Source organism: Calypte anna, chromosome 1, assembly GCF_003957555.1.
Source record: "Calypte anna isolate BGI_N300 chromosome 1, bCalAnn1_v1.p, whole genome shotgun sequence".
Classification (NCBI taxonomy): Eukaryota; Metazoa; Chordata; class Aves; order Apodiformes; family Trochilidae; genus Calypte; species Calypte anna.
The window spans coordinates 39,593,065-39,881,422 of record NC_044244.1 but is presented as its reverse complement, the minus strand read 5'-3'; the positions used below and the strand labels follow the sequence as shown (position 1 = coordinate 39,881,422).

The following is a 288,358-nucleotide window of genomic DNA, read 5'->3' as shown; positions in this document are numbered from 1 at the left end:
AAAGAGCCTTATTCAAGTTAGTAATGTTCGTTATGGTGACACGAAAATTACAGCATTTGTTTAGTGTCTTCACAGGGCTTGAAAAGGTAAAATCAAGACACTAGTTTCACTCTTTTTCTCAAGATGATGTGTAAATCAATTTACAGTGTGTCTGGATTGAAAATACTGGAGGGGGTGTTTAATTCTCAATCAATAAGATTACTTTGCTATACAGGGGATTTTTAAAATCTGAACTCCACTCACAATTGTAAGGACAACTAGGTTAATCCTGCAGACACTGATGAATATGAAACTGTTTCTATGTATGATCAGTGCAAGGTCCCACTCTAGTACAAAGGCATTTTAGAGTTCTAGACTCAACAGCAGTAGAACTTTGCAAGATACATAAGTACTGGGCAAGACCAAACATCTCATGATGTGCATGAGTAGGCTAGGCTTCCAAGCACCTATTCTGAAATTTAAAGTGGCTCTAAACAGGCTAACGAAGCATTTGAACTACTTTGGGGGGGGGAGAGAAAAAAAAAAGAAAAAGAAAAAAATAAATAAAGGAAGCCAGAAGGTTTTTGTACATTGGGAGTGTTACCTTTGTAACATCTGGGTATAGCAGGGCAAAATTCTGTGAGTTCAGGATCAGGCCATCAGCTGAAAGTGAACTACTTGAGTATGACCTCTTTATGTATCAGTTGTTAGTTCATTGCCAGATCTATTTAAATGTGTGTTTCACTGGAGAGCAAAGACCCTTTTTCTCAGCATTGTAATAGCCAGTTGTTGATCAGTATAAAAATAGGAACTACTCTTAGCCTAACTTCTTGCAAAGAATCATACAGTTTCACAAAGTTTACAATTTTATGACAGTGTCTGCAAGGGATGAGGTGCCTGTGTTGCCCTTCCCATACCAGTGAGATCATAGAATCATAGAATCATAGAATTGGCTGGGTTGGAAGGGACCTCAGAGATCATCAAGTCCAACCCTTGAACCACCGTTGCGGTTGCTAGACCATGGCACTGAGTGCCACATCCAGTCTCTTTTTAAATATCTCCAGGGACAGAGAATCCACTGCTTCCCTGGGCAGCCCATTCCAATGCCTGATCACTCTCTCCGTAAAGAAATTCTTTCTAATATCTAACCTAAACTTCCCCTGGCACAACTTAAGACCATGCCCTCTTGTCTTGTTGAACGTTGTCTGGCAAAAGAGCCCAACCCCTGCCTGGCTACAGCCTCCTTTCAGGTAGTTGTAGAGAGCGATGAGGTCTCCCCTGAGCCTCCTCTTCTTTAGGCTGAACAACCCCAGCTCCCTCAGCCTCTCCTCATAAGGTCTGTACTCAAGTCCCTTCACCAGCCTGGTTGCCCTCCTTTGGACCTGCTCCAGGACCTCAATCTCCTTCCTGAACTGGAGGGCCCAGAACTGGACACAGTACTCGAGGTGTGGCCTCACCAGCGCTGAGTACAGGGGCAGAATCACTCCCTTGGACCTGCTGGCCACGCTGTTCCTGATACAGGCCAGGATGCCATTGGCCTTCTTGGCCATCTGGGCACACTGCTGGCTCATGTTCAGCTTCCTGTCAATCCAGACTCCCAGGTCCCTTTCTGTCTGGCTGCTCTCCAACCACTCTGTCCCCAGCCTGGAGCTCCCCATGGGGTTGTTGTGGCCAAAGTGCAGGACCCGGCACTTGGCCGTGTTAAACCTCATCCCAGATGCCAACAGAAAAAGTTTAGAAATTTTTTTCAAACTGCCTTATACATCTACAATGCTGTGATGGGTCACACATTTTATATAAAGACAAATGATAAATTATAAACCATAATTAAATACATTGGTTTTCATTGATTGATACTGCTTCTGTTGTTTTCTAGGGAAGTGGAGTAAAATACATTAATACATGAATGTCAAATATAATTTTTGAAATAACATTACACAGTCACCTATAAAAATGTTAACAGCTTTATGCAATTTGCTTGGAGATTATGATAGCAAAATTCATCCTGCTTGCTGGAGGAGCATGAGAGCTCAGGGAGCCTCCCTTCCACCTAAGGGACATAAGGGACACTTAAAATTTAGCTGGAAAGTGAAGAAAGGGGAATGAGGAGCAAGCAGATCATCTGGCAGCCTTTCAGAGGGGTCTGCTTAAGCCTGGAAAATTATGTTGGGTACTAACCAAAAGAAGTCATGTTATATGTCATGTGAGTAAACACATTTTATGTTGACTCCTAGAAAGACTATCCTTGTTCACAGAATTTATGGAACTTTAGAAGTCCTCCAGAAGAAACTGTACTCTTCCTTTCTCCTCACAGTGGAGGTTCTGTTTAGAGCCTAGAGGGGGACTTTTACTCACATAAGATACTCTGCAGTCCTGGAGTAAAAGGTATGTGTTCTACAGTGAAACACAAATGTCACCTCTCTGTTGCCAAAAGTTATGTTGGTTTCTTTATGACATTGTTTGGATGAATAAGGACCAAGAGGCCAATTTTACAAACGCTTCCACTTAGATCTTTATATTCATGGGAATTGAAAGTCATAAATGCAGTTACCTATATACACAAGAATTTTTAAATCATACCCTTTTTATTCAGAAACTTATTACTTGACAGACTGACCTACCTTATAGGACTACCTAAAAAATGCACAGTACAGTATCAAGAGAAGAACAATGAGTAGCACTTTTTGTAACACTATTTTCTACATACAGAGACTTGGGACCAATCCTTGCACCAAGAACACAAGACACCCAAAAGTTCTTGCTTCTGATGCATCTAGCTACAGGTAGCACCTTGGAGTCAAGTTTGCACTTCAAACCCCCAGGAGATGTTTCTCCCTTAGCAGATACTATTTCTGATTCAGGAGAAGACTTCCAAAGCTACAAAGGGGAACAAAGCAGTTAGTTGGTTTTGGTAATGCCATATTTCTACTACACTTAAAATGGAAAATCCACATCCTTACGTATCCTTGTGTAATACAATTTCTCTTGTTCCTACAAAGAGTCCTTTAAAGATGCAGAGAAATAAGATACTGGAGAGTGATTTGTAAAGATAATCAATGGTTTTATTGCAAATTCTGTGCAATTTGAATTCCTCTTCCCAAGTGGCAAAGAAAGGCATCTGAAGATCAGAAGATCATGGGCAGCTGAACAAGAGAGGAGCAGCTGCTCAGCACAGGTTGCCCTGGGAAAGTATTTGATGTGAATGGCAATGTACCATGCAGGGACATCTTTGTACAAGCCAGTATCTACTTTCCTGCAAGAACAAATACTTTTTCTGCACACGGGAATAGTCAATGGTAATAAAACTTAGGAACACGTCAAAAGAAGAGAGAAAAGCAGAACTTGAAGCCAGATTGAGAGGCTTAAGGTTAGCTGGTCTATCCATGGTGTGTAGTTTATCCTGTATTTTCTGCATACCTCCATTCTGCAATATGTTCCTCTTTTTTAAGATCATCTCTCCATCTTAATTAAGAAGATGCTTTTGAGAACTGGAACTATTTTGTGGAAGTAACTTTTCCCTCTTCCCAAAGTCAACTTAACTAGGGAATAGAGAAAATGGCTATCAGAGAGATTGACAGCTGTAGCCAGCTTTTGTCTTTGGTAGAAAAACCTTCAGGAGAGGCAAAATTAAACAGGAAAATAATTAATTTCCTGTGAATATCAGAGGGAAGAGATACAAACAGTGAAACACCAATGTCTAAGATATACAAGGGGCTTCAACATTCATTCAAGCTGAATGAGGCAGGAGTGTCTTTTACATTGTTGTAAAAAGGGTTGAGGTGCATAGATGGGAATGAAGTTAAGATATATGAAATAACCCTTCTGCTCTACTCAGCACTAGCAAAGCCTCAGCTGGACAACTGTGTCCAGTTTTGTGTATCACACTTCAAGAAACATGTGGCTGAATTGATGAGAAAGCAGAAGACACCAGTAAAAACAATGAGAAATTTGGACAAGGCTTGATTTATAAGGATTTAGTAAAAAGCATGGAGTTACTTAGGCTATCAGGAGGGCTTAGGAGTGACATATTAACAGCCTTTGGAGATAAAAAGAGAGGAGGGGAATAACTGATTCTTCTCACCCAGAAGGAGAGAAAAGGAAGGGTTAGATGGCAATGAGGGAGACTCAGACTAGACATTACCAAAACATAGCTAAAGAAGAAGTAGGTAATGATGGTACAGATTCACTTTGGAGATGCTGGAATCACTCTTATGGGAGATCTCTATCAAAAGTTAAAGAAACAACCTCCAGTAAGGACAGGAATATTGTTGGATGCTTTCTTGGAGGAACAGGAGAGGCAAGATGACCTCTGAAGACCTTTTTGGAGCAGTATACTGTTACCACTCTGATAATAAAGCTGATGCATTGTATTAAGATTGCCCCTAATTGCATCTGTTACCAGCTCTCCTTCTTCCTCAGAGGGTTCCTCCTGTTGATACTCAGCTGTCCTTATATTTCACTTTCTCTTATTCCCAGTTACCTGATTAAAAGAGATATTACCTTACACAGAGCAACCTACTGCTTAAGTTGTTAAAGCATCATAAGCCCAAACTTTCCACTATTGCTTGACTAGAAAGAGGAGAAAAATATGATTTCCCATTACTATATTCCAGTTACCAGGATTTTTAAACTTCCATTTACCTTCATCTAGAAGGGGGAAAATAAAGAGAGAAGACACATTTTCTTTGTAGTAATTCCAAATGTAAAACACAACTTGAAAGAAGTCCAGAGTACTTCTAGCCTTTAAAGAAGTATCAAGGTTTGTCTGAACAGGTTTATCTTCTTGCTTTACTTCTTCCACATCTACAGAAAGGATTTACACACACTGACTTTTCAGAAATCCTCATAATATCAGTCAGCACAAGTACAAGATCCTTCCAAACTCTTAAGACCCAAGAGCCTAGGAGTCCTAAAGACACTCTCCTGGCTTTATCAGTGAGAGAAGGATCACATTAAAAAAGAAAAAAAAACATTAGAAGCCACGGTGTCAGTATAATAGAAGATGGGATGTTGTTCCAGGTTATAGTCATAATCTAAAAGCAGATACCCAGAAACTTCAGAGTGGAATCAAAAGACAAAAGTTACTTCTACAAAACTAGTAACCACAGTGGAACATCTTGAGAATTTTCTTGATTTCAGAAAGTGTTAGGTGCCCATATACCTTTAAAATCTGGCCTTTCCCTTAACACAGGAGCTCTTCATCCAGTACTCTCCAGTCCATTGTTTGCAATTAAATGGTTTCCTTTCAATTATCAGTTCCAAGCATGTCTCTAGTTATAACAAAATCCCTTGTTCTCTCATTGTCTTTTAAGTACTTTCCTTCTCTGCCTTTCATCCTGTCCATCCATCTCTCTCATATTTCCCCTCATTTTTACCAGCTATCTCATTGTAGCCTTCTGTCTGGATCACAGGATGAGAACCACCAAGCAGGCTGTGACTCCCAGGATAGGACAAAATTCTATGTGCAGACAACTTTTCTGACTTCAACAGAAAATTCCTGATTACATCTGCAGAAAAGATTTGAGTCTTTAGATGCAAAATGCTACCAGTATTTTGCCATTTGACATCTGACAAGCTACCAGTGGGTTACATGAGAGTGTAAATCATCAACTGGTCTTTTCCTTTCATTGCAAAAAATCCCTTCCTGTGCTGTCATACCCACAGGTAAAAGAACTTCTGAAAAATGCAGACATTCAAATGGAGAGGGGAAAAAAAATCTATTCAAATAAAAGCTTTTGGCACATTTGCAAGTCTCAGCAGCACTGAACCCATGCTGTTTATATAGAAAAAAGCTGCATCAGTAAGTGTAACATAGAACTTCAGGTAAAAGGGATCAGCAATACATTTCTCACTTGTCAGGAGCAATCATGGAGAACTGACTTAAGTTCTGACATTCATTCCCCCAAAATCACAAGCTCGACACACACACCTTACTTGAGGGCAAAAAAAGTAAAGTCGGCTGAAATTTTTACCCAGTTCCTTTTTATTCTAAATACCAGATTTAGTTTCTGTATGCTGTTTCTCACGTATCACACACTCTACAGTGCCTGGTAAAATAAATGAGCTGCTTTTGGGGGGGGAGCATGATGCTCTGTGGGGCATTTTGTATTCATTTTCACTAGAAGGTGTTAAAACAGAGTTCTTGATCACTTGACCCTTTCTCCTTTGAAAGAACAATTAATTTACTCTGTCTGAAAAGAATTTTATATCCATGTAGATCACTACATCAAGCATAATACTCTGAAAATCCAAAGCCCTAGTTTTGTCCCCATATTACAGAGCAACCTCTGCAGAAAGGTAGCTAAGCTACACATAGTCCTGGAAAAGGAAAAGCTGATCAAGAATCTGTTCCTTCTGGAAAAGGCAAGGGATGTCCAAGAATTGTACAGTGCAACCAGTGCACACTGTACTGCAGAAGGAACATCAAGTTTCTTACTCATACTCGTAGGCTCTGTGCTTGGGCTGAATTGCTGAAGCAAATCCTGCGAGTGTAACACATCCCTGGTTTACACCTGTGGTGTCAGTCCAAAGTATAATTGCTGCCTGTGAGATTTAAATCAATGCAGTGTGATTTTTAAAAGCTCTCAAACTGGGCTAATATCACAAACTTTGAAGTGAAGAGTAAAATTCAAATGAGGTGTAATAGTGCTGAGCACTTCGGAAAATCCCTGCCATGACCTTGAGGCCCAGGGAGTACACTAAGATTTGATCAGCAGATTTTCGGTGTTTCTCTTCTCTTGTTGGAAAGGGTGCTATCTTTTTTTTTTTCCCCAGAGAACCAAATCACTTTGAGACATCTCAAGTTATCCAAAAACAGAGAGTAGTCAGATTCACTACCTTTTATTTTTAAGAAAAGAAAAAAAGAAAATAATTAGGCTAGATGCATAAGAGCTGGGGCATTGTGTCAATATGTAAAACATTTAGAAAAGAAACTTGCATCCTCCAGGTGACTGAGTCACTTTGATTTAAGATGCTCTGTCCTTTTCAGGATGTGTGCATTCACACTTGAATCCCATTGAATCATTGTGACTGGGCTTCTAATCTTCTTTAAGAAAAGAATCCTATCTCTGATGAATACCCCCTGCTCTCAGATGTTTCACATTAATAAAGAATTCAAAAAGATATTGAAGTTCATCTTGAGTTCTCTCCTTGCTTTCGTCTACTTGTCTCCTTCCTCAGAAAAGGGTAGTCTATACCTTCCAGCATCACCCTCCAGAGTGTGTCCTGACCTCCTTTTCAGGCAGGAGCTAATGAGCCAACTGTTTCTAAAAAATGTTTTCTGAACAGGTTCAACTCCCAGTAGCACATGGGAAAAGTTGGGCAGCTTGATATATAAACCTGGTTGAAAGTCACAGTAATGCAAAAAAAAAGGGTCTTACACTAATTCTGAGGTTTTCCAGGATGCCAAGAAGATTTAGAAGTCTCTTTCCAACAAGTGTTATGAATTTAAATCTCTTGAATAGTTCTGAAGAGTTTTATTTAAGCTTTCTAGTAGAGGAAGATAGGAGAGAAAAAAACTATTCATGCTTCAGCCATACTGTTACGGAAGAAGTATCTGTGCCACGAGTGTCTTCACCCTACAAAACTAGTCATGTGTCAAGGGGGAATTCTTGTATTTGTCCTCATACCCTGGTAACCAGACCTGGCCAAATTTTTCTCTCTGTCATCTTCTCATGATCAGTGTGGAAAAAAACTCTAGCACCTCAGTTCCATCCTAATTGACTTAGTTGACTGATGCCACATTTTGCTCTTACATAAAGTGCCTGCAAAATATTCTTAGAATCATAGAATGGTTTGGATTAGAAGAGATCTTAAAGATTATCTTGCTCTAGGCCTAGACTAGGTTGCTCAAAGCCCCATCCCACCTGGCCTTGAACACTTTCAGGGAGGGGGCATCCACAACCTTCCCAGGCAACATATTCCAGTATCTTATTACCCTCGTGGTGAGGAATTTTTTCCTAATATCTAACTTAAATCTACCCTCTTCCAGTTTAAAACCATTACACCAAGGGTTTTGCTCCCCTGTGCTGCCATTGATTTAACCCAACACCACTTTTACCTCAAATGAAAATATTAAATTAATTTCTGTGGCAGAATGCAACAGGGCTTTGAACAGACAGTGACCCAGCAGGGAGCAAAAGGAGTATTAAAAAGAATCCTTCACCTCTCTTTGACTCTGTGCAACAGTCCCCAGCAGTACTGAGAAACATTTTCTCGGGACAGTCAAATTTTTGCTGAATAGGATGAAAAGATAAAGAAGCTGATTTCACTCAATTCAGCAGGCTTTTGCACACAGAAGCCCTGCTTAACAATTCTGCTGAACAGAGCCCTAGGGCAGAAAATATATTGAACTTCCATAGTGGAGTACTAGTAATAGCTTTTAAAAACTATTTCAATTTGTATCATTTGCAAAGCACAAATATTTAACCTGGGTTTAATTGCAGAAACTTTCTAGATATCGTATCTCATTTCTCTCTTCCTAAGCACCCCGTTTTCAGTTTTGTTGTTACTCCTGCACTTCCAGCCTCACTCTGTTTTACAAGGTTGATCCAGCCACCAGAATCCTTTTATCACTCTGCTTTTAAAAAAAGAATTGAATTTCTTTTGTACATTAGGCTGAATTTGTAAATAACACTCATTCAACAAATTTTTCTCCAAGGATCGCTCTGGGAATATATTCAGATCAATATAATCCCTGTTAATATCACTTGAAAGTAACACTGCACAACACCACAGCGAGGCTGTGGGAATATCATCTTTAAAATCAGGGGTCTGAGAAAGCCAAATAAGTGTTGAGAAACAGGATATTGTACATGCAGTTTATGCACTCATTCTCGGGAGTAGGAGATAATAATTATCTCCTGGTATTGCAGCAGCACACACATAGGTTTCTTAGAATGACAACTGTCTAAGGAGCTGTACATGCTGATGTTTAAAAGAAAAAAATATATATTTTTTAAATGATAGAAGGTCCCTGTGTTTCATGCAATTACTGGTTGTTGTGTCTTACTTAACGTATTAACTCCAGAGAATATTAAAATGTACATTCTGCATTTCAAGGCTTTTTTTTCTCTTCTTTACATAAACATACAGAAATTCTTTAAATAGTCCTCTCTGCTCTAAGCACAAGTACAACAAAAGATGTGCAAGGGCTGCAAAACACAACAGAGCACCAGAAAAAAATAGATTAAACCCCTGAGTGAATAAGTCCTTCTGTCCTGACCATCAATGTTCTGGTAAGGTATTAAAATACTCCCATCTCACTCATAAGCTCTCCTCCAGAAGCTAATAAAACAAAAGGCTTTTGAACACTTTATAAAAGTTACCAGGGCTGATAAAACAAAAGAGGGGGCATATACACTAAGTTTATTCACCTTATGCATTCTCCTTTCCCAGCTGAACCCAGACAGACTTTTAGTGTTTCTGCAGGCTTTAAATATAGTGGTGTCTCCTGCAGAAGTTATTGTCCTCCAGCCATGGCTACACGGTGTGGACAAGAAAAAACAGATTGAATTACACGCAGCCTGAAAGTTGATGCAAATCTCTGAGCTGTAATTCAGCCAAGCTGAGCAAAAAAGGCCACTGGTGTCTTGTTACTTTCTATGTATTTTCCACACTAAATTCCCAGCTTCTATGCTTTCCCTTGTTTCCCTGTTTTTTCTTGGCTAAATGTCAGCCTCCCTGTCCTTGTCCCAATTAAATACTAGGTGAGCTGAATAAGGATGCCAAGAAATTCATACTAATACATTCTCTATGTTCTGTAATCCCTGTTCTGTTTTTTATGCCTCCGCAGAAACTTTTTTTAATTTGTTTGCCATTTTGCCCATTACTGCTAGACTGGAATTTGACTTGCTTTTTTTAAATGCCCAGTGTTCTGGACTTAAATCCCCTTCTAGTCCTTTTATTTACTGAGAAAATCTTGCAAATGTATCCCAGGCACATGACAAAACCAGAATCAGAAAACGAGCAAAAGGAAGCCCAAATTTACTTTGAGAACATCTCATGATTTTTTTATTCAGTCTCATGATTAGCTAGGAACAGGCTGACTCATGACATCTGAGTGCCCTGGCTCAGCAATATTGTTTTTGCTGTCAGAATGTCTGTGGATGTCCTCTGGTCACTGTGCTCCTTCATCTCACCCATGGCTGATTTGCATTGCTGGGGAAACACATGACTAGAGAAGCTAAAGGACAGTAATGAAAAATAATCTGCATCTAAAGAACAGGACTTGGAAAGGTCTGTCCTGTAATAGCTGGCTTCTCTTCCAAAAGCTTTCCCTTCAGATTCACAGTTGTAAATCTATGCTGTAAAAAGGCATAATGAAAATAAAAGTGATCTCACTAAAAGGCCTGGCGACTTTCTGTCCTTGCTTTCTCTTTAGTGATGAATCACTTTATGACTACTTCACAGCTACCAAGTTAAACTAGGAAACAAATGCTGTTGGGATCCAAGTTTCCCCTCACTTGGTTCTACAGGACTGGAAGTGATCCTCTTGGTCCCTACTCTTCCCTTCCTTTTCTCAACTTGTGTTGATTTGGTACAAAGTGTTGGTGACACAACACTTCGTGTTAATCTTTTTTTCTTAATTACCTTGATGTTAGTCTCTGAAATACAACTCACCTTGCTGAATGCATTCCACATTCAGCTGCTTCAAAGTGGCAGGAAAATTTAAAAATGTATTTGCCAGTAACAATATTTTTGTATCTACCTGCTGTAAAACATCCTCAGTTATTGGTTCAAATGTTATCCATAGAATACCATCAGGAATGTAGCAGCAGCAACCAGAGATCTAGCTTCAGGTCTGGGCATCTGTTTTAGATTATGAAATACCATTTTTTTAAAACCTGATTCTGCAGCTCACATGAATAAATCTTGACACATGAGATTAAAATGACTGAAATCAATGAACTCCTTTATTCAGCCTTAACACGCTTCAATGAGGCTTGCCTAAGGACATGCAGGGTTTGTTCCAGTGGCCCAGGTTGTTTGAGTGGGAATTGCAAGGCTTACATCTTGCCTTTCATGCAAACAGGAGGCCTGATCCTTCTTCAGCCTAGGAGATCTTGCTTTTCATCAAAGCCAGCTTAACATCAAAAACATAAACAAAAAATAAATGAGAAAAAAATAAAGTAAAATTAGCTTTTTAGCTATGCGATAACAAGAATTATTAATAAAATTAAAACAGGAGAGAAATTCAGTGAGAAGGAGGTAAGAAGAGAAATGTTTTCATTAGCCACATGTTGAAAGGGAAAAATTTATATTTAGGCCCAGTCCTGAACTCCTTGGAAACATCACATTCTCACTGAGCTTAGGAGGAATTCAATGAGCACAAATGTGGGATGGATATCGTGACAAAATGCAGCTATAGAGAACAAAGAACTACAGCAAAAAACTGTGGCAAGGTGCTAAACAGGAGACCAAGAAAGAAACTATTAAAACTAAGTTTACCTAACTCTTGCAACATAAAAGGTTGTGATGCAGAAACTACATTTCTATTCAATTCTGTATTCAGCTCTGGGAAATCAAAGAATTCTAGAAATTAGTCCATTCTAATCAACAAATAGCTTAGAAAATATATCCCTCTTCTTTCATACCTTATACATAATCTAAAGGCAGTTCAATTTGTGAACACAGAATCATAGGTTTGGGTTGGAAGAGACCTTTAAAGGTCATATTAGTCCTATCTTCCTACAATGAGCAGAGACATCTTCAGCATCTTCTAGCAAATATGGAAAACTGGTTTTCACCTCTTTCCAAACTATAGTTCCTATATCAGAGCTGAAGAAGCCATCCAGCTTGCCCTATAGAGAGGGTATATCTAATGCTAGCCTCAAGATGGACTAAAAAAATCTTTAAAATGACTAAATATAGGTTTAGTTATAAATAACTAAAATATAGGTTCACGATCCAAGCAAACATCCTGGCAGAGCTTTGTCACTGGTAGATGACTGGGCTGTGACTCACACTACAGCACAGCCACAGGAATCTGAGCAAACCCACCCTTACCATCACACATGCACACAAAACACAGCAGCTCAGCCTGGAGTTCAAACAGAAAATAGGAAGCACAGACATTTCTAGGTATTTCTCCACTAGAATAGGTGGAAAGGTGTGGATGGGGGGATGGAGAGAACCTGCCACCATCCAGTCACCCCTCAGTGGGTGGGACAAGGAGGTATTTGGAAAAGGAGGCAGCAAGATGCCGCTGAGGGGAGTTGGTATTTGTTCTTAGGAGCTTGAAGTCACAAATCTGGCTCAAAATTCTGTTTGTTATACTTTGTGTAACAAAAATATAGCAGCCATCTAAGCCCTATTGAACTGATACAAAAATACCACCTAGATACTGATTAACATTTCAATGAAAACAATGCTGGTTGTTAATATATTTTAAGAATCATCAGTAAGGTTGAAGTCCAGTCTTCAGAAATAAGAGTTAAGGTAGAATGGAGCAAAATAGTCTAGACTATTTCTTTTATTACAAATGAAAAGTTAACAGAAAATACTAATGTGAAAGGTATAGATTTAAAAATTATTCCATCTAGAATGGTTATGCACTGCAGCATCACAGGCAAATATTTTTTAGCATCTATATAAAGATCTTTAAAATAAAGTAATCATGACAAGGTACCCTGGGACACCAAGGAAAAAATACTGTGATGAAATCTGCAGCTGAGCAAGAATAATTTGTTCTGCCATACCAGCCAGAAAAGTTAATAGAATTTACCATTTAAAATAAAATTCCTCATGTATATTGACATTATATTTATCTTTTGTCAGACAGACAATTACGCATATTGACATTATATTTACCTCTTGTAACACAAACAATTGATACACAACAAACGCATGGTACTTATATATCTATATTTGTCTACACGCACACAAATAGATGTATGTAAATACCTACACACACACACTCATACATATATGCACACACCCACATGCTTAAACACAAGGTCTACTACTAAGTTTTGCTTTATTCATTCAAATCTGGCTTCTAAAATGCACACACAATAGGACACAACTGCACGAGTTGAATCAGCTCCCCAAGGAGCAGAGGCCTGGCAAGCAGCTTCCTTAGTTCATTATAATCACTGCTTTCAATCTCTTGTTAGAGAGAAACTCTATCTCCAGGATTCTTTAGAAACCTGAGGCTGACATCTCTTCATTTAAACTGGCATCACTTCGCCGAAGTCAAAGGTATAACTGAGAGGGCAGTGTTTACAGGAAGACTGCTTCAATCCAGCAATTTTTAATATGATTTTTTCTTTTTTTTCTTAAAGCCTTGGTAAGGTTTCAGCTGCCATCAGCTCTCTGTTAACACCAACCACTTTTACACCAACAGGTTCAGTATTAATAAAACAAGCTTCTTTCTCCCCAGCGTAAAATCGCACGGACTAAAAATAAACCTGTTACAAAATATGCATTTTGTTTATATGTATTTACGCAGACCTCAGATCTGAATATATGCAGTACCAGAAGGATAAAGCCATCTGATGCAGAAGATCAGTAAAGCAATCTGTAGGCTCTACAGGGGCCAGAAAAGAAACATTTGCATGGTGGCAAACAACATTATGCAAGACATACATGTGCTTTAGCTTGTGCTGGAGAAGTAGTTGCATAAGTTGTGTATCTAGAGTGAAATGATCTTCATCCCTGCACAAAAGAACAAAGTATCATCTCTATGTATTTATTAAGATTTCAAAGCTAAGGGCTACGTCCCTCCTACTTCTGGATTTAACTGTTTTGATTTATTTTCCTTTTTTTTTTTTTTTTTTCCTTTTCTATCCTATTTTTTAAAATGTGTCTGTGAAGTTTGATTTTGAAAGCAAGTTCCCCCTTATTTTGCCTGATCAGCCTCTTGCAGCCCAGCCCAGCCCGGCCCCTCTCCCATGCTCAATGCACACATCATGATGTGTCAGCAAAGTGAACATGGCTTTTTTTTTTTCCTCCCTCCTCAACTGAGGAGGAATGTGATGGGGGAGGAAGAAGGATGGAAAAGCCTTCCTCCCTCTGCATAGAGCCTGCTGGGAAATGTAGTCCAGCTCCAGCTGCCGTGGAACAAAAGAGAAAAGGGGTGGTGTGGGGAGGGTCTGGATGCTGCGACCCTGCCCTGCGGTCCCTGTTCCCTGCGACATGCCCAGGGCACCGCGGCCAAGGGGGGGTGGCTGGGGAGGGAGAGGGGAGCCCGGAGGGGCTCGAATCACCTTGGCTTCATTGTTCTTGGGGTTCGGCCAACTTCGTAGAGAAGCGTCGGCCGCACACGGCGAACTACTGCGGGGACGCTGGCAGTGGGACAGGTAGGTGGCAATGCCACCTCTGCTCCCTGTGGCAGGGCTTGGGAAAGGGGAATTGCTGCTCCCAGCCCCAGGGCTGCCCAGCAGGAGAACTTTCGCCCTGCTTCCTGTGTGTAAAGAGGTATTCCATTTAAACAGGAGGAGGAAATACTCCCCCAGCATTTGATTTAGTTTTTGTGCCTTCAACTTCGCATCTTGTCAACACAACCACTCTTCTCAGCTTTTAACACATTCACTTAAATACTTCTAAATGAAAAATTAAGGGGGTGTTCTTTCGGCATGATTGTTGGTGTTTTCAAGCTACACCCAGTTGCATGATAACCCCTATACCACTTGTCTTCTCTGTATTTCTGTCTGTCTTTTATAGCTAGGAAAAAAAAAAAAAAAGTAATTTCTTCCTTTCAGCCTCCCGGGCAAGCAACTGTGGGGGTAGAAAATGCAAATTCTTGGATGGCCCCTGGGATTTTTTAAAATTTTTTTTTTTTTTTAAGGAAATCAGGTGCTCAGCCTCGTGCTTTTAAAGAAGCGGGGCACTGGCTCTCAACAACGCGAAAGCTTTTGCTAATGTGTAGCCAGGAGTTTTCCTAGTTAATCTTCCCCGGCGGTTGCATCCCAGGCAAGGCAACAGCCAGGATCTCTTTCTATCGCTCTCTCTTTTGCCTTGGTAATTACTTTAAGTTTCAGCTCCCCATCCCCCCCCTCCCCGTTAACCTTGGATCCATAGTTTCTGCTGATGAGTCTCTGCTCCTTCCCTCCAGTACATCAGCTGTTACTTTTCATTTCATGGCTCACTGGTGAAACTCTTGAACTCTCTTTCTCTTTACGTGTCCAACCTGTTTTCTTCCCCAGACGCTTTTGACTTTTCTCAAGGTCTCGTCTTTTATCACACTAAAGCTCCTGGGTGCGTTTGTTGTAGCGGGGAGAGGGGGGGGGGGGTTGGTTGGAAAGGGAGGAAGAGGAGGGAAAAGGACAAGCACCCTGCCCAGCCAGCCGGGGATGCCAGATCCGCCGGGAAGCAGGGAAATCGACCCCGGGAAGGGGAGGGATGCTCCAGCCTCTTCTCCTTGCCTTGCTGTGGAATGGGGGAGAGCAAGGGAGGGTATGGCCGCGGCTCGTTAGGACGGGGGCTTTGTTCTAAACTCAGGGCTGGCCAAGTGTGCCCAAGTTCAGCCGCCCTCTACGCATCGACACTGCATCCCTGGGCTTGCTCAGGACTGCTGCAACTCAAAGAAAACAAGAGAAAAGAAAGCTCCACCTCCTCCAGATCCATAGGAATAATGTTACACCACTGCCCCCCCCTCCATCCTTCGGTCTCAGCCGGAGGGGTGTGGATGGGTCGGGTAAACAGAGCCAAATCCCCGCTATTCCGCTGTCCCCATATATGAGGGTACCGCTTGGGGTGTAAAGGTGGGAGGAGGAGTGGGCTGGCTTGGATTGTTTTGGTTTTTTTCTGTTTTGGTTTAGTTTGTTGTTTGGTCGGTTTTTTGTTATTATTTATTTATTGCCGTCTTTTAAATAACCGAAGCAGCAGTCGGCAGCGAGTGCATGAAAGGACTGATCAGCAGGCACTCATCGTCACCCACGTTGCAGGTGGGGGAAGGGAGACACATCCGACTGATTTAGTGACTGGCTGGGGAAAACAGGCTTTGACTGGGGAAAGGGTCTGTTTGGGGCGGGGGGGAGGTGGGGGAGGGAGAGAGGGAAAGGGTTAAGGACGGAGCAGCTGCTGCGATGAGCAGGCAGCCCTGGAGAGGCGGCTCTGCCCTGCGATCCCTGAACAGCATCCCCTGCACAAGCATCCCCGAAGCAGCTCTGTCTCTCAGTTACTGCCTGGGGTGAACCAGGAGCCTGTGCCACCACAGAGGTCCCGCATCTCCAGTTTCCAAGAAACCAGGAGTGTTCCCACTGACTCTGTCTAGCAAACAGAGCCCTGAGAGCACGGAGCAGGCAGGGTGGGGGTATGGGTACCACCTCCCGTTCTCATCTCAGGACTGCCCCAATTTTTACAGGAACCACAAAACTTGTAGTAAAAAATGAGATTAATATTAGGAATATTCTATTTCCACCCACCCACACTCTAAAACCCACTGCAGCCATTTTAACATGTACTTAGGTACTTTTTTTTGTTGTTGCTAAGCCATACCCCTGCTCTTTCTCCTCTTTCCCAGCCATCTCGAGTGACTCAGGGTCACTTAAAAAAGTTGAAGCCACAGCCTGTTCATGGAATATAGGGACATGGCTGTGAACATGCTGCCCCCAGCCACGGGGACTTTGGTTAGGAGAAGCTGTGAACACAGAAGTGGGAAATAGTCTCCTTGTCATATTGCAGTGGGGGGACAGAGCAGGAATCCAAGGGCCATTGGACTGAAACTGAGACAGGGTCACAAATCCATAAAGAAATTAAATTCAGTGTTTCTGCCATTCACAGTTTCCTAAAAGAGAGACTCAAGGAGGCACTTCTAAATAGAAGTCCAAAGGGTCCTTGATGCTGCCTGAGACATCTCAGATGCAGACAGGAATGGGATTTAAGAAGTGCCTCTCTCCTCAGAGCTTCTTGATAATCTTAGGGTGATTCAGACTGAACAAGGGTAGATTTAGATTAGATATTAGGAAGAAGTTCTTCACTGTGAGGGTGGTGAGACACTGGAACAGGTTGCCAAGGGGTTGTTTCTAGGGAGGGGATGCCCTCTCCCTGGAAATGTTCAAGGCCAGGTGGGATGGGGCTTTGAGCAGCCTGGTCTAGTTGAAAGGTCGCTACCCATGGCAGGGGGCTGGAACAAAATGATCTTTAAGATCTCTTCTAACCTAAACCATTCTGTGATTTTGCTCTGCCTGCTGACTTCAGTAGATTTTATTCAGAGTCATCCTAGCTCTTCCAGTCCATGTTGCATTTGTAACCCAGCATTGCACCTGAAAGGCTGCAAGTTCCACTCTGGAGCTGGACCCAGAGAAATGATCTGTGGTAGCATTTCACACCAGAGGGCCAGCTCCACCACAAGAGGTGGGTGCCATGCCACAGCAACACCTGAAGGTGCCATGCTCTGCTTTCTCTTCTACTTCCATTCACACACTGCTGCTCCACACCACCACCTTGCAATACCAGCACTTAAGTGGTTAGCCAGTCCAGAGAGCTGATCCAGCCAACCACTACCCTCTCAGCAAAATAAATTGCTTTTCAAAGCAGATTTCCCCTCCACATGCACATTGTTTCTCCTTTAAAATGCTTAACATTAACACTAGCCATGGAAAGGTGGTTGTCTGGGGAGTCAACAGCTACAGGAAGAAATTACCTGTTTCATTGAAGATGGCAGTTCCCGTGCTAGCATTAAAGGAATTTCAATCCCTCTTCCTTCTTTGTTCCCTTTACCCAGATGTGTAAAGTAACACATTTCCACACACCAAGGTGCTGCTAAGTGTAATGTGTATTAACAACCTACAGTACTTCATTATACCTTATTCTAATTCTGTACCACCCTGAAGATACAGCTGTACTTCAGTGACAAAAATAAGAATTTCTGAACACACTGTTCAGTACACACAGCTACAGCATTCCAAATGGTGACAGCAAGTGCAACCTTTTAGCAGAAATAAATGATAAGAAAAACAGACTTCTCATGATTATAACTTAGAGTTAAGAAAAAAACCTAACAATCTTGAATCCACTTGTCAAGTGGGTCCAATAAAGAGTCTCTGACATTTCTAAAAGGGGCAGAAAGCCATCTCTCAACAAGTAGACCAGCCCTCTGCATGCTGTGGAAATAAGTGTGTATATGATAGATCTAATAATAGGTAGCTGTCATGGTGATGGGTACCCAGAATAACTTGTATATCCCCTCTGCCTCTCTCTGCTTTCCTCTCAATCTCCCACTTACTTAGCCTTTGTTTCCTCCCACCCCTCCACTGCCACCAAAAGCAGTGCAGGCCCAGGACCACCTTGTCTGGCACTATTTGCACAACTGGGTCCTTAAGCATACTGGCAATTTGGCAATTAGTCTAGACTACCAAAATAAATTTGGAACAGGCTGTCTCTAGCAAGGTAAATCACTCTGGCACAGTAGGCAAAGGAACTCACAGATTGCTCCACTTGATGAACACTCAGTGGATGCAAAATTGGCTGAGACCAGATCAGGCTGACCAACCTCACCTGGATGGGAGCAAGAGAAGGAACATGAGCTGTGGAAATAGGGGTGGGAAAACAAAAGAGACAAGAGTAAGGTTTCCTCTGACAATCCCAAGGAAATGTCTTCCCTGTGCAAAGACAAACTTCAGTGTAATATTTGCATTTTTCTACAAAATCACCTAACTCCTACTTCTCTCTCTCTCAGTCTTTTAAGGACATCTGTATTTTTCAGTCATAAAAGAGTCTTTGTAGTGTACTCATTTTGTGAGGCCTTTTGTTACCTCCATATAATTCTCCCAGACAATTATTATCACAGCCATTGTTACACAATCCAGTTAAAGTAGTTCTTCTGTGCCTCTCTCTCTTTCTCCTGGTACAGAATGAAATGTCTGAATGAAGAGTTACATTCCTCAAGATAATGAACTCTCCAAAAAGAAGGTAACGGAAAGTACACATTAATTAACAACACTAAATTGTGGGATGGTATTTATATCACACTGAGAGATCAAGGATGGAGAAGTTTGTTTTCTTTAGCACAGGTCATCTTATTAAAAAAATGTTTATAAATATGTAAAGGGTGAGTGTCAGGAAGATGGAGCCAGGTTCTTCTCAGTGATGTCCAAGGATAGGTACAAGGTGGAGCATAGGAGGTTCCGTGTAAACATAAGGAAGAATTTTTTCACTGTGAGGGTGACAGAGCACTGGAACAGGCTGCCTAGTGAGGTTGTGGAGTCTCCTTCTCTGAACATGCAACTCCTGCCTGCACATGTTATGGTGTGACCTACATCCAGTGATCCTGCTCTGGGAGGGGGGTTGGACTCTCATCCCAGCCCCATCATCTCTCATTCCAGTCCCTAACTTCCTGTGATTCTGTTTGAATACACGGCAACCTTTTCTCTTATTCAGCTTCTCCACAGAAAGGAGTAAATGCACACATTTCCTGTCAGTTGATGACCCCCCCCAGAGGATGCTGCATCACTGACCAGAGAAATGTGAGAAAATCTCAGTTCTTCGCCTAGAAGTACCACAACACCTTACCAAGAACATCTTTCTTTGCTTTCTGCATCACTGGCATAGACAGCAGAATTACAAAAACTTCACTGCATCTAGGTTTGAGGCATCAGTGTCCCTTGTAGTTATACTCACAGAGGTAGAAGGTGCAGCCTTCCTCTGCATTTGGATACCACTCCACACAAAGTATGCTCCAGACTGGCTCCAGGAGCAGCACAGGAGAGCCAGGTGCAGGCACAAGTCTTCTCAAACCACATTACTCACAGGTATTTACCATTTTTGCTCCACATTTCCCAGGTGTTCCAGAAAGTCAGCTGCACCACTGCTAGTGAAACACCATTGTCATCCTGCAAGAGGACCAGTTCCTCTGAGGAGCATGTGAAGGGCAGTAAGGCTCTAGTCCAAGAGAGTCTGCAGTCAATACAACTGTCAACTTCCAGAAGTTTACATCAGATCAGTGCTCACCAGCCCTGTCCACACCACAGAGAATTTTTCCATCCTGCTCTGCCAATGTAATTATACTGCTTGTGCTCCCTGGAGCAGATATAGCATCCTGCCAAGAGGAGTGGGAGCAACTGCACCACTGCTGGTATCAGCACCCCCTGGCATACAAAGCACTGTAATGGTAATATGAATAAATGCGTATTAATTTAAAAACTGAAAAACTCCAAGATCATGTCTTCAGAACTCTTAAGCTGTCATGGTTAGGCCATTTTAGGGTTTCAGTTTCAGCTGCCATGAGCTCTTAACATGAGCTCATCTCAACCTACAGGCTTTTTGAACATGGAAAACTCTACTACTGAAGGTGTTGCAGTTTGTGATACACCTTCAGGTGTTTCTTCACTTCAAGTTTGGCTTTTGTCATTACTTTCTAAGCAAGCAACTATGTTAAAATACAACTATAGCAAGAAAAGCATTTTAAAGCTTTAGTGTCTTGCATACCTAAACTCAGCACTTCTTTACACAGAAAATTTTTCAAAAATTGAGCAAACACTCATGTGCCAAAAACCTTCCTGTCCTTCCAATGACACCATTTATTCTGAACAAGGACCCTGTATCAAATTTGTATTACCATGCTATGTGACAATGATATAGTCAGAATATGGACAGAGGCCACCTTTTCCATGGTGACAAACCAGGTAACTATTTGTGGCTGCAAGTTAAAAACTGAAACTCAACCTGGCTTAAATTCTACTTGAAGCCTTGTTTGAGCAGTGGGAAGCAGATACTGTTTTTTATTATTCTAAGCAAGTTCTGTGATGTGACTGCAGCAAGGCTCTGGTTTGTTTGAATGCTTTAATTACAACCTTTCTGAGGATGATCCTGATGAGTCTAGCTGCTATAGACATCAATCTAAATATAGACAGGCTCTATGTGACTGTATGACAGATGTCAACTTGCTATTTAAGCCCTTGCAAAGAAGAAATGAGTGATCAGAGGAAAGAGGGGGACTCCAAGATCTTATCCACTCAATCATATGCAAAGTTAAGTCTCCTTGCAAAAGCTGCTAAAAATCAGTAGCATGGAGAACACCCATCTAAAGACCAGAGTGGAAGTAGGACTTTGATTGTGTCATCTGATCTTAAAAGTGTATTTGCTCCTCAGATAAAAGGAAAAGAGGGTCATGTGCAAGTCTGTCCACCTGGTCTTCACAGGGACCAGGTGACAGCAAATGCCACTTAGAAGAGGAGCTGTCTCACTCCTGTGTCATGGCATCATGAGTCAAACAGAGCAGGGATAGTGGAGATCATGCTCTGTAATATCAGGGCAGAAGGCAAAGCAGAGGAAGAATGTTTCCATTTTTACTGCTATTATCTCCAGGATACTTTGCAGTACATTGACTTATTTTTAAATTAAGTCTAAAGAGTAAATGAGCAGGAGGTTAAATACCGAAGGAAAAGTGACCCTAAGTCATAATGCAGCATGGCAGAATCTGCCAGTGATTTTTAATCTACATGCCTCTTAACCAGTCTGAATTCCCACAATCAAAATCTCTGACTAGATACAGTAAGTAAAATAGATGCTACAGCAAATAGTAAAAGCCTGTTACTGATCACCTGGAATTTTTTTCTGCCAGGAAACGCTGCCCTGAAGCAAATGTCCTCTGTAAAAGACTCTCCATCTGCAGGTCAGTTTTAGAAAGAAACACATTGCTTTGCTGTAGAGACACAAATTTTGTAGTGCCTTATATTTGTTTCACATGTATTAATCTCAAAGGGCCACTAGCCTGGGAGAATTTTCTAGAGTGATGGATCCCAAATCAGACTTGGCAAGAGGAGTAAAAGAGAGGCTGGTATGGGAAAGGCTGTATCCTCTGCAGCTCTGCCATTAGGGCTATAACCACTTATTCAAGATACTGTGGGTAACAGTAGTGACAAAATCATGGAGATGAAGCTTTAACTCCCCCTTACAAGAGACCCACATGTCTGCAGTACCCAGGGTGTGCAGCCCTGAGATGGTGCCAGCCCTGGCTCCCTCTTTCTTAGTGGGTCAAGGATGCCCAAGATCAGCAGCTGCCCACCCAGGTATCTCTACAGACAGTCTATTCTCCTGGGTTTTTTCATACAAATAATCAGATTGGTTTCACATAGTAGCCAAAAGGGTTTCCTCACATCATTGTGATTCTCCCTGATGGTGCTGAAAAAGAAAAGGACCTTCTGCTTGCTGCTTATTTCCCAGGGTACTAAGAACAGCGTGATGGCATCATGAAAGTTTTTAGTTTTACATCAAACTGGAATTCAGAGTCTGTCCCATTGTATCAGATAGCCTGATAAGCTACACACAGCCCTGACATTTGTACTGCTTAATCTTTATCATTAGCAACCGCAACGGTGGTTCAAGGGTTGGACTCGATGATCTCTGAGGTTCCTTCCAACCCAGCCAATTCTATGATTCTATGATTAACTTTTTAAATTAAGTTAGCATCCAATAAAACAGCTCCTCAATTGAAGAAATTGCCCAAGATTATTTTCACTGATGATTTCATAATTTAAACTTATTTTCCAGCACTGATATAAAGTTGTTATTTTCATCTGGATATAAAGTATTTCCATCACTTCTGTATAGTGCTATAACCTTAACAGTTTTCCTCGTATTTTAATACAAGATACCTGAGCTTTGCTCAGCTGTATGAATGCCAACACAGGAAACACTTCTCTACCTGCTTGTCTTAGCTTTATTTCAAATACTTTATTTATTGGTTTTCTTTGACATACCCTGGGTCTGCAAATTTTACAGTGGACCAACTTTGAATAGTTATTTGCCACACCTTAGATATTAATATATGCCAGTAGAAAATATAAATTCTTTTTTAATGACATTTTGCCTGGAGTACTAGATGGGAATCAACACCACCAGACTTACAGCTTACCTAAACATGGAAGTTCATTCATATTAATTTTAAAAGCAGGTTATGGAAATATAATCCCAAACAACTAAATGAAAATATCTTCAGATGGTACCAGAACAGTAAATACAATAAACTCATTCTAGTTTGCATTTGAAACAGAAAACTACACATAGTCAATTATCACATTGGGGTGATACCCACATGAGAGGGGTAATAACTTCCTATATCACTTGAATTCAATTGTTGAATACCATCTGAGCACATTAAACTATTTTTTTTTTTTTTTAGAATGACAAATAAAAAGAAAAATCAGGGAAAGATTTGCTTTGTGTTCCCTCAAATGAACACTATTCATCAACATCTCTCCAGAGAGAAAAACTCACACTGAACAAGAACAATATTTTGGGCACCAAACTAAATATTTAACTTAACCTGAAATTTTTTTGTATATTTATCTTTAAAAAAAATGCTTAACAGCATTTTTAAAATGAGACATTATTTCTAAACACAAGATGTCAACTTTAGTAGTTAAAAAGGATTCAGATTTTCCTGCTTTTTCAGCCCAAACCCCACTTTTCAGTGAGTAAAGTCCATGCTTGGAAATTTTACTACTTTTACTGCTGAGAGATTTTCTAAGAAATATCATTTTTCTATGCAAACACTTTACCTCATTTATAATCAAAGGAACACTGGCCTGAGCTGTCAGTCAAACTTAAAAGGACCATTTGTGACAATATTAAAGAGACCACATGGGAAGATTTTGTCATTCTGGTAACAAAGGCCTTGAAGCATGACTTTGCTTTAAGAATGGGTACTTGTAGGATTGAAATTGGGATACACATTCTCTCAGATGCTTTGTTTCAGGTAGAATAATTTTGGTTTCTATTTCTGTAGCCAAACAGAAATTAGAAGGTTCTCCAACAATTTTAGCTACTTGCTTGTCTGCTTTCTCAAAAGCATGTTTATAGGGCTTTCAGCAGAGAAAAGCTAAGGATGATTAAAAAGCATTGCCACCGAGCACACTGGTCATGATTCTCAAATTGCTTTCACAGTTATTTAAGTGCCTGATGCCAACTGTCAACATGAAAATTACCTAAATAGATTTATAAAGCCTCCCTCCTCAATGTATACAAACTTAACTTGCTCCACAACACCCATGCCTGTTTTCCTGCTGCACTGATTTTCAGTCAGGGCATAGGGAAGTGGCAGAAAAAAGGAGGGGCTGGAAGGGAGATGAATAAAACTGCAAAATCCCAGTATCAAACCTATATGCCTTACAGGCTGCTTTGCCCCCAGTGCTGTGCAGACCCTAGCAATAGGCAGGCTGATATGGGAATGTATCCTCTGTAGCAGCAGCCAGCAGGGAGAGAAGAATATCTCCCACAGCCTGGAGCTGACAAGACCCTTCTCAGGTGTCCATGGGTCTGGAACAGGGAATTCCTAAAGCACCAGCCATGAACAATAGTGACATCCTCCATGGGTAAAATGGGGAAGGGTCCTACCCCATCTCAGGAAGATGTGCAGCATGCCTGGGGAGTCCTCACAAAACCAAATGAGAAGGTTTGAGAGAGTAATAAATGAAATAAAACCATCAGAAGGAAAGAGAGTTCAGACAGCATCAATGAGAGGGAAGGGCCCAATAAGTCCCTGACTCATTCAGCTGCCCAAACTCCTGTCAACACCAAAAGGAGCAACTCTGGACTCCAAGGAGAAGAGTGACTCAGAACACTCTCCACTTTATGAAAACATTTTTCCTATCAGCAGTTTCACAGCCCATTTGCTTTGCCTTTTGGGGTGGGTTTTTTCCCTGTCTCTTTCATGTAATTTTTGGAGTTTTTCCTACTTCAGCTGAATGGTATGAAGAGCTGAGGTTGCATTTTTTTCTTGCTTGCAGAACAGTTTAAATTATTGCTGGGCAGGAGCCAATAAGAGCAGAGGGGTTACAACAACCAGTCAAATGAGAGAGATTCACATATTTTCCATCTCATTAAAGAAACAGCAAATCCCTGTGCTCTGGCTGTCCATTAAAGGTGCCAGAGCATCAGGCTCTCACTAGGAGCTACACAAATTAAATACAGAGCTATCTGCAAGGAAAAATCACCAACACTGACACCTTTGGCAGCATCATGGTCCTCAGAAGAGCCACAGCAATTCCACCTGGGTGCAATCCTAATTGTTCTTGCTTCTCCATCTTCCCTCTTCATTTTGGATGGGAAACTGTACTTAGTTAGACTCTGCATCTGACAGCCCAAGGAAGTTTATACAGAGGTGGCAGCACTGCCACCCTTCAATCTCCCTGTAAAGCCAAGAAATACCACAGCATCCGAGGTACTCTGCCCTTACAAGGTGGCACTCGTACTGTAATCATCTACTTAGAATTAAAGGCAACTGGCAATTAAGTCTATTCCTTGATTTTACAAACATAGAATAAGTCCAACTTCCAGTGCTGCTGCAAAACACGTGGTGAAGTTGCAGGAGAATCCTCATGACAAGTTTTCAGTCATCAAAATGAAAACTTTTCACAGCAACAGGCAAACTGTAGTGAAAGGAATGACTTCTCAGGAGGGCAACCAGGCTGGTGAAGGGACTCGAGCACAGACCCTATGAGGAGAGGCTGAGAGAGCTGGGGCTGTTCAGTCTGGAGAAGAGGAGGCTCAGGGGAGACCTCATTGCTGTCTACAACTCCCTGAAAGGAGGGTGTAACCGGGTGGACGTTGGTCTCTTTTGCCAGACGACTTTCAACAAGACAAGAGGGCATGGTCTTAAGTTGTGCCAGGGGAAATTTAGGTTAGATATTAGAAAGAATTTCTTTACGGAGAGAGTGATCAGGCATTGGAATGGGCTGCCCAGGGAAGTAGTGGATTCTCCATCCCTGGAGATATTTAAAAAGAGACTGGATGTGGCACTCAGTGCCATGGTCTAGCAACCGCAATGGTGGATCAAGGGTTGGACTTGATGATCTCTGAGGTCCCTTCCAACCCAGCCAATTCTATGATTCTATGATTCTCAGCACTGTAAGGAAATCCTGGGAGTTCTCTGGCAAAGCCAACAGCCTGGCAGACACCTCATGAGTAACAGAGGAGCAGAACCAGGCCAGGCTCCAGCCTCCATCTTTCCAGAGATCCTCCAGCTACCAAGGTGTTGTAGATAAACATCACTTAGCTGCCTTGCCTTTGCTGTCCCATCCTGCTCTCAAGTCCCCTCAGTTGTAAGGAGCTTTTTCTCAGGCACACAGACATTATTAAAATGAGAAACAATAGAGAAGACTAGAAAAGCAAATAACTTACCAGGCAACAACAACAAAAAAACCCAAAACCAAATGAACAAAAAAGCAAATAAAAAACAAAAAACAACCAACAAAAAACCCCTCAAAACCGCCAAACAACAAAAAAACCCCCAACAAACCACAACCCGAGAGTAAACAGAGAGAAGGAGGAAATCTTTTGGAGATAGAGCTGTCCAGAAGAGGACCCAGAGCTGTGACCAAAGGTGTAGGTTGCTCATAACCTCCTATTAATCCTCGTGTGCTGAAGGAAAATGAGATGTGGTTACAAAATCAGGTAATGGTGCTTTTGGTGTATAAAGTCACTTATGTGGACAATTTCACTGATGGGGGAACACAACATGATTATTCAAATACACTGAGGTGTAGAACACAGCCAAGTTCTCTTAAAACAGGATCTCAGTACTTCAATTCTTTTTTACAGTGCTTTTCTTCTGCACATCTATCATTAGTTACTTCTATTAAGTAACTGCTTAAGTACTCCAAAAGAACATATTTGTTCAAATACACCATCAAATCAGTCTCCCCTTAAGAAACCTCCAGTGAGCTTAAAAAGTCAAACACTCCTCAATCAGACACTGCCCTTTGGGAGATTTTTTTGAAAGAGGCGAACTCCAAAATGATCTAGAGGGGATGGCCCCATACCCCATACTTGCTCCCAAACCAGCAATATTGTCCACCTATTGTCCAGGCAGGGCTGCCACTGTTCCACCCTTCCTGCAAACACCTTAAAAATAGCACCCATCCATGTCCTGCTTTGCCAAACGCATTTTCCCATTCCTCTGTTGGACTCACACTTGCACCACGCTCCTAGGGAGACACAGGAGACAGACAGCTGGTAGTTATCTTTCTAGTCTTCCCCTCAAAGCCACCTTAGGTATTTGAGCAACATTGAATTTGCCAACCCAGTCACTACAAAGAACCTCATTTTTTCTCAAGGACAGCAAAGGGAAAGCCTGGCCTCAAGGCTGTGGCACAGCAGATGCCAGGGGCAGGCTGAGATGGTTTGGTTGGGCTCCTGTGGTGGCACAGGAGGTTCCTGGGAGGTGTTTTTCCATCCTGTTTCCCTCTGGCACTGCGACTCCAGCAGAGGTACAACAGGATCTGCTCCAGAAAGACTGATACTGTTGTCTGAACAGCAGGGAAGGTAGGGAGAGGCATCTTCTCCTCTTGCTCACTTGCACCCCTGCCCCTCCCATCTTGTCATCTTCTCATCCTCAGTTTTTCCTCAGCTCACAGCTCAGAGGCCCGCAAAATTATTTACATTATTTCAAACCACTCACTCTCCAATGCATCTCTACAAGGCTGCAAACCCCCTTGCTAATGCTGACTTCTTTTTGTTAACTTTCTGTGTCTGTATCTTAAATTTCTCTTTATTCACCCCTTTATTATTTCTCTTTACCTCTCATTTCTCGGTTTTGTTTTTCTTTTTCCATCATTACTGCTGTGTTCCAGGACTTATGTGCTGTTCTAAATTTGCCTACGCATAGTCTGGTTAAGCAGAATATTTTTAAGGTGCTAAAATCATTTGAGTTCATTATTAGAAATGTAGGGGAAAATAATCAGGATAAGTTTACCAGCTGCTCATACTTCTGGTCCTTCCAAATAATTTCTAGTTAAAATAAATAAATACACTTGTCAGGTTTTTTTTTACTCTAAAAAGTCTAATAGGATGCTCTGAAAGCATCCTCCTACATCAAATGAGGAGCAAATTTACATATGCAATAATTTATGGTTTTGTAATTATTATTTTTGCGCCTAAGGAGATATTTACAGGACTGATTCTGTGGGTCTGAAGCCACTACTAAGCCACAGTTATTAAGCATGCATTTTTGTGCCTGCGTGGGGAACACTTGCAAATATATGCAAATAATTGGGACAGAATGGAACTTTCTCACAGTAACATTGTCTTCACACACACAAAAAAAATAATTTTAAAAGTATTTTCAAAGCTGCCATAAAAAACTCTGTAACTTGAAGCTAAATGGAGATGGTATTCTTGACCAGATCTTTGGTCTGGCTTGGAGGGCAAGCCATGGGGCAGGGACAGCAGGGTGCCCAGGGCACTCGGTGCTGGCTGGGGGGGTGATTTGGAGAAAACCATTTCACCTGAATTCCTTAATGTGAGCAATGTGTTCCCTTTAGTGATCTACTGGTGAGAAATGCCCTGGAGGAGATGAGCATTCTTCTGATTTCTGTTAGACTTGGGTATCTCAATAAATCTTCCCCACCCCCTAGAGATGCTGCTGTAAGCCAGAAGTCCCAACCAGCCCAATACTTTCCCACAAAGACAACAGCAGAAGCCTTCAGCCTCCTACAGGATGACAATCAGATCTTATAATCTGAATTACATTTTGATCCTTAAATGTCCTGGTATAGGCCCTCCTTCTTTCCCCACAGTGGGGCACATACCCACAGCACTTCCACTACACCTCCTGGGGATAAGGCAATTTGTCCATGGGGCTCTCTGGGACTCCCCTTCACAGTCTAGGCAGTGGGGTTTCTTTGGCTTTGACTTCCCCAGGTGCAGCTTCTAGACACTAGCTGAGTACTGTATGGACACAAAAAGCACCTCATCTTTTAACCCTTTTGCTTTTGGTTCTCGTTGCTTAAATTGTACTGGGTGCTCCTGGGATAGGAACTGCCAGGACCCCAGTCCAAAAGGAGAGGCTGTTTAATTCCTATATTAAGTTCATAGTGAAATGTAATTTCTGGCCTCTCAAATTTAGAGCTTTGGACAGACTGTCCCATCTGATTACCCCTTTGTGGGACTTCTGTTTCCAGGAAAGGCACTACAAGAACATCACTTTTTTCTAAGGGAACTTTGTTTCCTCCCTGAAGGCTGGACAATAGCGAGACCAATCACAGAATGGTTTGGGTGGGAAGGGACCTTAAAGATCATTTTGTTCTAACCCCAGGCTATGGGCAGGGACACCTCCCACTAGATCGGGTTGCTCAAAACCCCATCCAACCTGGCCTTGAATATTTCCAAGGAGGGGGCATCCACAGCTCCTCTGGACACTTGTTCCAGCGTCTTACCACCCTCACAGTGAAGAATTTCTTCCTAATGTCAAATCTAAAACTACCCTCTTCCACTTTAAAGCCATTACCCTTTGTTCTGTCACTACTTGCCCTTGTACAAAGTCCCTCTCCAGCTTTCCTGTTGGCCTCCTTCAGCTACTGGAAAGCTGCTATAAGGTCTTCCCAGGGCCTTCTCTTCTCTAGGCCGAACAACCCCAGCTCTCTCAGCCTCTCTTCACAGGAGAGGTGCTTCCAGCCCTCTGATCATCTTCATGGGCACAGTGTCCTGGTGGAACAGTGTCAAACACCTTGCACGAGTCCAGGTAGATGACATCAGTTACTCTCCCCTTATCCATCAGTACTGTGACCCCTTTGTAAAAGGCTTCCAGGTTTTTCAGGCACAATTTGCCCATGGTGAAGCCACGCTGGTTGCCACCAACCACCTCCTCATTTTCTATGTGCCTTAGCAGCGCCTTCAGGAGCATCAGCTCGCTGATCTTGCTGGGCACAGAGATGAGACTGACTGGCCTGTCAATTTGGGGTCTTCTTTTTTTCCCCTTTTTGAAAATGGGGCTCATTTTTCCCCTGTTCCATTCAGTGGGAACTTCAGAGTGCCAAGACTTCTCAAATACAACAGAAAGTAGCTTTTCAACTCCATCCACCAGTCCCCTCAGGAGCTGTGGATGGATCTCATCAGGCTCACAGACTTGTGCACTTTCAAGTTCTTTAGATGGTCTTGAAACTGTTCTACAGTGGTCATATCTTCCTTCTCCCAGTCCTTGCCTTTGTCTTCTGCAACTATAGCAGTGTGGCTTGAGCCCTTGCTGGTGAAGGCTGAGGCAAAACATCACTGAACACCTCAGCCTCCTCAATATCCCATGTGGCCAGGTCTCCTGTTTCCTTCTGAAGATGGCTCACATTTTCCCTAGTTTTCCTTTTATCACTGACATACCTATAGAAGTTTTTCTTGTTACCCTTGATGACCTTGGACAGATTCAATTCCATCTGGGCTTTAGCTTTCCTAACTTGAGCTCTGTCTACTTAGGCAACTTCTTAGTACTTCTCTCTGGCTACATTTTCTTGCTTCTTTTTACATCCAAGCATGTCCAGGAATTCCTTGTTCATCCATGGAGGCCTCCTGGTATTCTTGTCTGCCTTCCTCTGTGTTAGGATACATTGCTCCTGGGTTTGGAGAAGGTGATTCTTAAATATCAACCATCTTTCTTGGGCTCCTCTCCCTCCAGAGCTTTATCTCATGGTACTCTACCAAGAAGATCCCTAAAGAAGTCAAAATTTGCTCTCCCACAGTCCAGGGTAGTGAGCTGGCTGCCCATAAACACAAGTGAAGCATTAAGTCTTCTTCTGGCAAGGCTGTGCTGACAGTTCATGGCCAGCTTTTTCATCCTGCTCTGCTGAGGCTGGGAACTATAAAAATGAAAGCTCTCAATTTTAAAAAAACATTTCTGTCTTCGAGAAGACCCAGAGTGCTTGCAGTAGGAAAATGTTTCAGGCCAGCTCCTGGTACAAAATTGCCAGCAGTGAGTTCATACATATGCTCTTTCATAGTACTGCCTTCCCTAAGCATGTTTTGGTAGTGCTTGATGAAGCACAGAGGACTTTTTAAGTGCAAGGATGATGATCACACATTATAGAAAAAAATATACTGAGCTGCTCGAGTGCCCACACACAATTTCTTTCTTGCTCGTCTCCCATCTCGAGAGCTCCACTGGCACCTGAGCTGTTGGCATGGGAGTAACTTCCCCTCTTTCTGCACAAAGTTTCTGCACCCATGGAGTGGTGACCTGTTGCTCTGAAAACCCAAATGCATGGAGCCAGGCTCAGGCAAAAAGCAGGAGGTTAAATGGAAGGGGATGCAAAAAGACAGGCACCTTCCCCAGAAATACCAGGGGATGCAGTCAGAAGCCTGTGCCCCTTGAATGGGGAGGGAAGATGGGGTGGAAGATGTGCTGACCAAGGGTGCTGTCTTCAGCATTTCTGCCACTGAGAGGAGCCCAGGGACCAAAACTCAACAATGAAGGGAGAGAGGAGGGAGTAGAAGATTGTACAGGTGGCCAGCAAAGTCATTGCAGGCAGCAGCACCTGTCAGCCTCCCACCTCATCTCAAACCTTGATTTAGCACAGGGGTTATTCTGCCTCTGTAGGAAATTATTTAACATCTCCTACCCTTATTTTGGAGAGGAATCACCTGAGGCCACAATGAAGAAGCCTTTGCAGACCTTTCACTCAGCACGTCGCACTGTCTTTTCCTTCAATATCAGCCCATTTTTAATAAGGTCTGCAGTGCCAATCCTGTAGTCTCTGCATAGTAAAAGCATGGTAAAAATACTCACTGATCCCTCTAGGATCAGGCTGCAAAACTAATACTTTCAGGTGCTTTTCCAAGTAGAATAGAAAAGCCAAACCTTTGAAGCCATATGGGATCCCTTATTGACCCAAATACATGACACGGATGAACAAACAATGCCATTCATTTAGATTTTGCACGGTACACGTAAATGCAATTGTAACTGGCTAGGTTTCTGAAATATCACCTTAATAGCTCTGAAAAAGTCAGCTTTTTTTCTTTCCTGATTTTTTCTCCCAGTTCATTATGGCCCAAATACTGCCAAGACTTAAGCAAGTGCATTATTTTAATTTGTTATTCGTGCATTATTTTAATTCATTTGACCTCAATGAGACTATTCATGTATGTAAAGTTATGCACAAGCTTAAATCTTTGCAGAATCAGGATTTGTGGGCTTAATCTAAATCCTCCTGAAGAGTTCAGTTGGGTTTGGAACAGGCCTTTTTCCCTGCCTGCAAAAGAGCTGCCTTTCTAGCATATCATACCATGCCTGGAAGGGGGGCTTGTCTGGGGACTCAGCTAACCCAGGGTCAGTGCCTTTTGTGGACCTTGCAGGAGGCACTTGGGGAACAAACTTGCATTGCAGAAAGTGGATAAGCAACACTTGGAGCTAAAAGAGAACAGAGATGTACCAGCTGAGGTCTGTCAGCACTGAGCTGCTCTGGCCCCTTTCACTCCCATCCAGCTCTCAACAATCATCCCCCTTTTTTCCCCCCCATAGCAGACCTGAAGCCAGCCCAGGTCTCTCTATGTGCTCCACTACAGATGTACCTGGGGGGTCTTGCAGCAAAACAAGCACAGTGCCACTTTTCCTTCTGGGGAGATTGGGCATGTGAAGCCATGAATGAGTGCTGTGTCCAGTTCTGGGCCCCGCAGTTTAGGAAGGATATCGAGGTCCTGGAGCAGGTCCAAAGGAGGGCAGCTAGGCTGGTAAAAGGACTCCAGCACAGATCCTATGAGGAGAGGCTGAGGGAGCTGGGGCTGTTCAGCCTGAAGAAGAGGAGGCTCAAGGGAGACCTCATCACTCTCTACAACTCCCTGAAAGGAGGCTGGAGCCAAGTGGGGGTTGTTCTCTTTTCCCAGGCAACTCTCAGCAAGACAAGAGGACATGGTCTCAAGTTGTGCCAGGGCAGTTTAGGTTGGATATTAGAAAGAATTTCTTTATGGAGAGGGTGATCAGACATTGGAATGGGCTGCCCAGGGAAGTAGTGGATTCTCCATCCCTGGAGATATTTAAAAAGAGACTGGATGTGGCACTCAGTGCCATGGTCTGGTAACCGCGGTGGTAGTGGATCAAGGGTTGGACTCGATGATCTCTGAGGTCCCTTCCAACCCAGTCAATTCTATGATTCTATGACTGCAACAGGCAGAAAGCAGAGGCAGGTGGGGAGCAGAAGCCAGGAGTCAAGTAGCATATCACAGTCTTTAGCTTAGGATCAGCATACTTGAGGAACACCCGAGTTATTCCTTTAGTCAGGTATTTCAGACAGGCCAGGCACATACACATACGTGTATATATATATACATATATATAAGAGACAGATGAAAGTCTTGTGCTTAGGTGCTTTGATTGTTCTCTAAAATCTGTAACTGCAGGTAAAATTTGTGAAATGTGAATTCAGAACCAGCATCAGCTACAGAGTCCAGACACTTCTGGGTTTCATTCTCCTACCAGTCGAGTCTACTTTGGTGAGGGATTAGAGAAACCTCCCTTGCACACCACCTCGTGGCATTACAGTCACAGTAGTAAAGTTGCAGCTGTAGTTACCAACCACCCTTGTCTCCCTCGGGCACCCTCGTGGTGGTGAATCTCCTGCCTTTGGATCAGAATGATGCCCTGACTTAATGTCATGAAGACTCTGCCAACAGGATCCACTCCTAGTCTATTAAATATCCATCCTTCCTGCCTTCATAAGCCACATGCCAACCACTACCAAAATGTGGAAGGAAGTGAAGTTTCCAGCAGTAGCTCAGAGATTAAGAGGTACAGTGGATCTCAGAAAGAGCCCCAGCACATCCTTGTGGGCTACAGCAGCACTGAGTGTGCCTTTTGCTCTCATGGCAACTTATCAGCTTTTGATGGCTGATGTCCTCCAAGAATGAGGAATTCCAGGCAATGGACAGTCCTTATGTTTGGAGAGCCCTGTTGCCAGGGCAATATCACATAGGCACAATATGGGATCCATACGTGAATTTCTCAGGAACTCAAGAGCCACAGGACAGGCACCCTGCCAGCACTACCCCCACAACTATGGCACAGAGCCCCAATCCACTGTGAGCTGAAATACATGTCAAGAAACAGCACTGTATCAACAAGCATGGCCCAATTCAAAGGCACGGACAAACAAAGAAGGGCTTCCAAAGTGACACTCTTTCGAGTTACATAGGAAAATGTTCCTTAACCTGCAAAAGCCACTATGGATTCAGGGAGAAATCTAACAAAAAAAGGTGTGCTTAGTCAGTAAAGCATTTAAGACATGACTTGAAGGCTTTGGAAGTCAATGCAAGAACTCCAGTTTAGTTTAGCACATTTGGATCAGGCCCTAGACAGCACAGAGAAAGACCCTTTTAGAGTATAAATTTCATAGGGGAGATTTCCCCTTAAAATATTTAGGAGGATATTCACATCTCTTCAGCAGCTCCTTATGTTTCCCATAAGGCATCCTGACTTCCACCAGCAGTGAAGGCAATAAAGACACAGTGTGGTTTCTATAAAACCTTATGTTTTCAAGTACTCAAATCTTCACAAAACTCCTGCCTTTTACAGTCAAATATTACAGTCATGGCCCTTAGCCCACAGATGAGTTTTCTGTTGTTCTGTTTTATTTTTTTTTTAAAGAAACATCCTGCGTGTGAAATACTAAAGCATGAACTAATCCTTTTTTTTTTTTTCCCTTGAAAAAAATTGTGATGACTTTTCTCTCCCTTTTGCTTTGGCAAAAATACAGTCCTGAAAATTATGGCATTCCCTAGATCACAAAAGATACAAAAATGCTGTTTTGAAGCAAAGAAACTTACAGAATTTTTCTTTTTATTAATTAAAACATGAAAAAAAAGCCAGCCTTCTAGAAAAGAAATGCAGACAGAAGCATGCACAGCTGGCTTATGAAAGCTCATGCATTTATATTAAGATACTTCAGTAACATTAAGCACTTTGCACAAATCTAAATTTTGATTGTGAGTTCTTCAAAAGGGTCTATTGTCCACAAAATAAACTGTTGCCCTATAATAAGGTCCTTATTGCTGCTGGATCACTTAGGCCAAGCCATCTTTAAAGGGTCTCTACTGTATAATCCCATTAGTTAAAGACTTGACATCTCATTTCTTTAAGTGTCTTTACGCTTTAACTCCTTTTAAGGATTTTGAAAAATGCATCTCCTTATTAAAAGAGCCAATTTCAAATGAGCAGTTACATTGAAAACAGGAGGGAATGTAGCCTGCTGACTCTGTTAGTATTATTTGTTTTATGTGGTGGTGGCAAAGGGAAGGAAAGATTATCCAGCTAGAGACTCTTCTACTCCAGACAACAGGGGAAACTCTACTTTTGACCCAAAACCCTCTCTTGCACTTGTGCTCTTCAGAAGAAACAAGCAACAAAACAACATGAAGGAAATTCAAAGAAACTGCTAAGTCTTTACACAGAGGATGGATCCAACTGCTTGCTCCTGAGACACAAACCCCCCCTCTCCCTTCCTTCATGTAGCTTCACACTTTAAGTCAACTCCCTCTGCAGTCACATTCAAGTTCGTGTAATATGGCAAATTCCAAACGTATAAAGATCACCAGTAGGATCCTCACACTGGATGGATATAGTTCACAAGGGAGAGGATAAAAGGAAGGGAGAGAACTAAAAAAAAAAAAATTGAAAAAAAAAATCTAATGTGCATTCTTGTTCTTTACTTCCTCATTACTGAAAGGTTGGACTCCCTTTCCATCATGTGCTTGAGTTTTGATATTGGCAAGGGACAAATTTACAAGCATCTTGGTGATTTAGGAGCCAAAATCCTACTAGCTTTTGATTAGCTCAGGGTTCCTAGGGATCATTGTGGAAACTGGAATTAGGCCCTTAATTTAGGCTGAAATTTATTTTTTTGTTAAAAATTCTGGAAAAGGTGTGAGGGTAATGGAGTCTCATAATACCTGTGTGCACTGAAGCTGGATTTTAATAACAGGATTGTATTTGTGGCTTAATCCACAATAGATGTACTATGAAGATATTTTAGAAGCTGTGTGATTAGTCTCAGCCACTGAAGTAATGAACAGTTTAATCTTTTGTCTTCTCCTCCAAAAGAGTACACAGCAGGAAAAAAAAATATTCTACTGGGCTTGTCTGCTTTGCTGCATTTCCTTTTCAGCATTGACTGCTCATCTCTACCCACATTCAAATACCCAATACACACATTTACTTCATCAGCTCTCTTGATGATCTTCATGCTTCCCTGCAACATAACCTTCTCATCTCTCTGGGTGTTTGAACAGGATCACCACACGTGTCCACACACACGTGTTGGGTCAGGGGAAATATAAAATCAGGTGCTCAGTCTTACAATACTGCAACAATCAGCAGACTCTCCTGATGCACGGACTACAAAACTGATGCTTATTCACTGTTTCTCTGAGAAAAAAAAATTAAAATTAAAAACAAAACAAAAAAAATCCCAAACCTGTTTAATTCTGTAACAGCCACATAGATCAAAGCCATACCGCATGACTATCCCCAACTTGATCAATGCACTGAGGGTTGGTTAGAGCATCCCTAGAGCTCACCACAGACTTCCACTTTCTGTACAAACTTTAATCTCTTGCATATTGGTGGCAGAGGGAGGCTCATAACACATTCATCAAAAGGTGTAGCTTTGGAAGTTAAACATATGAGTACTTTCCTTGGAGGAACATATGCAATTTTTTTGCACAGGGCTTCAGTATTTCACTTGAATAGGTGGAGGCAGAACAATACTGGGAATATTTTAGTTACCCTCTGCAGGGCAGGAAAGTTATTGTGTAAATACAACAGGAGTGCTCATAGCCAGCTTTATGCGCAGTTATACCATGTTTTTCCAAACCCCTATTTTCTGTCAGCAACCCTAGGTTGCCTAGACCACTGTCCTTGTAATAAACAAGTACCTCCAGTGTGGATTCTGTAGCATCTCCTGAAAAGTTTATGGTGCTACCTCTGATAGCAGCAGATGACAAGGTAAAAAAGCATCATCTTAAAGTAAGCATTAAACTAAGGCCTCATAATGCAAATGCTCATGATTTTTTATTCATTGACAAAGAGCACAGGGGAGAGAGTATTTCAGGCTAATATGAAATATTTTTGGTTGATTGTTGGGTTTTGCTTTGGTTTTTTTCAGGAAAGTAGAAAAACTGCATATGGTGATCAAATGAAAGCTGCTGTCCAAACTCCATGGTTTTCAACTTTTAGAACTACATGTAAGTGTCAAAACATTTAGAATATGTCAAAACAAAAACATTTGGGTTTTAAATTTTTTTCTTTTTTTTTAGGATAAAAAAATTTAAGTGAATTAAGCACTAATCTACAGAGCATTTTGAGGAAACAGGATTTACATCTCCTAGCAAGTACAAGGTGCCAGCAGGAGTGGTTACTGTGCTGTCCCTGGCACAGCTGGGGTGACAGCACTCCCAGTGCTCAGCACATCCTCACAGACTTTGTTCAGTCAGGATTTTCCTGGAGTCACTTAATTTCTGGCAGTGTTTTTTCCAGATCAGTCATAACCTTCGGTGTCCTCTGCTATGCACCATTACAGAGTGGTTTGGTTTTTATCTTTTTTTTTTTTTGCTGGAACCCAGATTTTTCTTCTGCTCAGGAGGGTCATTTCACTTCACTTTTCCTGCTCGATAGAATTCAGCTCCCTCCATCGTTCCTCTCAGCTACAGACCTGTCAGAACCGAACCTCCTGCAGCATGGACACAACCTCTGCGAACATCTTGGCAAGATGAAGCTGAGCTTAGAGAGAGGTGGAGAACAGTGCACAGTGACCACTAGATGGCTTTCTCTGGCAACCCTAGCCTGGCACTACAGGAATTTTTTTCCACCTTTCTATTTTTTCCCCCACTACAGGATTTCAGCCTTAATATGGAATAAAAACAGGAACAAAATTAGTGTAACTACTCTCTCTCTCTAGAAAACCTCATCCTGAAGTTTCAAAGCACCTTTCTTTGCTGTCTTTCTTCAGTGAGCCTCATGCAAGTGAAAGCTTTCCAGGTGTTTCAGAAAAAAAATCTTCCAGTCAGTCCAGAAATACTTTTGCACTCTCCTTTTAGTCAGTCAGCTGGTACAGTGACAACCTGGATGTTAAGATGGGCCATACTGCATTGGCACTGAATATCTCCTCTCCTAAATCCCTCACCCAGCTCTACCTCCCCTTCACATGACCAGCCTGTAAAATTAGACTAGACAAATTGCAGACTATGGCTATGATTATCAGATCTCTGTAAAAGAATAGGAACAATTTTAGTCTATTTTAAAAAATCAGGTATTTTTGTCAGGAAAAACACTGCAGGAAAGGCAAAGACAACAACCTCATCTTCCTAGAGCAAGAGGTGGCAACCACCCTTCATACTGCAGCTGGCTCTGCTGCACCCTCACAGCTCTTCCCAGCAGTCAAAACATTTGCCAGTGTCATGATCACCTTTTGCCTTGATTAATACCACTTCATTTACTCTGATGTCTGTTCTCATTTCCTCCTGGCTCAGGCAAACTGCAGTTGTCAGAGTTATGATCCCCTCAGGTCCACGACAGAAGTTGGGGGAAAACAGATGTCTCCTCTACATGGCAATGATGGACAGATACATGTTTATTAAAAAAAAAAGGATAAATATACACTTTAAGAAAAGTTACAGCAGTAGGACAGTCCTGCAGACAGAAACAAGTTTGGAGAGAAAAAGGACTGCTGGATTGTTAATATCATGCCTATTCAACATGCTACTTAGGCTGTAAAGACAAGGCAGATCAAACAAATAGTAATTTTTTAAGAATAGAAGAAACAGTATCTGCAAAATAGGCAGAAAGATCAAAACCTCCTGAGGTGACCCACATAACTCAGGTGAGCCAAACTTTCTCCTGGGGTCAGAAGGAACAGCTGGACCTGTATAATCTCTACTGTCTAGAGGGAAACACTTTTGGCTTCATACCTGGGCTATTAAAATGTATATTACAATAGCAGGAGGGTGACTCAAAATGGAGATGAAATGAGAGAAATAAGAAAATTGCATGCCACTTTGTTTCTTTGCATCAGTCTTATCACAAGGGATGATGAGCTTTTACAAGACTGATTCCTGCTGCTTCTACTCCTACTTTCCATCTCCTGATGCTCCATCCTTATGCCTAATTTCAGTTGTTTCAGCAGAGATATGCCAGTTTCTGCCTGCCAAGATTTGGCTCAGTAGAATTATTGCCTGAGAAGACAGAGTAAGTGGAAGTTTAGGCTGTGCTGGTATCAAATAAATGAACAACAACTTGGGTAACTTCTAGACAATAAATCCCCCCCATAAGACACCATTCATCCAACTAATCTCAGTGCACCAAGAACCAGAGTATCTGAAGGCACCAGCAGATATCATATATACCCTCCCCCCCTTCCTTTGAACCTTAACCTTGCAAGTTCTTCCATTGAGAAATTAGCTGAACTCAGACATGGGGGTGGAACAGCTTATAGGCCCTGTCATGAAACTATGAAAAGTCACTGCAGAGGCATCATGGTAAGTCTTATGAAGAAAAAAGACAAGAAGTAACAGACAAAGGTATCTTCATAAGACTATAGCTTTATGTCCTTTTCTGACAGTGACAATAGTTTAAGTTGCCCCAGTCCCTATTTATGTCCTTGTGCCTTTTCTTGAGTAGTAGGGGGTAGGTACATTCAAACTCTGAAACAAACCAAGAGCCCAGGTTTTTGGCAGGTTATTTTCAACCTGGATCAGTTCCTCAGTCAGGGCACTTTACAGCAGATTTTTTTTTGCTGGCAAAACTGAAAGCAGAATGTAGAGGCAGAAAGGAGATGATTACATGCAGGGGGAAAGCAGTGTTTGGTAAATTGCTCTTAAGATCTCTTTTAATAAATGTATTAATTTGTAAAGGAGACATGGGGTAGAAAATGTACTTAGAAATAGTGTTGGGTTTGTTTTGTTGGTTTTTTTTCAAAGCTGCTTAAAAGAGCATCTATCCAATGCACATTCACTATTGGTAGGTAAAGGCACAATAGCATTCGAATGACAGAAATGATAAAAAGGTCCATCACAAACAAACAAGACTAAAAAGGTTATCCCAGTATTTGTTAGGAGGTGATCAGCATGCTTCCTCTGTGGAGGGCCACTTGTTGTATCTATTTCACACGATGTATTCCTTTAATGCCAAAAGATGGAAGCAGGGAAATCTTGGGTCTCTAACAGCATATTTAATGTTTACTGCTGACTGTTCTGATTTCTCAGAAAGCTTTCTCTGGCTTGTACTTCCTAGCATTCCTCAGTGCCTCTTGTTCTCTCTCACAGCCGCTGAGCAGACTGAAGTAGGTACCCGAGCTTCATCCAGCCCTTCGAATTGCTGGCGTCTGCTCTGTAATGTGCAGCTTTTCAATATGATAATAAGCAATTAGCCAGGCATTTATGAACATGGAGAATGGAAGATTTGTACACAGGGCAAGATTTTATGCTGAACACACCAATAGATGCTACGTAGTTACTATGAGAGATAATAACAGGCCAGGTACCTCAACTTTCAAATGTTCCAAACAGCAGCAAAAAAGGGAGAGGACTCTGAGTTAAGTAAATTATCAGCACTGTTTGATTGCCCAGAAGTTAACAGGAAGCACAATGTTGTTTATTCACCTCTCCAGATTTATATAAACATCAACAATCTTAGATTAAATTCCCTTCACGTCTCCAAAAGCTTAAGCATAAAAGCTCCGTTATCTATTGTAAAAACTACAGAGAACATACTCTAAAAAAGAAAGCCAAAGACATCACTCTATTAGATATTCCCATCCAAACAAAGAGTTCTTTCATCAGAGCTAAACAGTGCCAGCCAACACTGCTTCATGATGTTTTCCAGTGGGAAATAACTTCTCTCCCTTTACAAAGGAAATGAAGTTATTTCTTGTACATGTACTCATGCACTGCAACCAAACAGTAACCTGATGGGTCCAGAAAGATGAACTCCTTCAGAGAACTTCAGAGATGAGCAGCCTGTCTCCTAGGGACTTCAGCAGGGGTCCCAAGGGCAGAGGAACATTTTCACACAGCCCTGGCCTCAGTGATCAGCTCTACTGAGAGCATCACAAGGAGCAGAATAATTCCTTACAGCACAGAAGCTGCCATGGGCTTTCCAGGATGCAAACTCACTTGTTCTCAATATACAATGACTCTTTATACTGCAGTACCTTGCTGAGCATAGGCATCCCTCCAGAAAAACATTATTTTGCCCCCAAAATAACATTTGCAAGTCTGTGCCATCTTCAGTATTCTACTGCACTTGCAAGATGAGGAAGCTAAAACTAGATAGAGAATTCAAACCATGGAGAGATGGTAACACCACCCTGCTCCTACTCACCCTTCTCCCTTATTAGGGCCACAAGACCTCTGTTTTCTCTCTCTACAACATCATATTGGATGCTGAAGTTCACACTTTTTGTATCACCTGTAAACCCTTTCCAGAGTTTGTCCCATGGGGGAGTAGGGGATATCCTCATCCCTCAGTCTCACACATTGAGCCTTTGCCTTTAGATGACGACACAGCTCATTTCAGTGAGCTCTTGCTACACAGCAGCCCAGAGGAAAATGAATTGCTCTCTGGACTGGTTACTGTTGTTCCAGACTTTTTTGCTACATGGAAGTTTTACCAGGAAGGATTTTATACTTTCTTCTGGTCATTAGTGAAAAGGAGCAATGAAGTTGGACTGACTGGATAACACTAAGCCTAATAAAAGTAAAGCGAAGGGAAGTAATAATCAAATTTGTTGTCAAATCAAGGTCAATGTGAGATCTGTTTGATGGGTTTGGCATGAAGTTTGTTTTACTAGCAATAACTATATTTGTATCCATAGAATTGTACTCTGCATAAATTGAAAGGCTAATTTCAGCAATTTTTCTGGAAATCAGTTTATTTAACCAGCCTGTAATTTTATGTATTGGGTGCAGATTTCAAGATGTTGGTAGCAGGGAAGAGAGGTGCAAAGGCAGCCTCTGTGAGAATTGGCCAGGAACTGCTCCATGCTGCTTCCAGCCAGCTCCATAACCAACCCACCACAGGACACAGCTGAGACTTCCAGCCAAGCTGGTGGGACCTTTGTGAAGACAGACATAAAAAAGAGCACAAAACGAACAGAGAAAGAGGAGGAAGGAAGAAAAAGTGGGAAACAAAGAACATTGAGGTCAGAGGAGAAGGATGTGCTCTGTGGTATTCCCAAAGGGACTGCAGCCCACAGAAGACTCATGTGGAGCAAAGAGTGAAGAGGAAAGAGAAGCAGCCTCCTCACTGCCACTCCCTCCACATCCCTTGTGCCACACATCTCCTCACTGAATGGGCCAAGTGTGACCTCCCGCAATAACAAGGGCAGAAGACAGAGTTTGGAGTGAAAATGAGGCTGAGGAAGAGGGAGGAAAGGTGTTTTCACCAAGGGGTTCAATGTTCATTGTGGTGGTGTTTTGCTTTATTTTGCTCCACATTACCTGAATCAGTAATGAAAGATGTATTAATTGGCAATAAATTCAGTTAATTTCTCCACAGTCTTTTTTGCCTTCAACGGGAACTGGTAAGCATTATCCCTGTCACTACTTTGACCCATAAACTTTGTTGCTCTCGTTCCTCTTTTCTTTCCCCAGCCTACTAAAGCATCAGGGAAGCAAGGGAGCAGCTGGGTGGGATTTTGGTTGCTGGTCAGAGCTTACCTGCTGTAACCACAGCTTACATGCTGTGGTTTGTTTCTTTTTTCTTTTAATTAACACACTGTGCTTACTTTTCCTTTGGGGCTCAACATGCATTGGAAACTCCTCAGCTGAGATGTCCTGGGCAAAAGGTATTTCCACCAGAACAACATATCCACAGCATGAAAACTGCTGGGGCAGTTTTACTTCCCAGGTGCTTATGCCAGCACTCCTTACTACAGCAGAAAGCCAAGCATCTTCTCTTACACCTGAAGCCACAAAGCCTAAAAACCACCTAAAAAAAAATAATCTAAAAACCACCAAGGAAAGACCCTTTAGATCCACTTTAGGTGGACTTAGGAACTGACACAAGGCTCCAGTCCTGCTTGTTCACAAGGTTGCTCACCAACAACCACAGAGAAAGCAGTAGGAGGTTAATTTTCATAATACTGAATAATATATGTATATATACACATAGGCAGACTGAACAGAAGAACTAGTGATATTTTTTCTAGTGATAACATGCAGTGTTCATGTTCCTAGTGAAAAAGTTGTCCCAAGAGCTTATGAAATCCTCCATTATCATCATCTTTGCCAGAAAAAAATGTATATTAATGCACCAAATTTCAAATTAAGAAGGAAAACATGCTTAAGTGGATCTAGGATGCCAGATCCAGGTGTCAAATAACACCAAGGCCATTGTGTAAGGTTTAAATGCTACTCCAGTAAACACAAAACCTCCAGTCACAGAATTTCAATTAGGAACCGATTATTATTGATTTATTAAGAGATGTCAGTGTACAACAAAACAGAACAACCAGCAAGAGGAAGTCCTGAGACAGCAGCTCTGAGCATGTCAGCAAGCAGGAAAGCACCCTCAAGTCCTAGACAGTGGTACCTACAAGAATATTACTGTATAATTGAATTGTAGCAAATCCAGGAAAAATAAACAATTGTTCTGCAATAGAGAAGCAGCAGAGACACTGGGTAAGAGGCTGATGCTCTAAATTTACAGAATGAGAGTGTGGGGTCTGGTGCATCATCATCTACCAGCCAGCCCAGTGGGTGAAAGAAGAGGGGAGCAGCTGCTGGACATGGTCAGGTTGGAGGCAGAGCTGCTGACAGGGGGCAGAGACTCCTCTAGTTGCTGAAACACTATGAAAAGCAATGAGAATATTTTGTAACTGTGATTAAGTGCAAATGCTTCATTTCTTATTTTGGAAACAAAGCTGTTCTCATTTCTCCCAACTGAGGTTGTTATTGTGAGTTATTGTGTATTTCTAATGAAGATGCCAACACGAAAAAAACCTTTCCTTTTAAGAGACTTTTGTACAGTTGTTTTATTTCAGAGATTTTGACATTGCTGTGGAACATGATGAAGCTGCTCTCCAAAGGTACTTGTTGCAATGTGCTCTTTGATGGCCAGCCTATTTCTTGTCTTTAGGTCATATCACAGCATTGACTTTAAACTAGACTCAACTGAGTCAAAAATTGATGCTAAGATATGGTTTGTGAGCTGCTATCTTATCCAATGTTTTCTCAGATAGTCAGTGTGCTACAGTCTATAAAATCTCTTTCCAGGGATTTGTTATTAACTAATAAATTGACAACAAGGTAAATTAAATACAAAATCCTGCTCAGTTTCCTTCAGGGTGGCTCTACAAGGGCTCATTTGTCCACACAGTTCATGCCTTACATCTTTTCTACCATGGTATTTCCTCACTTACCTCTTCTCCAATGTGGGACCAAAACTGAGCCAGTCACTAGTACCTCTGAACCCCTCCCAGCCAGAGCAATGTTTGTTAATTGGGTGCCACATCTGGGACCATGAGCATGAATCCAATAAAAGGCTGTGACACACTGAGAGGGCAAAATGTGGCTTCTTGGTTAAAAAAAAAAAAGCAAAAAACAAGAAGAAAAACCCACATCAAAAAAACAAAAAAACCTAAAAAACCTCCCCCAAATAACCCTTAAAGGCAAAGAATGGTTTTCATCACCCATAAGAATTTACTTCATTATGAAATTTTACTTGAGATACAATTAGAACATTTTGGTGGCATTTTATCTCCTGTCACTCTGACCTGGCCTGTCGAGTTGGGGTTTCATACTTTTGGCATGGTATGAACATATCATTCCACATGATTTAATTTAAGAATTTGTAGCATAATCACAGTATTTAAAGAGTCACTGTGAGAAGAACATTTCCCGAGTATGTATGCATGGCATATTTTAAGTTCCATAAACAATTATCAGGGAGGGCACCTTACTTTACTGCAAGGTCACGTAGGACCTTCATGATCTCTATCACTGGCCAATACCATGACAGTGCCTTTAAGGTCCAAATGGGCTTTTACACCCTCCTCCAAGGTCCAATCCTACACGTCTTAGTTACTTTTGACAACAGAGTTAGTTTCAAGTTAACATGTGCATGGCCACCTTGGGGTGGGTACTTGCCCCTTTGCCCTCTGCATAGCTCTACCTTCACCCTTTTAAATTACAAGAACCAGCAAAAAAATTATTTTAAATATATAGCAGATTTAGTTCCATAGTTTCTCAATCATCTCTGACTCTTGTAATGGCAAAACAAGTCTATGCATAAAGAGTGTGAGTATCTTAACTCACTACAGAGAGCTTCAAGTGAAGTACAGAAATAGCTCATGAATGCAGCCCAGGTGTCTTGTGTGCCAGTAGGAAGAGGGAAGTAGAGATGGCTTAATAAGTCACCTCTGTGGGCTCCAAGGAGCAATCACAATCAGCCTGTTTTCAATAATGTCCTGAATTGACAGGGGAGTTATAGGATGAGGATTGACATACAAAAATGCTTTATGCAACTGGCTTTTTTCTCTCCAGAAAACGGAATGCTCCGGGGTGTGAAAAGAGTCATTAAGGCCCACTGGATGTTTAAGAAGAGAAAATTCTAGCTTTCTACTCTGTGCATCAATGTAACTGCACTGCCTTTCTTTCAATGGAGGAATTTCTGCTCAAGCTGTTAAATCCTTCTCTGATCTGCCAGCCAGGGAGGAGGGTTCAGAGCTCCTTTGTCTCCAGCAGTTTAACTTAATTCCACTGATGTCTCACAGTTTATCAACTACCACCTCTGATCCGATCACCTGGATGAGCGATCAGAGCAGAGTCATCTAATTTATACCAAGAGCAGGAACAAAGCAGAAGGTAGATGCTTGCTGAGTCCTTACTAGACAGAAGCTATTTTGCTAGTGCAAAGTACAGTTTCACAGTAACTGGGTCACCTGGGTTCAAGCTTGGACTCTAAATTTGGGGGGTTTTATTTTTATTTTTTTTAACAATAATCTACGAGTATTACAAGAACTTGGCAGCAGTTACTGATGCACAAGAGCATCAGCTAGGATTAGTAACCATGGTTATCAGTCAAGTTTCCAGATCCCAGCACTCAAAGGGAGACCTGGAAGTTAAAGAACAAGCTCTCACATTGTCATAGGCTCTACTTAAATAGCTGACAAGCCACCCCCAGATTTAACCTGGTACAGGCTATTAGTGGGTTCCTCATTAATAACTAGGGAAGATCACATCTGTGGCTCATGAAGGCTCCAGGAGTGTCTGAGAAGAGAAAAAGGACTCCTGAGAAGACCAAAGCAACAATCTGACACGGTTTGTGGCTACAATACTTAATAGACCTTATTGCTGCTGAGAGACCTACTGGGTATATGGGATATATAATGGATAATATAAGCAGGGTGGGATTTTTTAGTGAGGAAAGTTGCATCCAGCTCAGTAGAACCTCACTGCAAAACACCTGCATGCAGTTTACCTTTCCTCTGTCTAGAAGACTTCTACACTTCTTTTATATCAGTGAGAAGAAAGGCATCTGAACTGGCCACATCCTATTACAGCAGCACCTCTGCAATCCAGAACCCTCCTCATCTCCACTCCTGCCTGACCTCTCCTGTTTTGCTTTGGGCTCAACAAGGCTGAATTCAAGTAAGGACGTAGTGAATCTGGGGAATCTGTGAGCTGGAAAGTCCTTCTGCACTGGTGTTAATGAGAAATATGAGTTCACCTCACAGGATTTATTCAGGAAGCAAGGCCTGGCAAGAACAGCAGAAATATGTTCCAACTCTTTATCAGCCTTCATGGAAAGAAATACTCTTGTTTTTTTTATTTTCTTGGGCAAAAGTGTTTTAACTAAAAACTAATAACAACTTGCAAAATCTGCTTCCACACCTCAGCATCCAGAAATTTCCAGTCTAGTTTAGTGGAAAGCTTTAATCAGAAAAGCAAGCACATATCATAGAAACATAAAAAGGGGAATCTGGAACTATGAAAATTTTAGACCAGTTTTCTACCTGCTCACAGGGATCAGGCAGGAGGTGGAAAAGGCCTGAAAAGAGGAGTTTGGGACAGTCTGAAAATGTCAAACAGCATTCATACATTGGGACACTTCTCCAACACTGAAGCTCATTCTTGTCACTTGACTCGTGAGAACTGCCAACCAATATTTGTTTGCATTTTGCTATAGAGCTTTGCAAAAGCTGAAGATTGTTTTCTCTACTGTTCTTTCCAGGTCAGCAGAAAAAATCCAAATCTGAGCCTTAAAACCTGTGCTATTAAAAAAGTTGGTAGTAAAAATTACATTTATGTCTATTTACTGATTCTTCAATTGTGTATCAGGAAGCTTGGGAAAATTCCAAGTATAACGAAGGGAAAAATATGCTGTGGGAACACTGCATTTTTCTTGCATCAGTAGGTCCTTCTCCAGTCCTAGAAGGAGAGTTTTTATCATCAAACCCAATCTATAAAACAATTGGCCAGACAGCCTTGACAGCCAGAGGTGCAAATACAGAAATACACATACAATGGCAAGTCAAGCACACGTGCCAATTCAGCCAATGTTCTGTGTACAGAAAACATCACCCAAGTTTCAATCCATCAGTCATTTTCAGCTCTGGGAGTGGAATTAGTTGGGTATCACACCCAGGCTAGGACATGGCACTGGCTGAAAGAAGAAAGGACCAGCAGAGGTGGCAAGCTGGGCACTACAGTCAAGGCTTAGAGTGGGGTTCATGGGGATCCCTCCTCAGCTAAATTGTGTCACTTATTACTTTCTATGTCCCAGAAAGCATGTTATTTTTCCCCTTCAGCCATCCCATATTCGGACAGGCCACTTCTACTTTGACATTTAAAAAGATAAACAATGAGCTCCCTTGCAAGCCCCAATTTCCACTAACTCTGTCCTAGTGTAACTCTTATTATGACTTCTGCCATTCTTATTGCAATAATCCTTGCCCTAAACTGGACTGAAATTGCTCATTTGTTGCAGGAAGCCAGGAACACACCACCCTGCAGCAGCTCTCAGTTACTGCCAGCCACAAAGCCCCCACCAGCTACAGCCCATCTCCTGCTATCAGGAGGCACAGATAAGCTCGCAGATCACATTTTTCACACTCTGTAGTGTCCCTGTGCAGCTGGCCTTGCCCAGCCACAACTCCACAAGGAAACAGAAGTTAACATATATTCTGGTAATCCTCCCTCCCTACTCCTATTCTCTATCAAATAATTGCTACCCTACTCTACAGGTCAAACACAGTGTTTAAGGCTTTAACATCAAGGGCGGGGTTTGCATTTGCTCCACTAGGGAACAGGAGTTCACCTTTGAGATTCCACTCCAACAACCCGCTTGATTTGCCAGTAGAAATGACTTTTACTGCCAGCTGTAACACCTCAGCAGTAGTTGCTAACATGCCTTCCCCTCCCCCCCCCAGCCCCCTATTTCAATGCTGTGCACATTTGCCCTTGTGTGTGTCAGTGATGTGTTTTGGAAGAGCAAAATGAAACTTGAATTCAAGAGATTGCTGCTTCTCCCACACACACACACACACACACACACACACACACTCTGTCCCTCTCCCCCCTTCCCTTTCTGATGTTCCAAGAGTTGCTTGCACTAATCACCATTGAGATCTGTTAGTTTATACAACCGTATTTTAAGATTCATGCTTTTGGAGGTCATTTGACTCATTTATACATCCACAGGGATGGCCTGATTTGCTCAGCTCAGCTTCACAGCTTTCACTTACAGCAGGGCTGCGTAATCGGCTTTGATGAGCTCATGAAAAGAGACAAAGCAAAAATTGTACAACCTTACAGATAGAGATAGAGAGATACAGAGAGAGAAGTTTCTGTTGGAATTAATCAGAAAGAGCCGACTGCTGCCTGCAGTTCCTGCCTTGGCTTTATTATGATTTAATGTCCCAAAGATTTATTTTATTTTATTTTCCCCCCTCCTCTCTTCCAGGCCACTGCCACCTTATGGCCACAGGAAGCTGTTTCAGTGGAAGAAATACATGTACTGCTGCACCTTAATATTTAGGAAGCTGACAGCATACTAAACAGTAGGGTTTTCTCCAAAGCACTCAAACCCCTCACTCTCAATCGTCTTGATAAAAATATTTTTATTGTATTGAAAATGGGGGCTTAAAAAAACCTTTAGAAGAGGCCAACATGGACAGTAAAGTGTGTGGTTCTGTGATAATCACACCACCATTAGCAGTCAAGAAGATATGGTTAGGCTAGCAAGGCTAAGAAAGTAGATAGCTTAAAGAATTATTTTCTACACATTTTCAGTCAAAGAAAGAATAAGCAAGGAACACAGAAATTGAAAGAGAACATTTTCTTATTTTGAGAGTGTCACAGTTTAACGCTGGGCTGGCAATTAATTGAATGACAGATGCTCTCTATTAATCCCCCTCCCTGATAAAGAAAGGAGAAAGAATAAGGGAGAGAGACTTATGGGCTGGAAACTAAACTGCACAGCTAATGAAACAGTCATGATAAAAACAGGAAAAACTAGTATATACAGATATATACAAAAGCAATACCACATTCCTCCCTCTTTCCCCCCAGTAAAGCTCACATCCCCACTGAGGCTGCAGGGCAGCCCTGGGGAAGCCCAGGCTGGACTCCTGGAGTCAGCAGCACTTGGGAGCTGGAGGCAAGAACACACAGATTCAGGCTGGCAGGGATTGGGACCACAGGAAGACAAACAGACTGAATCCTCCCAGGATGGCAAAGAAGGAAGGAAGGAAGGGTGTTTGACCTTCATGATCTCTCAAATCTATACCCAGTACAAGATGCATGGGATGGAATGCTCTGTCTGATTAATTTTGGTCACCTGTCTTTCCACCCCTCCCTAAAATTGGGTTGCAGTTTTACTTTACTCCTTCTCTCTTTCTGGACCACAAAACATTCCTTAGAACTGAGCAGTGGCTCTGGTTCTGTGTACCATTCTATAGCTGTAACTATGAGCTTTATCAGTCCTAGAAGCAGATGCTGACTGAGAAACTTACTGTTAATTTCAGCAAGTGAAGCTACTTAGAAACAAACACTTGGCTGAAAGCAGCATTACAATACAGAATATTAGTTCTATCCTGTCCCAAACCAGGACAGAGAAGCATAGTCACATGTTATATTTTAAAGGAAAGTGAATCCAGTGGTAGGCAGGAACAACTTGACATCAAGAATTGAGAGTATACCTGTAGCTACAATTAAGTGCCACCTCTGAAATAAATAAATAAAATACTCATTTGTGTCTCTCAGATGGCTATAGAGCTCCCATTACTATATCAACAGAGGGCCCTGCAGTTTTCACATGTTCATCCACTGCACACCTCAATGATGTGAGCTGCTGTCATTATTCCTCATTTTACAAAGAGGGAACTGAGGTTCAAAGGCAAAATCCTGTTCAGAGTTGCCAGGGGTAAGCCAGTCAGCTAAATAAATGACACATTGCTTTTCCCAGTCACTTTTTATCCTGAATTATAGAGACTCGGGGACCTGACACTGGGAGCAGGGCAGAGAGCCGATAAAGTTTCACAAAGATCCACCCTTTGCAAAACCAGCCTGACAATCACACCTGGTGGAGGAGCTTCTCAGGAGGTTCAATTCACTGCTGCATGGATAAAATAATTTTGATTAGAGCTCATTTTGTTTTGGGGATTCCTCTGGCAGTTCTGAAAACTGTGGAGGGAGGTGATGGGAAAACCACATCAGGTCTTCCTCCAGAGAGGATGACTTTGCAGAGGTGGACTGAAATCTAATTCAGGCAAAGCTGGCTGAATCTGAACTAGCAAAGGCTGATGAGGTAGAATGTCACTGTCTGGGTGAGATCTACTAAAAACAGAATTCCCACCTCAACAGACAGTATCACCCTGACCCAGTAGATGCTGGGTTAACACCAAGCAAGTTTAAGGTAACAACAAGTTAAAGGTAATTTTTTGTACACAATTTTCATTTTCCACTACTTTGTAGATCCTAATTTTATATAGTGCCAGGAAATGGGAACAGAATTGCTGTGCTATTAGTGAAATTAAAGGCAGAAAGGATCACATCCTCAGACCTCTAGAGTAGCCTGGGGGCTGTAAATGCGCATGCGGTTTGCAGAACCATCAAGGGTTTGGGGTGTCTATTAATCCTGACAGTTTCACACATACAATTAGAAGTCAACAAACAAAAATAGAAACACTTTGCATTTGCAGGGAGCTACTAATTGGCCGTATGGATATGGTTGGCTTGTCAGCATAGAGTAGGCAAATGGATTGTGTGGCTTTGTGTCTACCATTTTAACACAGATTTCTCAAGTGTGTGCTTACCAACATCTGTTTATCACCCATTAATCCTTAAGAAAAAAAATCAGCTAATATCATATTTGTAAGAGTCCTACACTACATGACCACCGATTATCCTCGTCAGCAAGACTTGCTTTTCCACAAGGAGCAGAAGTTGAGGCTAGTTCTTATTCTGGCCAACACTGTAACTCTCCTGGTACCTCCACAGATAAAGAATCAATCATCTTTGGCATGAGTAAGAAGGAAGATTCAAACATAGTTCTTGATTGACAACAAAATTATGAAGTCTGTCTGCTTCCATTCTCAACAAAAAACAGGATGGCAACTGTAAGGTCCCCAGCTCAGCACACACTAACTTCCCAATGAAAGTTTTTAGGTGAAAATCTCCTTTCTTTGTTGATTTTCTCTGCTGAATGATACAACCCACTAGAGGACCCAATAGTTTCTACTTGGGCATTTACAGGATTAAGTAAATTTTTGATAACTTGGGACTTTTGGGACTAAGTTGTTGCACAAACCTAGGTTTACACAGCCAAAAAAATCAATAGGGTCTCCAATTGAATTTGATGAACTCCCTTCATTGAAAGCTGATTCTCTACTCTAACTACTACATTATCAATGCAGCATAGTAAGGAATCCAACCCATCACACACTCATAACCCACTCAGAGCAGTTCTACACACAGCTTTTGTGTATAGATACCTGTCTGGGGCTATAATTTCTTTCAAAAGGCATTATCACACTGGCAAACACACCACTCTAAGACAAGGGGAGTTAGAGCAGAATTGGGTTAACTTTAACCAACATATTTTTTTATTCTTTTACTTTCCTCTGCAGGAATAAACAGTAGCTATAAGAAACACATCCACTAGTTCACCCATATCAACCACAAAAGCTCCACAAGCAACCCTGCAATGGGAATTACCTGCTTAGTCACTTGACGGCCATAAAAAGAGGTCTGCTCCTGGATGCAGCTAATGCAGCAGAAGATCTCACACATTACACCCTTAGTCAGAAATACACTTCCCTCACCTGCTAATGGAGTTGACTTTATAACTGCTTCCTAATTTGCTTCAGGCAAGCTCCCCTGGATCAGCCTAAGCAGCTTAACCTGGTCTGAGTTATCAGCCTGATTTTGCCTGAAGCACAAGGGACAGCTGAGTGCAGCCATGGTACCTGCCCAACCCTGACAGAGCTCCTACTGAAGGTGTTTTGGCTGATGCCTCAGCACATTCCCCAGGCCATTCAGAGAAGCAGCAGTCTTGCTTCATGGCCAGACAGCCCCTCTTAAACCCACTGCTACAAAAGTCCTGCTACACACGTAAGTTTTTGTACAAGTCCAGCTGTGTGTGTTGTGCACAGGATCACTGCATCCACCACCATCCAGCACCAGTAACTTTGAACATTACTGATGGTGGAGTGAACCTTTGAAACAAAACCACCAAGCTGCTATTTTCCTGCCATCTGAATGGCTCATCTCAGACAAATGTTGAAAGAAGCCTTTATCCCCACCACAGGAAGTACATTCTTGTGAGTACATCTGTATCCTAAAGAAAATCTGACACAGACGATTTCCAACAATGGTTTATAATCTCACAACCAAAAAGTCCTAAGAAGCTTCTGAATGAAAAAAAACACATTAAATTACAAGGCATCTTCCATTTACCATACTACTTACTGGACTGATGCAAGCTTCACATAGCCTTTCCTCCTGCCTGTACCACTGATTGCACTGGGATTCTTCTTTACTATCCAAGCACTGACCAAACTCAAAACCCTTAGAGAAGGGATAGTCCACAGGATTTTATTGCGTTAACTTTTTGCCTGTTCTGTTGTATTATTGTGTTGTGGTCATTGCATTTGTTTTTCTGTTAGAAACTCTCATCCTGGTCATTTTAATTTAATTATGCATCTGATATTTAATTCTATCAATGATATAAATGTTTTTGAATCTCTGTTAAAAAAGAAGCAAAAAGACTTCTGATGGTATTTTCCAAGCATATATGAGCTCTGGTGGTTTTGTATAGCCTCTAAGCTCTTGCTGCCCTTGCCTGACTGTGATGCTGACACAGTCCCTGCTGTCATGGTATTGGCTTGACTTTCTTTCCCCTACACAGGCTCCACAGAAAACAGAGTGACAGCTGTAGCTTTTACTTATAAACATGGTCACAATGTAAGGGCTGAGCAGCAGTATCACCTTCCTTTTCTAATCACAAACCAGTAGCTGGAAGTGCCGATGCAGAACTACATCATACATGGAAACCTTGGGTTTAGGTTTCTATTCTGAACTAGAAGTAACCTTTCCAGTGTCCTGCAAGAGTCCCATGAGTGTAATACCTCTGGTCATTCTCCCTCGGTCCCCATGAATTATTATTTTTTTCCTATGACAGATAAATTGGAAAGGTTTCGGGAAAAAAAAAAAAACCTGCTCCTGCCTCAAGGAAGTCTTTCACTTTAGGGCCACTGCAGAGGTGGAGAGTCAAACCCCCATTTATTGTGAAAAGAGTTAATGCCACTGGTTTAAAACAGAGAAGTTTCTTCTTGAATTTTGATAGAAAGTGTGGGATTCCAAAACCAGCCCTGATCTCAGCATATTGTCTTCCTTGCCTTGGGTGGCTGCATGTGAGCTGGTCCTAGTCCCCATCTCTTACATGGACCCCATGAAAAACACCACAGCTTATACATATGTACAAAAGCATATATATGCATACACATATACACAAGTATATAGATGTTTACCTACACATATAGATGGCATGTCTAACTTAATATAGGGACATTGGTCTGGAAATGTGCTGCCTACACATCAGACCCACAACTTGGAGATCAGAAAAAGCCTGTAATCAAGCAGAAAGGGAATGGCAGAGCTCACCAGGGCTGGGCAAACAACCTAATGAGTTCCCCTTTCCCCCTGAGCTGGCAGACCTGGCTCAAGGTAAGCCCAAGGCACGATGCCCCAACCTATAAGCACAGGAGGCTGGGGTGAGGTCAATATGCTACTTAGTGACAGGATGAATAGCTCAGTTCCTTTGACTCTTGAAATCAAGACAAATAATGTTGAGTCTCTAAGGAAGAAAAAGAAATGAACAGTGAGGAGATTTTACCCGATTTTCCCAGAATATATAATTATACTGTCCCCAGATGGTACCTGTCTTTAAATAACAGGAGGCATGGCATGTTGTCAGAAACCTGCTCTTCAGAGCATTCGCAACCATCAGAGGACCAAAAGTTCAGTTGATGAAGACCAGAGCACTACAAAAGCCTCGGTGACTGCATGTGAGACTTCTCCATCCCCTTCACTCTTTGCTGTACCACCACATCGTGTTCCTGGAGGGGAAGGTTGGAGGGAGACTGAGGAGCCGGAGCACAGTAACTGCTAGCCAGATAGAAGGATTTTGACCTGGTAAAAAGGGCCTTCAAATGTGTACCTTGGGACCAAAGCAGCTTCTCACTCTCTGATGTACAAAGACAGAAGAGAGCTGTGTGCATTCTGGGGAGGGGTCCTCCAAAGCCCAGAGGAGATCCTTGTGATGCAAGGTAATCTAGGTGATGGGAGTATCATTCAATGACACTGAAAGATTCATCAGCTTCAGATTTCTCAGCTCTGAATAAGCTTGAGGCTGGGACTGCTTTACTGCTGAGTGCATGTACAGGACGTTATGACTTGAAAATGGGCACTTCAGTGCCCACAGGACAGAGAGATTTCCTTTAACCCTTTGCAGTTGGCAGTTACATGTTTTAAATTGTCCACATAGTGTAAGTCTGTGTTCATGACTTATTAAAAACTCCTTCTCACATATTTTGCCACCAGTGCTCGAAGTCTGTAATTACCCGATTTCGTTGTTTCTTCTCTCTCTCCATCTGCAATGGCAGTGGAAGCAAGAGTGGATCAATTGCAGCTGGCTTTAAGGGAACTGGAAATACACAGCTATGCCAGTTGCCCTCTGTGGTAGCCAGATAACCTGGGAACTTTGAAAGACACAGGAGATATGAATGATCTAAACATTGTGTCATTATTTGCCCTTAATTACATATTGCTTCCTACCATCTGTTTGGCATGCAGCACCTGTTGTTTTAACATTGCTGGAATAAAGGTCTTTTAGCTGCTAGGATGCCATTGATTGGCTCTAATTACAGTTATTAGCAAGGACCAGGACTTGACCCAGGCTATATGGCATGGCTGTGCAGAGATACACATTTGGACTAATGGTGTCTGCAATACTCCTAATATTTTTCCAGGATATATCCTTTTTCATTTGCATCACAAAGACTATAAAGTACTTCTACATGACATCTCTAAATCCTTTATAATGCGTCGTGTCAAACAGCCCATTTAGTAGCAACTCTGTGGTATAAAGTAGCACAATACTCTGAAGTTGCTATGCTGAATTGTGTCAAAAGATCTGCTTTTTTAATTCCCCCATAATCTTAGGGATTGAAATAGCACATTGTAGCAGCTCAGAAGTTGTTCCAGTGTGGCACATCAAATGTTACTGCAGCACTATTTTGACGGTGAGTCATCATGCAAGACAATGAATTGAGACAAATATTGATGTGCCACAAAGTTTTCTTTTTTTTTTTTTTTTCCTCTCTCCTTTTTTCTCAAACCACCGTGGCCGTGGTGGAGAAAGGAATAAAGTGAGTGGGAGCAAAGTACAAAGTATGGTTCAGAAGCAGCTGACCTGCCATTAACAAAACTGAAAAAAATTACAGGAGCATTAAAGCTGTGCCTTGCAGCATAAAGAGGAAGAGGAATTCCCACTGAGACGCCCTCTCCTCTCATCCTCTTCTGCCAAATCCTTGTGCTTACACAGCATCAGCTCCAGCATGGGGGAGTAAGCTGAAAGTAACAGAGCAGCTTTAATGCTGGAGTTTCTCAGCCAAGAGAGACCTTTGACGTTGCTTTGGAGTATCCTCTGCTCCTCACCTGTAAGAGAGTTGGCTGAAGAGGTGGGACAGGTTTCTGATGAAGGGCTGAATTGGGGTGCAGGAGCTCTTGGCTTAGCTCCCAGTTCTCTCACTGAAACTAGGCTGTTCCAAGCTGGTGTTTGGACTGGAAGCAGGCTTCCACCTGGAAACTAGAAAAAAAAACCAGTCAAACAAAAGAGCAAAAACATAGCACTCCACTCAAGAGACTGGGAGGACAATGAATTGTGTGCAGTGTATCTACCCCATCACCTGCAGAAAAGATTCAGGATAAAATATTTTCTCCCTTCACAGGAAACTCATGCTTTGTTTTATTTAGATTGTCACAGTTCAAACCGGTTATGTAACTGGCAAACAAATTCACATGTTAAGGCCCAATTCACATGTAAGCACAAAAATAGAGCTAGCTCAGAGAATTCACTTATTCAAGCCGTACAGCTTTTATGCAGATTTCAGTGTTTTGTATGCAACTCCCAGCAGCCAAGAGAATAAAGTAATGTCCTGCACCTGATCTAGTTTAAATGAGCATGGGACTACTCTGGCTTACATGATATATCTGAAGAGAGTCGTGCCTCAGGCTAAACCCAAGATAGTTACAGACCTACCTACAAAGGGAAAGCAGAAGAACAGGAGTGACTGCAACATGCACATTATATCATTAACTAACGCTTCCTGTCCAGTTTCTCTTCTGTTTCTCTGCCCTCATTTTCTTCAGCAGAAGGTGATTGTTGCCTGTTTGTAGCTAGCACAGTCAAATCTCTGCCAAGCGAAAGCAACCTGATTATATTTGTTGGCATGCAAATACAGCCTACTATTGCTTAAGCAGGTTTTTAAAATATACCCATGCCAGTAATTAATTTTTGCTATAAAGTGGGATAAAGGCCATATGACAGAGAACCCTGTGCTTCTTACATGTCATATGCACTACTGGCACACAAATCTGAATCCTGATGTCCACAGCCAGCTTTCTCAATGCCTTCCAAAAGTAAGCAAGTGGCTACTGAGTCCACTTTCACCACGAGGGAAGAGGGTTAAATTAGGCTGAAATACACAAGCAGTAGGCTAAGCATGTGTGCACAGCCTGAGTGGCTGTGACTCAGCTGACGTGCAGCTATTTATTATGCTGCAGTAACTTGCTCAAGCCTTTGAAGACCTCACTGGGAATCCAAGATCAGCTCAGATTTGGGTACATAGCACCTTTAACAAGAGCATCTACCTCAAAGAGAATGGCATGAGATGTCTCTTTAGTGGTTGTCAAAAAATTAGGCACTGACACCCTACTGCTGCCACAGGGGTGACAGTAGTGTGCTATCATTATTGAGTGGAGAGGTGGTACTCATGGCCCCGGTCTAAGTGCAAAATTTAAGCATTGAATGGAAGACTTGAATTCAAGGGGATTTTTTTCAACATGTAGAATTTCCTTTATAAATGCAGGACCAGACTTCCCAAAGCAGTTTCCTTTCTACAGCATTAGCAGGGGCTTTTGAACTTGAGAGCAGCATATTTGTCTTCATGCATTACCAAGATAAAATACCTCTCACAGAACTGGCTCAAGATAACCTAAACTGCTACTGCCTAGAGCAACAACAGTTGAGGAACTTGTCCATCACTATCCCTCGTCCACATCCACCAGTGATAGGACAAGAAGAAATGGGAAAGCTCCACCAGGGTAGGTTCAGATTAGACACTAGGAAAAACTTCTTCACAGAAAGAGTGGTGCAGCATTGGAACAAGCTGTCCAGGGAGGTGGTGGGGGCACCATCCCTGGAGGTATTCAAAAGACAGGTAGATTAAAAGCTACAGTGGATGGTTTAGTGTTTAGGGGTTGTAGGGTGGATGGATGGACTCAATGATTTGAGAGGTCTTAACCAACCAATGATCTTTTTGATGATTCTATTATTACAGAGCAGCACTGACATCATCTGCACACATGGCATCCACACTTCCATTACACTGCACCATCTGGGTGATGCAAGACAAACTTTTTATGTAATATGAGATATCATCTAGAATGAAAGTGTGAGGAGCACAAAGCAAGCCTTTTGTAGAACTGATTTTTCCTCAAAGGTGTGTGAGTCACTCACAGTGGTTTTACACTGTCTCCTGCAAAAGCCACTTGCCCAGCCTTGTAGGCAGCTTGCCCTACTGACAGCTGAGTAGCTATTAATATTATTGCATCTGTAAGATGTCATATTTTCAGCTTAGCACTGAATTTGTTCTGAAATAGAAGGTTGCTGTCTCTTGTACTACTCACTCAGTACTAAACACACTTCCTGCGAACACAGGTATTTTATGTTTTTCTTTCCATTTGTGATCATTACTATATTGTGTGCTTATGTCATGCCTTAAACTTTTTCTAGGTACATTCTCAAACAAAACATGTTGTTTTTCCAGTTGAAACAATTTTACCATGAAAAAATACACATCCAAAGTGCAACTGGGCTTTGAATTCAGTAACAAAAAAACATATGCTAAAAACATACAACCAAAAATTAGAAAAAAACATGAAAATCTATAAAACTAAAACTATGGATCTCTGTTTCCTTCTCAATTAACGTGCCCAATGCAATCTCTGGTTGACTCTGACACGTCATTTTCGTACTTGATCAAGACATCAGATGATTGCAGATTGAGAGTAGGAAACACACTTATTTCTCTCCCATAAAAAAATCAGGACTGTAAAATCAGATGATCTTTCAGCGACTCCACTCTTTTGATTCTAATTTCCTCCATAGCTGCTCTTAATACTGTTGCTGTACCTCTGCCAATATTCTATTTGCAGTATGCAATAAAGAGACTGGTCCTCTTTCTGATGTGCCTTCTTTCTCTCCTCTCTTGTAAATTAATGTGGTTTGCTCTTCTTGCCTCCTAGATCCAGTCAGCTCACTTTTCCACAGAGCACTGTTGTAAATGTCCAGCAGCCTCTTCCCTGATACATCCCCAAAATTCCAATAAAACTCCCTGGGAAACCCATTTTTCTGCCACTTGTTGCCAGCTCCAAGGCAGATTAGAAGCTCTGCTTTCTGCAGCCCTGATTGCAATCGTCTCCCTCGTACAGAATAGCATCCTCCATCATGAGTAATTCCCACTGAGCCCAATGGGTCTATTTGTGATATATAGCATTGTCAGGATATTATATACTGTTATTCAGGAGGAGAAACAGTGTTGCTGTTCATCCCCTCCCCCAGTCTTGATTCCATGAGAAACCCAATGGCAGAAGCTTCTGTGTTTTCACCAGATAGGGGAGCAGGACTCAGGTACTCTGAAAGAGCTTATTGTAGGCAAAGTTCACTATTTTGTGAGCTCCTCTCTTGTGGTGAGTAGTTGTAGGAATACTCACTTGTGCCAAGTTTCTCACATACAAAAAGTTTTATAAAGCTTGGTGGTTTTATTGAGCGTTTATGACTGAAATACATTGCTACTATTCCAACCCCTCAGTTTTCCCTTTCCTTTCTTCAAAGTGCTGACATTTTCACTGTAATTTCAATTACTCTTTTCAAATGGCTTGTAACCACAGGTTTTTCCTCACAGAAACAGCCAACTAGTCCCACTGTGGAAATTAATGGCAAAATCATTGTTGACTTCCATAGAACCACATGAAGTGTTCGAAGAACTGGATTGTTTGTAAAAAGAACAACCAGGGGTCAGCTTTGATTCATCCCTACTGTTCTGCATTACATTTTTTTTTTTTAATGTTTAACTTCTGTTAATCATTAATTCTATTTTTATTGATGAGTTCTCTTTTCACTCCCACCTGTACCAAGAGACTCTGTTGAGTTTTGGACACCTAGAAAGTACACTATCATCTTTAGAGACTGGAGGATGTCCCTCGGAGGAGATGCTCACAGAAGAAACAAAGTTAAGGAAACCTAACAAGCAAAAAGGGCTTTAAAAGAGTAGAAATCATTAGGGCTTGTCAGAAGTGAGTAAATTAATGGAAATGACATTCAAATTGAGCTCATTTAGGGGAGCCATAAGGAGCAGTTGGGAGAAGGGGTGCTAGCACTTTCTGTGTTTGCTGACAGCAAGAAGAGTTGCAACCTGGGGATTGCTCACTGGATTCTTTCAAATAGACTTTCTTCTGAACATCAGACATTTTCATTGTGACCCCTGCTCTCCTAAGGCTGGCTCCCATTTTTTAGTTTTCTCTTCAGTGACCAGCCACTTTCCAAAAACATAGGGTATTTTTCACCAGGACATCCCCACTCCCACCACAATCCAGTGAGGAAACATTAACAAGACACCACAATGCCTGGGCCGCTCTGACTTTCCCCCCCCATTATTCCTTCATACCCAGTCACTGAAGTCTGAAAGTCCCATTGGTGGGGGCATCATGTGAGGGACACAGCCATCTCCCTCCACCCATGCAGCTGCAACTCTGCAATAAAACAGAGACCTTCCATTCCAGGCCTTCCAGCTCCTTTCATGATCACTACGCTCATACATACAAAAATGAATGACAATAAGAAAAAGCCAGCTTGCCTCTGTGGGAGAGAATTTAGCTCCATGGAAAGACAAGTGAGCCACGTGAAGCAAGAGCCACAGGGCTCTGGCTGCCAGACCTCTGGGAACTGGATCTGGGGTGGATGGAGCATGGCACGTTCCTGCTCCTTATCTGGGGGCACAGCAGAGCCCCCATGCCACCCCTTCCTTGAGACATATATGTGCACTGCAGGGAAAAGCAGCCTCCTGAGGTGGTTCTTAGCCTTCGAGGGCTAAATCTAGATTATTAGCTAATCACCCTAAGCCTTGAGGATTAATGGAGGATCTAATCTCCAATGATCTAATTCAACGTGGAAAGGCCATCAGCACCTGAAGCCTGGAGTGCGTAAATCCTCGCTGAAGTTTGGCTCCAGTAGAGTGTGATTAATCATTTTGTAATTTTTAAGCAGAGCTGCAAGACAGCAATAAGGCTTCCATTTTAAGTGGTCACCACAGCACCAAGTAAATATTTTATCAGTGCTTTACAAACCAGACTCTATAACAGTACATATATTAACAGTGTTGGTAGTGCAATTATTAATTTTTCATATGCTCTTAAAGGGTAATTAATAAATTCCAGCTTCTTCCCAGGCCACAGCAGGCATAGTTTCATTCTTTAGAACAATTTTCTCACAGAGCATGGGAGGAGGTCATCTGCTCAGGGTAATTTCCACTTCCAGAGCTTGCAGTGTAGCTGATAAAAAGCATGATATAAACTCTTGGCTGGGGTGCATAGGTAGGTTGATCTATCTGACTTGAAGCAAAAGGAGCTTGTGTGAGGGTGTGCCAGCAGCATCAGCCAAAAGGGCTGAAGGTTTTTCTTGGCCCTTAAAGACCCCCAACTCCCACTGACCCACTTCTCAGCATTTGGCTGGCAGTGGAGTGAAGGTCAGGCACAAGTTTTCAGTATGGAAGCCTCCCATATGGTCACCATCAAGGGTGAAATCCAAACTCAGAAGCTGCTGCTTCTGCATTAAATATATTTGTGAGTGTTGCTGGTGGTAGAGCAATGGCTCACTCCTTGAGTGCTCCGCATCTGCTGGAGCACCAGGTGGCCATAAGTCTATGCCAGGTGGCCTACTAAGCAGATACTGTGTGAAGAACATGAGGAAAGAAAAAAAACTAAAAAAGAAGAAAAAATTCTCCTTTTGAGCCTTTTCTGACACCTTCCTTGTCTGGAAAATGAAAGGGAAGGGGAAGGGAAAAGGGGAAGAAGAAGAAGAAGGGGAAGGAGAAGGGGAAGGAGAGGGGGGAGGGGAAGGGGAAAGAGAAGGGGAAGGGAAGGGAAGGGAAGGGAAGGGAAGGGAAGGGAAGGGAAGGGAAGGGAAGGGAAGGGAAGGGAAGGGAAGGGAAGGGAAGGGAAGGGAAGGGAAGGGAAGGGAAGGGAAGGGAAGGGAAGGGAAGGGAAGGGAAGGGAAGGGAAGGGAAGGGAAGGGAAGGGAAGGGAAGGGAAGGGAAGGGAAGGGAAGGGAAGGGAAGAGAAGAGAAGAGAAGAGAAGAGAAGAGAAGAGAAGAGAAGAGAAGAGAAGAGAAGAGAAGAGAAGAGAAGAGAAGAGAAGAGAAGAAGAAGAGAAGAGAAGAGAAGAGAAGAGAAGAGAAGAGAAGAGAAGAGAAGAGAAGAGAAGAGAAGAGAAGAGAAGAGAAGAGAAGAGAAGAGAAGAGAAGAGAAGAGAAGAGAAGAGAGAGAAGAGAAGAGAGAGAAGAGAAGAGAAGAGAAGAGAAGAGAAGAGAAGAGAAGAGAAGAGAAGAGAAGAGAAGAGAAGAGAAGAGAAGAGAAGAGAAGAGAAGAGAAGAGAAGAGAAGAGAGAAGAGAACTCAAACAAATTGCAAACAGTAAAAACCAGTGCATCAAACCAAACACGAACACAGAGAAAATGAAGACTGGCTCAGAATTTTTTTTTAATCTCAAAGTAAATCTGAACCATTAGTCTGAACTTCTTGACACTGCATTAGAGTGGAACCAGAAAAGAGATCACACTATGTCTGACCTGAATAAAAAATGAAGTAATTCACCTTCCAGAATTCACAGGGGCATTTTCAGAACCACCTAAGCAAGCTACATGAGTGAAATCTACTGAATCACCAAAGAATGTGACTCACAGATCTTAAAAACAATTAGGTAGTTTGCTAAGTTGGGTGAGAAATTCCTATTAATCTTTTAAAAAAGGCCAATAAAAGAGAGATGTGTAAGGGCACCTGATCATCTGAACTTGGATGACTGGAGTTCTTTGAAGAAAGCTTGATTTATGTAGGTGTGTGATTGTTCTGCTTGCTGTCAGCATAAGCAATGGAATATCTTTGCTCTTTTTGAACATTTATTTCCTTTTGTCAGAAAATTAAAGTTGTGACTGACAACTGAAAAGAATGGTTATTGTAGCATTTGTCAACTTTATATTTTTTGTCAAAAGTTGCTAGTTTTCCATGCAAAATTTATTTTATTTTTTTTTTATGAAGTCTGCTCTTCAATTCTCGACCAGTGATTTCCTGGAAAGCACTGGCAGTGACCTACAGCTCCCTGTCTCTCTGTTCACCCACCTATAAAACCAGGCTAATAAAAATATTTACCTCCCTCACTCAAGTTTTGTGAAGCATCATTAAGGAACATTTTCAAAGCACTTTGAGATTCTTAAATAAAGGCTGCCCAGACAGTATAAAATGCAATTACACTAGAAACTAAAAAGCCGTGATTTAATCCTCAGCATCTGGGTAAAATAAAAATCTAAAAAAATACCTATTATAGCTAGAGACCAGAAAGAAAAAGCACAATATGAGAGGAGGAGCTGTAAGCACAGTTAATATGATAACTGCTTTCATATCATTTACCTCAAATAAATTAGTTATGGCTTGTCAAACCGAATCTGTGGCTAACCTTGTGAATAACAATGGAGAAGCAAGCCACAAACATGCCTGATTACAAACCAAGAGGCTTTTCTCAGCTCGAGGATTTGAGCCCTGCAAAATCCAGCACCTTGTGGCAGATGATGGAGGGTTAGAGAGTTGGAGCAGAAATTTGTATCTAGGCAACATCAGGAAGTATGTATTTGGAAGAAAACATTCTTTGTTTCTTTAATGAAAAAGTGTGTTAGTAAGGGTATGCAATTTAAGGAGTAATTGGCTGAGAGATATAAAAACCTTCCCATGTAAAACATGACTTCTGGATGATCACCAAACAGTAACAGGCAAAAAGATGACAAAATATACCTGTGTCAGAGCTTTACCAGAGAGGCTACTGCCTACTCAAGGTTTGAGGTTTGCTGCTTTCCTTTGTGTTACTTTCCACAGCTCTCCAAGGTAAATACATGACTGTAACACAAAAACCATTCAATATAAAGATTTATGCCATGCTCCTATCACTAGCATGACAGTCAGTGGGTGCAGGACTGCAGTTCAGTATTTACTATGAGTCTGGCTTTTGGTCCTCTAGCAGTAATCAAACCTGCCCCAGCTGTGGGACACAGCAGTGCTCGTCTCCCATCAGCTCATCCCACTGCTTTGCAGCACCCAGGGGTTAGGACTGCAGTAGGATCTAGGAAAAATCTATCTTTGTAACTGACCCAAACCTAGCATAAAAGGAAGAAGACTGCAAAAACACCAAATTGTTCATTTTAGTGAATTTGACAGGAATGGGATAGGTTGCCCTGCTTGCTCCTGATGAAATAAGTATCTGCAGTGATGAGCTCACAGATCTGGTGTTAATATTCCTGAAGTCTTGTCTCAGGGCAGCTCAAGGCAGCAAACTACCTACTGTCAGTACAGGTGGAGCTGCTGAACTTTTAAGAGGGCTATGTGAGTTCTGGGGACTGACCTGGTAAACACACATATGAAGGAGGCTGGAGCTGCCCTTTAAGTTATTCAAGTATGTGGGAGTTTGCATGACTAAAGGATGAACTCCTTGTCTCTCAGAGGTTTCTGAAAGATGAGCTCCTCACAGCTTACCTTTCTATTTTCTAAAGGTTTAGATGGAGTAGCAGAGGCAGCTTTCCAGATGCTGAAGACTGGGGTTTGTTTTAAGAATGAGGTAGACAGAGGTAACCCTGACCTGCTAGAAGGACTTAACACCACATTTGGACAACTGCTTGTCACATAGCAGAATAAAGTACAGTTCAGCCTTCATAAATTTCAGCTGGTGTTATGCGTCAGATTGCAATAATTTTAGCCCTGAAATAAGTTAAAATGAAATAAAATAAAACCTGTATTTTCCTTGATGCTCTTACTTTCTGATTCTCTGATTGTTCAGAGCTTCTTAATATTTCTTGAGTCTACCAACCTTCTTAACTGTGTGTTGCCAAGTCCCAGGGGACAGAGGATGGGGAGTGTGACACAGAGAGGACAGCCTACAGCCTGGCAAAAGGCCTACAGGCAAAGTCCTCCCATGTTGTGTGGTAGGGTTCAGCTCTTCTGTGAAGAGTTTTATTTCTATGCCCTGACTATTTTCTAAGTTAGTGGTTGTTTTTTCTCTTGTATCCCAGACATTTGTTTCTGAGGACTGTTAGGTGCCAGGTGGGTTTTCATGAAAAGGAGTACTTAAGTGATCATTTCCTGGTGTTCTTCTAAGCACACGCTCAAGCTCAAAATTTCTGATGCAATCTTAACCCTTCCTTACCAAAAGGCTTACACTGTAACTCACAAGCTAAAGAAACCTTCCTGTGAGCATGTGACATTTGTGCTTTTTTTTGGTTATTCTCCTATTTCTATCAGGTTATTTATATTACAGAAGCCCACACAACTGCTTTCATTTAACCCTGAAACAGGAAGACTCAAGAGCACGGTTATGATCATATCTATACTCAGAAAAAAACCTACCAAGTTCCTCTTTTTTTTAGCCAGGAACATACACTAATAAAATCTTTTCCTCCACAGTATATAGGTAGAAATTAGGCAGAAAATTCTTCCTCCCAGACATAACATCTTACAATTTTCCTTGTGCATTGCTACTTGGTTTAGCTTTTCTTCTGCAGATTCCTACGGACCACACAACAAAGCCAAAGTTATCAGGAATGAAGCTGATTATGAGATCTTAATTCAAGAACAATAATTAGCCAGCTTACAGGAACATCACCATGAAACTAGGCTTGCAGTCCCTCTGATTTTCCATCCATTTCAATGCTAAGATTGTCTTCTCTTTTACCAGTGGGAAGTGATAATGTAAGCTTTACTTCATGGATTTTCATGAGACATTGTCTCAATTACTCACCCACATAGGGGTAATTTGCCTAGATAGAGAACTCACAATACATAAGCCCAACATTTTTCTCCTAAGCAGAAACAACTACCAAGAACATTGCAAGGTACAAATTTTTTTTTGAGAGGCCCTTCTCACTAGAGAATTTCCTGTTGACTTTGATGAGGAAAGGCATGGGTGCCACAGCTCCTACGTGACTCCTTGAGATTCCTCTTAGCACAAGTGTTTATCAGAATGCACTGCCCTAACAACGGCCTACTCCAATGAAAGTTTTTTATTCATTTTACCATGGTTTATGGAGAAGGTGCTCTGTTATGGCTCCTGACAAACAACCAGATGCCTTCTGGTGCCCAGGAGGCAGGAGCCTGGTTACTTTGTTCCTCAGCTGGACTGTGCAAGTGGGGCAGTGGGGGGGAAGCAGTCTTGCTTAGTCCCTCTCATCCCCAAAGAAGTAGCTGCTGCTGAAGGGACAGAGACAGTCAGAAACAGCAAGGGGTTTCCTAACAGGAAAGGTTGGGGAGAATGAAAATAAGTGTTTCCTCTAACTTTTTCATGGAAAGCTTCAACTTTCTACAGGCCAAAGACTGAACAATGCTCAGACACAGCCATAATCCTTGCAGAGCCAAGCTGCCTCACACAGACCTGGTTTAAATGCCTTTGTTCTCAAGGCACACTTAATCCAAATATAGCCATCCTTTGGTTATTTACAGTAGGACTCAGCTAAGTTTTGGAAAGGCTGCAAGGGACCATCTTGGGAAAAATAGTTTGGGTGTTCCTATATTGTTGTTTTTCTCCATGGGACAGACTCCATGTCCCACCATGCAACATGGTCAGAGAATCTCATGGCTTTCATCAGTATTTCAATATGAAAAATACCTCTTTCCACACCACCCCCCTGCAAAACTTGTCCCACCAAGTACCTTGCATAATGCTAAACTGATCTCTAAACTCAATCTTCTGCAGGGAAGTGGTGGGTGGGATTTTTATTTTTAGCCAATTCAGAGGGAGAAGAGCATTTTGCTCCTGAAGACCCCACTTTTTGGGGCAACCACACTAACAATGATTAAACATGCTGCACTGCAAACAGCAAGTACTCAGATCCAATAAAATACATGTGAAATGTTTCCCTGATCTGACAGGGACCTAGATAAAAGAGAAACAAAGAAGAGCACAGTTTTTCATGTGACCCTATCCCTGGCCCTCTCAACAGCAGCTGGCTCTGTTCTCTAAAGCCTGTCTTTAAAGCAATGACTTTGCAGCCATTTTTAATGGTAACCTTGAATCTTTAAGCTTTACAATATGATAAGTAAATTCAGACCTTCCCAGTTGAAGGCTCACAGACCCTTTCTGGATGAAGGTAAATTTTGATCTCTGCCAAATAAGCTGACATTTGGCTCATAGGTCATCTGCCTACTTTCAGACATCCTAGGTCATCTGTCCATAAATCCACAGGAACCTACAAATCAATACAACTTTTTATCCATAACTGTGCTAAGAGTTTCCTTTTGTCTCAGGTCCCCACTTCCACTTATTTAAGAGTTTTGTCCATATAAAAGCAGTAGGCCTAAATGGCATCTCGCATTTCTGTATTTTACAATACTGTGGTATTACTTGCTAGCAGATAAAGGTTTGAAGATAGATACAGCAGTTAATGTTAGTTTGGGATATTTTGGTAACACGGAAAAACAGATGAGATCAGACTTAACATGCACTAAATATATATCTTGACTTGAATAGTTATTAAAGTCTTAAAATTAAATGAAATCCTGGAGATATAAAAGTGTAGTTTGGAAGCTGTAATTTTTCTTCTCCTAAAGTAGTGAAATGGTTAAGGTTTTTTTCCAAAGAACTTCAGAGGCACAATGGAGAAGCACAGAAGCATAAATCTGAAGGTTAAATTTGTATTGGCTTTGCTTCTCCTTCCCATAGGAGCACAGATGGTAAAAAACCTTAAAGCTACCCCTGCTATTATCATGGAATAAATGAATTATCAGGTTTCTCCCTCACAATGCTAACTGTGGAAGGCGCCTTCCTACTCACATCATGATCAAGATCATTTAAATGAAGAATTGCTGCTTGTATGATCTGGAAAAAAAAAATAAAAGAAGAAATGAAAAAAAGGAGGGAGGGGAAAGGAAAGAGAAAGACATCGCTAAAAGACCTGGATCACCCTTTGAACTTGGAGCAATTGCTTACACACAGATGCCTAAAGCCACAAAGCCAGCCAAGCCCACTGAATTTCTAAAATGATGCAAGATGTGCTCCCCTCAGCTTCTGCTTCAAAGAGCTGCTGTTTGTTTTGATGGCTGCAAGAGATGCCAATACCTGAGCAGGGTCATTCCTAGAGGGAAGGCAAAGAAAAATAGAAATCAGCCTTGTATGTAGCTTCCTGGGAAGAGAGTGAGGCAGCATGAGGGATAATGAAAACAAGGCAATGCAAAGCACTAAGAAGTACTGGAGGGAAATACACGCTCCGATGCTATGATTAAAATTATCTGCTGGAACAGATGAAACCCACTCTGCTCGTGCCTCTGCAAGCCTTCGTGCACAACTTAAGACCACTCTAACCAACATTAAGATCCTGATAGGCTTCAGGAAAGCATCCCTCTTCACAGAGCACATATGCAGTCAAAGTAGATGAAACTAGGACTTCAGCTGATGTTCTGATGTTGAAATATGGATGAAACACTATCAGGATTTAAATCTTTATGCCAATATTTTTGCTCAGATTTGGTGAGACAAAAGAAGCAGACTATGGGAACCCAGTGATGCGGGTCTTAACTAAAGAATATTACTGTCTGAACCCCTAAGGTTAAAGTGAGCATTAGCTCTTGTGTGCACCGTGTAGTTACTTACTAGTTCTTATAATCTGTTCTCAACCCTCTACATAGTGAAATAAAAAAAATAATGCTGAAATTTCACTGTTGGGTTTTGCACTCTGGACTTCTAGGGGTTGTATTTTCAAGCTATTTTCCACAAAACAAACAAATAAAAAACCCCAACAAAACTATCTGTCCAGCCCACTAGCCCCAGCTGAAATTCCTAGTAAACCCCTTCTTTCAAGAGATGCAGCTTCATGAGCATCTTGAGGAATCCCATCTAAGCAGTAGGAGGTGGCAGCCAGGAAAACCTGCATATACTTTTGCTTCTGGATGTTCTGTGAAGGTGACTGTTCCTGGTGATCACCAAACTTGAGATTAATAGTGACAAAGAGTAACAGTTCACTTCTCTTCAACTGCTTTTATCGTGCATGCCTGCAGATGACTACTGCTGCATGGCCAGTGTGTGGGTAGGGCTGTACTCTGCTTTCTGAGTAGAGCTGTGCCCTGATGTGTCTTGATGTATGAAATTAATGGGGTTGTGTTCTGCAGGTAATTTATAGCTTGAGGTGTCAATGAGATGGGTAGGAACTTGGAGAAATACAACTTTATTTTAGGAGGGGGGAGTGTTAGTCTAAAAAAAGATCTGTTTTTCTTCATCCAAATCATATATAGGTCCCTTTTCCTTTTAATTGCCACAGTATATAATTTGAAAAATATTAGTCATTCTTCTTTCAAAAATACAAGTAGGGAAATTACACGGGCACCGAAGCACTCTGATGTAAGTGATATCACTAAAAAATAGCAGAAATAGAGTAAGGAGAAAATTAACAGTTAGTTGATCTCTTAAAAAAAAAAAAAAAAAGTTGAGCAAAATTATGAAACACTTCCTCTGAGTTACAAATTGAGTTATTTGTGCTGCGTTATTTGTGCAGATGAAAGCAAGTTATTGCATGATTGAATAACACAATTAGACTTTTATTGTTGAGATCTACCAAGGCATTTTATATCTGTTGTCTGTTGCACAGCGATTGTCCCCACCAAGCAGGGTTGCTGGGGACTGGTACTGGGAAGTATTGCCAAAAACCAGCAGGACTTGGAGGGTGATCATCTGCCAACGCCAACACAGGTGAATTCACAAAGGGAAGCTAAGTATCTTTAGTACAACAGAGACTATTTTTTGCTTCAAACCCTCAAGTAGTAGGTGTGTTTTTTGGCAGTAGCATTTTTTCCTTTGAGTGCTTTGCATGGCTGGCATAAGCTTTTGGCTGAGACCTTTATAGCCAACTGCTTATGCATGCCCACTGCCTGCTTTATTCAGTGCTGAAGTTTCTCTGGGTTGTGGAAACTGCCCTTCTCGTCCCTTCAAATTCCCAGATGCCCAAAAAGGACCTCCTAGTACAGATAGAAAGGAAAGTACCAGATAAGGAGCACATTTTAGTAAGAACTTATAAGATCATTGGACCTCACAGACAAGATGCAAAAATCAGGATGGGTACAGAACTACTCTCAGAAGCAGCAACTTTTTGGATTTACTTCTTCTTCCCCCTCTCTGGAAGAGTTCAGTGCCAGGCTGGATGGGGCTTTGAGCAACCTGATCTAGTGGGAGGTGTCCCTGCCCATGCAGGAGGGTTAGAACTACGTGATCTTTAAGGTCCTTTCCACCCAAACCAGTCTATGATTCACACCCCCTTTTTGTGCACCTGAAGAGGCAGGAAGCTCACAGCCATCCTCCTTTTAACGCTGTGCAGCCCCTGAAGCTGGAAAAGCAGTGAGGGCAGCAGCTTTCCCCTTACATTTAGCTCCTCAGAAACACTGCTGCTCCCACAGCTCTCAGTGAAACATGAGCCACCAACAGACAGACAGACAAACTGCAGCTGCTCCACTGACAGGGAACAAGTCCCACATCCCTTTGTAGCTTCATTGCACAGAACAACAGGAAAAAAAAACCTTGGTGGAGATAGGGCAAAAAATAGTAAAAGGGAGACAGTAGGAGATCAGGGAATCACCATTTAACCCTGTGGGATGAAAGCTCTTCCTGGATAAAGAATGATGTTGCATATCTCCCAACAGTGGAATTTCAGCAAAAGAGCCCAAAAAATGATGGCAGAACAGCAGCACAGCAGGGACAGGAGGGGTAACACACGAGGGCAGCAAGAGGGAGGGAATACAACTCAACCTGGCAGACATCCCATGGATAGATTCCCTGCCTCCACATTTCACTCTGCTGTAAAGGCACAGACAGGTAAAGGTCAGCCACATATGGCTGGGCACACCATTTGTATGGACAGCAGGTAAATTATGAATATCTCCCATGCAGTGAAGAGCATGGAAGAAAAAAGTACCCTTGTCCAAGAAAACTAAGACAAACTGAAGTGTGCTTAACTGAGCAGAAATCATTCAAGATGTTAGGTGCACTAGCACAGGGGAAGGCAGAGGTCTCTTTGAATGAGAACAGCAAGGTAAGGTGTAAGTTATGGGGTACTGCTGCAGAAGCAGAAGTGATCAGCTCTGGTGTGAAGATGTACTGCAAATTACACACACAGAAGATGCTTCGTAGAATCAGAGTATTCTGATCCCATGAAAATCATCAAGAAAGACTCCTGACTACACACAGGGCAATATAAAAATTAAAACTTATATCCAAGACTGTTATTCAAATACTCCTTGGACACCAGCAGGCTTGAGACCATGATCACTTCCCTGGAAGCTTGTTCCAGTACTTTACCACTCTCTCAGTGAAGAGATTTTTCCTAATATCCAATCTGAATTTTCTCCAGAAAGTCCCTCATGTCCTATCACCAGACACCAGGGAGATCAGCACCTCCATCTATGAGGTTACCCCTCAGTCTCCTCAAGCTGAGCAAACTTAGTAATCTCAGCTGCTCCTCACAAGTCATGCTCTCCAGTCCTTTCATCAATATTTTTTGCCCTCCTTTGGATGCATTTGAGTATTTTTATATTCTTCTTATATTTTGGAACCCAAAACAGCACACAGTATTCAAGGTGAGGCCACACCAGTGCTGGAACAATAACTTCTTCCAACTGTTTAGCTATGCTGTGCTTAATGCACCCCAGGATATGCTCAGCCCTCTCTGCCACTGGGGCATCTTGTGTAACCCCTATGAAGGTTACCATCAACCAAAACCCCTAGATGCCTTTCTGCAGGACTGCATGCCATCCTCTTTTCCCCCACTCTATATATGCATCCAGGATTACAACATCAAATGTGCAGAATCCAGTATTTTTTCTTGCTAAATTTCATAGGACTACATTTGTCCATCTTAAACACATCCCAGGGCCTGTTCATGCAGGATGTATGAATAGTCCTTCTCCTGCCAGCCACACCTACAAGGAACTGTCTGTGATGACTCAAGCTCAATTCTGAAATATGATTCAGATACTTCAATAGCAAACGTTGCTATTCTCCAGCATTTAATGACATCTTTTTTCTCAGAATAGTAAAAAATGAGATTCCCTCTAACCATGACTAACCAGCATGTGAACTGCTGTGTGCTACAGTCCTGAGAATGAGCTTGCATGAGCTTTAAGGCAATACAATCAGACAATAAAAGGGGTGAAAAAAAGCACAGGTTCCTCCTGAGGACCACCATCCTTTGTACAGCAGGACTCCATTATGTAGAGCTGGGGGAAGAGAAGATTCAACCCCCAGATAGATGTAATTATCTTGAGCAAGACAAGGCATATGGAAAATTATAAAGATTTCATTCATTTTCTCTTAAATATAAAAATAAAAAAGCAATAACCTTAATAAAGGCTTGTGAACAAAATTCCAGGTAAATGCATTCAGAATAGCTGCACTCTGAAACAATCTGACCAGAACAGATTATATACAAAATAAACTGAAGGTTTGCATTAGGGTTGGCGAAGTAACAAGACAAAGAAGTATTCAAAGCATAACAAATTCCAGAGAACATCTGAAATTATTTTCTGTGAATATAATTCCCTGAAAGATAGAGGGGGCTCAGCACTGTAACATTCATTTAACATTATATTTGTCAAATGCTATTTGTCCTGTCCTTTGCTTCGTCACGGGATCTTGTCCTGTCTGATTTTCTGCTTTCTATTTAATTACCCTCCCGTGATAGCAGCCAGAAAAGGTGTTTGTTGAAAGATTCACACAGAGCTTCCTCACCTCCCTCTCCTACCAGGCTTGCACCACTGCAGGTCTCTGACTGGCACTGCTCCTCCTTCTGCATCCACTTGAGTATGCTCTGGCATCCACAGCCTTAATGACAGCTATTAAAAAAGAAATTGTTTTAATTAGTTGTTTGTCTAAAAGAGGGAGATCTACGTGATCTAATAGCAGGAACACTAGATTGGGAATGCTGACTTCTCAACCAAACACTATTTTCAAATTCCTCTCCAGCCTTCAGCTAGTTAGTTCAGTGCTTCAAGTTTCCCATTTGTAAAGCAGAAATAATATTTCCTTGCATCATGGAGGTGTTGGGAATTGCATTCCCACTTCACCGTGCTCACTTATCCCTCCAGATTGATAGCTACAGTTTTAAGAAGATAATGCTCTTACTTAAGGAGGAAAAGGATTTCAGATTACTGAAAGTGATGGCTCTCTGGGTTTGAAAGCAGGGTCTCCTTTTACCTCCAAGCAGTGCTGATTTACCCTGGCAGCTTGTAAGCTTCACCTACAACAAAAAAAAAGGGGAATGCAGAAACTACAACAAATTATTTCCCTGACAGGTCTTGGTGCAAATAGTGAGCCTGGTTGGTAATTTCACACCAACCAATATCTTGAGCAAAAAAAAGAGAAAGTGGCAGCAGAGCATCCATATTCCTTCTGTTTGTTGATCACCTGTGAGTTTCTGAAAGCTCAGGGAAAGTTGCTGGGGGAGCAAACAGCCCCAAGAGAAGGTTTGGTGTGTGTGTACATAGGCTGAAACACTGGCTGGAACTTCTCAGTAGCTAAGACTGTGCTTGAGTGTTTCAACTTGGGTGTGCCTTCACAAGTGAGGCCCTCTGTACTTTTTCAGTCTACAGTACTAAATGTCCCAAAAGAAATTCTGAATCCTCTTGCTGGCCATAGCCAACCTGCAGTGGCAAGCAGGAGGACCCTGTCCTCACGTTTGTTGGACTGAGTAGCTCAATTCATCAAGGTGAACTGAGCTTCCAGTTTCCTTCCCCACCACATCAAGTTATTTCACCTCTACCCAATCAAAAGCCTGATCCAACAGATCATCAGTAGATACTTGTCATTAGGGGATGCATTACTGGAATTCCCCTTTGATATATACATTGAAAAAATCCCATTGCCTCCTCCTCCAATCAATGTGATCAGCAGTTTTAATTGAGCAGACTGTGAGCTTTGCCAGCCTGGTGCATGAGAAGTAAGTGAGAATTAAGGTCACTGCAGTTATTCAGATGTTGGTTAATTGTGTTGCTTTTCTGATTTTTCCTCCCTCATCTCCCTAAGTGGAATCTCAGAGAAGATATAACACCTAAAGTGCTTTATAATGGTCATCCATATATTGGATTTTTTTTTTTCCTGGAATCAAATGCATTGACCTCCTCTTTATCTCAGTCAATAGATCTTGACTTCAGACTCCAGAGAAATTTGGGCATACTAATTATGATCACCTTCCTCATAATGGAGACCTTGATGAGACACATTGAAATGCTAACTTCTAAAGTGTCCAGGTTTAGTGGGCAGGGTGAACCAAAAGCCAGAAGACAGAATTGCTTTTTATTACTCTCCTCCAGCCTCCCACGGGAAGATAAAAAGGGGAATAAGAAAGAGAGACATAAAAGGTTGGGAGTTAAAACTGGAACAAGTTTAACAGAACAAGGAAGGGATAGTAACACGTGTGATAATGAAAAAAAATATATAAATATATACAAGATTCGACTTGTATCAATGGTCACTGATATGTGTGTGTCTAAAATTCCCTTGCAGCAAAGCCTTCGGAAAATGGTGGTGTGGATTTCCTGCAGATTAAGGGCAGCCCTAGCTGGAGATGTTTAATTGGAAAAAAATGAGCCCTGTCCCAGCAGGGACACCTACTACCAGACCTTTCTCTGCTCCTGGGCCTCAAAACCTGACCAGAGCTCTGCTAACAGGCTACCTGCAGATAGCAGCTGAGGTAGGAAGAAGTGAAGCCCTGCTAAAATCCTCTCATTCTCTGCAGCTCAGGTGCTGCAGGTGCAGTCCCACAGGGTTCTAGCTATGGGGTGAAGGAGGAGATATTAACCAGATGCAGGGGGGTTGTACCAGAGAATAGGATATGCTGCAGGTGGGTATCTGAAGGATGCTGCTGACACTGGTGGGCTTAGGGTAAATTTGCTTGACACCAGGCCAAATGCACTCAGTCAGCTTTGATACAGGCAAAACTCCTCAATATCTGCTTGTAAAAGCCACATAGATGTGCTCTAACATCACTCGCAGATGTCCATGCATCTGTGACACATCTATGAAGCATAATTCAGGGTAATAGAGACACCTGGGGTAGCTCTGAAAAATCCTGTCTGCTAGTTGGAAGGACTTGGTTAAGACCCACATCTCTGCTGTATTACTTCTGGCACCTGCACAAGCTCATCTAAATCTCACTTGGGTGTGCACAGACTGGCACTGGACTTTGCACCAACATGCTTCATGTTACTCCTAAAGAAGAGAGAGGAAATCTAACTCCTCGTGGCAGCAGCCAGCCCCTTCAGTCCATAAAAACTTCATTTCCCTTCCTAAATCTCCTACCTGATTAACAACAATGTGCTATCTCAATAGGAAATGATACAGAAGTCCTACAAAAAAATGTGGTCTGCAGTACAAACACCTGAGTTCACCACTGCTAGCAACCACTGTTGAAAGGGCCTTAGGAAGAACATAACACCAAAACTTATTAAAGTTTATGTCATGCTTCATACACAGGAAGGGTGACCTTATTACTGACATTTCACAACCTTTTTATGCTTTACTTTGTAACCTTCGTGCCATTCTGCTAAATTCTGTTATTTGTACTGTCAAGAAAAATGGTAAATATCTTACTTGACATAAGAAGTACTTGACATAAGAAGTACCCTCTGTGTAGAAACACACATTTTGTTCCCTGGAATTACTATTTCTGGGAACTGACAATGAGAGACAAATAGTAAACAGAGCTCTTCAGGATTCCTATGTGAATACAGGTGAATACAGGTGTCTAGCAGCTCTCACCTCTGTCCCAAGGTGTGAACCTGTCACAGTGGCAGATTCAAGGGATGTGGAGTGCCTGGGACAAGATGAGAACATCAGCTGGGCACCACAATGAAGCTGGGGAAGGAGATGCCCATGATAACCTCCTGCTGCCACTTGCTCTTTCCCTGAGGTTCTTCACCAAGAGGCTGAGATGCCATTACTCACACTAGGGTAAGAGAAGACAGGCAGATACACTATTTTTCAGAGCTGGGGTTTGCTCCATATCCTTGGGCAGAGCAGTGGTACTCACCTGGAGCCACACAATGGCACAAAACCTGCTGCTGACCTTTGGACCTGGTTTGTGCCCCAGTGCAATATGGACAAACCAGGGCAGTGTGAGAAGTGTTTCACTGATGAGCTCGAAGCCTTGGATTTTTGCCCCTAGGAACTTTTGCCCCTAGCTGTCTTAATTATACCAAATTCCATCATTTCTCTGAAGAGAAGAAACTGTATTCTCTGGCCCCTTGTGCACTGAGTCACCTCAAGTCCAACCCCACACTGTCAGTCAATTGCAGATCTTCCTCAGCGTGTATTACACCTTCTACACGTGAATTACACCTTCTGAATTCATGAATTCATTTTGGACCAAAAAAAAGGCCTCTCTGTGCCATCCTGGTTTTGTTCTCTTTGACTAAGGAATGACGTTTTTTGTACTAAATTGTTGGTTGCAATTTTCTCTACGCAAGTGCAGCTTTTCCCAAAGTGTAAGCTTCACACTGAATAGAGTGACTGCAGCACAACTGGCAGCTCTCCAGCATTTCCAGGCCATAGGAAAAGGAAAAAAAAAAAAGAAAAAAAAAAGCTTTTATGAAAGGAAGAGACACGTTGTTCCTTCTTGCCTGACGTCTGCTAGGTAGCAAAGGTTCCTTGGCAAAGGTGCATTTGGACGTACGTGGTGGCTGAGAATAAAACTGTTGATTAGGGATGACTGGCTCCTGAAATAAGAGCTTCTCATTTCTACCTACTGGCATTTGACAATAACTTCCAGTTGGTGGGCTACCTACCTCTAGTCGTAAACTGAAAAAGAATGTGGGGTAGGGAGGTATCTTTGAACCACTTAATTAAACTAAGGCTGAGCAAAGGAGAAGGAAGTTGAGAAAAACCTAATTACAGCAAATTTAACCTTGGCATAGCTCAGCATACAGCTAGGTTCAATTTGGATTGGTATTTTTAGAAAAACTATAAAAGGAAGATAATCATATATCAGATTGTGAGGGAAAGAGATTCAGTTATTCTAAAAGGTGAAAGTGTGGCTTTAATCTTATTTGTGTGTGGGTTTTGGGTTTTTTTCTTTTTTATTCCCAGTGAAACTTAATCCTTGTTTCTACCTCAGATGACACCGACACACCTTCCTGTGTCCTGAGACTTGAAGGATGCAAAGACATGCTTGGGTTTGAGAGACAGAGCTGCTGAATCTAGCTGAAAAGGAATCACCATCCCTACTGACCCACCAGGACACCATGGTGACATGGTGTCTGGAACATCCTGCCCCTGGTACTCAGGGCAGCCTGCCTCATGCAGGCTCAGGGAGGCCTCCAAGAAGATGGGTGAGCAGCAGACCTTCCCTGAACAGAGGCAGAGCTTAAGGTTCATGGCATCTCTAAAAAAACCCAAGGCAGAGACAGACTATCCATAGGGGATCCCTGGGAATCCTCTCAGTTCAGAGCTTCTGTCTACAACAGGAGACCAAGCTGAGATCCATAGGACACACAAACCACACCAGGTCAGTCCATCACTCTCCATCTCTAGAAGTCAGTCACCTCCCCAAGACACAAACCCTACTCACCTCCACTAGATCATTTGCACCAAGAAGACAACCACACCCCAGGGGCTCCAGCATCAGATGGAGGAGATCTCTTCTGGAGTATAGGTGACTGAAGGCTGCTCTGCATCACCTGTGCCATTATTTTCATCCATACGTTGCAAAACACATGGCAGCTCCCTCAGCTTTAGGTTTTGGAGGTTTCACCTACTTTTATATAATATATAGCTCCTCTCAAAGCCAACATCAAATAGACACAAACCCTGAGAAATTTGGTTTCTTGCAACCTCGCATTCCTGAGTTTCTAGAATAAATAAAGGGCAAAAAAGAAGAGAGGGGGCGAGAGTGAAGTGCTAAGAACTGGGGAAAAAGGGAAATGGAAACAGATGAGCAACTTAAAAGAAAAAGAAAAGGCCTTAATCCCAGTTTTCCACACAAGCTGTGACACAAACCTTTACCTGGAAATATTGAGGGTATACCACCTACCTGCATGACCGATGCGTCCTAGCACTTTCCCAGCCAGCAAATACTTACATGCTCACACATCAGTTACATTTTATGGCCTGGAAACAATAGTAATGATGATAAGAGAAATGCCTGTAATATAGTAAATTAATATTGCTAGCAAACTGTTTGATATTACCTTTTCCAACAAAGTTGTAGAGATAGGAGAGAGCCATAACAAATTATGTGTGGAATATAAAAATAATAAATTAAATTACCAGTGAACTGCAGCTCAATATTTTGCATGAAAAATCAATTTTCCCTCTCAGCGCTGTTGTATAACCAGCAAAAGAAAGAACTCAGCATATTATCTCCTCAGACTCCAACAAAACTGCCAAGGTAGAGACCTTCTGATGATTTTTCTAAGCCATTAAAGATTCTTCCTTTTGTACTGAGTTTCATTTTGGATTTCTCCTTTCACCCTCTCCTGACTCCATGATATGGTAACATGATAGGTGGAGCTCATAGCACTGCCTAATTTGATATCTGCCATCTGATGCTACAAGACCTGTTTTCTCTGCTTATAACTTTACCAAACTTGAAGCATTTTGGGTGAATTTTACCATTCAGGTTATCCAGCTGAGACAGGTTGCAAGACGTTTGCATCTGTTTAATTTCATTTCAGCCCAAGAGAAGCCACTCTTCCGGTAAACAAAATGATGGGAAAAGGTGTAACCCTACCATGGCAAAACTAAACACACAAATTTAGTGCTCCTGATCTTTAGAAATGCATCTTTCCTTACAATTTGTATCCTGAAATTCATGGGATACAGTTTGCTCAATGAAGGAAAAGACTTTTGTGGAAACATGAAATTTTGGCTAAATTTGGCCAAGTTGCAAGAACATTAAAAAATCAGTATGTAGATTCACAGAAGACTCTTCTTAGACTTCACAGCTTATTTAACTATTTTATCCTCACTGACCTTGATGCAGGGGAGATTAAGCAGGGCATTCCCTGAAACTGTATGTTTTAGCAAAAATCTCAAGGAAGGTGTTTGGAAATGGCACAGGAGCACACTTATCCAGCATGACTGGAAACTGGATAAGGATAATTGGAAAAGTATACTGGCTGAGGAACCATGAGGTAGGAGCTGGGGCTCAGAAGAAGCCTGTGACTGGATGGAGGCATGCAGAAAATAAGACTAACAAAGACTGGAAAAAGAAAATTAGGTGGAGATGGCCAAGGGACAAAGACTGGTGACCCAGAGATGGGAACAAGACATCATGACACTGTCTTCTAGAATGGCATGGGCCTGAGGAGCACTCACCCCTCCTTGAAAACCAGCCAGGGAAAGTGGATCAAGAAGTTTTATCCCTATTTATGATCAAATTGAGTGTCAACACAGTGCCAAGAATAAGATTTTTGTGTTGGTTTAATTTGCTACTAAAAAACCTTGGGCAAGTTTATAAATGCATTAAAAGAACATCGCTAAGGTTGAAGTATCTACCATTAAGAAGTCAGAAAAATGCCCTTGAGCATAAAACAGTGACAAAGAATTATTCCAGCTTCATTTTGCCTTTTATTATGTCTTTATTTGACTTTATAACCCCAGTGATGTTTTCTAATGCAGCTTGTGTATTTGTTTGCATGTGTGCATGCAAACATCCAGAGCTATTCACCAGTGCATATTTTATGTGGGTTGACTTAGAAACATTCTATGCCTGTCAGCAGAGATGGCAACCAGGCTGCTCCCAAAATTCCACCACTGGGCTCTGGCAGGTCAGAAACACAAGAAAAAAGAAAACACTGTGGGTAAAACATGTCCCACACAACTGGTCCCCTTCAGAGCTCCATCCAAAATCCAATTAAGTCTTTTCAAAAGCATCATTCTGCAGCTCTTTCACTAGGATTCATTTCAATTAACTTTGGATCAGGTAATCAGTAAATTTTTACCCAGTCAGGTGGTATTTTTTTATCAATGCAGATTTCACAGAGAGAGTATTAGAAAGCCACTGAATAGGCATTGAGCAAGCTGTGTGTGGAAAAAGGGCCATGCTACAAATCAAAACTTACTCTGAGACTTTTTTACATTGGATCTTTCACATTCCTGGTGACACTTTCATCTCGTCACTGAGAGTGCAGTGCTCACGATTTTTTCTCTTGAAAGTCAGGAATAAGCTTACCAGTGAGGTCTGGACAGGTTTTATTTTCAGGGGAGCTAATAAATTATGGCTCCAGCTGAAGGCCATGCACAGCTATAGGCGTACATTGCTGCTGCTGCTAGTTTTGGAAAGTTGACTTTTAGGGGTCACATAAAGATGAGGTTAGTTGAAATGCATGCATCTGTCATTCTGAAGCTTATGGGATGTAAGCCCAGTTCCTAGAAGTACCATACATATGGTACAGTATTTGGGCAATAGGTGTCCCCCACTTCCTTACCTTAATAAAAATTAGTAGGCTATAGAAACTTCTACTGATGTCCCTGGAGAAAGAACAGCTATGAAAGCATCACTGTCATATTCTGGAGTCCCCAACACAAGAACATAGAGATCCTTGAGAACTTGGAAAGGGGAGATTTAGGTTAGATAATAGGAGGAAATTCTTCACTGTGAGAGTGGTAAGACACTGGAACAGGTTGCCCAGGAAAGTTGTGGATGCCCCCTCCCTGGAAGTGTTCAAGGTCAGGTTGGATGAAGCCTTGAGCAACCTGATCTAGTGAGAGGTGTCCCTGCCCGTAGCAGGGAGGTTGCAAATAGATGATCTTTAAGGTCGCTTCCAATCTGAACTATTCTGATTCTGTGATTCTATATTCATGCCAGAAAATGCCCTGATGTGTGAGAAAAAAAAGAAAAGGTGTCACAGAAAAGGCAGAATGGCCCCAAGAACCTGTAGAGTGAGGAACCCTGAGCATTGTCCTACCCGCATCTGTAGGGCTGTCCGTTCCCTGCCTCAGAGATGACTTGTGCCTCCAGCAGCAGCTGCTGTGGGGTTACCTGCTGAATCCTGTGTCCAGCCTCTCCCTGCTGGGGCAGCTTTACCACACTTTGGTTTGTTCCCAGCAGTGATGTCTCTGTGGGCACCATTCCAAGCTCACTTGGCATCTCTGGAGTTTGTAGGCATCTGTCCCAAATCCACCACTGCAGGATGGATTTTGGTGGAGGACTGGTTCTGTGTCTGCCAGATAACAGAGAAGGCACAGGCATGGGCACATCTCCCACTTCTCCAGATGGATTTTGGGAAGGAAGTGAGATACACATCTTGACCTAGCACAGAAGCTGCAAAATCTGAAGGGATGCTTGGAGGATGCTTCTATCCTCTACGTACAGCAGTGGGGAGCTGCCCCACAGCACAAAGGTAACACCTCATCCGTGGGCTGTAGAGGCATCGACCCCATATGTGCCACCACAGAGTGCTAAGGAATTAGCATATCAATTAGTCAGACCTGCAGTTTTCAGCCTGTGGTGGAAATATCCCCAGAGAGTAAGCAAAGCTTCTGAAGGGTCTGTGACAGGTCGTGCAGGGAAGCAAGCCTGTTTTCAGTTTTCACTTAAACCCACTACACAACAGGCTGCACTGTCACTGGAAACTGTTTAGAGAACTGCAATTGGAAAATATTGAAAACTCACTGATTAGACTTATCAAGTAACAGCTCAGCTTCTACAGCAAAACAGAAACCACAAACACATCGTAGAGGAAAGCAATGATGCATTCACTGTGAGCAAAGGTATCTGTCAGGACAGATAAAGTCAAATGAGTGACTTCTCGAGTCCGTGTTGGTCTATTTTTCCCAGCACCTTCAAGCATCACACTGCTCTGGTGTTGCTTCCTCTTTAGTGACAGCAGAGCTGTGGTCTCCTCACTTTCTGGACATTGTTAATGAAAGCCACAAGAGTAATATGACCCATAGGAAACTTGTTTTCAAAAAGTACAACTTTCTGCTAATACCATCAGTATTAGCATGCTCTTTGCAAAGAGCAGTGTTCCAGGGCTGCTGTAAGGGGCAGACCCTTCAGACTTTAGAAGAAATCCAAGTTCCTAACCCTCCTCACTGATAAGGTGATGAATGCAGTGTGGTAAAAGTATCATTATCTGTTTGCAGAGGTAATTTTTTTTACAGTCTCTGCTGTAAAATCTCAATCTCCAGGCCACCAGCAGCAGCTGTCTGGGTTGTGTCTACTGCTACCAGGCAAGGCTGCGCAGGAGATGCAAGTGTCAGTAGGGATGTCAGAGAAGGAGCTGCACATGCAGATGATATGGATGCTGTGCTGCCCTGCTAAGAAGGTAACAGGGAGAAATTGAACTTAATAGAGATGTTTTTCATTGCCCAGTTCAAAAGCTGACTGTGCTTCACCTGGTTCTGTAAAATCCCCTCCAGCACAGCACTAGTATGTTTTTAACTAGGGGTAGTGCATCTTCTGCTCAGTATCGGAAGCAATGCATGGATAGGGAAGTGGGGAAGTGCCCGTGAAGGTGGCATCATGTCCATGCTGCCGTGCCAGGCATGAGGACAACAAGCACAGTCCTACAATCAAAGCAAGGCCCCAGAGTGCAGCCTTCCCTGGAGGGAGGACTTTCAGAGCCTCCTTCAGCAAAGCCATCCCTTAGCAATGCCACCACCCTGTAGCAGCGATCAAAAACATCCCATGTCCACTCCAGAACACCTGCAGTCTGGGGACAGTCCAGCCAGTGATTCACATCCAGCCTTTCTACTCATACAGAAAAAAACAACAAACCAAAAAACCCCAAAACACAAAAAACCCGTTATCACACTTTTCCAAAAGTGGCATTTTTATAAATATCCAAGACAGATGCTTCATCTGTTCTGCAGCAGTCTCATCTAGTTTATGTAAGTGGGCAGAAATGTCATCAGGAGAAACGTCAAAAAAAGGCACCTTGGGACCAACGCCACTTGGACAGTTACCCTCCCCCCACCTCACAGTTTATATGGATTTGGGTTCTGTTACATTTTGGGGTTTAATTTGGCCAAACTGCAAGAAGAGTTGTGAACTGATTTACACTGCTGTGCCCAGGCCTCTGCTCTGAAGGGGCCAAAACAACCATCTGTGAAATACCAGTAAGAGCAGATAGCTGCTTCTCACAATTAAGTGGTCCTTTCCATGTGAGAAAGAAAAATCATTCTTACTTCTTAAAGCAGGCAGCTAAGGCTTAATGAACAGTCACAGGCCAGAATAAACTTAATAAGCCTGAACTGATGAAGATAAAGATAACCAAAAAAGAGAAAAGCTATGCTTCCATGGAGAGATGAGTCTGGGATCATGGCAGAACCAGCATCTAGCTAAAGCCAGAGGCAGAGAAGTCTCTCCCTGAAGCATCCTGGGGGCAAGTCTTGCAGCTCTGGAGAGTTACAAGCTCCTCAGACATGCCCTAAAACAGGTTGTACTCAATCAGCCCATCTCAGTGAGAGCAGGAGTTTACCTGAGTTCACAGTTCAAGTTACAAAACTTCATGCTTTCAACAAAAATATTCCCCAGAATAATGCCTGGGGCCCTGCCACTTGGCAGGCCTCGGGTGCACACTCCAGCGAAGCAATCTGTGGATATAACAGAAGAGGAGAAAGAGGGAACCTTTTCATTATGTTATTTTTTTAAGGTGTCAATACCTGTTTCCTTATTTTAAGTGTATTTGATTCCCAAACAGGCAAGGTGCAAGGTTTAAAATACAAGAATAGATCGGTGGTCCATCAAAAAACCACCATAGGGTAAGACATACTTGACTTTTGCTGTTCTGTCTCTGCCTCACTGGAGCCCTGGCTGGCCTCGTCTTTTTGTCTTTTTATCTTTTTATCTTCTGTGAAAAAAAATAATAATGTTTCTGAGAAAGATCTTCCTCAACACAGATGGAAAAAAAGCTCTGGTGTGAAAGTTAGCAAATCTTGGCCACAGGAGGGTGAATTTCTCTAGGCAGTGAGCCCTGGTGAGGCCACACCTTGAGTACTGTGTCCAGTTCTGGGCCCCTCAGTTCAGGAAGGATATTGAGGTCCTGGAGCAGGTCCAAAGGAGGACAACCAGGCTGGTGAAGGGACTCCAGCACAGATCCTATGAGGAGAGGCTGAGGGAGCTGGGGCTGTTCACCCTGGAGAAGAGGAGGCTCAGGGGAGACCTCATCACTCTCTACAGCTCCCTGAAAGGAGGGTGTAGCCAGGCAGGGGTTGGTCTCTTTTCCGAGATGACTTTCAACAAGACAAGAGGGCATGGTCTCAAGTTGTGCCAAGGGAGGTTTAGGTTGGACATTAGAAAGAATTTCTTTATGGAGAGGGTGATGAGACGTTGGAATGGGCTGCCCAGGGAAATAGTGGATTCTCCATCCCTGGAGATATTTAAAAAGAGACTGGATGTGGCACTCAGTGCCATGGTCTAGCAACCGCGACGGTGGTTCAAGTGTTGGACTTGATGATCTCTGAGGTCCCTTCCAACCCAGCCAATTCTATGATTCTATGATTAATTTGTTACATCATTTTTCTTGGGATTAAACTTTCTTTGAATGCTGCCTATGTATAGGAATGGGCTCCTGAGGGCCACCAACCGTAGGACACTGCTTGTGCACCCAAAGAGAAGAGTGTTGATATGAGGAAGAAGTAACAGCTGTGGTGATGCAAACATCATTTAAACTTGTCCTACATAAACTCTCCCACAAAATGTAAATTTTATATGTTTTCATGCTTGATTCCTTCACTTTGGACTTTTTCTTCTCACAACCGAAACCAAATACATTCAAAATTTTCCTCAGGGAGGAAAACTTATTCTCTCTTTCAAGTCACACCAAAAATACAGCTGACCCAGTTACCACTGTACACTTCAGAGCTGCTCAGTCAGAAATCAGCTGGGGAAAGCAAGATGAATAAATGACAAACTAGATCAAATACATAATTAAAGGATACTAAATACAGCTGGCCATAATTTTTCAAAGGAAGAGGATTTTTTATAGCCTTCTGTAAATCAACATCTTTCAATGTTCTTCACATTGTCAGAATTTTTATTTTTGTAATGTCTCACATATTTTGAACATAGCTATTTCTACCAAAACAGCTAGAAATTATTAAAAAAAACAAAAACAAAAAAACCAAAACCAAACTGAAGCTAGTTTTCACAGTAAGTTAGCTTTCAGTTTTCTTTGTGGAATTTAACTCCTCTCCCCTGAAACTGCAACTTTATTAAAAATGGAAAATCTGAATTTTGCTCTGAAAACTTTTTGCCTAGGGGTATTTCTTTTTTTCTCTCCCCAAACCATGTGTAGAATAACAAATATTTTGTTGCTCCGGATTGAATGCATCAATTAAGCACAGATTATTGATCATATCATCTTGCCAAGAGGTTCCTTACATTTTTGAGGTGACGGTCAGTATTTTCATTTCATCAAAACTCTATATCTACCTCTGTTATTTGATGATTGTTTTCCTAGAGATGTGAAAAGAAACCTCTGTATTTCTCCATCCATGAAATATAAGAACACATTTTGGATGCTGCAAAATGAAACAACGTTAAAATTGAAGAGATATCGTATGATGAAAACACATAAAACCTAGTTTTCAAGGGAAACAAGCATTTGTTACTTCCCTCTGTCAGTTTAAATCAATTTTGAGTAACTGCACATGCACTTGCATTGCTGCCTATTATTTTATTGCTATTTGATAGCATAGCAGCTCTTCCCTTTCCAGGGCATAACTGCTTCCAGCAATAATCAGGAAAAGCTAACCTCAAAACTTTCTTACAGCATCTCTCTTCTCATTTTTCTTCTTCCTTTGACCTTCCTCTAAGCCTCCTCCCCCCAGAAAAAGGCTTGTGAAAGGCATTAATTTAACTACCATATGCATTGGTGGAATGCACATCCCCTGAACTGTTGCTTTGTTAGGAGTAAGTGCCTCATCAATCTCCAGCAGATCAACCTGCATATACAATTAAAGCCCAACAGAGTAATGATGGCTGTGATGAGAGAGCACCTGGTACAAGAACCCAGGAACACCCAGCAATGGCTCATTTGCCATGAGCCTGGGTGTCTCCTCACTTCTCAGAAGCAACCTTAGAGAACAGAAACCTTTCTCTATCAAGACAGAGGTGGCTCTGGCCGCTTTAAGTAACCATCAACTTGTTGCAGAAAGATGAAAACTGTGAGGGCAGGAAAGAGGGAAGCAAAGACAGGGTGGTGGTGAGCATTTTCCAGGAAAGGTCCTTGTGAAATGACCATGAGAAGTCACCTTCAGTATGTGCTTTACTCCAATACAGGCTCCTCATCTTGATGCTTGGTGATCCTTTAATTAATATCCCAGGTTACTGCTTGATGTAAACACAACTCATTCCCTACCTTTTACACAATGTGCTTATTTATGTTGCAATAAAAGGAGGGTGATAGTAAGATACGCCAAGGTGAAAGTAGAAAAGGATTATTTTTGGAGTGCCTACTACATGTTTTTTTTTTAATCTTTCCCTGGGCCTATAAAATGAAAATTCAAAAGTTTTCCTTGTACTCTACCATTCTGGTTATTTGGGTTTCCTCTTCTGTGGTTAGATCTCTCCAAGTCGTGTTTTACTCAATTGAATTGCAATGTGAACAGAGCAGATTATTTTTACTAATTCTTTCATTTAAGAAACAAAAGCTCACACTGACTGAAGTGATTACTATTAAGTTGTTTTAGTCAGAACAAATTACTAATAGAATTTCTTTTAATTTTGTTTACTGTTTTGTTGGAAGTAAATGGAATCATGAAAATGTGAAGTTACTTGCAAATGTTTTGTATCATTTTGAGTAACTCCTCTTAACCTGGAAGACAGCGCCATCTTGGCATTAATGTTACTTCGACTTCTTTTTACTCCAAAGTATTCTTTTCATAGCTTGTTGTCAGCACACTGAGACAAACAAGTTATTTGCAGAGCTCTAGCCTTTGCAGCATGTATCTGTGTGTTAATCCACAAATGTTCATCTATTCTGGGAACTGGATTTTGGATCGAGCCACAGAAATGCATGCTGCTGGGTATGTGGCAACTGGAATAATTGTATCATTGTGAAGTTTCAAAGCCCTTTGAATAGGAATGCCTTTTCCATCATTACCCATTATTGCCTTAGAGGAAAAAGTTGCCCTGTTCCACAGCAGAGAGAATGGCATTTAGATGTAAATTTCATTAATAAATTCCATCCAGTAGGATGAAGGTATTAAATACTGAATTCTCTTTATTTGCTTTATGGTCTTCCACCATAGCTTTGTTTCACATTAGAAAAAAAGGCAAGTAAATCTTACACCTTATGACACCCTAATGACAAAGACAGTCCTCCAACAGGGCTAAGCCAAACAGGCACACAAAATAACATTCAAGGAAATGTGCAGTAAGGGACACATGTCAGGAAAATGGTGCAGTTTGTGCTTTGCAGGTACCAGAAACAGAATTCTTCTTCCCAGGCTGTAGAGGTTTAATATGATTTTCTTTGCCTGATCTGGTGGATTTTCTAAGGGCAATGGAGAAATACGAACACTTGCAGAGCAAAATTTGTTTTAGACATCAACCTTATACAAGTTGTTGTACTTCAGTAACACTGATTTCTTGCTGTTTCCTAGATGGGGAATCCCAGCCATACATCTAGACTGTACAAAATCTGGACATCTAAATGCAGACAAAGCCCATCCAGATGCTTGCATGCAACAGCAGAGAGGTTCCAATTCAAACAGCCACACTTAAACAGGAATCAAATCTTTAAACTTTACTATTTATCCTCATAACTTTGAATATAAGAAGCTAAAGATTTTACTGTAGAGCTCAGCTTCTAGTTAAACTGTTTGTTAGCCTTTATGTGGCCTGGGCTGAGAATTAGTAATATCAGAATTAAGCAAAAGCAGGACTTACAGTCTCTGATGAATTAGGACAAACTGTAAGAGATTCAAACTAAACTTTTTCAAAAGGCTTGAAACTCTCACCCATTTCTGTTTTTTCCTCTCTTGGGTGCAGAATAAGCGTTCTAAGCTTCAGCAACTGGTACAACAGAGAATCTGTTCAGAGGGTCCTTCAGCACATACACCACCACCAAACACAGATCCTGTGGAAACTAAAGCATTTCTCTAGCACTGCAAGATGGATTGAAAAGGAATTTGGGAAACTGAGCACTTGGAAGAAGAACAAGGAGACGAGGCAGGCTAAAAGAAATGAAGTTATCAAAACACGACAGTAAAGTAACACTTGGGATATACACTAAGATGATAAAAAGCAGTACAGAAATAGGAATGAAAGTTTCTTGTCAAATTTAACTAATCAGTAGGCAAGCATTTGGGTGGAGGTTCTCTAAACAGCAAGTGTCTGTTGAAAGAGTACTTGAACTTCCTAGCACTGCTGAAATCCCTTTGCATTAAGCCAAAACAGTTTGGCTCTCTGAGCTGCACAGGGAGTGCAGGACTGTCTGCATTAGCTCTGAATTTTCTAGCTTTTTTGAGTCCCATTATTTTATCACTTGAGGTTATGTTGTTGTTTTTTGGGGTTTTTTTACTTTTTTTTTCCATGTGTACATGCAGATTACTATTCTGCTCACAGAGCTGCAACAAGCTAAGAGAAAACTGGCTGTCCTGGCAGTATTCCCCAATATACTTTGTGCAGCTACTGATTGCATTCATGTTTCTCCCACAGCAGCCCCCTGCGTGCAAAAAGGAAAATATACAGGCAGCAGAAAAATCACTGTCAGAGCAACAAGCTTTGACTCGCCTCTCTATTGACTGTGAATGTATGTGAAGTGAAGAGAGGTTGCTGGGAATTTAACCATGACTATGACTACTGTTTGCAAGTGAATACAAATTTCATGTCTGGGTGACCATCTCCTAATTGCTGCTGCATTTTTTTTTTCCAGTGGAGCTGACTTTTGAAGTTGGTTCTTCCTCAGCAGCCTGTGCAGAGCCAGTGCCTGCTAGGAGGCAATTAGCAAGAATTAGTGCAGGTGCTTCTCTTGGCTCTCATCCACAGGAGTCAGCAGCACAGCTTGGAACTCCTTGCCCTCTACACCAACCTGGGAAGAGTCCTCTGGCAGGGATGCAAAGTACTGCTCAGCTCCTCTGGGCAACACAGAAAGCAAGATTTTAGTCTGGATGTTGGTTTATTTAAAGCTGAGTTTTCATTCTAGTTACTGTCTCTGCATAATGGGCAAGCACATTTTAGCTCCTAGCTCTGCCATTGCGGATCAGTATTGATCTAAAACGTAGGTATAGTCATTGTGTGTTTAGCATCCTTGGGATTCAGAACTGAAAAAATAACAATTTATACATGTTTCAGTTCCATTTAATGCAAGTTAGTCATGGGATAAACAAACTTACCATGACAGTAATTCTGAGGTGAATTGGTAAGGTGAATAAAGCGATTTTAGAATCTAACAGCATCAGTCTCTGATTTCAGCATTAACCACTCATGCTTATACTATCATTACCTGATTTTTAAGTAGCTTAAGAGATGGTGTATATAGATGAGGTGCCATGACTGCCAAAGTCATTAAACAGATGCATGGAGAAAGCTAGGAATTAACACAGTCTCCTGAGATACAACCCTCCACCTTCTAGAAACAGCCACACACTTTATGGCCCCTTCATCTTCATCTCCTGCTTACTGTCTTATTTCTCCAGTTTCAGTGTACAGAGCAAGAGTTCACTCACAAAAACCTTTTAAGTGCAAGAACAAAGAACCCCCAGTTGTTCAAGAGTTAAACTTCATGAGATGGGCCAGGGCTTGCAGGAAGGCTAAGCCCTTGTATTTATGTGGTGCCTTGCAACTATGACTGAGGTCTCTAGGGCTAACACTTAGAAATGCTTGAGATGCCACAATTCATATGTTGATTCTAATACCTGATTCTTCAAAATGTTACTGTGTCCTTGGTTACTGACAAGTCCAAAAAGATAAACTAGGATAAACACAGGCATCTGAGATACTGACATTGTAGTGGTGGGCTAGAAGACTGAGTTAGGTGAATCAATAGCAAAAGCAGCAGCAAGTCTCAGATGTCCCAGTAAACTAGGAGAGAAACAGCTGTTGAAGTGTGGATGCTCTCCATCACTTGTGCATGCACTGGGATCCAGATTTGTCTCCCTCCTACCATAGCATCACCATTCTCTACCTTATGTTGGATAGACACAAGCTAGATGTGCTAAATTACAGACACTGATAAAATATAATCATGATTTGTGCAAGAACTACCTTAACTCTGATTGCAAGTTTCTAATATACAGAATTTCATACAGCACACAGAATTGGGTGATGCAGGAGGCACTTCTCTGTTCTCAGCCTTATTCCCTAGCTGTATGTAAGCTACAGAATAGTTTCATTAAAGCAGTGGATATATCAGAAACCACTGGTACAGTAGAAATATACTCCAAAACAGCATAACTGAGGCTGCAAGAAAAATGGCAGGTTGTCCTTCATAAATATTTTAAAATTAAACTGTAGAGCAATATGACTGACTGACACTCATTTTGTGAACTTGAAAGATGACTATTTCTACCTCTACACATACAAATGTTCCCACACAAAATACTGTACTAACTTACAGGAAAAGAACATAGACCATTATATTCTGAGACTTACACCTTAAAACACAGTAGAAGTAGTAATGTTCAGAAATGCAGAAAGATATATTGGGAGAGGCAGAATAAACTCAGAAAACCCACCAAAATCTGGAGTTCTGAGGAGTGTTTCAGCTTTGTTGTTGCAGCTAGAAAGGATAATAGACAAAGGAGAGTTATACCCCATGATATGGCCTAACCTTGGTTAACATAAGAATTAAGACTGATATGTGACTATAGCTTTCAAATATGGACTTTTATCTATTTGTTTGGATTTAAAATATTACATGAAATGTAGAAAAAGTGGTTCATAAAGATTAAACAGGATTTTCCTGTTCTTTCACAGTGCTTTTTGTTTACAAAACAGGATCCACTCCTCTAGATGAATTTACTCTGGGTTACTATTTGCATCCCTAGCTTTTTGGAGAGTAAATTCCAGATTCAACACAATGTTTAGGTACAAACAGGGCTTTAAAAAAAAAGGCTTCTCTAGTAAGTCTGCATGTTTGTATCCTGAGCTGCACAAGTAACACAATAAAGAAATCACTAGGAATTTTCCCAATAACATTAGCTACATTATTCCCTCCAGCCAAACCCCGAAACCAGAATCTCAAGGATACTACAGTGTGGTCTCCCCACTTCCCCATTTCTTTTAGGATTCAAGGGATTTTTACCTCTTTTCTTCACAGGTCTGCCACCAACAGGCTAGAAGGCTTCGGGAAAGTCACCTCACTGAGCATTGCTTCTATTTTCCAATTTATAAAATGCAAATAATTATATTTCCTTCATGTGATGCTGCAGACTAATAGTACACAGTAAAAAAACAAAAAAAACCAAAGAAACACCCCCAAAAAACCCCAACAAAACACAAACCAAAACAACAAACAAACAAGACCCAACAAGTTTTTATAATTAGGTTAAAAGAAACATCAGAAATCATATCTACTGCATCTTACTGGTCCCAGTTAAAACCATCTAACATTAATACCCTTAGAACTACGTGGGCTTCAGAAAAATCCATCCAGGCTATAGCTTTGGGCTTCCACCCCAAAACCAAAAACATCACAACTACATAACTCAAAACAGTAACCTAGTATAAGTTCACTCTCCTAATTTAAATACATTCAGAAAGTTTTCACTTAAGAGGGTAGTCCTGGCAGGTTTTTGTACTCAAGCAGGTAATCTCCTACAGCTGGTAGAAAGCTAGAATAAGGTATTGTAACTAACTGCTCTGGATCACAGTGGGACAACACAGGTGGTTAAGTTGGGCACAGTATTAATTGCTGCAGCACTAGGGACAACAAAAGGCTACACCTGGTTTTCCTGTTGACATTTAACAGGGGCCACTGTTAAGGTCTGCTGCACACAACACTTGGGACGTTTCTTCAATCTGCCAGTGAGGATGCACAGTGAGCTTGGCCTTAGCATACACAACTGCATGGAATGAAACTAGGCTCAAATGGGTCGTTTTGTTTGATTTGCTGCAGACTCCTCCAAGACGATGACTTTCTCCAAACTCCACTAAAAAGGTATTTTTGGCTTAGGAAACTCACGTGAATCACATAAGCAGACACAGAACCACGGAAGAAAAAATGTATCAAGGAAGTTTCCCGCAGACGCTCAGGGCTGCCTGTCCCTGCTCCTGCAAAACTGCTTTCCCTGTAGCCATCTAGTGGAAGGCAACCGAAATGTCCCAATTAGGAAAAAAATAAAGATAGAGGGTTATTTCAAACATTCAAAAGACCTCGGTACAAATACCCAGTAAGTCAAAAGGAGCCGGCACCTAGCTGAAAGTCTTCATAAAGCATAACTTTTACACAGTAACAGCTTTATTAGGCAACCTCCTGTTTTTAAAAAAACATAACAGAGGATCCCCAAATGTAATAGGTTGATTTCTCCTGTCAGGCTGGTTCTACTTTAATGTAACTGTTACACATTATATGAGTTTGTTTCTGTTTACATAAAGCTAAATGAGACTGGAATTGGGCCTATTAAGTATATATTTAGCTGCTTCCCTAAACAATCTATTTTTCCAAAACCAGGGAGTGCTTCTTTTAGATGTGTCTAGACAACTAACAGAAAAATGTACCTCACTACCTGAAGAAACCCATTTGTGTTCTCATTGTTAGCACAGCCACAGGTGATGCCAAAGGACTTAAGTCTCACTGCAGCTGTGAGCAGGTCTGGATTCCTCCATCAATCTTCACTCCAGTGCGTCCATTTTAATTGCTGGTTGGGTTCATAAGAAACAAGTTACTCTGAAAGACTGAGATGCTTTAGTGAAGTTCATCAGTAGAAACTGAATGCTAATTCTGCTCCAAATTTCTGCTCACTTTCTGCACTACCATTTGCAGATGTATTCTCCCCTCAGTTTTTCCATCTGTAAAACACAAGAAAAGGCAGGGTGAAAAGATGCTAGAGGCTGGAGTTCTTTTACTGCAAGGTTGGTCTCATCATGTAAGTTTTGATATCAACAGCAGTGCCCAGCTGAAATACTTATTCTCTAACTAGCAGTTATCTTTTCCTCATTTTCCCAAATTTACAGATGCTGTGAAGTCGAATAGTTTCACATCTAGCTCAAAGTTATGCCATGCATTAACTAAATAAGAGAATCCAGTTTAACATTTGCAAAGCATTTTAGGGATAAAATACAACAATAAACTGTAATATGAGTATTATCGGATCTAAGCAGAGCTGAACTGGAAAGGTGAAATCAGCAGCATTGCCAGTATTTTCAAATAATAACACTGGATAAAAATGCCCACCTGATTCCTCATGTTGAAAAGTATATTTCTGACTGATGTCAATAGAACTAGAGGGTAAGAAATCTTTGTGAAGGCTTCAGACTGGGAAGCAGGAGGATTGTACAGAGCTAGACTGCTTTATTCTGAGTGCACTCTTACTCTATGAAAAGCTGAGATAACTGGGCAACCTTAGATTGTCTGAAGGGCAAGTTACTATCTAGGCTAAGTTGGCACTATGGAATTTTTCCTTATGTGGTTGGCTTTTAATTATAATTTGAGCTCTTTTTTACCTCTAAGATAGTGCAGTAATAGAAACAGTTATAGAATCAGAGTTATTCTAGGCTTTTGGTCGCACTTTTCCTAGAAACACAATGGTCTCCTTTTTTATTTTTCTGAATTCCCAGGGTTTACTTGCACAACTTCCATTAATATTGATGGGAGTTAGATATCTTAAAAATCCCAATGCACACAAAAAAGAATAGACTCCTAAGTGAATGTCTATTATAAAATGACAAAGAGCTGTAGTCTCTGCAAAAGCTGGCAGAGAGTATTCTTCTGCTTAATGCTCTAATAAGTGTCCTATTATCCATTTAGTTCAATTACTCTGAATGAGTCTGGTTTTTCCAAAGCCTTTCACTTTGTCACAGTGAGTACAGGGAGGCTGACACGAAAGATGAGACACTGCTAGCTCTTGGGTAGCTACACTGATCTCTCACTGTACCTCAGTGAGAACCAGGATCCACTTGTTAGAGAAAGGAAAGAGGCACAACAATGGCCCCCGGTAGAGCCCTCGAGGTACAAACCTGACAATGATCCCATTGTGAACCTCTTATCATTAAAATGTTTTTATTCTCATCCATTACACAATCTTCAGGGGCTCAGACTTAGGAAACATGAAGGAAATGGCTGCCTTCTGAACTGCTCAGAAGAATGCAAGACTGTGCTGAACAATTTGAGCCAAAAGCTATATGGATTTTGATATGCTGTTTAATTTTCAGAAACTGGGTTTGCTGTTTTTCCTCAACAGTGACTTTTTCTTTTAAGAGACACCCTCCTTCTTTTTAAGAGACAACCTCCACAGTGTCATAGAATGAGATACAAATACACAGTGCTTTCAAGGTATCTCAAGCATCAGTGACACCATCATGAGTTAGTTAATCTTACCCTATCAAAAGACAGTATTTGAAAGTAATGGATGCAAAATAATTACAGACTTCAAAGAAATCTCATAATATTTTAGCATATACTATATATTTAAAGGTAGAGTGTATATGCAGACTTCTGTTTTATCCCAGCTCTTCTACATTTCATTATTATACTATTATACTACACTATTATATATACTATTATCCATATTATACAGTTCATCCAACATGCAGAAAGACCAGCATATATTCCATTCAGTAAATAATCCAGTTTCTTAAGTTACTGAAACACCTGTGTGTGCAATGGAGTGTCATTGCTCCACAGAATATATTATTCTATATATTGGGTATAATATATATTATATACTCTATAATATGTAGGGGAATAACTCATTTTAAGAATTGGCAACTTTTTTTTTTTTATGAGGTACACCATAACTTTTGAGCCTTTACAGCATGTCTAGTAAACCATAAGCAACTGAAAAAAAGATATATGCATATGTGTTTGTTTGTATGTATATCTATATCTATATCTATATCTATATATATATATATACACACACACACTCTCTGGTACAGCTATTAAAGCGTCAGACAGATTCCTTTTCTTTCCACCATTCCTGGCTGGGGCCTCATTGAATTGGGGTTCGCTGCTCATATCCATCTACCAAAATTTCATAAGAGGAACAGCACATGGCATCTTTATCCCTTCTAAGTTTTTGGTTCTTCTTCCTAGACAGGTGATGCTACTCAGGTGAAGATAGCTCTGTCAGCCCTGTTTGGACACACATAGTTAAAATGACACCATGTTGTCTTCTGCCATTTACAACTGTCATACCTCCAAGGAGTAAGCCTTGTTTCAAGAGTTTAAAACTATTTTAATATACATAAATACTAACAAAAAACCCCAATAAATAAACCCTAAAAAACTCCTATGTGGAGATACTCCAAGTTAGAAGGGTTTCTTGCCTGCTAGAGGAAGTCCAAGTTGTCCACATGCTTTTATATCTCCTTGCTCCCAGCACACATATATGGTCTTGTGTTCTCATCACCCCTATGGCACCACTATGTGAAGGAGAGAATCAGACTGGCATTCAGCTTTTTTTTGTCCAAAGAGAAGCAAGTATTTCTCTCATCCTGACATAACTCAGCTGTAGGTGAGAGGTTTCTCACATGGCTCATTCCTGTCCCTGTTTGGGCTTTGCAGAGAAAGCTGAAGGACTTAAAAATGACAGAAGTCTGACTTATGTTTTTTAAGAAAAATGTTGTGGGTTTTTTTCTGTTGATGTCAATTTTCATTTCCATTCAGTAGAGAACTTGTCAACAAAAGAGTGTACATGACCAAACCATCCTTTCTGTGTTATTACATAAAACATACCCTTTTCAGTAAGCTTGAGATGTAACTATTTATGGCCTCATTGATCTCAGCTCTTTATTTACTTTAAATCCTTTTTTAGTGTATATGCTGTGATTCAGACTCCTTATGCATAATATAATAATCTAAAAGCTAGTCTCAAAAAAAAAGTTAGCACTCTTTTTCTGTAAACAAGTTTATCAATGAGGACTAAAATAACACAGAGATGTATGTCAAGATTGAAATAAAACCAGAAAAGCAAAGCCATCAGTAGGATTTCAAATATCATCCCAAGTTTGGATAGCTGTAACAGACTTCAAAGACAGCAAGAAATCTGTAAAAGAAGAAAAGGTCAGGAGGACACTTTTATGAGTTAAAAAAATGTTTCTCTGAAAACTGAACTCGCTGAGTATTGAAATTAATGCAAAGCCAGCCACTGTCATCACTGGGCATTGTATTGATCTGAAAACAAATTGCTGTCTCACTGTTGTGCATTTATGTGTCTTGGACAGGTCAAAATCCTCATTTTCAGAATAAATATTTGTCCAGCTTCATATTCCCTTTTTTTCCTGAGTACCTAATATGAATATGCAATGATACCTTGCTATAACATACTCTTCATAATACTTTAAGCTGATTAAGGGAAGAAAATAGGGCTTAAATACAGTATATCAATAAAATCAAAAGACAGAATGCCCACTGGTCTTATTAACCTGGACAAGGCCTATCAAGCAATAAATGACATTGGTTAAGATTGAATTTATATTTATTTGTGTTTGGATGAAAAATTTGAATTTCTTTTTCTTTCTCTCACATTCTAGGAGTCATTGTACTAGTGGTGTACATTATCACCAAGCTGTGAAAAATATCAGAAGTATTTTATGAACACATGCTGAAATCAGGATTTTGTTCCCTTGAAATATCATTTTCCTACACTTTTCCATAAAAGTTTCAGTAGTCCAATAAGAGAGTAAAAATAATGCCACATTGACCTGGGATTCCTAATGCGCATCAGAGAGGACAATCAAGGATGCCACTGAAACAAGCAGCGTTCAACCTCCTTGATTTGCCATGAATTCGAGAAAAAATTAGTCAAACAATTTTGGTTAAAAAACAAGCAAAACCACCAGAATGCATTTTCAAACAAAATTCTGACAGATTAAAGGTAAATGACCTGCCAAAAGAGTTTTTTAAAGCTCTAGCAAACATGTTTAGATGCAGGCAAAAGGTTCTGATAAAACTGCAACTTGTTTCCCAGCATAACTTTGGTATAATTACACGCTGAAAGAAACAGAGCCCCAGAAATTACATTCTAGATCTCAATTTGGACTCCAATTATAACCAAACAAACATGAATTGGGGCAAGTTTATAGAAATAGATCTAATGTGTTTAGAAATAAATGTAATTATTTAACTCTACTGACACTCCATGCCAATTTTTCAGGAGGCTTTAGAGAACAGATAGAAATAAAGGCTTAATCATACAGTCTTTGAACAAATGCAATGCCAGACCCAATTTGCTGCTCTCTAAAAGACATTTTAAATAACTGCAAATGGCAAATTTAACTACAGTTACACCAGGGATGAACTCAGCCCTTTGTTTTCTCTCCTGGAGGCTATGACATTGAGTAATTAGTAGAACGTTCCTTTTTGTCAATGTTTGAAGGGAATAAATGACTAGATACAAATGCTTACCTGAGCACCATTTATTGAACCATTGGCTTCCAAATAATCTTTGGCAGAAGATCACTTCCAGTTCTTCACTTTGCAACTGAACACTTGTTATTTGGCAAATAATCTACATACTACATTATGTATCTCTTCTGGCTATGTCTATAGAGTCTCACAGCACTGCAAGTACATTTTGAATAGGCTTTGCAAACTTATACTTTGTATGGTCAGAACTGTATCTAAGATTTCAAAGAATTTAGAGTTTTAACACTGCAACAAGTCATGGCTGATAGCCACATAATGCCCACAGTTTTAGTGTCATGAAAACGAGATGTGCCATCAGTGCACATGTTGAGAGACTGTATAAACTCTATGGGCCATATGAGAATTTCTGGCTGAATGGAAGAACTTGGATGTCCTCTGGAAGGCACCTTGGGGCTGAGGATTCAGGCTGTCGGACAGACTTCAGCAAGTAATCATCTCATGATGGTTCCCCTTATTCTAGAATGGTGAATGCTAAAAGAAACAAGACAACTTAAATACTTTTTTGCCTTTAGGTTATTAATAACTTGTTCACCCCCTCTCTTCTTCCCCCTCCCACCACCCCCACCTTCATTCCATCATAAAATAAATTAATTACATTTTAAATACTGTGGGCAGGATCTCCACTCAGTAACACCTGCTGCCATTAGGACATCAAAGCTCACCTGCCTGCACTAGGATCTGGTAAAGTTCTTGCAGCCATTTCCACTTACTTCTAATTTTCAGTTTGCATATGGATGGTTTACCCTAAACACAGAAACACCTAATTACATGCCTTGTCACTTTATTCCTGGAAGTTTTACCATCTGTCCCCTTGTTATGTAATCCCTCTGACTGTCCCCTTAAAAATGCAATAAAATAGTGCTAGCATAAAAGATGAAGCTGTAGTATTGGGAAAGACACCATCCGGATCCATGTCCGTCTTCCCTGCTGAGACAAAAAGAGGGTCAAACTCTACTGGTGCACATTCATGTACACCTGACCCTCTGGTATGGAGAGAAGTAAAAACTATCATGTAATTTTTACCTCCTAGAGGGCACAAGTTTGGAGTAAGTCCAGTTCCAGTGTGAAAGTTTGATTACATAGCCCCAGATATGCCACTGTACGCAAGCACCCCAGATGATCTGCACTCAAAAAAACCATTTTGCTGTGTCACAGGGGCCTTCAGGAGGAAAGTATCGGCTGAGGGCAACAAAAACATGTCTGGGCAGCACATTACAGCTACAATTTTATCCTGAGCTTATAGCATGCTTTTGCACCATCCCACTCCGAGGATGGCAAGGGTCTCCTTCATGTATTGCTGCAAGGTTTCTTAAAGGTTTTGTGTTTTAGAGATTACCCCACTTACTGTATGTTATTGTGCAGGAGCTGCCAAGGGAGGTACTTGTTATAGCAAATTCTTCCACCCAAGTGCCCACGGTGCAAAATTGATTTGCTCTAAATATCTCACCAACTCTCTGAAAAAAATAAGTTAATCTCTCTTTAATGAAGTAACATGATTATCAGTACACAGTATTATAGAAAAGGTATTAGTAATAGAAAAAAATTGAATTACAGTAATGAGATACTTTAATCATTCTTTATATCTTTTCCCACAGCAGTTGTGAGAAAAGCTGCAGAGAAAGACTGTTCTTCTTCCACCAATATATTTGCTTTTGTTCATTTAACTAATGAAATTAAAAGTTTACTTGGGAAATTCCCATCGTATTTGAGGGAAGTTCCTATTTTATAAGGGCAGTTACAGCATGGTTATACTGAGGATATGATGTGAGAAACTGGGCTTTCTAAAATAAATGGGCTTAGTTTTCAGGCAGGGGAAAATAACATTCCTCTGGTAAGCAACAAAATAATGTAACCCATAAATCTATACACTTTACTATTCAGACAGAGGACTTTGCTGTGAGCTACACTGCAGATACTTTCTGTCATAGGAGTACCCAGAAAATCAGCAATTGTGCATTCAAAATCTTGTCTTAAAACCTTTCAGGACAAGACAAACATAAAGAGAGTAGTACTTAATAAATTTCATGTCATGATTATCATAGAATCATAGAATCATAGAATCATAGAATCATAGAATTGGCTGGGTTGGAAGGGACCTCAGAGATCATCAAGTCCAACACTTGAACCACCGTCGCGGTTGCTAGACCATGGCACTGAGTGCCACATCCAGTCTCTTTTTAAATATCTCCAGGGATGGAGAATCCACTATTTCCCTGGGCAGCCCATTCCAATGTCTGATCACCCTCTCCATAAAGAAATTCTTTCTAATGTCCAACCTAAACCTCCCTTGGCACAACTTGAGACCGTGCCCTCTTGTCTTGTTGAAAGTCATCTCGGAAAAGAGACCAACCCCCACCTGGCTCCAACCTCCTTTCAGGGAGCTGTAGAGAGTGATGAGGTCTCCCCTGAGCCTCCTCTTCTCCAGGCTGAACAGCCCCAGCTCTCTCAGCCTCTCCTCATAGGATCTGTGCTGGAGTCCCTTCACCAGCCTGGTTGCCCTCCTTTGGACCTGCTCCAGGACCTCGATATCCTTCCTGAACTGAGGGGCCCAGAACTGGACACAGTACTCGAGGTGTGGCCTCACCAGTGCTGAGTACAGGGGCAGAATCATTTCCTTGGACCTGCTGGCCACGCTGTTCCTGATACAGGCCAGGATGCCACTGGCCTTCTTGGCCACCTGGGCAATTATGGCTTTGTTCTGTATAGGTTTATACATGACCACCTGCTTATATATTTCCAGGTAGAAAAACAACCACCACCACCACCACTTTAGATTATGAAATAACCAGCATCCCATATAATATCTTGTGTACTGGAAACGTGTCCCTTAAGTTAGCCACAAGCTAGCCCAAATAGCCACAACATAATTAGCAGTGGATGAAGACACAAACCCTTGCCTGTCTACTTACAGTTTTGATCCCTAAGATGAGGATGGAAAGGTTGTGTTCACATTGTTTTCTCTCAACTCCAGATCCAAGTACTGAGTCCATTTTCCTTAATACACAAGATCTGTTACTCTACGAGAAAAAAACAAACAAACAAAAAAAATTATTTTTTTTTCTTCCATTCAGGTAGTTCAGTGGTGGTACAGTATAGCACATGGGAAACTAGCAACTATGCAATTTTTTCTTGCATTTAGTTGAGTGAAATTTCCATGGTAGGAAACGTATTGCCTACCCAAAACTCCCTTTGGCTTTCAAACTTTCTTGTGGACTGATGCAGCACACTGCCAACGACTTTGAAAATTTCACATTTGCTGCAAAAATACAACATTTTTCAGCAGCTTATTATGGGCTATTTCCTTGAGGGAAAAAAACTGTCATAAATAGCAGTGGAAGAAACACCTTGCCTTAAGACTGAGTGTTTATCAAAAATAATGGAACCTCTGAGCAGTTCTTTCTCTCTGGCACTCAAGATACATGTAACAGAGTAAGAAGCAGATTAGCCAGTAACTTTGAAGTTTGCATAGGCTGCAAAGGACATAATGTTAATTCTTAAATATCAGTTACTGTGATACTGTGTTATATAAGGTAATCAGAATATTTGATATATTTGTATGTTCGTGTAATTAATGACAATTAATGACTGGCTAGAAAACTGACTTAAAACTATTAATGGTCTTCAAATAAGCAGTTTCCTGATAAACAGAGTGGAGGATCACTGAAAGATCTTTTTGCTTACCTCAGAAGACATTGCTTTCAAGCCATGACTAAATATGTTAAAAAATTATTTTCTGGAAATAGTAGATCTGATTACTAAGATTACCATTCACTCCTGTTCTAACTTGTTTATTCCTCTCAACATTATTTCATCAGTTCCAGAGGTTATTGGCACTTCAGTAGTTTTGAGACTGCCAGACTCTAAGCCAGGCCTGGAGAAAGATCTACCTGAAAATAATTTCAGGGTAAAAATCATAACTGTTGAAATAAGATCAAGTCCTGACAGTGGAGTAATACACATAATAATCTCCAGCCTGTGACAGACTATGAGCAATGTTAACACAGCTGGGTTTGCCAGTCTAGGAGCAAAGTGATCCAGAGGAATGTGAACACCTAATAAATTAAGATAGACTAAAATTATCTCTGAATAAATTCCACAGTGAATAAAGTGCATTGATTCTACAGTAGGATCCGAAGAAGCAAAACTTCTGTGACTTGGTACCACAGGGCGAAGGCCTCAGGGTAAGAAAGCCAGATACAGAGTTCTTTTCTTGTGTTAAAATCCCTTTCTCATGGGATATAAAGATTAAATATGTTGGTTTAAAGAAGGTGTTGAGCACTTGAGTACAAACTCCACAGGTTTTCTGATCCATAGGATGCTGAATTTGGTGAGGAAGAGAATCAGCAAGGTCTGAACTTTAACACCCAAAGTCCTGCCCTTCTTGTTGCAGAGGAAACAGCAACATTAAACAAAACTAAAGGTTCTGCCTTCAAAATATTCAGTATCTATTTCAACTATGGTTCAGTATAGACAGCCCTCCAGCAGTAATGATCCTTTTGGTTAGCATTAAAATCTCCTTTAACCTTCACAAATACACAGAAAACTGAAAGCACATGCAATCCCAAGTACATTGTACACAATATTTTCAGCAAGCTTATTAAAGTTGCCATGGACTTCACAGGGGAATGACTGACCACGCTCAGGCACCTGCAGTGCATTCAGCTGTAGGAGACTTCTTCCTTCTTGTGTCACAAAAAGCAGATGACCACACCAAATGCAGCCTTCTCCAGACAGGCAAAACTGGTGGGTTAGTCTGCAACATGCATGTGCTACTAAGATAGAGATTACCACTCTCTCTTGAGGAAAAAGCAGCATCAAGAGTCCCTTAGAAATAAGCATATTACAGGGCTGATGTAGTAATGTTAATAATGGACAAAGCACCTAAGAAGAGGCTTTTTATTAATGCATATTATTTGGTTTAGTGAAAATAATAGCTTAACTGCTGTTCAGTCTGTTTCCTCCCTGAAGAGCAATAAAGCCCTCATTTCACATCTAGAAATACTTGAAATAACTTTTTCAAGTATTTCCAGATATGAACTAAAGGCTTTATTATCTCAGATTTTAAAAAATAAAATATGAGAACAAGTCATAATGTTTCCTGACACTTTTTCTATGCTTGAATCACAAGGACTTAAAATTAAAATCTTGTAGTATTGTTCCATGTACCATTTTCTTGGAATTTTGGATTCTGACAAAAGCATACTGCAGTTTCAAATAATTCATAAATTAAATGTAGCCTCCCTTAAAGGCTGATCCTCTTAGAGTCCTCATTTTAACATATATTTCAAAGTGATTTTAAAAAAACAAACTTTTTTTCCAAAGAGCATTCACATTTATATTTGTCTTACTGCTGACACATTTACTATACACACTGTAATGAATCTTCAACTAGCCCAGATACCAAAAAAATGTCTTCCCTCTTTGGGAAGAGGCAATGGAATCACATCATATCTACTGTGCAGCAAAAGTGGTCTCATGGCTATGGATGATGGAAGGAGAAATAGGTGACAGATTTTGCAGCCAACCTTATCTTAAGTCTCTTTAATTCATATTAAGTCTATTCACAGTGTAGCTCACTTTTATTAAGATAAGAAATGCAGGGGCTGCAAGCCAAGCAAAGGAAAAACATACTATCAGTCTTTCTTCCTGGCTGGTGTTAAATGAGCTCACTGCTGTAAAAGATCCAGCTAGTCCATGATGGTTTTAAGAAAGACAACAGAGCACATTTTATGAGAGTACATGATATAAACTCCCTCATATTCTGCATCTGGTTTAAACATCTCTGATGCTAAGGAAAAGATTACTCTTAGGAATACAGTAATTGCCAATAATACGAGTTGGTATTCTTTTACATAATGATAGTGTGTCAAACTTTGTCATCTCTCTCTAATGGGAATTTGCAATGGTATCTCCTTGCTAAGAAAGACAAACAAGCAGAGAAGTTAGTAAAGAAGCACTTGAATTACTTTTACTTGCCAAGATAACAATCAAAACATGTATCTTACTAAATTTAGCATCAATGCTTTCCCATCCCATAAATATTTTAGAGATGTCAAGACTCTCCCCATCCTTTAGGAGGGCAAACAGGAGGACTTTTGAGAAGAGCAAGAGCAAGACTGACTTTTAAAGTCAGCATGATGAAACACGCACACACAAAAAAAATCCGAAATACACCACAGTCTGAAAGATATAAAAAGTGCACCTCACCCAGCTATGCTAGTACAAAGTACACCAACCACAGTGATGTCTCTCACAAAACAATAAATTAAATTATTAATTTTTTTATTACTGTTTGTTGGCTCCTTGGGCTATCACATAGTATGCCAAATTAAGAAACTACTCAATGCTAATGAATCTAGGACAAAGCAGTGTTCAGTAAAGGGGGAAAAGGCCCACAGTGACAAACACAACAATCACAGGGTATAGCAGTGATGATGTGAGTGGTGGGTTAACCCTGGCTGGATGCCAGGTGCCCACCCAGCCACTCTATCACTTCCCTTCTCAGCTGGGCAGAGGAGAGAAAATATAGTGAAAAGCTCCTGGGTTGAGATAAAGACAGGGAGATCACACACCCCATACCATCATGGGCAAAACAGACTTGATTCAAGAAAATTAATTTATTTTATTGCCTATTAAATCAGAGTAGGGTAATAAGAGAAAAAAAGAAATCTTAAAAGACCTTTCTCCAACCTTCCTCTTCATCCAGAACTCAACTCTGCTCCTGATTTCTCTACCTCCCCCCCCCCCCACAGCACTGCAGTGTGACAGGGAAGCAGGGCTGCCATCAGCTTAGCACACCTTGTCTCTGCTGCTCCTTCCCCCTCACACTCTTCCCCGTCTTTATCGTGGGGTCCCTCCCACAGGAGACAGTCCTACATGAATTTCTCCAACATGGGTCCTTCCCATAAGCTGCAATTTTTCACAAACTGCTCCAGTGCGTGTTCCCTCCACAGGGTGAAATCCTTCAAGAACAGACTGGTTTAGCATGGCGGGTCACAAGTCCTGCCAGCAAACTTGCTCAAGTGTGGGCTCCTCTCTCCATGGGTCCACAGGTCCTGCCAGGAGCATGGGTTCCATCACGGAACAGCCTGCTTCACCATGGGCTGCAGGGGAATTGCTGCTTCAGCTCCTGGGGCACCTCCTCCCCCTCCTTCTTCACTGATCTTGGTGTTTGCAGAGTTGTTTCTCTCACATACTCGCACTCCTCTCTATAGCTACTGCTGCCCAGCAGTTTTTCTGAAATGTGTTATGGCAGAGGTGCTTTCACCTCTACTGATGGGCTCAGTCTTGGCCAGAAGCAGGTCTGTCTGGGAGCTGGCATTGGCTCTATCGGACATGGGGGAAGCTTCTAGCAGCTTCTCACAGAAGCCACCCCTGTAGGTCCCTCTCTACCAAAACCTCAACATGCAAACCCAACACAAACTGTGAGATACCAGAGATCCTTCTCAGTAGATCCCTTCCAGGTAAATGCCTATTTAGGGCAGCTGTAACCTGCTGCCTGTGTGACTAGCATGGGCTGAAGGAGGAAAGCAGGGGAGAAGAAAGAGGAAGGCAGTCTGCCTTCAGAGGCTTTTCCCGCTTCTGGCATAGGAGAAGAAGATGCCACATGCTAATTCATTTGGTCCTCCTCTGTGTTTGACAAGATTAGAGCTTGTAGCACAATCAAGTTGGAAGTAGAGGCAGACAGAGCAGAAATAAATGTCCATTCACATTCAAATCCTACACTAGGATGTGAGGAGATAACAGGGTCTCTAAATCATGGTGATAGTTAAGGGGAAGGGACTTGGGGAAAAAAGAACCTGTATCTGCAAGCTGCTTTGCAGAGTAGGGCCATCTACAATCAAAGGTCATGGGCTGAAGAAGTTAAATGATGGCCATCATCAAGTCCCTCTAGGAGCAGGTTTCAGCCCTTGAACTAGAGTGGAAGAAATAAATTTGTCTTTCCACAGACTTTAACAGCCCAACTAGGACCACTTTTCTCACCCTCTCTCCTCCACAACCCAAGCAACCTACTCCAGGCCTCCCCATTTCCACCAAACCATGACCACAGAAATGATCTTTGCTGCTACTTTGCCCCTCACCCTGAGCGTGGTTACTTCTACTTCTCAGAAACACTGAACTTGCTGCTTGCCCATGTAGTAAAGTTTTCCCTCAAATGCCTGTTATTGAAAAGAAGGACATTTCAAATAGGTACTGTAAGAGACAGCCACGAAGAACATTCTGAGAAGTGATCACTGCTATGAAAGGTAAAACTGAGAATCAAAACCAGTCAGCAGTTCATTATACATAATTACCAGCAAATTATTATTTGAATAAAACAGATTTATCAGAATGGAGAGCTGCCCCACAAATCACACTCACACAACCAGTACATCTATCTGTACTCAACAGGACCCTACCCATAAAAAGAAACACGAGTAGGTATGTAAGATCACTTGTTCATCTAACAGATCAATAAATATGTAGCTTAAAGCAGAAAATGCTGTCAACTCCTAACAGTAAGAAAAAGTGGAAGATTGTGTTGCTGCAGGACTGTCTGGTTAGCAACAAAAAAAGGCATTATAGAGGGCCTTTGCAGCTACAACCAGTATATGAAAAAAGTAAATTCTCAGATGCACTTAAAACTAAAATACATTCTGAACTCTACCAGGGCTGAGTATTGTTATCATTCATGTTTTCTACTTACAATACAATGTATGCATATTTCTTGTAGACAAGGCCTGGGGGAAGAGAGAATTCAAATGAGAAATGCCATAGTATGGCTGTCTGAATCAGCCTGATTAGACTTTCATATATTCAGGAAGATTTACAAATGGATTGTGTGCCTTTATTTTGAAAACACCCTTGTCTACACGACAACCAGTAAATCCAAAACTGCTGCCCTTTCAAGGACACTTGTCCTGAGCACAGGAAAGTGCAAAAAATATTGATAACGGAGTTCAAAATCTTTCTAGTTTCCCTAAAGGAGGAAACAAAAAGGCAGTCCAGAGGCTTTGAAGAACCACAGCTAAATATTAAACATCAGTTGGCTTTGAAAATGGATTCAGTTATAAATACAGACCCACAACCAAACATAAACCTTTGCAACTTTTTCTGTATCTCCCTTGCAACACTATCTGTATTTTCCTTACAACAGAACTGAAAGTCGTTCTGTAGTCTTCATGTTTTGTGTAACTTTAGGTCCCCTCCACCTCAGCAGCCACTGGCAAACTCTAGGATCCTGAATTCCATCCTCAAAAGCAACAGTGGGGCTCGTGTGGACCACAGTGCAAGGAAGGCAGGAAAGACACTTAACTATGGTCACTGCTGCCCTCTCACACCCTGGATCCTGGCATCAGTGTGTGCCATAAGCCTGTGATCTGCTGCCTAGCTTATTTTCCTCTCAAGGCAAGAGTTACAACTTTACTCTTACTGAGAACTGAGTTTCAGCTACAAAGGTTTGCTCTGTGTTGAGCTTTCTCATTGAATCATTCATTCCTTGCCTTGTTATAACCTTTCTAAATCCTGCCAGAAAATGTCCTGCATCATTTCAATTAATAACTTCTACTTTCCTCTTCTTCTAAACTCGATCCCCTTTCGTGGCACTTGAGATGTGTGCTTTATGCTCTATGCCTGTGACCTGAAAGGTGCCAAGTGCCAGGGCACCAGGCTGGCTGGTGGCTCCCTTGGGGCTGGGGTCAGCAGGGGCTCCCCACAGGGAGCAGGGATGGCTGGTGGGGGACCAGGGACTGCCCCAGCCCTGGACACGGGGCACCTCCCTGGGGACATGACAGGACTTTGGCAGTGCTGTGGGATTGCTGAGACTGGGACTGATGGGCTGGGCTGAAATGGGGATGTGGGGTTGTGAGCAGGAGAGAAAGGAGGTCCCAGGTGGGGCTGTGTAGGGACAATCAGGTCTATTAGTGTCCCTGATGCTAAAATCTTGTCTTCCAGTCACACAGGTGATTTTTTTTTTCCACTATTTAACATGAAGGAGATCAATTACATAGGATCATATGGGCAGCCTAAACATACATACATAGAAATTTACCCCATACAGCCAGCACATACCTTCAGTACCATGACAACTGGAAAGCATTCTAAAACTTTAATATCTTTCTAAGGCAAAAGGCATATTATAATTCCTCTTCCTTTATTAATATATTGGGTCTGATCTTCTATCCATTGATATCACAGTATATCATACTACAAAACAGGATTGTATCTTGATAATGATGTCTAGATGAACTAGTTCCCAAATGGATCAAGATGTTTTACAATATTTTGTGTACTTCAAAAATTATCAGAAAATACTCCCATTATAAACTGAAAAAATAAAAGTCACTTAAAAAAAAATTTAAAAAATTTACAAATTGGTGTCCAAAAAAGAAAGAGGTGTTTCCTGAGCATACCTTGCTGTGAAGAATAGATGAATGAAAGATACTAACCAATAATGTCTTTGGCCTTAAGCACTAAGCAAAACAGATAACAAAACCCAATGATTAATTAAACTTACCATGAACTTGCCACATTACCATACTAAAATACCCTCTCTTAGGCTGGGAGGACCCCCTACTCAGACAAGCCCTGACCTCTTAAGCATGCCTAGTTAAAAGTAGAAGAGCTACCACTCTAAATGAAGAGAACAATCACTTAAGCGTCACATAAACAGACACTATAGGCATACTTAAAGATATGGCAATTTTTTATTTCTTGATGCATAAAAGAAGCTCCATGTCACAGTGAAGGTGTGCTAGGTTTGTGGATTTACTGCCTAGCATCCCTTTCTGCACAGAACTGAAATAAAGAAACATCTCAACTGTGTGTGCCTTGGATTTTTGCACACAGGGTAACAGACCCCTTTTGGGACAACAATATCAAGACCAGAAAAGAGAAATGTTATTCCTCCCCTTTAGCAACTGAGAGATTTGGTAAAAAAGGACAAACCTAGAATGGCATTATAAATAAAAAACAAACCTGGGGAAGTTGTATATGGTATGGTACATTTCTATTTGCTGAAATTTCTATATTTATGCAGAACAGAAAACGTTAATGGCACAAACACACAATTTTTAAAATGTGCAGATATCTTTGCAGTCAGGTGAAATGCAGATAAAAAACTATATCGAAGTGCAAGGCACTGGTCCAGATCCCTCCCTTTATATCTGTGTGAACAACAGAGTTATCTATCAATTCATTTAGAAAAGCCAAGTACTTAAAAGCAAGAAAATGAGTATTTAAGGACCCTATAAATCTTAGACTGCCTTCATCATAGACACACGATTATTTCTAGGTATAAATAAATGTCTATTTTATCATAACAGAACAGCCTTAGCTACAGAATCCAGAATAAACATTATTCTCTATGTAAACATGGAACAATAAGCCCTGCAAAAAAGAAACATGAAAGTATACAATATGAAATATTATTCAGCCTCAAAAATAAGATGAATGTAAATAATTTAACTACAAAACAGAACTGAAGACTGTTCCTCCTGGGCAGCAGGTACAGTATTATTGCAAATAAACAGCACATATAAATATTTTATCACATGTTTCTTGACAGCTAGAGGGGTTTTTTTCACCTGAGAGGACAGTCTGTCTACATGGTGTACTGCATTATCTATAAAATAGCAGACACTAGCCACAAAATCACGTGCCCCCCAGTGTCCTCTGTACCACCTTCAAGCCCACTGCTTTGCAGAAAACTGCTGTCATGCCTCATAGGACTGTTCCTATGCACTATGGGTATCCTGTGCTTCTGGTAAGTAATGTTTTGTACTTTCCCTTATACTTGGCAGCATTTTTATATCAATTTCCAACAGGAACCCAATTCACTCAGCACACAAGGCAGATGATTGCCATGGAACACTTTGGTTTTTCCTCATTCAATGGGAGACTCAGGCCTTTCTTACTGAACACTATGCAAATCCTACCCTAAAAATAAGAACAAATTTCTCCTTACAACTCCTTGGGTTTTTTTTCACCCCCTTAAGCAAAACTTTTGAGTAGTGAGTTTACTCTTACAAAAAGCTAGCAGGTACAGAGTGTTGCTGCTGGCAGCTGAAGACCTGAGATGAGAAGAATGCACTGATTTCAGAAGCTGAGGCATTGCTCCTAAAATAGAGGGCAGCACTTAGCATGGAGCACTGCTTGTGAAGTCTTTCTCTTGTGGATTGCGTTGAACTGGGCAGCCTGCCCTCTGCATCTTCCTACTAGTTTTGGATTTTTACAGAGAAGTTGCAGCTACTGTCAGTCCCAAGTCTCTCTAAAGAATTTATCAGCGAACCTTCTGTGTGAAGCATATAGCATCTTTAAATCCATTTGAAAACTGGAAAATCTTAACCAAAGACCAGATTTTTAAAAGTGACCACTAATATTGTGTTTTGCATTTTTGCATCTACAGATCATGCTTTATGATTTGCAGGTGCCTCTGGGCACTCATGGATCTAAATTAAATCAACTACCACTGGGCCTAAATGCATGAAGTACTGAATAATACTAATTACTGTAATAATAATTTTAAAAAAGTAAACAAGAAAAAACATGCTAAAAATGTCCCTCTCAGCAAACCACTTCTCTTCCTCTTCCTTCTAGGTCCATGTTTCTTAACTCTTCACTGAAACTGGGAATTCAACAGCACTTCTCATAGGGTAGAGCAAAACACAGATCACATTACACCAATGTACCTTAGGTGGTAGGCACAGCACAATGAAAATATGAAAATATATAACTTCAGCAGGAATGTTGCACGTCTGCAGTGCAAATTGTCCAGAAACCTGAATAATTCACCCATGGACAAACCAAAAGTGGACTACATCTCAATGCAAAGATCATATATAACCAAATGGTTAGTGAGAACCTTAAGGTACCCAAGAGGACCTGTTAACTCTCGCCTCCTTAAACTCCCAAATCTTTCATCAATTTCTTTCAGTGACTCACCCCCTCATCCACCCATCCCCCCTCCTACTTTTACTTACTACCACTGCAATAACTGAGTCTTAAGAGGATTGGATTTATTCTGGCTCTGGGGGCTGATCCTATTGATAGGATAAGTAGGCTACTGTGGGAAAAATGTGTACTTTTTGGACAACAGAGAAAACATTGACTGTCATGCAGCAGTTTAGTTTTAAAGCACTGAGATATCTACAAAGAACTTACTAAATATTTATCATGGCTTCTGCACAGCAAAGTTAAAGAAGAAAGTAAACATTAATTTGTAAAAGGCTTAATAGCTCTGTTTAACAAGGCTTGTTAACATATTTTAAGCTATTTATTCTTGCTTTCTCAGCTTTGGAAGAAGTCTTTCTTAACAGCAACTGAAAACCCTAAATTAATTTCTTAGATACACCTTCATTTCATTTTCTCTATATTTTACTTTGCTCCAGTTTCTTTTATAGTCTATTAAAGGTATAAATATAATTTCCTAGGGGAAAATGCCATTACAGTACCTTGATTTCTGGAAGAAAAATTTAAAAATAATAATAAAAATAAAAGTTAAGAGATATACCAGAAACAATTATCAATATAACTAACTTCCGGTTTAAATTTGTCTTTCTAGTCTTTATTCAGTTCCCCTGAACTAAACAGCATTTTCTAATCACTACAATGATAAGATAAAATATCCCTTGAGTTTTATTATGACTTAAAAGCTACATGGTTTTTTGCAGTTGTGCTCAATAGCACAATAACACTCTGAAGTTGAAGGCAGACTTGTAAGCAGTTTGTTAGAAGTCCCCAGAAACACTGCAGGCTACAAATCTTCTAGAACCCAAAAACTGTAACTACCACTGCATGTGGTAGGCATCACTTTCTAGCTTTTATTTCTCCTTCCTGTGGGCTGTTCCATAACCTTAAGGGAGAGATCCACATCAAGCAATGCAAAACCAAAAATTTGTGAATGCTGAAAGTGTTTGCAGATATATAAATTTTATAGAGGAACAAAGGGATCCAGAACAAGTGTCTGCTTTTTAAACTGACTGAGCAAGTCTGGTCTCTCAAGGAAAAGATTCTACAGCAAACAGACCATAAATTGCTTTCAGCCATTAGGTGAAGAATGATGGTTTCCATTTTGTCAAATTCCAGACACTTATCTTGAAATCTGTTATGAAAGGCTGTAACAGAGTGACTAGAGGCAGCGTTCAGTTTTGACATGAAAACACATAAATCTAGGTGTACAGGTGAATACACGCATCTTCTCTATAAGGTTGCGTTACAATCAAATGGAAATTCCTTACTGGAATCCAGAGGGCTACTGCGATGATCACTGATAAGATGTTTGGTTTAGGGTAATCAGAGTCTCTGGCCTCCACTGACTAAATTACAAGGTCAATGAGAACTTATAGTTGACAAGAGCTAATGTACCTACAGCACAGGGAAAGGCCCAGATTGTTAATTCTTCAGATCATTAATCATATTTATAGCAATAAATAAGAAATTCCAGCCACAAAGAAAATGGTTTCCTATGGCTCAAGCAACCTCAGCGAGCAGCAACAGTCATTTCCACAGATCCACATTCCAATGTGGATTCCAATTCCAATTGCACATGAGTTATCATAGACTCATAGAACTGGCTGGGTTGGAAGAGACCCAAGAGATCATCAAGTCCAACCCTTGAACCGCCATTGTGGTTACCAGACCATGGCACTGAGTGCCACATCCAGTCTCTTTTTAAATATCTCCAGGGATGGAGAATCCACTACTTCCCTGGGCAGCCCATTCCAATGTCTCATCACCCTCTCCGTAAAGAAATTCTTTCTAATGTCCAACCTAAACCTCCCCTGGCACAACTTGAGACCGTGCCCTCTTGTCTTGTTAAAAGTCGTCTGGCAAAAGAGACCAACCCCTGCCTGGCTACACCCTCCTTTCAGGGAGTTGTAGAGAGTGATGAGGTCTCCCCTGAGCCTCCTCTTCTCCAGGCTGAACAGCCCCAGCTCCCTCAGCCTCTTCTCATAGGATCTGTGCTGGAGTCCCTTCACCAGCTTAGTTGCCCTCCTTTGGACTTGCTCCAGGACCTCAATATCCTTCCTGAACTGAGGGGCCCAGAACTGGACACAGTACTCGAGGTGTGGCCTCACCAGCGCTGAGTACAGGGAGAATCACTTCCTTGGACCTGCTGGCCACGCTGTTCCTGATACAGGCCAGGATGCCATTGGCCTTCTTGGCCACCTGGGCACACTGCTGGCTCATGTTCAGCTTCCTGTCGATCCAGACTCCCAGGTCCCTTTCTGTCTGGCTGCTCTCCAACCACTCTGTCCCCAGCCTGGAGCTCCCCATGGGGTTGTTGTGGCCAAAGTGCAGGATCCGGCACTTGGCCGTGTTGAACCTCATCCCATTGGAATCAGCCCAACTCTCCAGTCTGTCCAGGTCCCTCTGTAGAGCCCAATTATGTTTATAACCAAGTGAAACCCCTATGGCATGGGATAGAGCAAAGTGACCCTCATCTTGCTGAGCAAAGCAGAAGACAGAGTAACTTCATACAACCAGAGTGGACTCCATTTATTCTATGTGGACTAGATCAGAAGACCAGGGAAATGTAACATATTATGCCTGTTCCTCTCCAATAGGGCAATATTAATTTGTGCCCTACAGTGTAAACTGGTTTTGAGAAAACCTGCTGGGGTGAAGTATGCTTGCAGTTCAAGATCATACATCTTCCTTCTTCTTCCAGCTTCACACATCTTCTTTCCTCTTCACTAACACCAGCCTGTGCAGGGGACACAAGTATTACAGCTGGCCCTGTGTGAGCTTGGATTCACCAGGACTCTTGCTAGGGAATGAAGAGTTGGTAGTTAAGGAACAATGGTGCAGAAGATGGAAGAATGGAAGAGAAGAGACTGTCAGACTACTTGGTGACTATTAAAGGCTTAGAGTTCCAGGAAGCAGAGGAGAAGAACAGTACATGCTCTGCCAAACAGACTTAGCGGACATGTGAAACTGATAACTGAGTCCCTTCAGGTGCCCAGGTGCTAAACATCCCTAAGCCACCCCTCTGCAGAGGTCTTCAGTGATTTAAAATAGTACCCAAATACAAATACACCATATAATAGTGGTATCATTAAGCAGTTGAAGATCAGGAAGATTTGTTAACTCTATGGAATGCTCAAAAAGCCATGCACTGGCAACAATTTTAATGCAGTTTCAGGAGGTCAGCCTTATAGACTTGTAGCCAAAGGAAGTTAGGAAAGGGATGGCTATGAAAAGCAGGGCTAGGAAAAGGACTAGCTAGATTATTACTATAAAAATGTCATTGTGGAAGATATTTATGGGCAAATGGTCTGACAAATGGAACCATTAATATTCCCTCTCCACAGTTTTGTGAGTCTACCCAAGTAGCATCCTGGAAGAAAGGCAATATTTAATGAAAAATACCAACAATTCAACAGCTTCTACTGAACTACTTGTAGTCGTTGAGGCTTCTGGAAGTTTGGCCCATGACAGCTAAGACATTTTTATGTTTTGAGAAACCAACTCTTGATTTAGCATGTCTTTTCCTAAATGAATATACAAAGTCTGTTTAATAGTAAGTTTGCTGTCACTTCACAAAAATGTTTAGAAGTGTTGCAGTTAGGAACTAGGACACAATAAAACTCATACAAGTAGGTAAAGATTAATAAAACAATGTGCACCTGCCTTGTTGTCCACCAGGTAAAATCACCAGCAACACAAAGCTCTTCATACACAGGGGCTTGAGTTTTTTGGCTCAGAAATGGCAACAAATGCTGCCTAGCAAACGGGGCTTTCTGTTGATTTTTCCCCCCAGCTTTCATCAGTCAATAGCAGATGGAATTTCATTTTTCTAACAATTACTATAGGCTTAGAAGAACAACTCTTACACTTCCAACAGAGATGATGGAAAGCAACAACAACTATTAAAAAAATCCCACGCAAACATTCTGGCCATCTGGACACTGAAATGCAAAACTAGTGCTTCTCTACAGCTAGGCTCTTGTAATATGCCCACAGACTCCCTGTGGGTAGAATTAGGCACTGTATTTCTAAAAACTATCATTGATAGATAATAGCATAACTTGATATCCCTAAAGAAACAGTTTTCTATAAATATAGAAAACGTTAATAAACCTGATGGCTTCTTAAATGTTTATGGAGATGCAGCCAAAACTACGACATCTGTTTGTAAAAAGCTTACATATGAAAAATAGCTGAAGTAATTAGTATTTTAAAAATTAAGTCAGAGATACAAAGATCTGCAAACTTGGTACAAACTAATCTTTTGTTTGAAGTCTGGTAGGGCAGAATTCACATTACAGTCAGAGAATGAGAAAAATTGGCTGTCTTGACCTATTTTGCAGCTAGGACTGAGCAGAAGAGAGTTGTAAGCACTTTTGGATTGCTGAGATATGTTACTATGACAAAATATTCTACTCTCTCATAACATGATTCACCTTAATACTGGTGTGTTTGCAAATATTAATTAGGGCTAATGACCTCACTTTGAAGTAATTACTACTACAGTGATGATAAAGTAGAGTTCTAATAACGCCCAGAAGAATCTTGAAAATGGCATTTAAGAAATCTCTTCATATTTTTCTAAGTGAGGTAGCAGAAACCAAACTGTACACTTCTGACTTTGTATTTCAACTTTGAACTGGTCAGCTGTGTCTTCTTTGGGAAAATCCATTACATAGAATTAAATTATTGCATATCAGTTTAGGAATATTTTATTGAAATTCACCCCCCCCTCATTCAGAATAATGAAGAGTGCAGAGAAATGCTTTCCTTTTTCCTTTCCTTCCTTGTTTCCTTTTTCCTTCCTTTCCCTTTTCTTTCCCTTCTCTTTCCCTTTCCTTTACCCAAATTTAAAAAAAAATTATTAAAACACACACAAAAAAGAAAAGGAATGGCAACATTTAATTTTGTTTTGGACAAAACATGTCAACTGGTCCTCCATTGTTTTCATTTTTTGTCTTCCTTTGCCAAAAACAAACAAACAAAAATGTCCAGTTAATATGAAATTTTAATTTTTAGAATATTTTAGGGAACTATTAATAATTCACATAACTTCTTTACTGCACTGACCCTCCTTAGGGAAATGGGTGTTATGTTTTCCAGAGCTCTTTGATGCACAGTGATGAACATGCCTTATGCATCATCCCTTAGAAACCTACACAAATGTGCTAACTAGCCTAGACTGCCAGCTTTGGTACTTGGTAGCACTGGATGAGCACATTAGATGAGACATTAGAAACAGTGTACAGCAGAGACAATCCTCTTAGAAGACAACAGGAATGACAGTTGTGCTCATTTCCTCCAAGAGTATTGTAAAAAGGGTGAGTTCCCATATATTCTCAAGCATCTTCCTCACTGGGGAAAACAGCTGTGCCTAAGAGAGCTTAGTTTTAGCAGAACTGCAAAAATAAAAAAAAAATTTAGAAACACAGGAAAGAGGTTTCAGATCTAACTTTACATAAATTAATGGGAAAACAAGATTAACAACTGGAGTCAACATATCTTACAAACCACTATAAGACATTTTCTTATTTCTTAGCTATACTAATGGAAAGGTTTGTACACTCATGTGAAAGTACAGTTTGTTTTTTTTTTAAGTAAACATCAATCCTTTTCTAACAATTACATTTAATTTTCATTCTTTTTATCACCTTTCAAATGTCTTAAGTCTGTCAATATTTTGAAATGAAGCTTTTGTAAAAGATCTCATATGACCCCTGACTTTGTAATTGTGATTTTTGTTATTCAGGAGTAAACTCCAGTTCATTTCCACTCATAGTCTTTCTCACCAAGGGCCAACAGACAGCATAGTATTCTGAGAGGCTAATTAAGAGATTGGTGGTGACATTTTAGTAAATCCAATTCCCTGCTGGGAGATACTGCTTTAATTCCTTCTTTTATAATTTCTGAACTAGGAAGAACAACCAAGAAAACAAAGCCTTTTTATAGACAGTAATTTTGAGGTACTCAGGGGTTTGACAGTTGATCAGGTAAACACTGCAAAACAGAAACAATGACTACAAGAAAACCTGTAATGATACTCTAACCCTAAATCAACCCTGAGTTTGTTACCTGTCAACAGAAATGTAGGTGCTAAAGCCTATAAAATCACACAGGACTGAGTATTTTCTAATCAAGTCTTTTGACATAGTGTAGATCCTTATACAACATAACAGGCATATTTCCAATTAAAATACTTCTAGTAGTTCCTCAGAAACCTTCCGTGCAACAATATCTAGCCAGAAAAGCATAAACAAAAGAATAAGAATATGCCTAGAATCCAACTAAGTGTCTCTGGAATAGTCCTTAATGAAAAAATGTTTTCTTCAAGCATTATGAGTTCTTTAGCTACAATTAATAAAAGTTGACAGATGAAGCAATTAAAAAAGCTACACTTCTGTAGTAATAAAATTTGTAGACAGTGGAGAAAATGCTGATCTACTTTAACAAAAAAAAGCATCAAAACCAAAAAAAGGATATTTTTTCTTTTCCTATTTACTACTTTTCATCAAGGTATCTGCATTTGACTTCATGGGCTTTTTTTGCAGTGAACTGCACCTCAAATGCCTCACCCTCAGTAAAAACAGATGACCTGTCAAAGCTTCATACTTTCAACAGACCTGGCATGGTGGGTGATGCAATCATGTGGGCAATGACCTTTTCAATTTAAATCGAATGTGTCTTGCCAGAGCAATGCTGGATTCCTCCTTCAGTTCCTCTTAACATGTTCTCTGCCCCCTACTGAGACAAAATTACAATCTTTATTTTCAGCACTCATGCTGAAGACAGAGCTGAATGCAAACCCCCGTCTCCGGGTGACTTTCTGCTTGTCTCATACAGTTATTCCTGATGATTATTTTTGCTGCTGGAACAAGACACTATTTAGCATTTTTGAGAATGGAACTTCATACAGCTATGGTGTAGCTACAAACCAGGGGTTTCGTTTAACCTGGCTGAACAAAGTGCTCAACTGAAAGCTTTGGAATTAATCCGTATTTCTCAAGCACATGTTTGGAGTTGGTGTTTTAATTGGAGCCAGTCTGAAGGTTTCCCCCAAAAAAACTCTCTAGGGAAGTTCTTCTAAATCACTAAGACTGTATCTGCCTACTCGTGATTTTTGATTACTTAGTTCAAATGCTTTATGGGCCAGAATTTCTTCTGTGCCAAAATCTGCTAAGGGGAGGTTATGGTTCCCTGAGCCTGCAATGCCCATGTGAGTCATGGGGCTGCTTTCACTTGTGCCAGCTGGCAGAGGGATACAGTGGGCCAGCTAGCAGCCAAAGCTGGGTGGAGTGCAGGCACCCCTCAAACATCCCTTCTCTTCCTTTCTGCTCACTGGGAGACTGCTGCCAGCTCCTACTTGACAGAGAGCAATCAGTTGCAGTCTCTATCTGGCAGTGCTGGGTTGTCCAGAGAGACTATGCTGGCTGTAGAGTATAATCTTCTATTTCACTTTCAATAATGAAAGGGAAAGGTTTTGAAGCTGTGTTAAGAACAGGATGTTCTTACTACAAGAGAACTCGGTGGATTTAAGGACCACATACATCATTGTTGCCTGATACTGATGTGAAAATTCAGCTCCCTAGGCCAGCAGAAAGTATTTTCATGTATTCTACTTCGGTTTATCATGATGGAAAATAATCAGTCCTTTCAAAACTACGGGGGTGATCTCTGGCCTGCATCCCATCGGGATGATACTCTTATCCTTTATTATACCAGAGGGAGTCTTGGACCATTTCTACAAACTGATACATAGGTCGCCCTTCCCATGAAAGTCAAGAGGCTTAATTTGTGACATAAAGGACTGCAAGGTCTCTGACACACTTATCTCTTTTCTGAAAAGCATATTATTTCTGGAATCCCATCTACTTACACTAAGTTTTAACTAGATTATCATAGAGTTGTAAGACTACACTGGCTGTAATCAAACCCGATAAGCTTATTTAGTTTTAGTCTTTACCTCCCAGAAGCATATAAACAAATTTAGTGTTAGACCCTAACAAGGACACTGACAATATCAGGGTTTTGTTTTGGGTTTTGGGTTGGGTTTTTTGTTTTGTTTTGCTTGTTTTTAGAAAGAGGCTTAAGTACTTAAGCTTTTCATTTTTACTTAAAAGCTTGAGTAAACTCTATACACATACATAGTTGGTTTACAGTGAGGTGTAACTACAGAAATAACTTTAGCAGACATTCATCTGGACATAGGGGACTGTGGACTACAAATTCAAAGCTCACTTCAGTTCAGGGTCTTTCAAAGCAAAATCCTGAGCCTCTTAACACCCACACCTTTGAACAGGCCTGCTGAATTTAAGACTGCTCAAATCTGTTAGCACTGCAGATTCAACAGCTAAATTTAGTGCTATGGCATCCAATGAAAAATGCATTATACATCAGGTTGCAGTATTTCAAGACCTGATGCAAAAAGCAGTCCAGGAAGAAAATGGTATATAACTTTCATTATATACCATGCAAAGTCACATAAAGCAGATATAACTCAATTTACACTAAAAGTTATTTAAAAACAAAGAGCTTGGTATTTTGTGTAATTGTTTATCATACTGTACTACAAGGTGAGCATATAAATAAGGTAAAATTTCTTCATAAATCAATGTTTAAAAGAGATACAAAATACCTTGTTTTGGGCCAGGCAGCTATCTCAAACCGACAGATTTACATGAAAAGAAAAATACACATTTGCACAATTATGCCTAAATATCAGCTCCTCTTTTCCCAATTTACTTCAGCCCCAATCTTTCAGACAAGTTCAGTAAAGGTTAACTTCAACCAGCAGCTTAATTTGTGAGAAAATGGCATATTAAAGATGTTAAAAGGCTGCTCTAAGGAGTATGCATGGTGGAACTATATTCCTGTAGTGAATGCTCTCACCTCTGTTTATTACACAGACATGAATACCTCTGCTTGAATTCCAGTGTGCTGTACAAAACTAAGAAAAACATTGTCTATCCCACAAACTTTATAAACAAAACTGTAATGCATATTGCCTGAGAAGCACTGGGAGTGTCACTGTGAGACTGCACACATAAATGAGGAGTGTAGGTCTCCATCTCAGAGAACACAGGGTACTGGAAGGAAATTAACAGGAACACAGAAGCAAGTAAGAAGACAACACAGCAATAAAGCTACTGTTTGCATAAATCACATGGGGGTTGTCCCTAGAAATTTGTTGTTTTGTGTGAAAATGCTTTATGTTCCCATGCATTTCTATATTCTTTCTGAAACAGAAGTAGATATATTTTGGCATAAGTTTGTCAATTTTAAGATCTGCATAAGCATTTTGCTTCTGACAGCTATTACGTTGTCACACGCATTGTTCTGCTTTGCAACCAGATGGGTCTGGAGGTGTGCCTGTGTATCCTCACAGTACCTTCAAATCACTCAAAGTGTACCTTAAATACAATAGAAGGATAATGCTGGATAAGACCTCCAGAAATCATACAAAGTGTATCTGAAAGACATTTGTCATTATTCTGTAATTAAAAGTGCTAATGACAAATATACTGTGATTTTTCCTTGGTAGACTGTAACAACATTTAATTGTTCTTACAGAATTTATGTCAACTTCTACTTTCCCTTGCTAGAAAGTCTGTTACTACTTAGTCATCCCTTCAATTGACATAAAGGTTCTATTATTTTTCCAACAATCTGTTACATATTGGAGGACAAATTATACTTTACACCCCAAACCTTCACTTTTCTTTATCAAATACAGAATTATTTTGACTTTGCAGTTATGATTGCAGGTGGCTATTTTGTACCCATCTGAAGGCTTTGTGTCCAAATCTGCACACAACATTTCAGCTCAAGGCTTATATATAATTAGTTGACTCTAGTCATTAGTAAACTTCCAAACGTTAATTCCTCTTAGAACACTGTAAAACAATGCTTGTGGTCTGCTACAAATCCATAGGTTTCCCCAACTTGTTCCTGTTGTACAAGTTGTTCAGTTATTCCACACTGTATTTGTGGAGGGACTGTACCTTTTAGTTCTCAGGTGATATACTTTCACTTTTTTTTTCAGGAATCTATGAAATTACATGTTCACTTTTAAAACTTTTTTCAACTGCATCAGCTAAGTGACTGCCTCCCACTGTGAGTGACGTCCACTGACCAACTGCACCTTATCTGAACATCTTAGTTCTAAGTGTTCAGCATCAACTGACTGTAGTATTTCAGCATGTTGAATCTCTATTTTTGTATTATGGGATGACATTAAAGTAAGAGCATCCTATTCTGCTGTACCCATCATAAAGACCGCAAGAAAATACCTTCTAAAACTTTCTTTTAACTAAACCCCTTTTAACTGTATTTTGCAGCATCCTCTTTCTAGTCACTTCTGACTTTGAAACCCAAACAAGAAGGGGGCTCCTCTGTCTGACAGGTACCGCTCAAAATGTGACCCAAGCAAAGAGAGGACAGATGAAGTCTAGTTAAAACTACAGAACTCTCTGAATGCCTCAGGCTCTTTGCTTTCGTCTTTCTTGCAGCCATGCCTGCCCGCTGGTGTCTGCAGGCATACAACTTTGATTCACTGCCCACTTTATCGCCTGAGCATTCTTGAACACAAAGAACGCGAAATACCTGCTAAATAGCACTGACCTCCCCTACGGATACTCACGGTTTTGAGTCCCAAGGCAGCTACTAGGAAGGACAATAAAAAGCGGTGTGTATTCTTTGGGAGGGGCGAGAGTTGGCCGTCTGATACAGAATTCATAGGCGGAAATCTTTCTGCATGTTTATGCAAATCCTGCTTGATTAATGTTATCATTGGCGTACTTACAGAGCTAACTTGTGTGCAGAGTAAAAGGATGCTGGGAGGGGTATAAACAGAGCTGCTCTTAACAGCTCCTGGAAACCACAGGGGTCAGACAATAGCTGAAGACAACAGCAAGACAACCGCATCCCAAAGGGATCGAGTGGAAAGCAAGCAGGAAAGACTAGAACCAAGGCAGACCTTAAAAATTGCAGGAGGGGAAAGCTCCCTAAGCAGGAACTCAGAACTTGGGTGCAGTAGGAATTAGCTTTCATGTTTGGGGGCTAAACAAGCCAAAACACACAAAAATCAGGGAGAAACTGGCATGGCTTACAGAGAAAAGTCAAAGAAAACCGATTTAAAAAATCTATAAATCTTCTTGTGTGATGGACAATAGGGTCACAGCGTTACTAACAGCTTTGCACATCATTTGTTCTAACAGAAGCAGAGAGCAGTTATTTTAGAAGTTCTCTTTAAAATATTTAACTCTGACTGTTAACTGCAACTATGAAGGAGCAAACTAGAATGCAGCCAAACTGGGAAAGAATAACTTTATTAGGAGCCTGCAGGAGAGCAAGTATTTATGAAATATTAAACACAGGTAATAGGGATAGTTCAGGGGGTTTATTTTTTAAGCAAGAGTAGATTTTTCAAAAGGACTATGGGATAGACAATGCAACAAAAGGCTACAAGAGGGGTTTTTTTTTGCATTTCTATATTAAAAAGACTTTTAAAAGCACATGGTGTCACTAGTGGGATCTAAATCAGCTTGATGTCATTTACTAACTGAATTAAGTAAAACTTTAAGAAAAACTATTTATGGAAAAATCACATGAAAAAGAATAGAAGAGACATGCAGAATAAAAATAGGGCTCATGTTAAAGTGAAACAATAAAAAACAGACGAAAGTAGATTCCAAATAGAGAAAAAGATGTCCCAAGTAGTCAACAGCCTGGCCTTGAGAGAAGCTTGCAAGACACCTGCAAGATACCTGCAAGAGAGTGATGGGAAAGAGTACTCCCCACAACTTACAGCCTTGAGAGCTGGGTAGAAAAAACATTCAGTAATTAGAGCCACTGTATTAACATGCTGTTGATCTATTAATGAGCTATTAGCATACTAAAATACACACCCATAGGGTAGAGGACTATGTCCCTACATAGGTTGAGGACTCCTACTAACAAAGAGCCCCTTACTCTTTGAGCACGGGCAGTGAAATTGTTGAGCATTGCCACTTGAAGTGGGAGCAAGGTATTAGTTAACCAATCATGGGTGCAAATAATGTTAAGAAAGTTCTTTCTCACGATTTTGTGTATAAAACTAGCACTGGCGTTTTGGGAAATTGATCTTGCATTGTGGAATACCCCTCTGTTCTCCTTTCTGTGCAGAACTGGGTATCAAAGCAAAAGATCTCAACTCTGTGCATGGACTGGCAACAGACCTGCTTTGGGTACAAGCTGAGTGGCAGTTAAAAAAAAATAATGACACAGTCCTGTATTGACAGTACTGACAGTGAGCAATACTTAGGAAACGTTTAATTTTAAATTCAAGGCATTAACCCTGGTTTATCACATCATTATTCCGTGATATTTTAAATGTTTATCAGAAACCCTAAGGGAGGTGAAAAGTTTTCCAGATTATTTCCTGAAAACCGTTCAAAACGTTTATAGATTTTACAAGTAAGAAAAACATAGCAAAAACATATTGTTCGAAGGTTAAAACCAGGAACACAGCTCGGTGGGGAGTGGTTCTATGTCTCAGGAGTCTTGGGGCCCAGCTATCTTAGAAATCATGGCCTCATCATCTGGCATTTAGATGTTTTTCCCACCATTTAGTAAATTTACGTTTTAGAAGAGCTTTTTTTTTTTTTAATGTCAGGTCAAGGTGTTTCGGCTTGCAAGCTTAATTCAGTTGAGTCTCAGTGTTCCCTACAACAGGGCAGGAGAACTGCAGCTACTTGGTTTACTCGGATTACCTCAACTTTTCCAGGTCGGTGTTTTAAGGCAGCACAGAGCTGCTGTACACAGAGACGTTTGGGAATCGCTGTTTCCAACCTCTAACTACAGCTGAGCCCGTTACCTTCTCTCCGGGAACTTCACCGTCGACTTAGCTCCACGCAGGGGCATTAAGGGAAGGGCAGGGCATGTGGGAAAGGCCAGGAGCGAGCCAGCACACAAGCCAAAGCTTTACAGGCCAGTCAGGCGCAGCACCGGGCGAACACCCGCCTCTCCCGCCCTAAGCCAGGCCGGAACCGGCCCTGCCCCGTGACTCAGCGGCAGCTGGGCCCAGCCGGGCGGGTGAAAGAGCTGGGTACAGCTACGACTGGGTCGGACACCCTTCCACTAACGTACGCCGCCTCGCTTAAGGAGAACGGCTGCCGGCCGGTGGTCACGGTGGCCACAACTCCGGCCTCAGGCCAGGTCCGGTCCGGTCCGGTCAGCCCGGGATGGGGTTTGGGTGTGTGGGGGGGGTGAATGAGGCCCCGGCCACGTGAGGGAAATTCGAACAGCCGGCGCGAGATCCCAGCCAGCCGCGGGCAGCACGCGCGTCCCTGCCGGCCGTTGGCGAGGCGGGGCCTCCCATTGGGCGGCGGCGGGCACGTGACCCGCCGCCCAGCACCCGCCTCCCCGGTTCCGCCCCTTCCCCTCCCGCCCCAGCAGCGGCGGCGGCCGCGGGACGGGGAAGGGGGGGGGGGGCGGGGGCGCGCATGCGCGGGGCCGGAGCGCCTTTTTTTTTTTTTTTTTTTTTTTTTTTTTTTTTTTTTTTAATTTATTTTTTATTTTCTGATTTTTAAATAATTCTTTACCCCTCTGTCAGGAGGCAGGTGATGTCGGCGGCCTGACGCCGGGTTACGCGGTACCGGTTAGCCGAAGGGGCGGAGGGCCCGGCAGGGGGATGGTGAGCGGGCTCCTGGCCCGGGCAGCCTGGGAACAGACTCCGCCTCCTGCCCGCTGCAGCCTCAGAGCCGGCCCCGTAGCCCCGCGCCGCCGGGAAGAGTCAGCCGACCGGTCCCGCCACTCCACTCCCGTGAGGGGAGGTCCCGTGGGGGTGAGTACCAGCTCTCTGTTCCTCTCTCCTTTCCCTCGCCGCCCTTCCCGCGATCGCCCGTCCTGGTGCCTTTTACCTGCACGGGGCGGACGGGTCACGGCGTTGTGGGGGAGGGCCGAGGCTTGGCGGTCGGCCCCGGCGGTGTGCGTAGGGTGGGCGGCTGGAGGTGCTGGCGTCTCCGAAGGGAGATCGTTCGCTTTCCCGGCCGATTTGTGCTTTCCCCTGGGGCTCCCGGTTACGCGTGCGTCCCAGCTCGGGCGGGTGTCTCCCCGCGGCCCTCCCCGCCCGGGCACGGGCCCGGGCCCGCTGCTGGCACCGGCTTCCCTCCGGAAAGCGTGTGGGGATCAGGTGAAGGAGGAGAAGGGGTAGTCCGGCTGCAGGTGACACTCGCCGGCCTCAAGCAGGAGGGCTGGAAGCCAGGGGAATGCCGAGCAGGGAGGGGAATTCACCCTCAGAGCCCGGCGCCGCGGCGGGGCCTGGTTCGCCCTTTGCGGGGAGGGGGGGGGGGGCATGGCAGCGGTTTAGCGAACGGCAGTGGGGCGGGGGGACGGAAAGCCATCCATCCGCTTTGAAAATAGCGGAGTCAGGGAGGGAGGGAGGAATTCGTGATGTTTGAGGAACCGCAGTGAGGCCTTTGGAAAGGGAGCCGGCGGCACGCTGTAGGGTAAAGCGGCAGAGCCTCCGCCGGCACCGGAGGTCTCCCCAGGAACGGAGAGCCGCGGCCGCCGGGCTTCCCCCGCCTCTGCGCACCCGGAGGCACCTCCGTCACCTCCTGCTCCAGGGCACTGCTGGGGTTGGGAGGTCCCCTTAGCGCTCGGGGGCTCCACCGTACCCCGCGCGTCCTCCCTTGTGGCGAGCGTGATGAGAGAGCAGCGACTTCCTGAGATGCCTCGTCGTGGGGCGGGCGCTCCGGTTCCGGTAGCGCAGATACCGTAGCCCTTGTGGTAGATATAGGTGATACGGGTGAACGCAAATGTGAAATTGTCTTGTTCCGGAAACGCTGCATTAAATAGGGCAGATGTTCTAGTTACTGGGTGGATTTTAGTAGTTCAACAAAACACCTGTATTTTGGATTTTTTTTTTTAAATAAAGAGAGCTGTTTCTCAGTATACTCTCATCTCAACCTGTTCAGACCATTCAGAAACTTCTTGAAGGTTGTCAATATCGGATAGAGGTGGGGTTTTTGTTCCCTCTTATTTCACAGGTGGTAAAAAGCATCTAGGGTTTTCTCTTGCTGCTGTCTTCACGTATGTCAGATTCTCTTGTTTATTCCTGTTTTCAGTACTGATGTATAGAGCTCATGTAAACACAGGTAGGTGCACAGAACCTAGAGGCCCAGCCAACAGATTGACTCCTCTTAGTGGAGAACAGGCTTTCTAGTTAATGTCATGCTTGTGGCTGGGTTCAAAATGGTAATTTGATCTCCCAGAGAATCTGATGGTGTAATTCTAGGTCTTATTCTAGGTCTTAACTAGCCTTTGAACCGTGGCTGCTGCCAAAGAGATGCATGCAGTCTTACCTTTCTCTGGTTGTGTTTTCACACCCTTTGTGGGAAACCAGACAGGGCAGCCAATATGACTTCTAAATAAGTATTTTATTTTTTTCCTCAATGTGTCAGATTTTAATAGTTCCCCAGTCTGATGTGAGTCATGGAGGGCATGGTGGTACCTCTTCTTTCAGGATGGTGTGGTTTATGCTATTACAAAGCATTTTCACGGAGCAGTCTTTTGACACTGTACTTCCAAAAGATTTTAATAACTTGACCTTATTGAAGTGTGCAGTGTGTCAGGCCAAAATTCATGGCTTTTGATGAGTGATCTCTACAAGACTGTTGTACAGCTGGATTTTCCGTTATGCTTTAAAATATTTCATCAGCTAAACAAGATGTTCTGTAACCATGTATTGTTATCATTTTTGTCCCAGAAATTCAGTTATTTGTGGAATCCTTTTTATCTGGCCAGGTCTGAATCACAAACCTTAAGAGGTTTTTTTGAAGAGGTTCAATTCTTGCTCGAACTTGAGATTTAAATTGCTACAAAACTTCATCTTCTCCTTAAAAAGTCTTTATATTTAGTGTCAGCTCATAGAATCATAGTTGGTAAAAACTTTTTGTTTTTCATTTAAAATTTGAATAATGTGGTTGGCTTGCCAAGTCTCTTGGATACAAAGTAACATAATTGGACTCACTTTTTGGTTTTGTATGCAGCTGAAGTTATACTTCAGTTAAAACTATTACAGACATTCCTTCTCCAAAGTTGCTTTTCTCTTACTGCAGAGATAACTAGCAAGATGTTGATGAGCTGCTTACATTAATTGCTCTAAAATCCATTAAATGCTCTGTGGCCTTTGGAGTGAAAATAATTTGATTTATTTGTAATAGTGTTTTTAAAATTCCTAATTAGTAATATTTTGTCTATCCCGGGTTTTGCAGGAGAGCCACTGTATTCATTCTTACCCAAAGCAAGCTTTCTCTCCATTTGCTGCCATTGGTTCTCATCAGTATTTGTTTTAGATGCTATAAAGAAATTTACATTCAAGACTTGCTGCTAACGTGGTGTCCTGGTTTTGCTAGGATAGTAACAGCAATTTTCTGGTCAGGGAAACTGTATTTTTGAGAAGACTGCAGCACCCAATCTGGTAGGAACAAAGTTGATTGCAAGTTTTGTTTTAGTTTGTGGTCAGCCCTAGTATCTGGGTTTCCATAGTGATCAAGGTCCTTGGGAGCTTCCAGTTATCCAGGTGCTAAAACTAGGAGGAGAGGAAGCCAGGGCAGCAGACCCAAGCTGGCAAACAGGATTATTCCATCCCCATGTCATGCTCACTACAAACTGGAAAGCTTGCTGGGGATGTCTCTCTTTCCTCAGTGGTCTCCATCCCTGGAGGCTTTTGCCTCTCTTTCACTCCTGAGGCCTGTTTGATGTGAATATTGAGCTTTCACTGGAGCTGTGGTGCTTGCAGTGTTTGATGAGTATTCTGAGTTTTGTGTATTTTATAGCAGTGTTGGTATTAGCTTTTAGCACTATTTTATCAAATCTGTTTCCATTTAAACCCATAGGTCTCTTTTTCCTGATTGACCTTCCAGGGTGGGGAGTGGTCATTGGGTGATAAAAAACCTGACCTGATGAAGGGACGTGGGTATCCTGAAGCAAGATGGAGTGGAATATGGAATGTTTTCAACTGATCTTTTTTCCCTATTTTGGATTTTTCTTGCAGCCTGTCAGAAGAAGTGTCAACCAGATGTACTGGGTTATGGGACTGACATGAATTTCTCTAGCAGTAATGCTGCTAAAGAAAACTCATCCTGTAATTTAACTGTATGCTTCTATTGTTGCTTAAATTTACTATCAAATAGGGCTGGATCACCACAACTTTGATCTCATGTGCTGTTGGTTGTTGTTGCAACAACAGGTATCAAAAAGACTCGGTTTTCAAGCATCATTCCAATGTTACCACCTTCTATATGAACTCTGATTCCCATTACTTGCTGTGATGCAAACTGAAGATAATTGTTGCTTAGATTTTAATTTCTGTGTAGTTGATTCTATGTTGTGTGTTTTTTTTTTCCACACAGGTGTGGTTTTTTTCCACAAGTGTGGAAAAATGGCAAAGAGAATTGCAGAGAAGGAATTGACTGACAGAAACTGGGATCAGGAGGATGAAGCTGAGGAGGTAAAATACACATTAGATTTCCCTTCCACTACAGGCAGACCATATGGCAAAGCAGCTTTTAACAGTTAAAATGACATCAACAACTTAGGGGAAAAGAACTTTACATTTCTAAAGGGAACCCCAGGCTTGTTGAAATGCATAATGCTTTTTAATTCTTCAAATGTGTGATGGTATTCATTGAGCTCACAAGAAGAGCTGTTTTGATTTATTGAGATAGTTGGCTCTAGCCTTCATTGACATAACACAGTAGATAAATTTTTTTCATGTCTCATGGCAGGTTTAAAGGTCAATAATAGTTAAGTTCAGAAATGAGGAGTGCTTAGCTGAATGTCTCTATGCAGCCAGAAGAATTAAGCAGTCAAATGATACATTTTATCTGATTGTAAAAAGGCTTTCATGTTTACTGTCTCACTTATTTACTGTTTGAGTGTTATCTTTAAACTGGCAGATTCTGTGCTACTAAAATATTTCATGCTTAGGCCTATAAAATATGATTATGCTGCTAGTACAATTAGAATAATTTGAATATAAGAAAGTTTAACTTCCTCCTTTATTGTGGGGTAGTAATTAGGCATTAGCTGCTTTTGCTAATACTTGACCTACAGCAGACTGCAGGAGATTGACCCTACATCTCAATTTACCTTCTTTAAACTGAAGATTGTTTGTAACAGTGCAATACTGACAGATTACCTTCAGCAAGTATATATTATGTCTTTGTTAAAAAAATAAATAAACTGAAAAATAGTTGAATTTTTGGCATAATAAAATTAGGACTGCACACAGGGAAGTGTAATGCAGAACAAGAAGTTTTGAAAGTATCAACTAATTATACAAGTAGCTGGCTAGATAATAACAGGACTATATTTTTTTCTGTGATGGATTTTTTTTTTTTTTTTTTGGTACTTACTGGTTAGAGAGAAGTGTTATAATTGTGTTCAAAAACTGATCCCAGCCATCCCCTCAGACTATGATGTCTGCATATTCTGAGAATTTCACTAATGATTCTATAACTTCTTCTTCAAGGTGGGAACCTTCTCTGTAGCAAGTGAAGAAGTCCTGAAGAACAGAGCTATTAAAAAAGCAAAGCGCCGAAATGTTGGATCAGAGGTAATGGGATCAGTAAGGATTAATGTAGTTTTACTCAGCTGAAAATATGACATCCATGTTTTTACTTATTTGAGCTTGTAATAGTAGTATATATAAAGCTATCATTTAGAAGGTACGTGTAACTAGTCCACCTCATACATGCAAATTAATTTTCACTCACTGCTCCATAGCAAGAATAAAGCTAGAATGAACAACAGGTAATAACAGTGGTGTCCCAAAACAGGGCTCTTCACTCAGTGTGCAAAAAACAATCATCACACAGAGTCAAGATCCTTTGTTTTATTCCAGTCCTTGGCAGAAAAGGGTGCTAGGTGGTAATTCTCATTTTTTAATAACAAAATAATGAGAAAGAAAAAACTACAGAGAAGAAAAATGATGGGTTAGTCATTCCTTTTCTTATCTTGAGGCTGGTGGTGTCTTTGGTTTGAGATTAGGTCAGGATAACTAAGGTCTGATGCCTCCTCCTTCCCCCATCAACTACACAAGTCCACCTGGCAGCAAAACCAGGAATTTTTTTGACTGTTTACACTTTTCTTTTGACAACACAACTTTTGACTGGGTGAAGGGAGATGTGTACATTTGAAGTATAAATGCAAGAGTTTCAGACACATCTTCTAAAGATGTAAATAGCATTCAGTGGACTACTCCAGTTTCATGCTTTGCAGAGATAGATGTTACTAAATCAAAGCAATCAAAAGACTAGATCAATTCCAGAGAGCTGATTTTGCCAAATCTAACTGTATAATCAAAAGAAATTAAAAGTTACTATGTTTTTGTAGTGGAGGGTTGGGGAATGTCTCAGGCAGACACTAACGAAAAGCTAAAATATTAAGCTGTTCTGAGAATGAAAAAGATGTCTTTATTAAGAATGCTGTTGCTTTTATTTCAGGCATTTTTTTTTTTCTGCATTAAGTGTTTTAGGGCCAGTAACAAATTGAAAGTTAGTTGGCTGTTGTCCTGGTAAAAGCATTAACCCAGTTCAATCAAATTCTAGTCCTTTCAGAAATCCCTGATACTTGCTTTGCCATATATATATATGTATATATATGAAATATTCTTTCAGCAGTGCATGCCCCATGTTATAAACTGGACAGAAACTTTACCTATTACATTGATGTTAGATTGAACAGATTAGACACTATTATGGGCTGGATAGTTTTTGCTGTCCTTTTGGTCTCCCTCTTGCTGTCCAGGGAATGTAAATGAAATATAAATGAAGAATCTGTCTAATCCCACTTTGGCCTATAGTAGTTTTAGCCACAAATGTGGTAGAGGATGCATTTAACTAAAGGAAAATTAACTGGGAAAAGGTGATGCAAGAAATAATCCACAATGGATTGGGAGAGATTTTGGAGCAAATGGAATAGGAATAATGTCTGAGAAAGGGGACCAGATGATTGCAGAAGAAATACTCAGGAGGCTGGGAGCCAGCTGTGAAGAGAACAAAGCTTAAAGAAGAGCTAGGATAGGCTGGACAAAGTCTGCAAAAGCAATGGCAGAGTAGCTAAGGCTGTGTAAGAAACCTGTAAAATACTTAACAAAAGAAAAATGTGGAATATATTGATGTCCATAGATGAAGCAAGCAGAACGTTATAAAGAAAAAGACTGTAGTTTAACTTGAGTGTCCAGAGAAAAGGGTAGGTAGGACAGATCAAAGAGAGAATAAAAATAGCTACCTAGAAATGAGAGTGCTACACAGCAAAAGGTAAAGCAGAAAGAGAAAGAAAAGGAGCCCTTTTCCACCAGGTTGTAACAGAACCTAAAATTGGTAATTTTTCCTATTTCTTCAGTGGCAAAAGTGGATGAAACTGAAGTTTCATTAAATTCTCTTTTCCTCTGATGGCTTTCCAGATACATTTAAAGTCCCCTTCCAGTAATAAGTGCTCATTACCTCAAAAGACATTAGGTGTAGTACCTAGAAGTGGTGGTGTGCCTGTGTGTTAATCACACTGTATCTTTTACAAACATGGAAGAAACTATATGATAACATGATATGATTTTAAAGTTAGCAGTTTTATCTAGGTAATGAGAAGGATGTATTTTGTTATCTAGTGCAGTCTGTCTTTATCTCTCCCATCAACCATGTTGGAATACTTTTTTACGTCTTAAAATATATATAGGTAACTGCAAAGTCTGCTGTTTTGATGGCTGAAGTTTAATTAGAGTTGTAAATACTAAATGTTGCTGAAAATAAGCCTGCAATTACGTATTGCTATGTAATTATTAAAAGAAAACAAGATGCTAGGAATTTCTGAAGAGGTAGTCAAGCACCTCTGCTGCTCTGAGCAACTCTTCCATATCCACTTCCTAGATCTAGTCTATTTTCATACCAAACATCTGAGGCTTTTAAAAATAGTAGCACTGTGTGTCATAAGGAAGCTATTAAATTTGTTACATAGTTGACTTAAGAATAATGCATGAAATCACACACTGAACCACTGTAAAATAAATGGAATATTACGTGGGCATAGGATTTTTGTGGAGGACATGTAACTGATTGTCTTTTTTTTTTTTTTTCCCCTTTCTTCCCCCAGTCTGAAAGTGGAGGTGCTTTTAAAGGGTTTAAAGGCTTTATATTGCCTTCTGGGAAAGGAGGAGGTGGCTTCAGTGGATTTGGTAATGGTGCAGGAATAAAGCCTTTAGAAGGGCTGTCTAATGGAAGCAGTAGTGTCTCAAGCACTCCTTTCAGCAGTTTAAAGACCACCTCTGAAACACAATCAGCATTTGGTAAGTTTTAAATGAGCATACATATTTATCAACAAATTCAGATACAAAATCTGTGGGCTTAATAGTGAAAAAACCAAATTCAAACAACCCTGTAGTTTTCTTCTAAGGTTTTAAGACTTCATAAGATTTCTTAAAAAGATTTTAGACTGCTGAAGGGTTCAGTTATCAAATGCATACAGTAAATTCCTGTGTGATCTAATGCTGGAGGGGAAAGCTTTATAGGCACAAATGGGAATGGAAGACATTGGCATAATAGTCATAAAAGAGCTGAATATCATAATACAACTATTAACATATTGCAGTTAAATGATTGTCCCAATTATCCAAATTTAATAATAATTAAAAAAACCCTAATGGAAAATGTCCATTTAGCAGGACTGCCGTTTCTCTGTGTGATTTTATTTTTTGAAGGTCTTGTTTCTCTGTTTTGCAGTTCTTAGTAAATATATGCTGCATACCTGAAGTCTTAACCTTTTTCCTTGTACATCTTACATTGCAAACAGCCTTACTACAATCTCACATTTATACCCACATTTTAAGACATTTGAAATATTTTGCCAAATCTAACTGTAGTCTCATGTTGTGGTAGTCCCCAAAGAATATTAGTTTTATGTTAACCATGCCACAATGTCTGAGGGTCAGCATGCCATGGAATACAAATGCTGGAGTTTGGAGATTGGAGTAATTTAGATTTCAGTGAGCTTAACTAAATTGGGAGAAACCTGTATCTTTAATAAGAATTTTCTTAATTAGCTTATTAGGGGGCTTATAGGGAAACCATTTTAAGAAGTGCACTATCATGGGCTAGCATGTTCAGAGTTTTTTAAAGTACAGGTAACAAGACATAACTGAGTATTTTGTTTTAATAAACATTACAGCTTGGTAAAGCTTGAATTAATATTTTGAGAGGTTTTGGTGAAATACAAAACTTTTAATTTTAAAATTTTTTAATGGCCTTTTGTAAGATTTCTTTGGATTATTTTTTTTTTTAATACCTGGAGCTGTGTGCTCCATGTACTAACTTACTTGTCTATACTTGAGGGGCTTAGATCTGTTTCACAGCATCGTGCATTTAGTATACTGGTATACAGTGTTATAATAAAAGACATGGTACCTAACTGAGCAAGAAGGAATAATTTGATTAAGAAATACTGAGGATACAGTTTATTTTTTAATGAATTTTTTCCTTCCTGGAAAGATGTTCTAAATCACGTTTTCCTTCTAATAGGATCCACAGTGTCAAATGGTCCTGCTACTGCTGCATTTACTGAGAAAAAGGCTGCAAGCCCAAAAGCTAATGGTGGCAGTCAACCATCCTCATCTGTCTGTGCTCAGAGTAAAGTTTGTAGCTCTGGTGTTTACCACAAACAGTTAGCATCTTTAAACTGCTCAGTGCGTGACTGGATAGTTAAGCATGTGAACACAAACCCTCTGTGTGATCTGACACCCATCTTCAGAGACTATGAGAAGTATTTAGCAAATATTGAACAGCAGCATGGAAGCAGTACTGATACTGGCTCTGAAAGTGAAAGCAACAAGACACCTGGATCTCAGGCTGTTTCTGCATTTGGGAATTCAAAGTTACAGCAAGGATCAACATTTTTGTTTAACAGCAAAACTGAGGATACCTCGGACAAAAAACCTGAAGCTGCACCAGATAAAAAAGACCCCTCCCTAGGAGCTACATCATCTGCCTCATTTAATTTTGGCAAGAGTGTTGACAGTTCTGTTTTGGGTTCTCTTGGTTCAGGAACTCTTAGTAGTTTCTCATTTTCTCCTGGCTTGTTTGGGAAAGATGCAAATCAGGCTAAGTCTGTCACTGCAGTGTCCACCAGTGCATTGGAAGCTCAGACAGAAAGTGGCAATAACGATGACAAAGGTAAATTCTTTTCAAAACAGTGATTTTAATGTATATGACTTAAGAATACTGCAAAGATGAGATAATACTAAGCTGAAATAGATAATAATTGTTCTTGAATTGAAGAGCTGCAAAACTGTACCACTAATTTGAAAATATCTGTCTTACATACTGCTTAAGTAACACTAGAAGCATTTGGTTACCAAAACCTTTATTTCTGTCAGATTTATACTCTCTGTAATTGAACATAGTTATTAAGCTGACTACAAGACATGGGGAGATGAGATTTAAATCAACTGGTATGTTCATCTTTGAGCCTGTAGGAAATCTCAGCCCTGCTGCTATTTCCCAGTAGGTTTATTAAGAGGTCCCTTAAATGGGTGAGATATGGAACAATTTCATACACTAGACTGTAAGGCCAGTAAAGTTGCATCCTACCTGATAGTTTTACTCTGCTGTCAAGCTAAGCTGGATACAGTAAGACAGCAGGAATTCTAGCAGATGAGAGATTGGAAAGGCATAAAACTACCAGTATCTCTTGGTTGTCTTGACTGCTGTTGGTTACCCTTGTCCCAAATTTTGCTGGTGGAAGTATTTATTATGCTTTAGCTGAATGTATTTGTGGAGACTTCTTTGAAACGTTAAAACTGTTTCCCTCTTGACAAAAGGTTTTGACACAAGTTTGACCTGTTAAGCTTTATACTTTTTGGCTTTGTTTGGTGGGGGTTGGGTATTTTCATACCATTTAAATTGAAGATGAACATAAAGTTGCTTGAGGGGATATGGCTGAGTGAAGACTTTTTTCTGTAGCTGAAGCTGCTTCAGAACCCAATCTAATTTCAACATATTTTGGGAGTAATTGACATGCATATGCCAAAGGCACCATGCATAAGCTAGTTCCAACACAATGCCAAAAACACCTTCCAGATCATATACTTACAACATTAACATACAGAATGTGTTAAAACCTTTTATTTAAAGGAGGAGAAGAGGAGGAAGAAGAGCCACCAAAAGTAATTGTTAATGAAATAAAAGAAGATGATGCTTTCTACTCAAAGAAGTAAGTGACTTTAACTTGAAATAGGGAATAGAATCAGAACTTTGAAAATAAAATTTATACCTGCATATTGCTATTCTTCACCGCTGCAGTGCATAATTAATGATGTATGCATTCTTGGCTTCCTAGTTAATAAGGCTTGTTAGGAAAACATATAAAGTATGATGTTTCACTTTTAGAAAAGTTAATTACATACATGCTGCCTTCATTGTGTTTTGTAAATTTAAATTGTAGGGGCTTGTGCCACAGAAGTAATGTACTGTACTTCTGAAAAAAATCAGTCAGGTGCTCAGCTATTTGCATATTCTGAAATAAGACTCATCAAAGGAAAATGCTGATAGTTGAATGAATGATTGAATAAGTTGCACCTTGAAGTTCAAAATCAGACTACCTCTACTAGGAGCAGTTTTTCAAAGCATGGTCAGTAGTCCAAGTAATTGCATGTCTGCAATTAATACTAACTCTAATTAACACTTAGCACAGAATTTATCCTACAAAAAGTCATTTGCTTTATCTGAGAGAAGGTACATGGTAATTAACGAAGAATGGAATTAGGTTTATTAGAAAGTCACTTAAAAGCTTTTAAATTTTACTTGACAGTCCTATTAACTTCAAAATGATACAGCAAGTTCTTAAGGTTCATTCTTAAGGTTGTGTTATTGGTGTTTTTAAACAGTAGCTTTTAGTTGTATAGACCCTGAGTACAAGTTGCTGTGATTTTTACTTTTCACTGAAAGTAATAGAATTGTCATTGCAATACTGAAAGAACTAACTTTCTGATCTGGAAAGTGTGTTTTAGAACATAAGATAAAGAAGAATAAACATTTATGTTACAGCCTGTTAACTCCTGATTATTAAACTACTGGCTTAATGCAAGGAAATGCATTTGTATTTAATCTCTCCATATCTGTACAAACAAGTTTGGTGGCTTTTTAAACAGGTGCAAATTGTTCTACAAAAAGGATAACGAATATAAAGAAAAAGGTGTAGGAACATTACACTTAAAACCAGCAGGAAATGAAAAAACTCAGCTCCTAGTTCGAGCAGATACCAATTTAGGTAAGTAAATGTCTTCTGCTAGCAAGTCTTGATGTGAAATTCCCTGCTAAGCATTAGGATTTCTTTTATTTTTTTTTTCCTTGCACCTCATAACAGACACAGTTAGTGAAAACGTTTCTACTTTTAAAAAAAATAATTTCAAGTATTGAACAAGCATTGGCTGCCACTAATGATTATTAGAGTACATGAAGCAGTGCAAGGAAGTAAAAGATCATAGTGTATATTTGGGTATTCCTCACCCCACCCCCTGTGTTTTAATACCTTTTCTCCATTCCTGACTTGTTGAGTGGCTTTGAAGCACAGCTTAAGATCCACAGTGAAGTATCCTTGTATCATGTGTGATGAAGAGGAACAAACAGTTCATCTTGAATGTGTAACTAGTTGGCCTTGTGGGCAGACACCCATTGTACCTGGGGGTAAAGGGGAATGTGAGGTATATCAGGCATGCAGGATTTTGCTGTGTGCATTGCTCTTAAAATCCATGCTGAAGTCCAGCTGTTTAACTGTGTTTTACCTAACTTCAGCTGGATCACAAATTGTAGGATTAGAGTAACCTGCAGTGTGATAGTTCCTCAGAATATCTTTGGAGATGAACATTAATACATATAGCTAATTAAAGAGAAACACCCCTCCTCCCCCCCAACAATTTCTTTCCTTTTAGAAGTTAAGGGATCTTGACATACTAAAGTTTTTAAGGTGCAGTGTTCTGGCTGAAAAGTGGTTACATGTTCAAACTACACATCAGTGTTTTGATATGCATTGTTGAGACTCTGTGCTACCCTTTAATACTTAATTTCAGCAAACTTACACATGGAGTTGAAAACTTCTGTAGAACAGAGTCAGTATTATGCTAGTAGAAGACCTGCACTGTAGGCCACTGATAAATCTCCCCCCACGCTGCAGGCCCATTAGGGACAGACCTGGCAAGGCTGGCTGGAACTCCTGCATTAGATACTTCTAAATCATCAACTTACTTTAGTGAAGACAAAAGCAGTTCTTGGCAATAAAACTGAAGGCAGATGTATGGCAGAGTTGTCAGTGCTTTCAGCATTTTGTTGAGGATTTGAGTATGTTGAATAGAGCAGATGAAAACCTGATTTCTCCAAGTGACCCACTCTTTACCCCATCTTGATTTTTCACTCAGTTAATGCTAATTTTCATGATGTTGATTCACATTCCCTCTACCTTCATCTGAGGCGATGCTTTGGGAAATCTTTTTTTTTTTTCTCCATCTCACACAATTAAGACATTTCAGCTTGGTATTTCCAAGCATTGGTTTCTAGAAGCTGCTGCAGTCATAGTGATGCACACTTTCCTTTTTGCTGTCTTCACCCAGTGCTGTAGTCCTTTCCTAAAATCTCACTGTGTTGAAAAACTGAACTGGAAAGGAAGGCGGAGACTGAGTTTTCCCTAAATACTACTTCCGTGTTCTGAACTATTTACCAGGTTTACAAAACGTGTGCATCTTCTGTGGAAGCAGATTTGAGTTTGTTTGCAACTGCTTTAATAGACCACTAATACTGAAGCTGTCAAACTCACTACATAATTTAACAAGTTGACATAGAGCTGTTATTAAAAAACAGTGGTAGACCACATCAGATGTGCTGTATGATTTGAGGATACGTAGTGCTTTATTCTACTTCAGTTTGGCCAGTTTTAGATTAACAGTGTCTGGATGTGTTAAAGCTAACTCTCTGCTTCTGCTGATGAGCTGTGCTTGATGGTCAGAATGAGTAACTTGCATAAGCATAAACTAAGCACTGTGACTGGAGTCCTCATTTGCTGCCTCTCCCTTGTTTCCTTCCCTTTTTCCTGTGTGTCCCTCTTATAATTTGAAATTCCTCAGACTCCTCCCCCTTTAAAAAAGGAGGACACATTATTTTCAGAGATTTCCTCATTCCTAATGAGAAAAGAAATCTGTCAGAACAGTGGCCATGAGCAGATGGCTTAGGGAAGAATAAGATAAGTATATGACATTTTTTAATTGCCTTCCTTCCAAACACAAACTTAAATCCTATTTAGGAAGTGTACTAACATCTGTATTGCTGTAAAATCTGAAAAATTACTAACTGTAATTTTTTTTCCATCCTCATATGCAGGAAACATACTGCTGAATGTTCTAATTCCACCCAAGATGCCATGTACAAGAACTGGAAAAAACAATGTTCTTATAGTTTGTGTTCCTAATCCACCAATTGATGAGAAGAATCCAGCTGTTCCTGTCACCATGTTAATAAGGGTGAAAACAAGTGAAGATGCAGATGAGTTGCACAAAATCTTGCTGGAGAAAAAGGAGGCTTAAATAAGTTGCAGTCAATGATCTGAGGAATTATTGCCAAACTGCTGCTGCTCTTTTTTCTTCTATAACTACACTTGAACACTTAACTCTTTACTCTAGTAAGAACTGTTATAGGAATTCTGGAAAAATTCTGTGAGGAAAAGCTAAACTAGCTAATAAAGCTTTACTAGAACACAAGTGTTGGACTGTGCTCCCTCATTTTGCAACATCTAAATGCAGGACCTCTTCTGGACAAAGCACATGGATTTAAAGTGTCTGTTTTTAACACCAGTCAATTTGACCGAATGGAAGGAAATCAGAGAACAAAAAGAATGGTACCAGAGCTTTCTCACAGACTGTGGTACAATCCAACAACCTCCTGGGTTGTGAAGGGAGGGTGTTAAAGTTTAACTGTTGAAACTGTTTCTGGACACCAGATTTTTAAGTTTAATTGGTCTGTCATATTCTGGTGGGACTGATTTTTCAAACTGTCAGTGACAGCACTGTACCCCAACACCAGTGACACTCTGTATTGTACTGTGTTCCAGTTCTTACAGACTCCCGTGCTTCTGGGACTCAGAGACTGCATCTCCAGATTCTTAAAACTTGCTTGTGTAGTGTTAGTAGTGTTAGAGAAGAACTGTCAGTTCTGTTCTTACTGTAGCAACAAGCTAACCATGTGCAATAGTACAAGCAGACAACTGGAAGACTGTTTTGTCTTGGACCACAGCCACAGCTGCCACCCCCTGACTTGTGAGGAGTCAGAAGCAAAGTGTTGCACTTCCACTATGGTCCCTCTGAGGTATTCTTCCCTAATCCCTTGGGCTAAAACTGAAACCTAGCTGAGGTAGAGTTGTAAATGTTGTAGGTGTCTTGCTACTTGTACTTTTCTGAAGATAGCTCTTTTCACGAATTTCAGGATTTTTATAGATCTTTGTATTGCCTCTGGCCATTACCCAGAATACATGAGCAAATGGGGGTGTGTGTATGTGTGTGTCAGTAATTATTTTTCCTGTGTGCTAAAGCTATGATGCTTTACTTGCATTACATGAAGTAAAGCAGAAGTTTGCAGCTTTAGGACAAGTTTCTCTGTTGCAAAAGGAGGGAACAGGGATTAATCCATAACTTGGTTTTCAGCTGTGTTTAAATTACCATGTTGCAGTAAGTTGTGGATCAGAACATCACTCTGTTCTCAGTTTCAATCTCATTTTTCTTCAGACCTTGTTTGGTTATTTAATCTTTTTCAAATCTTATTTGCTGGAAACTTCCCTAATAATTATTTTTCTGCTTCACTTCCAGCTCTGGAAGCTCTCCAAGAGCTAGATGTTAGTATTAAACTTGAACTGCTCTCTGTTCTGTCACGCTGACCAGCTCTGGGGACACAGAAGGAACATGCCAACCTGCCTCTGGCTGTTGTGGCACAGGAAAAATTCCATTCCTTAAAGAAAAAAAAAAAGCAGCATGACACAGTCATCATAGGGGATCTGGAAGTCCACAATAGTGGCATCCTATGGGTGGGAAGAAAGAGGGAGCAGCATTTGATGAGATGCAGCACATCTCACCTGCCCCCCACAGCTGCCTTTAGTCCTCAATCACTGCACAAGTCAGGTTATGGCCTTTTAACCCCTCAACTAAAAAGAGGAAAAAATTTCTAGGAGTTATTACCCCTCTTGACCAAAGCTCAAAAACCAAGGCCTTGGATAACATTTCAGCTACACTGAGGTCACAGGAACTGCATTTTTAACACTCGAGTGTAAAGGGAGCTGACATATAATTTCAAACACTATTTGAAGTAGAAAGTGGTGCCTTTTTGTTTTTTTAAACTGGCTCAGTACTTTAACGTTAAAAGTAAGGGATGCTACTTTCCTCAAAATTACATGCTTTTTGATTTTAAAGTTGCTGATACCCATGGAGGCTGGGATGTTAATTATGTATGAATGAAAAGCAGACCATTGCCTGGAAGTTTATTATGGACTCAAGTTTAGTGTCCAAGGGCTCAGTTAATTTTGCATTTGTGTTGTGATTGCAGTGCCTCAAGCTCATCTCCCTGCAGGAAGGGCTGCAGGCAGGGCAGGCACGCTGAGTGCTGGCAGCAGATTTGTTACCCACACCCCTTGAAGGGCAAGGCTGTACAGATTGTACCAGGGCTCTGGGGTTTGTGTTTGTTGACTTCCAAAAGCCCACAGATAGGTAACTGTTACTTCATCCATTGAAATGCTGACCAACAAATGAGACAAACTGCATTCTACCTACCCTTAATGACTTGCCTCCAGCTTTGGGTTTGCCTGCACCTATGTGGCTCAGTTCTAAAGCTGTCAAACTGAATATTGGCTCTGCTGTGTTATCAAGGGTGGACACTGAGGGTGAGCAGTGAGTGCAAGGAAAAAAGCAGCAGAATAATAAATTCTGTTGGAATAATTAAACCTTACAGTACCCATGGTAGAAAGTAATACCTTCTACTAGCTGTTGGTAAACCTAATTGAAATGAGACACCTTAAATCTTTGCCAACATGTTTTTATCAATAAAGCTAAGGGAAGGTATGTAATTGGAACCTCATGTTAATTACAATGTCAGATACATGCATAACGATTTGATTTTAAACATTTTACATAGGGAAAGTTGCCACTTAAAGAACAGGGAAGAATTTTACTGCAAATTGGAGATTTTAACTGATACAGTGACCCAGTAATTATGTAGACTATGAAGTAAATCATACACTTTTTTACTTGGTGTTCATACATAAAGCACAACCCTTCTCCAGTGCTGTTATAAAATTTTGATGATGCTTCAGTTTCTAGTTAAGAAATATTAATGACCGAACACTATAAAAAAGCCAGAGATTATTACATAAAGGCCTAAAATGAGTTAAAAGCAAAAATTAGTGGGGAGCATGGAAATCAATATACTAATGCCTTTGTAACAAAGTGCTATGTGCTATTCAAGGAAGGAATTTTCATTAGAATTCCAACTCAGTGAGGCATTCCTGTATCTTGGTAGATAGTTACTGGGCATAACAGCTGGATATCAGATACTTGATGTTAAAGACATAAGTTTCCTCCCTTGTTTGTGTTAATACCTTCACTGTTTCAGCTGTACGTAAGTATTGGGAGTGTCTTATGGATCATGCATTCTCCCTTCTGCTGTAATTTTGAAATTTTGGTTGCTTAGAAATCTTTCCTTTCCCTCGCTCCTCCCCAGAACGGAAAAAAATCAAGATACCTGCTTCTTTCAAATAAGCTTATTACTGTTGGTTTGAATTTTATTTTAGAATATTAAATTGCAGGGTTTTTTTAAATAATTTACTTAAAATTATCTATTTGGGAGCACAACAGCATGTTTCTATAATCCCTTTTGGTTGATGGATGTGAAAGTTTAAATTAAAGTTCCAGTTCAAATGAACATCTTGTAGTATGTAAACCAATTAGGAGGTGGTGTGCTTTACTATTAAGAACTTCAGCTCCCTTTGCAGCACTGTAACCTTTAAAATGTCCTTAAAAACTTTCTTTTCCAATGCCTTAACTTCTTTGCATTTGCTAAAATTTTGTAGCTGGTGCCTGCGTGCAGAAATTAACAGACAAACTAATTCAAAGTGGCATGAGCTAGTTATAAATCCAATGAAAATGCTGAATGTGACAACTGTTAATTGTTAGTTGAGTTCAAACAAACTGCTCTTGAATTTTTCAGTAGATACTGAAGTTTCACATAGCTTGTCATGTAACAATGTTTTCATTAGTTCTACACTGAGAAAGTGTACAAAAATCCATTGAAAATGTGAATAAATGAATGGGAGATAAGTGTCTCTTGTGTATCGCTTTCATTTTGACTCTACAACATTGTATTAATAAAATTAATTTTACCATCAGATGCTTGCAGGTGAACTCCTGCCTGGAAAATCCTGCACAGCTAAAAGCAGCAATGTTCACCCCTGCCCCTTCCTCAAGCAGCTTTGACATCTGTCACCTTGCTGAGAGTCCAGTCAGCAAAAATGCTTTCCTCTTGCAGGGTCAGTGAGCTGAATCAGCTCTGAGGGAGGAGCCAGGGCTGCCTTTGACTAAAGAGAAACTTTTACCTGCTAAGAGAATGACCATTGAGATTGACCTCTAAAAATCCCTCCACTCAGAATATTAAAAGATATAAGAGCAAGTGTTTGCCTGCTGACATATATAGAACATACTTTTGGGTCTCACTTAAAAGCAGTGTCCTAGAGCCAGGCCACAGTGTGATTCTTTGCCTCATCAGTCTGTGACAGGCAGATGGGGAAGTAAAAAAAAGATAAAAAAATCAATACAGACTTGTCAAGAACAGTGTAGATCATCTTTTGAATGCACCAGAACTGCTGAGATCACGAAAGTGCTTGTCCTCTGACTGGATTCTGCTATTAGCCCTTATCATGCTCTTTAGTCCTCCCTCAGTCCTCTTTATAGATCTGGAGCAATCCACTTTATGCCCTCAGATGGGAGCTGCTTCTTTGCATGTGGATACAACTATTGGTTAGCAAAGACTGTATAAACATCCCCCATCACCACTGCCCCAATTACAATGACTGGGAAAATCTAAAAGCCTGTGATGCAGCTTTAAGGATGCAGTTGTTATCAACAAAGCACCTTAGTTCTACTTAAATCCTACCTTATAACAAAAAACAACCAAGCCAAAAACCCAACCAAACAAAAACTCAAAAATCAACTTCATGCACTTGGAATGTTGATATTGTTCTACATTTCAGACATCTCTTCCTCCTTAAACAACCAGCCAGCACTGCTTACAGAATCTGCTTAGTTTTCAGCAGCAATAGAAAAAAGAAAGCAAAGTAACAGCCTTCAAGAGCAGAAGTGAGGTTGTTACTTATGTCAGGCTGGAGCAAGCGAGAACATCTAATGCTTAATGCTTTGCTAATCATTAAAACTTGCATGACAGGAAAGGGCAAACGTAACGGTGCAGAAGACAGCAAGTCCTGAATATCCCAACTAAGAAAATGCAACACTCCAAGAAGACCTCATTCATCAAAATCAACCTTTTTCCTAATCCAGCAGGGAAATACCCCTCAGCATTACACCAAATTACAGAGTCAGATAGAAGTCAGAACTGATTCATCTGTAAGGCACATCAAATGTAAGCTAAAGGCAATGTACACATCATCAAGTAGAAGAAGAGGGAAGGGGACAAGAAAACTTTAATCACAGTCCAAACGATGCCCTGACAGACAGGTTACCTGCTGTAATTAATCTCCTGCTCAAGACAAAGCTGAAGGCCAGATGAAGAGCAACAGCCAGCCAAGTAATTTTGAGTACCACAGTCTCATACAGGACAGGATATTTGTAGCTGTGAACAAGTTCAGACTCAAAGTGTGGCAAAACAGCCTGCTTTGGTAAAATACTTGGTTCAGACAAAGATCTTAAGACAGACAGATGGACAACTCAAGTTTAGTTGGAGGAGAGGAACAGAGTTCTTTAGATATTCAGCAGATGAGTGAATTACAAACTTCTGAATAAGTTGCAGGTAATGTGACTGCAAGCACCCATGAGTGACCTCCATGAAATAAAGGAGGAGCAGCACACAAGAGCCAATGGCTGCACAAGATGACTGAAGAGGTAGAAGAAAAATGTACATTGTTTGAAGAAGTCACTGATATTTGAGCTTGGGGTAGTATACAGCCTATTTTTTTAATGGCATCATACTAATTCTAAAATGCTTATTTGCACCTGAGCATCCCAAATAAGTGTTATAATAAAATTACATATTCATCATCAGTTTAGTGGGTATTACATTATACATTACATTACATTATATATTAGTGGGTATTAAGAACATTATACTTTACATATATACCTTTACTGAGAGGTAGCACAGATCATCCCTGGAAACCTGCAGAGACTTTGAAGATACAAACAGAACTTTCCTGCTCAATGCAGTACCACTGAGTAAAGTCTCTGACTTTGGTTTACTACCTTGTATCATAGAGGACATCATTCAGTACAGAATTTTTTGTTTAAATTATGGTCAGTGCTAGTCCTACCTGAACTGATGGGCACTTGGGGCATTCACCTGCAAATGGCAATCCTGCTGACTGCAATTCCAGGGACAACTTGCAGGCGGTTTCTCCATTGTAAAAAGTGAAATCCTAACACTGAAGAGAAAACAGTAAATCATACACCAAGTTTAATTATTTTGGCAGTTCACGAAGTAAGCAGTTCCTTACCTTTAAAATGAAGTCAGAAATTACTACTGAGAACAATTGCCTATGCTGATCTCCTGATGTGCTGGGCAGGTTAACCATGGAGATACTTAACAGAATTCTTCCTGAGAAGGAAACTTGGAAGAGGAACTCTTCTTGCTCCTTGCTACATCCTTTGCACTCATCTTGCAGGGATGAGCAGAGTGGGTTCTGCCAACCTTCTTGTACTTCAGGAGCAAAGGAATCCCTCTAGACTTGTTGCAGGTTTAAGGCAAGTTTCTAAGTGACCTAGGGTTTGATGAACATAGTGGTTCCATCTGGATTAAAGGACAAGCATGAGACTTTGAAGAGTCTGTAGTCTAATAAGCTGTTTTTGCTGGATTTCCCCATCAGTATTGCTCCAGCAGGAAAAACAGAACCATAAACAACTTTTATGTTTGGGGAGATGGGAGGCAGAAAAGCAAAGGTTGAGTAATCCCATATTGTGAAGTACTAAATTATAAATCAACAGAATCAACTGAATCTTGGCACATATAGTTAACAGGGAAAACACTGCAGCAGTTGGATTTAATGCTTCAAAACAGGGCTTTTTTAAATGTACACTGAACGGTTCAGGCTGACTTGCTCTTTGTGTGAATTATCAGCCAGCTCCATTAATTTCATTAGGGTTTTAAAACTCTTATTCCCACCTTTCTTTAACCAATTTATCTGAAATGAGTTCAGAACCATGCAAGTTAACTACTTGCACGTGTATTATTCACAAATTTATGTTACTGCCTGACATTCAGCATTTTCAGCAGCACACTCACACCTCCATAGGCAGCAGCTGCCCCACTCTGCTTTGTATGGTAGGACACCTCCTCGCTCTCTCACCTCTCAATCCATCCTTTGCTCCATGAAGGAAGATAATTCTTTTTGTGTAGGTGCCACAGGGTACAGGGATTGCATGCAGGTACAATGACAGCTATGTGGCTGGCCAATTTTATCTTCTGCAATGGAAGAAGTGCTGCAGAGGGAAGAAGTCAATGCTCTTCACACAGAAGTAAATACAATTTTTGCACAAACACACCTCTGTCTTGTCTGAACAAGGAAATGGGCCACATCTACCTTGGTTTCCACACCACTGTCTCAATCAACATTAACCTTATCAGGAAAAGCCAGACAGCTTGATTTAGGGAAGTGATTTCTGGCTTAACCAATCATACATTATTTATGTCCCATCACGAAATCACTGAATCCTATCCTTACCCCTGGTGAGCAACCAAGCTGGGGACAGAACTAGAAATAACTCATCCTTTCCCTGATGTACTTGAATATGTTTTCTTTACTGAGTAGCATCTGCAACTGCTTGATTCTCACTGGCAATGGAAAGTTGGACCCACAGTCTTCCTGCATTTTAATCCTTTGCTATCTGCAAACTTCAATTGCAAGTTTAAGGAACAACATTTCCAACAGAAGTGTGCAAGCAGCTATTTCTAGCAAAAGTGTATATTTTTTCTTCAATCTCCAAGTGTGGTGTTACTTTGTAAAATCAGACCTTAATGATAAACCTGTAAATAAAGCAATATTACAGTATGTCTAGGGAGCATTTCTCCAGAGTAGGCCAGGCCAGACACAAACCACTCCAAGACACAAGTACCTGAGTTAACTTCACACCCCAAAGCAGGGACTCTATTGAACAAGGTGAAGTTACACTGCCACACTGTTAAAGCAATATTCTTCTTTTAGTACTTTCATGAAATTCATCCATTGAAGTTGTGAAAGCTTTTAAAAGATGCAAGTGGCAATCAATCTTCCGACTCATCAACATTTAGCTAAAACACAAAACCAAAACAAGCACACCTTTTTCTGTCACTAGGTCATTTGGCAAAACCAACCAAGCAAGTGAGGTTTATGACCATGATTTCTAAGTTTCTGCTTTTGTACTGTTTCCAGTAATGCTTTCTCTGCTATGAATGCTTTCAAAAGCTTCTTATTTAAGACAATCAATCTCTGAAAGATTCAGCCAGCAGTCAGAAGTTGGGCTAAGCTCAAAGTGGAATATGAAGAAGAGTCAAGAGGCCACTTTGCCTTAGGAAGGTGTATCTGGCAATGCTTACCATGGGTGCTACAGAGGGTCAAGGCACTGTTTACACCTACTGCCTGTAAGGAATACATTTAAACTCAAACATCACGAAGCACAGTAAAGAGAAAACACTATGAACAACATTAATGGTTGTTTAAGAGGTCTGTTTATTGGCTGCAGGGTCCAACACTTTCCTCACTGCTGCCATATGCAAAGTCAGCTCCATTATTGGTGCACAAAGGTTCTCCTTGCTCTTTGTTCAAAGGGCTCTGTACAGTGCCAGCATGACTTTCAACCTATCACCTTTTAATCAATACCGATGATCAATGAGGCAAAAAAAAGCCCAAACCATGCAACATGTGTTAGTCTGGTAAAATTAGGCTCAGAATATTTATATATTTACATAGTGAACGTTCAACATCATAACCTTCTTGCAGCCTTGTATTATCTTTACCAAGCATCCAAACAGATACATTCTGATGTAAAATACTCTGTCATTTCAGGTTTGGTGTAACAGCTACTTACTTCACTATGCCTTTAAGTGGATTCTAACACAGAACTTTTTCACACCAGCACCACACTTTCAGTCATACCTCACAAAACAAGATAAGGCGTTCACAGATATCCTACTGCTGTGATCACAAGAAACCCATTTTCCAGAGCTTTCAGCCATGACCTCTGGAGACCATGAGAGTCTTTCAAACAAAAAAGGTGAGTCTGTAGGAGATGGCCTGTTCTTCCAAGAACTATAAGCTTGTAATTTCTTGATGCTGCTACACACAACATAGACAGAATTTAAAACTACTCCATTCATTTCCTAAATAAAAATTTGTTCTTAAACCCCACTGAGTAACAGGGCTTAGGCACTTTTGAAGATTTTATTTTATATCTATCTTTAATAAGGGGAGGCTTTAGACTGAAAAATACAGGACAAGCCAGAATGTGGAAAGGGAAAAATTAATGCTTGGCAAGAAGCAGGTCAATAGTCTAAAAGTGTAGAGTATTTATGTGGACTCCACATTACATCCATACAGAACTTCAGTGACCAGATGGAATACTGCACATGAGGGGCTGCCAGAAGAAATACGTCTGCAGAGCCAGGGACTTCACTGTGTAAATTAAAACCTGGTGGAAGAATATACTATGGCAAAACCACTCTACTGCAAAAAGTCACCTGTGCAAAGAATTCTCTTTTCAGGAAAGCAGAAGCACTCTGTGCCCAGAACTAGAAAACTGAGTAAAAGCAATCTAGAGTCCATCATGCACAAGCTTTGTAAACAATGAGGACCAGGAGAATAAAACGAGAAGGAGCATGAACTCATACAAACAGGATTAGCCAAGACAGCTGAAAGATTTGTGGCATTTCTAAAAATGGCTTCTTCTTTTACAAGGAGACTTGGAACCCAGCCTGTGCTGGTTGGCAATAAGAGAGTGATTTCCCCTACACATTTCTCTCTAAGGCAGAGCAATAATCTGCTAATACAAAATAACTGATTTAAGAGCTTTCTTTAAAAAACAAAGGCTTTTTAGTTGCTAAATGTACAGCAGTGAAAAACCTGCTAAGGGTGAAAAGATTTATATCCTTGCATTTGACATCTATTAATATACATCTTCTACGGATAGTTCAAGTGGTAAGCCTCCATCTCCAGAGGGAGCGAATGGGCAGAAGGATGGAAGAAGTTAACTGAGTAATGAGGTATGGTGGGAGTCTATAAATAAACCTGTTCTGCAAAGCTTCTCAAATCTGTTGACCATGCTGCTTTCTCAAGCATCAACATAACTAATGAAAACCACTGTGTTCCAACAGCTAAGACATCGACAGTCATACAGCCTCTATGGCATGCAGAACATGCCAGTTCATTCCTCAGCAATTATTTAAATGGCCAAGAGAAGCTCAAAATGATTTACTGCTTAGGAGCTACAGAATTAAAACCCCTCCGAATTAAAAGGGTGAGAGGTTCCTATTAACATTCCCTTTTCTTTTCTTTTTTTTTTTGGTATAGTGCAATAGCATATTAAGGGCCCAGCTCCACCCTCATGCCCCAAGCAAAACTCTGACCACCTTCCTTGTAATTCTGTATCTACAAGGATAGTAAATTATTATTTCAAGAGTATGTTTAAGAGGAAAACAAAATGCAGAATTTGCTTTCCTCACTTGATAACAAAGTGGGTAGCAGGGGCTACACATAGGGAGTCTAAGTGAGTTGTTTAGAAAAGGAGTAACTGCGAATCTGGCACATCTACTTGCTTTCCAAAAAGCACTTTTGACATTCAGTTGTCTTTTTGAATTCAGTTTTCAGTGGATGTCCATCTGGGCATTCATGTAGCCCTTTTATACTAAAAAAGGTGAGTTTTCAACATACCTATAGCATATCCACTAGCAGGATACAATAAATCAGTTGACTTTTATTATTAGGACATTTACATCGCATCCCCTCAAAGACCAGACATTAAAATCCACCCACATACATGTAACAAAGCAGACAATAATTATGCCTCCTGCATAATAGATGTGGGTTCTGAACTGTCTGAAATGTTGCCTTTATATTAACATTCTAGTTTAGCATCATTCTTCATTTGCTCTGATATCTTACACAGCAAGATTTGCTTGGTCTTTCAGATCACATGACATTAAACTACTTAAATGTAATACACAATACCAGGAAAGCACAACAAATTACTGTCAACTGAGCAGTATTTAGGCACCTACCACTGGGGTTCCAATCTGGATACATTTCCTTTTCACATGTGTTATTCCTCTGTCTGCTTGAAAAGTATCAGTTGTCAATAAGAGTACAAATATTAACCCTCTCTCCCTTCTTTCTCCAATGAATACATTAAGAAAATCTGAGCACTGATTTGCCCAGCCCAGCAGCATGAAAGTGCCCAGTAAGGAGCATCTTGAGAAGCTTCAGAGTAGGACTGGTCTTCTAGTTGAAGAGCAGTTTAGCACGAGCATAGGGGAGAAAATATTTGTACTAAGTGACATTAGGCACACAACCTGGAGACCTCAGGTAAGCATCTCAGCTGCCTAGCAAGTTTTTGAGAGGCCACTTCAGCTGCTGATTCAGGACTCTTACTCTTCCCCTGTTCAGCAAGGAAATGTGCCTCAGGTTAGACCATGTGAACACCCTCAACACACAGGCACAACAGCACACTCCCCCGTGAAGCAAAGTGCAAAGACTGCAAGGTGAAAAGTGGCTGTGCTGGTAATGGCAAAGTTAACTTTTTTCCTAATGCTGTTGCAACAGACGTGAAACAAACTAAAAACTGGTCAGCCAGCTCTGTCATGCACTCATGCTGTCATTGTTAGAATTGCCACCACCCTGCACTAGGGTGACTGCTTCCAAGCCTAGCCTCAAATAATTAAAAAAAAATAATAAAAAGACCTCCTTACCATGCTGGATTCACCATGTTGGGCTGAATGATATAGTTAGTCTAACTTTATGATGACGTGGCACTATTCCCATGAAACCTGTCCTGAGGAAAAAAAGCAGAAAGTCCTATTTGAGAGGTTAACTCATCAGATGCTAGTGAGAGAATACAACAAAGCACTTTGGGAAAAGCCAGCTATGAGGAAGACAAAAGGTCCAGGCTCAGAGCACAAGCCATTTGATGACTGTGGCAACAGTGTTAATTTTACGTGCTCAGAGTCTGAAAAGTGACAAAAATGGCATTCTTCACTCTCTCCCTGTGCATATTGAAGCATCACACACTCTAAGTGACATGCTACCCCACTCTTTGCTATGCCAGTTATGCAGTCATAAATAAACTGAACTATTGACTGGCTCCTATATCAAAACAGTGAACCAGACTGCAGTAGTCTCAGTATTCAATCATTTAGCTTTCAAATACCAAGGACAGAAGAGTTTTGCTATTTAGAGAAAGCTCTATTTTACCTGTAAACATAAAGCTTATTTCCTGAGAGGTCCTGACACACAGTTTTCAGACCTTCCACTATGCTATTTTTAGTCACTTTTCAGAGCAGAATTACATTTCAGTCTTTTGTCTCCCTGGAAAACCTCCACACTTCCGTACGGAACAGTACAGCAGAACACCACCAGGAGAAGAAGAATCCAGGCAAGCTGCTCTCATGCCCTCCTTGGCTACAAACGCTACAGTAAGGATGACTCTAGATAGTCTGAAGTCCAGTGCATGCTATTGGTAAGGTTTTTAGGTTCTGGAGTCCAATTACAGCCTTCAATTTTTCCACTCTAGACTCAAACTCGTGTCAACTCAGCAAACAGAAATAAGCAGCATTAGTTCAGGATATGAACCTCAGCTTTACTGTAGCAGCACATTTTAGCCTTCTTTTCACTGGCTCATTTGCTTAGCCAGTTCTTGAGGATGAAAATGTTGCTGTTCTTTGGTAAATATGGAAATCTGTCAGCGGAGTTCACCTGTCCTAACACTGACACACAAACAAATGGGAACATTTCCATAACTCTTTTTAGCTTTGAAGTGACCCGCTGCAAGTACCAAAATGGCAATGTATCTTTGTAGCATCTTTTTTCCTTTTCCTCCCTCAGCAGGGAATTATTCTCCTGTCCCTTCGATCCCCACACTTGTGCACACACGCTCACACACACATTAAGCCAAACCAACAAGAAGAGTGTATGGGTATGGAACGACGTTTCATCATTATGAAATTCTCTGGTTGTTTCTCTCAAAGAATATAAAGTTTAACACGTTGCGTACATATTGTTGGTTTCTTAGAAAGTAAACACAGTAACAAACTGTCCATAAAGCGCTGACTTGTTTTTAAACACTGCCCCTTCTCGTGGTATCTTGCTGAAAGTCCTCCTCCAGTCAGAAACACTCGAGCGATGGACTACAAGTGTGCATACGGTGTGCGACAGCAGAGGAAGGAAGAAAGAGGCACTTTTTGATCGGCTGGTATTCTTGGACTTCCCTTTTTCCTGCGGAGGTTTATGTTCCTGACACTAGATGGTAGTGTTAGCACAGAAAACCGCTGTGGTTAGGCACTTGGCAACAAGGCTCCAAGGCAGTGCCCGCTCTCTGCTATGTCATCAGAATTGGTTTCTGCCGCACTTCCAGGATATCTGGGCAAGGGAGAGAAACAAAGAGAGACAGCAAACTTAGGAACCTCCTGAAAGTAGCCACAGTACCAAAAAACCACGAAGAACTGAAGATGCAACCGTGGGCTGCAGCACGCTCCACCCCGTTGTGCCACGAAGGGAATTCAAAACACGGGTATGTGCCTTTGCTTAATAAGGTCCAATTTAATTCCTCTCCAGCTGAATGCTGGTTGAGAAATGGTAAAGCTACAAACATATCCCACCACCCAGAGATGAGGAATGATGCACTATGTATCATCTATAGTGAGATGAAGCAACATGTGTCAGACAGAGTGGCAAAGTCTTCCAGAGAAACAAATGGAAGTGCTGCTACAGGAAATGCCAAGGGTCTCTCCCTTTTCTTCAACAGAGAAAAATGCACCATCCCCAAGACCTTTAAAAAGACTTCTGGCTCTGAAGATGTGGGCAAAAATAGTTCAACTGTTTCATCAACTCCATACCCTGAAGCCTACATTTCTAGACTCAGAAAGACCATGTACTGGCACAGCAGCACATAGAAATATCTGGAAACTGGGTAGCCAGGTCGTTCTCAAGGCTACAGAAAGAATAAGAGTATGGGAAATGGGAACACATGCTTAATTAAGAGGCTGCTCACATACAGCTGCACAAAGAGGATGACGTGAGTGAAAATTGATCCACAGGCTCAAGAGGGCTCTGGCCACACTTGTAAAGCTTGAAACACAGCAGTGTGAGTCCACTGGAGGACCACAAAGATGATTAAGGGATTGCAGCTTCTGACATACAGGGACACACAGAGAGCTGGGATTATCTAGCACAGAGATAAAGCTCAGAGCAAAGGAAATCTTATCAATATGTATAAACTCCACACATTTTAAAATGTACTTTGATCACTACCACTGGGATTTTCATTTCCTACTACAGGCTTCCTGAACTACTCAAGGGAGATGAGCATCTTTCCCTCTTCACCCTGCCCCATGTCTAATGCTCCTGCTTGCTGGGAAGCAATCACTGGTACAAATGCATTAATTACAAAAAGTCACTGGAAACGAGCTCTACCCAATGTGCCAAGCTAAAGCAAACGTGGGGAGTCAAAAACTACAGATTAAAATTCTGCCTTACAGCCCAGACATTTCATGTCCTATTTCTGTGCATCTCAATGTATGCACCAACTAAAGCAACAGGATGTTAAACAAATTAAGTCTCAGAAAGGATGTTCAAGCTCAAAGCAAATATTTGAGCACAGAGGCATTTATGCCACCCACTTGAGCAAGTATTAGAAGACAGTAGGAACAATACATCTTCTGTGAACTTCAAAATGCCTGTGGTAAGTTACTGAGCTTAACTCCAGCTAACTCGCCGTAAGATTATCAACACAATTATCATATGGAACAATCATGTATTTTGCTGAAACAATCAAAATTCACCCTTAATTAGAGGATCATCTTTTACTGGAATCTGTAGTTTCATCTAAATTGAAATAAATCTCAAACATGAAGTGAAAAGGCAAATGTAGAAACACCTCTTTGCTAAGTATAGTTTCCACTTCTACCATATTAGCTATAATTTCCTGCTCTGTAAGGGAGGAGCCACTCTACCTTTAAAACAGACTCGGAGATCTCAGCCTGTCAAAGAGGACAGGACTGCAGCTGTTACTATTACAGTAGCATAATACAACCCATGACATTAATACCCATGCTATCTTCTCATCTCTTTTACCAGCAGATTAGCCTGTTTAACAGATTTCCTGACCCCTTTTCTTCTAGCTGTCTTTCAGGAACAGTCTAGAAATAATCACTACGTCACTGGCTTGGTTTTCAGATGTGTCTTCTCTTTAGACCTAGACAAGAAAAAGTAGATGCTGATCAAAAGCCCACAGTCCAGACAAAGCTATTCAGAAATCATCCCATCTTCTGGATGTGGGGAGAAGCAAAAATATTTTCTTAGAGGAAGTAACAGTTGTAAGGATCTGCCAGAGTTAAGAGACAGGACTTCACATTGCTCTGGGATCATAACTTCATAACACAGGGGACTGATAATAATATACATTAAAATTCACCTGTTAAAATTCGATGCAATGGCAAAGTGATGTAAGTCAAGTGTGCATAGAGTAGAAAGTTTTCATCTGTTCTGTTCAGCTTCAGCCAAGAGCCCACCAGAGATCGTCCCGTTCCAGATAAGGACCGCGACCGTAGATTTGTCGCGTTGTGCAGATCTGTAAAGGCAGAAGACACCAGCTTAGAAGCAATTATAATTTCCATGCTTTATTGGAAGACCTGAAGACCTGCTTTATTGGAAAGCTTCTGAAAGTCAAAAAAAAAGAAAAAACCCACTACCATTCATTGCCTAGAGAAATCACATGCCAGTCACTATTATTACTATTTTTATTTTCTGTAAATCACTCAGATCCTGCCCAGCACAGAATTCACCATTTACATTGAAGATACCGAATTCTATCAGTAGCTGGCAGCAGCTGTAAACCATTAAGAGACCAGTCAGGAGAGGGAATGAAGACTTTGCTACCACACTACATAGAAAGAATACTAATGCAGCTTCCTCTCATATGCAAAACAATAGGATATTACTACAGTTAGGTGGCTACTCATGCAGAAATTCAGAAGTGCAGAAAAAGAAAATTTTATCTTATGAAGAAAATGGACATCTATGGGACAGGGGAAGAGTCATCATTAATAATCCAGTTTACTGCAGACTTCCATGCATCCTCCACATCAAACCTGGGACTCTTCAGCAGTGTCATTCTTGACATCATTAGCTTAGAGGTCCACAAATAACTTTTAAAACAAAAGGATGCTGAATCCACTGTAGACTAGAGGTGGTTTTTACAGCTGCTGGTCTCTGCCACAGTGAAGAACACGCATTATATATTTTGAGCTAAACTTGCCCTCCATTTCCCTGTAAAACTCAGCTCTGTCCTACAGTGCTAAAAGCAGAATTTGAAGTAGACACAACAATTCTGGTTCAGAGCTACCCAAATTCTGGGACTAATCTGTTTAAAGTCCTGATCTACATAAAGAGGTTCTACCACAGGAAAAATACATGATGGCAGATACTCTGGCAAGATGTATAAAAAGGCAGGAGCTACAAGAATTGAATTTGCTTTCACTCCTTCCCCTATAAATGTGTAAAACCAAGCAGTCTATTCCCTCCTCCTACACACTGGCACTATGCCAGGAGGACTTCAGTGATAAGTCAAAAGGCTGCGACTCCAGTAGATGGAATAAGCAGAGTTCTGCTTGCACACATCAAAAGTGAGTCAAGTGGGCCCTCCTGGGCTGCCCCAATCCACAACAGGTCTGCCTGCACTGGGGGAAGGTCTGCAGTGGCACTAGAAAGATCAAGAACACTGCTGATCTTTAGATGACCAAGTTTTCCTCCACTCACAAAGCCAAAATGCACCCAAATATCTCTGTTTCTACAGTTCATCCAATGATGGGCTTTTTGAAGTTGGCTTTTTGCCTCTGAAGCGAGAGCAAACACCAATAAGGACATTCAAGTTTTTGAAATTTGTAAAGAAACCTGGTTTTGGTTACTTCTCCTTGTAGAAATCTCAACTTTGAATATAATAAACTTCCTAGCTGTTAAAATACTTGCCTATTGATTTTTAAGACCAGGAACAATAAGGTCAAAATATTTATAATAAAGTGAAACTACACTTCTCAGTATTTTATATACTTGCTATGAGGAAAACTTGGAATTTGTTTACTGATATAACATACTAGAAGGAAAAGAAAATGAAAACAGTAAGAGTATTCAACATTATGATTAGATATACTAGGATGAGATCCTGCAAAACAATCCTTAAGCAGACACTGCCATCACATATGAGGACTGCTGCATAAATGCCTTGAACTCCATTCTACGCTGTGCAGGCTCCAGGAGACAGATATCAAAAGCAGGGCTCCATCAGGTAAAGCTGCCCTTCTCCCCACATTATGCAGTAGTTAACCCAAGCCCTATACTTTGTCTAGTAAAACATGCTAAAATATATCTCATTTGAACAAAAATACCTTTTGACAACACAAAAAGGAAAAAATCACGAGAAGGTTTCTATTGATGAACCTCTGAATTAGTTACAAGTTTAAGTTGCACAGAATTTGACTTAAGCATTACCACTTGCCCCTTTTTTTTAGAAATGCAATTCATTGTTAGCTATATTGGTCCAGTACACTGATAGGTAGTACCTTCATTTCTACCAACAGAACTTGTGATCTAAAAACTACCTTTGCACTGGTATGCCAACAGAGAGTTAATTCTTTTACTTTTCTATAAAATTGTTTCTAAAAATATGAAAAGCAGTTTGGACTTTAATGTTTGTGAGGTTCCCATCTAATAAAACTGCAGTATGATTGGCTTTATACACTGTATTCTGAATCAGACATTTTTTTATCTTGTTGCTTGCTTCACACCAAGTAACTAGAATTCAAAGGAAGCTCCACAGGGTGTTAAAACCATTCTATAAATAAACCCATCAGGTTTTCTTTTTAGAGTTCAAAAGTGATCCAAAGACAGTGCAAGCAAATACCTTTTCAGCAACTTGAACCAACTATGGATCAAATTAGGGAATTCTATGGATCAAATTAGGGAATTCAAAAGAACTTGTCCATAAGAGTGTGCTCTACCTCACTACACCGGGATATCTGGAAGAGTGCCACCATAGAGTATGGTTTTTATGAAAGAAGGATCTTTCCTGCTCAGAGTTCTCTCAAATGGGTCTCAGAAGGCTGAGGTAAGTTTTAAACATATGTAGGAATCGTTGGTCTTCAACCTTCAAACAGATGCCAAAGCCCACTGGCACTGGACCTTCTGTGGAGCTAGGTTTTTCCACACTGTTTGTAACATGCAGCATTTGGACCTCTTTCTATAGCTCTGTGCCCTCCCCAGACAAATCTGTTCAGCTGCCATCACTTCTCTCACCTCCACCATCGTCATCTCTGAAGAACTCCTCACTGTCATTTGCTGAGTGGGATTTTTTCATCTCAGCAATTCGATTCCGGGGCACTTTTCTCTTGAGGGATGGGGAGAAAAAGGATGGGCGGTTGTTGCGCTCTGGGGTTGGCGGTGTGCTGAAAGAAGTGACCTGAAAGGGAAACAGGAGAAAGGTCTGTTAAAAAAGTTCTGTGCTGCTGGTAAGGAATAATCAATCTAATATGTGCCACAGGAGTGTCATGTGTAAAAGTCAGAATCATGACTGGTGCCTAGGTGTATGTTTTAGCAGAGTGGCCAGAAAACATCCAGTCATCTCAGCTTCAAGATACTCATCAAGATGAAACTACTTTGATATCATCACCCTCGACTGATACATGAATAATGAAGAACTCTCTTCTCAGCTACCACTTTTGACAAGGATTCATTGTGGTGAAGGAACAAAAGGCAGATTAATCATTTAGACAGCAGGAATGTCAATCTTTCTTTTGCATGTTGAAATTCAGGAGACTAAATAAGCTAAGAACGCATTGTATTGGAAATACTAAAATTGTGCATTTTCTTTTTTTTTTTTTTTGGCAAACAGAGGGTAGTAGCTCCCCTGCTTTGAAGGATGTCACATGGATTACTGTGAAAGGTCAGTGTCTCTGTGAAGAAGGGTCACAAGGCAATTACTTAACCCAAGATGCTGACACAAAAGTGAAGTTAAGGTACAATTACATTTATATCATATTTCCATATGAGATGGGGAAAAACAAGTTGAAAGGCCCCTGATTATTTGGTTATTCTAAGGGATGACAAATAGAAGAGTGTAATTGTGTCTATGATGCAACACAGGTTAGGGACACCCATTGTTCAGAGCAGCAGTTGCTCTTGTGCAATGATGACCAGCCACAATAATGGCAAAACATAACTATTTCAGAATGAATTGGAATGCAGTGCTAATGTACTGGGTTTGCTAATAATATTTTAATAGTTTCATTTCAAATGAAAAAAAAAAGAAAAAAGATAGCTACTCTGCTGATGGAGGTGAAAAGCTTCTACCTCATCCTTCCCTCTTCACAAAGGTAACTTAATAATCCCATAACTCTTCCTGAGATGAGAATTGATATTGTTCATATCTGTCCATAAAAGTAAGGAGGGAGATGACATGTGAATGAGGATGACAAATAAGCCAGGATGGTGCAGAAGCACTCTATGTTGTCCATCTATCATAAACATACAAAACCCCCCCAACAAACCAACCTAAAAAACCCAACAAAACCAAAACAAAACCAAACAAAAAAGCCCCCCAAAACCAACACAAAACCCACAAAAGAGTCACTCCAAAACCCCAAACAGAAGCATCCTATCGCCCAACTAATTCTGTCTTTAGTGTACTTGATCTGTAATTTGTGCTTCTCTCTATTTTTAATTCTGTAACCATTTAATATCACACCTGGAAGGAAAACCTGAAACAGAGAAATTAGTATTAAAACCATTGGCAAAAAGCAATGATAAATATATTATTCACATGTATTCTGACATTCTCCACTTGACACTGGAAGTCTTGGAGCCAAAAGTTCAGGAAATTCCTCCAGGTCTGATTTCTCCAAGCTGCATCCCTCTGGCAGAAAGCAAGCACATCCAGCTAACAAGCTCTGTGCTGGCAGCTCATTTTCCCTTTTAGGAAGCCAGAAACCAAATCACACAGCTTGCATGGAGACCTTGAGAAGCAGTCCTGCAGGCCTTTAAATTACAGGGGAGCTATTTTGTGCAGGAAACCAGACTAGAATCCATCAAGAACATCCCAGCCCATGTCAGCACACATCTGTGCAGCTATTTTGAAGGCATGTTGTCTAATAACTATTGCCCAGGTGTAATGCCTTAATTGAAAACAAGCCTCAGAGGTAACAACTAAATCAGCATCTATGGACTGAACCTACTGGTATTTTACTGCACTTGCATTGAAATCAAGCATATGTGTAAGCATATGTGGTACTGCATCTAGAGCAGTAATCTTTGCTTTAATATTATATAGGCTTCACACTGGCAGCATTCCCTGGTGGCACTGAATCTCCTAATAGTACCATTTCCTGGGAGGTATAGCAAGCAACCTACGTAATACACAAAGTCCACATTTCTAGGTAAATCCCATCTTCCCATCTCATACAGAAATGGAATCTATTAATTTTCATAGAAAACAGGCAGATCCATCACTTTCCCTGGCATCAACATTGCTGCTGTTTCAACAAAACACTCCTCCAGAAGTATGAATCATCCAGTCATCTCCGTATTCAGTATTTGCTCAAGGGAAACTACTAAAAATGCATCTGCATGCACTATGTAATTTCAAAATATACACAGGCAAAAAACAGTTCAGAGCCCTGATGCAAGCTAATCTCAGCTTCACTCCATCTCCTGGCTTTGAAACAAAACATGTTCATGGTTAACCACCAGTATTTCTGTCTGCTACTTACTCTCTCATGCACTGGGGATTCTGGATTTGAATCTTCTTCAGTCCCATATGGTGAAGTGTCACCCGTAGAAACTCTACTCACTGCCATCTCTGCATGTCCTTTCCCTTGTGGCCCTTTCATTCGGACAAACTCCATGTTGTTGTATTTATAAAAGCCAAAAGACATTCTTTGAGCCATCTTAGCTGCAACACTCACCTACAACGCATCAAGACAGGAGAGAAAACCATGTAATGTCATCATCTACATTTTTCAAAAAAGTAACATTGTCTGAAAGCAGTTAGCTAAGAATGAGTCAAAAACACAGTGGATAATGATAATTATCTTGATTCTGAAGAAGCATGTTAAACCACAATTTGAAGAGATTTCCAAAAGGGAAGTAATTTTACAGCTAGAAACACAGAGGCTAAGAGAAGAATCAGCTTCTTCAGCCACCCTCAAAAAAAGCAGTGTTACCTAATGGCACACTTAGATAAAATAAAAGGTTTTTTATCCAGACCAATACAACATGGCACAACTAAGCCTGTGCAGGGACACTCACTTAAATCCAAAAAACAGCAGACATGCACACAAGATGCCCCAAACTATCAAAGTGCACTGCACAATTCTGTCCCTGCTTTCTGGCAAGTCAGTTCATGCGTCCATATGACATTTCTGTGTCCATATTGTCAAGCCCAAAGCACAAATACCCAGTCCCCATGCACAACCAACCTGCATCTCATTGCTCACCACAAAACCCTGACAACTTTTGAACCTTCCAACAAAGAGAAGGGCTCAATTTCCAGTTAACACAACTGAACTGAAAATTGAACTGGGAACTGAAAAAAGGAACAGACCACTGTGAAAACAGTCAAGGTTTTGCACAGTGATATAAACCACTTTAACTTATGGTTAAGTTCTACTTAACCCAACTTTCAGCTGTTTACTGCCTGAAAGGGCCAAGATGCTCATTGTGTACAGTACACAGTTCATGCTGTAGTAAGAATTAATGGACACAACTGAAATCAAGTAACGTTCAAAAGCATAGAGAACTTGCTTCTGTTTGATTAAAAGAAAGGTCAAATTTCAAGTTTTTCCCTCAGCCACAGTTGAGTATTTGAAGATCTAACAATTTGTTTTTCTATCTATCAAAACAATGAAAGATAGTGGCATGGTCAAACAGGATATTCCTGGGCTACAAGGTGACACTACCACACCAAATCTTGTCTTTCCACTACAAGGCTTTCTTTTCATTTTGACTTCAGTGATTTTGCATGCCCCTCTATTTTAATAACCCATCAGCTGATTGTGAGAGACCATAAGATACAGAAACAATTTCAGCTTCATGTTCTCTCAAAAAAATGCTTTAAGAGTATAAACCACTCACATTTAAATAGGAAGAAGGGAAATTATTCAGGATCTCTCCTGAAAAGTGTAGGAAGAAAGGGAAATTAAGTTTACAGTCACAGTAGATGTTGGTGGTGTTTCATTGTTTGTGTTTTCTTTTTAAAACCCTTGAGACTGTCCTCATAGCCATCTGAGAGGTTTATTGCCTCTTGCACTGACTTCAGCACTAAATGCTGAATTTGAAGCTGAAAGTGCTGACATTTCATTTTACTACAGGAAAGCAAATAAAGCTTCCTTTTGTGGCTGTGAAACTACAGTGACCTGTTGAAAATACCATGAGTACAAAAGAAACTGAAGAAAAACATGTTTTACATATAGCAAGGTAGTTATCAGAATTTAAGATGTCCCTGTAAAACATGCTTTGCTGAAGTAACTAGAAAGATCTATGACCTTTCAGGAAAATGAAAGGGCTCCCAGAACTCTGTTATTCAGATCCATTCCTGTGTCCTTCTCTTGGCTACTTACCAGTTTTTCTCTTTCTGGCAAACACCAGAGTAATATATCCTGACCTGAACACTTTTAGCTGTCTGAGCCAAACCCACTAGCTTTCAGGTAGCTTTCAAAGCCAAAAAGGACAAAGTACAATGCAGATGATTTAGCAGGATGAAAAGCTATCAGCCTCAGCAGAAAATTAAAAATGTGGTCAGTCTCATTGTTGCAGAGGGTGTTGCCTTTCAAAGGTGCCTTACCCTGTTGTCATAGACTTTCTTGAGTGCTTCATAGCGGATGGACCCCTGAAAAATCACGCCTTGGAAGGTGTTGCTTTTGTCACTGGCCACCAGCTCCACACAGACCATTTCTCCTTCTCCCACAGTCATGTCACTGAAAACCTGCCAAAATTGCAAGATGAAACACTTCAAGGCCAACTGCAGCTGTTAAAGTTCAAATGTATTCAGACTCCCATGATTCTCCTTAGGCCTGAGGCACTTACGCAAATTGGAATTGTAAGCTCCACCCTACCCTTTCAACAGAAAATTAAAAAAAAAATAAAAGCATTGAATCAAATCTGAGTTAAGCAGATGTCACATCAGTCTGTCTTGCTTTAGCTTACTATAAAGACATATGCCAAAATCCAACTTCAAGCTCAGATTTCAAACAGTAAAGAACACCCACGGTCAAACAAAATAAAATTATAACTACTGGATAAAAACTACTTGAAAATAACCCTCATTTAGATCAGAACACTTACTCCAAAGGTACAAGAATATAGCTAATCAGGACATAAGACTAGAACAGGACAAAAATCTGCTATTGCAGCAAGAAACTCACCTCTTCAAAACTGTCAATCATGAAGAATATGTTGGGGTAGCTGATCTTTGACTCCTCGCCTTTGCTGTCCATTGGATGTTTGCTAGGAGATGCAAACACTTGCTAAGAAAGAGATTGAAAAGAAAGTAAAATCCATCATGTCATTTAAATGTGTCTAAGAATTGGATACAAGGTGAATTGGATGCAAGGCAAGCAATACAGAACACCACAGTCCAACACTGCTCAGTCAGACAACACTTTCAGTTATCCTACAGATGTTGGACATCCTGTACACAAAGCAGAGCTTGATTCATGTTTTTCAAGAATGACAACACTTGTGAAATAACTTGCATGTGAAAATTCAAGTATCAAATACCACTTGATCCACAGTAAATGCCCTTGTGTGTGCCTGACCTCTTATGATTCTATTCAAGTAAGGTATCTCCCTTTTCATTAACAGAGAAAATCACCTTGAGCTGCCTTTAATTTACTGCAACATACTGTAAAGTGAAAGCACATGGAGCAAGAAAGTTACTGTGGAGTAGCTGAACTAACATTGCTGTTTGCACAGTTAATTTCATTGTTATTATTTGTTTAGTACCCTGAAAAATCAACGTCTGGAAAGGGAAACCTGGCCCTCAGAAGGGCAAACACTTGATCTTTCATGCCCATCTTCTGGTTCTTTCTCTATACTCTGTGCTTCCTCTTGCGTGATCCTCCCTCTGAAGGAGTTCCTGAACTCCTGTGATCACTTCAGCCCTCAAAACAACCTATGTTTAAATAGCTACAGGCTATCTGATCATTCCAACAAGATTAACAAGCATGTGAAGAGGGAGAAGAATTCACACTGAGTAGCTTTCTTTGCTTCCACCTCTGTTTACAAAGATTTGATTTAAAGAAACTGGTCACATCTTAGCCCATTGTGAATGTGTTGAAAGCTCTGAATCTGCCCAGATTGTCAGGCTTGTGATACTCTTGCTACAAACCATTCAATATGAAACATGACTTGGGGTAGGGAATTAGGTATTTATGACAGTTTCTTTTCCTTTTTTGTACTTACAAAGCCTACCTGCACACTTAAATACAGCTTACAAGTTGTTTCACAATACAAAACAGCATTAGAAGGAAAGGCTCCCCAAAGATGACACTTGTACCAACGCCTGAAACAAGTACGTATTCCAGGCATTCTTGTTCTCATGTCATCCAATATAAAGCAAAAAAACCCCAAAACCCAGATCTTCAGTCAGGCACACCTGAGGAAAACACAGTTTGTAGGGATCTGATTGTTCAGCCAAGAAAGAATCACTGTATTCTGCAAGACAATTTTGGGTAAAGTCAGGGTTTTTTCACTGGTTTTTGTGCCTCAGGTACTACACTTGTGTGAGCACAGCAGCTCTGTAGTAGCACAGCAAGCCCAGTGCCTGAGGAAGGCTTCACTTCTACCATTTCAACATCTGGCTGCAGAGTGACAGGGTAATATATGCTTTCTAATGCAAGAACCATCAGGGTAGTAATAGAGATCCAAAAAAGTTGGTTTATATTCATTTAAAACTAACAGCCTACTCTTAGGTTTGCCCTATTGCAAAATATGCTTTCTACAACACATAAAATTGCCTTTTCTCTCTCCATAGATCAACTTCATGATCATAGAATCATAGAATCATAGAATTAGCCGGGTTGGAAGGGACCTCAGAGATCATCTAGTCCAACCCTTGACCCACCGGAGCAGTTGCTAGACCATGGCACTGAGTGCCACATCCAGTCTTTTTTTAAATGTCTCCAGGGACCTAGAATCTACCACCTCTCCGGGCAGTCCATTCCATAGCCTAATCACCCTCTCCGTGAAGAAATTCTTTCTAATATCTAACCTAAACCTCCCCTGGCACAACTTAAGACTGTGTCCTCTTGTCTTGTTGAAGGTCGTCTGTGAAAAGAATCCAGTTCCCACCTCGCTACAGCCTCCTTTCAGGTAGTTGTAGACAGCAATGAGGTCTCCCCTGAGCCTCCTCTTCTTCAGGCTGAACAGCCCCAGCTCTCTCAGCCTCTCCTCATAGGGCCTGTGCTCGAGTCCCTTCACCAGCCTGGTTGCCCTCCTTTGGACCTGTTCCAGGACCTCTACATCCTTCTTAAACTGAGGGGCCCAGAACTGGACACAGTACTCGAGGTGTGGCCTAAATGTTGAAACATTACTAGTGTGCACTGGTAAGTTTTAATGTGAGCTGAATATCTCTTAGAAAAGGGGGGGCAAGAAAAATTTACAAGGAGTCCCACAGTATGAGTGACTACAAATGAGGAATAGAAAACCCCCTCCTTATTCAGAACACAGCTCATGCAGTGAGAGCAGGTCTCTCACCCTCACCTTCCTAGTTTTCAATGCATGCAATATTTTACAGATTTTTCTCAAAATAATTTTGCAGAAGTTCACAGGTTGAAATTTGGACAAGTAAATAGTGGTAACTGCAATGAGAAATAAAAAGCTTAGATCAGTGATGTAACGCGGTGTCTCAACAGCCCCAAAAGAAGGGGATTATGCACCTAACTAATGCAGATTACAAATATAATAATCAGAATCACTAGTTTTTGTTTGTAGGCAAAACAACAATTGTTTTAAGAAGGCAAACAAAATTACCTAAAATAAACCAATGCTTTCTAATCATTTAAAGTTATGCAAGCAGTTGAATAAGCTAAAGGAATGGAAATGCCCAGGAGAAATAGCTTTTTAGAGGCAACAGGAATCTTCTAAAGAATTTCTGCTAACTAGAAGACGTTGTTGCAAGATCTGCTGGAAGCTGATTAATGATTTCTTGTCCCTATCCCCTCCATGCTTATTTTTCAGTCTCCTCCACTACACTAAACCCTGGATTAACTGTGGCCTGCACAAAGCAAGTGACAGAAGCCTTTGGTGTGAAGATGGAAGAAATGAGTGGTTTGAGAGAAAACAAGAAATTCGTAAAAAGATGAAAAGATTAATCATCAGTAAACTGTCCACCATTTAACAGCCTTATATTACAGATTTACCCTGAAGGCTTCACAGAACTCAGGACTCATACAATTTTAGGTTTACTCATAGCTCATAGCTCCACAGCACATGCCCACCACCTGCCTCTAATATCCAGTAGGCAAAGATATAAATCTTGAAATCATGCAGAGGTCTTTAAATTTTTTTTTGAGTGGGGCTATAAAACATACTTAGATCTCAAATGTAGATGACTGGTAGGAAATATCACTAGAGATAGACTACAGATTCACACAAGGATGCATCTGTCAGAGCACAGTCTGAAAAAAAAACTTCTGCCATGGTATAGATATAGCTTTTAGGATGAAGTATTACTGAATGCTAACTTCTTATCCACAGTAATAACAAGGTAATCAAGGTAATCTCACCTGAGATTTCTTTTTGTGAATGTGAATGTCTCCTCCATCGGAGCGTGTGCACACAGCACACGTCACCACATAATCCAGCTAAAACAGGGCAAACAGGAAAATAAAGGTTCAGAGTTTGAAAAGCAAAAAACCTCATGTGAATGAAGCAGAACGCATTGTCTTAAATTTTTTTAGCCTAAAAATTAAGATGTTTTGGTATAGCTATTTTCTTTATTCTCTTTACTATACTGAAACTCCTACAATTTTCAAGCTTTTGTTTGTTAACTCAGTGATACTAACTCAGCAAAGATTCTTACTGAGGTGCACGACCTATGGGTCAAGAAACTCCTGTCAATATTGTATCACACTAGATTACCAGTCAGCTGGTGAAACAAGCATGACACAGAAACAAGCACACTTTAAACAGAAATGGAAAAGATACCCTCCCTTTGAAAAGGGAAGAATGCAAACAGTAATAATCACAAGCACCACATAGAGAGGTCAGAAGCAATTAATGCAGCTTGCCAAACAACCTGAAAAAAATTGTAAGGAGCAAGCATATTGCTCTGGACAGCAACACCCAGCTGCAGCAGCACCTCTGATTTCAGATTGCAGGAAACAGATTCTAGTTTTATTCAGCATCAAATAAAAGTGGAAACTGCTCTCTGCAGAGAAGTTCTGCAATGAGACTTTTGGGAGGGAGAAGAGAGAATGAAAACAATTTATTTTCCAGGATGTGTGCAATGAGCCAGCAGTCTCTCATTTAGAGATCTGTATCAAAAAAACTTTTAAGAGATCTCCATGACTACAGTAACATTCATCTTCCCTCAGCACCAATGTAACATATGAAATAACTAAACCTAGGAGTTAAATAAAGAAAGAATTTGTACTAGCCTCATGTTTACACCACCACCAAAGAAAAGTTTTATTAAAGTTCTGATGTCAAGAGCAGCAAACTCCCAGTGCAATACAGAACATCTTTACCACATTTCTGCTGAGCAGTTTCCTCTCTCAGCCACACCAGTACTGTCAATGTTAATGGAAATGCTGCTTCTCTAACAGTTCTGTTCATTTTCAGAAACTATTGAACTTGACCAGGCCTTTCATTTGGCAAAACTTTGTGACAGAGCATAAAATTCAGCCCAGCTCCCTTGGATGTAATTAAATTTTTCTGAGGAAAGTCATTAGGACTTTACTGAGAAATAATATAAACATCTCAGTTTACATTCATTTAGGCTCTGAAAGGAAAAATTAAAACCATGCTTCTTTTGTATCCTCCAGAAGCGTGCACATCTCCCAAGTTAGGGAGGAAAGGGCACAAATCAAACCCTTTCCTGAAACCTCTCTTACATAAATAGCCCATGAAAAGCAGATAAGCATCTCTGTTACCTTCTGTAGGATGAGGTTCAGGTAGACACTCTCTTCCCAGTCAATGTCAGGGTCTCCCAGGCCAGGAAGTTTCTTAGAATCTCTCCGGTAAACTTCAACTTCAATCTGCTAAGAAAATATCACATGTCCTTATAAAACATTACTGAAAGTTACCTATAAGTATACATAAAACTGGCACCAGAAGCTGCACGTTGAGTAGCTCCCTACTGTATTTTTCCATCAGGATTGGATTTTGTTGCCTGTGGAAGGCTTTGCATGGAAGAAGTGAAGCTGGGTGGACAGGGGACATGAAGAAGCACAGATGAAAAAGGCATCTCTGTAGGAGAACCTCAGTTTTGGACAGCAGCTTCATTTATTCCCTAAGATCGGTGTGTTTTAGCAAAAATGAAATAAGATTTGCCATCCAAACATACATACTTTTCTTAACACAGCCTCTGAAACCACACATGTCACCAGATTAAAGCTCATCACTGACTATCAGGTAGCTGTTGCTTTTCCCCAGATGTGGTGGGACACTAGAAAAACAAAAGCCCACTATTTGATGCCTCACAGGGGCTATCTTGGTAACCCTTCTAAATCTTCCACACTGATGGTACTGACTGGACCTCACTACATGTGAGATTTTCAGTGTCCTAAAAACAGGCAAATAAAAATTCCCAAATAACCCCAGAAAGCAGAAACAACTCTACCAATTCTAGCATGTCGAAGCAACTAAGGTAAACTCAAAATTTTACTTGATGTAGTACACAGGGTGTAACACAAAAAAGGGTGACAAGTAGCACACTTAACAGATGCACTGCTTTGACAGAATACCTGTGAAAGCATTTGTTTCCTCTTTGTCAAGTACTTTTTTAAAAAAAAAAACATATTAACATACTTTAACAGGTATTTAAGAAATATCTAGAATATTGTGACCAGTTGACAACACTGCAAACAGGGCAATTCCAGGAACTTTTTTTCTTTGTTGAGGCAGAGGAAAAAGTAGAGAGCTGATTCATTAGAAAACAGATTGTCACAGAACTCAGAATATGTGAATGAAATCAAATGGAGTAAGATAAAGGCCTTATGGTATTTACTTGAACTCCTCTGGGAAACAAAGCTACAGATCTGAAGTACAGTGAAGAACAGTGAAACAGTATAATATTTCAGGGTTGACACCATCATCATTTAACAAAAAAACTGAACATGTTGTTTTCTGTCATTTTTTTTTAAATTCACAAATAATCATTTTAAAATATTTTTTTAAATGCCCATAGATTCATACATCATAATTCTCCTGGTTTTATTCCTTCGGAAGTTCCTAACCATTAATTTATATTGGCAATACAATTACACAAACTAATGAGGATTATTGTAAAAAAACTATGATGTGAACAGCTGAGCGAAATAGTCTAATTTAAATTAATCTCCACTTAAACAAAGGTGATATTTGTACTTTCATTCATCACATTCACCACAGAGAAACACTCTGAAATAAAAGCCATCCTATCTCTGCAGGGAAGATGCAGCAAGAGGACTGGGTGGAGGCAGAGCTGAGCAACTGCAGGGTAAAACTCCAGCTCTAAGGACACAGTGGGGGAGACCAAGTGCTGAGGAGACACCACCTCAGTCTCTTCTGCCTCCATACCTATGGAGCATTATTTCAAGCCAGGCAGAGTTTAATTGTCTCTTAAGAAATGAAGCTTAAATCTTCCATTGCAGAAATCAGCCACTAATTTTCTTCTGCTGGTGAAATTAATTCACACACTGAACTCTCCCAACGATCACAAAGCCATTTTGTACAACTCTTTCACAGAACATCCCCCAACCCTGTGACAGATAATGACAGAATAAGGGCCTTTCTTTAGTCACTTTTCTCCTAGGCACTAATTTAGGGTAGGATTCCTGGGCAGTACAACTCACCAGGAATCACTGCCATGGCTGTTCCCTGAGCCAAGTGCTTAAGCCACCCATTATTCCAAAGGAAATTAATTCAGGGAATTTCAGGAATTTTGGGGGGGTTTTGTTTGTTTTTTTGTTTGGGGGGGGAGGGCGGGGCTGTTTGGGTTTTTTGTGGGTGTTTTTTGTTTTTGTTTTGTTGTTTTTCCCCAGTCAATAAACTTCTTGGGGTACAGTCATCTGTTTAACAGGACAGGGGTGGCCTCTCCCCAGAGAGAAGCCACCAGCAGCCAGAGGAGACAGAGGCACCAGCACTTGTCCCACCCCACAGAGACAGAAAATGGACTTCCAAATGCTCTCCACAGCGCTGGCATCTACCAGAGGTGTTTTGCAGCTCTTGTTCATGCCTAGGTAAGCATCAGGGTAACAAGCCAGCCCTACCTAGCACTTGGGTAGTAGTTACACCAAGAAGCCAGCATTTGGTTGAGCAGCCATTGGTTTGGGATGCCTCATTTTCTGTGCCACCAAGAAAGGATCTGCTTTACAAAACATAGAGCCCTTGCCAGGGTGTGATGCCAAGCAGCACAGACACTTCCCACCTGGCTGGTGACCCATTTCACTCTGTAGGTATCACAGTTACAAGGCTCTTTTGAAAAAAATCTCACCCTTTATCTCATAAACACCTCTGCCTGCAACACCTTCCTTACTGATTTCTAAACAATTCTTCCAGAAATAGCAACAATAAAGCATCTCGGCACAAAGAAAAGTGCTAGATCTGTGTTGGCCTAAATAAACAGCACTTTCCAGGGGCTCAATTTGCCATGCAAGTGCTGTAGCTCTGAAATTTATCTGAGCTACCTCTTACTGCCATGGTGCTGCATGAGTGAATGGGGCCATGTAATATTACATGTAATAAATCAACATTCCTGATTCAGTGCATAGCAAATGACCTTGTTGCCACCACCACATGGTGCAACCTCAGGTGGGGCCAAGGACCCACGATAGCCTGGGGCTGCCTCCATTCAGACCCTGCAGCCACCTGCTCTGCATTAGCCTGTAAAAGGCATACAAATCAATCACTAAAAAAAAAATAAATTAATCCCCCCCCCTTTGTACAAAGAATTTTAAACACAAGGTTTCACCATTCCATATATCTTAATCACTGTTGTTTAAAATCAGCAATCAAAATTTCTTGGTAGGCTGATCTAATTTGTCAGTGTCCCTAGGAAGCTTGCCCAGCATCTGTACACTTATCTTCTTGGTGCTGTGTACAAGCAGCACATACACCAGGAACATAAAAATCAAAGCCTTACACCTCAGAAAGCCTCATTATTCAGGCTCCTTATGTGCAAAAAATTATTGTTGTAAGATCACAGCAATACTGTAGAAGTAACTGTTTTTAACTAAAGAAAATATCTTGATGACAGTTAACTCCAAATATAAAAAATTAAGGGGTAAGTACTAACCTTTAATACTTAAGTGAATCGTTTCAAGTGACTGTAGGCATTTGGGAATGACAGCATAAGAAACAGGAGACCTGTGTGTGTTTGCTGTTCTGACCTATGAGTGCTCAGACATGAACAAATTTGTGCAGTCAACATCTCAGTGAGTGCACAGTTGAAGAAACCATTGCACGAGTTTAGGGAAGTCACTGTTGGCAGAGCTGAGCACAATGCTTCCTGTGTGAAGAGAATTCCTGCCTAATGGAACTGTTGCCTTATATTTATATAAAAATCACATAGTAAATAGGAGCTTAATTTTTATATATATAAAATATATGTATAGGTAAATATTTTATTTCGTAGGATACCTTATGCTTTTCATCAGACCATGGTTTTGTGATCTTCTGGGCTCAATTCATGTTGTCATGTTTGGCCTTCTGGAGTTAAAAAAATGATACAGACTAGAGAACATGCTGGATTTCAGACAGCTGAGTCTTCCCAAGAAAATGAGTTTATGTCAGCGGGGATCCAGGAGACATTGTTTTTTTTTTCCAGGTCTGCTGCTGATTCCCTTGGCCATGCCCCTACTTTTATGTTCATTTATCTGGCTTTAGATTAGATGAGCTTTGATGTAAGCATGAAAATTTATAATAGAAAGGATTATGTAAATACTAATTGTTTATTCCCACTGAAATCCAAAAGCCAACATGGATGTCTTCATTCAAGTCAAGATGGTGACACTACTACAGTTTCTGCAAGCTGAAATCCATAATGCCACCTTCAGGGAGTTTTCACAGGCTTACCAAGCTACAGCTGCTGTTAAGTAGAATTACATGAGCTAGGCCGACCTCCTGCATTTCAGACATTTTATTCTGTTACTTCTTCACAAATCCCAGTTAATCACATTTGACTAGACAATACCTGGGAAAATACCTTATTTTGAGAACTTGTTCCAATGATTAATCATCCTCTTGGCAGAAAGTATGCAACTTCATTTAATTCAGCCGCTTTCTTTTTGCCAGCCTTTGGTTCTCATCATGTCTATTTCTGCTACTTTAAGAAGCTTTTTAATATCAGGTTTGGGGTCATTTTGTTTTGTGTGTTTGTTTGAAGTAAACTTTAATATTTCAGATAAACCAGACAAAATTCATTTAGGTCACATAACCAGGGCAGTTCTGCAAATCTGGTGCTGCTTTTGCATCCTCCCAGGGTTTTACCAGTACTGCAGTTTTTCTGGTACTCACATGGAACTGGTATACACAGTCTTAATATTCCCTCAGGACTGCACTTTATCTACACATCAGCATGATCATATGCTAAATAACTTGCATCCTGTGCCTTGCCTGTCCTTTCCAGAGCCAGTGTGCACCCCGGGCACTGAAGTGTTCAACTCCACTAATAAATGGTTCCACGTTTCCCAGGGATCAGGGCTGTGCAGTCCGAAGGTCATGGCCCCACTGTAATTTATGCAGCACCAGTCTGTGCCATCTGCAAATCTGAATCCACTGTAATTTTAGAATCCCAGTCACTGCTCCCTGAAGAGCCCCCTTACAAACACCTCTAAGCAATGCCTTTTTTGCCCCTTTGTCTCCTCCATTTGGCCACTCCTGTGAGCCAGGACCCCCCCACCATCATCCTGCTTTTACTCAGCATGTTTCTTTTCCACATACGGTGACTGTTCTGGCTACCTCCTGACACAGCTCCTTCATATTAGTCAAGCTGGTCAATACACATTATTAGGGAAATTGCTGTCAGGAGGCATCATGTGCACAAAAGGAACATCCAAAGTTCAAAGAAGCAAAGCATCTATTAACACTGATGTAATTTATTGACAGAAATATGCCTTTTGGAGATGTATAAATCATGCATAGGTTGTCTTTACAAAAGACCTCAAGCCATACAAAATGTGTAAAGTTAAAGAGAGCTGGAACATTATTAACATAAATCCCAGAATAAAACTACAGCTGAGGTTCCAGTCTAGATTTTAAAAATTTTTGGTAAACAAGGTACTTTTCCTACCATGCCTATTTGTTCCCCAAAACTTCCTGCATATTGTGTTTTTTATTTTATTTTATTTTAAGAAGATTAACACTAGGACATTTAGTAATCCCCCCCAAAATCCCTCACTCACAAGAGCATTAATTCTATGTAGTTCCCAAGGCATTAGACCTTCTTGATGAGACCCAAACTGAAAATCATCTTGTTTGCACAGCTTAGCACATAAGCCTTTGAAAAACTCCTGAAAATAAATCTACAATCAAAATCAATACAGGCTGTCAGCTGGGCTGCACAGAAAGAATGGGGTAGTAAAAAAAGCAGCAGTATTCTGTTGGCATTCAGACACCACCACAAAAAAGCAGATTCTGGTTTTCCATTAAAAAGATGTCTGATGGGTTTACAAGTCTATCTAGTAGCAGCACTACTTTGAGGTGGGGTTTTTTTTTCAGAATGCGTTCACTAAAGGACCATAAAAGGGAAGGGGTTGAACATGAAAAGGAAGAGGAAGAAAATACAGTGAATAAAATTCAAGACTTTATCCACAATATGAGTTCAGCAAGGAAATATTCCTACTGTCTCCAGAGTCAGCAGCAAATACAGAGACTGAATTTTGATTTTTAGGATTTTACACCAACAGCTTTGGTTCAAAGGATCAGGAAAAAAAAACAGCAAGAAAGTTTTTTTAATAAACAAGGTCATCTTCTGTAAAAGCAGAATTATCCCTCAGAGCATGCTCACCAGTACACAGTTTAAAAACCCCCATCACACAGTGCATCCAACTACTCTGAAGCCCAGTGGCTTTCAACATTAGAAGCATCTTTCTCATCTGTATCCAAGTATTTCCTCTTGCTGGCCTTCTCTGTAGCAAAAAGGTGTAACACCAAAAGAGGATCTTAAACACTAACCAAATTAAATGGTCTTTCTAAATTAACTGACCAAAGGAGCTAACATTCTCTTTTCCCATGCTTCAGATCCAACCCCAAGCACAGTCCCAGTTTGTTCTGCTCATTTCTTGCACTTTATCTGCCAGCCACTTGTTTTACTTCCTCCCACCTTAGTGACCTCTTTGCAGCACTGAGGTAAACAGTGTAACCCAGATGGACACTAACAGAGGAAAGTGGTATTACCAGCAGCACAGCATGTCTTTATTTGCTCAACAACACTTCACTATTGGACACCTAAACTTTTGTACCCCCGCAGGCACTTATTTAAGCACCTAATAGCATAGCTGGGCATTTTTGTGTGGCATCTTGTACCCTCACCCCACCAACTGAACCTACAGCAGTAGGAAACCAGAGAGCTTTGGTACTGGTACCTATGTGGCTGCAACAGGATGAGCCTAGCAGAAGTCAGCACCTTGAGCTGCGAGGATTTCTTGTTCCATGCAAGCAGCTTCCCATGCAGAACCACAACCACCACCTCATGAAGTTGGAAGGAATTGTTTCACACTCTGCAAGCAAGCACAGGGACACACACAACCCACACAGACCCTCTCCAAGAAGAAGTGTTGGTTTTCCAGGACAGAAGGCATCGGAGGAACCCATCTATGCACATCTGAGGTTCAGCTGCTGTCCCGTCAGACTCCTATGAAATCAACAGACACCAGGCTTCACACAGCACAAGGAATTTGGTTATAAATTTGGACTGTGAATGAAGATGTATTTTACCACTATAAACAATCCCAATAAAACTTTTCTTAGGGGAATAAAAGATGTCTTTTAAAAAGTCAGAGAAAACTAGTAAAAATACAACAAAGAAGTGGTGCTAAATGCTAAAAAACAGCCAGCAAGCAATGTCAGGACAAAATTAAATGATAGTTAACTATCATTGCAACGCTAATGTAAATTGCAGTTATATTCCCAAGCTAAGAACACTAAAACCCTTTTTTCTTTCTGCATCCTTTGAATACATACAAGTACCTTGAAACACTTACTACATTAGCACTGCTGAGGCTGTATGAAGATAAGTCCAGGGATATAAAGGAGGGAGAATTTGTGACCACAGCAGCTTCTCATTAGAATCAGCTGGTCAGACAACAAGAACAAACTCTGGGACATAAGCAGTCATCTTGGCTTTTTCTGCCACAAAAACTAACCTGTCTTCCCCTCTACCTACATAAAGACATCAGTTCTCATTCCCAAATTACAGCTCTCCAGTAACCTGAAAATACACTACCTTTCAGTGGATTCTCAAAACCCAATATACTTGTGGACTTCTGCATCATCTCCATGACTAACATCACCAAGGCTATCACTGAAACAAATTTATTTTGGAGGCAACAAGCAAGCTTTGATAAGCTACTGAAATGCTTAGAAGGGTCCTGAAAAGGCATTGAGAGAAAAATCCGGGTCTTCTGACCATTCTTCTTGCCACCATTAGAATGCAAACAATAAAGATCATTTACTTTTTACATTTTACTTTCACTATAGCTCTGAAATACTTCAAATCTGAGTAGGCTTGTTCCTAACAATGTTAACTGCAACCCTGCCTAGTTGAGAGGCATCCCTGATGGGAGGAGGAGGTTGGAGTAGATGATCTCTAAGGTTCCTTCCAACCTAAGCTATTCTATGAACTGAAGGAAAAAAAATACATGCACACCCTCTTATAACTTTCAGACTATTTAATTTAAAGATGTAGCAACCCTAAGTTTGAGTCAGCCTCACAAATGTTTCAAGCTGATTTAATACACTGGTAATGGAAAAAAGAGTTATAGTGACTTCTGCATCTTAAAAAAAAATTAACCTACAAGCTCCATGACCCTGATTTAATGTAGAGCACTATACCCTGGTCTGAATGCTTTATGGTATTTGAACCAGCTGGTGCCAGGGCTGAGATCATCAGATTTAGTTTGAGCCACAGCTAGGCAATACAGAGCTGTGTGACAAATGCTGCAATCTTTGACACATCTTTGGCTTTACCATTGTCTCCAGCTCACTGGATTAAGGCCGGGTGCACAGAGACTGACCCGCCAAAAATCAGCCAAAACATACCCATAGCTTCCCTGAAGCATCACCGTGGCATTCCAGCAGCACACACTTCTTTGAGCAAAAGCTCCCCACCTCTACACCACTGAGACTCAGGTCACTTCTTGGTTCCTTGGCTATGTGCTAGAATATGTGCTAGAATTGCTAACAACAGGATGCAATTCAGATCGAAAAGACGGTATCCCAGGAGGTGCCAGGGCTCTTTGGCACAGAAGCAGGGCATTTTCTCAGAAAGAGAAATCACCCTGAATGGCACAGAGGTCACTAATCTCCAAAAGCTTTGGTCTCACAGGTATTTAACAACCTGGGAGAAGTTGCAGTAACACAGAGCTGCACAAGAAGCAGTGTTCTTGTGTTTTGTAATAGGCTGCAAAGCATCCCTATATTCACCTGATAAGACAACATGAACTGATGTGACCAAGTCACACAAAAATCCCTCTGCTCACTTATCCACAGGCATCAACAGACCTATCTCTATTAAATGGGAAGAAAATCAAGGAAGTCTGGTATTTTTTAGAGTGTGCAGAGAAGCCCTATGGGAAGGATGCATCCCCAGTCCTGTCACATGGGGAAGCTGCACAATGTAAATGACATTGACCACAGATTACGTTAATAAGAGTTGCCTGGAATATTTATACCAAGATAATATTTAAAAGGAGGCAACTCTATTTAACAAAGCAATTATGCACTAAATTGAAACAAAGATTCTTTCAGGTGTCAAAAGGATATTTACTCTTAGGATTATGGTAACTTTAATTTTCACCTGCATTAACTGTAAACAAAAATGATAAGAAAGCCCTCTAAAACTAAACTCCAATTCCCTTTTCCTGGATACCTGTATTTACAAGTTGCACCTGATCCTCCTGGAATACACTCTGGAGCCCACATCATGCTGTGTAGCTATGGTAACTTGACATCCACCTTAACTATAAAGCTGAAACAAAGCCCACTGTAATAAACTGTCTGTAAACTGCTTTGTGTAAGAGTTAAGGTTCAGCTTCAGACAAAAAAATCCATGTTCTAAAAATCTGTGTTGCAATTAATTACTTTGAATTCTGTCCCCAGAATCACTGCCATATAATCAAAGCCAAACCAACAGAAAGAGCAGTAAATGTTCCCAAAAAATGGTGTAATATTTAATGTCTCTGGATAGATCAGAAAAGTAAGATGATATCTCAGACTCTAGTGTCTTGCAGAAGTACTTTCAAAGTTCCAAGTAGGATAAGTTGTGCCCAACAAGCAGTTGTTCATCTTTGCCATGATGCAGTTACTGTGGAGAATCCATTCACAGCTTTGGACTCCCACTTGTTGGCATGAGAGATGTTGGGTGACTGGAGCTTCTGCTACTCATTCATAACCTGCAGGCAAAGAACTCTGCAGGCCAGGTCATCCCAAAATGCAGTGTTTAGGCCTTACCACTGCCAACGCCATGCTGATGTTTAACTTCAACATGCAACTTGGAAGATTTACTGCAAATGCTACAGATATATGTAGACAAGGGCATGGGAGGGTGCTTGAAGATGGAATAAGAGCCCTGGAGAATGGCAGTGGATTATCCTCTTTAATCATTCAAGTTGCAGGATCGCTGATGACACACAAAAGCTGTTGCTGCAACACACACCATTGCTACTCCAGTCCATAATCATCAAGCACTGGTGGTTTACAGGCAGCTACCAGCACACATGCTTTTCAAGTTGAAATCTAAACAAAGGATTGACTCTGTTTTGTCACATTTAGAAGTAAATGGTAGACCCATTCAAGTCAAAATCATCCAGGCTAGGCTGCAAGAATAGCTGCAATATTTCTTGTCCTGAAGAAGCTGTTTCAGTAAGCAGCTCAACTTGGTGCAAAATGCCTTCTCCCTTCCTGTCCTCTCTCTCACGTCTCTTCCATGTATTTAGGAATTCAAACCAGCAGCAACCAGTTCAGATGAATGTGGGACTACAGAAACAGTTACAAGTAAGGTAAAGAGTGCTGGGGAAGCTAAAAACAAAAAACGACCCAACACTCCTTATATTTGATTGCATAAAACATTTCTATTTGGTACAAAAACACATTAGGAGATAGAAATTAATTTTTTATAACGCAATATTCTATTTTCTTGTCACTTAAAGGTGTATATGAAACCAGACACATACATTTCAGAGACAGACATTACAGGGAGAATTATTAGCATGATTTTCATGATATGTACTACTATATTTTTCTTTTATGCCTGAGGCTTGATATTAGTTAAGAAGGTTAAAACATGCAGTGATTTCACCACATTTGATACGGTTCAGCATGGTTCCTAATCACCTAAGTTTAGTTTTTACCAGGCAAGGAGCTAGAAGTATCCTTTCTTTTCATAGTTAATTTGGGATTTTAAAAAGAGTTAGGATAAGCATGCTTGTTGTTCTGCCTTATAACAATCAAACAGGATGTAAATCTTTGAGGGAATAAGATGATCATGAACTAAATGGCTTGGGAACATTTTTCTTGTGCCAGCCAAGAGCTTTTATGGAGAAAGCCTCACACACTCATGAAGGAGAGCAAAGCAAGGTTCTGCTGTACCTTGCTTTGGTTGTAGTGCTGAAGTGCTTTGCAAGACAGTAGGTAAAGGAAGGATAGAAAAAAACATCATGGATCAATTTACTTAATTCCTAGAAAAGATTCTTCTGCCATGTACGTTTCTGTCCACCACGTTTCTCAAATCATCTGAGGAATGATATTTCTAGTATTTCTGCTCAGAATGGTCCCCTAAGCAAAGCTCAGAGAAAAACATGCTAAAATCCTCATCTTACACCACTCCATTACACTACCCTCTTGTAACTACCATGGACTAATACTCAGTAAGTCTAAATGGCTCAGGTTGGGGAGAACAGAGGAGACTGTACCCACAGAGCAGTTGACTCACTGTCGGTTCACTGAACAAGTACAGTTGCAATTTAAACCTGAAAACAACGAAGTCAGCTCACATGTAACCTTTATTCTCCCCTGATTCCTTTCTTCTTGATACTCAGTTCTGTAAAGCTGTTCTCACTACTCACATGGGTTTCAGTGCTGCTGTAATTCCTAACAACCTAATCTTTCTCCTGTCATCTATTGATCCAGTTGCAGTTGATGGCTTAATGGCATAACATTGCCCTAAAGTCAATAATTTAATTTACCTTAGGGTGAGATGTGCTCTGATTTGTGAAGTCCATTCCCTGAAATTCAAGGTTAATTACACTGCTCATCATTCCAACCCCTTTCAGAGAGATGATGCATCACTGCAAACATCACTCTACTTTGATCTGACATCCTCTCCTTCCACCTAATCACACTTTTAAGGGAACAACAGACTTTGCTCTATTACTAGGCCTGAACTGAATCATAAACCTTAAAGTTAGACCCCACTTATGTCTGATGAGACAAGAGTAAAAGGCATGCAGAGCAATCTGTAGCATCAGTTGGCAGCTAAAAACAGCAGCTTCCTCTTCAAGGACAGAAAACATCATCCCATAACCTTTGTACTTCACCAGTCTGGAGGAGAAAAAAAAAGTGCTTTGAGTGCACCACACCAAACACTAGTATTTCAGAGCCTGCAGTGTCTTGAGAATGTGTTTTCTCATTGAATTAATATTTTCTTTCTTATTTAATACTGAGCTATAAAGTTCTGTAATAGATCACCTTAAGATTAATTATAGCTCTTGCAAGAATAATTCTTAAACATGAAGAATTCCTACCTGTTATTTTCTTTTCAATGAACACAAGACATTCCTTCTGGATCAGCAAATTAGTCACAGAAAACAGCCTAGACATCTGTTTCCAGTACTGCATATTGTACATTAAGAAGACTCAGACATGGTAAGAATAAGTGAATTATAGACTGAAAAAAGCTAATGGGACCCACAGAGTTAAAAGCTGACTTAAACCAATCATAATTCAAAATGGTTATGTGAAAAGAAACCAAAAACTCCAGTTCTGTCCTTGCAATTCGAGCGATAGCAGAGATGGTACAGAAGTTAAAAAAAAAAGTGTGAGTTGTTGAATTACTGGAACAGCCTGAATGTTTGATGATGCTCAGAAAAGGGAAAAAAAAGAAGAAAAAAGAAAAGAAAAAGAAGAAAGCAACATGTATATTGTAAGACACACAGTGCATAGCAAATGTTTCTTCTAAACAGAGTTCTGTCACCAAAAAAGCCACAGTAACTGGCTGTCAGGCAAAGCTGGGAGTTGAAACATACTGATCAGTATCAGCAAGGATGATAAGAGAACACTGCATTTGAGATACTGACAAAGTAATCCTAGATGCTACCCAACACTTGTACTCTGTGAATTGCATCAAATGCTCTATAAATCTGGTAAGTCAGCTTTCAGAAACTAAAATGACACATGTGACTATTTAAACATTGTCCAACTGTAGCCCCAGACCACAGAATAATCAGTATTTTCAGCTGTAAGAAATACCCACTGCTCACCTTAGTCCTATAAATATTACTTCCCAGCTTTCCTGAGCTCCTCCCCAGAAAAGACCAAGTGCCTGAAGCAAGATGCAGTGTGTCTCCTGCAGAACACAGTCAGCAAAACAGGGGAAGACATGCTACCAAGTATGAAAGGCAGGAAAGGCATGGGAGAAATAAGATTACAGAATGCTGATCATTGTATTTTAAACCACCTCTTGGATGTAGGCATGCATAAACTGGGTTACTAACCAGAAAACGTGGAGGGGGGGATAGTGGATAGATTAGACATTTAAGTTCTAACTGCAAGTGTTACTAGAGACTTGATTACAATATTCCAGAGCTTCAACTCAATTGCATATTAATTTCAACACTGAAAACAGATGTTTTTATGCCTCTAATTGAGTAAGATGCCACTGTGTAACCCATAGATCAAAGACATTAAGCACTCTGCTAAAGTAGTAGCCTGATGAGGTCTTCAGGGAGCTCCAAGCTGACACTTGACCTTTTCCAGGGTGTGAAGTCCAGCCTAGCAGTGCTCTTCTGTCCCTCAACCCCCCTGTGACTCAGATATGCTGCATTTGTGACATTGAATTATTCATTACTATTCTATCAGATAGGGGAACTGGGTCTGGGCTTCTTTTCTCCCCAGTACAGCTTCTCTCCTGCAGAGAATAGAGCATCTTAGCCACTTGACACAGGGCTGCCATGTTTCAGTGCAATTCATATTAAGTTTGGTTCTGATCTGGCTTTCTTGACAACCAGCTTGACTGCTTAAAGAGAGTTCTTTAGACACTGGAAGCAATATAAAGCAGCTCATTAAAAATTCCCCTGCAGCCCACACCCCAGTCCTGAGTCAGTTTACTGCCTATGACACTGGGAGAACGTTTCAGCCTCAGACACAAATTTACTCTGGAAATAGGACAGGATACAAAAACATCTCCACTCCAAGTGCTCGTTAGGCTGCCAGGTATGTCACAAGCATATTCCAGGTCACAGATGGTCAGATCCAGTTCTGTGTGGGAAACAGATGTTCTCACACCTGTGGCAGTACTCTGTTTTAGCTGAGCAGTCTGTCACAGCACACAGAGGAAATGGAGGTGGTCTTGCAAAACATGCACCATGAGCTAAGGCTATCAAGCAGCAGCTCTTTTATGGAAAAAACCCCACCAAAATAGCAAACAAACAAACAAAAACAAGCCAACAACAACAAAAACCCATAAAAAAACCCAAACAAACAAAAAAGAAAGACAAAATCATTTAAGATGCTGATCTCCTTACAGAAATGCCATATGTGATAATGCCAATATTCCTTTTTCATGTTTCAAAATGAGAGCAATGTGTTGAGGCTCTCCTCTTCTACAGAAGCCACTGTTCCTACTCACCGAAACACCTCCATGAATTTAGCACAACACAAGAGTTGAGGCAAAACAGCTGCCTCTCTGTACTGGCTTGCACATCTTGCAGTTGTCATTTGTTCCCACAAACTATCCACATACAAGGAAAGAATTTATTTGGCAGAAAAGATGCAATTTTTTGGCTGTTTTTTGCTCTGTTTCATTCAGATGGTTATGTAAAACTGCCATAAAGTAAACCAAACAGCTCCTCTGAAGACATCCTGTTGGCTTACAATCTTAAAAAACAACCTTGCTCTGAAAGGTAGAGAGACAGCATCATAAGCTTTTCAGAACTTGGATTTTTGCTAGATGCTGAGTTCAGGCTCCCAAATCTTCCAGACAGACAGATGGTGACAGTGAATTAGAGATTCAGCTATGAAAATCCTGTGATTTCAGTGGGAGTCATGTGCCTTAAGTCATTTAGCTTTAGAAACTAAGTGGTCTCCCACCACACCCAGTGTTTGTTGTGTCACCAGTCCAGCTGCACATAAACGTGTAAACCATGGCTCCTGTTCAATTCTGTTTCTGAAGCTGCAGCCACAACACCAATGTCTTTTTGAAGAATTACCAACCTGAATGACTACTCCATGCATTTGGCAGCAACTTCACTCCTCCACATTTATAGGACACTGAAGAAAACAGGACCTGCTCCAAAGTCTGGAGTAGCTCTTCAAGCTCTGAACACATACTAATAGGGTATCAAAGTTATCTTTCTTATTGCTTTGTCCTAGAAACACCTTTTTGAGGTGACAAACCATCATGGAAAGCTGAAGGGCTTAATACAACCTAGATCTGTCAAGTGTACCATGGAGGTTTTACCTTAGTTTCCCTACTCATCACTTGTGTCTGTTAACACCATACTAGTATCTTTAGTAGTCCCATAAGAATGTAAAGCTTCTCCCTACAGAAAGATTAGAAGCTTGCAGCTGAGATAAAGCATAATCCTTTACAAATATCTTTTGCACTGCAAAGAGATTTTAAATCTCAGATCTTACAGCATTTAAAAATCAGAACCCGAATTCTAACCACTTTAAAGGTGTAGGCCTGGCAATATACAGGACCCTTTGTAAGTAAGGATCAAGGCTTACATTATCCAGTAAGTCACACCAGCTGGTGTGTGAGGCAGCAGTGAGGGGATTTTTTTGAGGCACCAAAGAGCAACATATATGTTGCATAAAGAGCAACAAGTCAGAGGGATTTCACCTTAAAAAAGCCTACTAAATCGCTTAATGTTAAGAAGAGTGATATGCTCCATAGTACTCTGCCTGTACAGATCCTGACAGATGAGGTTTGTGGTTTTGCTTAAAGACTCCGAGAAGAAGCATCTTCAAAACTTGGCAAGAAAAACTGTGGAAGTGTTACTGTGATGTGCCCAGGAAACTTGGAGTTGAACACACTTCTTTGGGATCCAAGAGCCTGTGTAATGGAAATAGCCCAGTATTTGAAATGCCAGTTCTGCCCTGGTATAGACCATATTAAAAGCTTAATTGCTGTTTCACCCGTAGCACAGTTTAGAAACTGGTGGAGTAGAAAGCAGAAGCAAATGGAAAATCATTTAGCCTGAAAATCATTTAGGGTGTCTATGAAGTAGTTAATTAAAAAGGCCTTTTGAAATAAAACTTAAGATGGTAAAGAAATTTACCATCATAACTTACTCATAGACCAAAATGTGAGATTTATGGCTTTAAGCTGTTTGACTAAGCTGTACCTAAAGGTCTTCTCATTCCATCTTAAAATTGAACAGAACCTCTCATCTTGATCCTGTCAGGTTTTCGCTGTTTATCCTCTGTTACACTTCAACTTAAAATCAAAAGGCACTGCTGACATTCTTCAGCACAAGTAAGCACAGAAAAAACCCAGAAGCAGGAACAACTTTTAGTCATATGGGACAGCCATAAAAACCTGAAAACCATTCGATAAATTGACATTTGTTTCTCACTGACATGAATCATCACTTCATGGCATGCAAATGATGTGAGCATGCTGCAAGAGTTTGTCATCTCAGAAACAAACAGCACCATTGTCAGTATTCAGACAAACAATCTCTTCCTGCTCAACCCATTTTTGTTGTCCTTGCCATCTACAGAAGATGGCTGTGCTCTAAGATGTGCAGATCTTCCTTTCATGAATAAAAACTAATGTTCCAAGATGTCATAAGACAACGATTCACCTCACACATCTCAGCCAGCACTTATTCAGCCAAAACCAGCAATTGTCAGGCAAATGCAGAGCACATACATCGTGTTTTTGGAAGGATTTGCTTTGCTGTATACCCAAGCTACAAAGACACCCACTTCCACAGTTAGCTGATAGTCAATTTCTGCATGGCTCATGGAGAAATCATCACCAGATGATTCAGGCCAACCTGCACCCAAGACAGGAGCCAACTATGCAGCACCAGTTCTTGCTTTTCATGGTCCCAACCAACCCTGAACCTCTCCCCTTCATCCACATTTTCATTCTACCTTTGAGGATGTAAAGGTGAGCACACAGTTTGGTGGGTGGCAGAAATGCCTGAAGTTGTATTTGGCTTTGATAAATATTCTTCTTTCCCTCTTAATGAATGATACAACTTTGGTATTTTGACACCGTCTTTCAAGAAAGAATGGACAAAACTACAAAGTAAAATAAAAACCTGTCTAGTCATAGTTTGGTGTCTCACTGCACAGGACAGGCACAAAAATTAGATGTAAGAAGCATTGGAACTGCAAAGCAGACAGCTAAAATCAAACAGGAGGGAAGATGCACAGATATCAAGGAACCACCAAACTGTGAAGTTATGCAAAGCATCTGAAGTACTTCAAAATCACAGGAAAGGTTTGTTTCTCAGAGGCTTGGCAGAATGCAGAATCAAGGAGTTCAAAAATACTGTGTGTGCTATAAGGCTTACTTCCTATCTTAGTTGTTACAGCAAGCCACCCACTAATCCTGATTTTGTAATAACTACCACTTACAAATCCCAATCCTAAATAAATAATAGCAATTACTACTAGACTAAAAAAAAAAACTGAGGCTTTCAGGAGGCTTAAATAAAGCTCTTGGAGCAAATATAATGGTTTATTCACTGTCCCCACTCCATGAGAGGTTCAAACACTTTAATAAATTAAACAGAGATTGATCAGGGGTCTGTAAATGAATTTAAGTTACCAGCCTTCCTCTGGGGTTCACCTTCCTTTCTGGGGAGGACAAGAGGTTAAACAATCCATGCTGTTATTAGGCTGAACAAAGCCACAATAGTCTTTGATGTGAAACAGAAATGTGTTTATAATAATTCAAAAAACAATTAGGATGAAAAGTTTCCTCCAAAAGTCTTGAAGCTCCAAGTACACTGGACAAAGACTACTAAAACACTAACCTGACTGAGAAAGAACAGTATTTTGCCATCTTCTTATCAGTAGTGTCATGATGAAACTTGGAAAAGTAGGGGGAAAATAGAAGAAAATTGTTTCTACTTCTTGTATCTCCAACAAAAATGTCGGTCCTGTTGTCAAGGGACTTGACAACTATGGTTCTTTATGTCACATTTGAACCCAGAGAACTCCAGTATACCTGGTTAAAAGCAGCCTTGCATACGCTATACACATACATCTGTGATTCAACAGCAACATAAATTATTTACATATGCCAGGAACTTAATCCCAGTCTTTTCTTCCTCCGTTTACCTTTCTGCTTCTGGTCCTATGCAGCCAACTCCTAAATTTCCAATAAAGCCACCCTTTCTCTTGTTTCTGTTTTCCCCATCTAAGATGAAAACTGCCATGAAATACTGAGAAGTTTCTTAAATCTCTAATGGGAAATACTTGTGCAGCACCACTAGGCTACCTGATTAAGTGTTTTCGAGAAACACTACTTCTATAGGAGAGCATATTATCTTAAATGTACATTATAAGAATAAAGTAATTTATTCACTGTTTCACACTGCTGTATCTCAGCTCCAGGAGGCTGCATGTATTCTGCTACTGAATACCCAATAAGGGTTCATTCCTGATACTCTGGTATCTCAGGAAGGGTTCTAGAAACACCACAGTATCCATTCTCCTTGTCCATTTTTCCTCCTTTTGTACAGATTTAAATTTTCAATATATGAAGTATCATTACTGAAAAGCCAAACAAAAATCAGCATGGATGTCCTCCCTTTCCCCCAAAATGCAGGCTGACCAGCATAAAAGCTTCCCAAAAAAACATCCAAGCTCTCTGATATCCTCAAGTCTGTGATAATGAAGATCACTTATACTGCTGCAGTTCTTATGTTCACTGAGTCAACCAGAGTATTTCTCTGGGGGCCAGTTTTGCATAACATCCTGAAGTAGGCAGAGCTGGGGATTCCTTATTATTGGCTTACAGTTCTTCAAACATGTTAGGTAATCCAGAACACCAAACCCCATGTTACTTTAGATTTCCCAGGTTAATGTGTGGTATAACTCACCTTTTTCCCCTCTGTACTATCACCACTGACATAGGACAGCTTTCGCCGGACATAGAAGAGCATATCGTCTTGCCGGGGGGCCCATTTCTCCATAAAATAAGTTGAAAACATCCAAGTCCAGAACACAATGCGGTCATCTTTGAAACACCCTAGGAGGCATAAAAGGAAGGAGAAATAAGAGTTGTGGGAGCAGCAGGTCATGCTTGATTGTTCTTAACATGACACCCAAAGTCTTGGCTACACGTGGTGCAGTTGAGGCAAACCAGTGCAGCTCAGAGTAAGCTCTTCTACAGGTACAGCACAGCTAATGTTCAGCACAAATCCACAGCCTGCCTTCAGCCACTGCTAACCAAAAACCACTCTCTGGCAACCAATCTGCCCCTGAGCACAAGCAGCACAGGTCAGTGCCCATGAGTATGCCCTGGCTATGCTGTTGCCATGGAGGAGGACAGGCCCAGCACGCTGAGGGAGAATACATCAAAGCAGCACTCAAGGAGTAATTTGAAAGGCATGTAGTGCCAATATATCCTCCAGCTAATGATGTGAAGCCATCAGCTGCCAACAGGCTTATTATATACTTTCAGGGAGGTACAGCCAATCCTTCAGAAACTGACAGCAGTTGCTGCCTTCCTTAAGTCAATACACAGAAATAAGAATTTCACAGAATCACAGAATGTTTAGGTTGGAAGAGACCTCCAAGATCATTCAGTCTGAACCCTTGACTAACCCCATAGTCAACTACCAAATCATGTCCTTAAGGACCAGGTCCAAATGCTTTTTAAATATCTCCAGGGATGGTGACTCCACCACTGTCCTGGCCAGGCCATTCCAAAGCCTGACAACCCTCTCAGTGAAAAAATGTTTCCTAACATCCAGCCTAACCCTCCCCTGGTGCAGCTTCCATCCGTTTCCTCTGATCCTGTCACAGTTTACTAAGGAGCAGAGGCTGTTTCCCTCCTCACTCCAACCTCCCTTGAGGCAGCTGAAGGGAGGAATAAGGTCTCCTCTCAGCCTCCTCTTCTCCAGACTGAACAACCCCACCTCCCTCAGCCGCTCCTCACAGGACTTGTGAGTGCTCCAGGCCCTTTATGAGCTTCACTGCCCTTCTCTGGACATGTTCCAGCACTTCTATGTCCCTCTTACAGTGAGGTGCCCAGAACTGAACATAAATTTACCCATACAGGGGTGTCAGTAACTCACCATCTCTCTGGGAAGAAACAAAATCTACCTCTCCCTCAAGGAAATGAGGATTTATGAAGTTCTGAATCCCAATTATACGAGAAAATGCAGGGAAACAAGGGGAAATAACAGGAACAGGAAGATGCAACAAAGTCTTGTTCAAGGAGACAAATGACATCAGCATCAGCAATAGCATGGTAGCTGGCCTCTCATCAGGCCAAGAAGACACAGTAGAGGTGACATCACATTGTGAAACTCTTTGAAGCATTTAACTATACTAAAACAGGAAAAGGTGCTGCATCTCTTCTGTTCTGTAATGTCTGCACGCTATTCAAGACCAAAATTTATACAGAGAAGGAGAGAAGCCACTACTGTGCCTGGTGATAGGGGAGCTGAATTTCTCTACTGCTCCTCAGTCCTGCTGGAGGTTCCTTGATGGAGTAATTGCATCCCCTCCCCAGAACCCTACTGATAGCTGAGGCTGTTAGCCAGAGTCTAGCTGTTTTAAAACCTGTGAAGAGAGAGACACACAAAAAATTATTGCTGAGAAACAGCAAAAACCTGAAATGGCTGATGGATGGCAGTGTTAACGCCCAGGACAGCAAGACAGGGGGGAGTCTGTGTATGCAGCTGACGTCCCATTTTCCAGAATATCTATCCAGGCTTAGTTCCCTAAAAGCTAAACACTGGCTGCCAGGTGAGTACACACACTGATCCCCAGCCCTTGTCTACCATTCGTGTTGGTGTGCTTTCTTCCTGTGCAGTGGTACACTCTGTATGTGAAATAGTTCAGCAGGGAGAAGAATCTTGCATGAGATAAAGGTGAGATTTATTTTAGAGTGATCCATGGATCATGCTTTAGAAGATTTTCCAGTCAATTGCCAAGAAAGCTGACACACACCATAAAAATGAATATGACTCTTCTTAGATACTGGTGGCTAACTTGAGGGCTTCATAAAGCAATCCATCAATGTTCTAATCCATGAGTGTAACTCAGCACATTTTCCAACTTCAATGTGTGTGCACTATTTGTAAGACAAGTCCTTCCTCCAAGTTTTAATTACTGTGGTGGGCAGGAGATTAGACTTTCAAATTTTTTAGTAGACAAATGGGTGATTGATTGAAATAAAAATCCTAGGCCTTTTCAACTAAAACCAAAAGTAAAACTGAAAACAAAATTAAATTCCACTGATGGACCATGCACAGACTATGTTAATCAAGATCAATTACGATGGTATTTTTAAAAATGTATATATTTGCTTATATTTGAAACAAACAAACAGACAAAAAAATCAAACAAAACAGTGACAAGTCTGAGGGAGATGAACAAAGGGTCAATGTAATTAGTTTCCAGTGCAGGTTAATACCAGGCCATGCTACAATTGCTACATGGCTGCAGGGAGGTCATTTCAATTACTTAAGGTGGCATTGAATACAAGATGCAATTGTGAGTAGAATCTGCAATGGACTTAAATACTATCCAGTTTTTTCCAGCAGAGAAAGGGAAACAAACACTGGAAATATCAGATACAGGATGCTGAACCCCTCCCCTTAGGCATAGATGAATAGGACTGTATAACAAGCAGCTATACCTGAAAGCCTTCCATGTAAGAGTGAATTCAAATGTGTTCAGACTTGCCTCACTTTCATTCCTGGAAAGGTGATGGAACAACTTATCCTCAGTGCTGTCTCTAGGCATATCAAAGATAAGAGGGTCAACATGGTTTTACCACGGGGAAGTCATGTTTAGCCAACCTGACAGCCTTTTATGAGGACATAACCAAGTAGATAGATGATGGTGGTGCAGTGAATATGGTTTATCTTGATTTCAGTAAAGCATCTGACACCATCTCCCACAGCATCCTCACAGCTAAACTGAGGAAATGTGGTCTGGATGGTCATGTAGTTAGGTGGATAGTGAACTAGTTAGAGAAAAGAAGTTAAAGAGTTGTGGTCAATGGGACAGAGTCAAGTTGGAGGCCTGTAACTAGGAATCCCTCAGGGCCAAGTACTGGGAACAGTATTATTCAATATATTCATGAATGTCCTGGAGGAGGAACACTCTGAGGGAACAGAGTGCACTGCAAGCAAGTTTGCTGATGACACAAAACTGGGAGGACTGGCTGACACACCAGAAGGCTGTGCTGCCTTTCAGAGGTGCCTAGACAGGCTGGAGGGTTCGATGGGAAGAAATTTAATGAAATAAAACAAGTGTAGAATCTTGCACCTGGGAAAGAACAACCATACGTACCAGTATAGGTTAGGGACTGAGCTGTTGGTCCTGGTGGACAGAGGGATGACAGGAGCCTGTGATGTTCCCTTGTGGCCAAGAAGGCCAATGGTATCCTGGGGTGCATTACAAGAGGTGTGGCTGGTAGGTCAAGAGAGGTTCTCTCTCTGCTCTGCCCAAGTGAGGCCACATCTGTTCTGTCCCCCTCAGTTCAAGAAGGATAGGGAACTTTTTCAATAAGTCCAGTGCAGAGGAACCAAGATGATTAAGGGAGTGAAAAATCTCCCTTATGAGGAAAGGCTGAGGGAGCTGGGGCTCTTCAGCTTGGAGGAAAATGGGGGGTGACCTCATTAAAATTTATAAATACATAAAGGGCAAGAGTCAGGAGGATGGAGCCAGGTTCTCAGTGATGTCCAATGACAGGACAAGAGGCAATGGGTGCAAGCTGGAGCATAGGAGGTTCTGCATAAACATAAGGGAAAGCTTTGTCACTGTGAGGGTGACAGCACTGGCACAGGCTGCCCAGTGAGGTTGTGGAGTATCCTCTGGAGACATTCAAAATCCACTTGGAAGCATTCCTGTGTGCCCTGCAGTAGGTTATCTGGATTGCTCTGGCAGAAGGGTTGGACTCAATCTTTCAAGGTCCCTTCCAACCACTAATCTTCTGTGATTCCAAAGCCAGGTTGTGAAAGGCCAGGATTATTATCAGTCAGTATATTCACTAATAAAACGCTGGATTTGAGGCTACACTGCTAACATAAGGACAAATGGCTGTAAACTACCCACTAACACATACATAGGCTGTAAATTTGAAGCCAATTCCTAAGGTTTCAAGTTATAAAGTTTAGAGCAGTCCCCTCAGTTGGAATAGTGGAGGCAAATATTCCTACAGCTGTAAAGACAGAGCTCAAGTTGGTTAAGAAGGTTCATGTGGTACCAGTGACAGCCAAGGACACCATGACCCAGTCTCATCTCTCTATATATAGCAGAGTGAAAAATAGAGTATGCATTCATCATGATTCATTAAACTTAAACATCATGATTTTTGAGTACCTGAATTCCCCGCCTTAATTAAGTGGGGAGAAGGAGGAAAGGGGGAAAGAGGATTGCCCTGAGTTTACCTGGAGTTCTGGGAAAAACAAAGGAAAAAGGAAAAAAAAATTAAAGAAAAAAAAATCAACATTCTGTAAAAATAATATCTGAAAAAATTCTAGTGCTCACAAATACACCACTTTGTTTTTGCTTCATAAATGAGTACACGAAATAAACCTAGCCAAGCCACTCTTAAATCTATATAAGAATGTTCTTCTAAGGGGTGTTTGTGGGGGGTTGATAATATAAAGCACATATCACACATGAGCTACCTAGATCCAGCATTATAAAGCAGGGTTAAATTACTTTTAGATTCTGGCAGTACCTGCAGAAATCAGAGAAACTGTCCTATGAGCTCCTTACACCATCAGATGTTTTACACAATAAAGCACATAAGTTAATATGCTCTTCTAAACTATTTATGTGTGGTTATAACAGAAAACTAATAAATACAGGAAAAGAGCAGAATCGGATAAGGTACCAGGACTTTTAGTGTGCTTTTATTCTTGCTGGGGAATGCAGGACAAACTTATCCAATGTATTCAATGTAAATCTAAACAGAAAACCAGGGTACAAGAGAGCTGAGGCAGTGAAGCTACTTCAGTACTGTAGCATAATGCAAGGGGAATAAAACCCTGAAACCCTTTATAGCCATGTTGGATGGACAGCAATTCAAAACCCTACCTGCAACAGGCTAGATGTGAAATTCCCCTCAAGGCTTCAGGGATGCTTAAAGACATTCCTGCAATTTAAACCAGCCCGAGGATGCTCTAGCTGTTCTGTCTACAAGGGCTAAAGGACATTTCCTGAAGTCAGAGCCAAATTCCTGCAACACAGCTGCTTTTATTAAATATTAGTAAAATTGGAAAGAACAGGGAACCATACACAAGAAGAATTAGACTTGAAAATCTATTATTAAATAGCATTAACATGGAAAAGAAACAAAAACATTTGCAATTGTAATTCAGACTTCTTAAAATTTGAGAGGGTGGAAAAAAATCTATTCCAATTTGAAGCCAGAAACTGTCAGATCCAGTTCATCCACTCAAGCTTGCCTTCAACTGTTAGAGCCCCAAAAGCACAGTGTATGCTTATACTTCCATGGCTTACAGCATCTCACCGGAAGCCTTCCAGCTTTGCCAAGTTGGTTGGTTTTTTTGGTTTTTTGGGGGGGTATTTTTGGTTTTTTGTTGTTGGCTTTTTTTTTAAAAACATGTTTTAGGCAATAGTTTTGAAATTGTCAGGCTAACAGCCCAGCAAACAAAGTTCCTCTTTTCACTAGAGAGATGAAAGGATGATTTCTCAGCCTTTGCCACAAGCACCCTGCTGCAGGGCCCCAGCTGCAAGACAAAGGCAGTGGGCCTGACTTCTGTCCTCGTTACATGCCCCCCATCAGAGTGGACAGACACAGCTCACAGTCAGAATGATGATGATGGACCTGAACCCTCTGTTATTATACTCAATGCTGCTTCTATCCCCCTGGCAAAAGCCAAGATCAAAAACAAGCCAATTTTTCATAGCACAGGCAATCCTGAATTGCAGGCAGCTTTCTCTCATGCAGGTCCATCACTGCACAAGACTCAGATGATGTGCAGGCACATCATTAAGTTGGAAGGACCTTCATAAAACACCTGGCACTTAAAAGCCTTTGAAGTCTTGACTGCAGTATTTGGGGAGACCTTTTAAAATGCAAACAGTTTTATTTCTGGCAGAGGAGAATTTGATCCTTTTGCAACACCAGAATTTCTACCGGTATTTGCAAAGAAATAAAGTTCCATCTATAATTGAGAGCAAGAAACAAGACAGCTTCCTGAAAACACTCCTCCTGCAGTAAAATCTGCTTCTAAAGGAATACAGTGGAATTAAGAGTTCAGACTATAAATCTTAGTACACTAAAAGTTGATTAAATAATTGAGACCTTTGTCATGAATAAATCCTCATTGTAACAATTTACTGTAATGATTCATTTACATGGATTTTATCCTCATTAGAAACAAGATTTATGCCAGCTGCTAAGTAATAAATGTCCTTTTTACCTATTGGACTTTTATATGGAACATTCATTACAGGGAAATTACTCCAGATCCACATATGAAGTTGTGATTATTATTTTCTTTTAATTAATGTCTTTAAAAAAAAAATCAGCGTATAAAGAAGAGTCAGAATATTGTTTTGCCTCAGAGGAACAGAAGAAAAGACTTCCCACTAAGTGGATAACAATTTTTTCAGTATGCACCACTCCAAGCTTAGAGGAACAATAATTTCAGCTAGACAGAGTTTCTTCCTATTCTTTTATTCCCATAGCCTGTCATGAGCTACACTTAACTGTGGAACATAAAATTATTTTCAACCAATTCTGCCACAGTGCTACCATCTGTAAAATGAGCATCCTTAGATGTTTGGGTGTTAACCAAATGCTTATTAGGATCTTAAGTTTCCTTTCCATGCTGGAGCTGTAGAGTCCTAAGTGATTCACAGTGTATTTGATTTTTGTTTTGAGCTTAGCCAAGCATTCTGCAAGGACAATACAAGAAGTGCTTCACATAGATTAAAGCTACCTTTGATATTATAAAGTTATAATTATGACTGCATAAAATCAGAATGGATGTTCCCCATCCAGTGACAGCTGCAGCTAGACAGATCATTAGAAATATGAAGTTCCATCCTCTTCCCACACCTACAAAAAGGACACCAATTAATTCCTTCAGTTTGACCTTATATAAACACCAAACTTTCGAAAGTTCACTGTCAATCAACAATGCAAGAACAGGCAACAGAGAGAATGTATCACCAAACAAGAGGCCCCATCCTTGCAGCATGTTCCTCTTTCTTAAGTGCTGGGGCTGACAAAGGAGCATCACCACTGCTGCCAGCTGTGATGACACAGCACAGTGAGAAGCACCCATTTTGCAAGCATTTAAGTCCTAAATCTGTCAGAAAAGACAACATATACTTTCAACCTAAGTTTTTCCGGCAGAACTCTAGCTAGAAAAGGAAGGCATCTGTCCTGGTTTGGGCCAGGATTGAGCTAATTTTCTGTCTTGTAATTTTGCTTTCAGCTAAGTCTTTTGTAAGTGGCTGCACTGGCTGAAATTAACAGCAAGATTCTCAGTCAGTATCTGCTTCTGGGACTGATAACACTTGATGTTTATAGTTACTGCTAGAGACTGGTATGCAGAACCAAGGACACTGCTCAGTTCTGAGGAACATCTTGGGCTCTGAAAAAAGGAGTAAAGAATTCACACCTGCAGCCCTCCTTTAGGGAGGAGGAGACAAGATAAGTGACCAAAATTGACCGAACAGTATTTTATCCCATATGTCTCAGGGTAAATCTGAGGGATGATGAGGGTCCAATCCCTTCCCTTCTTCCCCCTCTTTGCCTGTCCCTGTTCGTTTTGGCATCCTTTGAGGATTCCATCCATTTATCTGCCTGTGGTCCTGATCTGTACCAGTCTGAATCCCTGTGCTCCTGCCTCCAGCTCCCGACTGCTGCTGACTCCTGGAGTCCAGCCTGGACTTTCCCAGGGCTGCCCTGGGGCCTCAATGGTGACGTGAAAGTTATTGGGGAGAGGGGGGAGGAACCTGGCTTCATTTTTCTGTATATTTGTATATATTTAGTAATTTTTCCTTTTTTATTATTACTGATTCGTTAAAGCTGTGTAGTTCAGTTTCCAACCCATAAGTCTCTCTCCCCTATTCTCTCTCCTTTCTTTATCAGGGAGGGGAAGGGGATTAACAGAGGGCATCTGTTACTTGGTTTAATTGCCAGGACAGTGTTAAACTGTGACAGCATCATGGTAATAGGAGTGACAGGGACAAAAGAGATGCCACAGATTAAACTTCCTACTTTGCCATAGACACAATCCTTCTCATCCTAGAAGAGAGGTAACTATTCTCCTACTCCATCAAGTGCTGCATGCACACATCCTCTTACATAATATGAGGATAAGCAGAATATGGTAAAAGATGAGAACAATTTTATTACTAATATAGCACATGATTCTTTACTAATAGACAGTGGTTTACAAGGAGGATGGATGGGAGCTATTTGAAGTTGAACCAAGAGCAATCTAAACCAAATAGAAATTTTACTGCTCTTCCCTTTCTTTCTGTGGCCATTTTAAGAATACATCCTCTATCATGCTTTCAAACTTCCACACATATGTTAGACATTTTTGAAGCAATATAATGGATTTAAACCTTGGCTTCATAGCATATCTATGAGGGAGCTGACAACATTTTGAGCTTCAAGTACTGAATCAGTGTTAAAATGCTGAGAAAAAAAAGATTAAGCCAATTACTTTCTCTGATTCTATGATACTATTACAGCTGCTGTGCCATATTTTCTCATTTAACAACAGATAATATAAATTCTCTCATATATAGCATCTTCTCTAAGCATGACTAAATGGCACGTAGGCATCACTAAGATCCCCAGAATCAATCTGCAGTTTCAGAACACCTTAAGTTTAAAGCCTGCCCTCACTGGATAATTGACTCAAAGACCCAACAAAATGTGAGCCAAAGTTGCCTCTTGGATCAAAGACAAGCACTGGCCTCTTTGTGGAGGGGAAAAAGGAGGAAGGGGCAAAAAGAAAAGGAGGAAGGGGGAAAAAAAAAAAGGAGGAAGGGGGAAAAAAAAAAAAAAAAGGAGGAAGGGGGAAAAAAAAAAAAAGGAAGACAACAATGTAAAAACTTTCTATTCCAAGGAGCAAAGTATAATCTTCAAGGATACTGAACACTCACCAGTGATGGCTCCCCACTGCCCCATACTCCTCCTGATGTTTCAGAGTGTCTCCTGATTGCAATACTTTGATCCATACACTTTGATTCATATAATTAGACACAGGCTTTGCCTAGTTTCTGAAGTTCTCTCTTATCTCCAGATCCTACACAACCAGGGTCATGGCTGATGCATCAAGAGACATTTGCAGCAGAGATGGTTTTTAGGAATATAGATTCCCTGCATCATAACCATACTACCTACCTATTTGCTCTTTCATCGGATGAGATAGATTTGTACTGTATGTGTTAAAGAGAAAGCTTTGGTTTCAATATAACACAACCTCCAAACATCTAAAACAGCTGACCGGGGGGAGAGAGACAACAGACAGGGAGGGAGAGGCCAGGGGCCAATTTGTTTTGCTGTGGTTTGGTTTTTGGTTTTTTTTTTTTCTTTGTACTCTTTGATTGTTTGTCTGTTTAATATTTCATAAAATGCAGAACTAATTTTGATGAAGGGAATAATACAAAAAGTGATATGGCATACATCAAAACCTTGACTTAGACATTTCTAGCAAAAGCATTACAAAACAGCAAGACAGCTAAAATTCCTTTTGCCTCCTACAGTAAACAAGTGTTTTGCCAAAGGACTGGATACTTGCTCCTGGTCTTCTGAAAGACAACAAAATGCACTTACCATGGGAAACAGTAAAATCTTAAAATACCTAACTTACAAATCCAGTTCCTTTTTCCATGCAACTGCAAGCACTTGATGCACAAGTTTCATGGAAAGTGGAAGGACTTGGGTTTCTAAGTGCCACTTTATTATATGACATTATTATTTTTATTAAAAGTATGCACATTTCCCTCTGAATTGTCCCTTTTGACTTTATTTCAAAATTCTCATTGTATATCTCCTTTTCACCGAGAAGACACACAACAAATAGTATTAAATCAGGTTATCAAAACAGCTAAGAGACAGTACATAATTCTATTTAAACTTATAAGCCCCAAATACATTCATGCATGGAATCTGGAAATTACTACTTTCTTCCCTGCCAAAGCCATAAATTTTCCAGTTAAGTATGATTTATTTTAAGCTTTCTTCCACAAAAAGAAATGAACAGATCTTTTTCTTTTTTTAAATGCAAACAAAATAATCTGAAATGAAAATGAAGGACTAAATCAAGAGAAGGGAAAGGTTACTGGAAATGCTAACAGATATACTGGGCCAAGACAAAACCTACCACAAATGATGCCTGATTTTGCAAGCTGCCATAATTTCTAGAAATGGTGTAAATTCTACCCTATTCTGGTAGCTATGTACTTAAAATATATGTCACTTAAGAACAAGATAATAACATCATTATTATCAACATAGCAATAAAAAAAAAACAACAAACAACCTTTTGAACGTATTACATTTAACATAGCTCCTCTGGCTACAAAACAGACATTTCAGCTGGACTGTGATTTGTTGCAAGTGGAACAAAAAACCCAAAACCCCCTCACAGCTAGCAAGGGAAAGAACCCAAAACATTCTGGTAGAATGGGTTTGGGTTTTACATATCCTTACAGCCCCCCATTTCAGGAGAAAAAAAGGCAAGTCCTAGAGCAAACAGCTGACTGAGGGCAGCAGTTATAATTTTGCTCTCCAATGTTAACAAAAGGCCACACTAATCTGATTTCAGATAGTAACATGCAAACCTTACTTTCTCATTAAAAGCAACCATGCAGGAGGGAAGAAGCAAGAGCACCCCAAAGCAATAGATGGCACAAGGCAGGGCTGCCATCCCTGCCAGGACTACATCATGCACCAATGCTTCTGGTTCTGTAACATCCCACCCTGGGAAGCTGCCCAGTTTCCTCTCAGGAAAAGGGGGTGAGGGATGCTTTCTCTTGTGGTCAGCTTTGCTTCTTGGAGTTGAAAAACCACATGCTGCTGTTTGTATGATTTTGTTTTTCCTTTTTAAGGCTTTGTAATTCTCAAGCAGTCTCTCAGTTCTCCCCTAGTACAGCAATATATCCGATGGAAACTGCTGGATAAAGAAGCCAAAACAAATCAAAACTGAAACACACCCCATCAGTCCCATTCCATTAGCTTTAAGATACTGTTTCAAGGCCTTACCCACTTCTTCCTGCTCTACACTTGCTGAATAGTTGTCTGTAACTGTACATCATGCCAAGTGGAGGCCTGTGTACATGGGGATGCTTGCATGCTCTGCCACTAGCTGCTAGGACATCCTAATGCTGCTCCCCATTTGCAGAATAACAGGGATACCAGAACTACATGCCAGCTTTTCACAGGCTGAATATCTTAAATTTTTTCAAGCTCAGGCTTCAAAGGATAGAAAAGATATCCCTCCTTGCATATCAATATCCAGCTTCCTCTCGTATTTGTATGACCATGGACCAAATCACAGATGTTCTGCATGTTTTGGGAAAATATGGAATCTACCATCAAGCTCTAAATGCCATTTTAACACAACTACTTCTGGCTACATGGAATTAACTCCATTCTTGAGTCAGTTTTTCTTAGCTAAACACCACCAAAATTCAGAGTATCTGAAAAGATCAAAGCAAGAAAAGTAACTGAAGGAAGGGGGAATTTAGTATTAAAAGAAATACATAGCAGTTACTTCACAGTCCTTTAACATAGCCTAGAAATGCTGTTAGTTTTCCTGAAAGGTGTGTACCTAGCAGACAAGAGAAATTAAATATTTCTGGTTTTCCATATAGGAACTCCAACTTTCTTGTTTCTGGGGAAACAAACTTCATTCCATTAGGGAATACACCTAAGCAAATGTACCTGAGTATTCTGGGCATGTAGGGCAATGGGAAGAAAGAAAAGGAGTATGACAGAGTAGGGATACACAGGAGGGAGAGGGAAGAACAAAACAAACCAAAAGAGCACCGAGACCTAAGCACTTGTGCCTCACTAATTAAAAAGCTTCAATTCGTATCTGCTCTCCCATCCAGCTTTCATGGACAAGATCTGACATTTTACTACCACTGACATAGCATTCATTTCTGCAGCAAAAAACTGAGCTTTCTTCACAGTGTATCAGTTGTCAAGCTGTCAAGATGACTAATATTCACATCACTGCCACATCACCATTGTTGCTGCCTGCATTAAAAGCAGTTGTCAGAAATTTTATGGCAAATTAAAATATAGAGAAAAAAAACAACCAGCACAAGTCATTGTGAAAGAGAATTCCCAGCTGGAGGAAGAAAAATAAATCACAAGCCGAGTACAAAATTCTCTCTCTTCCAAGTATTAACATGGATAACTAATAACTGGAATTTAAAAAAATTATTTCTAAGCATGATGTGTCAGGACAATAAATTGCCATGAGGAAGTCACATCCATATGTTAGAATTTTGTACAGTTAGATGAATATCTTGACTAAAATGTGTAATGAAGAAAAAACAGACTTCCTCTAGCATGGCACTTACTGAAAATAGCCTACTGCACTCTTTGGATCCCATATTTTCTCCTGGTATAAACTGAAGTTCCTATCTGAAACATTAGCACAAATATCCTGAGGATAGGACAAAATGCATAAAAGTACCACCTTTCCACCATGGATGCACACTAGGTGATTCCAAACACACTTGTACCATTTCAGCTGGAAAAAAAAAAATCAAAGGTTGTGGCTGTTGGTTCCTTCTTCCACCATAAATTATCACCCTTAGAGTGGGGACAACAGAACAGGTGTCAAATTCACACCTCAACAGCTGTTGTACAGAGTATTAACATGCACTAACATTGATTTCTTTTGTGTTTATCTGCCAGGCTGTGACCACCAGAGGAACAGACCCAGTGACCACTCTTCAACCTCTGCTAGGAAGACAGCTGTCTCCAGGAGCACCCTCAGCAGGGTGGGCACAGATGAGGCTGGCAGCCTCTCACATCCTCCCAGCATGAGTCTGCTCATCATCTACTACATGTCTTTTCACATTAATTCCAGGTATTTGTTCTCTAGAAGCCCAAGCCAGTAATCTCATGGATAAGTGGTGCTTGCAGGGGAGAACCTGTCTTCTAGAGCTCACAGAAAAGGCAGCAAATTAAAGATACTGAATTACTAAAATAAATATTGAGCCTGTTATCCTTGCATGAAAAATTGAGATCTCTAGCCTAATGCTCATACAGAAAAGAGCTACAGATGAGCCAAGAAATCCATAAAAGGGTGTGTAACCTGCTTGCAGCCAAGCAAGTATTGATTTCAAGGAAATCTACACCTGCACACTGTGCTAGAAAGCTGTGTAGTTACAAATGCAGGAAGTCATCCCACAGCATCAGTGACCTCTTACAAAGTCTGTAGCTTGGTACCAATGTCCAAGTAACTCAAATGAATTAGCACAGGAATCAGCTGTCCTCTCTCTTGTAATGACAGAGAGAAAGTAATCTCTTCCTCTACTTGAATCTGGGAAAATGAGCTTCTTTCCTCCTTTTCCTTACCTTTAGAAACAAAAGAACCTCATGGAGGTAAACAGAAAGGAGATCAGCAGAAAATACAACTAAGGAGAAACAGCTACTGAAGAACTAAAATAATTTTCTTATACTGTTCCACCCAACAGGATAAAGACTAAATGTCTGAAAATGTAGAAACTGCCTAATCACAAAAGTGTATCAATTGTCTTTTCTTTACCCTTCAGGTGATTTTTAAAGCTCTGCCCCAACATATTCCTTTATTCATCCCCTACACAGTGCATAAGAAATCCTACCAGGTCCCTCCAGTCTCCCAAAACTCCACAAAGAAAGGTCAAAAGATGGCAAGTTTGAGCATACACATGCCACTCAGATCTACATATCCATCTGTCACCGAAAATACAGTGTCATATGATGATCTCACCTAAGCCATTCTATGATTCTGTGATATGATGCCACCTACATGTCTTCCTGTTCAGGCTGCCAATCCTCTTTATCCCCAAGATCAAGGCCCCATAGTCACTTGGGGTTTCAACAATAATGGCAAAGCTGTTTCAAAACCGGAGATAAAGCTGCATTAAAAGCTTTATAAACAACTGCAAGAAAACACTGTAGGAAACACATATGACACAGCAATGAGGAGAGTCCTATAAAAGACCTTAAAGTAAATTTTCATATTAATCTGGACTTGGAACAGAAAAATGGAATATTTAGAAAAAATTACCATCACCCCTTTGCCACCCCATTCTCACTGAACACACAATCCTTAGGGAAGAGAGGGGGTAGGAAAGCCAAGCATTAAAAACCACCTGCTTGAAAACAGCTCATGTGCCCCGGGAACCCCCCCTGGGGGCAGCCCCCGAGTTCCAGCATCAGGGACAGCAGCTCCGGGAGAACCCTGGGATCGGGACACGGCTCCTGCCCAACCAGCTTGTCCAGAGAAGCTGTGTTTGCCTCCTTCCTGGAAGTGTGCAAGGCCAGGTTGGACGGGGCTTTGAGCAACCTGATCTAGTGGGAGGTGTCCCTGCCCATGGCAGCAGGGTTGGATGTAGATGATCTTTAAGTTGGTCTCTTCCAACCCAGAGCATTCAATGGTTCTGTGAATTTCCAGATCAGTTTCCTAAAGACTGATTTTCACAAAATAACATCCTTCAAAACCAAACTAGGGTTATATTGCCCTTTTTTTTTTTCTTACTGCTTCTCCCCAGTAGTGCATCTGAACAAGCTCTGCTCTCAGCAGATGAGTTGCCACCTTACCCCCACCATGCTGACTTGAAAGATTTATTTGGCCAGACTTTTAGCTGAAAATTTTTTTTCATTTGTTATTTAACAAACAGATTAATACAACAGGTACCACAACAACATTTATAATAGTAGGCAGAAGATTACTTTCTCTTAATGTAATATAAAAGAAAGTGCATTTTATTTGCTAAGAGAAATTAGATAGATTAAGAAATTAGGGGGAAAAAAAAAAATCAAAGCTAGAATAAACAGGCTCTGCAAAAGGCATTTCCTTTGTTCAAGGGCTGTGTCTGTCAGGGGAATATATGTGCCAGGGAGGGTGTCTTCATTATACAGGGCTTGTTCTACCCACACAGACAAGTGAGAAGTCTCCCCCACCAATCCAGAATGAAGTGTGGTCAGACATCCTTGTCAGTCTGTCTATGGTCCATCAAGACACACAGAGAACCCCTCAACAGATTCCCTGGGGCTGAGAATTCAGTGCCAGCAGCCTCTCTTGTCTCCCACTCCTCCTCCCAATCCCTGGTGTGGAGCTGGAAGCAGCCTTGCTTGAGGCAGCTGATCCTCTGCTGCCAAGACCACTTGGAGATGTGAGTGCCATGCCCACATAGCCCACTTCTCCCCAGCCCCTTCCCAAAAGAACTACAGGCAAGAAAGGAGGAACACCAAAATTTTTACCCCTATTTGCCTTTCCATACTCAAGCTTTATACTCAGGCTTTGTGTAAATCTGCTTTGATTAACAAAAAGCTTGGCTGCAGAACTGAACTACCAAAATGAAATAATTAAAGACAAGGGTAGCCAGTGCTAATCTAATACATGCACACAGACTTCCTAACAAATGTGATTATAGTATTTCTGTAACGTGTCTTGGGGCTGTACTTCTACCTCCTAATTAGCCACTGGCAAGCAGGGAGAGGAGTGCAGCCACAATCAGAGCTGAGATATCTCAGCACAGCTCCTCCATGGAGCTGCTTTTATCTGCCTCAGTACCACATTAACAGAAAGGAAACACCAGGTTGTTGATCAGTTATTTCTGATTTATTAACAGTATTGTTAATAATCTACCAAGTACAGAGAAAGCACTCACCTCCTCCTCTTTGCAGGCTTTAGCAAAAGAAATACTTAGTTCAAAGAACAGAAAAAGTGGTATTACATTTATTCTACCTTCTGTTCATTTTGTCTAGAAACACTTAAACATAATCCAGGATCTAACTATACCTATTAACAGGTATAACTAGTTATTATCCCAACTTCTAGGGTAATTTATTTTTTAGTTTTTTAGTAATTACTCCCTTTAAATGTTTATTATTAGAAAAATAAGTTCTAGAAAAATAAGTCATCTCTCTGCCTTTTGAGTTACTTTACCTTTTATGTGCAATAACGCTTTTTACTGGTGTTAAAAGTTGTTCTTGCTATCCTACGATCATATCTAAAGACTACAATCTATTTGCTTACTTCTTCCAACAGCCTCTGTTCTTTTAACCTCTGCTCTTCCTACAAAAAACTGCCTTCTTTTTGTGCTTCTAAACAGAAATTCTATCAGACCACAGCTTCTGGATTCATTAATACCATGCAGTCTTTCTGGCTACAGTACATTAATACTGTGCATAAATAACACAGTGATAGGGATAGTCAAGGGTACAAACAGTGAATGCATTTAATGCATTTAAGGACCTCATTCAGCCTCAGTGTTACTACTAGGCTCAAAAGTTTTTGGAAAGGGAAGGCACAGTGCAAAGAAAGTCCTCAGATACAAGTACCAATCCCACCATTTGCAGCACTCAGTTTGGGAAATGGGAGTTCTCAGTGGGTTTTCAACAAAATAGAGTGCTTTGGGATAAACCACCATGCCCCCTCCCTCACCCCCCTCTCCCCCCAAACAAAGCCAACAAAAAAAACCCACAAAAACCTGTAAGAAGTGGCTCTACCTCAACTGAGACCTCAAGGAAGAAGAAAGCAACCAATAGAGATTCTGGCCTTGCAAACCTCCCCAGGGAGGGAACAAAGAGCAGAGGGCAAAGCAGAGCCCAAGGCTTAACATCTCACCAACTGAAGAGTCTTTTTCAACATTTATTTTAGGGTCCAAAAAGTTTAAGTACTTCCCCAGAAGCAAAGTGGGGAGGATGGGTCAATGGGAGGCACAACGCTTCATCTAAAGGAAAGAGTCTAATCAGGAGGGAGCGGAGTCAGATAGCTATAACCATAGTGCCTGACCATTCTGGGGGAGTTCTCCGACTTATTTAGACATTAAGGTCAAAAAGAAGCTTTCCCAAATGATCCTGTTTTGTATAGAGGGCATGAAAACTTATATGCCCTCACTTTCAGGATTTCCTGCACAACATTACTGATTAAACTTCTGCAAAGTTGACCCCCCCCACAAAAATTACCTATGGACTAATAAACATGTCAATAGAAGGACTGAATGCCATTTCTGTCAATTCCAAGATTTCACTGAAAAGTTAATATTCCAGAAAAAAACAAGTCAAAACCACCAGAAGAGAGAACTGTTAGGATTTGAGGATTTGAAGAAGTTGCTTTGCAGACCTGCTCAACTCTATCCCATCTGTCAGGATGAGGCAATATTTTCATCCTGTCACAGAGACAGATCAATTCATAAAAAAAAAAAAAGTATTTAATTTGTAGTTAAAGAAAAACATGCTTCAAGTTACTCTTTGTGGAAAATGTTCTCAGTTCTGTAGATTATTACTCCAAAGTAGCATAAGTATAGCCTAAAAGCACTAACAGAAACATAAGAAAGATGCCAAAGATCTATTTCAACACTGGTATCAACATAATTGCTGTCAGCTGTCTAGAACGACCACTTTGGGTATACTGACAAGACAAAAAATTGCTGGTTAATCTCTTCCCAAACCAACTCCATGAGAATACCTTGATCTGTCCTGGTCAATTAAACAGTGAAACAAGAGCTATTTTTCTTCTCTTATTAGCTGCTTGTGATTAACACTGGGGTATCATTCCACTGCACAATTTCTTACATTAGGTTTAATAAAGAAAGTTCTATACTCAGCAACTCTACAGGCTTACTGAAAGAGCATAAATTCAGATAATTGAGAAGTGCAAAGTATGATTAAGAAGAAATATTTCAAGTTCTCTCTGCATTAAGCCATTACCAAGTGAAATGTTATTACAGGGTACTCCTGATGAGGAAATCCCTTGCAGGACATTTTTCTTTTGATTCCAAGAAATACAAAACCAGTACAGAGGAACTGTGACTCAAGACAGAAGGTTGCTTATCCCAGTATCACACCTGAAACAATAGGCAACATAGATGGACGGGGAGGAGTAGATAAAGAAGGTAGGAGTTAATACCTTGCTCATCACTCTCCTCAGTCCCCAATGATTCACACATCTGTGCCCTTCCTTCCAGTCCAGAGACTTGTGCATGTGGCAGCTCCCACTGGACTTCTGCTCTACTCACCTCTTTGTGGTCTCTTTTGCAACCTCCAAATGCCTGTGACCATGAACCCCACATATTTTATCATATATTGCATGGTTTGGGTTTGGCTTTGTTTCTTTTAACCTACCAATTTCCAATTTTGTGCCACGTCTTTCTCCACAGGAAGACACCATGAGGAACTACTGCCTATCAGCTGTATTCACACCACTCACTTTACAGGTCTCCATCACACACAATACCCTGTGCATCCTTTTTCTAGGTTGAGAAGTCCCAGCCTACCAGTTGAACATCCTGTGCACAGAAGCCATCCTCAAAGCACCTTTGCTGCCCTTCTCTGAATATTTTCAAGTCTATAGCATTAAAGACAAGCATGCACAATTCTGTGGCAAAACACTGATTTCTACCCCTTCCCTCATAACTTCTAACACCCAAATTAATCTTTGGGCTGCACTGAACAGAGGAACTATTATGGAACTATTAGAGCTCCAAACTCAACTTGTTCTGTGAGCACAAAGTTTGTAAATCAGCTAAACTCAGTGGCAGAGTTCCTAATGAAACTTCCTCTTGCCTGCATTTCAGATCTTCTTGTTGAAATAAAGAATATATCCTCATGCACAGCCAGGAACAATGATTAAGACTTCAAGTATGGTCTTGTATAAGAGGACACACTAATAGGCCTAGAGGAGAGTAGAATAGAGCCCTCACAGGCAACACCTAGAATACAGCCATGCTATGAAATCACACAGCTTAATATTAAGAAAATTCAACCCAGAGCTCTTCAAGCTGAATGACTCTTTATCAACAATACATAACACAGGAAAAGAGCCCTAATAAAAAGGAAAGCTCAATATTTAATATAGTTTCATTTTCCAAGATTAAGTTAATAAATCCCACTGCATCAGCAACAGAAAAGACTCCAACCACTTGAGAAACACCACTGGAAAGGAAGAGCAATCAACCAACACAACATGTTTCTTAGTTGCCTCCTTACTCTTAAGATGTTATACTGCTGTTTCTGCATTCAAACCGTTCTTTTCCCTTATTTTCTGTTTTACTGAATTTCACCCAAGAGAGAAGTGATTCACAGAAGTTATCCTGAATGTGCTTTAGGCACATGTGTAATGTACAGATGAAAAGGAGAACAATACACAAAGTTTTTTCATAAACCAAATTGCTTTTTCTAGGTCAAATTGAGCATCTCCTTATACAGAAAGCATCTAAAAAAACATCTCCCTGTTACTTTGTGAGGAAAAGGACACCATGTTTCAAATACAAGATTTACTAAGCATCCTCTTGTAGGTTTGGCAGCTGTTTGTTTCTTTTCCTTCCTATTTGCTTACTGAACTATCATTTTTGCACTTTGCCATTCTAGATACCGGTAACACATCTTTTATGTGCCCTCACTCACTCTTAAAGTACTTCTGGTCACCTCAGAAAACTTCAGTTCCTGGAAAATTTGATTCCTGCTTTCTAAACTCCACATAACACCTGCCACTTTGATGACTTTTATCATATTTGTTTTCCCTTTCCTTTCTCCCATTGAGAGGGAGGCAGAATGACCTTTGAAGAGGTCTAGCACAAGTTGAACATTCTTTTGGAAATCATGTGAAGAGAACAACTCAGCTGACCCTGCAACTCATACTGAAGTGCACTCTAAGCATGCACATAACTGTAGTTATCAACACAAACCTTAAGGTGAACACTTATTTTTACCTCACAGCAATGTAATACTATGTACTACAGTGCTGTAACACATTTGATGCTGAGTTCCAAAATGCAGCAGACATAGAAATCTTTGAGCAGTATTTTGATAGACCATTAAAACTGACAGAAAAAAGTATGACTGAAGATGTCCAAGTTTGAACACTAGTCACAAAGTCTTGCTGGGGTTTTAGAGTTTCCTCACATTTGGACTGTATTTGATTCCTCCCATTTAAAATAAAATAAAAATAAAAATAAAATTTTTGCTTATTTGTTACTTCATTTCATGGAGCTAATGAGAGTATCAAAGGAAAACAACTGTTTGCTCACACAGAAGCATCAAGAAGTCTCAGTGCTTGAGCCCTGGGCACTGTGCTTTTCTCTTTTATCTTCCTTGGGGTGTTCTCTCTATTACATGGAAGCAGAAGGCGAGGGAGACCTTGCCTTCCCTCATCCACTTTGTTTAAGTTCGTTTCCATTTGCACTCGTTCTTCTCCCACTACAGCCTGTCACATATCATCATGGCCAAGCAGAAAAACACAACCTCCTTTAGAAAAAGAAATGTAAAAAAGTATTATTAGAGTTCATAGCTCTTCCTTTCAGTCTTCTTTCTTCTGTTACTATGTGGTCCACGGAAATCATCATTTTATTTAACACTTAACATTGAACCAAAGCCTACAGGATTTAGAAGCAGGAGCTACTCTGCACAGATTAGAGATGCCCATTTTGAAAAAGTAGGATACAAAGTGATCCATAAAAAAACCTGAGAAATATTTTTCAAGACAGAGCAATCCTAGATGTTAAGTTTAGAAAGAAATAATTAAATACCATATGTCAGCATGAAACACCAAATCAAGACAACCTTACAGGCGAGCATTTGCCAGATTAATTTAAGTATCTACACACATCAAGGATCAACACAATTGACAGGATACAGTCATCACCTGCTACTGAATTCTAGTGCACAAAAATAATAAATTCATTTTCATCCAACAGTCATCTCCTACTTTGCTGTAATTCAGTCTCTCATACATGGAAGCACATGATAGTGCAGTCTTCAGTGTGAAGTTAAGATCTATTTCACCCATAGTTTGACTCCCATGTATGCACATTCCACCAATAACAACCTGTGACAAACAGTTGCTTTGAGGAACTGGAAAACTCTGGCACCTTCACCAGCAGCTACATTCAAACCTCAACCTAATCTATGCGCAATTCCATGAAGGACTGAAGTGCTGTTTCCACAGATTTATTAATCAGGATAAGACCAGACGAATCACCTAGTTATTCCATTTACATAAGAAACTAATGCAAAAAGCTTATGTTTTGCCCAAATTGACATAACTTTTGGAATTTAGAGTGGGTGCAACCATCCTCCCCCAACAAAGGCAACTTTGATTCCACTGGCTGCTATCACTTTAAACCCAGCAGAAAAGGGACAAGTGGTTACACATTCCCTACTGCTGTTTCCAGGATCTACCAACAACAGTCCCAGCCTTCCCAAGACCTAAATTCAATATGTGAAGATCACTTGGTAATTTAAGAAGTATGCTGACACTCCTGGAGTGCAGAAATTTTTCTGTAACAAGACAAACATGCATGTTCAACACTATATATATATATATATATATATATATGCTATTTTTGTTCTCAACCATAACAATCACTCTGATCTGCTAGTCCTGTAAATTTATGATATCCAATGTTTCTATTTTCCCATGTACTAAATACCACTACCACAGCACTCAGAGGCTATTGTGGTAGATCAGGTAAAATGAGCAAATGGCTTTTTGGAAGAACTCCAGCCTTACAGAACAACTCAGAGTGAGGTTGTTACTGATGTTTTCATGTATATACCTCCCCTATAATCTTATCTTTGCTTCAGACTGCTAGTTAGCATCATACTGTAAAGGTAGGAGGAAGGAATAATTATTACAACAGCAGTTTGTGGGGAGGCAGAGCTATTTCCTACTAATGCCTGCCACCATACACTGGTATTTTCCAAATTCATCTTCTTTGTTCTAAGTAGAAACATTGGCAGCAGCTTTCCAAGTGAGCACTCAACAGCTTTGCACTGGAAGCTGTAATTCTCACTTACCTTCTAGACCACAAACCCACTCGCTTTTAGAATCTGACAACCAACACTTTCACCCATCTTGCAGACAAGATCTAAAAAAAAAATACATCCTGTTTGACATTGCATCTCTGAACTGAGTGTCTAACTCAACATAAAAAAACTAATCTACAAAAGGAGGTACTTCTTGATAAACCAAGCCCTTTAAAAATCCCACCTTGGGTTGCTTTCTAGTCTTCAGGCTAAAGCAAAGTGGTACAAAATGTGAAGTCCAATAAATTTAATGTCTTTGCCAGTGCCTGGATATTTCAGCCAATTAGGCAGCACAACCTTTAGAAGCCTGCATTAATAATAACAAAATGTTAAGATAATAAATATAGCTGTTTAGCTAAAAATAAAAATGAAGCATGTCTACCCACTCACAGGCATCCCAGTGAAACCTCCTCTTCCTGCAAAAACAGGCCTCTCTCTTTAAACAAAACACTTTCATACAAGGAAGAAAAATATTTCTTTTACCAGCTTATCACTTCACTGGGAAACTACCAAAGGAGCTGAAACCAGTCCAAGGCCAGCCCGTAGTCACTGCATGGGGCTTGTAGAACTGCAGATGGGGAGATCAATCCCCTTGACAGCACAGCAGCCTTTTGCACTGCAGGTGTCTTGTATGTGTCAGGAAAGGGATCCTTCTTTTACAGGCCAAATAAAGCACAAGACTTTGTTTAGTTCACAACACAGCAATTGAAAACATGAAAAACCTTCTCCCTGGGGAAGCAGTTATTACTGGATTAAAAAAAGAGAAAACAAAAAAGGAGGAATTTTAGCATCAAACGTGACATACTAACTTCAGTCAAAAAGAACCCAAAACAACTGCCCTAAAGCCAGCAGCACGCTACTCAAGACAGAGAGTAACTACTGCAAAGCTGCTATTCCATTTAATAAATGGAGGCTTAGTCTCCCACTAACACGTTAGCTGCTGAAAATATGCCATCCCTTTTTATTTGTAACCAGCAACACTATTACAATTCCTCCTCTAAAGAAGAGACTTCCACAGCTGTGAATCCCTACATTTCTGGAAGGCCTATGCCACAGAGGGGTGGCCCAGGGAATATGATATTGAGCTAAATATTTAGGAGACTTCCTACCCTTTTGCTTCAGGCCTGGAACTGGTCTGTGGCTTGACACTTCAGTTCTGTTTCCTCTGCTTTCTCTCCCACCCACAACATCACCCCCAGCCAGCCATTCTTCCCAGACTGAAAAATGGTTATGAATTATGGCTTATAAAACCAGAAAGAGTCACAACATTTCTCTGTTGAGAAATCACTACCTCTATCTCATGACAGTTACAGTCCTCAAGTAGGAACACGTGACTTGAGAAAGAATGGTTTTATTTAGAAAATTCCTCAGAAAAAGCACAAGTAGGAAATGTCTTTTCCTGTTTTCCACCTTACAAACCCTCTACCCTGAAACTTTGCTTATGTAATTTACTACCTTTTGCTGTTGCCACTTAAGTTTTGAAGAACAAAAATCTTAATATTCTTCCATTTAATCATCAAAGCACTGAATAGTGCTTTGATTGTGCTTTGAAGTATAGATCTTGCATTTGAAGAGACACATCAAGGTTGCAGATATAGTCACAGAAACTTCAATCTCCCACTGCCCTTTTGTTTCCTGTAAATTTTAGAAAATGCCCTCAATCTCAGTTTTAAGAGATAATGACAAACAAGTACAAGGCAATCATCTTTAATGCCCCTCCCAAGCCATTCTATGATTACACTTTAAATTGCTGCATTTTTCACAGCATTTTGCCAAAGAAACATTTGTAATTGCTTTTAAAAGTCTCCTGCCAGCAAAGTAGAAAGAGGAAGGACATGTCTATGCTTGATATCCCCCTTTTGCTTCATTCAGAACACTACAAGACAAAAAATTTGAACCTGGAGTTTTCTTCACGTCTGGCAGGTACCTAGCTATACAGAATAATTCAAGATGGAGAGAACCTCAGAATGCAAGTTTTGACCCCCCCAAAAAACACAGACAATTCTGGGTTTACAGATCTTGTTAACTAAAGCAAAATTTGTGTTACTTACAGGCATTGTTTATGTTCAGATGGGGAGCAAAGCCATTAAACTACTTAACACTGCAATACATGACCTGTCTGTCTGTTCTCTCTGCCGTTCCCATTTGCTCCACCTTTCTGCCAACCCAATGAGCTCAGGACTGAAGAGAACATTCCACACTGGACAGACTCATGCTTTCCCTTGTGCACTGCATTATGGCTATGCTCTTCCACTCCTCTGGGATGTTGCTTTATGGAAGGAGCTCTCTGCTCCCACTTAGCCTTTGCCCTAAAGATCCTAGCACCCAGCCATAGGAGAGCTTTCACTATGATGTAATGGTTTGTTATTTCCCAATACCAGATAGGGAGCACAGGTCCCAAGTTGCCAGCAACTTCCCCAAACCACAGGAGAAATCCACAGAAGAGTAGAGACTAAATCCAGATCATTGAAGTTCAGCATCAGTGGTTGGTGTACCCCTCCTCAGTGTGTGCATGCAGGGTTACAGCCTTCAGCTGTGTTCCAGTTTAGAGAGTGACTCATTCCTCCCCCTCCTTCGGTAGAGCCAGAAACATCCAGTGGAAAGAACAATGAGCAATAAAACCTCAGGCTGAATAAGGACTCAAAGTTTCACACAAGCATCAGATGGATGACAATCTTCTATTCCCTAGCAACACTTTAAAAAAGTTTCATGACACTAAAATACCACTAGCTAAGGTGGTGCTCCTGGCCACACTACAGCCAAGATGTGAGGCTGCCTCTCATGCAGAGGATAGAGCAGCTCCCAGAAACAGGACATCAGCCCTCCTGGAGTGCAACACCTACATCAAGAGTCCCATCTGCAAAAGCTGCATCTTAGAGCTCCAGAGCAAAATATTAGAGCAAGCTTCAACCCAGGATTCCAAGCAAGTCCAAACTTTTAAGTCTCATCATTTTGGAGATACTTTAAAACGTTATTTTAGCAATAAAACGAGCAAAATTTAAAAAGCAGCAAACAGAGTACTTTGGATCTTATACTTTGCCCATTGACTTGGGGGAAAGACTCAAACACAGAACAAATACTAAAGGCATCATTCTTCCGTAAAAAATAATAGCTTTGTCTTGTCACAGGATCAATGCATTGAATTAAACATGTATCTCACTCAAAATGAGCTAGCCTGACATCACTGAACAGAAGAAAGTGAAAAATGTCATTATAATTATTCTTAGTCCAGGAACACTTTTAAAATACCTGCCTCTCCAAAGCACCTCATGTACACCTTTAGATTTCTGTTTCTTTTTTAACTGAAGAAAAAAAATGTTGCTCATGAAACACAATGCAGCATGAGTCCTGTGAGTCAGAGGAAAGAATAGAGTATAATGTAATATATGCTTGTAATATCAACGATCAAAGAGGATGAAATTAGTTCCCCTTTAGTCACATAAAACATGGCCTACTAACAATTCACATGACACTGACTAGATTTAGTCACCCTTGTTATAAAAAAATTCCCAAAATAATGCAGATCTGAATGGATGACCATTAAACTGCTCATTGTATAAAGGAAAAAAGAAAAAAAGGTTTTAAGCATTCCTATTAAGTACGTAAAAGCTGGATCATGATGTTTAAAAAAGCCACTGGGTTTACACAGAGCTTTTCCTCCAAAACATACTGCAATAAGCTTACTTTTGTTTCTGAAAATATGAGCTCAGGCAATAAGAAAACAAAAGTGACCCTTATAAGGAAATAAACTCATATTAAGACTCAATACTTAAATCACACTAAACAGCCTGTGTCTTACTCAGAAACACTGAATTTTATGGAAATCCAAGGCCCTCTCAAGGTCTTTTAAGGCAAGTAAATATACATATTATTTATTGAAAATACAACACCACTAAATATTCAAGAGCTCCTGTATTCTCTGGAAAACTACAGGAATAATTTTCTGGTAGAATCTTTCACAGCTCTTACCAGAATACTAGGAATCAATTTCCAAACACTTCTCTCACCTTGATGATTCAGCATCTCCAGGTAATTACATAAAACTCTTCATCGTACAAAGACAGCTCAAGCTTCACTGGTGTTTTAATCCATTTCTCAAGCTCCTGCTGATTACTTGGAGCTCTTAGAGACAGCACTAGGAACTCTCAACTCACTACTTTTCATACAAGCTTGGTAGTTAGACACACAGAGATTGGATCTACAACATTCTATGTTATTTTCAGATACATACAATCAGAAGTAATACGTTTTCCACATCCATTTGACCAAGGGAAACAGCACCCAAGTATTCAAAGTGCTGCCAATCTTCCTACAGAAGACCCCACATATTGCAGCCCCAATGGACTGATAAAGTGGTAGCAAGACCCAACACAAATTTCCTGAAACCAAGAACACAGGCATGGAGTCTGCCTCTGGCAATTACTGAATAAAAGCACTCCCTCTTCTGTATGGTTGCTTACAAAAAGCTAGGTCACTATTGAGCCATAAAGATTTTCACCACCGCAATACTCGTGTCAAAACCAGGGGCAGCCTCAGTCTGACTCACTGAGCAGTCTGGTTAAAGAGGAGAGACACAGTGTCCAAGGATCCACCTTCCCACAGAAGAAAGAAGACCCAGCAAAATGGATCAGGTGGCCTTAAATCAACTTCTGAACAGCAGCCACACCATTGTACATGGAAACACCCTGGAATGTTTGAAAATGTTGGTCCCAACATAAAAGGCTACAGATTGCCTGCCATGTGCCATGCTTTCTGACAGATCCAGTTGTAGAAAATAAAACTATGCAAGTCTGTCTGTGAGCAAGACAAGAGGGCACGGTCTCAAGTTGTCCCAGGGGAGCTTTAGGTTGGATATTAGAAAGAATTTCTTTATGGAGAGGGTGATCAGACATTGGAATGGGCTGCCCAGGGAAGTAGTGGATTCTCTGTCCTTGGAGATATTTAAAAAGAGACTGGATGTGGCATTCAGTGCCATGGTCTGATAACTGCAGCAGTAGTGGATCAAGGGTTGGACTTGATGATCTCTGAGGTCCCTTCCAACCCAGCCAATTCTATGGAATATTTTAAAACACCAAATGCAGTCTAAATACCAGCACCAGCGGCTGTTTCCTCATTCTGCAGTGGCAGGAAGGAGACAAAGGAATCATTCTTCATGTCATAGGAGCCTATCTGCTTGCAAAACAATACATTCAATTCAAAGGAATTTAACTTTGAGACCTCTAGTGAAGCTTGTTTAATGAACACCCAGAGAAGGAAGTTAATATTATTGTTGTTAGTGTTCAGCTTCTGCAAAGTACTAACACAGAGGCAGTATTACAATACTAGAGATGAGGCAAACCAAAAGGACCTGAAGACAGAAAGTGAGAGGGGAGACCAACATGCTTCATTCTTTAGGAAATTCAGTTTTTCATTTCTTTGGAAAGAATCCAACCAGATATACTGTTAAAACTGTAGAAGATCCACCCTGAAGTGTAAAGTGTCTTTTAATTCCTACAACAGACCTTCTATCCATCTTAAAGTTAAAAACAGAACCCAGACTTCAAAATGGATTTGTGACTACTACTAGATTTAGCTAGTATACTGATAGAACAAACCCAAACAGCTAAGGCATAGTAAGAGATGTTTGGTTTAAAATTCCCTCCCATTATGAGGCTTACAGATTCATAATTCCAAAGAGGAACTCATTTTCAAAAAATTTTTGCAACTTTTACTAGCATCCAAATATTAACAGTAATGTGCCTTATTTTAAAAGCTAACTGTTTATGTTGGTGGTGCGACAATGTTTTGAAGGTTTGGTTGGTTTTTTGGTTGGTTTTGGTTGGGTTTTTTGTTTGGGTAGGGTTGGTTTTTTTTTAGGGGGCGGGGGGGGAAACAGGGCTGGAGGACTGCATTGGTTTGGGGTTTTTTTAATTTAAAAAAAATAAATAAATCACCTCTCTACTTCAAACAACTCCAGTCTGAATCTTGTAATTTGAGCATGCATAATCTGTAGCAGGACACAAAAATCCTATAAGGCTTCATATCCGTGAAAAATTAAGAATAAACTATTAACTGCCAAAAAATATGTAAGAGCTCTAATAAAGACCACATTACATTATTGATCTGGGATGATGTCTGAAGCTGACCTTCACAGCCAAATTACAAATCCCCTGAAACACTGGTATGTAATGGAAAGTGACAGGAAATTAGTGACAACATCATGAACAAAGTTCTAATAAACAAAAAAACTGAATTTAAAATGAACCCCATAAGGAAAAACAAACAACAAACAACACAGGTATTTAACCTGAAGGGCTGCAGCCCTACAGTTTACCCCAGACTGCCATTCTCTATGACTTATTCTATTCCCAAATATCCCATGCTCGCCTGCAGAAGTATCAGAATTGGATCCTAGGGCACAAGGATCCAATACTCCTTCTGACATCAGTTACTTTTTTGTCAGCCTTAAAGATCATTATTTGCCTCTGTCTGTAACCCTACACAATACTACCCCAACATCACAAGGTCTCCCAGTCCCACTGTGAGATGCTCTCATCTCAGACTCTGCCACCATAGCACAGAAACACACCACAGCAAAATCACAGCCTCTCTTCTGCTCTGTGATCCCAACAGGAAGAAATCTCACCAATAAAAAAGCCAAGCATGCCACCTAGCACAGCCCTGCCTTGCAGGCAGGTTCCCAGCAGCCACCTTCAACTCCTCATTCTCACTGATGCCATTACAGCAAGAGACATTACCTTAAGAATTGGCACTGCACCCTGGTTTTAAACTTACCCCCTCCAGCCCTGATACAAGCATTCAAAATCACCTTCTGTCCGACTTGCCTGAGCCTGATGTCCTTAAAATGCAAAAAGCTTGCTGAGGGCCACCCCACACCAGCACCACAAGCTCCTCTCTCCCACCTCCTGTTTTCCAGCACTGCCAGCCCTGCTCTTTGCCCCTGTGCCTTGCAGGGAGAAAAAACAGGACAGATCCCTCACAGGACTTGGGGTCACACCCCTCACCCCATCCATTCTGCACACAGAGCTGCTGGGCAAGCAGAAACTCCTTCCCATGGATGGCCACCAACAAACCCACAGGCTCAGAACTGCCTCCAGCACTGCTTTCTCAGACACCACCCTCTCTCCAAGCACCCAAATACATATCAGAAGTACATACGCATGCTTGATTTCATAAATTTCTTCCAGAGAGTATTCTATGCCAGGAAAAAAAAATACTTTAAAATACTCTTCCCCTTCTACCTCTAAAATACATAAGTAAGTAGCATTATACCCATTTCCATTTCTATTTGCTCATCTTTCTCCAACACAAATTTGAGGTTTGATATTCAGCAGAGCTGGTTAAATAACTTTAAGTGCCTACTTTAAATAATCAGTTCTCATCTTGTTTTGCATTTTTACTTTCTAGAACTTTTCCTGGAAAGAAACAGATTCTTTCTGGCTGCAAGTGTGGAGTTTTTTCATTTTTTATTTTACTCATTAGGAAGCTACTCTAGAAACATTTATTATTGCACTATTTTAAAATTACTTAAATATAATTTCTTTCTTCAGTATTTGACTATCATTTTTATTGAACATTTCATATTCACTAGCTGTAAAGTATTCTATAAAGGACTGAAGAACCTGTACAAATATTAAGGTATTAATATTAAAACATTATTCTAAACTCATATTAAACCCTTTTAAACGTGTTAAATGAAAAGAAAGTAAACTTATCAACATTTTTGTGTATTAAACGAACTCATTAGAAGGCATATTACTTGTAGCTGCTGAATCTGTCTATGTCTCTCAAAGACAGCAAGATTCTCATATCTTCTTGCTATTCATAGATCAAAAGCTCCCCAACTTCTTGTAGTTTCTCAGCTTTGACTGGACAAGTCACTGAACTAACTCCACGAAGAACCATGAATGAACATATTTTGTTTCTGCACGAAAGCCACTCCTGTCAAACCAGTTCTATACCACAGCACATTCTCAGCAGGCATTTCCACCTACTCAGTGGTTACATTTTCTTCAAAGTTTCAAAGCAAATATATCCTTCGTGAATATTCTAATTTAATTAAAAGTTATTACACTAAGATAAAGGTCTGAATGTAATACTTTCAAATCCAAATTATTCATTCTTCCTTTCAATTCTTCCCCAAAATTTCTTCCATCACTCTTCATCCCTCTCCCTACATTTTCACACTTGGGTCTTTACGTTTCCATTACGCTTTCACAACACTCACATGCACAAGCACTTCCTGCGTGCCACCTCACCTTGCCTTCTCTCAGGAAGGCTGGACACCTATTTCTTTCCAGGCTTTACTCATCAAGATAATTTGGCATATGAATCATCCCAGTGCCTCTACTCCCGTGACAAGCCCTGAGGTGCCTGCTGTGCAAACAAGTCCAAGCAACCCTCGGTCTTTGAGGATGAACATTTCTCCCTCTGCTGTCCTGATGCCAAGTATGCCAAGAGGATGCCTCCTCTACCACAGGGCAACTAAAAGGAAGAAATGCTTCATTAGTGAAGTTTTGGGTTTGCATGGCAAGGTTTTAGTAGCAAGGAGACAACAGGGGTGGCTTCTGTGAGAAGCTGCTAGAAGCTTCCCACATGTCTAGCAGAGCCAACACCAGCTGGCTCCAAGGTGGCCTAACCACTGGCCAAATCTGAGCCCATCAGTAATGGTGGTAGCACCTCTGTGATAAGCTATTTAAAAAGGGGCAAGGGGGGGGCTGTGCTACTGTATCAAGAGAGGACTGAGAATAAATGAGAGAAACAGCCATGTATTCACCAAGGCCAGTGAAGAAGAAGGGGGTGTAGGTGCTACAGATGCCGAAGCAGAGATACTCTGGTGAAGCCCAAGCAGTCCATGGAAGAGCAGATCTCCACCTGAAGACCATGGAGGTGCCTACACACAGGAGCAAGTGGATGTCCAGAGGAGGATGTGACCCCTAGGAGAGCAAGATCTTGGAAGGATCCCCATGGAGAGAGAAGCCCACAGTGGAGTAGGTTTGCTGGCAGGACTTTGGAACCCCCACACTTAAGCAGTCTCTTTCCTGAAGGTCTTCACTGTGTGTAAAGGACCCACACTGGAGCAGATAAAGAGTGCAAGGAGGAAGGAGCAGCAGAGATGATGCATGATGAACTGACCACAACCCCTGCTCCCTGTCCCCCTGAGCTGCTTGCTGGGGGGAGAAGGTAGAAAAATTAGGAATGGAGCTGAGAGCCCTGGCAGAAGGGAGGCAGTGGAGGAAAGGTGTTTAAGATTTGGGTTTTTTCTCATTATCCTACTGTAACCTTCAAAGTCGAGTCTGTTTTGCCCATGATGATAATTGGCAATTGATCTCACTGTCCTTACCTCAACTCATGAGCCTTTTTTAATTTTCTCTCCCCTCCTCTGTCCAGCTGAGGAGGAGTGATAGAACAGCTCCATGGGCCCTGGGCATTCAGCCAGGATCAACCCACCATGACTGATAAGACCATCAGGCCTTACACACGATGTGGCCTTTGCACTGGCACCCTTGACCAGCACCATTACAGCTCTTCAGTGCCTGATGGCAGCAGGTTTCACCTGACTTCCTGCAGCCCATGGGGCAGCCACCTGCTCCTCAGGATCATTACAACTTCTCCACCTTTTGCTTGGCTTCACATCCCCATTACTGATCAGCCACAGATCCAAACATTGCTCAGATTGACCTATTTATTTTTTCTTATTCATTATTAGTTCCAGTATGCACCAAATCACACCTCCACCCAAGTACAGGGTGCTACACTAAAGGCAGGGAAATTTGTCACTGGAGGACAGAAGGAAAATAAGGGAAAATAAGCATCCAACATTACACACAAAGTTTCAGGCATAAGCAAAATAAAACTCTCTCAGTTCTGGACTTTGGCAAAAAAGGTAACCTCAGAGCCTTACACACAGCCTGGCTGAGAAGACATGACATTCCCCCAGGACTATTTTGCCAGAGAAATGTTCTGACAAACAGCATTTCAGAATGAGTGTTGAACACAGCACTGGTGTAATACTTTGCATAACTGGATGACACAAACATCCAGACAAGACTTCTTGAAGCATGAACATCATTTCCCCATAGCAGCTTGGTAAGAAGTCACACACAAGTCTTTATTTTGAAGCATGATGTCAGATTTGCTCTATTTTCTACACTACACTAAGACAACAAAACAAAAAATCCCATGCAAGGGGATTTACATTTTTGGACAATACTTCTTCAAATGCTCCTGTGATATTTCTGAAATAAATCAATTCCTCTCAACAAAATCCAGTGTCAGCAAAAATAACAATTTCCTCCTTAGGCGGGAAAGTAAGTGCTCATTTAAAGGAAATAGACAAAAGGAGAGAGGCCACTCCAGTTATGACCCAGTGACTCCCACTCTATTGTTGGGAGGTTAACAGCACTTGGGGGGAAAACCCAGAATTTAACATGGTCAGAGTCTATGCCAACTGATTTCAGGAGAACCCAGAAAAGCTCAACAGTTTTAACCTACTGACACATATGTAGAGGATTTGGCCATTAGGAAAAAGAAACACCACAAATATAAAACCAGCTGTGGGCATGTTCCTCCTGCAGCATAACAGGAGACATGCAAAGGGTTGGATTACTGGAACTGCTTTGAATAACAGCACCCAGGCAAAGAGAGTAGACAAAATCTTGCTGTTAGCCACCTGAACTCATACAGGACTGACTACTTTCATGAACCCTGATCTCAAGGAAAAACCTTTATGTCTACTGTGCTGCTACTGCTCAGTATAGCTGGATTGGCTATTCTAAATTGGTTGCCCTGCAACAGCATTTCCTAGTGCAATACATGCACTAAATTTAAACCATAGGATTACACCTGATAACTTCTGTTCATCTACAATTTCTATTGCACACCACTCTGAAAGCTCAGTGTGTTTCTTAAGGTAAGTATTTAAAGTGTTTTACTTCCCTAGTAATAAATCACAAAGTAGGAAAAAAGAGCACTCGTTCATTGTGTGTGACAATGTTATACTGCAGCTAACATGCAGCACACTATGAAATTAAGATCTTGGGAAGTCCTTCAAGATACAGAAGTGGAGATTTATTCAGTCTCCTGGGCCTTAAGGAAGCTTCCTAATATGCTCCTCCTAAACTAAATAATAATGTGTGCAGATTTTTTTTTAAAATGGTCAGATACTGTGACAATTCAAACATCCCTGTGGCAACCTGAGTGTGTAACTTCTAATGCTGAAAGGGGTCCTATTTTGTGTCTCTGTATGCTTGGGGATTAGCAAGGAACACCAGTGCAAGAGGGAAACTATATTCAGCAGCTGTGCTCATAAACAGCCACCACGGACCAGCTTCTCCATGCAATAAAATTTCCACCACCCCACAACAACCACCACAGTTGAAAGCAATCACACCCATTAACAGCCCTGGGCAGGGGACCTACAGCACATCTCCACCTGCAGGACACAGCACTTCTGGGAAAGACATAAAAGCTTGGCAGACCTCAGTGTTATCAGCTAGAAGTTCATCTAAATAAAAACTGAACACCTGAGGCAATGATGTGATGATATATAATCAATTTCCACACAGGTACAGGCAAATACAGGCAAACCTCTACAGCCAAGATCAGTCCCTCAGTATAATGAGCTGAACCATTCTCCTGAGGTTTTCTTCTCAAGCCTTAATCCAGTAGGAGATGTGCAACACTGACCCATTACTTGTGTGATTATCCCAAAGTTACACAGCCTTTATGAGCTACTGTGGATATGTGTTCAAACACAAGTGGAGAGTAATCATTTCTATATTCTTACAGCCAACTAAGTTTTTCTCATTTCGAATTTCAGTAAAAGAAAGCAATGGTGACACCTCTGTTTCCATACACCTTCATTTTCCTTCCAAAACTTACACAATCAAACAGGAGCTGACAGCAGCTTTTAAATTAAAGCAATTTCACAGGCATTTAGATATTGTGGTGGCCTTTTTTTTTTCCTGTTGTTAACAGCTTACTTGCCACAATCCTTTATTTGGTCATTTAACTTTTTTATACTACAGTAAAGTCCAGAGTTCCGTTTCCATTAGGAAAAAAAAAAAAGCATAAAGAAGCAAGAAAGACCTACTATTTGTCTTTGTTTACACAAGCTTTCATTAGATGAAAGACAAAAATAAAGAAATAAAGCACTGGCAGACAAAGGGATGTACCAAAGGTCAGATGAAGAACCAGAGAGACTTCCCGTGCCAATCACAAAGCCAGCAACACTCAAATAGAATACTCAGAAATGAAGGCTTCTGGGACTTTATAAGCGAGCATAGGAATGAGCCATTAAAAAAGGCCACACAGAAGAAACCAGAGGAGTATTGCACACCACTGTTCATAATTTAAAGCCCTGACCATTCAAAGACTTCTGGGCATTCATCCCCTTAGGGCACATGTCCAGCCCAGGATATACAAAAGTTTTTAATGAAGCAGAAGCCATTCCTCACATCAAAAGCTTGTATGTTTTCTATCATTGCATGTAAAATTAATGCTTTCTATTCATTAGCCTAGGCTGAAGACTTTCTGATGCAAAGGGTTTTCGTTACAGGAGCTGTCGTTCCACCCTGTCGCCTACAGTCAACTGTATTTCAACTTCAAACTTTTATTTTGCAATGCGTAGGCTTTGCCAAAAGCTAAATAAAGATAAGTCATGTAAAATTCGCATCGATTGAGATGGAAATAAACCAGATAGGCAGAAAGCCAATGAAAATCCCCATGACTTAAAAATTTACTGACCACCAAGAGCCCGAACGCTACGTGCGTACCAGACCCTGGCAAGCAGTGAAGTCATTTACTCAGAGAAGGGAGGTGTCTAACTCAGGAGAAAAATGCACAGAGATCACTTGAGAGCCAGACGGCTGTGTGCACAGGCAAGAGTAGCAAAAAATTCGGTTTGTCTGTATCCCAAACGACACATAGTTTATAATTAAAAAAATTTTTTTAAAAGTCAGTTTATGTGCGTGGTGCCTTCTGACCATTTTACTCCAAGGGCATTTCAGACAATGGAGCAGACAGCTGCTCCCTCCGGTTCCCGGGGTACTGGGCAAGGACCAAGGGCCCATCCCGGTAGCAGCGGCACTGCCCGGCAGCACACAACAGGTTTCCAGACCACCGCCGCCACCTGCACAAGCGAACCGGGAGCCTGACCCAGACCGCAGCCGTGGAGGGGCAGGGGATCCCCGCTCCCGCCGAGGGCCGCCCCTCAGCTCCTCCCTCCCGCCCACCCTCTCCGGGGAGGCCCCGACCGCCGACTCACCGAGGCCGCTGATCTCCTGGCGGAGGCCGGCGCGGCTCCGCTCCTCCGCTATCGCCCGCAGCATCTGCTGCAGGGAGCGGTCCAGGTCCCCGTTGGCCTCCTCCTCCCTCGGCCCGGCGCGGCCGACGCTCCTGGCAGAGGCCATGCTGCCGCTGCCGCCGCCGGCGATGATCTCATGTCAGGCCGCCCCACGGAGGCGGCCGCGGCACCCGGCGCTGCCGCTGCTGCTGCTGCCGCCGCCCCCGCCGCCCGCACGGCTTTCCCGGCAGCGGCGGTGCGGAGCCAGGGACCGCCCCGTAGTAAGCGACGAGAACCCCTCCCGGCCCTGCTGTCCTGCGGCTGTGTAGCGAGGGACTCGACTCCTCCTCGCTTCCTCACTCAGAAAGTTTCACCGGGAGTCACCCGCGGACCCCCGGGACGCGGCGATCGCTCCCACAGCCGCTGCCCAAACGCGATCGCCGCTTCCTGCTTCGGCCGCCGCGGGGGCGGAGACGCCGGGATTTACCCCCGCCCTGGGCGGGTCCTGGGAGGGGAGAAGCCCCGGCGTCTCCGCCCCCGCGGGTGTGGCCTGGTTGTCCCCCCTCCGGGTTTTCCTGGCGATAGTTGGATAGAAGAGAGTCATAGAATGCCAGGTTGGAAGGGTCCTCGAGGATCATCCTCAACCTTGAAAGGTTGAAACCTTTCGAGGTAGGAACGGGGTTTAGATGAGGCGGCCCAAACTCCGGTCAAGCTGAATGTTGAAAGTGTCCCCAGCTGTTGGGGAATCAACCACTTCCCTAAGGAAATTATTCCTGTGTCTGTTGACATGGTGAAAAAATTTCTTCTGGTGTCCAATCACGTTCTCCCCACAAGTAACTTGTGGCCATTATCTCTTGTCTTCTCCATGTGACTCTGACTTTTGTAAAAAGGATGTCTCCATCTTCTTGGTAGCCACCCCCTAAGTACTAGAACATGGTAATAAGATCTCCCCTAAGCCTTCTTTTCTCCAGGATGAACAAAGCCAGTTCTCTCAGCTTTTCTTCAAACAGAAGACTTCCCAGTCCTTTGAACATCTTTGAAGCCTTTCTCTGGATTGCCTCCAGACTGTACACATTTTTTTTGTGCAGCAGGGAACTGAACACAGTATTCCAAGTGCTCTGAGTAGAGCGGGATAAAGAGTTCTTTGTCCGTGCTGGTGATGTCCTTACTGATGTAGTCCAGCATCCTGTTGGCTTTCCTTGCTGCTGTAGCACAGTATAAATTCATATTGATTTTGTTCACTAGGACCCCCAGGTCCCTTTCCACAGAGCTACTCTGCAACTAGGTGGATCCCAGTCTGTGCTGCACTCCTGGGGGGTTTGTTTTCTCAGATGCAAGACCTTACATTTTTCCCCTCTGAACTTTATAAGGTTCTTCTTAGCCCACTCTTCCAGCCTATCCAGGTCTTCCTGGAAGGTGACTCTCTGGAGTGACTTCTTCCCCATATAAACCTAAAATATTTATGTGAGCCTTTTGCAGAACAAGTTTGCTGAAGACCTGGCTCCTTGCTGCATAAACATACAAGAAAAAAATAAAAAAGCAGAGTCTTCTGTGGACATCAGCAGGAGCCCTCTCATCCAGGGTAAACTCCAAGCTCCCACCTCCAAATATTGCTTTCCACGTGCAATGTTGGTAAGAAATACCTTTTGCCATTGGAATAACTTAGCATGTCCAAGCAGAAAATGCAGGATAGTATTTTGGGTAGTTTGTAATCCCACAAGGCCAAGCAGAGATGAGAAAATCCACCAGCAGGTGGACTCTGCCAGAAGAAGCAGAGCCATGTGCTTTGACCATCATCCAGGACAGACCACTCAGTTCTGCATCCCTCCCATCTGAAAATCTTTTGTTTCAAGTCAGACTTTCTGGCCACTTTCTTCCCTGTCTTTCTGTCTCCTGTGTCCCACAGACTTGCCCCCAGACTCTTGGCACTGCAGGCAGAGCTCTCCTGCCTGCCCCACTGATGTCAAATCTGCTGAGCTGCTGCTTTCTTTTTTGTCACCTGATCCCTGCCAGGTGTAACCACATCTGTACAGTACTGTGGGGACAAAACCCAACCTCAGACATGCCCTGAAGTGCCTACCAAGAGCCAGGTCACCTCACTCTTAGCATTTAGCACCTTATGCAAATCAGGAATGGGTGATCTTGGGGAATAAACCAGCTTGTGCTTCAGAGATTGGAACACAAGCCCTGCTGCTGAGGCTGCTGCTGCTGCTGGTTGTTCTCAGCAGAAATCAGCAACAGCAAAACCATCCTCATCTCATAAATTCAGGATTTACTAAGCCACAGAGTGAGAGTAATACAACCATCTAACCAGTTCTGCAAAAAATTTGCTCAACGTTTTTTTGTTTATATTACTTTGTGGTCTCCTCAGTTAATAAAGATATTTTAAGGGTTATGCAGTCTTTTCTTCTCCCTACAATCCTATATGAAACTTGGCAGGCCTTGAAAGTGGTGGTGGGAAGGAGAAAAGAGCACAGAAGACTTTAATCTTGAGTTGGACATATCTGAGAACTGGACTTTTTGCTATGGCTTAATAAGAAAGAACGCTATATGGTCATTCTCCAAAATAACATACACTTAGGCCATGTTTCAAATTTCAGTTTCATGACAACTTCTGACACCAAGACACTAACAATGAGACACCTGCTGAATAATATTTACAACCATACACTGCTTTCCCATTACAGGGGTATAAATATGAGTATTTTCTAGGGAAGAATTGTGCTGAATTGCACACATGAGAGAAATTTGAAGGCAATGCAGTATTTTGCTAGTAAGATATCTAGGTTTTTTACAAAGTAATGCAAAGCATGGACATGCAAACACAGAACTTAAGCATCTCTCCCATTGTTAAATCAAATAGTTCTGTTTTGAGAGAATGAATGTTTGCAGTCATACACTACCCCTGTAAATGAATGATTTAGGTTTATTTATCCCATGGGCTTACAAAAGGGAAGAATAGCAGAGGACTGTCCTGTAGCCTCCAAGGTGTTCCTGACATTGCCAAGGTATGACTCTTGAGAGAGAAGGAAGGAATCTTTCTGCTGCCAGAGGAGCTTGTGATCTCATTTACTTCATATCATGCTGTACTAACTAAAGATCAGGCACTGTTCCCCAAGAGATCACTGCTTGATCCCTATGCCTCTATCATGTCCATTGTACATGGAAATACTGGATTCTGTGTCATCAGCCAATACAAAATCCTACAGACTTTTCTTTGGAGTCTCCAGCAGTTTATATCCTCTGCTGAGTCCTTGAACTCTCCACAGTTCCAGCAACCTCACATAAAAAGAGCAATTAAGCAAACCTACTGCTGCCCCATCCAGGCCTTCTGTACCATTAAAATGGGATTCCTACCCCTATTCATTTCCTAGCCCTACCTTAAGCTTTCTCTGGCTTGTACCAAAACAAGCCTGTGAACAAAATCCGCTGTTGTTTTTCTTCTTTTGGGCCTCCCCATCAAAAATCAGAGCTCCGGATCAGAAAATAAAGGGATAGAGTCTCTTTTTTCAAAGAGGTTATTAATTAATTACCCTCAGGATGAGTTAGAAATCTGAAATGTTAATTGATTTTTTTTAAAGATCTCATGGTACATTTTAAAACAACAAACGCTTCTGTCTAGCCAGATTCTTGATGGAGATGGGGGATGGTATTCCATCTTTCTATATCACATCTTCTTCACTGCCACTTAGCACCATATTACCACTATAATGGGTATCAGGAGCCCTATACCACCACTCATGCTCTCACTGGACTCCATTACACACCAAATAGTAAATTGTCTTGTCAATGGGTAATGAGTTAGGGCCTCAATGGCCCTGACCAGTCTAACCTGTGACCTCCACATCCCCCCACAGGCTGGGGACTAAGTCAGCTCAGTCCTGTTCTGTGGGAAAGGAGTGTTGGTCTTAGGAACTTCTTCAGCTGTGTCTATTGCTGGCTATGAATGCTACTGATCCTCACCCTCACCCACAAGTGACTTCTCAGCCTGACAGTAGACCTGCATCATTTCCATGAAGGTACTTTGTGACCTAGGTTCTGATTTACTTTGTAGTCCTGAGCTGTGACCCCTAAGAACCCTACAAATCTGTGTTTCTCCTCCAAACTCCCTGGCCCTTGGAGAGCTTCCAGCCTGCACCATGACCTGACAATAGATCCCTGTGATTTCTTCTATCTTATTGAACTTTTTGTGCTAATGTACATTGATCAATGAGATGAATAGGTTGTGGGTCCAGAGGATAGGCTGGATGCACCTTTTAAACTTAGGATGTGTGTTCTACACAGCACAAACTTAAAGCAGTACAAAAACTCAAATTCATGGCAAGTAACCAGATGACTTAATATTGTGAAGTATGTCTTTTGGATTAGTCAATGATAGTCAAGCACTGCTACACTTACACAAAAGTCAAGCAAGTTATTAATGTAATGTTATATTTTCCTTACTGTATTTATTTCAGTAGCAGTTAACAGAGAAAGACTGCAGTGCATGTTAATCAGGCCATGTGGTGTGTGAATATTTAACAATTAAAATGAGCTTGCAAGTTAGGATATAAGGTTTTATTTAATGCATTTGAATATATTTATAATGGATCAGTCCTACACTATATATGCTTTACAGTTCCAGCCTTGCCAAAACTTCTGTAGGTACTTATAGCCTGTCAAAGAGATCAGCATTACTCACGTGCTCAAAGTTTTGTAGGAATAGACTTTGTAATTCAGAAGCTCTGAAAGTCTATTCAAGCCATTATAAGCGTGCAAAGTTCCCTCATTTTCTTAAGTGTCTTTCTTCACTGATAATAACAAATTTGGATTTATAATAGCTACATGTGACAAATAAATGTTAAATCCACTTTAAAGATACAGAGCATAAAGTGCAGGGCTGTACTGAAGAGATTAAGCAATTTGCTTAAAAATCCTAATCGTATTTTAGTCAGAAATTGAAGTGTTTCCATCTTTAAAAGTCTGCTGCTTTCTGCTGAAAGCATACTTGGGGGTCAGTGGGCCATTTGGTAACTTTATATGTAAAAATTCATTCTGCAGTTTTTACATAATTGTCTCTATAAGTGCATCAAAGCATTTTGAGTTAGGACACAGCAGGCTGGGGGCCCCCGTTATGAATTGTGTTATATTGGTCAGCTTGAAAAATAGTGCAAAGTTAGCGCTAACTTTTCAGTGTTCAGCAGGGGACTAATTTTGTTCCTAGGATTAAATCTACAATTAAAATTTCTAAAAATTATATCTATAGAATGTTATGAGTTTGGTTGGTTTTTTTCCCCCAGCTAAAATTATCCTTCGTAGTTACTCTTCTAGAAGCACAGCAGAGTACTGAAGGTCATGTATTTCTAAAGTTAGAGGTGTTCTACCTATTTAGATTTCTTTTGTCCTTCCCCCTTTCTTTGTACTATTCTTGTCATCCCTCTCACTACTTTCATCAGTTAATTGCCATGGGATGTGCTGAATGGAAGCCAGAGATGCTCAGTCTTGCATTGCAGGAGTAGAAACACACACCTTAGCTTGTATGAATAGCTTTCAGTCCAGCCTGATCCCTCACTCCTGCAGCCAAAACCACTAAGACTTCTGCACCTGAGTCTTTTTCTCCCAGGCTGCTCCTGTGCTGTTCCTGAGAGTGCAATTATCTTAATAGGATTGAGAGGTTAACTGCAGCCTTTGTGGTAACAAGCTCCTGGGTTTTATATGCCACTTCCATGGAATCAATGCTTCGTTGTTTTCCTTGGACTGTACTTGTTTTGTATCCATAAACAGCTCATCACTTATGAACCCACCTCAAGCCCTCCATCACAGAAAATTTGAAGTTTAAGTAGAAATTAAATTTTTTTCAATTATGTAACTTCCAATAAAATGAGATTGGGCAGCCCTTTAATACAGGCAAGTCCCTTTCAGGAAGGCAGGTCCTACCAGTCTGGTCACAGCTTTGTATTCAGGGTACAAGATTTTGCTGAAAAAATGAATTGGATGGGAAGATGCCTCAGACAACAGAGATAACATCTCTGTCTCTTCCTATTTCACAGATGTCTCTTTCAATCCACCCAAAGTGTAGTTGTCAGCTTCCCTCATAGAAAATCCTTCAGTAAGTGTTGCCGCTCAGGAGTGCTGATGGCCACTGTGAGCTGAAGACTTCCCTGTGCATGCCAGCTCTCACATTGAGCTCTGTCTGCTTACAGGGACAGCTGAGTTTTATGAATGTCACATGCCAAATGCACAGAGGTATTTTCTGTATCTATCTCTCTGTGGAAACATTAAGGGAGCAAAGCAATTTCCTGTCAGGAAGAGCTAATGTCTCTAATGCAAGCATTAAGTCCCTGCAGAATGGTAGCTTCATGTGCAGTGTGTACTTGCCAAACTTGATCCAGTAAATTGGAAGACATGGTAGGTAATTAGCCAGTGCTTCATTGTCCATTCATGGGTTCCTGGCTGTATATTATTTCTGAGAAAATCCTTTCATTCAAGAGCATAATTGATAACTGCCACAGTTTCTCTTAATGAGCTGGTTTGATGTCATATTTATTAGAGTGGCTTGATTACACCTTTGCAGATAGGCTTGGGTCAAGATTCTCACTCTAAGGTCCATATGTTGAGAGTTGTAAACACAGTCCTAAGCATTTGCAATAGGTAGAAGGGGTCAGTTCCAGTTAGGCAGATCACATTCATTTGTTGGGCAGTATGAAAAGAATAAGGGGAATATTTTCAAATTAAGATAGAGGGAAAATGACAATCACATATCTCTGAATGCTCCAGTCCCCCTAGAAGCCCTAGATTATGCTGGATCTAATTATTATGCATATGCAAAGGAAGAGGTAGTCTGTCCTGAAGAGACTAAACAGAGTAGTAGTTTCTTATGCCTAAAGTTTCAGGAATTAAGTGTTACAAATCTTTGAAAAATCAGACATGGCAGAAAATAAGATAAATAATAATAAATGCTTTTGTCATAACAAAAGCATCTCAAAGAGTTAGGTCTTTGCTTTAACTTTGATGTCACCTGACATTTCATCCACAAAAATCTGCCTTCCATTCTTGCAGCCACAAGCCCCATTCCCATTTCTTTCTCTTTACTTTCTCCCTCTCCTCATTCTCCAACCTTTTTGTCAAACCTAGATGAATGCAAGCCATAAGAGAAAGAAAATGTGCTTTACAGCTCAGTCTGCTCACTTTTGAAATTCTTTACCACATCTTTACTAGCAAACCAAGCAGACGTGCCATGAGGCTTGAGTCATGGTGTGCAACACTCCTTTACTGGTAAGAGCCACCAGTCTGGGGACTCTTGTTCTGGAGGGAACTGGTAGTGCTCATGCCTGTGTGGTGCCCTTGGCCAGTGAGTGTGGGGCAGTGGCTGAGGGACAGTGCTGCTGCAAGCCAGGGGGACATGGCCTTCAAGGCAGGTTGGTGGGCTTCACTATCTCTTTCTGAGGGGGCTCTGGGGGCTTCTGCTGGCATCCTCCACATCCTGCACAACCAGCATCCTGCTTGAAGCCACTGGCATGGATGAGCCCTAGACTTCAGGCAGAGGCTTGAGCTCAGTCATGCAAGCTGGGGCAGATGCCTCCTGCCCACGAAAGCCAATGCTGGCCCAGGAGAGGTGATTTTGGGGGCTGAGTCATGAGAGCCATGGTGGGTGGGTAGGCACAGCCCACATTGCTGGGAGACAGGCAGTGGTGCTCACTGGGCCATGCTGGGACACCTTCCCTGGGGTCAGAAGCAGTCATCCCTGGTACCAAGGGTGGATGTGAAACTTTCCTTGAGGAAAATAAGCAGACTGCAGGTAAATGTTGCAAGCAGTAGTGGTCTTGCAGAATTACAGAATGTTAGGGGAACAGTTCTCTGTTCTTTGGAGAACTTCTAGTCCAACCCTTCTTGCCGGGCAGGTTGACCTAGAGCAGGTTCCACAGGATGGCATTCATGTGGGTTTTTAATGTCTCCGGAGACAAAGACTCCACCAACTCTTTGGGCAGTCTGTGTCCAGTGCTCTGCAACCCTGAAAGTAAGAAAATTCCTCCTCATGTTTAGATGGAACTTCCAATGTTCAAATTTGTGTCTGTTGTGCTCTTGTTCTCCCTCACACCTGCTAGAGCCCAGGAGGGATGGAGTGGCTGATGCCTGAAGCACTGGGAAGCTGTGGGACAGCCCTGGTGCTGCATTTCCAGGGATGCTAATCTCTGGTGCCAGGGAGCCAAGGGACAGCCCCGATCCCACATGGCCACCAGTGGTGGGGCTGTTGGTCTCAGGTGCTGGGGAGGCACAGGATGGGGCCTTGATGCCACCACGCATATTAGGCAGAGACATATCCAATGCATTCAAAAGTGTCTACAATAGAATTTGCAGTTGCTGTCAGGTTGCTCCTGGTAATTAGCATAGGCTGAAAAAAAAAACATTCAGGGCAGAGGAATTCACAGGTTATACCTCTCTAGAACTGCAGAAACTCCATCTTCCACACAACTGTACTTGGTGCTGGCACTTGTTGCAGCAATAGAGAATTTTCTGCTCCTCAAAGGTATTACTGGCTACCCTGTACTGGCTGCCTTTCATTACAGCAAGGTAATGAGGCACTGCAATCCATCCATGGCAAGGATTAGAAATACCCTTACAAGCTAGGAATGTGGGAAATCAGGATTCTGCTCCTTGCCATGTCACTGAGAGGTTGGTCAGCCCTGAATGAGTCAGTTTAGACCAATGTGCCTCTGTTCAATGTTCAATCTTTTCTGTGCCAAACTTGAATAGACAGTAAGCAGTGAACTTTACACCCCAACACTCCCCCCACCTCTTCCCCCTTCAGGACTCTCATATGTGTATGGGGCTTAGCATAGAGAATCATTTAGCATAATGGGTCCTTTAGGTTGGGACATATTAGTAATACTAGCAAGGAAGAAGCAGTGAATTTAAGCAATGAGTGATATACAAGGGGAACTTCAATACAAGCTTTCTTATATTTGTCCTGCTAATAAATTTGTATCTTGTCTGGAAGGATGAATCTATTGTCAGAAAATAACTTAGCTTCTTGGCACAGCAGCAGAGTAGGACTTGGCTCCTTCCATTGCCAGTAAGAATGTGATTTGGAACTGCGCTGTCAAAAGTGTATAAAAATAGTTTTACCTTATATAAGGTCTTCATGATCTGTTCAAAATGACAAGTGATGTTTATGAGATGAGGCAATTGCATCCAGATGTCTCATCCCATTTCTAGAGTCAAAAACTGATCACATGAATGATATTTCTACTTTACCCAAAACAAAGAAGTGCTGTTCTGAGGTAGAAAACCTTGGAGTTATTCATTATTCATTAATTTCCTCTCCTGTAATGAGGAAGTTTTTAGAAACAGAAGAAATTAGCACAGCACTTCTGATGTTAATTTTATTGAAATCTCTTAGGAATTCAGGAGGAATGCACGATGCACCACTTCAGATTTCCCATGTTGCCCACCACCAAGCACAAAGTATTTGAAAGCAAAGAAATTATTGATAATTCTGGCAAGGTTATGTCCAGAAATCAGTATAATAATGGAATTAATTGGTCCTAACAGGCCTATGAAGATGCAGCATTTTTAACCCATAGTATCTACTGTATTTAAGTAATCAAGCTAGTCATAGGACTACTTTGAAGGTGAGATTAAACAACAGAGAATTTCATGTGGCTTCTCATCACATTAAGTTCTGTAGACAGAAGAAATCGTCCTAGGCCCTTACTTTGTCAAATATACATTTCTATAATTAATTGGGCCTAAGTGTAATGATGCTAGACAGACATTTTAACATACACTGCAGTATTTTCAATTGAATGTTTCAGTGTTTTCAGTGTGTGAACCTGCTTGAAATCCTACAAGTTCAAGAGATAGAAGGAGGCTAAGAGCAGGAGAGCTTGTTCATCATGTAAATATGAAATGAGAAAAGCTGAGTGACTTAAATCTGTCAAATGGATGACAATAGTAAGAAGAAAGTGGCAGAAAAAAACACACTGAAGAGCAGACATTTATTTTTCCCTTATAAAAGAAAAAGTAGCAAGGGCTAGAATTCACCTGTCTCTGATCACAGGAAAGGGAAACAGCTTCTTTAAAAATTCATCCAAAGTCCCTTGTTAGTGATGGTGATGTTCTGAACATACAACCATACAAAATTACCATTCAAACACCTGTGAACTTAATGGTGTTCAAGGACAGTTTTTTCTCAGTTTCTCCATGAAGAAGGGTAGACAACCTATGCAACACATGATTCTGAAAGTGAGCAGAAATCCTCTTATGCTTCTAAATTCAAATGCTTAGTTTATATTAAGAAGAAGAAAGCTAGCACCAAATATATGCCTGTATTCAGCTGAGTACTTTGTGAAGTTCTAAAGTTTTGCCTTTGTTTCCTTGTTTTATTTTCTGATTTTAAGTAGGATCAAAATAGGTTGCCCACAGCTACTTAAGGAAAAAAGCAAACTTGATGTGTGAAGATGGTTCCACAGCCAAAAGAAACATCCAAAATTTTGAACCTAGGCTGTGAAAGTTAGTTTACTCTCTCCTCGATTTCTCTGTACATGAAGACTTATAAATTCTGAGGCTTACTGGCTATGTCTATACCAGTAAGTAACCCGAAAAAGGTCTACTTTTTGGGTTAGTGTTATGACAGCCTCCTCGCAGAGCCAAGTACTCTCACCATTCAAAGGTGGACACTTCCAGATTTCACTGGTAGGAGTGGTATCTGAACTGCTGACTCATTCAAGATGTCTGAGAGACTGGGCTGAAACCCCTGAAAGGAGGAAGACCCACATGGAAGACAATATTCCCTTGTGATCACAGACAGCCCTTCTGCTGATGGTAATTCAGCAACCCTGGTATTTCTCCTTTTGTTTCTTCAACATGATTTGAAAAAAATCATGACAAACACAATAAGTATTGGTTGTGATTGATGAACACTGAAAAATGTAAGGAGGAGTTGGTATTGGTCAGATAAGTACCTGATCTTCAGCATTTTTTAACATCTGGTTAAAGTGTGAAGAGCTTACTGAGATATCTGCTTATTTGCAGATGGAAGAATCTTGCTGCAGGGAAGTAAATATCCTGTGTGCAAAAATATGAATTAATTAGGTTTCTGATCCTCAGTGAAATGGTAAAGCATATATATTTTCCCTTAGTCTCTCTGTATACTAACGTATTTCATTTCAGTAATTAAATAAATCAGAAATATTATAATAGCAGCCATTAGGTGAATCTGATGCAAAGGTTATAGCACACCTAATCAAGGTAGATAGAAAGACTAAGAGGCAAAAAGAAATAAAAATGTTTCCTTCCCCATGTTAGACAGTTGCACACGCTGGGAAATCTGCTGAAGACAGTGTTGTGTGGATTGTAGAAAATGTTAAGCTACTTTATAGCATAATGAATATAAAATAAGGTACGAAAGTCAGCTGAAAGCTTGGAAAAATTTTGATATGAGCATGAGAAGACATCAAGAAGCCCATATGATGTTCCTCCTGATCGAAGAAATGCTTAGCTATTGTTTCCTTTTACAGACTCTTTAGAATGATTTTTTGTGAATAAACAAGATTCCTCAGAAATACATATTCCTTATGACATCCATATACGATTCAAATGGAAGTAGACCTGCAACTCAGAATTTTGGCTATTTGGGCAAGAGTAATTTCCTGCATGTTGAGAGACATGGTGTGATGGTTTGTGGTTCCCAAACAGCTGACAGAAATAACAACAAAATTTACCTCTGTGCATTTTTTTTTCTTTATGGAAGGTCGACAGAAAATAGCAGCTAAATAAAATGGCTGCATTGTTTATTCTGCACTGGTTAAGTAACTGTGGTATACATGTGGAACTGAAAATATAAAATATGTCTCTCGGACCAGTTTTTTTTCCTTCGGCTAGTAAACCATATATTTATCTCAAGGAATGCCTGACAGACACCTGGTCGCCCAAACCTAGCAGGATTCCAGGACACAAAGATAAGAAATGACTCATCCCAGGAAGCCTGGAGATATGTATGTATCAGGGCCATCTTGAATGAAGTGACCCCCCCCTTTCTTTTGGGGGATAAATAACCCTAGGAGAAGACGGGAAGCGTGAGCGCTTTTTCGACTCGACGTCCCCTCAGCTCATCACCCCGATTTCCAGCTACGGAAAGACAGAGCAGCGACTCAACGGCGAAAACCACAATCAGCTCCCAAGCCGAAGAACCAGGATCAACCCTCCAGCCCGAGGCCTGGCCCTGCGCAGACGGTGATATTTTCTCTCTTTTGTTTCTCCCTTTGCTACTCTTAACGACCATCGATTAAGGTGGTTACTTTATACAAAAGGTCTTATTGCTAGTATAACCGGCTTTCCCTGTTTAGAAATAAACTTTGTAACTAATTTTAAATCCAGCAGTCGAGTTATTTGTCAATTCAAGCGTCGTCTCTGAGTCAGTAGCTGAATTTTCCTCGTAATCAAAGTATAAATAATAACTCGGATCGTAACAGTAACTATACAAGAACCATGCTGCATCTGGGTATAATTCTAGCTCCAAGAATTCTGTATGTCTACATTGTACAATATGCAGAAATACCACAAGTAGCTTGAAATAAGCTAGTTCAGACTTGACAGCATTAGGAAGAAACTCTGTCTAGGCAAGTTCACCCAAACTTTATGCTAGTCTGGCACGACTGCCATGTGTTTCACTGAAAAATGTAGCCAGACCTGCACTAATGAGAACTATTCAGACTTGAACAGCATTTAATTTGCCAAAGGGAACAATGGCTCTGCACCTTTTCTCATATTAGCTGCTTATAAAACTAGAACTTACAACATGGCAAGATCACCAAGAATGTAGGTCAGGACTCGACCAAACTTATTCTCTGGATAAGCACCATTTACAGGGATAACTTTCATATTTTCCTACCCAGTTTCAGTCCAAGACAACTGAAGTTACTGTGCTTTCCTGGCACTGAAGGCAGAACACTAACTCTTTCACTGTCAGCTGTATCCAGCTTCAACCCGTGGCTCCCTTCCAGCAATGGTTCAGCATTTGTCTTGCATCTCAACAGGATATGATGAGCTGAGCCTGTGGGCAGCGCAGGAAGTGTTTCTTCCTGCTCTGGTATCACTGGTATGATAACCAGTCCAGAGCAGCATATAGCTGCCTAATGACACACAGACTGCACTCTGAACATGTCTTGAAAGGAATTACAGCACATAGCACTGCAGCAGTTCAGCTATTACTGTCTGACATTACTAGTCTGACATAATTAAGGCGTGAAATTAGTCATGCTGGGCTTTGCTCTTCTGTGTTGTGTTTTTATTTCTGTCTATACAACACAATGAACCTTAACAAAAAAGCCAGAGCTTTTTATTTGAGAGGTAATAAAATTTCAGTGTTCAGTGGCAAGATACCGTATGTATTCCTGTGCCTTTTTTTAAATTGACATTGACTTTAATTTTAGAATAATTCGTACCTTAGCTGGACAGCAGTAAAAAGGTAAATTATCTAGTGCAATGTCTTTGACATTTGACATTGCATAGTATGCTTTAAAGTCATAGTGTAACTTGCAGAATGACTCATTTTTCACAAAAGGCAATGAAAAGATAAAAAAAAACATATACTCACACGTCTACATGCACACACTTGCATACTCATTCCTTGTTGTCTTAGTTATCCAATTCAGGTTTGCCATCTGCTTCTGTCTATGTATGCATTTTCATAGTTGTAAATAACTCCCCAAAACTTCAGATGTTCAGCTTGGGTAATAACCTGAAAGGAGAGATGATGCATTTATTTAAAGACTCCATCAGTTTTCATAAAGCTGGGAAAGTGGGCTGCAGTTTGTGCAGTGCTAGACCTTAGGCTGATCAGAGTTCCACCTAAGTACCAAAATGGGCTGGAAGGTACAGAAATCACACTCATGTGGTGACTGTTGTTATCTTTCATAGAATCATAGAATCATAGAATTGGCTGGGTTGGAAGGGACCTCAGAGATCATCGAGTCCAACCCTTGAACCACCGTTGCGGTTACCAGACCATGGCACTGAGTGCCACACCCAGTCTCTTTTTAAATATCTCCAGGGATGGAGAATCCACTACTTCCCGGGGCAGCCCATTCCAATGCTTGATCACCCTCTCGGTAAAGAAATTCTTTCTAATGTCCAACCTAAACCTCCCCTGGCACAACTTGAGACCGTGCCCTCTTGTCTTGCTGAGAGTTGCCTGGGAAAAGAGACCAACCCCCCCCTGGCTACACCCTCCTTGCAGGGAGTTGTAGAGAGTGATGAGGTCTCCCCTGAGCCTCCTCTTCTCCAGGCTGAACACCCCCAGCTCCCTCAGCCTCTCCTCATAGGATCTTTGCCTATTAGCAAGCTTGTAAGGAGTACCCTTCTGCTGGTTTTGGCCAGTTGGAGGAACAAAAGGAGAAATAGCAGGGTTGCTGATTTACCATCAGCAGAAGGGCTGTCTGTGATCAAAAGGGAATATTGTCTTCCATGTGGGTCCTGCTCCTTTCAGGCCTCTTGTTCCACTGTCTGAACAAATACTGTTGAACCTATTGCAAAAGAGCTGTATTATCCTGACAACTGCAGGTCTGTGAGAGAGGTGGCCACTGGCTCTCCTTCTAGGTGGCAGAGTGCTTTGCAACATTGCAAGATGTTCTAAGCCTGATGATGGCTTGTGAGTATAAAAATTACATAGTTGTATTTATGGGTTTTGGTCATAATCTTAAATAACTTTGGTAAACATTTTTAAGATGTTGGAGATGGCATAAAAAAAGAAAATGAGAACAAAAGGCATAAAATGAGTAAAAAGCAAACATCATAGGTCAAGTGCTCAGAAGTTCCACAGTGCCTGTGTGGACACAATTTGTGCAACCTGAAAGCAGCTCTTTCCACTTTATGCACTTATTGCTAACACTTGACCCCCCCCACCTGAAGTTGTTCGTGCATTGATTTAGAACTGTGTAAAGAACTTGCTTGTCTGCAATATCTCTGCTTCAGATGTTGCAGATTAGGTATGGTCTCCTGAAGATCATCCTGGTTGATGTGAAAGTCTATGATTTTTGTGTATGGAACAAATGACACAACATGCAGTAAATGAGAAAATTATAGAGTTTTTGCTTTCTCTCTGGATACTCCACATGAGTGTATTTTTTTTTCACTTGACTCTTTCTATGCCCCAGTCTTCCAATATTAAATGAGTATTTATCATTCTCACAGAAAAAAAAAAATGAAAGTGCAGTTATTGGTTTATAAATAATCAGATACAACTATGATGAAAATGGTAAGAATGCTTTTAAGATGGATTATTCCATGGTAGAATAAGTTAGAAATCATTGTATTAAGACAAAGGGTCAGGCAATGATCCCTGAAGATACAACAAGGTATCAGTAATCATTCTATAATAACCCACCTTCCATGAATTAACTTGGGGCCCAAGTTAAAATGAAAATAAGATATAATGAAAAACTGACTTGAAATCTGAACATTTCTGTATATTTTTGCAATTAGAATTCATTCCCCTGCTATAAATAAGTGCAACTATAGTAAATTAATAAAATACAAACCCATCACGTATCTTTTGTTTCATACAAACATGTAAATGGAGGCCTTTCCCTTTGTTTAAAAAGAAAGACCCCCCAAAAAACAAGAAATAATCAAGTAATATTCAAATAAACAGAACCTTCTTTAATTTGACAGTGACTGTTCTATGACTCTCCTTGGGATAAGATTTTGAAAGTTGGCTTCTCAGCTGACATGTATTGCCTAAGTACCCATGGAGCTGTGCCAGCCTACAGGTGTTAAGGGCATGGCCATGTGTTAGTAATAATAAAGATTAATTATATTTAATATCTTGGATAGACTGTCTGCTTTTTATACCATGCTGATACTTGGGTTTTGGTTGTTAATGAAGATGGAGTAAAATTTCAGAGCTGATTTAGGATTTCTAAGAGGCTTATGAAAGTCAAAACTGAAAGAATAGCTATAAAATATTGCACTATTTCATAAATAAAGTTCACACTCAATGATCTGGATGAGTGATTCAAATGGACTGTCAGAAAGTTTGCAGATGACACCAAGTTGGGCAGGAGTGCTGATCTGCCTGAGGGTAGGGAGGTTCTACAGAGGGGACCTGGACAGGCTGGATCAATGGGCCAAGAACATTTGTATGGGATTCAATGAGAACAAGTGTCAGGGCCTCCATTTGGGTCACAACAACCCCATGCAATGCTACAGGCTTGGAGAAGGGTAGCTGAAAGCTGTCCTGTGGAAAAGAACCTAGGGGTGTTGGTTGGCAGCCAGCTGAATATGAGCCAGCAGTGTGCCCAGGTGGCCAAGAAGGCAAACAGCATCCTGGCTTGTATCAGAAATAAGGTGGCCAGCAGAAATAGGGAAGTGGCTGTCCTCCTTTACTTGACATTAGTTAGGCCTCACCATGAGTATTTTGTTCAGTTTTGGGCCTCTGGCTGTAAGAAGGACATTGAGCTGCTGGAGTGTGTCCCAAGAAGGGTAATGAAGCTGGTGAAGGGTCTAGAGCACAACACTGACAGACTGTCTGAAGGAACTCCAGTTGTTTAGTCTGGAGAAAAGGAGGCTGAAGTAAGACCTTGCCTCTCTTCCCAAGTAACATGGGAGAGGACAAGAGGAAATTGACTCAAGTTGTGCCAAGAAAGGTTTAGATTGGATATGAGGAGAAATTTCTTCACTGAAAGAGTTTTCAAGCACTGCAACACACTGCCCAGGGGTGTGATTGAGTCATCATCCCTGGAAATACTTGAAAGACGTGGATGTGTCACTTCAGGACATGGATTAGTGGTGGACTTGTCAGTGCTGGGTTGATGGCTGGACTTGATGATCTGAAGGGTCTTTTCCAACCTAAATGATTCTGTGATTCTGATTCCCAGCTGTGGTTTAGGGACTTGCACAGGACAGTGACTGTGGTGACACCTTGTCCTACAGGATGAGGGAGTTTTGGATGTCTGGATGTCAGTTGTACCAGTTTGTCTAGGTGTCCTGGTTTGGGCCAGGATAAAGGTGGTTTTCTGTTTCTGTACTTTTGCTTTTAGCTAAGTCCCTTGTAAGTAGTTGCATTTGCTGAAATTAACAGCAAGTTTCTCAGACAGTGTATGTGCTTCTAGGACTGATAACACTTGATGTTTGTAGTTACTGCTAGAGACTGGTATGCAGGGCCAAGGACACTGCTTTCCTCAGCTCTGAGGAAAATATTTTACCGTCCAGGAGGACACAGAGGCCCCACCTGAGCCCTCCTTTGGGGAGGAACAGACAAGATAGATGCCAGAATTGACCAGAGTATTCCATCCCATATACGTCACACTCAGTATAAATCTGAGGCATCATGGGGACCGAGCCAGATCTTTTCCTGATTTCCTGCTTCCCCTCCTTCACCCGGCATCCTAGAAGGATCCTGTCCGTTCGTCTGCCTGTGGTCCTGATCCGTGCCAGCCCATATCTGTGTGTTCCTGCCTCCGGTTCCCGACTGCTGCCGACTCCAGGAGTCCAGCCTGGACTTTCCCAGGGCTGCCCTGCAACCTCGGTGGTGACGTGAGAGTTACTGGGGGAAAGGGGGAGGAATGTGGTTTCCATTTTCCTGTATATTTGTATATATTTAGTAATTTTACCTATTTATCATTACTGTTTCATTAAAGTTGTGTAGTTTAGTTTCCAACCCATAAGTCTCTCTCCCTTATTCTCTCTCCTTTCTCTATCAAGGATAGAGAGACATTAATAGAGAGCGTCTGTTATTCGGTTTAATCGCCGGGCCAGTGTTAAACCGTGACAGATTTATTGGCGCCCAACGTGGGGCTCGAGCTAATTGGCTCGAGTCCAGTTTAAATTTTGACTAAATTGTCTGAACAGTTTGAATTCCAACTCCAGTGAAAGAATGGCTTTCCTGAGCTGGAATCAGACTTTTTCCTTTGGAAATTTCACAGGGTTGGAAATTAAACCAATCATGCCGTATCTTTGGAATTTAGGGAATGCGATCTGTCTTTTTGCAGCTGGAATGAGTGCTAATATGTGGCTTTCCTATCGTAAGAGACGCTTAAGGACCATCGTTGCAATATGGTCCTCAATATTGATGTATATCATGGTGTATGGTGCAGTGATGTTTCATAGAAGGATTAAGAACTTTGTTCGTAATCATGTTTTCAGAGTTCTTTTGAGGAAACATACCACCCTTGGGCTGAGTTCAGTGGATTCTTGTCTAAATGGCATTATGATTGTTATAGGTTTGTGCCTCCTGATTTTTGGTGTTCAGGTGTTCATGTGCTACTATATATTGGTGAGGAGTAAGACAACTACAACTAGGGGAACGAGCTCGCCTCGTAAAGAGAGCACCCCCACTCCTGCCTCTGCAGCCGCTTCTCGCCCCCCCTCACGCAAGGGCACAACTCAGATAAGGCCGGCCAGCATCGCCAGTGTTTCTGCTACAGCTCCAGTTGCTGTGTCTACTCCCACAGACACTGCTGCTGCTCAGAAAACAAGCCCTGCTGCTGCCACTGCTGCAGATGCCTCAGCCTCTCCCCCTCAGCCCACACAGTTACTTGTTAACCCTGTAACTAAGAGAAAAGGAAAACAATGGAAATCAGAAGCGAGCCTTAACCCTTCCAAGTCTGAACAAGATGACCAGGTGATAGAGGAAATAGAGGATACTGCCTCTCCTCGTAGAGCAGCTAGTGCAGAGTCAGATGAGGACTCAGACTCAGAATCTGCTCAGCCCTATTCCATGAGAGACTTGCGTACTCTGAGAAAAGACTACAGCCGTTTTACAGGTGAACCACTCCTCTCTTGGTTATTCCGATGCTGGAATGATGGGGCTGCTACCATAACATTAACTCAGAAGGAAGCTAGGCAGTTGGGCCCTGTAGCCAAAGATGCAGCTATTGATCGGGCATTTGGGGAAAAGGCTGGAACTACTAGCCTGTGGAAACGACTCTTGTCAGCTGTCAGGGAGAGATATCCCTATAAAGAGGCAATAGATTGCCCACAGGTCAAAGCAGCCACACTTGGAAAAGCTATCAGGTATCTGGAAGAATTGGCTGTACGAGAAGTGATCTATAATGATGATGGCATTGAAGACCCTTATCACGTACCATGTCCTAAACCTATGTTGCAAAGGTTTGTGCATGCTGCACCATCACCTTTTAACCATACTCTATCAGTACTGCTATGGGTTCCTGCAGAAGTGGATACAACTGTGGGTGATGTGATTAAAACTGCACGAGAGTGTGAAGAGGCTGTCACAGCCCCTCATCGGGCCTGGGTCTCAGCTATCAAGAGAGCATCTGAGAAACTGCATTCACCCCTTTTTCCTCAGACAGACGGAGGACGCCCCATTGCCACCATTAAGAGGAGACGCCCTCCTATGAGACAGAATCGAGGGAAACAGAATATCCCAAGAGGAATTCTATGGGCACTCCTGTGTGAGTGTGGAGAGGACATGACAAAGTGGGACAAGAAACCTACTGCTGACCTACAGGACCGAGTGATTAAGTTGATGAGTAAGCCGAAGGCAAAAGGAGGTCCTTCTAAAAAGATAGCTGCTCAAATCTCCAGTGTGGAGTTACCCAATCCAAATATGCTGGTGACTCAAGATCCCTGCACATCAGGTGTGAGTACTGGGGATGCAAGCTCCAGTAATGCACATACTGCCAATGCTGTATGTGCTCAAGCTTAGAGGTGCCCTGCCTCTAGCCAGGTGGAGGAGAGGGACAACCGAATCTATTGGATTGTGTGGATTCGATGGCCTGGCACATTAGAGCCACAAAAGTATAAAGCCTTGGTGGACACTGGTGCGCAGTGCACCCTAATGCCATCGAATCAGAAAGGCACAGACTCCGTCACTATTTCTGGAGTGACGGGGGGATCTAAAGAACTGACTATTGTGAAGGCTGATGTGAGCCTCACTGGAATAAAGTGGCATAAACACCCAATAGTGACTGGTCCAGATGCTCCGTGCATCCTTGGCATAGACTACCTCAAGGGAGGTGATTTCGAGGACCCGAAAGGGTACCGCTGGTCCTTTGGTACTGCAGCTATTAAGACTGAGAATGCAGAATGGCTGCATACTTTGTTTGGCCTTTCAGATAAATCCTTTGTAGTGGGATTGCTGAGGACTACAAACCAGCGTCTGCCAACTGCTACTTCAGTAGTGCATCGTAGACAATATCGTGTCAACAGAGATGCTGTGGTCCCCATTCACAAGCTGATCCAGCAATTAGAGAGCCAAGGAGTAATCAGCAAGACTCATTCACCCTTCAACAGTCCTGTATGGCCAGTGAAAAAGCCTAATGGAGAGTGGAGGCTGACAGTGGACTATCGTGCCCTGAATGAGGTTACACCACCACTAAGTGCTGCTGTGCCGGACATGCTAGAACTTCAGTATGAGCTGGAGTCAAAGGCAGCCAAGTGGTATGCTACTATTGACATTGCTAATGCGTTTTTTGCTATTCCTATAGCACCAGAGTGCAGAGCACAATTTGCCTTCACCTGGAGAGGTGTCCAGTACACTTGGAATCGACTGCCTCAGGGGTGGAAACACAGTCCTACCATCTGCCATGGACTGATCCATGACACCTTGGAAAAGGGTGGAGCTCCAGAACATCTACAATACATCGATGACATTATTGTGTGGGGTGACACAGCAAAGGAAGTCTATGAGAAAGGCAAGAAGATAATTGAAATCCTTCTAGAGGCTGGTTTTGCTATTAAAAGAAGCAAGGTCAAGGGACCTGCACAAGAGATACAGTTTCTGGGAGTTAAGTGGCAAGATGGACGTCGCCACATCCCAATGGACGTGATTAACAAAATAACAGCTATGGCCCCACCAACTACCAAAAAGGAAACACAGTCCTTTTTAGGAACGGTTGGTTTCTGGAGAATGCATATTCCTCTTTATAATCAGATTGTGAAACCTCTCTATGAGGTTACCCGGAAGAAGAAAGACTTTAAATGGGGCTCAGAACAACAAGCTGCTTTTGAGAATATTAAACAGGAGATTGTACAGGCAATGGCCCTTGGACCAATTCGAACAGGGCCAGACATCAAAAATGTGCTTTACACCGGAGATGGAGGTGATGGTCCTACATGGAGCCTCTGGCAGAAAGCTCCAGGAGAGACTCGAGGCCGACCTCTAGGATTTTGGGGTCGAAACTACAAAGGCTCCGAAGCCAACTACACAGCCACTGAGAAAGAGATACTGGCCGCATACGAAGGAGTCAGAGCTGCTTCAGAAGTGATTGGTACTGAAGCACAGCTCCTCCTAGTACCACGATTACCTGTAATGGGTTTTATGTACACAGGTAGAGAATCTTCCCATCATGCTACCGATGCTACCTGGAGTAAATGGATTGCTTTAATCTCACAGAGAGCTAGGATAGGAAGACTTAATCGTCCAGGAATTGTAGAAGCAATAACACATTGGCCAGAGGGCAAACACTTTGGAATGCCACCAGGAAAAGTGGTAAAATGGGCTGAAGAAGCCCCACCATACGACCAGCTCCCAGAGAACGAGAAACAATATGCTCTTTTCACTGATGGATCCTGTCGTCTGGTAGGAGGCCATCGAAGGTGGAAAGCTGCCGTATGGAATCCTACACGACTAGTTGCAAAAACAGATGAAGGAGATGGTGAATCAAGTCAATTTGCAGAGGTAAAAGCTATCCAATTGGCTTTGGACATTGCTGAACAAGAAAAGTGGCCGAGACTTTATCTCTATACTGACTCATGGATGGTAGCAAATGCCTTATGGGGTTGGTTAAAGCAGTGGAAGCAAAACAACTGGCAACGTAGAGATAAACCTATCCGGGCTGCTGAACTTTGGAAAGACATTGCTACTAGGTTAGAGAAACTTGATGTAAAAGTGCGTCACGTAGATGCCCACGTACCTTCATATCGAGCTACCGAGGAACATCGAAACAACCAACGAGCAGATGAGGCTGCTCAAGTGTTCCAAATAGATCTGGACTGGGACCATAAAGGTGAACTGTTTTTGGCCAAATGGGCCCACAATGCTTCAGGTCATCAAGGCAGGGATGGAACATATCGATGGGCTCGTGACCGAGGGGTGGATTTATCTTTGGACTCTATTATGCAGGTTATCCACGACTGTGACATATGTGCTGCAATTAAGCAAGCTAAAAGGTTGAAACCTCTGTGGTATGAAGGGAGATGGTCAAAATATAGGTATGGGGAGGCCTGGCAAGTCGACTACATCACATTGCCTCAAACCCGCCAGGGTAAGCGCTATGTGCTTACAATGGTGGAGGCAAGTACAGGATGGCTGGAAACATATCCTGTGCCTCATGCCACAGCCCGGAACACTATCCTGGGCCTAGAGAAACAAGTCTTGTGGAGACATGGTACACCAGAAAGAATTGAGTCAGACAATGGAACTCATTTCAAAAATAGTCTCATAAATAACTGGGCCAAAGAACATGGTATTGAGTGGATATACCATATTCCCTATCATGCACCAGCCTCAGGTAAAATTGAAAGGTACAATGGTCTGTTAAAAACTACCTTAAAAGCAATGGGTGGTGGAACTTTCAAAAACTGGGACAAGCACTTGGCAAAAGCCACCTGGTTAGTTAATACCAGGGGTTCCATCAATCGAGCTGGTCCTGCTCAGTCAGATCTTCTACACACAGTAGATGGGGACAAAGTGCCTGTGGTGCATGAGAAAAATCTGCTAGGGAAAACAGTTTGGATTTATCCTGCCTCGGGCAAAGGTAAACCCATTCGTGGGGTTGCTTTCGCTCAAGGGCCTGGACACACTTGGTGGGTGATGATGAAAGATGGAGAAGTACAATGTGTACCACAAGGGAATCTAACACTAGGTGAGAATTCCTAATTTCTGCTTGTCTAGCTTAATCAGTAATGCATAGACTCTTTGGGAGTCATGAACTTGTATCCCACCATAACTACTGTTATGTGAACTGTTGCATAAACTAACAGTGTTCTATGAGTGTTTTTCAGGATGATTTTGTGGTGATGAAACCAGAACTAGGTTCATCGGCTGGCATCCAGTAACTTCCTTGAAATTACCATCTGCAACCTGCAACTTGTGGACCATGGACATGAACTGTGAAGACTGGTCCTTCTTTTGAGAATCTGCTACAATAGATGAACATCTGCAATTGTAGACTGAATTACTTAGTGAATTTTAGCACAGAGAGATAGTAAGAATTTGTGTATAGATATGTTTAGGGATAAGAGTTAGTAATGATTGGAGCATGACGCAAATGGTATGGAATAAGGGGTGGAATGTCCTGGTTTGGGCCAGGATAAAGGTGGTTTTCTGTTTCTGTACTTTTGCTTTTAGCTAAGTCCCTTGTAAGTAGTTGCATTTGCTGAAATTAACAGCAAGTTTCTCAGACAGTGTATGTGCTTCTAGGACTGATAACACTTGATGTTTGTAGTTACTGCTAGAGACTGGTATGCAGGGCCAAGGACACTGCTTTCCTCAGCTCTGAGGAAAATATTTTACCGTCCAGGAGGACACAGAGGCCCCACCTGAGCCCTCCTTTGGGGAGGAACAGACAAGATAGATGCCAGAATTGACCAAACAGAGTATTCCATCCCATATACGTCACACTCAGTATAAATCTGAGGCATCATGGGGACCGAGCCAGATCTTTTCCTGATTTCCTGCTTCCCCTCCTTCACCCGGCATCCTAGAAGGATCCTGTCCGTTCGTCTGCCTGTGGTCCTGATCCGTGCCAGCCCATATCTGTGTGTTCCTGCCTCCGGTTCCCGACTGCTGCCGACTCCAGGAGTCCAGCCTGGACTTTCCCAGGGCTGCCCTGCAACCTCGGTGGTGACGTGAGAGTTACTGGGGGAAAGGGGGAGGAATGTGGTTTCCATTTTCCTGTATATTTGTATATATTTAGTAATTTTACCTATTTATCATTACTGTTTCATTAAAGTTGTGTAGTTTAGTTTCCAACCCATAAGTCTCTCTCCCTTATTCTCTCTCCTTTCTCTATCAAGGATAGAGAGACATTAATAGAGAGCGTCTGTTATTCGGTTTAATCGCCGGGCCAGTGTTAAACTGTGACACTAGGGGACAGAGGGGGGCCTCTGTCCTGTTTTATATGCTATCTGCTAATGCTGCAGAAATGTTCAGAAAGAACTCAGGGTAAGAATAGGCCCGGGAGGGGAAGTTCAAACTAATGAGCAATAAGACCTACTGAACATGACTCCCAAGGTTTTGGAGACTTGGCTTTTGAAGTGCTTTCCAGTTACCACAGTGGTTTGTATAATTCTGCATTCCCACAGGCAGATACACTGAGTGTGGGAAGCTCTTCTCTCCCTGTTGGCTCAGAGCCAGGTCTCCTGGTGCAGCTTGTCCCATGGTTACCACAGGTCACTGCAGAACAGGGCTTCTAAGCTGTGAAGCAGTTTGAGATCCTGGTCTGTACGAGGTTCCTGTAGTGCAGTATGCATCCTTATACTGTGTTTTTTTATTGTCACAGTTCACACTCATTAGTGACCAAGAGAAATGCTTCCTTATAGCTGTTGCCCTGTATGGACATCTTATTTCATTTCATGCCTCAGGGAATCTGTGAGTAAGAGAGAGGTGGGATCCAGACCCAAGCCATTGAACGACAGAGCAGTGCTTCATCTCCTTGCCACTTTACTGCAAGTAAAAACCTTCACAAACCTTCAACACACCCCAGCCCCTCCAGACCTTCTTACACAAAGTATAAAGTCCTGTCTGAACCCTGCCCTTTGAACTGGCAGGGGGAAGCACCAGGGTCTGATCAACAAAGACATCAGACTGCCAGTGTGGGAAGTCAGACCTCACCTCTGGCTGCCACTGGTGCCACAAGTGTCACTGCTCAAATAACTTTGCTTCGCTGTGAGCTTCTGCTAAGCTTTGAAGACAGTTTCTCCTCTGCTAGGTAGCTGCAGTGTATGAGACCAAAGACCAAACCTCACAATATATTCTGTTCTTGCATGAAACTACTAAACCTTTGCTTAAACTAGGAACCACAAGAAGAGCTGATTTGAGCATGAATTACACCAAGCAATACAAGGTACAGAATAGTCGAGGAAAAAATGACATCACTTGGCTTTCAATATGCATGGTTAAATGTGGGCATTACTTTGATTTATGGATACACCTGTGGTACTCTAATTTTAGAATACATTCTCAAAGTTTTTACAGGGGGCAAGCCACGACTGCAAACATGCCCTGTGATTTTATTATAGCTATTGCAGGATCCCCAGTTCTGGCCTCAGCCTGGCCATGCTTGACCCACTAATATCTGTATTTGTGTCTGTGCCTGAGTTTATGTGTGTACTTCCATGGGGGCTAGGGGAAAAGGTCTCTTTTATGAACAGTGTTCACTCTTTTTCTTATGTGCTTATCTGATAATAACCAGTACTAGTGCAGGATATTTTTCTATGTGTCCTTCATTGCTTTATCTTGATGATCAGCAATAGCTCCATAACTGCAACAGTTTTACTGGGTTTTTTTTCTTTTTTTTCTGATATGAGATTCAAAGTGTTATAATGATTTCTCAGTCATACCTAGTGCAAAAAGAAAGACTTTGCTTTCATTTTCATGACTGTAAGAATGGAATTAAATGACTGGAGAAGCAATAACAGAAAATCAGTCAAACCCTCAGTTCTTGCCAAGAAATAAAAACAACATCTAGGATTTGTATTTCAAGATAAGATTTGGCTGAGTATGTCCTCCCTTTTCATTTGGAAATTCCCAGGTAGTGCTCTTTCAATGCAGCTCAAGAAATGTGCTCAGCCTGCTGCTGTGCAGCCTTTGGGTGATTTCAGTTTCTATAAAAAGAAGATGATCTCACCTCCTGTACTTAAAGATGTATCACCCTGACTTCTCCCGTTGCCCAAAGCACAGGGTAATTTCAATTTATGAAGCCTATAGCATGACTATAAAAGGATCGACCTGAACGACAGAAAGACATTAATTTTAACCCCTTCCCCACTCCCAGCTTCTACAAGCTTGTATCCTGACAAGAAGAACAGTCACTTAAAGTATCTGGGAATTGAGATTCAAGCAAGGTTTGTGCAGTGGACTGCAGAGATGCTGCATTGCTCCATTGCAGACAGCATTGCTACCTCCGAGCTACAGCATCACTGACCCAAGGCAACACCAGGGTACAGGCAGCATGTAGCATGCCCAGCTCTTGAGAGGTCCAGATAGAACATCCAGTGCATTCCCTGGAGGAGATGTGAAAGTACCAGTAGCCTCCCAGAGGAGAGATATTTTGTATTACAGGTATTTATCAATATTTTCATAAACAGGAAAGTACAGTTTGAACCCTGAAGACATGTGTTGGCAGGCCCACTAGTATTTTATTAAAAAAAAAAAACCCTGACACATATTTAAGTCACTGAGAAATGCTGACAGTGCTCACGCTTTTGAGGACCAAGGTATTCATTTAGAGCCAGATATTAAAAGGTCTCACAGCTTCAGAAATCTCTTAACGCTATATTTAAGATGAGGATTTATGAACTTAACTCAAAACACTTTGATCTAAGGGCTTTTTTTTACCATGTCTACATAACAAGGAAGAGCCATTTCACTTCAGCTACCAGCTTTCATTGTCATAACACAAGGGTGCTTTTTTGCAAGGTCATTTCAATTCAATTTAAGAAGAAACTTAAAAGCAAAATAAAACAAAACATAGGACGAGCGTATAACTGTGTTAAGTTTAAAAAGTTGCCTGGAATGCCTCTTGCATCCAACACTCAGACCTTTGTGCATTCTACAGTAGTTTCCCATGAAGGCGAGGCTCAAAAGGACATGGACTGTAACACAAAAATAGTCAGCAGTACTGTACTTGATGCATTTCCTACATAAATATTCAACTCTTTTTATCTTAGGACGATTTTGTTCCTGTCTGCCACTGACAGCACATACCTCAAACTGCAGTCCAGTCCTACTTTACATTTCAGTTCCTTCTGTTGAATTGTTTCTTAAAGGAACTCCTTAAAAACTTCATCTAATACTTTTAAAAAGGGCCAAAACAGATGCTGAATTTACTGGACACAACAGGTGCACTAAGAAGAAAGGAATTCTTCTAATATCCCAAACTATCTTTTTTTCCTTTGTTTTTCCCCTGTAAAACATGAAGCTTTCAGACTGATTCTAATCAATACACTTTAATCACCTCAATTTACCTCAGCCAGCACCATGCTCAGAGAGGTTGCTCTACATCAAAATTCATTTTCTACTGTCTGCAAGCCAAGGCTCTGTGTAGCTTCTCATTAGGAGTATCACTGTTAATTTATTACAACAGAAAGACAGCTCACATGGAAGCACTGTAGAAAAGGGTGGTTTCAAAAGAAAATATTTTATACTGTGAGCAGTAGATGTGCTGAAGTTATGATTTTGTTTGGAGAGGAAAGAGAGAAGCTAAGCACAAAGCCTGTTTTCTCTTAGGTTTCTCATTCCACATTCCCCAGTCCTGTCAGAAGCACAGTTCAGCAGCTCTCCAAGCATTTTATAAATGATGGAATTTCATGTACTAGAGTAATACACAGAGCAATAAAAAGGTGCTCAAACAACAATTACAAATAAAATGACTTCATGTTTCTATATTGTCTTTCAGCAAGGCCTTTTGAAAGATCGTTTTTAGCATTAATGAAGTCTTGAAATCTCTTAAAGGAAGATTAAAACTGCATTACAAGCATGGGCTTTACTGGTAAAATCTCAATGCTGTCAGGGTGCAAAACCAATGCCTATATAATAACTTACTCTAACACTATAGCTCAGAAAGGTAAGTGTATGCATTCTGCAGCTGGAAACACTGACTGCTCCCATTTTACTAGGAGCAAAATACAGAACAATCTCAGCTAAAAGTGGATCAAGGATCCAGAAATTACAGTTCTATGAGGTCTTCAGTGACTGACAACTGTAACCAGGTAGGAGTCTTGTTCTGTTTTACAGCCTAACTGTGACATTGCTACAGATCCCTTCAGATTCTGAGTGAGGAGATACAACAGAACCCTTTGTAGCAACAATACCATCACCAGAAGGGAACAGATACTTTATTAAGACATAGCTAAACATCCCTCTTATGACAAAAAAGTATGTCTATGGAGAATAAACCCATCATTTTGGGTTTGGGCTTCAAATCTGCATGTTTGGAGTTTAACAAGACTTTTGCTAGAAACACCAAAATTCAAACTAAAAGTGGATTCTTCCCCTATGTACACCCTAGAAAGTTTGGCTTGGGGACAGCTGGCCAAAATTTTACTAAGCAATGAATTTTGAAGCATCAAGCTTTGTTCAAGTTGAAGAAAGTATATAAAAATAAGTAAAAAATCCCACAGAATAGTTAAAATTTTAATTTGCAGCAAACTGTCCAGATTAAAATTATTATTAAATATCACTCCTTTAGGGTTTCTCAAGAGATGCTTGGACCTATACAGATTTGGGACTTCATTTGCAAATGGACCTTCTCCTTTTATACTAAAACCAAAACCTCTGCTCAGAGCACTTCCCACTTATGGACTGCTAAAAATCTAGATTCAGATACCTTGAAGCAGGATGTCTCTTAAAACTGGCATCTCATTTACTGTACAAACGTGGCCTCCCCAGCATGCCCTTAAACCAGAATGTGACTTAAACTGCTAGTCAATCAAACTACCCCACATTTATCATGTGATTTGTAAAATATATTAGGGTAAGTCAAAAGAATTCCTAAAAAAATAGACAAACAAGAGAAGAGCTTCCTGAATTATCCCTTTATCCTTTGAAGGGAATAATTCTCAGGTAAGCTTAAGGGCATTCTGACAGCAATTTCTCAGATGCCGAAGGCAGCACCTCATGAGATGTCCTCTGAAAATAGGTGATTTTTGCAGTGGACTTTGAAGCATCACTGTTCAAAAGCAATCAGGAAACTTGGGATATAAACAGAGATGGAAAGGTAACCTTGAGCAGCACCCTCGAGGCTGAGCTTTGTTGAGTCAACCCCAGACCAAAACCTGAAGCTGTGCATACTAAATGTCCTTATTCCTGTTCTCTACATGCTTATTTCCAGTTTCAGGTGAAAAATTGACTCTCTCTTGTTTGAATAAAGCTCCCTGTCCTGGTTTGGGCCAGGATAAAGGTGGTTTTCTGTTTCTGTACTTTTGCTTTTAGCTAAGTCCCTTGTAAGTAGTTGCATTTGCTGAAATTAACAGCAAGTTTCTCAGACAGTGTATGTGCTTCTAGGACTGATAACACTTGATGTTTGTAATTACTGCTAGAGACTGGTATGCAGGGCCAAGGACACTGCTTTCCTCAGCTCTGAGGAAAATATTTTACCGTCCAGGAGGACACAGAGGCCCCACCTGAGCCCTCCTTTGGGGAGGAACAGACAAGATAGATGCCAGAATTGACCAAACAGAGTATTCCATCCCATATACGTCACACTCAGTATAAATCTGAGGCATCACGGGGACCGAGCCAGATCTTTTCCGGATCTTTTCCTGATCTTTTCCTGCTTCCCTTCCTCCCCGGCATCCTGGAAGGATCCTGTCTGTTCGTGTGCCTGTGGTCCTGATCCGTGCCAGCCCATATCTGTGTGTTCCTGCCTCCAGTTCCCGACTGCTGCCGACTCCAGGAGTCCAGCCTGGACTTTCCCAGGGCTGCCCTACAGCCTCGGTGGTGACGTGAGAGTTATTGGGGGAAAGGAGGGAGGAATGTGGTTTCCATTTTCCTGTATATTTGTATATATTTAGTAATTTTTCCCTATTTACCATTACTGTTTCATTAAAGTTGTGTAGTTTAGTTTCCAACTCATAAGTTTCTCTCCCTTATTCTCTCTCCTTTCTTCATCGAGGGGAGAGAGAGATTAATAGAGAGCGTCTGTTATTCGGTTTAATTGCCGGGTCAGTGTTAAACCGTGACAGATTTATTGGCGCCCAACGTGGGGCCCGAGCTACTTGGCTCGAGTCCAGTTTAAAATTTGACTAAATTGCCTGAACAGTTTGAATTCCAACTCCAGTGAAAGAATGGCTTTCCTGAGCTGGAATCAGACCTTGTTCTTTGAAAATTTCACAGGGTTGGAGATTAAACCAATCGTGCCGTACCTTTGGTATTTAGGGTATGTGATGTGTATTTTTGCAGCTGGAATTGCTGTTACTTTGTGGTTTGTCTTTCGTAAGAGCTGCTTAAGAACCATCATTGCAATATTGTCCTCAATACTGGTGTATATCATGGTGCATGGTGCAGTAGTGTTTCATACAGAGATAAAAAACTTGGTTGGTAATTACACTCCCAGTTTTAATTTGGGAAATTATACCATTCCATCGTATTTTGGGCTGACTCCACCAGATTTTGGTGGCAATAGCATTTCATTTCTCAATCTTCTGGTGGGTGTTGTTAATTTCTCTCATATATTGGTGAGGAGTAACACAAAAACCACAGTAATGAGATTGAGTATGCCTTTTCGGAGGCCGAGAGTTGCTGTTCGGAGAGTGAGAGCTGCTCCTCGTACAGAGAGCACCCCCACTCCTGCCTCCCCAGCCGCTTCTCGCCCCCCCTCACGCAAGGGCACAACTCAGATAAGGCCGGCCAGCATCACCAGTGTTTCTGCTACAGCTTCAGTTGCTGTGTCTACTCCCACAGACACTGCTGCTGCTCAGAAAGCAAGCCCTGTTGCTGCTACTGCTGCAGATGCCTCAGCCTCTCCCCCTCAGCCCACACAGTTACTTGTTAACCCTGTAACTAGGAAAAAAGGAAAACAAGGGAAATCAGAAATTAACCCTTCCAAGTCTGAACAAGATGACCAGGTGATAGAGGAAACAGAGGAAACAGGGGATACTGCCTCTCCTCGTACAGCATTCCCTAGAGCAGAGTCAGATGAGGACTCAGACTCAGAATCTGCTCAGCCCTATTCCATGAGAGACTTGCGTACTCTGAGAAAAGATTTCAGCCGTTTTACAGGTGAACCACTCCTCTCTTGGTTATTCCGATGCTGGAATGATGGGGCTGCTACCATAACATTAACTCAGAAGGAAGCTAGGCAGTTGGGCCCTGTAGCCAAAGATGCAGCTATTGATCGGGCATTTGGGGAAAAGGCTGGAACTACTAGCCTGTGGAAACGACTCTTGTCAGCTGTCAGGGAGAGATATCCCTATAAAGAGGCAATAGATTGCCCACGAGTCAAAGCAGCCACACTTGGAAAAGCTATCAGGTATCTGGAAGAATTGGCTGTACGAGAAGTGATCTATAATGATGATGACATTGAAGACCCTTATCACGTACCATGTCCTAAACCTATGTTGCAAAGGTTTGTGCATGCTGCACCATCACCTTTTAACCATACTCTATCAGTACTGCTATGGGTTCCTGCAGAAGTGGATACAACTGTGGGTGAAGTGATTAAAACTGCACGAGAGTGTGAAGAGGCTGTCACAGCCCCTCATCGGGCCTGGGTCTCAGCTATCAAGAGAGCATCTGAGAAACTGCATTCACCCCTTTTTCCTCAGACAGACGGAGGACGCCCCATTGCCACCATTAAGAGGAGACGCCCTCCTATGAGACAGAATCGAGGGAAACAGAATATCCCAAGAGGAATTCTATGGGCACTCCTGTGTGAGTGTGGAGAGGACATGACAAAGTGGGACAAGAAACCTACTGCTGACCTACAGGACCGAGTGATTAAGTTGATGAGTAAGCCGAAGGCAAAAGGAGGTCCTTCTAAAAAGATGGCTGCTCAAATCTCCAGTGTGGAGCTACCCAATTCAAATATGCTGGTGACTCAAGATCCCTGCACATCAGGTGTGAGTACTGGGGATGCAAGCTCCAGTAATGCACATACTGACAATGCTGTATGTGCTCAAGCTTAGAGGTGCCCTGCCTCCAGCCAGGTGGAGGAGAGGGACAACCGAATCTATTGGATTGTGTGGATTCGATGGCCTGGCACATTAGAGCCACAAAAGTATAAAGCCTTGGTGGACACTGGTGCACAGTGCACCCTAATGCCATCGAATCAGAAAGGCACAGACTCCGTCACTATTTCTGGAGTGACGGGGGGATCTAAAGAACTGACTATTGTGAAGGCTGATGTGAGCCTCACTGGAATAAAGTGGCATAAACACCCAATAGTGACTGGTCCAGATGCTCCGTGCATCCTTGGCATAGACTACCTCAAGGGAGGTGATTTCGAGGACCCGAAAGGGTACCGCTGGTCCTTTGGTACTGCAGCTATTAAGACTGAGAATGCAGAATGGCTGCATACTTTGTTTGGCCTTTCAGATAAATCCTTTGTAGTGGGATTGCTGAGGACTACAAACCAGCGTCTGCCAACTGCTACTTCAGTAGTGCATCGTAGACAATATCGTGTCAACAGAGATGCTGTGGTCCCCATTCACAAGCTGATCCGGCAATTAGAGAGCCAAGGAGTGATCAGCAAGACTCATTCACCCTTCAACAGTCCAGTATGGCCAGTGAAAAAGCCAAATGGAGAGTGGAGGCTGACAGTGGACTATCGTGCCTTGAATGAGGTTACACCACCACTAAGTGCTGCTGTGCCGGACATACTAGAACTTCAGTATGAGCTGGAGTCAAAGGCAGCCAAGTGGTATGCTACCATTGACATTGCTAATGCATTTTTTGCTATTCCTATAGCACCAGAATGCAGAGCACAGTTTGCCTTCACCTGGAGAGGTGTCCAGTACACTTGGAATCGACTGCCCCAGGGGTGGAAACACAGTCCTACCATCTGCCATGGACTGATCCATGATACCTTGGAAAAGGGTGGAGCTCCAGAACATCTACAGTACATCGATGACATCATTGTATGGGGTGACTCAGCAAAGGAAGTCTACGAGAAAGGTAAGAAGATAATTAAAATCCTCCTAGAGGCTGGTTTTGCTATTAAAAGGAGCAAGGTCAAGGGACCTGCACAAGAGATACAGTTTCTGGGAGTTAAGTGGCAAGATGGACGTCGCCACATCCCAATGGACGTGATTAACAAAATAACTGCTATGGCCCCACCAACTACCAAGAAGGAAACTCAGTCCTTTTTAGGAACTGTTGGTTTCTGGAGAATGCATATTCCCTTATATAATCAGATTGTGAAACCTCTCTATGAGGTTACCCGGAAGAAGAAAGACTTTAAATGGGGCTCAGAACAACAAGCTGCTTTTGAGAATATTAAACAGGAGATTGTACAGGCAATGGCCCTTGGACCAATTCGAACAGGGCCAGACATCAAAAATATTCTTTACACCGGAGATGGAGGTGATGGTCCTTCATGGAGCCTCTGGCAGAAAGCTCCAGGAGAGACTCGAGGCCGACCTCTAGGATTTTGGGGTCGAAACTATAAAGGCTCCGAAGCCAACTACACAGCTGCTGAGAAAGAGATATTGGCCGCATACGAAGGAGTTAGAGCTGCTTCAGAAGTGATTGGTACTGAAGCACAGCTCCTCCTAGTGCCACGATTACCTGTACTGGGTTTTATGTACACAGGTAGAGAATCTTCCCATCATGCTACCGATGCTACCTGGAGTAAATGGATTGCTTTAATCTCACAGAGAGCTAGGATAGGAAGACTCAATCGTCCAGGAATTGTAGAAGCGATAACACATTGGCCAGAAGGCAAACACTTTGGAATGCCACCAGGTAAAGTGGTAAAACGGGCTGAAGAAGCCCCACCATACGACCAGCTCCCAGAGAACGAGAAACAATATGCTCTTTTCACTGATGGATCCTGTCGTCTGGTAGGAGGCCATCGAAGGTGGAAAGCTGCCGTATGGAATCCTACACGACTAGTTGCAAAAACAGATGAAGGAGATGGTGAATCAAGTCAATTTGCAGAGGTAAAAGCTATCCAATTGGCTTTGGACATTGCTGAACAAGAAAAGTGGCCGAGACTTTATCTCTATACTGACTCATGGATGGTAGCAAATGCCTTATGGGGTTGGTTAAAGCAGTGGAAGCAAAACAACTGGCAACGTAGAGATAAACCTATCTGGGCTGCTGAACTTTGGAAAGACATTGCTACTAGGTTAGAGAAACTTGATGTAAAAGTGCGTCACGTAGATGCCCACGTACCTTCATATCGAGCTACTGAGGAACATCGAAACAACCAACGAGCAGATGAGGCTGCTCAAGTGTTCCAAATAGATCTGGACTGGGACCATAAAGGTGAACTGTTTTTGGCCAAATGGGCCCACAATGCTTCAGGTCATCAAGGCAGGGATGGAACATATCGATGGGCTCGTGACCGAGGGGTGGATTTATCTTTGGACTCTATTATGCAGGTTATCCACGATTGTGACATATGTGCTGCAATTAAGCAAGCTAAAAGGTTGAAACCTCTGTGGTATGAAGGGAGATGGTCAAAATATAGGTATGGGGAGGCCTGGCAAGTCGACTACATCACACTGCCTCAAACTCGCCAGGGTAAGCGCTATGTGCTTACAATGGTGGAGGCAAGTACAGGATGGCTGGAAACATATCCTGTGCCTCATGCCACAGCCCGGAACACTATCCTGGGCCTAGAGAAACAAGTCTTGTGGAGACATGGTACACCAGAAAGAATTGAGTCAGATAATGGAACTCATTTCAAAAATAGTCTCATAAATAACTGGGCCAAAGAACATGGTATTGAGTGGATATACCATATCCCCTATCATGCACCAGCCTCAGGTAAAATTGAAAGGTATAATGGTCTGTTAAAAACTACCTTAAAAGCAATGGGTGGTGGAACTTTCAAAAACTGGGACAAGCACTTGGCAAAAGCTACCTGGTTAGTTAATACCAGGGGTTCCATCAATCGAGCTGGTCCTGCTCAGTCAGATCTTCTACACACAGTAGATGGGGACAAAGTGCCTGTGGTGCATGAAAAGAATCTGCTAGGGAAAACAGTTTGGATTTATCCTGCCTCGGGCAAAGGTAAACCCATTCGTGGGGTTGCTTTCGCTCAAGGGCCTGGACACACTTGGTGGGTGATGATGAAAGATGGAGAAGTACAATGTGTACCACAAGGGAATCTAACACTAGGTGAGAATTCCTAATTTCTGCTTGTCTAGCTTAATCAGTAATGCATAGACTCTTTGGGAGTCATGAACTTGTATCCCACCATAACCACTGTTATGTGAACTGTTGTATAAACTAACAGTGTTCTATGAGTGTTTTTCAGGATGGTTTTGTGGTGATGAAGCCAGAACTAGGTTCATCGGCTGGCATCCAGTAACTTCCTTGAAATTACCATCTGCAACCTACAACTTGTGGACCATGGACATGAACTGTGAAGACTGGTCCTTCTTTTGAGAATCTGCTACAATAGATCAACATCTGCAATTGTAGACTGAATTACTTAGTGAATTTTAGCACTGAGAGATAGTAATCATTTGTGTATAGATATGTTTAGGAATAAGAGTTAGTAATGATTAGAGTATGACGCAAATGGTATGGAATAAGGGGTGGAATGTCCTGGTTTGGGCCAGGATAAAGGTGGTTTTCTGTTTCTGTACTTTTGCTTTTAGCTAAGTCCCTTGTAAGTAGTTGCATTTGCTGAAATTAACAGCAAGTTTCTCAGACAGTGTATGTGCTTCTAGGACTGATAACACTTGATGTTTGTAATTACTGCTAGAGACTGGTATGCAGGGCCAAGGACACTGCTTTCCTCAGCTCTGAGGAAAATATTTTACCGTCCAGGAGGACACAGAGGCCCCACCTGAGCCCTCCTTTGGGGAGGAACAGACAAGATAGATGCCAGAATTGACCAAACAGAGTATTCCATCCCATATACGTCACACTCAGTATAAATCTGAGGCATCACGGGGACCGAGCCAGATCTTTTCCGGATCTTTTCCTGATCTTTTCCTGCTTCCCTTCCTCCCCGGCATCCTGGAAGGATCCTGTCTGTTCGTGTGCCTGTGGTCCTGATCCGTGCCAGCCCATATCTGTGTGTTCCTGCCTCCAGTTCCCGACTGCTGCCGACTCCAGGAGTCCAGCCTGGACTTTCCCAGGGCTGCCCTACAGCCTCGGTGGTGACGTGAGAGTTATTGGGGGAAAGGAGGGAGGAATGTGGTTTCCATTTTCCTGTATATTTGTATATATTTAGTAATTTTTCCCTATTTACCATTACTGTTTCATTAAAGTTGTGTAGTTTAGTTTCCAACTCATAAGTTTCTCTCCCTTATTCTCTCTCCTTTCTTCATCGAGGGGAGAGAGAGATTAATAGAGAGCGTCTGTTATTCGGTTTAATTGCCGGGTCAGTGTTAAACCGTGACACTCCCTGTTTTAAATTTGAGTTTGTTTGCCATTTAAAATGAGTTTCATAGACCCTGAAAAATTACAGATGCTTTTGATTTCTCTAGAGGTACACACTTAAATGAAGTCAAAGCAGTGTTACAGATAAATCAGATGGGTGTTTGAGGAACTTTGGGAATATCCTCAACAAAGCTGAAATGCCAGTGTGAGGCAGGTAATGTCAAGTTCTAGAAGGAAGAATTCATCTCCATGAACTAGGAGAAAGATAATCAATAGCTTCAGTAATCTCAGATTATTTAATGCAGTTTGCAGTTGACCCTAAATCAGCAGTAGTAGTAGGATTTGTTAGCCATGAGCAAAAGAAAATTGTTCTTTCTCTCCTTTCTTCCCAGCTTTTTCTCCTTTAACACAAAGAACGAATGACAGGAATGATGCATTTTTCAAACCCATTATTACCTTGAGAGCTGGAATCCCCAGATGAAATTGCTGGAATTATACAGCCTAGGGATCAATGAACTAAAGTGAGAGACACTAATACAGAGTTATTCAAATGGCATTTTAGTGGCAGCAGTTTTCTCTAGTTGCAGAATCTCTAGAATACATTGTGCTACATTACTTGGATGATGATTTTTAAAAATATTTCCAAGTCATACCATAAAAATATGAATACATAATAAGTGTTCTATTGCCATTTGAGTAGACAGCATGAAATACGCATGAGTTTTTTAAAGAACTGTTTAGATCCATGAAAAATACAATCTTAGCTAGTCATGAGCTCTCACATATAGTTCTGATCAAAAGTAATCCATTACAAAAATAGTATTTGCAAATATTTACTTAGTTTTGATTTCATGAAATACAACTGTCAGAAATTTGATGGGTAAAAGAACACATTTAGTAGAGTAATAAGCCTAGTATCTCTGTGTTTAATATCTCCATTAATGATCTGCATGATAGGGTGAAGGAATACTTGGCAGGACTGCAGATGACACCAAACCAGGAGGACTGGCTGATACACTAGAGGGTCATGCTGCTATTCAGACAGATCTTGACAAGCTGGAGAAATGGGCCAACAGGAATCTCATGAAATTCAACAAGAAGTGCAAAGTCTAGTACCTGGGAAGGAACTACCCCAGATATCATTATATATAGTGGAACAAAGCAATCAGACGCCTCTGATTACCAAGAAGTGGGTGTGAGCCGGTATCAAATCCACCTGTGCCCAATTAGGGCAGGCCCCCTATTGAGCATGTGCAAGACCAGGGGGCCAATAAAAGGTGAAACTCACAGCCACGGACTAGCTCACTCTCAAGCACTGTATTACCTTTATTGCGCCACTAGCGCTTATCGCCTCCAAGGTGAGGCTCTTGGTGGAGTCTCGAACCCGGGGCTTTTGGCATTGCAGTACTATATGCTGAGGGCCACCTAGCTGGAAAGCAGCTTGGCAGATAAAGGCTTCCTGTGTGTCCTGGTGGACACCAAGCTGAACATGAGCCAGCAGTGTACCCTTGCAGCAAAGACAGAGAATGGTATCCTGGACTGCATCAGACAAAGTATTGCCAACAGAAAGGTGATCCTTTCCCTTTACTCAGTGCTGGTGAGACCACACCTAGAGCACTGTGTCTGGTTCTGGGCACCTCAGTACAAGAGAGACCTGGACGTAGTGAAGAGTGTCCAATGTAGGGCACCAAGGATGATGAAGGGACTGGAGCATCTCCTGTGTGAGGCCCAAACTGAAACACGTTAATACCCCAGTCTGATACTTAAGCCTGAGGTCTAAAGTTCTTCTTAGTCCAACTCTCCAAGTCTGCTCAACACCTACTGGAGGCCCAAACTCTTCATGTAGTCTCAATAGTTGTGTTCATTTGCTCATGCAAATGCTGAGGGAACAGCTGATGTAGACCTAGCTATGCCAATGTGTATGTAATGCATTAATAACAAACAAATAATTATTTGCTGACCAAATTAAGGGAAGTTCCTAAGACAATCAGATGTGAAAGTATCTTGCCTCTCCGGTCCTCTTCTCTAGCCCTTTCTCAGTTTCATTTAGCTCAGACTACTTAGGAAATCAATGCAAGGCTCTTCAGGTGGAATATATTTAGGGACCTGGACAGACTGGAGAGATGGGCTGACTCCAATGGGATGAGCTTCAACACGGCCAAGTGCCGGGTCCTGCACTTTGGCCACGACAACCCCATGCAGCGCTACAGGCTGGGAACAGAGTGGCTGGAGAGCAGCCAGGCAGAAAGGGACCTGGGAGTCTGGATTGACAGGAAGCTGAACATGAGCCAGCAGTGTGCCCAGGTGGCCAAGAAGGCCAATGGCATCCTGGCCTGTATCAGAAACAGCGTCACCAGCAGGTCCAAGGAGGTGATTCTGCCCCTATACTCAGCCCTGGTAAGGCCACACCTTGAGTACTGTGTCCAGTTCTGGGCCCCTCAGTTCAAGAAGGATATTGAGGTCCTCGAACAGGTCCAAAGGAGGGCAACCAAGCTGGTGAAGGGACTTGAACACAGGTCCTATGAGGAGAGGCTGAGGGAGCTGGGGCTGTTCAGCCTGGAGAAGAGGAGGCTCAGGGGAGACCTCATTGCCCTCTACAACTACCTGAAAGGAGGATGGAGCCAGGCGGGGGTTGGTCTCTTTTCCCAGGCAACTCTCAGTAAGACAAGAGGGCATGGTCTTAAATTGTGCCGGGGGAAGTTCCCATTGGATATTAGAAAGAATTTTTTCACGGAAAGGGTGATCCAACATTGGAACGGGCTGCCTGGGGAGGTGGTGGACTCTTCGTCCCTGGAGACATTTAAAAAGCGACTCGATATGGCACTCAGTGCCATAGTCTAGTGACTGTGGCGGTAGTTGATCAAGGGTTGGACTCGATAATCTCTGAGGTCCCTTCCAACCCAGCCTATTCTATGATTCTATATTACATTTAATTTATATTTGAAATATATTACTTCACTGTAATGAATACAAAATGCAAATTAATCATTCAGTATTCAGTGTACATACCATGAGTGCTACCCACAGGTGAATAGGTTCTATTGGGCACAGAGAGACCTCTGAGTGGAGACTTCTTTTGCTATACCTGTAAGTCCAAGCACCGTTAAGCTGTGTTTAAGCTGTGGAAAGCTGTTGTTGTCTTGCCTAATTAAGCCTCTTCCCCTATCATCTTTATCAGTGTTGATGGTGCCGTTCAGAAAATAGGAACTGAATGTTGCTGAGTTCTCCCTAGATTTTTGCAATTGCTAATTATTAAAGCTATCTTTTTGCTTGATGTTGGACAAGCTCTTTTATAACAATGTTGGTAGGGTGGTCATCAGCAAAATTTAAGTCAAGCTTACTGTTGTTAGGCTATCTGGTACTACAGAAAACAAATGCTAAATACTTTCTCATGTAATTACCCATTCTCATAATGAAGCAAGCGATTCTACAGAGGTGAAACAAGAGAAGCCTTTCACTTGACACTAAGTTTGGTCTTAAACTGTTCACTCAAGCTATGCTTACTTAAAATACAAAACTAAGCCTTGCTGTAATGGTTTTGATGTCTATTATTTTCACTGGATATCATAACATTTCAAGATGTTCCAGAATGACATTGATGCTGAAGCCTGTCAAAAGCTTTCTTAAAATATGTGAAGTTCACGAGTGATTTTTGCTATTCATTTATCTCTTGGATGACTATTCTTAAGGTAAAAATCTGGTGGGCACATGTTTTTATGGAATGAAATATGCCTTGCTCTTTCTTTTGTCTTACTTCTTCAATTCTGCTTAAGTCAGTACTGTCTTTCTGCAGAGGACTAAAGGATCCTCAGGCTTGCATAGTTGCTGCATATGCTTAGGTCATCTTCGGAATTCTGCATGAAATGATGTTTTCACATTGATGAAAAGTCTTCTTCTGATCAAAGTTTTTTTAACAGTTTGGTGATTTTACTGATAGCATTACCAATTCCAGCTTTTTGTAACAGATTTCTTTAAAAGGCTTTCATCTTTACCTGAAACTGCATTCGTTCTACATTTTATACAGCTTTTTCACAGCTTTGTGATGTGACATGATTCAGGTTTTGGCTCTGACTGTTTCATCTCTTTGTCAATGTTGTTAGTTTTCTGTGCTGCTTGCCAATGGTCTGTCTCTTAAGGATGATTAGTCTGTAGGCTTGGTTTTTATTTCTGTTTCTAAATTTTTCCTTTCTTGATTTGTAAGAGGCTTTCCAGTTGACATAAACTTCCCATCCAGAACTCCGCTTTCCTTAATTAAGTGATTTATATTTCTGCCTTAAGAAGCCATAACACCCATTGTGAAGAAGTTAATTCACTTATCTGCTCATTTCTCATAGCCTTGCTTTTTCCCAGCATATATTATACAGGGTTATTTTGCAACTTCTTTTTCTGGAGGCATTTTTGAGCTTCAGCTTGCAGCTCTCCTTTCACAGAGCTTTATGTGTCTTAGCCATCAAACTTCAGATTTGCTTGTCTAGAAAACAGTTGCAGTTGTTAAGGCTTTGTCACTCCCGGCACAGCAAAGATGCCATGCTGATTTCTTGTCTCATTCCTTTTTGCTATGCTTGTATATTGACGTTTTCCCTTTGCAAAGTGATAGAGCTTTAAAGATTTAGATAGGTTTTTAATTTCATCTCAAACCTTACCATACATCAAAAACGTTCATTTTCCACATCAGTACCTGTATATGCCCAGACATTCCTGAAGGTTTTTTCCAGGATTGTTCTCTGGATTACTCATGGCCTTTTGTTTTTTGACAGTTGATTTTAATGAGAAGTTGCTCAGTGTTCACAGTCACAAATATTTGTGCTGTCACAAGACATGACAGGCATGCAGTGACAGGAACAGGTAGAGACGGGGTGGAAACATCTCTTTAAGATACAGGATTGGTTTATGACAGCTTGAAGTGTTAGTGGAGCTCCAGCAAGAGGAGATGATCCTCTCAGAAGCACCATCAACTAATCATTTACCCCAGATGTACCCTCTGTGAATGTTCATCACTGCACAATTCATCTCACACTGCTGGTGTTTCCTGCAGTTCCAATCAGCTGTTCTCTGGCTTCTGGGCTGGAAACACTTCTCCATTCTGAAAGCCATAATTAAAGCTAGTCCTACTGAATTTTGCCTCCATTAAATTTTAAAGTTTTATTTTCATCTGCCAATGACTTCTATCCCCTTCTGAGCACTGATGCTGGCTTCTTCCAATGGTCTTGAAATGACATTTGTACATTTTTTACCACCCCATAACTTTTGCTGTTGCACCCAGTTTTCTAAATGCCTTAAAAACTATTTCAATTTGTCTTTCAAATGAAAGATTCTCAGCACTGCTGTTACCTAGTAGCTTTTGCAGACTTACCAAACCTGCCAAGAGAAAACTCATTATTTTAGCAGGCTGTTTGCCAGAAGAGCTATCTTATTTTGTTCCTGCATCTTAATTTGTTTCTACTGGGGTAGTCTGTGGATTTAAGATTGAGTTTATGACCTTGACAGCCATTGCAGTTGTGGTCCCCAGTCTCAAATTATCTAGCTTGTATGACTCCATCCAAGCTAAATGTCCTGTCCCACAGAAACCAGTAAGCATTTTCACTGTGATAGCACACACTCCAAAGAATGAACAGTATTTCTTGAGCAGCACAACTCATCTTCTAGAAGGAAATGGGAAGGTTATAATTCTTATCTAGCCCTCTGACTCATCTGTTTGGGCTACAGGAAGAAAATTTAAATTCTTAGAATTTCCTCTTTTTGATTGGCAGAGACAGTTTGGGCAAACTTTAAAAACACTTGTTAGGCTGGACAAGTCAGACCCAGATCTGCTGAGAGGTACTGGAAGTACTAAACATATTTGTGTAAGTTAGCCCATCTCCAACTATGTCCCACTTTCTCTTCCCAGAGTCAGTCCCAGAAACTCTACAGTTTCTGACTTCCAACATGACACAAACTTTTCCACATTTTCTTTCTAGAAAAAGTATATTTTTAATTAATAGAGTGAGCTTAAATGCCTTACCAAATATGAAGACTGGAGCTACTCATAAAATTAGCTTGGGAAGACTTTTGGAGAAAAAATGAATTTCCATCAGCCCTGGACACAGGCAATCTAAGAAGCGTTCAAACTTGTCAAAAAAAAAAAAAAAAGTACATTATCCTAAGCAAAAAATGCACCAAACAAATACTTTTACATGAAAAACAATTTTTTGACAGAAGATGTTCAGCAGCCTTTGTGTAGGCAAGTGACTCTCTTGTTACAACACCCACCTCCTGCCCACTGCCTCATCTGCTGCTTGCTCACCCAGGAGCCTGCATCACCCTGCTCAGAGCACGGAAAGCAAAGTGAAGGCAGCAGAGGATAAGGAAGCAGCTCAAGACTCTTCCTCTTTAGGAGAGGTCTCTTTTTACCTTGGCCATTGAATTGCTCCAGAAAGCAGAAAGGAGACAGTGAGGCTTAGTTTTGAAGACTGGATAATGTACTTCTTCTTGTCCCTTCTTCTTGAGTTATTACAGGGGCTGACCTCGTACACAGAATGCATAAAAACAGGAGACACAGTCAGGCTGGAGTTACAGTACACTGAAAAACTTAAGAAAGGGCTGTTTATGGAAGCTCTTGAAACTGAGGTACTCTGTTTTCCACAGTGAACCTTTATATGCTGCATGAAACAATAAGCTACTTTATAGCTTTATTAACTGCTTCGGTGATGAGGATATCTCCAAAGAAAAACCCAGTCATGGGCCTCCTCCCTCAGGCCTTTTCAGAGGTATTTGTTGGCAAATGGCTATGGATAAAGACATAAGCATGAGCCTGCTCAGGAAAACACTGGTGAGGAAAAGATATGTAGTGGTACTACAAGTGGCTGAAATGTCCTTACAAACCAATCTCAGTCATAGCTCTGACACTGCAGTTATCAAATGAGTGAAGAAGGCAACCCACATGGCAGATACTTCTGCTGTGATGGCAACACAGTCCACCAGCCATTTCAGGGATCAGAGGACGAGAACAGTTTGGCAAAGCACCAGGATACACGTTCACAGAACAACTACCAAATGCCAACTCAGGCATGAAAACAAGGCAAAAGAACCCCTCCCTAAATTCTCTGGGGGAAGCTGATGGAAATATCCTAATGGCTGTTTTCAGCAGCAGTTCAGTCATACAGTTGTGCCAGAAATACGTCTCCATAAAAAGATGCCAAAGGGCTGGGATGTTCCATTACTGATATTCCAGTTAGATAAGATGGGGATAAAATTGGTTAATACTCAAGCTGATTAAATCATCCACTTTTAAATTTAAAAGTCAGCATAGTAATAATTTCAAACATGTTCTCAGCCACACAATCATGAGAGCTTTGGGATGAGCCAGTAAAGCTCATCATGAGCTGGTTGACACACATGATTTGATTTATATTTTGGCTTTTCTCTTTTGAGTCAATAATTTTTTGGGGGGGTTGAGAATACAGTGATATATCCACCAAAGCACTGACTAGCTACCATTGACACACAGAAAGATATAATAAATCTCTTACCTACAAATCTAGGCATGTGCCCTCTCTTCTATTTTTTTTTTTAGCTAGCTCACCCTGGTTATGAACAGATATATAACTGTTTTTAACATTCTCTCCAAGTCACCTAGAAGATGAGCCAACTCCTCTCTGGCAGCCAACTCATAGTATTAGCATGACACAGTGCCTGACACTCATAGTATAGTGCCTGACAACTCATAGCATTAGCCACGACACAGGCTCATCTGCCTGGTTCTCTGCATAACCTCTCCTTAAACTCAGCACTGGATTAACAGAAACTTCTTTGGAAATTATTCATTTGTTGAACACAAACTGGAAATATTTCCCACTATTTACATTTGTCTGTCAGGAGCTTGGAGCACCTCAGGCAGTCTGTACACACACATGGAATTGTCCACAGAGTTCTCATCACTTGTCTCCCTAGTCATTTAGTCTAGCTACAGAGGACCAGTCTGAAGAAAATGGAGAAGAAACCATTGAGGAAAATTACAAACAACCTGCCCATCAAAAGACTTTTCCTCTAAACCAATGGGTCAGTGATTCCTTTGTGTCATTCTCCCAATTCAGTTGTTTCTGTTTCATTGTGCAGTTTATAACCACATGAGGGGGGAAAAAAAAAATTTGGAGGCTGACAAAACAGTAACTTCATACCTAAAAAACAGAAATCCTTTGCTTCAAAATATCCCTTATCTGCTTACTACAGGTAGTTTGTTACATTAAGAGAACATGTATTGAGTTCACAGTGGTATCTTTGACATCTTCCTGTTGTTAGCATCTATATTTACCTTTGAAAAAACTGATATTTTCTAGAACTGCACTGAATCTTTTGAATGTGCCATTACTATTGAGAAATATTTCATTTTTATTGGTAAACAGCCCAATTAAGCTTTGAGGAATGATTAAAGGTGACATGTTACTTTGTTGTTCAATTCCTCAGCAACTGTTCTTCATTCATCTGACATCATGGCATGCTGTGGCACATGCCTACCTGGTCAAGAAGCTGTTAGGCTTATTTTTAAAAAGCACAGATGTTTGGGGTTTTTTTTTTAAACATGCACTAATTATTACACTGATATTTTCATTTATATTTTCATTTACATAGTCATTCTAAGGTTTCAAATACATGAGTAATGTCCCTGTGGTTTCTGCACAATACTATCAGACATAGATCCAGTACCTTTCATATTAATTTATCTGACTGTTCTCCAGTACATCTTCCTAAATTCTCCTTAAACTAGGAAGTGTCAGGTACAACATGGAAGATGAAGAATCTCTCTGTCTGCCAGATTATAATTCCCCAGAGCAAATCACTTATCAAAAGGCATTTCCTCTTTTGTTTTGTTTTGTTTTTCATTTAATTGCATTTTCTTTATTAATTAAGGTTAAAATGTCCCATTTTAAAGAGATACCCAGTGAAGTGCAGATAATACTTTGCTGGCAGGCCTGGCATCCTGAATCAAGTATCTTGATCTTCTGCTGAATTACTTAGTCTGTTGGGATTTTTTTTTTCTTTTTTAGGTTTTACTGAGTCATTTTCTTCTCCCATGTTCTCTGTGATCCCAGCTCAGAATGTGTGCTAAAACAAACTCATAATCTGGGCACACATGATAGTTAAAAACAAGTTCTCAGGAAGTGATGAGCAAAAAAAAGACCTTTGAAGGCTTTACATGGACTGAAAGAGGAGAACACAACATGTACTACACAACACCACTATATAAAATCTATCCCTTCTTTTCCTTCTTATATGATCACGTGGCCAACAGAAATAGATTGTATTAATTCACAAACAAACCAAGTTTAGCTTGCATTAATAAATTTTGTTTGTTTGGAAAATTTGGATACCACATTCACTTCTGCTAGTTGCTTCTGTGTTCTGCCATTACAAGACTTCTCCATGGCAGAAAACTGACTGCTACTCTTCAGACTTCTATTAAAAAGTCTTCTTGCCTTTCCCTAAAACACTTCTGATAATTGTAATAGGTCAAATTGCATTAAAACATATGATTTGTCCTAACCCAGATGCTTCACATTATCATGTGACTTCTGAGAGCAACAGCTTGGGAAGTGTCAGAGCTGAGTAATAACATGTGAAAACAAAGGAGTAAAAATAAATCAGGACAGGAAGAAAACTAGAAAAAAATACATGGTTGTTTTAGTCACAAAGAAATAAAAGGCAAAGTAATAAAGCAGTCACTACAAAGTCACTATTTTCATATTATTTCCCTTATAACCACAACTCATGCATATTACACAGATTTAAGGTGTAAAAGTTGGCAATATAGAAATATCAGCTAAGTACCAGTCAAAAACTGAGATGCACTTGGCTATTTGCAAAAAAAAAATTTAAAAGTAGTCATTATGAATTTCTTCTTGTATTGCCAGTTGTGGAAATGGCTTGAGATGCTGCTGGAAGTAGTGTGGACTACTATAGAAAGCTCTAGAGAAAGTATTCAAAGTAATTTGAATCTGAATAGTTAAGTAGTTTTTCTCAAACAATATCACCTCTAGTAATTCCTTTTGGAAATAATTTGCCCAGATAATGCCCTCTTAATTCAAAATCAAAGCTATCAAAGACAGTTGAAATTTAGTCACTAAAACTAGAAAGTCCACTTTTCTGCAGCCTGATGAATATGCTGGGGTCATGAACAAGGTTCTTCCAACCCTGTTAATCCTAGATCATGCTTTACATACTTTCTAGATTAAATCATTACACTTCCCTTCCCCAGTATGATTCAGAAGAGGTTTTCTTTTGATTGATCTATTTCCTTTTATACTTGGACTGCCCAAAGGCATGCTTGTCACAGTAGATGCTTTGGCTTCACTTCCTTTGTGTCTCAGGTAGTAATCCATCTTCCACAGAGATGCTGATGGGTTATGTGACAATCTTGACACTTACTAAGAAATCATTATATACATTAATGAATGTTTTCCCAAGGTACTTCTCTTCAAAAGACATTCTGAGATTTTTCAGCACGTTGCTAGATTTCCAGGTTTCCTAGTCAAAGATAAAGGGTAAAATAATGTTTGAGTTGAAGATTTATAATTCTGTTTTTCCTTTGAAGACTCTGTAGTTTTTTGAAGTTGATGACAGCACCCTTTGCTTTGCCTGCTCATAAAATTATTTATTTCCATCCTCACTATGTTCAATGCAAGCTTGTTTACTCCCTAGTTCCAGGGAAAAGAGGTTACTGTGGACATACACTAAGAGAATGACCAAGGTTATGGTGGATTAATTCACTGTCAGTTTAGCACTTACTATGTAACGTAGGCCACCCACTTCTGGGATATAAACTCTAGGATTCCCTTCCACCACTTCTAGATGTCTTCCCCATACCACAGTGGCTAAGACAACCCAGGAAACTTTATGATTTTCAGCTTGCTTAATTCTATCCAATGCCACAGTGGAAGGATATGTCAATCTTGCTCCATGCTCATAGTCACATCCACCCTCCAAACCAAGCAGCTCTTCTGAAAGGTGAACATAATATCATCTGCTGTTGGCAGCACATTTATACCTCTCCCTTGGAGGCTTCTCAGAGTTCAAAGAATTGGCTGGGTTGGAAGGGACCTCAGAGATCGAGTCCAACCCTTGCTCCGCTACCACCGTGGTTACCAGACCATGGCACTGAGTGCCACATCCAGTCTCTTTTTAAATATCTCCAGGGATGGAGAATCCACTACTTCCCTGGGCAGCCCATTCCAATGCTTGATCACCCTCTCCATAAAGAAATTCTTTCTAATATCCAACCTAAACCTCCCCTGGCACAACCTGAGACCATGTCCTCTTGTTTTGCTGAGAGTTGCCTGGGAAAAGAGACCAACCCCCCCCTGGCTCCTTTCAGGGAGTTGTAGAGAGTGATGAGATCTCCTCTGAGCCTCCTCTTCTCCAGTCTGAACAGCCCCATCTCCCTCAGCCTCTCCTCATAGGATCTGTGCTGGAGTCCCTTCACCAGCCTAGTTGCCCTCCTTTGGACCCGCTCCAGGACCTCGATATCCTTCCTGAACTGGGGGGCCCAGAACTGGACACAATACTCAGGAAATAAGTTGGAGGAGTATTATTTCCAGTTCAGATACTGTCTCATCCTTTTCCACAGTCAGGGGAAACTTGTTTTCCATAACTGCTTTATATTGAGCATGTCATGCAACACCTTGCAGGCTACAATCTTGAGTAATTACTATCAATTCACAAGAGAAAAACTATAAAATAACCAAGTGATGAGAAAACATTTCTGGTTTTATAGCTGCACTAAAAGCTCTTGCAAGGGATTTATGCAGCACAAATAGTAATAACCATGAAGACATAGTTCTTATCTCAATGTTTATAATAACTGGTTATTCCTTTCATGAGTTTGTTTTACTCTGAAGGACAAACAGAAAATCCAGTTGTCTTTTGTTACTGTTGTACCTGTCATTTGTAGAAACTGAGTGAAAGGAGAAAGGTGAGGCTCAGGCCTTGGAAAAAAAGAAAGTGCAGTGTTAGCTGTTATGAGAGAAGATAACAGGTTGTGCCCTTGAAATGAGAAATCTGAAAGGCAGAGGGCTATTTAAGATGCTGATGCTTAAGCATGACTGTTTGACAGCCTCTGCTAAAAACCTTTATTCCTTCATACTTCTTAGACCTCTTTTCTCCTTTTCCTTGCCAGAGAAGGAGAAAAAGAAAATGAGTTCCCTTGAGCCTGACCCTCGGCAGTTTGTGAAGAAGAAAAAAATTGGAGCTTAACTGGAGCACCCACAGAGTCGTCCTCAAGCCTGTTCTTATCAGTGTAAGTCCAAGAAGTCTGATAGTTTCTAATCCTGGCTGTAGGAGAATGGTTTGGTTGAGTGGCCAGCTACAAAATACGGACTGCAGCTTCATACAGTCACATACAGATGAATTTTAAGCTTTTCTAAAGTCCCAGGGACTTAGACCTGAGTCTTCTGTGTTGCAATTGGTATGTGGTAGTACTGATTACTAAAAAAGAGTTTTGGGGATGTTCTGGCAGAAAAAAATGGGAGCAGCCATGGTTGCACATCTTTGTTTCTATGGGGTTGCAGTTCACTAGAGGGAGCCATTGCCATTTCTTTCAGTCAGTAGCTCCCTCACCAAAACCAACCAGCAAAGAACATTGCTAACACAGAATAGTTGTGGTGTGGAGCTGTCTTCTGATATTCTCTCAGTCGTGAATTTCCTTCTATGTGACACAGAATTCTCCTGCTTTTGGAAGAATTCTCCTGCTTTTGGAAGAAAGGATAAAAGGCAGAAAGATTTTCTGAGTGTCTGGAAGTCACCTGAATACTGGACACAAGAGGAGGAGTTAGGCTCTTCTGTACTTATATTGCTCACCTCACTCCCATTTGACATTTCAACTCTTTTATTCTCTTTCCATCTAATTTCAGTCCGTTTTTACGTGCAGTGCATTCAAGATGCAGAGTATTCCCTTTCTTCCTATAAAAATACATTGTCACCTTATCCAGAAGAACTCTCCAACAACCAAAGGCAGTACCTTTTGAAAACTCAGATGAATAGTAATTTATTTTGTTAGGCAGTATCTAAACCTCCAAAAATTCTTAATTAGTGGCTGATAAAAATTACTGTAAATAAAAGCTAACTATTGCCTGCCTCAGAAGTAACTCAGCAATGGGTGGGAACTGAAAGAAGCCTCCTAAGTAAAAATAGAACAATAGCCTATGTTATAAGGGAATAAATTTTGAATATTCAAGTCTAAAGGCTGTAGAATAATATTGAAACTAATATAAATTCTACTTCTGTAATTCTTCCAACACAGGGAAATGTCTCAAAAAGAGGTTACACTGGTTTAGATACTCTGAGGAATTCTGAAAATTGTTCCTCTTCTGAATGTGCAATTTAAACCCAGAAGGTAGCACTAAATGATTCATTCTCATGCGTCCATGTAGCAGAACATGGGGTTTTGAGCCACTGCTACATTATCATGGAACTTCTGCTTTCTAGTTTGCAGTTATCCAGTAATGAGCTGAATTCACCAATGAGTCATTACTGCATCATTTGTCGTGGCTTGTTCAGTGAGTTCATGTTTGTGATTAAAAAGTTTTTAATAAACAGAATTTTCACAGGCTTTCTGATTGCTAGACTTCATTTTCCTTCCTTGCTTCTTCCTGCCTTTTTCTTAGACAAAAGTAAGAGATTACATTACCTGGTCTTTTTTTCCCACAGAGGCTCTCATGTCTATTCAATGTCTATTCATCCATTATTGGACAAACTGAAATCTTTGTCATAAGAAATTTATGGAATCTTACGCAGACATCATCACGATGAGGTGATCTTCATCATGTTTTATTAACGGTTTTGTAAAAGTATCTCACAAAAATAACTCCTAATTTCCATGCACAAAGAATGACATGATAATTTTTTTTCAGCAGCTCAATGGCATTTCTCTTTCTGGGGTCAGTTCATTCCTCCTTTGGTTTTCTCAGCCCTTCTCTGAGTGACTGATTTGAAACTTCATGTTCCCCTATCCACAGACAAGGTTTTCATTTCTTGTTGAGATGTGTAATGCTTGCATTGGGTGATGCATTTTACTAGGCTCTCAACATTTATGAGTCTATTAACACTTTACTAAGTAGTAGAAATGAAGAGTTTTTAAATTACTTTGTACTCTGTATTGCCATTGAGAACTTCAAAGCATAAGAAAAACAGTGGAATAAATGAGGGAAGGCTATCCAGATGGCAACAAAGGCACAAAGAAAGCAGCCAAATTTTGGTTTTGTGTAGAAGGGTGAATGTTATATACCAAGTACTGTGATGCTCTCTATCTGTTGACAAGTTCTGTGATGTCTGCTTCATGTTTAATAATAAAAGCAGACTCTCAATGCAAAGCATAAAGGCCAGGGGGATTCATAGAATAGAGTAGTTGAGACACATGACCATTAAGTGACTTGTCAAAGTCACACAAAAAGCTGGAAGAGATTCAGGAACTGGTGTTCCCAAGGCCTCGTGTAGCATCTTAGCTACAAGTTCTCCTTGTATTACCTGTATTCCCTGATGCTTCAGGGACCAAAGGAGGGAACAGAATTAGAACCAGTCAGAAGAGAATTTTATTTCTGCTGCCAAAACATGACAGCTACTGAGGGAGACTCTAACTTTCCAAACACAACATGGAGAATGTGTCTTGCTCATAGTAATGGAGAGTGGGAGGGAGGCAGCATGAGGATCAAGATTTACAAGGATAGAGGTAACAGAAATGGAGAGGACAAAGAAGCCAAAATGAGCAAGGGGCAGGGGCTGAGAGGAGGAAGATTGCTGTTGCAGTGGGGGAATAAGAATCAACAACATATTCTGCTGCAATATTGATGCACCAGGTAAACAATCTGCACTTAGAGGAACTACAGCTACCTGAAAGGAGGGTGTAGTGAGGTGGGAGTTGATCTTTTCTCTCAAGTAACAAGCAAAAGAACAAGAGGAAATGGCCTCAAGTTGTTCCAGGGGAGGTTTAGGTTGGATATATGAAAAAATTTCTCCACTCAAAGAGTTCCCTATCATTGGAACATGCTGCTCAGGGAATCTGGACTAGATGATCTCCAGAGGTCCCTTACAACCCCTCACATTCTGTGTGGAGTCATAAATCCTGGAGTTATTTAAAAGACAGGATAGATGTGGCACTCAGGGACATGGTTTAGTAGTGGAGTTGGCAGTATGCTATGTTAACAGTTGGACTCGATAACCTTAAAGGTCTTTTCCAACCGAAATGATTTTATGATTCTATGAACATGAGTAAAAATTTATGAGCCTGGAAGCTAACAATAACCTCCTTGAGTTTGTCTGTGGCCATATAGCAGAATCAGACCTGAAACTGGCAGAAAAGTTTCTCTCTTCCCTGATTCCAGCAGTGGTTACAGTTTCTGGGATTCCCTTTTAATTTTGTTGGTTTTGGCTTTTTGTTTTTGTTTTTTTTTCCTCAGAAAACAAAACAAAGGAGAAAAAAAGTGCAAGAATCCCAAAAAAGTCACATATGCAGACCAGGCATGAAATCATCTTTGAATTCAGTAGGTGGCAACAGGGAGTAAGAAATCACCACTACAGTCTTCAAGCAGAGACATCTGGTCTGACCTCCACAGACCCCCCCGCCCTTTTATCCCCACCAAACAAACTCAAGTTCTGGTTGATCTAGTGACCGTCTTCTAAACATTAAATAAAATATAATCTCTGTAGATTTATAAATTTGTCTCAATTGGCCAGTGCCCATGCTGACTGACTATCACCACATTTATCTGGTTTCACTCACAGCCACCTTTGTGTGGCTTTGATGTGGCATTGAGGCTACCAGCTTTGACGTAAGTCTTGGATCTATAATTTTCTTTGCCTCCTGAAAGCAGAGCAATTACTTTCCAATCAAGCGTCTTGGGAGTGGGGAGGGAAAAAAAATCATTCATTTTCCTGAAGTATAAATCAATTACATGTGTTGAAATGTTCCCACTTTACTGAATATGGGTTTCCAAGGGAGACATGAGCTTTCTCTTTGCTTGTTCTCCTAGAGTAACCACAGCTTTAATTCAGTAAACAGTGGCACACGATTAAAATGTGTATTTTTCTTCCAGTTAAAATATACAGTTTTTGTCTTCTGCTATGTAAACCTCTAAAGTGAGCCATTTATAAAAACAAGTAATACCAGCATGACAGCTTTCTAACTTAATGCTCTTTCATTTCCATGTAAGTGGAGGAGACTCTGCTCAAGCATGAAAACTTTAGCACCAAAACTTTAGGCACCAAAGCCTAAAAGTTCCTGACCAGCCTCATATGGGACTTCCACCACACTCCTGCCCATGAGTCCAAGGGTCTATTTAAGTCCAATGTTAATGTATTTAAGCCCCTGCCTGAGTTTTGTGATGTGAGCACTCCCCTTCAGCTCAGCTGTAGCTGTGCCCTTGCCTGACTCTGGGTCCTGGTGATGTGGACCTGTGGGCTGGCTTTCTGTCTTGACCTCATGCCTGTCTTGTCAGTATGGATCTGCCTGATGGTCACTGGGATCTGACTGACCCTTTTTATCATCACTGGACCTGATCCTGACTTGTGGATTGATTTCCTTATCTTGGTGCTGGACCTGCTTCCTCACCACAACCTTTCCTGATGGGCCTGGCCCCTCTGCTTCCCCTGCACCTATTTAGGCTTTCCCTGCTCACCTGGGACTATGGGATGGACCCTTCCCAGTGAGAACCCTGCTCTGCTGGCTGTGGCTCCCCTTGGCTCCTGGCCCAAGGGAGCACATGGCCTGTGGTGTGCCCCCTGATGTGATATCTGGAGTTAGAGGCAGCACAAACTTTGCAGCTGTGAAAGCAAGGATGATTAGAAACAATTTTGGGGTGTAGGGGTACCTCAGTACAGCCTCTGTGTTGCAACTCATCCTGTCTCTGTGGAGCAACTCATCTTGTCTTCATGGAGCAGGCAGAGATGTGAGGGGCACAAGTCCCTTTGAAATCTGCTGCAGGTGGCAGCCTGCTCCAAACATAAGCTCTCACGAACCTTGCAGCCTTCTCTCCAGCTTTACCAGTTACTAATCAGGGAAGGGTGCCACCTTTAAAGTGAAAAGCTTGTGGTCTTCTGGCCTCAATGGCAAACTTGGCACTCATCTGCCTTTTGGATGCCACAACATGGCCACTGCATGCCTAAGACCAGGTATCTGCAATATCTCAAAGGAGGTACCAGTACATGTTAGTGGCTCCTGGTTCCCCTGGAGTTTTTAACACTGCTTCTACAGAGGCAAGTTGTCACCTCTCATCTGAAGAGCTTCAGTGCATCTCAGAGCCCCCTCTGGGCTTTTAGAAACATGCCAGGCACTCATCTGAGGCAGCAAGATACACTCTGGCATATCCCCCTCTCTCCAAGCTGTCAGCCTACTCAACACACAACTGATGACCGATGGAAAGGAGATGTGTTTGGTTCCTGTGCCATGCTCCTCCTTCCTCTTCAGTCCTCCCATACAGATGTCAACTTACTCTGTGCTCCAGTTCCACAGCCGGAACACGGGAACAAGCACTTCTCAGCCTCAGGCAGCTGAGGCTGAAAACTCACCCCTGGCTCTGAGAATTCCAGGAAATACCATTTGTGGACTGTGTAGTTAGGTACATCAGCAGCTGGGTTCTTAGGGTGAGTGATACTGGAAACTGTATCAAAATGCCTTTTTCAGATGTAGATCTGTAAGTAATGTTTATTTAGCCAATCATTCCTTACCCTGTTGTAAATTTTCAGCTTTCTTTATCAGTTACTCAGCAATGGCATTGCAATTTAGAAGTGCAAATACAGTACAGGTAGACATTTCATGCTAGTTTAAACCTAAGCCAGAGAAAGACATGGTCATTCATGGGTAGCAACAGTGCTCTTTATCTATACATCTTATCTTCATTACATAAAATTTTATTTCTCCTTTTCTAGAATTGCTAGTGCTGTTAGTGTCACAAATATCCTACTAACAAAATTCTTCTAATGTCAGTAAACATTTTATTGGTATCCCTCCCAGCTCTCTGACCCAGTGAGTGAGCGTGTGCTGCATTTCACACTTCCCTTCAACCATGAGTGAGTATGATGATTGATTTTTTTTTCCAGTAGGGTATATTGAAAGATTTTCATATAGGACTAATGAATCAGCAATGGAAAGACTGCACATAGATTCCTGAAGGCATAAATAATCTCATACAAAATATTGCACAAATACAATAGCTGTTAATGCAGAATATCAATTAGTAACACAGTATTATATCAGGGTTTACACTTAAAAAAGAGAATTATATGACACAAGTGCAGTGATCAGGCAATGATGAAACAGCCCTGGTTGGTAGGATCCTCTGGTTTATGGTTTTTAGTGCTCTACTTCCTATCCTTAAGCAGATTTTCAGTACCTATGACATTCAGATAGTCAATATTCTATGATATGAAAACAATTCCCCTCCCAAGCTTTTGTGCCACATCTAAATGTGTTCTGTCTGAAACTCTTGCTAAGAAGTAACATAGTGAAGAACACTAAGAAGCTTGAAGTGCTTTGTTTGCCTAATTGCAGCTTTAACAAGCAGCCCGTTCACTAGCTGTGGCTGCATAGTCACTGTGTATGGCTTTGTGTGCATCTGGGGACTGAAAAGACCCCACTGGCAGAAAAATGGCAATTTAGAAACACCTGTTTGCAGAATCCTGGCACTTTAATTAACCTCCCCTGGTGTTTGTTTTTTATCTTGGCAATAACAGCTATTGCAAGTACTACTTTCTAAGCTAGACCACTGCCATCTGCAGGTTTTATTCAGAAGGACAGTGGAGAAGACGTGGAAGCTCAGGAAGAGCCTAATAAGGTTAGGCCTGAACCCATAGGTTGTATCAATAAAATAGCTCTCTGGTGCAGAAAAGTGTGACTATGAACTCTTCAGGTTTCTCTCCTTGCATTGTGTAAAAGGCATCCTGTGCTAACCTGAATAACTCACAATCTTGAGCACGAGTGAAAGCATTTCTGAAGAAAAGGAGAAAATGTCTTATTTCCTGTGGGGCACAATGGAGTTGGAGTCCATAATGGAGCTGCATGCATGCAAGCTTGGTGCCTGCACATTTCCCCCACAGACAGATCATACTGCCACGGGGAAGGAGCAGTATGGGTCAAACTGTTCAGAAATCAGTATATATAGCAAACTATAATTCTGAAGGGACATTTGGGAAGCGAAAGCTTATTTTGTGACATTCAGGGCTCTTCTGGTAATGTCACTAAAGGGACAACAGTATTTCAAAGAATGATGTTCGTGTTAGTAGTGACTCCACGTTGTGCATGTCTCTCTCCTTCCTCACTCACCTATTTATACTGCCAGCTTTTCAAGGTGAAAGCTATTCCTCTGAGCTTGTATGAAGACCTGCACTGTGAAGACAGCATCTCTCATAGGATTTCCATGTCCAGCTGAAATATAATAGAAAGATAAATATTAACTGCAGCAGCTTAAGATATACATAATGGAGAAGTGCATGCACTTTCTTTTATTCAGTGTGGCTTTTTCCCTCTGTGGTTACTTGGAGGATAGTTGTATTCTCTGCCATGTATCCATCTCATAAACACTATTTCATTCCAGGAAGACTTTCATCCTAAAATTCGAGGCTCATCTGATGCTTATTCAATGTCCAAAACATAATTCTAGTAAAGACAGATTTAAAAATTCTCTTAGATAACCAAGCCTTATGTGTGAAGTGATTTTTTTTTGACCCATTTAACTCAAACTATAAGTATTATTGTATTTCATTAAAATGGTGAAAATATACGTTTAGAAGCCCAGGTTTCAATGACTTTGGATCTCAGTCAGAGACCTGGAAGATTGTAAGGAACTAAACAGCCAGATAGTAGAACTCTGTTCTTGCAGGTCAGGTTGAAGTGCAAATAAGCATGTATGCACTTGATCACACACAGATACGCTCTTAAATTAGGACTGACAGAAACCATTCTCTTTAAGTCACTGTAACCTTGGCTACTTTCAAGAGCTCTGAATTAGACTGTAAAGCAAGTTGGCTTTAGTGCCCAGTTTCATCTGGATGAGCAAGTGCTATATAAAAGTGAGAGATTGCTATCACTAAGCTCTGTGTCTTCAGCCTTCAAGCTATCACTTTATCTATCATCTACTATTTTGGAGATGTTAACTTCATTCATAAATATTTCAGTGGATGAAAAAATGTTTTTAAAAGGGTCAGTACAGCCAAAATGCTCTATAAAACAAAAAAAATCTGTGCTTTCTCAGACTATTTTTTTTCTTTGGATGAGGCTTTTCGTAATAGTAGTAAGATGAACTCCCATTCACCTTCTATAGTATATTTCTTTCATATTATTATATATTATTATCTCTTTAAAGATGCATGACTTCCTTTTAGCAGGCTTTGAATCAGATGCCCCTCCTTCAGTTGGAGAAAAGATTTTGGTAAGCAAGTATGTAATTTTTTTTCCTGGTAGATACCAGCCTATTCTGAGGTTGCTGTGTAGAATAAATTCAAACATGAAACGCTTCACTATTTTTATATCCCTGAATGCCTGTGAGACAGAAGAGTATCAAACCAGGGCCATTTCTCTACAGACTGAGATAAAAAAACAAAAGGTCAAATTGTGATCCATAGCTTCACAAAATGCATGTTTATGTCCCTGAAAATGTTGAATTCACCCTTACACTGATGAAACTCATAAGTCCAAGATGCCTTGAAATTAGATTCTTTACTTACCAGCTAACAAATGTTAAAGAGATTCTCACTAAATCCTGACTTTCATACTGCTGCTCACATCACTAGACCAGAGGAGGGTACGTTCATGTACAAATGTCAGTGAACAGCATCCAGACAAAGTCACAGACACGGATGATGCCAGACTCTTTGGGGAATTGTTAAGGAAACAAGGCAAAGGAAGCCATACACAAAAAAAAGGCTTCAGAAGAGATACTGATGGCCTGTGGATTTCTGCAGGTTCATTTCAAAAGGTGATGAATTTAAGAGCTACAAAACAACACCCTATCTCAGAGAACTTGTATTTCTTCTTAAACATGTGCCTCTGACCCAACATTTCCAAACAGTTATAAAAGGGAGAGAGGTGGCTGGAGAGCAAATAATTTTATAGAGACTCAAACCCAGTTCATTTATGTTTACAGACAGTGTAATGCAATTCATTAGAATAACATTGCCAGACATTTGTCTCAACATTTAATTGTGATTTCTAATGTAATAAAATTAGTATAGCACTCACTATTCCATTACATGATTTAGGTGTTGGAGTACCAGTTTAGGATTTAATATTAAGCTGAATATGTTTTATTAGCACACCTTAATATCTCTGTGTGTTGTGTGGAGAAGGGGAAGCTTTGCTTAAAGGATGGACAACACAACTCTATACTTCCTCAGCTTTTGCTCAAACAATTCTCTGTCTAAAGCTGATTGTAGTTTACAGTTTAGCTTATGGTAAGATTAACAGGGTAGCAGAAGAAGGAAAGGTCTGGAGCAGTAATAATGATGATAAATAACCACAAAACACTTACGCGTCATTAGTAAATTATTGTGTTTAAAATTGTGTAGTATCATTTCTCAACTAATAACAATAGCTTGAATTCTCTGTTGTTAAGAACTCATTGGAACACCATTTGCAGCCAGCAGAGCAGGCTGCTCTTTACCCTGCTTACACTTTGCAATCCATTCCTTCTTGTCACCATCACAGGGTGCTGCCACCATTTGTACTTAGGGATGAGATCAGTGCTCTTTTAAACCTGTTTTAACCCTACATTTTTCTCCAGAAACCTTTTTTCAATTATTTGTTCCACAAATTAGTCCATTTAAAATGAACTAAGGCTAATCTCAAAGCTGAGGACAGGGACAGCAGCATTGGCATTTTCCTTGCCCTACTTCCAGGGCACTCCTGGCACAATCCTTTGGAGACTCAGACTTGGCAGTCCCAGCTGGTGGTGAATACTGAGACAGGGTAGAAGTACAGGCAGACAACTCAAAGGGTGGCGAAGAAGCACCTGAAAGTTGTCTCTAAACTATGTGGCAGATAAAGAGGACAAGAAATGTCTCTGAATGAAATACAATATATGGGATCAATGCACAGAGCTTAAAATTTCCAATAACTTTTAAGGGGTTTGTTTCTCTTCTATTACTAAGGGTAGCTGCAAGCAAGAAGTTTAGATAATTCCAAACTCTCGCTTGGAATTATTTGCATTCTATGAATGCATTTGCAACTTGCTTTGCTGTGAGCTGGAATACTTCAGTTCCATCATGTGGATTATGCTTCTGAGATTCTCCTTTTTTATTTCCAAAGAGCCCTTTGTTCTTTACCATCTTACCAGCTTGTAAGTTTGAAACACTTCCTACAGCAGCACTATTTTTATTCAATGCCACCTGAGATGTGTCACATTCCCACCTCCTGGCTGAAGGCTCAGCACTCCTTCAGCATTCCCACTCTCTGCTCCCTGGCAGTGGGAAGGAACACAGGGGAACAGCAGTGCCAGCCACAGGCATGTGGCTTAGGAAGTCTTTGCTGTTACTTTGCTTTCTACTTGTTGCTCCGGGAGCAAGTCCCTGTGTTTGGGATGTGTAAGGTAATTTGTTGACAACCAGGTGAAGAAAACCTCTCTGACTTGGTATGCACAAGCTTTCTTTTCATGTTGCTTATGAAGAGCTTTGTGTTCTTTTTGTTTGGACATCATGGAGCTTTTTGCTTTGGTTCTCATCTTTCTGCTTTCAAAATCTATGTCCTTCTCTCCCCCAGTTCTCTGCAGCAAATTCTGCTCTGTTCTCTCCTATTCAGCAGTCCTTTTTAATGAATTACTGGCAGTATCAAATGCCACAAGGAACATGTGGCATGTGCTGCTTGTGCACTTTTCCATCCCTTCCCCAAGGAAAGGTTTTTGCATGCAGAGTAACACTTTACTTCAGGAAGATTATGTTTGCATTTCATATATATGTGGTGCTATATACGCTGTGTTCTTAGATGAAAGGAGGTTCCTTTTCTGACAGTCAGTTTTCGTGGGAGGCTGTTATGCAGGCTGAGAAATCTGTCTCCAGCAAATATGTGCCATATCATGTCTTTCATCAAACTTTTCTCTTCAGAGGAAATGCACTTTTGCCTTCCTCTTCCCCATGTCTTTCCCTCTCATTGTCTCTTGAACATTTAAGAGACTATTTAAGACACTATGGTCAATTCAGAGGGATTCTACAGATATAATACTTGGTATAAAGTTATGTATATCCATTGGGCTCAGCTCATTTTGGCTTTGTAAGTGGTATTCATGTTTATGATGTTGGATTTCTGATGCTCTCCTCCTGGATGACAGATGTGTATGGCTGTGTGGTAATACAGCTGGGATAGTTGTAAACTAGATGGGTTGTATACTTTAAAATGTATTTTTGCTGCCTTGATGGTGATATACTTTTGTACTTAATGTAGAAAGCTACACATGCTAACAGTAGGCCTGTGTTACAAATGTTCTCCAGAATCTGGCATGTCAGTGTCACTGGTGAGTTTTTAGTAGAAAATTTACTTTGATAAGGCAGGAAAAGGGCTGTGTAATACAGCTGCAAATGCCCATGCTGCCAGACAATTCTCATTAAATATCTATGCTGTGTCCATACATCCATTTCATTTAGGATAACTCACTCTAAGTGAGTGATAAGTGCACTTACAGAGCACTTGATGGAATAAAGATTTATAATAAGCAATATTCAGTGGGATTTCCAATTCTTTGTTAAGAGAAGAACTGAGATTAATGGAAAGCAAAACAAAACACGAGTAACAGGAGCCAAAATGCAGCCCTCTAGTAGGTGAACAAATAAAAGGATTACCATGTGACATAAGTATCAGCACAAAAATAACCTTTGCCTGGTCATGATCTGAGTACAACTTTGGAGATTTCTTTGGGGTTTTTGTAGCAGCCTGTTGTCTTGCCATTGCTAGACAGGGCACTGGAATAGCAGAGCTATTTATTGGATGTTGTCAGTTTGGATGAGTGCTACTCTCTATATAACCCTTTTTTAAGCTACAAGAACTAGGAAATAAGCCTGCCCAAATTTTTTGCTTCAGGCTACCAGTGGGATCAATGTGTGATCCACAGGTATAGATAGTTGCAAATGGTCAAATGTCCCCATTTTAATAGTCTACAATTAATCAAATAATACAGAATAATTTGTGGTATAGTGTGCTTTTACAGTGCTGCAGGTGTGTAATGAAACATGACAGGTAAAGTGGTTTTAAGTTAACTCATTTTACTTCACAACTATGAAGACCTGGGAAATCACACCCATACATCCCAGCTCAGTGGTAAATCACAGCAAATTAGTGATCATCTGTGATCACCCCTATGCAGTCACCAGGTAATACAGGAATCATAACAGCTGCTGTGGAAGAAGAAACTTTGTCTATGTCATTCCTAGTTTTAAAAATATTTGAGGTTGGATTAGTGCAATGTTCCTTCATGTTTATAATGAGCTGGGATGCTGGACACCAATCTCGAATGGCCTCTTGGACCTGTCCTTTTCTCTTTTATGTTGAACAACAAAGATAGGAAAAAATATCTTTAAAATGTAAGATGCAGAAGACAGCAATGAACCTTTCTGACCTGTCTGTTAGGACAAGAATTACAGCCAGATTGAAAGGGGGTGAAAAGCTCTGACACATTTGAAAAGCATCCTTGGTATTTTTTAATTTTCAGGACTCTTGTACACTTTAGCATTCACCATGTATGAATGTTTGCTATTGGTCCCAAAACAGCATAGCAAATGAGATGCAGAAGTCATCTGCTTTGGCTTTATCACCAAAAGCAGCACAGAGGATCTGACTTCGTTTTTGTCATCATATGAGGTATGAGGATGAGCAAAGATATGTTTTCAAATGAAACTATACATTCTCTATTCCTAATTTTGTGAATTAGATAGTCTGGTCTCTGGTCAAGACTACAGCAGTTTTGGTCCATGTAGTTTCACATGGGCATTTTCCATCTAATTTGTTTTATCATCCTGACTTACTTAAAAATAAATTCACACAGAATGACAGAATGTCTGTCTGGAACTGAAGCTGCTTAATAAGTAGATTTCAACAAAATATCTCTTACTGAGTCCCACTTAAAGAGCGCATTGAAAGGAGAAAGAGGTTTAAGTAGTTTTATATGAGAAAACCCAGGTTTTTGCCTTCAAGGTTAAAAATATATTCTGGAATGTATTTTTGAAAACACCTTCAAAAGCATCAGATTGGCTTTTCTTCCACCTTCAATCACTGACCAAATCTATCTACTGTCAAGCATATTCACCATGTGTATGATCTCAAAGAAGCTGTAGAAAAACACAGAAGCACCTCAGTCTGTTATAAACTGAAACTTTATAAATACAATGTTAAACTACATATCATACAAACAGCTGGATCAAGAATTTTTCTCCCTTTCCCGTAGCAATAGTGAATCACAGTAGTTTACTACATCAGGATTCTTTTTTCCCCAAATCTCTTGTTCTAGGCATATTCCAACTGTATGTGTGCATGAGAACTTGATGCATATCCTGTTATCCAGCCATGAGAATGATTTTAAAAAAGCAATCTTTTGATGCTGCTCACTGACTTACAGAGATAACTCAATACAGGGCTGGCAGCATTTCTGCTTGACAGGTTCCCATGACTTCCATTCATTTAAGAGTTGAACAAGAAGTTACAACTCAGAAGCATATTTTGGATAATATAGTCCTTTGACTACTGAAGAGGAACAGAGATGAAGTGGGGTTATTTGCACTTTATCAGTAGTAGCCTATATTCTGTATATATATTCTGAAAATTCTGTAGAAGTCTCCATTGTCAAACAACAAACAAAATGGGCATAAGTAAACAGAAATCTGGATGTTGTTTAGAACATAAATTTTGACTAGCAGCAGACAGGCTTTCAATACACTTACAGTTTAGTCCATTTTCCTTCATTCCTTCCTGGAACCATGGATATGAATATGACAGATCCGTGTATCAGAATTGTTTCACAAAGCTCACTTACATGCCTTGGAAGGCAAATGAATGGGATATTTCTGAGATATTCCTGGAATCATAAAATGGTTTGGGTTGGGAGGGACCTTAAAGATCACTTAGTTCCAAATCCCCACCCCCCTTGTGTTGGCAGGGACATCTTTCACTACACCAGGATGATCCAAGCCCCATCCAACCTGGCCTTGACACTTCCAGAGATGGGGGATCCACAGCCTCCCCAGGGAACCTGTTCCAGTGTCTCACCACTCCCACACTAAAGAATTTCTTCCTAACGTCTAACTTAAATGCTCCCTCTTTCAGTTTAAAGCCATTACCTCTATTTCTATCACTACATGCCCTTATAAAAAGCTCCTCCCAGCTTTTCTGCAGCCCCCTCAGGTACAAGGCCTCCCCAAGAGCCTTCTCTTCTCCAGACTGAAGAACCCAAACTCTCTCAGTCTGCCCTCACAGAAAACATGGTCCAGTCCTCTTTGTGGCCTTTCTCTGGACTTACTCCAAGAGCTGCATGTCCCTCTTGTGTTGGGGGCTGTAGAATTGGACACAGTACTCCAGGTGGGGTCTCAAAAGAATGAAATAGAGGGGGAGAATCACCTCCCTTGACCTCCTGGCCACAGTTCTTCTGATGAAGCCCAACATATGGTTGGCTTTCTGGGCTGCAAGTGCATATTGCCAACTCATGTTGAGCTTCTTGTCAACCAACACTTACAGGTCCTTCTCTTCAAGGCTGTTCTCAATCCACTGTCCACCCAATCTGTAATTGTGCTTGGGATTCCCCAACCCATGTGCAGAACATTGCACTTGGCCTTGTTGAACTTCATGAGGCTGTCTGAAGAACAAGGATCCAGACTAAGCAACACTTGATTCATATGCCTCTTTTTATGGGATAGCTCTGATTTAGGTTTTATCTGGTTGTTATCTTCCAACAGTATCTCACAGAATTTAGCATAAAGCATTTCAGCTACAGCACAAAGGCTGCAGTCAAAGCCAGCATATACTTTTGTCCTTTTGGAAACAACAAATTAGCTAATGGATTACAATTCAGTGTGTAAAGAAAGTGCTAACAAAAAGCTTTTTCCATTTTTAATTACAACATTATTGGCCTAATTCATAATTTTGTTAGGAAACATTTACCCTGGTCTGATTTCAGTGGAATTTGGCATACTGAAGAGTACAGGAGCCTGGCTGTGTTGTACTTCACACTTGTGTAAAACCACAGCTACTGCACCAAAGTTCAGCCAGTTCTCAAGGGTATTCAGCTGGCTCCATAAAGTGATATTTCAGGACTGTAGATTTAGAGAGGTATTCCAAGCCTTAATAAAATCTTTGTGAGGAAAGATCCTACTTTGCAGCTATTACAGGGAGATCCTTCTCAAACCTCAAATATTAATCATGCTGCATGACATTTAAATCCACTCTTGCTTGGAAACCCAGAAAGCTAAACTTTATTTACCTGGTAAAATTAAATTAAAAGGGTGACATTACACAAATAATTAAGAGCAACCTGAGGACAAAGCTAAGGTATCATACCCACCATGTAAGGAAAACTGCTTCCTCACATCAGCCAGGGAAAGGGAATGCATTGATCCACATCATGCCAACACAGTAAAGTGTCACTTTTGCACAAATCCAGTTAACAGAAACAGCAGCCCAGGGAATGCAACCAGTTCACAGGCCAGGAATATTAACTCCACTCCCTGTCATTTTAGCTTAGTTCTTCATAGAACAAAATAAAAATTAAAAAAAAATGTTACTTTGGTCAAAGCTATAACAGACAATTATCCACCCACTCTGAATTACCAAATATATTTTACCTTCTTTCTCTTCTACACCAGAGTGACTTTTCATTATAACTGATGTTTAAAAAAAGCCCCTCAACCAACAGTGGATTCACTGGAGTCAGAAAACACTTATTGTTTTTTACGTGAAGAAATGTGGCACCAACCTACATTGACTTGCCTGGGACAAAAAATCTATCACGAGGAGCAGCCTTGAGAAGGCTGAAGCAAATGGTGCTTGCTTTTAGTGGGGATATCCACACTACTATGTATGCCCAGGACTTTCATAAAAAGAAGCACTTCTTAGTGGTTTTTAACACTATGAAATGAAAGCTCAAGTATATAACTGTAGTAGTAGGCCAGCAAAGAAAATAATAACTTCTGTGTAGCAAAGGGGCCTTTCACTTTAAGCCCTGGCTCCTCCAAGCAGCAGGTGTTTCAGTATTCTGCAATTGTTTGGGGTTTACTGCTGCTGTAAGATCTTAGATGTGATTTCTGAGAGGAATGCAAGAAGGACTGGTTCTTCTGTTCATAAAAAAAATCTACCTCTTGCCAGTTTATATTAGACAATGGTGTGGCTCTGATTTCCTGTGTAGAAAGTTGTTTTCCCCTTCCCAATATTTGCACTGCTGACCTTTTAAGTTTGCACAAAATGAATTGTCACCAGAGGATAAGTTTCAAGTTCTACATGAACCTTCATGTATTGCCTTACGGACACTTGAAATTTAATTCCTCTTAATTTAAGGAGATCAATAGCTCAGTGGGTCATGCTGCTCCAGTCTCTGCACAGACAGGAACCCCACTCAGCACCTGAATCTCTTCCTGTGCTGAGTGAATGTAGGACGAGTTTTATCTCTGTCCCACCTGTCTCTTTTTCTTCAGTGGTTTGCAGAGGTCTTACAGAAGCTCCTGATCTACATGCAAAAGGACTTCATTAGGAAAGGAAGAAAAGAGACCCTGGAAATTAATCTTCAGAACATGTTAATAGGTGTGAAGACTTTAGGATCAGAATTGAATGATCCTTGTGGCAACAACGAAGGACAGAAATACTTCTCTAGGAAGGCCAAAACATATGAAAGTGATTTCAGAACTGCACAATAGCACCAGGCATCTGTGAGGTCTCTGCACAGAGCTTGTGACATGTGACTCTCCTTATTCTGAGAGAGGTATTTCACTTCCTGTTTCAGTGAGGAGTTTTCTCCCTAGATAAATGGAAACTTTCTCCTTTTTATCTGCAGCCTTATGATATAAATACAGTACAGTAGTGACTCAAAGATATTACCATTAGATGAAGTTTCTACTGCCAGGATTGACTGGGTTTCCAGACACTTCCCATGACAATCTGTTGCTATATTACCAACCCCCCAAAACAACAACAAGTTTGTTTTAGCTGACCACTAACTTCTTTGAATAGATTTTTTTTTTATTTATTTCAGTGCCACTCTCAAATGGACAGATGTCCTTATCACAAGGGCAGTATGACAGCTTCTTCCCTTGTGGGTAACCTCTGCAGAGCAGATGATGCATCAGGCTGAGCAGTAGAGGTGGTCACAGTTCCTGCCAGATCACATCTGCACAACTGTGACTGGACAGAAGAAAAAATTCCTCCATTGCTTCTCATTCCAACTTGTCCTAACTTTCACATTTTATGATGCTGCATCTCTGTACTCCTACAATTTTTAAACTGTGTCAGCTCCCCACCACCCTCCAGAACCTTGACTACCTGTTTTGTCAGCTTTCTACCAATCTCCAAAACCTTGATCACCTGTTTTATCAAATTTCTTTAACCATCTCTACAATCTATTCCAGACCTCCCATGTTTATGGAATCCTTTCTCAAAAAATTAATTCACAAAGGCATTACTCCTGTCCTCTTTCAGCACATTCCTTGAGGTCTACATACACCAGAATATCTGCAGGAATTTACAAGCTAATAATAGCAATGCAGAAAACTAGTGAGGATTTTCAAAATACTTTAAAATGGATTCTATGTTTTATTTGTCTTTCTCAACCTTTGGGTGAGATTATCTCTTGACTGGTAGATGTCTCCACCAGGCTTTTTAGTCTCTTTATTAAACACTATAGTGTCTTTACATGGAGGTGGGTTTGGAAACAGCCCATAAATTTTATCCTGTGGCATGAACCAGAGAGATGGAGCACAGGAAGGTGAGGAAAGTCATCTCCACTGTGCCTACAGCCTAGAATGTGGAGAAGGTTTGGACTTAAGATCTTGGAGAGCTGCCTATATTTCATCATCTTTTGGGACTTAAGGCCTCACAAACTCAAGGCTTGCTCAAACCTTCACGGGCTTCTCACATCACAGGAAAGCCAAGGTTACAGGCAAGTTTTGTTTCATGAAGCTATCAACCCAAAAATCAACTCTATGATTTACTCCAAAATGTCACACAAAGTAACAAGTAAAACTGGCATTTTTTCTTAAACAAAAACATAGGAATTTATATTGATTTCTTCTCTTGCACCCCTTTGGTAACACAGTAATTATACTGAGGTTAATTCCATTCATGGTAACATTCTTTAAATCCAGACCAGCTTCCCTGACTTCAGTGGAGTTAACGTGGATTTACACAAGTGTAAGCAAGGATGGGATCTGGTCCTAATTTAGGACACATCTGCCAGCACAGATGGAGCTGACAAAGCTTATTGTCCTGTTAATTTTCAAAATGTTGGAGATTCTTCTGAACATGGAAGAAACCCAGCAGTTTTTAAATCTTGCTAAACAGGGAATGTTAGCACTCTCCTGTACTGTGGCTGGTGAATTCCACCAGAGCATGAGATGGCCTTGTACTCAAGTAAATCATGATGGCTTTAAAAACAGCCTCATGAAAAACAATGACTGAAGTTTAGATGAGGGGATTGAGTCCACCATAAGCAAATTCGCAAACGACACTAAGCTGGGGGGGAGTGTGGATCAACTGGAAGGCAGGAAGGCTCTGCAGAGGGACCTGGACAGACTGGAGAGTTGGGCTGATTCCAATGGGATGAGGTTCAACACGACCAAGTGCCGGGTCCTGCACTTTGGCCACAACAACCCCATGCAGCACTACAGGCTGGGAACAGAGTGGCTGGAGAGCAGCCAGGCAGAAAGGGACCTGGGAGTCTGGATTGACAGGAAGCTGAACATGAGCCAGCAGTGTGCCCAGGTGGCCAAGAAGGCCAATGGCATCCTGGCCTGTATCAGGAACAGCGTGGCCAGCAGGTCCAGGGAAGGGATTCTGCCCCTGTACTCAGCGCTGGTGAGGCCACACCTTGAGTACTGTGTCCAGTTCTGGGCCCCTCAGTTTAGGAAGGATATCGAGGTCCTGGAGCAGGTCCAAAGGAGGGCAACTAGGCTGGTGAAGGGACTCCAGCACAGATCCTATGAGGAGAGGCTGAGGGAGCTGGGGCTGTTTAGCCTGGAGAAGAGGAGGCTCAGGGGAGACCTCATCGCTCTGTACAACTACTTTGCCAGAAGACTTTCAACAAGACAAGAGGACATGGTCTTAAGTTGTGTCAGGGGAAGTTTAGGTTAGATATTAGAAAGAATTTCTTTACGGAGAGAGTGATCAGGCATTGGAATGGGCTGCTCAGGGAGGTGGTGGATTCTCCGTCCCTGGAGATATTTAAAAAGAGACTGGATGTGGCACTCAGTGCCATGGTCTAGCAACTGCAACAGTGGTTCAAGGGTAGGACTTGATGATCTCTGAGGTCCCTTCCAACCCAGCTAATTCTATGATTCTATGATTCTAAGCTGTCATCCTGTAACCACTCTGAAAGGTCATTAACTTCCTGGGAGGAGCATCTCTACTGACACACTCATGGCTGTAGTCACCTGAGTATGAGTTTGCATGACTGTGGCCCAATGAGCAGTTTGCCACAGTCTTCATCCAGGCCAAATATCAGGAAGGTGATGCAGAGTTTTGCCTGAGTAATATGTGCTGAATTTGATAGCTACCTTTCAATCATTTTTTTTCTGTTGTTTGTTTTGATGCTTTAGAAAGTGAACGAGGAAGCAGTGCTTTCTTATAAAACTTAGAAGAGTATTTTGTAGCACATGCATGTGCATACATGCAATAAAGCAGAATATTTCTTTTTCTCTGCCATCCAACGAATCATAGTGTTTTGATTTTTTTTCATTAGACAAAGAATGTGTCTATTTTCTGTCTTAAAGTAAAAAAAAAATCTGCTGATTTCTCTGAAAGGGTTACTTGTCTAAAGAATTTAGGATCTGAATTTACAGGAATCACTATTTTGAGAAAGTATTGATTTTATGATGGAGAATGAGACTTGGTTGTTCTTAATTCATTCTACTTTTACTGTTGAGTCTAATTTTAAAGATTTTGTGCATTGCTGTACTGCTTTAATGAGCAGAATAGTACTAAGTTCGTACAGCTAATCTCCTCAGTGTAAATATTAAAGTAAATAGGAAATAAAAGGAATAAAATGCAGAAGAGTAAGATATTTTCTGGATCAATCTGATTTGCCTGAGTATTTATGCCAGCACAGGATTAATGTTCATTGTAGAGTGAGAAGAAATAATACAACTCAATCTATAGCAGTCCAAATCTAGGGTAATTCCTGTATTTAATATTCTCCCTCAAAAGTAGTGTGAGAAAAAAATCAAACCAAACACAGTAAAGATGATGTGCAGATTTTGAAACAAAATGAGACACATATGGAGAGGAA

General features: G+C 41.1%; 2 protein-coding genes and 1 long non-coding RNA gene across 7 annotated transcripts; 1 reads left to right on the top strand and 2 right to left on the bottom strand.

The window, feature by feature from the left end:
• Window positions 1-97,292: 97,292 nt before the first annotated feature.
• LOC115598188 lies at window positions 97,293-123,378 on the bottom strand. 2 transcript variants are annotated; one of them, XR_003987454.1, is made up of 4 exons: window positions 122,912-123,378; window positions 100,127-100,234; window positions 98,563-98,671; window positions 97,293-97,688 (listed from the first exon to the last, which is right to left on the bottom strand). It is a non-coding gene; the product is annotated as an uncharacterized LOC115598188 (long non-coding RNA). The 2 variants fall into 2 exon arrangements; XR_003987455.1 differs by having other exon boundaries at window positions 123,016-123,378.
• Window positions 123,336-140,164, top strand: NUP50 (nucleoporin 50). 3 transcript variants are annotated; one of them, XM_030448855.1, is made up of 9 exons: window positions 123,336-123,356; window positions 123,754-123,984; window positions 127,556-127,653; window positions 128,677-128,760; window positions 131,295-131,487; window positions 132,716-133,366; window positions 134,327-134,405; window positions 135,343-135,461; window positions 137,561-140,164. In XM_030448855.1, exons 3-9 carry the CDS (start codon window positions 127,585-127,587, stop codon window positions 137,761-137,763), a joined length of 1,398 nt encoding a protein of 465 aa, XP_030304715.1. In that variant the 5' UTR covers window positions 123,336-123,356; window positions 123,754-123,984; window positions 127,556-127,584; the 3' UTR covers window positions 137,764-140,164. The 3 variants fall into 3 exon arrangements, 2 of the variants coding, with proteins under 2 accessions (XP_030304715.1, XP_030304724.1); XR_003987453.1 differs by lacking the exon at window positions 123,336-123,356 and adding an exon at window positions 136,798-136,907 and having other exon boundaries at window positions 123,906-123,984; window positions 137,561-137,645; XM_030448864.1 differs by lacking the exon at window positions 123,336-123,356 and having other exon boundaries at window positions 123,902-123,984; window positions 127,575-127,653.
• Window positions 140,165-146,127: 5,963 nt separating this feature from the next.
• On the bottom strand, window positions 146,128-219,942 carry KIAA0930 (KIAA0930 ortholog). Of its 2 annotated transcripts, none has more exons than XM_030455652.1 (10): window positions 219,761-219,942; window positions 184,370-184,518; window positions 165,821-165,928; window positions 164,453-164,530; window positions 161,090-161,191; window positions 160,510-160,650; window positions 158,438-158,632; window positions 155,970-156,132; window positions 153,094-153,249; window positions 146,128-151,040 (listed from the first exon to the last, which is right to left on the bottom strand). In XM_030455652.1, exons 1-10 carry the CDS (start codon window positions 219,903-219,905, stop codon window positions 151,000-151,002), a joined length of 1,278 nt encoding a protein of 425 aa, XP_030311512.1. In that variant the 5' UTR covers window positions 219,906-219,942; the 3' UTR covers window positions 146,128-150,999. The 2 variants fall into 2 exon arrangements, with proteins under 2 accessions (XP_030311512.1, XP_030311516.1); XM_030455656.1 differs by having other exon boundaries at window positions 165,821-165,925.
• Window positions 219,943-288,358: the final 68,416 nt, after the last annotated feature.

Excerpts from the sequence above, each read along its gene's own strand:
- KIAA0930 (XM_030455652.1), bottom strand. The coding sequence starts at position 219,905 with ATGGCCTCTGCCAGGAGCGTCGGCCGCGCCGGGCCGAGGGAGGAGGAG. Across the intron at positions 165,929-184,369 it reads ATAGTACAGAGGGGAAAAAG|CAGATTGAAGTTGAAGTTTA; the intron begins GTGAGTTATACC and ends ATATTTTCTTAG. Across the intron at positions 164,531-165,820 it reads TGAACCTCATCCTACAGAAG|CTGGATTATGTGGTGACGTG; the intron begins GTAACAGAGATG and ends GCCCTGTTTTAG.
- NUP50 (XM_030448855.1), top strand. The coding sequence starts at position 127,585 with ATGGCAAAGAGAATTGCAGAGAAGGAATTGACTGACAGAAACTGGGAT. Across the intron at positions 131,488-132,715 it reads TGAAACACAATCAGCATTTG|GATCCACAGTGTCAAATGGT; the intron begins GTAAGTTTTAAA and ends TCCTTCTAATAG. Across the intron at positions 135,462-137,560 it reads TCGAGCAGATACCAATTTAG|GAAACATACTGCTGAATGTT; the intron begins GTAAGTAAATGT and ends CCTCATATGCAG.